Raw genomic sequence first — 261,056 nt, forward strand, 5'->3', positions numbered from 1 at the left:
TTTTTTTTGCCTGAATTGATCAAAATCAAAATGAATAATCATTCTACATTGCGTATCGTTTCAATCAGTAATTTGATTAATCATATAGAACATTATATATTGCTATTTAGAAAGAAATATTTTGACTTAAAAAGCTGCGTTTCTCAACTCATCAATCAATTTTCCGTACAATCGTCAACCAAGCTGCCGTACAATCAACATCCAAGCCCCCGTACACTTGATTTTTAACAACAAGCAAGCCTCCGTACACAACGTGATTTTCACTTTTTTATTTCGTAATCTTCATGACCTCAAATTTGTCATCGGGGCGTGAGATGCTTTCATATGACGTGAATTAGCCATAGAAAATGAATTCCGTTATCAGGAAAGCATTAAATATCTATATCAGTGATTTATTTTAAACCATCTTTTTCACTGCGGTACCCCCTACATGTGACCCTGGATTCCTGTCTATTCCTCAATAAATATATGACGCTGGGGGTTGACAGATCGTATACGGACGCGATACGTAATAAGCTTGAACTGGACAATAGTTACAGATACATTAATTACATTAGAATTGTGCAAATATTGTAAAACTTATCCTTGTTGCGACAGGCCTCGCCTCGTCGGTACCAATATCCGGTGTACGGATACCCACAGTGAACATGTGTATACATACATTACTATGTTATTTTGCACGTGAATCTGTGTCGTTCACGTGCATGCTAAGAAAAATTTACAGGTTGTTTACACTTGTATTGTAACCGAGAGCCGATGGTAAGTACACATTTTACATACTAAATACTAGCTGCAATATTGTAGCTCAAAAAACCTTTAGACAGAAAATGGTGTCTTCTTTCATTGGTGCCTATTACTGCTAATGGAGCAAAGTAATGTTTGTACAAACGACTATAAAACGTTTTTTTGCATTTTATCGTACTTTTTTTATATCGCTTACCTACTAGGGAATAAAACTGAACTATATAAAATATCAATTTCTCATCGATCATTATTTTTTTAAATGCCCACTACCTTTCCGAAACGGCTTTTAATTTTTAAAATAGGAATGTAAAACGAGATCAATAATTTTGTAAAGTTGCAGAGGTTATTAACTATACGTTTACTAGCACACTTATCATCACCTTCAGAACGGTTTCATTAGAATAAATAAAATGTTAATTTTCATAACGCGGGTCGTTTTATGTTTCCCGCCGTCGTCCTAAATGGCGCGCGGTAGTTGACTATCACTGCGCGATACGGCAAAACTAGCGAAATAATCTCCACTGTTATACATTATCTTGAAGGTCTTTTTCTGAAGGGAATTTATACGGCAAGTCCACAAGTTGTGAATTGACGTCTTGTGAGCGGTACGATTATATATTTAGCACAGGGACTTGTAACGTAGGTTGTGAGAAAGTCTGTTGTGTATACATGTGTACTAGGCCTATATACTATATAAAAGGACAAGGGAACCAACGGCTCGCTTGGAAGAGGTACACCTGCCTCTACAAAAGTCGCCGGTATTCTATCAATACTTATATATTCTTAAATAAATTTTCGATACGGAAAACATCAATTTCAGACACGAAATAATATATTAACATACCTTTATTTCATTATGAACGTGGAAAATGCAGTCAGATATCCTCACTGTCGTTATGCCTGTCCAGTGAAATCTAGGTCAAAGGCACTCATATTCCCTTGTAACAAATTTTATATGCATTCATTTCACTTTCTGGTGATATTTTCCCATTGCAAATACAAATAGGCTATCTCCGATAACGCTTTCATTAATCGAATCCAACAACTAAGCGAGGAATCACACTTTTTTATCCAGCACTCGACTCTTGTTCGTATAATCCGCCATATTGTAATTGATGATGGGTACCTTTTTAGTGTACTCGCCCTTACCCGATACTGCACTGAAATTCTGTACCCAGACTCTGTATAAATTAAGTTTCATGGTTAAGGTTCTTAGAAGTACCTTTATTTTAAATACACGTATCATTAATTGAAAAATCTAACTTAAGTCGAGACTCTAATGTTTTACTTTACCGTTACCACCATTAATATTGTAGCTTTTAGTGTATAGGCACTATATAGAGAATACACGGTTAGTATCTTACAATACAAGGTTTATTTTGGTGCGCGACTTAGGAAAGCCCACTACCTTTCCGAGTCACGGCTTTTTTCGAGCACCAAAAAAAGGAATGTAAAACCGAGATGGCATTCAAAACGAAAGTAAATTGCAGAGGTCCTTAACTTACGTTTACTCGAAGCACATTCTTTGATGCGGAGGTAATCATCACCTTCAGAATGGTTTCATTTGAATAAATAAAAATGTTATATTTTCTAACGCGGGTCGTTTTATGTTCCCGCCGTCGTCTAAATGGCGCGCGGGTAGTTGACTATCACTGCGCGTTATACGGCAATACAGCGAAATGATATCTCCACTGTTATCGATACATTAGACAGGAAAATCTTGCATATGTTTGGTGTTGTAACCTCATCTTAAGCCATCGATTATATATTTTCTTTTGTTATTAATGTTTTTAAGAAAACTTTTAAATTTTGCTCCGGAAAGGTAGTGGGCCTTTAATCAAACATATGAAAGGTCTTTCTGATGGGAAAATTATACGGCAAGTCCACAAGTTGTGAAGTTGACGTCTTTGTGAGCGGTTACGAATTATATTTAGCACAGGGACTTGGTAACGTAGGTTGTGAGAAAGTCTGTTGTGTATACATGTGTACTAGGCCTATATACTATATAAAAGGACAAGGGAACCAACGGCTCGCTTGGAAGAGGTACACCTGCCTCTACAAAAGTCGCCGGTATTCCGTCAAACATGGATAGATATGTAACAATGTTATATATTAAATACTTATATATTCTTAAATAAATTTTCGATACGGAAAACACAACTTCAGACACGAAATAATATATTAACATACCTTTATTTCATCATAAGTCCCTGTGATAATTAGAAAGGTAGTTATGTTTGTTTTAGACAAAAATAATATGTATATGCATGTATACGCTTAAAATAATTGGAAACCTACAACAAAGTATAGAAAACTGTGCCCGAGTGATTTTCGGAGGCAGTGCTCCACTACATGTACGACACATAGGGACCAATTCGTACCCGGCCGAAAGGTATAGTTAAAAGGCCGGGTACGTATATTCGTTCTAACTAAATACGTATAGTGCTGGAAGGCCTCAGGAAATAGAAATATGTAAATGCGATATTTTTAAATATATGTGCAATAATTTAAACAGGTTGGGCACAACCCTGCGTATGGGTAATAGTTACCCATTTGAGTAAATATAAGTTACCCAAATGTCGTACAGTAAGGCATTCTAAAAATTATGATGCCCTTTTTTGATGATAATTTTTTAAAACAACATTATGAGGTTTTTTTCACAGAATTCCTCATTTGGGTAAATACTTTTTGATTACTACAAACAGGTAACTGTTACTCAAATGGGTAACTGTTACCAATATGCAGGGTTGTGCCCATCCTGTTAAAAATATAAATATGATAAAATGGATATACATGTTCAATAAATGTGGTTAAAATGTACACATTCGATAATTGCATACTGTATATTAATGTGCTACAAGTATATTAGCTTCCCAAAAAGCTATATAAGGCTATCATGATTACAGTAATATTTATCGGTAAATTTATAGTTCTTCTACGGAAGCCTGTTAGGGTCACATTGAAAAAAATATTATGTCGTTATAACGACTTAGAATCTCGTTAAAACGACTTAGTATCTCGTAATAACGACTTACCTATGTCGTAATAACGATTTACCTATGTCGTTTTATAACGTTGTTTTCTACCCGCCGTGTCATCTCGTAATAACGACTTACCTATACTGTCGTAAAAAACGACTTAGTTATGTCGTAATAACCACATGGTATCTCATAATGACGACTTAGTATCTCGTAATAACGACTTGGTATCTCGTAATAACGACTTTGTTATGTCGTAATAACGACTTTGTTATCTCGTAATAACGACTTACCTACAAATGTATGTCGTAATAACGACTTAGTTATGTCATAATAACGACTTACCTATGTCGTAATAATAATAACGACTTGGTATCTCGTAATAACGACTTAGTATCTCGTAATAACGACTAGGTCTCGTAATAACGACTGTATCTCGTAATAACAATAAGTATCTCGTAATAATGATTTACCTATGTCGTAATAACGACTTAGTTATGTCGTAATAACGACTTAGTTATGTCGTAATAACGACTTAGTATGTCGTACTAACGACTTAGTTATGCCGTTATATTGACTTAGGTAAGTCGTTATTACAAGATACTAAGTCGTTATTACGACATAGGTAAGTCTTTATTATGACATACTAAGTCGCTATTATGACATACTAAGTCGTTTTTACGACATAGCTAAGTCGTTATTTTGTATACAAATTGAGTTGTCACACTAGCATACAGACGCACGTGATGAGGTCATGAGACAGCGATAACGCTTTATCAATAGTAGTATGTCAATATATACCACGAAAGACTTTGTGCATAAACATAGAAGAGCTCAAATACTTTGGTTGAATTTGGATACATCGACCATTCTAATGTTATCTTTCTTGTGTGCATCACTTTACGACACGGAACTAGTATATACTAAGTAAAGAGAGATTGTAAGAGAGAGTTCCGCTGTATATGACAAAATTTAGGAACACCTGAAAGTAACAGATATTTTGTAAGTAAATTTTTTCTTATAATGAAGTAATTTTATTGAAGTACATGAGAGTAAAATGATAGCATTGCAAGTTTGTATAATTCTTTTTCTTCTGTTAAATTTAGAAAAAAAAATACTTTTGGTGGGTTACAGGTTAAAGATGGCATCAAAATCCCTGAGTAAAAGTTACATGCTGGTGGACAAAACGGAGGATTTAGCAGGTGCCCTTTGGGAAGTAGGCAGTGACCCTTTGATTGCAGTGGATTGTAAAGGACTCCGAATGGGGACCGGAAGGTCTGGGGAATTAACGGCAATCAATGTTGCTACAGCAAACAAAGTGTTCATATTTGATGTGCTGGAATTGGGAAAGAGTGTTTTTGACGACGGACTTCGGAAAATCCTTGAGGATAAATCAAAGGAGAAGTTGATGTTTGATTGCCGGCGTAATGCAGATAACCTATTCCATCAGCAAAAAGTCAAGATTGCAGGAATTCTAGATCTTCAACTCCTGGAAGTGATGTATAGGCAATCTGGAAGAGCCTTGAAGACTGAGGCGGCGTCAAGGCGATCTACAAAGACTCAGGAAGTACAACATTTAAAAGGCTTTCTTCGTTGTACACAAGAGTACGTGAAAGACAAAGCTATGATTGAGAGTTTGTTGGGATCAAAGAAGCAAGTGGTGGATGACAATGATTCCTGGAAAAGAAGGCCATTGTCTAAGAATATGAAGAACTGCTGTTATTTAGACACGATGACATTGTTCGCATTGTATACCAAGCTAAATGGAGGTGGGAGAAATCACTCTCGCCTGCTCGTCGCCTCAGAACGCTATGCTAACACCTTCCGCTGTTTGTCTGAAAGAACTTATGGGGACTTTGAGGCTCATTCATTGCTACCCCTGGACATAATACCAGAGCCCGGAGATTCGTTTGAATTTTCGACAGGGTCGACGAAGTGTGCTCGGTGTCGTCGTCGTTTCTCTGATGAAGAGTTCCCAGAGACACAACTTTCTAATGAACAGCAATACTGCAGCGTGTGCACAGTAGCAGATCAAAGTTTCATGTTTGTTAACAACACAACGAAATGCGAACGTGCACTCAGCAAATTAAGACGACATAAGTTATTGGCTGTGGACTGTAAAGGGTTCAAGTTGTGGCATGGAAGATCTGGGGACCTAACTATAATCACTATTGCTACACCTAAAAAAGTGTACATTTTCGACGTTCAACAATTGGGTCAGCGTGTTTTTGACAGCGGTCTTCGGGATATCCTTGAGGACAAAACGAAAGAGAAACTGATGTTTGATTGTCGACGTGACGCAGATAACCTTCTCCATCAGCAAAAAGTCCAACTGGCAGGCATCCTGGATCTTCAACTTCTGGACGTCATGAATAGGAACAGTAGAGCTTCAGAAAGTGATGAAGAAGAAGAGTCGAGACGATCTGCAAGGGTTGATGATGTACAACTGTTGAATGGTATCCTTCGCTGCATTGAAGTGTATGTCAAAGACGAAGCTATGATCGAGAGCAAGAAAAGATGCCAAATCCAAATCATAGGCGATAGTCATGCTTGGAAAACAAGACCACTCTCTGAGAATCTGAAAAAATACTGTTGTGTTGATACGGCTGCTTTGTTTATACTGTATAAGAAGTTGAAAAGCAGCGAGGAGAACCACTCTCGTCTGCTTGTTGCCTCGGAGCGCTACGCAGACACCTTCCGCTGTTGGCCCGAAAAAGCATACGGTGTCTTTCAGGCCCATCCGTATCTACCGCTGGATGTAATACCAGGGACAAGTGATTCGTTTGAATTTCCATTTGCTTCAACAAAGTGTCAAGGCTGCCTTCGTCTTTTTCCAGCTGAAGAGTTCCCCAAGTCACAACTTCGTCATAAACACAGATACTGTAGAGTGTGCACGAAAGCGAAAGACTACCAGTCACCAAAGAAACAGTCCAAGTAAGTAGGAACCATCCTCGATACTCCAGGGGTTACTATATAAGTCACAGGTGGACATCCTCGATACTCCAGGAGTTACTATATAAGTCACAGGTGGACATCCTCGATACTCCAGGGGTTACTACTATATAAGTCACAGGTGGAAGGCGAGAGTCTGTGATCCAGAAATAAAGATTTGAAAGTTCGGCCAATCCAAATCCAGTAAAACATATCCTTATCATTAACGACATGTGTATTGGTCAAACTTTCAAATCTTTATTTCTGAGACACAGGGACTTGCCTACCACCATTCTCGATACTCCAGGGGTTCCGATCACTTACGATCTCTACTCCCCTGGACTATTTCATTAAAATTGGAGGCAACAGAACATGTAATTTAGTCGTTTAATTTACATCAAAAGAGTCGTTTAACAATACAATGTGGTTGGCGGTGAGCTTTGATGTTGGGCGTCGCTCTGTAAGTCTTCAAAGGAAATATATGCAGGCCTGTGATTGGTTCAGATGTTTCCGCTGAGCTGCCTCCAGCTTTACCATGAGATAGTCCAGGGGTGTAAAGACCGTAAGTGATCGGAACCCCTTGAGTATCGAGGATGGCCTACCACCAGTCCTATAAGTGTCGTTATATCAACCTCTGGAATATATCGTAGTAAAACTGAACTTCAGTGAAGGCAGTGCAGGAGAAAATAACAGTACACTGTAGTTGATTGAGTTGCTTTGAAGTTGCACTTTCCCTATAATCTTTAATGTAGTCCGATTATTGGTCAGGGTTTTTTTCTCCTGAACTGCCTGAAGTTTTACTATGACGTCACATATTCCAGAAGTGTATATATAACGAGTAATAGTAACCATGCATAGAAAAACACAATGTGAAAAAGCAATTGGGATGAACTACTATACATCATTGTCAAGATATTCTGACAAGTAATATAATCCTGAGAAACTGTTTCATAGTTTTGAAAGCGAGATAGGTAAATGGTACGAAAAGTGACATTGAAAAGTGACATTGATAAAAACCAAAGTACCTAACCGTATGTCCCAGGACCTTGTGTATTCCATGTACCCGTCTGAACAGCTTACTACAAAGACGAGGTTTTGCTACATACAATTGTATATGTACAGTATTTCTATGTATTATGTAATGTTTATTAATTGGTGGGGTTAATCACAAAGTGGTCTTTCTTACCGATCCATCCAGCAATGAATGTTAAAGTGCATTTCGATACTCCAGGGGTTACTATCACTGATATCATATCCAACCCTGGTCAATATAATAGTAAAACTTGAGGCAGTTCAGTAGAGAAAAAACTGACCTATCAAAGGCTAGCAGAGACGTCCTCTGAAGACTACAGACAGAGTGATGTCCAGCATAAAAGCAACACAGCCAATCATAGTGTACCTAAACAATTCCTTTAATGTACCTAAACAATTCCTTTGATGTACATCAAAGGATCAAATTACCCATGTCTTCTGTTGCCTCCAGTTGACTGAGATAGCTGGAGGATATAATGTCAGTGATAGTAACCCCTGAAATGTTGAGGATGGAATATTCCAAGCTACGTCCATCCATCCATCCATCGCCTCTTTCAGAAAGCATTTAAGCATTGATGTTACTATTTTTAATTGCATCGCAGTATGAAAGAAATTTTCATTTTCATTTTTCAATATTTATGAGAATCCGCTACATGGATTCACGCTGTTTGCAAACAAAATTTATTTCATAACCTGATGACGCTAAAAAATAGTTACATCAATGCTTATATTTAATTTACCAGACTATTTGATAAAATCAAATACATCTACACATACGATTCCATTGATTTTCCAAGGGACGATTTTTCCGAATCAGTACCAAACGTCAATGTTTCTATTGTGACATCGCGATAATGGCAGGTTTTCGCACCATTCTCGGATTATTTTTTTTATAGTGTTATGAAAAAAATAATCAGCCAATCAGAAAGCTAGATTTATTTAGTATGAAAACAAAGAAAAAATATGTATTGGATTGCATATATTACATTTCGTAGTTGTAATGGAATCAGTACTAATTATTACTGCATAGTCGGTTATTTTCGCAGGGATATTTTCGTGATTTTGCGGGCAATTTGCATCTATGTAAGCGGTAAATTATATAATTTATTATACAACTCAAGGCAAATTGCGGGATTATGATTCCCTAAAATTTAGGTTTTAACTTTTAGATCAAAATAACCTGCAAAAATTTTGGCCCACAAAAATAACTAACTATACAGTATTTTATACCGTGTAAATTTACTTAAGATGCTCCACCACTGATAAACGGTATTTTGTCACTATCAAAAACAGTATCAGATGATTGAGTAATTTTCTTCAGTTACAAAAGTTACTTACAATACACCATTATTACCACCATTGAAAATTTTGATCTTCTAATTTTACTTCAAGTTAAAAATATAAAAAAAATAAATAATTGCATTGTGAAAAAATTCTGTGTCACTATATGCTATATATTGAATGAAATACTGATTGTGCAAGCACCAAAGGCAAAATAGATTATTTTTTCATTATTTTTTTGTGTTAAATACACATATATACACGATTTAACACCAATTATTTTTCAATTGATGATTATCATTTATGTTTTGTCTGTGGTTGAGCATCTTTAATCAGAATTTATGCAGCATTATAATGTTATCATTTCAACAATGTCATTGAAAATATTACAATTTTTTTTTGTAACACTATGGTACCAGGTGATTTGTTAACAATCAAAATTAGTTAATTACTTGGTACAAGTTTCACTTGCAGATTACTGTACGTAATCATTTTGACAGTACAAGTTTCACATGCATATTACTATACAAAATAATTTTGAACAGATATAACTATATTTATATTATGTATCCTTTTTATGATGCTGTTAATATCTTTGATAATCATTTCAGATGCTTAAAAATTGGAAAGTTATTTTTTTGCGTGTTAATAAAAATTTCAATGATTTTGTATTAGTTGTCATGATTAAGTAAGTATAACTACCCTTCACCAGAGTCTGTCGTTCCTTCATTGGGCTATTGTTTATTCGTACTAATTGATGATACTTCGTGCAAGACCTCAATAATCCAAATTTTGTTAACCGGAGTACACCAATGAACTTAGTTTTTAGCTCGCCTATTCGAAGAATAGGGGGAGCTAATGTTGTCACCCCGGCGTCGGCGTCGGCGTTGACGTCCCATTTCACGTTAAAGTTTTTGAGCAAGTTTCTATTTTGTCAATTGTTTAAGCATAAGTCATCATAAATGTTTATGATTTTATTTTCCTAATGTGTACGGATGCTGAACGTGATAATACAACCAATTTGGGGCCCTTTAGGGGGTTTTTGAGTCTGTTAATTTGTCATATTTCCATGTTTAAATAGTAAATACTTGAACATCAACTTCTTCTGAATAGGCAAGCTTTGCTGTTCTCCAACAGCTCTTGTTATGTTAAGATAAGATTTTCACTGCTGGAAACACATACATCTTTTCCATTCAGCTTCAGTTTGAAACTTAAATAAAATTGTTTCAAACCAAGGATTACTGACGCGAAACCTCAATTTTAACCAATCCTATGTGAAAAATTACTGGGGGCCGCGGTGGCCGAGTGGTTAAGATGTCCCGACATATTACCACAAGCCCTCCACCTCTGGGAAGCGGGTTCAAATCCCATGTGGGGCAGTTGCTAGGTACTGACCGTTGGCCGGTGGTTTTTCTCCGGGTACTCCGGCTTTCCTCCACCAACAAACCTGGCACGTCCTTACATGACCCTGGCTGTTAATAGGACGTAAAAATAAACAAACCAAACCAAAAGTGAAAAATTACAACAAAAAACAAGAACAAAATTGTTTATATAAAGATTTTATTTACATATATATTCATTCACAATAAAATCTGTGGTATAAACATTCAGATTCCTCTACCTTTCAATAAAAAGCACACACACCTCAAGTAATCTGCATAGATGGAGCTGTTTCCATGGAAACAATATTATGACCAATCAACTTCCATCTCTTCATTTACTCCATGTTAATCAGTATTTCATTTCCATGACAATGCTATCTTTAAAATTTTCAAAAGAAAAAATTATGATATCACAGCATTGTTTATGATTTCAATAGGGAAATAAAAAAAAATCCTTGGTTTGTATTATGTTCTTATCTGCTTGTAACTTATAATCTTCTATATCTCCTGTGATCCGCCTGGCGACCCAGAAGAAAATAAAAAATAAATAAAATGAATTGCATCCTAGGACTGGTAGAAGACAAATTGCTAGTAGTTTTTATTAGATATTTGATCCAATTACACTTTAGATAACTACAATGGTCAATCTCCTGCCTTCTGACAATGCTTCTTCTTGACATAATCTGTCTATGTATGTTACAGAGTAATCTCCCCTTGCGGGGTAGGTATTGATCATGACGTCATGTGCTTGCGCGCATAACGCCTTACTTCTCGGAGAAAATGGTGTGAGCTTCATGTAGTGAATGATAACGTCATAAGGTATACCAACATGTCATACGTTTCAGATAAAATAACGTGAACTTCGTGCCAAAAATAATGATGTAATAATGTATACCTACCCGCAAGAGAGGTATCTTTGTAAAATGAAAATACAAAATGTCTAATCTTATATCAAATTTCTTTATGTATCTGTAAATGTTTTCATATCTTACGGTCTTGTATTAGATCTTTGATTGACATGTAACAAGCACACACACAATTTACTTGGAAATATAAATCACACACATCCAGCTTCAAACATTCATAACTCTTAATATCATTAAACACTTCATTTTTGCCTGATCATGAGTTATCTGCCCTTGTAGATAAACATTAATGGGACTAATTCACCTACCATGTGAAGCCTCATAGCGTTTATGTGGGGCTATTGTTTCTATTGGAAATAGAATTATATCAAAAGAGGATATCCTGCACTAACCTCATTACAGCCAAAATATTACAAAGAGTTACATTTCTTCACAACTGGAGATACTAGTCAAGCACAAACGTAATCTGGTATGTAAATTAGTCCCATTGTCATGTCACTATTTTGTAAGCAAAACTTAAGTTGTTTTCTATGAAAATATATCACCCTTACAAGCACACACATTACAATAAATACCGACATACAAGGGAAGATAACTCTGTATATGCAATCATAGAATAGTTTACAATTTTACAGTCTGTTTTAAGAAATCATACATGACTGAACTATAACCTTCAAAGAAACAGACAGAAGCCCAAATTGTCAGGTGTGTGAAAGTTATGCTCTATGAAACCACAGATTTTTTAACAAATTCTGACTTTCTGCAAAAAAACAGAAATCTTTTGCTTGACTTAAATTTCTTATTTGGGGAACAGGATTTGGCACAAGAGGCTACAGTATATGATGTCATTTAAATTATTAAAATGACAGATGACTAGTTTTTGAAAGTCAAATGTTTGTTCATCGTGGGAGACTCGCGGTTGATTGCAAAACACTTGCTACACTTATGAGTGTAGTGAAGTGTTGCAAATCCAATCAACTGTGGGTCTCCAGGGATAATGTTTGTTTAATAAAATAGAAATTCTAAAATAAAGGATTTTTAAGGAATATCCTGATCACTGATTTTCAAATACTAAGACATAGCAGGTAAAACCGCTAAAAAGCATGAGTCCAGGTTCTGATTTTTTCGAAACAAAAGTGCACACCTAAGTCAAAACTCAAGTTTTTCTCATTCTTTATCTTATATGAAAAATTATGACTTAAATCAGTTTTTGACTTAAGTTTGCTTCGAGAAATCTTAACTACTATCCAAGACCTCCATACAACTGTGATGTGTGAAAGAATCTGCAAAATTTGTTTACACCATTTAAAAACATCATGATTGTTGTTTGAGATCAACATATAGATCATCAATTTTTACATGAGAAATGAAAATAAATTCAGCTTTATAGCTGTGTATTTCATTACACTAATTTCTTAAGAATATGAAATAAATTCTTTTCATCTTATATGCATCTTACAAGTAAATAAGCACAAAATAGCCTAACCTAAAAATTTCCGGGAATGATGATAATTACAATATGAAAAGCCTCAAGATATCTCACAACCCCTTCTTATGAATTGAATATCAAGACTAAAAGTCTGGGTCCTACAGGGCAAACTGGACAGCATGAATACAGATCATAACTCAAAGTTATAAAAATTTGCTGCGTGTATCTACAGCAGAGTACATTTTCAGTTTTTGTGTGACCTTGGTGACCTTGGACAACCAAAAATAACCAGGACACGGATTTCACTTTATTGGACCAACATCCACACACAGACATATCATTCACTCTGGCATCTATACAAGACTACAACTGATGAAAAAAAAAATCACAATTTTCTCTTTTTCTTGGAGATATATTTGAATAGGTATCTAAACCAGTTAGTGTATAGAAGTAAATATTCAGCTGCAGAATATACTGTAAAAGTTCAGTATTTTTGAAGGTCAAAGTTTTTTTTTTTTTTTTTTTTTTTTTTATTTAAAAAAAAAAAAAAAAAAAAGGTCAAAGTTTTTGCTATTTTAATAAATTGATATTAAATTTCAAAAAATATTAATCTGGCCATCTTATTAAAGAATCTTTATGCGCTTTATCTTATGCTAGTTACATTGAGGATAAAATTTTCACGACCATACCATTGTTTAATGATAACATGAAAATTTACCAATTATAAAGTATAAAATACCATTTAGCTTTCATTTACTCTTATACATCTATTGCACACATATATATACATTGACACCTTGAGACATTTAAACAATTCTTCGGTCATCACAAATCACTCGCTTCAAAACAATAATTTAGTACAGACGCACTATTCTCTCTGTAACACAGTCACATGAACGTGGTTTCCAATTCTTTAATCAAAATATCTATTGTCTAATCTGAATCAGGATGAAAAAAAAATCCTGGTTTTTCTTTCCTTTTCTATTCCTGGCTTTGCCATACGTCAGAAATAAAGAGGAAATATTAATTAACAAAAACAAAAATATCTGCGAGACATGCAGCAAGAACTTTGGTACAAAAACAGGTTTTGTCTGGGAAAACACACAAATAAGAAAAGACATGTAGGCAAATGTATGAAATCAAATGAAGAAGGATTTTAAATCCTTTCACCTAAAGAGACCGCGAATCATGTGTACTTTATGAGACCACTGTATATTGCTTTCCATTTTTTTCTGAAATATTTTTTTTCCAAATTCCATGATGGAAATAAGGGAGAGAAATAGCAAAAATGTCATGGTATCACAGTTTGGACAACTTAGCAAGAAGGAACTTCATGAATTCTTGCAGTCTATACTTTGTCATTATTTCTTTGAAACATCCATAAATTAAATAATAATTTTTTTTGCAAAATTTGGTGTAAAAACTATGACACAGTATCCATGATAATGTATGTAAGGCAGCCGTTGAGAAGTGTCAAACAATTTTGTATTGGAATGAAAAAGCGGAATACACAAGATTCCCTCGCAAGCATTCACCCCTGAAATATCCTAATGGACTGGTCTAGTCTTTGATTTAGACCAGCCTAAACATATCTTCAGGGGTGAATGAGTTAATAATAGTATAAAAACCAATTCAAAATGGATTTTAAGAAAATATTTTCTACTAAACAAGTACCAGCGTCAATTGAAGTGAAATTTGAAGTTGAAGCCACCACCACCCCCTGAGCCGAAAGGATTGAAGCCTTGATGCCAATGATGTCCGCCTCCTTGTTGCTGCTGTTCAGGGTCCAGTGGATCTTCACCATTATCAAATTGCTGCCTTTTATCTGAAAAACACATTTAGTATAATGAATTTACACGTCTATGAATTACGTTGCAAAATTGTTAGTTCATGGAATGCAATTTTTGTGAATATGGAAATCATTGAATATCATTGATTAAGAACAATTTATGGAGTTCATATTTGATACTGCCCTTATTAATAATCCTAAAGTGTTGTCTTATAATAGCCCTGATATGTATACAAAAGGCCCAAAGGGGGTAAGAGCTAGGGGACATAAGTTCAATCCCCAGGCCTCATGCGAAAACAGTCATGTATTATATATATGACAAATAAAACTTAAACAAGTAATATCCCCCAACCTGTATCCATTGATAAATTTAAGGGTTATTATGTATATCTTATCTATCTATTTTAGCCCCACCCCTCATGCCTGTCTGGCCCTGTCCCTCAGGCCCCTCTGAGGTCAGACTATCTTTTCACAAATCCCTACCACACTGGTATTACTACCAGTATAGTTAAATTATTAGTAAATTGTAGTTATAATGAAATAGAATTTCTTTGTGAAATGTGATACCAGATGCTACAATACAGAATATACTCACTTGGTCTGTGATGACCTTTGACCTTACTTGATCTGTGATGACCTTTGACCTTATACTTGACCTGCGAGGATCTTTTTCCTAGCTTACTTGGTCCATGAGAACATTTGACCTTACTTAGTTTGTGAAGACCTTTGACCTTTGACCTTACTTGACCCTGTGAAGACCTTTGACCTTAGTGAGAATGTGATTACGTTTGACCTTACTTGACCTGTGAAGTCTTTTGACCCTAGTGAGTCTGCAATGACCTTTGACCTTACCTGGATCTGTTAGGACCTCTTTAGCTGCTGCTATATCAACAAACATTTTCTCGGCCTTGGCTTTGTCGTCTCCTTTGTAACGATCAGGATGCCATTTCTTGGCCAATTTTTTATATGCTTTCATAATTTCCTTTTTTCTGGCAGTTCTGTAATGAAAGAAATTTAATTAATGCTAATAAACAATACATTGTATTTCTTAAAAGGAATTGAAACAAGAGGCCCAGAGGGCCTGTATCGCTCACCTGGTTTGTAATGCCAAGTAATATTCTGGATACAGGTTCATTGTTTATTTTCTGAAGAAATTTGAATATTTACCTCTAATTCCCCTATTGGGCCCACCATTCCTGCCCCCTGGGGGTCAGAGCCAAAATTTATACAAGCTCTGTTCCCCTTCCCCCAAGGATGTTTGTGGCCAAATTTGGTTACAATCCATGCAGAACTCTATGACTAGTAGCGATTTATAGGATTTACTTTTATTTCCCCTATTGGGCCCCGCCCCTCCTGCCCCCGGGGGGTCAGAGCCAAAATTTATACAAGTTCTGTTCCCCTTCCCCAAGGATGCTTGTGGCCAAATTTGGTTACAATCCATGCAGAACTCTATGACTAGTAGCGATTTAAAGGATTTACCTTTATTTCCCCTATTGGGCCCCGCCCCTCCTGCCCCCTGGGGGTCAGAGCCAAATTTTATACAAGTTCTGTTCCCCTTCCCCAAAGGATGTTTGTGGCCAAATTTGGTTACAATCCATGAAGAACTCTATGACTAGTAGCGATTTATAGGATTTACCTCTATTTCCTATATTTGGGCCCCGCCCCTCCTGCCCCCAGGGGGTCAGAGCCAAAATTTATACAAGTTCTGTTCCCCTTCTCCTAAGGATGTTTGTGGCCAAATTTGGTCACAATCCATGCAGAACTCTAGGACAAGTAGCGATTTATAGGATTTACCTTTATTTCCCCTATTGGGCCCCGCCCCTCCTGCCCCCGGGGGCTCAGAGCCAAAATTTATACAAGTTCTGTTCCCCTTCCCCCAAGGATGCTTGTGGCCAAATTTGGTTACAATCCATGCAGAACTCTATGACAAGTAGCGATTTATAGGATTTACCTTTATTTCCCCTATTGGGCCCCGCCCCTCCTGCCCCCAGGGGCTCAGAGCCAAAATTTATACAAGTTCTGTTCCCCTTCCCCCAAGGATCTTTGTGGCCAAATTTGGTCACAATCCATGCAGAACTCTATGACTAGTAGCGATTTAAAGGAAATGTTGACGGACAGACAGACGGACGGACGGACGGACGGACGACGGACGACGGACGCCGCGCCATGGCATAAGCTCACCGGCCCTTCGGGCCAGGTGAGCTAAAAACTATAAAAGGTACTGTCATTTGATAAATTTTCAGTCACTTAATCCTATGTGGTGTAACTATATATAGCTACCTAGACGATGATCATCAACAGTAATGACCTTTAGTCCTCAAATGAGCATATCTGGGCACACTTACTGAAGTATACTTACTTTGCTTCAAATTAATACAATATTTTGGTCAAATCAGAGGAAATTTACCTAATTGCTTTTTTGTATTGTTGTATTTAATTTTAATTATCCTACTTTTTCATACCGAACAATAAATATATTCAGTTTGATTGTCTTTAAATACCATAAAGTTTGTAATGATTGATCAATTTTCTTACCTTTTTATACCTAAAATTTTATAATAATCTCTCTTTTGTGACTGTTTAAGTAGTTTTTGAGCTTTATCTAATCCTTCTTTAGCTTGTCGATTGTCACCATCGATATTCACAGCAAATTGGTAGTCATTGACAGCTGGAAGATAAAAACAACACAATGAAGTATGCTTCACAGGAATCAGCTTTTACCGTCAGTTACAAGATATCATGTGATTATCTCCCCTTTCCCTGTAAGTGCTCCTATCCAAATACCATAACCTACCTTAATTATCTCCCCTTTCTGATTATGTATCCCTTTCTATATTACCAACCATAATTATCTTCCCTTTCTGATTATGTACATCTCTTTAAAACCTACCATAATTTTCTTCCCTTTCCCTTTACGAACCCTCTCTAAGCTTCAGTAATTATCTATCTTTTCCTTATAAGTTCTTTTCTCTTTAACCTACCATAATTATCTCCCCTTTCCTTTAAAGTACCTCTCTCTAACCTACAATAATTATCTCCCCTTTCCCTTTAAGAACCTCTCTCTAAGCTACAATAATTATCTCCCCTTTCCCTCCATGTACCCCTCTCCGTAACCTACTAACCTTCAGTAAAGAAGCAATATAGAAAAACCCTAAATTGTTCTGTTGTTATAACATGAAGAAATTTACAGTTCATAACAAGAATTGTCAGCAGCAAGTTAACTTTGAAGTATAAGTGATGGGTGGACAATATCATCGCCAGATTCATCAATTACTTTTATGTCAGGTAAAAACTTCCCTACCTTTATCAAACTGTTCGTTAACAAGATAAGTCTCTGCACGATCCATAACAGCTTCGATATTTTCTGGTTCCAGGTCGAGAATCTCATTACAGATAGCAAAGGCATCCTTGATGTTTCCTGCCTACAAGTTCAGAATATTACAGATTATAATTTATGTGATTAGCCATCTCAGCAAAAGTAAAACAACTGACCATTAAAAAACAGTAAAACATGCAGTAGGAGCCACCTCTGTATAGGACCACCTGCATAAAGAGACCACTGTCTTGTAAACCCAAATGCCCAACTGAACATAATTTGACCTGTGTATAAAGACCACTTGGATATAAAGACCATTTTTTGTTGTCCATTGGGTGATCCTTATATACAGGTTTGATTGCAATGTATAGCAGGTCCAAATTACTATTAAATAAGATGTCAATGTGTCACAACTGCATTTGCTTTATTGTAGAAATTAGTAAATACATGGAACTTAATGCCTAATTCTTAAGTATGTCACTGAGTTATAAATATTTAAAGATGCTCCACCGCTGACAAATGGTATTTTCACTATCAAAAACAGGAGGAGACGATTTAGTATTTTTCTTCAATTACAAAAGTTACTTACTTTACACCATTACCACCGTTAAAAAGTTTCAGCTTCTAATTTTGATTCAAGTTAAAAATATGAAAAATAATTAATTGCATCCCGAAAAAATTCTGTGGCAATATATGGAATGAAGTACTGATTGCGCATGCACCAAAAGAAATAAATTATTTTGTATTTTTTTGTGTGTTAATTAGGCATATATATACACAATTAAACACTAATTACAGTTCAAATGAAGAATATCATTTATGCTGTGTCGGCGGTGGAGCATCTTTAATAATAAGAATTATTTCAAATATCTTTGGATTTATGATGTCATAGACAAAAAGTGGATCGACTTTTAAGCATCTATGAAGACCGTACTTTCATTTTTTATTGTGGTTGAATACCAGACTAATACTTACCCTGGAATGACAGTGACACAGAAAAGATTTCGCTTTCATTATATACAGCGTAACCGTCGGTTCCGTCGTGAGAATCTGGTGAGCTTTGGCTATACAATCCTCATACTGTTTCTCATTTCTCAGATCTTGGGCCGACTGTAACTGTTTGACTAGCTTCTTCACTTTCTTGTAATGTGGATAGCACTCTTTATGGTCAGGATCTAGTTTTAAACACTCTCGTATATTTCTACAAATAAAACAGATAATGGTTACTGGATACATGTGTCGAAATTTTCATATTCACGAATCAATAAGCGCTGTACATTTGTTATTCACCAACAAGCGTTACCAACATTTTGATAATTACAATACTTACATTGCATACATTTTGTTTTTACACAGACAAATGAAAGTTCAAAATGAATTCTGGCAGAACTGACAAAATCCATGATATTTATTTCAAAATCGCAGTAAAATGAGATCATGCGGTCAAAACATGGAGTCAAGCTGTCGCCTACCATTGTATTTCACATTTTTACAGTGATATTAGTAATTATAAAGTGACTTATTCAGATATGTTTATCTAAACATACATGAACAAGACTTAATACTATGCATAAATTCTGTGTTGTTTCAAATGCTTATAAAAATCAGTATTTTTTGTGTAATACACATTTTTGCTAATTTCGCGAGAGCCCTTGAACGTAAATCTAAATGTTTCTTAATAAATTGAATAAAACATATGTATGAATGTTTGTTTGTCATAAAGAGTTCTTGATTGCAAATTTATGTTTTTGTAAATATTTTGAAAATAATGAAAATGCCAAATATTGTAGATGCTAAAAAACAGTAGTTTGCAGTAACATGTTTATAGCCAATCTCTATTTTTTTTTTAAGTTTTTCGTCACAGGTTGATAAAAACTTACATTAGAGAATTCTCAGCATCTCCCATGTCGTAATAGAGAAGACTGAGCTTTAGAAAGGCAGGTGTGTTGTCGCTGCGAAGCTTGGTGGTGGAGCGGATGTCTCCAACAGCTTTAAAGTAATCACCCTGAGCCATGTAGCACTCGGATCTGATCTCTCGTAGTTCAATGTCCCACGGACACACCTACAAAGTGAACTTACAGATACACACAACATACACACAATCCTCCTTGTTATTTAGAAGGAAATATAACATTTTGAAAGTACAGCAGTGGATATATATTCAAAGGGCCATGCATACTTGGTGAAGTGTACGATTTTATTTTTTAAAGTATAGTGATAAATCTACCTAATAACCCGATCAACCCTGAAATTTCATGATGGCCTGTTCCTACCTCAGAATAAGAAGAGTTCAATTATTAATATAGGGGTGAGTATGGTAACAGCACACTGCTTTCAATAACAAAACATACCAGAAACATAATTATCTAGTCAAATAAAGGATGATGCACTTGCAGTTTTGAATGTATATCAGACCATGATATACTGTCTAAATTTGATATTTATGCAAATGAATATGGTTAACAGAAGATATCCAAGGAAAAATGGCTATAAACCAGAGACCCCTCTGTTGTAAACAAAGGCAATGAATCTGTACACTGCAAATCATATTTCTTTTGCGGTCACTAATTTTCGTGATGTCTGTTTTTAAAACATTTTTGTGATGTCTGTTTTCAAAACATTTTCGTAGAAATTAAGTTACGCGAATTAAAAATTGAATAGCAGTACCTTTGAATTTAATTGTGGAAATAAAGTGGGAGATATTTATTCATGGATGTAAACCTTCACAAATTTTGCATTGATCGTGAATTTCGTGAAAAATCAATCAGAGACAAAAGAAAGTTGATTTACAGTATATGTTTCTGTCCTTATGTGGTGTGTTATTTTGTTTTTTGCATATTTCAGAGTTATCTGCCCTTGTGGGTCGGCATTAATTATAACGTCGTGTGTTTGTTAGTGAAATGTCATACTTTTCGGAGAAAATGACATGAATTTCGCTCACAAAATCATGACGAAACTATGGATACCTACCCGCAAGGCAGGGAACTCTGTAATATGCAATAAGAGGGAATATGTCAAACTAAAAAGCTTACCTCTATAGCTTGAGTGAGTAGATCTATAGCTGCCTGGAACTCCCTCACATGGAAGAAATGATGTGCTTCCTCTATACTTGCTTGTAGTGGATGTATTTTTTGGATGTTCAGATTTGCCTCTTCATTAGTCGGATCTTTGGATAACTGTGACAACAACGAGGACATATTATGAACAATCATGGTAAATTGTAATCTACTCAGATTTGGTATTTGTTTTAATTAAATCAGCAGCTATGGACTTTAAGAACATGTCTGAATCAGTTGGGTAGAATGTCAGACACCTTAACCACTCAGCCACTTTGACCCAAAAGGGCTTGATGCAGAATGTCAAGACACCTTAACCACTCAGTCGCAATATGAAGACCTACTAAACATTTCTTTGATTGACTTATTTTTGGACACATGATTATCACAAAAGATGGAAACTTCCAATAAATGGCCCGTTTCTGTTCATTTTAGTTAAAACAAACAGTAGCTATAGGTTATTAAAATTAGACAGGCTCTGTTTTAGTTTAAAGTAAAATAAGTTGAAGTTGCATAATGTTACTTGTTTTCAACTGAATTTTCTTACTGAGAAAAACAGTAAAGTCTTTACAAAATTTCAACGGAATCGTTATTTAGATGGTTTATTTTTACACTGGTAACCCAAAATGTGTTAATCTTGCCGAAACTTGTTAGAATAAAGAAATAGAGGCGATTCCCAACCTCCGACAATGTAGCAATAAATAGCCGTGCACGTAACGAAGTTGGGTAATTGTGACTGATACCCTCTGTTATTCGGCCATCAGCCGTCACGACCCACGGCGGACAGAAAAATACTTAATTTTACGGCAGAAATACTTAATTTTATTAATCGAATTGGAATTCTGAGGAAAAGTCTTAATATAAAGGGTTAATACTGAATAAAAAAGCACATATGCTAATCCTGCCGAAACTTGTTCAAAATTAAGTATTCTGCCGTTATTCTAACAAGTTTCGGCAAGATTAACACATTTTGGGTTACCAGTGTTATCACATATAGATTAATGACAGACTTACCACCATCGCAAAGTCTTCTTTGGCTTTTACTAGATTTCCCTGCTTTAGTAGTACATTGCCTCGCTGTGATCTGGCCTGTAAATGATCATCAAATGTTGACAATGCTCAGATCATTTGTCTTAAAACTTCTCCAGAGTATTTTTATTTTCTTCCCACTTGGAAAAGATATTTTTTCTTAATCAAATCAATTCAACAAACATTGATTGGTATTTAAACAGACTATGTAGCCAGTAATTTTTGTAGGGATGATAACTTTGTGAAATATTGTAGTGGTCACCAAAATTAAAAATCACAATATATAGCCAGAATGCGAAATTTTCTTTTATGCTAGCTACAAGATTGATCTTTAGGTAACAATTTGAAAGTAAAATATTTTACACATGTATCTTTTGATTGGAAATCTTATCTAAGCTCTTAGTCTTTTTTTGTGTGCTATACACAGGAAGTTAAGATCATAATATTCAGACAATGCTATTTTAAATATTATTTTTTTTCCTCATGCAAATTCATAATTGCTACAATCTAATTGAAATTAGACTTGTAATTCTGCTTCACTACAAGGCTTTATATTCTCCAATACAAGATCTAATAACTTTCTGTTTTGAGTCATCTTAAATGCCTGTTAAAAAACTCAAATATTCAATAGAGCCAAAATAAACATCGCTATTGAATTAATTCCCAGTAAAAAGAATTTTATGTCAAAACCTTCTCAACCGTGAGAATCTGCCCCCAAAAATGTTCTGAAAGTTAACTGTGTTTTTCTGAGAGCAGAGTCAGACTTAGCTTACAGCAGTAAAATCTGGTTTGAGTTGAATGACTTTATCCAGGTCAGGAAGAGCAGACTTGGATTTCCCCAGAGCTAAAAATACTGTTGCCCTACGGAAATAGGACATGTAGTTATTTGGATCTCCGTCTGAAATTGGAAAAAAAATCATTGAAAAGAAAATGTATACCAGGGTAATTTATCGCAAATTTTAAAGTTAATCCAGTAATCCCCTGTGACTGCCAACAATCAGATTAGACTTTTGAGTTTGAAACACGTATGTGTCATATATGTTTCAACTCTTCAGATTTCTGAGAAATGGTAATTAGACTTCTGGAACTGCTAAAAGTCGATCAAGGATCTACTGGATGTTGTAGGAAGACGAAAGGTAAAAGTTGATAAAAGACTCAGTCCTATGATTACCACAATGAATGAATTCTTGTTGATACCTACCCACTGCGGCATGGTAATGTGATAGGGCGTCTGCGAGTTGACCAGCCGCCAGGAGTTTCTTCCCCATCTCCAGATGCTGCTGGACTTCAGCTGGAGATCCATCGACACCTACAAATAAATCAGCATATTTACGTTATTGTAAACCCTACTCACTTAAACTTGATTTATAACTCAAAGAATCTGTAAAATTTCAGTATTCCATTAGGCCCAAACAACTTAAAGATGCTCCACCGCCGACAGAGCATAAATGATATTCATCACTTGAACAATAATGGGTATTTAATAGTGTATATATATTTCTAATTAACAGAAAAAGTAATATAAAATAATGTATTTTGCTTTTGGTGCATGCGCAATCAGTACTTCATTCCATATAGGATATAGTGCCGCGGAATTTTTTCGGGATGCAATTAATTATTTTTTGTAATTTTAACTTGAAGTAAAATTAGAAGCTCAAACTTTTCAAAGGTGGTAATGGTGTAAAGTAAGTAACTTTTGTTACTGAAGAAAAATACTAAATCGCCTGCTCCTGTTTTTGATAGTGAAAATATACCATTTGTCAGCGGTGGAGCATCTTTAATTGACAAATCAGCCCCTGCCTTGTGTGCCGTAAATGTAAGACTGTGTCCTTTACCTAGATGGACTTTATTATATATGTCATATAATAGCTATAGTCGTGGTCTAAAGTATGTACGAGTTACGTCCCTTGTATCGTAGTCTGTGTTGTGTAACATGTATTGCTTACGTCATCAATAAAGGGGTTCTAAGAAATGGCTGCCTCAGTTATCCGTTAATAGCACATGGTGTCAGAAGTAACTACAAAAGATGGACAGGTTAAAGCCGCCCACTGAACTCCAATTTACGGGTAATGTGTCAGAAAACTGGCGAAGGTTCAAACAAGCCTATGATATATACGAGGTAGCCGCTAAAATTGATAAGGAGGATCAAAAGGTACGCGCTTTCAATTTTCTCCACGTGGCTGGCCCAGCAGCGCACGACGTATATAAAACGTTCGTCTTTGAACAAGAAGGAGATGATGCAAAGTTAGACAAAATATGTCAACAATTTGAATCTTATTGTAATCCTAGAAAGAACATTACATATGAAAGGCACGTATTCTTCACTAGAAACATGAGAGAAGGGGAAAAGATCGATGCTTATGTCACAGACCTAAAAACAAAAGCAGCTACTTGTGAATTTTCAACTCTTCAGGATAGCCTGATTAGAGATAGAATTATTTGTGGAATTAGAAACGTCCATTTGCGCGAAAGATTACTTCGAGAAAAGGACTTAACACTTGAGAAATGTGTAGAATTTTGTCGGGCATCAGAGGCAAGCAGTATGCAATTAAAAGAACTGGGAGAAACACAGGGGTCATCTAAAAGTATACATGGCATAAAGAATAAGCAAATATCTACAAAAAAGAGTCAGAAAGAACAGAAACCTCAACATTCTACTCAATCTAGTCAGAAAAGGGAACCAGACAAGCCAAAGAAAAGATTTAAATGTAAAAAAATGTGGTCTTTCACATGCACCCAGAAACTGTCCGGCATATGGGAAATCATGCTTAAACTGTAATGGGATGAACCATTTCGCGAAAATGTGCAAAAAGCAAGTACATGCGCTAGATGAAGAAAGTGATGATGAATACCAAAACACACAGTTTGTAGGTATGGTACACAAAACCTGTAGTGAACCAGATACACAGACCAAAGACACAGAGTGGCATGTCAAAGTATGGATCAATGATCAAAAGGTAACACTTAAGATAGACACAGGAGCAACATGCAACGTCATTCCTGTAAACCTTGCACAACAGCTGAATATAAAGGGCATCAAAACAACAAGGACAAAACTTGTGTCTTATTCTGGGCATAGCATTAAAACCGTAGGAAAGAAGGACATTGCTATGGAGTACAAAGGCAAATTCCATGTGGCAACATTCAACATTGTCAGGTCAAGATTCATGCCAGTCCTAGGTCTAGAAACTTGTGTAGAGATGGGTCTCATACAACGACTAAATGCTATACAAACTGGTAGAGACAACAATGAAGTCACAAACAACAATCAACAAACACCTGTTGAAAAGTACAAACATTTATTCTCAGGACTAGGTTGTCTACCTGGAGAATATAAGATTAAGGTTGATGAGAGCATCCCAGCTGTAGTACATCCTCCAAGGAAGATTCCGCACATGCTTTCACAACAAGTAAAACAAGAGCTTCAACGGATGGAAGAACAAGGTGTAATAACAAAAGTAACAAAACCTACAAAATGGGTGAACTCTATTGTTGTTGTTAGGAAGCCCAACGGCTCTGTAAGATTGTGTTTAGACCCACGAGACTTAAACAAAGCGGTGAAACGCGAGCACTTCCCTATGAAGACTGTTGAGGAGGTGGCCGCTAAGCTAGGAGATGCTAAGTTGTTCACTAAACTTGATGCATCACAAGGATTTTTCCACATAAAGCTGGCAGAAGAAAGCACGTGGTTAACGACGTTTAATACCCCATTTGGGCGTTACAAATTTGAACGTTTACCTTTCGGCATCAACGCAGCCAGTGAGGTATTCCAGAGAGAAACAAGTCAGATTTTTGAAGATATTCCAGGATGTGACGTCATAGTAGATGACATTTTGCTTTGGGGAAAGAACGAAGATGAGTTAAACAAAACACTCGACGTTGTTCTCCAAAGGGCCGATGAGGTAAATCTAAGATTTAATGAAGAGAAGTGCAAGTTCAATCAAACTGAAATAGACTACGTCGGTCATACGTTTGGAGCAGATGGTCTGAAACCAAATAAAGACAGAATTGAGGCAATACTCAACATGCCCGAGCCAACAGATGTGAAGAGTCTACAGAGACTGCTGGGAATGGTGAATTATCTACAAAAGTTTATACCAGATTTGGCAACTGTTAATGCTCCATTCCATGAACTACTCAAGAAAGATGTGTGTTGGCACTGGGATCATAAGCACCAGCAAGCACTTGAACACTTGAAAAGACTCATTTCCCAAGCCCCTGTGCTACAGTACTATAATCAGGATGAGGAAATTACAATATCTGTTGACGCATCTTCCACAGGATTGGGAGGTTGTCTGATGCAGGGAGGCAAACCAATAGCATTCGCATCAAGATCCCTCAGTTCGGCAGAAAGGAATTACGCTCAGATAGAAAAGGAAATGCTTGCCATTGTATTTGGAGCAACCAAGTTCCATCAATACATCTACGGTAAAGAGACTATATATGTACAAACAGACCATAAGCCATTGGAGAGTCTGTTCAAGAAACCTCTTATCCAGGCTCCACAAAGGATACAGAGAATGATGCTCAAGCTCCAAAAATACAACCTAAGTGTGTATTACGTACCAGGGAAAGAGCTACACATAGCTGACGCGTTAAGCCGAGCACCGTTAAGGGATCAGCCAGATACAGAAGAATTCAAAATACATACATTTGTTAGTATCTCAACAGAGAAAACAGATGAATTTGTGGAAGAAGTAGATAAGGATCCAATATTGTCAAGAGTAAAGCACCACGTGACATATGGATGGCCGGAAACCAAGGCAGATGTTTCCAAAGATCTGGATGTGTATTGGAATATTCGTGATGAGCTCAATTTATGTGATGGTCTCCTAATGAAAGGTGATAGGATAGTGACTCCGAAGTCACTAATTAGTGAAATGATGAATAAGGTCCATGCTGGACACATGGGAATCACAAAGTGTCTAGAGTTAGCAAAGTCAAGCCTTTTCTGGGTAGGAATGTCAAAGGACATTCAGAGCAAAGTTGAAAATTGTGAAATATGTCAGAAACACAGGAATTATCAGCAAAAGGAACCAATTGTGCAGGATGAAATTCCTGATAGGCCATGGGAAAAGTTAGCAAGTGATATATTCTATCTTGGCAGTGATAAATACATGATTTTGGCTGATTACTACTCAAAGTATTTTGAGGTGTCCGATATTCCTAATGTTACAAGTTGTACAGTGATACAATACATGAAGTCACACTTTGCGCGCCATGGCATTCCTGAAATTCTGAGGACGGACAATGGTCCAGAATATTCATCAGGTGAATTCCAAGCATTCATGAATGAGTACAACATCAAACATGTTACCTCTTCACCAAGATATCCGCAGAGCAATGGATTTGCGGAGAGAACCGTTCAAACTGCAAAAAGGCTTATAAAAAAGGCAAGGGAGGATAATCGTGATCCTGAAATAGCTTTATTAGAACTGAGAAACACACCGGTCTCTGGTGTAGGACTCTCACCAGTCGAAATACTGATGGGACGGAAAACAAAATCTACTATTCCTATCAAAAGATCTTTGCTGAAGCCTAGAGACAAATCTCACAAGATGATACAAAGAAACCTGGAAGAAAACCAACAAAAACAGAAGAAGAATTACAACATTGGTGTCAAAGAAATGTCTAGAATTCAACCCAACGAGCATGTAAGGATGCATACAGGGAGGACGTGGACACCAGCCAAGTGTATAGGGTATGATAACACACCAAGGTCATACATTCTAAAGAGTGAAGGTCGAACCTATAGGAGGAACAGGAGAGACATTCTGAAAACTCGCGAGAACTTTTGTGATGAACAATTTTACCAACATCCGTACGCGTACACACACATTCCTGAAGCACCAACTCCATCTTCAGTGCTTAACGAGACATTACCAAGAGAACGCGAAACCAATCAACAGGAACCACTTCCAATGAAAACTAAAGTAACAAACAAAGACACTACGCGATCGCTTACTATGGATACATCGATATCCAAGGAACTAACACCAAATGACAAAGGTGAACAAAAAACAAGTCGAGTGAGTGGTAGGGCAATAATCAAACCAAAACGCTATGAGAACTAGATAATGCCCATGACTTGTGCCAAATTTGTGTTCGAACATTTGTTAAAGTGTTTGATATTGTTCGTGAAATATATGTGAGACAATGGTTAATTGGTATTTCAAATTTCAAGTATTTTCTATATTTGACTGTTTAAAGTATTTTAGTAATTATATAATAAGCAAACTACTATATTGATGATCTGCAGAAGTAATACATTCATTTTTCAACATTTGATATATAAGGTAAATTTGGAAGGGAGATGTCATATAATAGCTATAGTCGTGGTCTAAAGTATGTACGAGTTACGTCCCTTGTATCGTAGTCTGTGTTGTGTAACATGTATTGCTTATGTCATCAATAAAGGGGTTCTGAGAAATGGCTGCCTCAGTTATCCTTCAATAGCACAATATACAAACAATAATTGTCTGATCGATCTCCTTCAAGTTTTTTAAAACTGATGTCAGAGGACCAAAATAAACCTGTGTCTTTTGTCGCCTTCTGTTTTGCTATGACATCGTGGCTATCAAATTTCTCGATTTCTCTTTCAAAACCAAGCAGTGAAGATTAAAATTTGCAGATTTAAAAACTTTCCATAAATTCTTATTATAATCAATGATGTAAATGTTCATTTGCGAAGATAAACTTTTGCTAATTTACTTGGGTCATGAAATTCACGAAAGTAAATCAAACGCGAAAGAAAGTTGGTTTACAGTATTCCAGGGGAGGACATAATGTCAGTGATAGTAAACCATGGAGTATTGAGGGTGTCATGTCCAATTTAGACGGAAATAAGTTGGTATACAGTGCAATTCATTTTGTAAGTGCTTTTAAGAAAATGGAATGCCATTTACTTAAATCAGTTAAAAAAAATTTTTTTATGTTTATATCAAAATATTCTAGGTGTGGAATATTACATTTTATAAGTGAATATATCAAACAAACAATACTTAAAATATCTGAAGGTATAACTGGTATCATTAAAATGCATTAAACAATTAAAATATTTCAGGTTCATTCAGATTATCAAATCTTTAAATTTGCTTTTAAGGATCTGCTCTGGTGAAATGTCAAAATTTTCTGACATCTAACTTTTCTTTAATTTTTAGAAATAGGAATTCATATCAAAGTAAAAAAAGTTGTAAAAACAAAATGGTGGTGCACTTTATTTTGAGTTATTATAGAATCAAAGGAATGAAAGATAGCTTTGTAAGGTTAATATTGATTTAACCAGAATTTAACTGTTTTGTGTATACACACAACAAAAATAAAACAATGTTATAAGTTGTCTGATACTTAGGAATATTCATAAAATTATCAAAATCAATGTTTTCTTTAAGAAAATATTAATATCATATAGTTAACCCATTATTTTTTGGATATGTTACCCCTACCCCTATTGCAGATGAAAATACATTGCTTTTTTTTAACAATATTTGTGAGTTCAGACTTCTGCATTTAACAGCATATCTCATCACTAGCTAATATATATTGTGCAAGAAATTCATATAAATTTAAAACTGAAAAAATGCATCAGAAAATACTATGTACAATCGGTTGCCTGAGGTTACACTTAAACTTGTTGTTTTATTTACTGTTAAGTGTTAACATCCAGCCTCAGGGTGATAAAGATGTTAGATAAAAGGGCCAACTTTCAATAAATTTCCATTTATACATGTAGATCAGTTCCTTGTGGTGATATGAATTACTTTGCTTGGATGATGGGATTACATTACTAAATGGAAATGATTATTTTTTTTTAATTTTCATTTACTCATTTAACTGCAACGAATTTACTAAATAGTATAGAGGTACATGTAATATATCATTTGAAACTATGAGTGTTGCATTTTTAGAACAAGTTGATCACGATTAGATACTCAATTATCAATTCAATTTACCAGTACTATTTAAATGAAATTTCTGATACAAATTTGGACAAAATGACAAATAATTATAAATTGAAGTAGATTCTACTACAAATATGATTATAACCACAAGTTGAAAATAAACAAACTCTAAACCCACCACCTGACCTCATGAATAAATGCAGAACAACTTGACTTTGATTATATCATGTGGTCAGAATTCTTAATAACACAAGAACACTCTGACTTTGGAATGTATATATGAGTAGTATCACTAGCCATGCATATTAAATATCTGATGACATTTACCGGTATCTACCTATCAGGAACTACTATCATCATTTACTGTTTATCAACATGTAAAACCGTGATTTGCCTTGCCAACTTACCTTCAAGAAAGACGCCCAAAGACAATATTAATACTACAATGGATTTCGTTAGACATATCAGTCGACGTATTGTTATCACAGACATGTTGGAAACTAGTTTCCAGTTAAGAAACGTGTCCTTCTTCTATGAGCATCAGTTTGCAGTCGATTCTTGTGTGTGTACTCGTGGGTTACCTCGATTGGCCAAACCATCTATTTCCGGGTCAAAGTGAACGATTCTCGCAAGTTGCTAAACTCTCGCGAGATATTCCAATGTAAACCAGCCATTTAACCATTTAGGAAATCATGTCGATTGAACATCATAAACAATAACATGTAGGTTTGATTGATGCAGATTGTTTTGAAATTATATACTTTATGATTCCCTGGAATAATGAACACGGAAAATACATCAGTAACACGTGTCACCAAATTGTATTTATAGTCTACTTTCACTTTCAGTTTGTTCCGTTACGTCAAAAGCACTTTACTGCTAATGGAGAGGAAATCGTATTTCATGAACAATAGCAGGTTCATGCACACCTGTCCTTATTCATTATAATTGAAAAGACATACAACCCATGTACCATATACTGCTCCACTATTATGGAAAAGGCACAGATTACCTGGTATTGCTCACCATGACATATATATGTATCTATACAGTAATATTGGCAAAGTAACAGCACTTCGAAGCAGGGAGTTTGTCCACCATTGATAATATAGTTTTAAATTTCTAGACAATACATGGTGGGAAAGGCCTTGGATTTATGTGTTGGTCTTGAAAGTCCTTTAATAAAGATGTTGGCCTTGGAAAGGCCTTGAATTTATGTGTTGGCCTTGAAAAGGCTTTGAAAAATACATTTGTTCTAAAATGACATTTGATTCATCATTCGAATTCATATTATAGCATAAAATGAACATTAAATTTGATCAAACTTGCCAGGGAAGTGTGTTGGGAATCCATATTTTTAATTGTGAAATTGACTGTGTTCTTGTTCTGATTTAGACACATCCCTAAACTTCATTTAAACTATTTCCTAATACATCAGTAAAGGTAAATGGTCAATTTGTTCCAGAAGTTGTAGTCGACAGAACATTTGATTTTTGTATTGATTGAATCTAAATTTGATTACAATATGGCCTTGAAAATGACCAAAAAAATCCTTGAAATGTCCTTAAAAAATCCTTGAATTTTTTTTTCTGCACGAACCATGCAATATATAAATATACACGCTTTGTGTAAATTAAACTGGTTGTGAATAATTGGTTCTAACATATCAATCAAACCGCCAATTTTATATTCTCGCTTCGAGACTAACCCCATTGATTTACTGGAAACCACTTTATTTATATAATATGTATATACAGATATAAATTTTCGTTAGACAACTCAAAGGAATTCAAATCTTACATGAATAATTATACATAAATGCAATAATGTCAGTAAAAGCCCTCTGTTTTGAATATATATGCAGTCACAATTATTGTCAAAAATAATGGTGATGCGAAACATTGAATACGTGAAAACAAACTGTTTACGATATTCTGTTAGGTGCCGTTGATCTTTATTGAATTGGCAGGAAATAAAAAGATGAGGAAAACATAAATCTGTGGTGACAAGTTTTATTAATAACAAAAAAAGATTTTAACATAAGACAAACAACTCTCATTCTAACTAAGATTTCACAGCAACAATATGCTATCATCACCGATACTTACGAGTTATCATCAATTGTTGTAAACCCAAACTCATCCTCGATACTCAGGGGTTCCGATCACTTACGATCTCTACACCCTGGACTATCTCATAGTGAAATTGAAGGCAGCTCAGTGGAAAACATTTGACCAATCACAGGCTAGCAAAAATTTCCTTTGAAGACAACAGAGAGAGCGACGCCTAACATCAAAGCCCACACAGTCAGCCACAGTGTACCGTTATACGGCTCTTTTGATGTACATCAAATGACTAAATTACCTGTTCTATTCTGTTGCCTCCAGTTTTACTATGAGATAGTCCAGGGGTGTAGAGATCGTAAGTGATCAGAACCCCTGGAATATCGAGGATGACCTAAACTATGAGTATATCCATCCTGAAGTCACAAGGACAGGACACCCTATGTTAATTGCTATCACAGGGACCTGGCACAATTTTTTTAACCAACAGTATTGGAACGGAATTTTTTAACCAACATATATATATTAACGTATCATATGTGTACACTGTTGGTTAAAAACGTTCGCGCCAGGCCCCTGTGATTGCTATATATGTAAAAGAACCCACAGCCACTTGTCTCATCTGCGAAAATAATGCTTTCACCGCATAAGACAAATTATTTCTGGTGAAATAATTTCAAATTATGTATTGACAAGTGCCTGTGATCAATAAATATGTTAATATCTTTTGGTTCCCAAGTCACATCATCTTTCTAAGCTTTAATAATCACTTATCATGATCATAATGAACTTAATTTGTTTTAAAATAAAACCAATTGACATACCTTGATGAACACTCATTGAAAATTAAAATACTGGAAAAGAAAAATATAATATGGCTTACGCTTACTGACAATTAGATTTCTATGCATTTGCCAACAATATACAGTAGGTATGCCATTTTTGAAAACTTGATTTGAAATTGTAGAGATATTCTATACATGTATTGTCGCAGGCATAAAGAAGACATGAATTTTTTCATATCAGAATCAGAAGAAACAACAAACAAAACATAAAAATACATACATGTACTGTGAACGTAGCAACATTTCCTTGTATTGGAACAGCACAAATACAAACATTTAGCAAACATTATAAGTATATGAAAGACACATTTGAAAATTATGAAAGTTTACATTGAATTAAATGAGGTACTGTAAATCAAATTATTTTCGCATGCGATTTAATTTTGTGGGCGATAAAAATTTCGATATTAAATTGCTGCAAAACTTTTTAAATTACAGTTAAAGTAGATCTCAAAAGTTTAGATCATGAAGTTAAATATCCTCGAAAAACATCCTTACATGTAGATATAAAAATGTGAAATTAAATCGCTGCGAAATTAAAATATTTTACATGTTTTCCCCCTTCAAACAACTGTAGTCTCCTAAGGAGTGATAACAATTGCCATGTCAGAAATGACGCACACTTGTACAAATTACTTAGAACCATTATTGTTATTTTTCCTTCCTTAAAGATGCTCCACCGCTGACAAATGGTATTTTTTTACCATCAAAAACAGGAGCAGACGATTTAGTTTTTTTTCTTCAGATACAAAAGTTACTTAATTTACACCATTACCACCATTGAAAAGTTTGAGCTTCTAGTTTTACTTCAAGATAAAAATATGAAAAATAATTAATTGCATCCAGAAAAAATTCTGTGGCACTATATCGCCCACCAAAGATTGATCTATGTCTGACAAATGAAAGAGGGATCTTTTCTCTGCTTTTCAAACTTACACTTCTTTTTTCTGCTTTTCAAACTTTAAACTATCAAAATCCAAGATGGTGGTCACAAAATGCAATAGGCACAACTAGGGTCCTAGGGGAACCTACATATGAAATTTGAGAACAATCCCTTCAATACTTTCTGAGAAATAGCGGTAACAAACTTTAACTATCAAAATCCAAGATGACTGCTGGTCGGCCATCTTGTTGACCGATCAGTCCCAAAATGTAATATGCAGAACTAGGGTCATAAAGGAACCTACATATGAAATTTGAGAACAATCCCTTCAATACTTTCTGAGAAATAGCGGTAACAAACTTTATCTATCAAAATCCAAGATGGCCACTGGTCAACCATCTTGTTGACCGATCAGTACAAAAATGCAATATGCACAACTGGGGTCCTAGGGGAACCTACATATGAAATTTGAGAAAGATCCCTTCAGTGCTTTCTGAGAAAATAGCGGTAACAAACTTTAACTATCAAATTCCAAGATGGCTACCTGGCGGCCATCTTGTTGACCGATCAGTCCCAAAATGCAATATGCACAACTGGGGTCCTAGGGGAACCTACATATATGAAATTTGAGAAAGATCCCTTCAGTGCTTTCTGAGAAATAGCAGTAACAAACTTTAACTATCAAAATCCAAGATGGCTACCTGGCGGCCATCTTGTTGACCGATCAGTCCCAAAATGCAATATGCACTACTAGGGTCCTAGGGGAACCTACATATGAAATTTGAGAACAATCCCTTCAATACTTTCTGAGAAATAGCGGTAACAAACTTTAATCTATCAAAATCCAAGATGGCTGCTGGTCGGCCATCTTGTTGACCGATCAGTCCCAAAATGTAATATGCAGAACTAGGGTCATAAAGGAACCTACATATGAAATTTGAGAAAGATCCCTTCAGTGCTTTCTGAGAAATAGCGGTAACAAACTTTAACTATCAAATTCCAAGATGGCTACCTGGTGGCCATCTTGTTGACCGATCAGTCCCAAAATGCAATATGCACAACTGGGGTCCTAGGGGAACCTACATATGAAATTTGAGAAAGATCCCTTCAGTGCTTTCTGAGAAATAGCAGTAACAAACTTTAACTATCAAAATCCAAGATGGCTACCTGGCGGCCATCTTGTTGACCGATCAGTCCCAAAATGCAATATGCACTACTAGGGTCCTAGGGGAACCTACATATGAAATTTGAGAACAATCCCTTCAGTACTTTCTGAGAAATAGCGGTAACAAACTTTAACTATCAAAATCCAAGATGGCGGCTGGTCGGCCATCTTGTTGACCGATCAGTCCCAAAATGCAATATGCACAACTAGGGTCCTAGGGGAACCTACATATGAAATTTGAGAAAGATCCCTTCAGTACTTTTTGAGAAATAGCGGTAACAAACTTTAACTATCAAAATCCAAGATGGCTACCTGGCGGCCATCTTGTTGACCGATCAGTCCGAAAATGCAATATGCACTACTAGGGTCCTAGGGGAACCTACATATGAAATTTGAGAACATTCCCTTTAGTACTTTTTGAGAATTAGCCGTAACAAACTTTAACTATCAAAATCCAAGATGGCTGCCTGTCGGCCATCTTGTTGACCGATTAGTCCCAAAATGCAATATGCACAACTAGGGTCCTAGGGGAACCTACATATGAAATTTGAGAAAGATCCCTTCAGTACTTTTAGAGAAATAGCGGTAACAAGAATTGTTAACGGACGGACGGACGGACGGACGGAGGACGGACGGACGACGGACCACGGACGAAAGGCGATTTGAATAGCCCACCATCTGATGATGGTGGGCAGAAAAAATTCTGTGGCACTATATCCTATATGGAATAAAGTACTGATTGAGCATGCACCAAGGGCAAAATAAATTATTTTATATTATTTTTGTGTTAATTAGACACATATATACGATTTAACACCAATTAGTGTTCAAATAATGTCTATCATTTATGCTCTGTCGGCGGTGGAGCATCTTTAACATTTTCACAAATGATCATTAAAAAAACAAAAGACTTCAAACTTAAATGGAAGACCTGAATTATCAAAGGTAAAAGCAAAACAAAGGTAATGATATATTCAAACAAAATTATTAAAAGCATCACATTCATGTAACTCAAACTTATTTCTCAACTTTTTGTTATTAAGGATGTTCATCAACTTCACTAGCCAGGAGTATTCAGGAGGTAGAGTACCGTACTGATTACCCTTGGCTAGCAAAGTTGGATGTTCATTAGCCTGTGATAGGAAAATTGGATTTGGTTTGACTAGTATAACGTCCTATTAATTATCAGGTTCATTTAAGCACATGCCAGGTTTAGATCATGGAGGAAAGCCAGAGTACCCGAAGAAAAACCACTGGCAACTATCACACATGGGATTAGAACTTGTGATCCAGAGGTGAATTGGGGCTTATAATGGTAATATGTTGGGACATATAATTATTAATCACTCGGCCACTGCTGATAGAAAATAACTTTATAATACCATATTTTCCGGACAATAAGTCACACCTGTGTATAAGTCGCAAAGACATTTTTTTTTTACAATTTTTTCAGTTTTTGTACACATATAAGTTTCACCTAAAAGTTAGGCCCATGCACCTACGTAACCCTCTGTGTATAGGATTGATCTCTAATGAAGTACGGTAATGCTTATCATTTAGATGTTGTTGTACATCACGAGGCTGATAAAACTTTAGTACCTGTAGGAAAAGTTTTAGGTTCAAGGGACACTAAATGGGGTCATCAATGCTTTGGTTTTATTAGTTTAATGTCCTATTAACAGCCAGGATCATGTAAGGACTTGCCAGATTTGTTGGTGGAGGAAAGCCAGAGTACCTGGATAAAAACCACCGGCCAGCGGTCAGTACCTGGCAATTGCCCCACATGGGATTCGAACCCGTATCCCAGAGGTGAAGGTCTTGTGGTTATGTCGTGACATCTTAACCACTCGGCCACCGCGGCCCTTAAGGACATCAACGCAAAACGAGGGTAGGGGTAGGAGTTGATTATAAATATTTCTTTTTTTTTCCCCTTTCATATATTCTTATGCAAACATCTTTTATTTGTATGAAATTTGCTTGGAGGAACTACAAAAAATGGGACTCCATAAAAATTTTAATTTTTACAGTGATGGCAGTGTAGTGAAATGACATGTGACAAGTAACATATTCTTTCTCACACAAACCACCAAGTCCTCCCTGTGGAAGAAGCTAACCATCATACATACTGGTACATACATGTACATTAGATATACATATGTGGAAATTTACGAAAGGGGGATTTTTTTTCTTATAATGAAAGGTCTACTTTTCATTGCAAAAATTTCCACCACAGCGCCTAAACAATTGTGAGAGTAGACTGTATATAAACTATATATAATCATCAAAAGCCGAAGTTACATGCAAAATGTCTATACTTTGGTATATTGCGAAATTAAGCACTCGGGGAAAATATCCACGTTTATACTCAACCCCTTTAGTTTTATGTCATTATGCATTCATTCGGTTAACATAAACATTAACTCATTCACCCCTGATGACACAATTAGGCTCTTCTAAATCAAAGCCGAGACCAGTCCATTATGAAATTTCAGGGGTAAATGAGTTAATTACCACAAATCCATAATACCTGTTATGGATATCATCGATAGAGTTAAACCCATTCACCCCTGAAATTTCAAAATGAACTGGTCTAGTCTTTGATTTGAAGAGCCTAAATGTGTTATCAGGGGTGAATAGCTGCACAATATCTATAAATCTATCCTTACATAGTAATCATGTTTGCCCATATAAGGCATACAAGTCACAAATAACGTCCAAATATGGTTATACTAATGTCCAATGATAATAAATTAATCCTATTTTTAGATCCTCATTTTTTCGCCAGTGCCACTCCCAATCCTACGAGACTGCCAAGAGCCAGAGCGGCACCTCCTACAATGGCTATACCCATGAGTCCCTCTGAAACAAAAGAAAAATTCAGCCTCAATGAAAACACTTCACTGGTCAATATTTGGAAATTCTATTATGAATTATTACTGAAAAAGATTAATGAAAGATACCAGAAGGATCTTGGCCCCGTCCATAGAATGATTTATGTCAGTTACCAGGTAATAGAAAGAAGGATATTTTCACCGTTTTTCATTCTTTTCCTGTTTCCTTCGATATATACAATGAAACTTGTTGAAACCAAATGTCACTGCAAGGAACTAGCAGCCAGGTTTCAGGAATATACAGGTTTTAATTTCTATAAATCAGGAAGGAAATGCCATACAATTATGCCAGATTAGACAGGTATCCTGAATTGACAATTAAGGGCTGATTTGGACAAGATATATATAAGTGAAATTTAGGCCTGAAAAGAGACGATGGGACACCTAAAAGGATGAAGGTACTTATTGGGTCGATATGGTATTAGAGAAATAAAAGTGCTTACCTTTCTTCATTTTTTTGTTGATGTATTCCTGTAGCTGTAGGGCCTGATGGTTACCAGGTTCTATCCTTAATAAGGCTTTAACATAGGTCAGTGCTTGTGGATACTCCTATACAAAAAATATTAAACATTTTCTACTGAATCACAATACATAATAATAGCAATATTAACATTGCAATCTAGCATATTTTAGCGGTTTAATATCAGATTTAAGCATTTTTCGTTACGAGTGTATATAATGATCTGTATTTTAATCAGATTGGAAATATGACAGCGTTAATTATATTTTCTGTATATCATTTATATAATCATAATGGTGATTGCACAATTTCATTGATGCATTGACCTGTTCAAGATGGCATTTGCGCTTAAATTTGAATTCGGTAAAACAAGTATGATTTCGGTACTGTAGTCAAATAGAAGCATTTTGGGCATTTTGCTAATGGTTGACACTAATTGCTTAAAGATGCTCCACCGCTGACAAATGGTATTTTTTCACTATCAAAAACAGGAGCAGACAATTTAGTATTTTTCTTCAGTTACAAAAGTTAGTTACTTTACAGCGTTACCACCATTGAAAAGTTTGAGCTTCTAATTTTAATACTTCAAGTTGAAAATATGAAAAATAATTAATTGCATCCCGAAAAAATTCCGTGGCACTATATCCTATATGGAATGAAGTACTGATTGCGCATGTACCAAAGGCAAAGTAAATTATTTTGTATTATTTTTGTGCTAATTAGACATATATATACACGATTAAACACCAATTATTGTTCAAATGATGAATATTATTTATGCTCTGTCGGCGGTGGAGCATGTTTAAATATAAAAAGTCATTTTAGCGTTTTTTTGCTATTAAGCCATTTTTTCAATTGAAGAAAGAAATTATATTGTAATTTGAACCAATTTCGTACCTTTAATTCTTTCTAAATACCAGAACTATCAAATCCATATGATTCAAGATGGAATTTAAGTGCCTAAACATTTGTGACATTCCAAGTGATACACTGAAAAAATAATGGCGGAGAATGAAGATATCATGTTCTTTATTATTTTCTTAGTTTACTTTTAGCAATTAAGAGCATTGCAAATTTTGCCTTATGTGCTATTGTATATATTGCTCATATCTTTAGTAGTTTTTAAAGGATAGAAGTTGACTTTGTGGAGCACTTGGTACGTTTGGCTAAACACATCTCTTTTTTTCTGATGAACAAAAAAGGTTTTAGCAACTTTTGCTTAGGTGTTTTCTGATCTAGAGTCACCAGTGAGTACAAAGCTAGTCATCCAAGAACTTTGATTTTCTTTGAGACAAAAGATTACTAAATTTAGTTTGCAGAATAACTTTGAATAACTGCAAAGTAAAAACTGCAAAAATTGAAACATTTTGTATTCACATAAAGTATACCTTCATATTGTATACAAGTGTAATATACTATCGACATGTAGAATAAGTTGTCTCCCCTTAGTGTACATACCTTATATGAGTGTATCGTATCGACATGTAGAATAAGTTGTCTCCCCTTAGTGTACATACCTTATATGAGTGTATCCTATCAACATGTAGAATAAGTTGTCTCCCCTTATATAATTACTGTACCTACCTTATACGAGTGTATCCAATTGACATGTAGAATAAGTTGTCTCCATTTACTATACCTACTTTAATAAGAGTGTATCCTATCGACATGTAGAATAAGTTGTCTCCCCTTAGTGTACATACCTTAATACGAGTGTATCCTATTAACATGAAGAATAAGTTGTCTTCCCTTAGTGTACATACCTTATACCAGTGTATCCTATCGACATGTAGAATAAGTTGTCTCCCCTTAGTGTACATACCTTAATACGAGTGTGTCCTATTAACATGAAGAATAAGTTGTCTTCCCTAAGTGTACATACCTTATATGACTGTATCCTATCGACATGTAGAGTAAGTTGTCTCCCCTTTGTGTACATACCTTATATGACTGTATCCTATCGACATGTAGAATAAGTTGTCTCCCCTTAGTGTACATACCTTAATACAAGTGTATCCTATCGACAAGTTGAATAAGTTGTCTCCCCTTAGTGTATATACCTTATACAAGTGTATCCTATTGACATGTAGAATAAGTTGTCTCCCCTTAGTGTACATACCTTATACGAGTGTATCCTATTGACATGTAGAATAAGTTGTCTCCCTTTACTGTACCTACCTTAATACGAGTGTATCCTATCGACATGTAGAATAAGTAATCCCTTCTTGCTGTATCGTCTGTGGCATTCTTAAACAAATCTAAAACAAAATTAACAATTAGTAAATTTACAAACTAGATTCCAGTTCTTTCTCAGATACTAAAAATTGAGTAACTGAGAAAGGAAACATTTTTGAATCAAGGGATAAAAAGTTGATAACATGTAGCTAAGAATTATTTTAAACTGAATGAAAATGTTTAAAAATTATCTAAATTACTAGTAACTCTGAATCAAATTCCTAGTTCTGTTGTAATTCATTATCAGAAGAAAAAGAATTTAACTGTTTTGGGTTATATACAATGTAAATACTGACCGTCCATAAGTGCAACTCCTTTCTTCATGTCGTCCAAGTATTTACTGCGAACGAGACACCAGGCGTACTCAAACTGGGCTTTCTCACTCACCTGGCCTCGTCTTAACTGGTCATTGTACATTGTCTCAAATTTCTGAAGATATAAGCCATTATATAAATAAAATAAAAGCTTTATTAATTCCTAAAACTTCAGCCAACAATTAAGATTTTATTTTCATTCAATTTCTAAGGAAAAAGATCTTAGCATACAAGTACATAAACTAAAAATAAGGAAAATGGAAAGCAAGTAAACTCAGAACATTAACTATTAAGGACATTTCTATTAGAAAATACAATGTAGTTTAGTATATGTAGATAATGTAAGATTGGTATATATAACAGATCACTGATGATCATGAGTCATGACTGGGGAAAACAGTTCAAATTTAACTTAAAAAATGCATGTGGTTAAACAAGAAAATTCCTATAAAATGTCATCTGGCGTCAGCAAATGCAGTGAAAGAGCTTCCAATCTCTAGTGTATACTAATTATTATGTTTCTGAGTGATATTTTCCTCCTGCTATTCACAGAAAGGTCATTCTTGGATCCGGAACTTTTAGAACACAAGTACACGCATATTTCCAATCAAAGTCTTGGAGTTAAATGTAAACTTAAAATGACAATAACTGTTGGTATCTCTATGTCAGTGTCCCGTAACCATGGTTACCTTTAAATCGTAGGAATCGACAACATCGTTCATCATTTGGTCCATCATCGTGATTGTGAAGAATATTTTGACGGGAACCGGCGTTGACGTCAAGTTGGCGCTTGACTAAATTGGTTGCGCGTGTAAGCGTTTTATTGATCTAGCAGTAGTGATCCTAAAAACGGATCGGAATACGGAAAGGGAACCATCCGGATTTTAAAATGCTAACAGTATCATTTATAATACAATGCCATTCTTTATATTTATTTACGTCTCTGATCTCACTAATTTTTAGAATATATAAATATCATAGTTTTTTTTTCATAATAAATGAAATATAGAGCCATTGTACTTGATCAAATACATCAGAATCCCCAAAAAACAAACAGTAGACATTATATATATATCTATGTAACTTGGTTGAAAGTATTGTATTTTGACGTACGGAAAGCTCAAGATTTTCAAAGTCCACTGGCAAAAGGCAGCAGAACTAAAGGTAGACTTGGATGTTAGTTTGGAAGTTAATGAACCTGGTTGGTGACCCCGTCAATTGGTGCCACCTGTTTCCAGTATATCATCGATATTCTAGGGGTTCCGGTCACTTACGATCTCTACGCCCCTGGACTATCTCATAGTAAAACTGGAGGTAACAGAATAGAACAGGTAATTTAGTCCTTTGATGTACATCAAAAGAACCGTATAATGTGTCATTAGTACTGTGGTTGACTGTGTAGCTTTGAAGTTGGGCGTCGCTCTCTCTGTAGTCTTCAAAGGAATTTTTTGCTGGCCTGTGATTGGTTCAGATTTTTTCCTTTGAGCTGCCTTCAGTTTCTATGAGATAGACCAGGGGTGAAGAGATCGTAAGTGATCGGAGCCCCTGGAATATCGAGGATGTTTCCAGTAGTGAAACACATAATTTGGTTGTCTGATACATTCCGTTATTTAAAACATATGCATTGACAGAAATTATGTCTGGAAGTAAATGAATGAGTAGAATAAACGATAAACTTGGAAGAATAGAAGAAGTAATGGGTAAAGGGTTAGAATTGAAGGGGGAAGGGTGGTAACACAGGTTGGTTGCCAGTATATATTATAATAAAAATTAGTTGCGTAGGTCTTAGAGCAAAGAAGTTTACGCAGCAAATTGAAACTTGAAAAAATGAGCTAATAATGAAATTTTAAACACATGAGAAGATATAAGAGCATTTTCCTCATTCGTCAGCACATCGTTACCGAACAACAGAACTTGAGTTAAACTTGGACAAGTTATCATTACACCGAAAACGGAGAAACGACGTCCGGCGTCGTTACAAGCAATCCATTTTTAATCGTCGTTAGTCAATGTACGTGGATTTCGAGTTCTCAAACCGACGTGGGTAAAGTATAACAAGGAAATTTTCCCTAGAAACAATGATCCGTAATGATTTCTTTTGACGGTCTTTTATTACACTAGCACTTTGGCCGTGAACGGTAGGCATATCCTGGATATTCCAAAATAGTGCCGTGTTGTCCGTTCGGTGGTCGTGGCCTTCACTGATATTACAGAGTATAAACATAAGCTTAAATGAAATACAACAGATAACACCTGACATTTACTGCTCTAAATTTACTGGTCAGGCGGGTAGGCTAGTTATGCTTAATTGGCGTGTCCATTGCCCTGAGGCTAATTGTCATACCACCTGGTTGCCCCGTGTACGTAATATAATTACTTAATTAACTTTATGTGACACTGAAGCAGATATCATTACCGCGGTTAATCCAACAACAATAAAATCAAGGAAATTTGTATAGCAATGTCAAATGTAGTGTCTGAAATAAATATATACATCCATCTGTCCGTTAAAATTATATGTAGGTACGCGTTCACTGTCCTTTGTTTTACAATATTGTATTATTATAGAAAGCACTAAAATCCTTATGATAAAAGTACAATTAAGGATGTACTCCTCTGAGAAGTCAAAATTTTCTTGTATTAAACTTTTTTTCTCATATAGATTTTTGGAAAAAGGAGTTCATACCATAAAAGAAAATTGAAGAAAAAACATATGTCCGTGTGCTCGTTTTTGAGCTATTGTCACTCAAAGATACCTAGTTGACAAAATCTGTGATTTTATGGGAATTTTGCCGTTTTGACCATATACACAAGAGATTAAAGCCATAATTTCCTAATGAGGTGTTTGATATGAATGGATATTTGTAGAAATTATTTCCTAGTTCTCTTCTTTAAAAATATGCCAGTTTTGATTAATAAGACTAATATTTTTTCTCAGAATAACAACATATGCTACCCCTACCCCTTAATTTTGAGCTACAAAATGCACCATTTTCAGCCCATTTTGCCAAATTTAACCCTTTATAGAAAAAGTTCTAGTATTAAACTTTTGTTAATATTTTGCATATCAATAGGGAAAGGGTTGTTCTTTCTAAATCAAGAAGAAAAATGGGGGGTCCGTGTGCTTACTTTTTTTCCCCATTTGAATATTTGTTATTTTTCAGTATTTTAGAGTAAAAAATAAAAGTGCTCAAATTACCATTAAATGTAAAAATAAAGTCACAGAAGTGTATCATTTCACACATTAATGCTCAATATTTTAATTACGACGAAACTAGTAAAGATTTGCAACAAAAATTAGCTCAATTCAGCTAAAAATGCTGGCGCAGTGATGATTTAAGTAAAAACAATTTCAGTAAAAAATGATAAAACTGTGGCTCTACTTCAAGCGAAACAAGACACAATTTCAAAATGGCCGCCAAATGGCCCATATCTTAAAATCCCTGTATAAAAAAATATACTAAAAATAGAAATGCAATTTTTTGACCAAATTTGCAACTGGCAACTTGCTACAGATATAAATAAGTTGTATTTGAAAATCTAAGAATTTCTTTGATCTATGTCGAAACGAGACTTCAACGGGACTGAAACCTCAGAAGAATACATCCTTAACCGTCATATATACGCGAGTTTCGTGACGTCATAATCACCGGAAGGTGGGAATAATCTTTTACAATTTTGTTAAAAATGATAATAATAATTTGAAAAAAAAAGTAAAAAAAAAAAAAAAATCAGGAAGGGACCAAGGATGGAGCCCTTTGAAACACCAGCCGTAATATTAGATAAACTGAAAAATATTCCATTAGTATAAAGATTATTTTTAGTTGAATATGTATCCTTTAAACAATGAAAGTAGAGAATCTCGAATTTCGTAGTTACCGTTTAATTTTTAGTCTAAATGGTCTATGAACACTCTGGTGGGACAATATACATAATACATGTATCAACTGTAACTACATATAATTCTCAGAGTCCTGTGATCGAAATTCTATTATTCGATTTTATGAAGTTGCACAAACAAATGTATAGCCTGGACCCCCCCCCCAAAGGTCCTCATTATTTCTAACCACCCTTCCCCTCCCCCCCACCCTCGGGCGCCCCGCACCCACATGAGGTAATTGTTATACTTTTTCACATACATTATGTATCATTATATATAATCCTTGTACATAATGATAAATAGTGGTGTCACTAACAGGAAATTAATAAATACGCAAATAAAGGGTAACCCCTGGGAAATATTATGATAAAAAACGACTGTGATGAGTTTTATGATGGAATTTGAGGATTTTGCGAGCGCCGAAGGCGCGAGATTTTGGTGTATGGGGGCAATTGCCCCCCCCCCCCCCCCCCGCCCCTGCTTCCTAAGCTCCTGATAGTGCAGTGTAAAAATATTACATAATGAATTTATAATGTGCACATGTACATGTAGGTCTACGTACGTGTATTTATTTATATATATACATGATGCAACGTGTAGACCAGGTTTATTATAGCTACGGATATTCCATGGTTTTTTTAAACACATTTTTCCTTGAACATCAGACTAAGCTGACCCAGCATACTGTAAGACATTTCATTGTAACCAAGGTGCGGACTCACTGATAACATAGAAGATTGTAGGTACGGATATTGCACAACGATGTGAAAAGTTCGTTTTAGAGCGCGCGTAGAAATTCCGGAAATCTATATCCGTCTTCCTTTTCTTTTACCACTGTGTTCCATTTCTGATATTTTAGTTGCTCGGTCAGCGAGCGAGCGGGTGTGCTTGGAGAGGTAATCTGAACCATGTTTATGTGAGGATTTTGAATGTAACATCAGCTATGGATGAAACTATTCGACACCACAATCCCAATCCGTTGCTGACGGCAAACCCGATTTCGAAGCTTTTCTTTTGGTAAGATCATTTTTGTTGTTGTAGTGAGGTTTCCATCTTAACCCGACTCGTTGCAGATTTTAGTTATGAAACGTAATTTACACGTGCAGATTCGACAGAGGGCGATCGCGAATTGTAGCCAAAAGCAAAAACATATCTGTAGGTCTCTACTTATATATTTTCACTATCAAATCTGATCTACTTAAAGGTGCTAACTTGATATTTCTTCTTCTTTGACTGAAACTTTTGCCAGAAATGATCCTGATATATATGGTCATGACAAAGTGTTGTTATTGTTCAAGTTGATCCGAAATTCAAGATGGCCACCAGAGCTGCCATCTTGAAACCACATTTTGAACATCTTCTCAAGTTCAACTGGTGTGTTTAGGCTGAAACTTGCCTAAAATGCTCCAGACATGGTCCCAAAAAAGTGTTATTATTTTTCAGGTTGATCCGAAATCCAAGATGGCAGCTACAGCCACCATCTTGAAAACACTTGTTGAACTTTTTAAGTTTTACATGTGTGATTTAACTGAAACTTCCTGGAAATGATCTCGACATAGTGTTTCCAAAGTGTTGTTACATTTTCCTATACTGGTCCACTGTTGCAAAGATAGTCAGATTACTGTTAAGACCCTTGGGCCTCTTGTTGAGAATTACGGACAGTTATGGTCCAATACGTGGCTTGTTTCATCTGCGACTACTGTATTCCTTCAGGTGTTAGCCCAACTAGTGAATATTACAGAACTAGCATGCACAGAGAATGTTTTTTCTGAAGACAACTGCATTCAAAGACGACACAGTTTCAAATGGACATTGCACACAATAAACGAAAAAAAAGAAGTTAATTTTGTACAAAATTGAAAATGATATTGACAACATTGATATCAATTCTTACAGGTGGCTCAACCCTACTTTCTCAGCTGGATATAAGAGAAGGTTAGAAGTAGAGGATTTATACAATGTGACGAAAGAAGACTCCTCAGAGGAGTTAGGAAACAGATTGGAAAGGTGAGACAATTTTCTAGTTAGGAAACAGATTGGAAAGGTGAGACAATTTTCTAGTTAGGAAACAGATTTGAAAGGTGAGACAATTTTCTAGTTAGGAAACAGATTGGAAAGGTGAGACAATTTTCTAGTTAGGAAACAGATTGGAAAGGTGAGACAATTTTCTAGTTAGGAAACAGATTGGAAAGGTGAGACAATTTTCTAGTAAAAGGAGCCGTTCTTGTGCTTGGTACACCATGTTAAATACAGTCTCTGTCACTCAGCTGACGGAGCATGCTTCCTTTTTTTCACACGGAATTATATTTTTATTTTCACTGTTAGTCTACTGTACATTAGCATCCAACAAAATAACTCATGGAAGGTGGTTACAGAGTCTCAGGTAGAGATTTAGGAAATTTCAAGAAAAGCAGGGGGGGGGGGGGGTTAGGGTTAAAGGCTTGGGTCGGTGTGGTTTGTACATAGTGTTAAATATGTATACAGTCTCTTGTCACCCAGCTGACAGGGCATGCTTCTTTGGCTCAGTCAGTAGAGCCTTAGTTTTCTAAACCAGAGACCCATGTTCGATTCCTGGTAAGGGCAGTTGACAGGAATCATATGTTTCTTTTCCCAGTTCTTCCACAGTATAAGGACAGGTGAGACAATGATCTAAGGACAGGTGAGACAATAATCTAAGGACAGGTGAGACAATGATCTAAGGACAGGTGAGACAATGATCTCAAGACAGGTGAGACAATAATCTAAAGACAGGTGAGACAATGATCTAAAGACAGGTGAGACAATAATCTAAAGACAGGTGAGACAATAATCTAAGGACAGGTGAGACAATAATCTAAGGACAGGTGAGACAATGATCTAAAGACAGGTGAGACAATAATCTAAGGACAGGTGAGACAATAATCTAAGGACAGGTGAGACAATAATCTAAGGACAGGTGAGATAATAATCTAAGGACAGGTGAGACAATGATCTAAAGACAGGTGAGACAATAATCTAAAGACAGGTGAGACAATAATCTAAGGACAGGTGAGACAATGATCTAAAGACAGGTGAGACAATAATCTAAAGACAGGTGAGACAATAATCTAAAGACAGGTGAGACAATGATCTAAAGACAGGTGAGACAATAATCTAAAGACAGGTGAGACAATAATCTAAGGACAGGTGAGACAATAATCTAAGGACAGGTGAGACAATGATCTAAAGACAGGTGAGACAATGATCTAAAGACAGGTGAGACAATAATCTAAAGACAGGTGAGACAATGATCTAAAGACAGGTGAGACAATGATCTAACGACAGGTGAGACAATGATCTAAAGACAGGTGAGACAATAATCTAAAGACAGGTGAGACAATGATCTAAAGACAGGTGAGACAATGATCTAACGACAGGTGAGACAATGATCTAAAGACAGGTGAGACAATAATCTAAGGACAGGTGAGACAATAATCTAAGGACAGCTGAGACAATGATCTAAAGACAGGTGAGATAATAATCTAAGGACAGGTGAGACAATAATCTAAGGACAGGTGAGACAATAATCTAAGGACAGATGAGACAATAAACTAAGGACAGGTGAGACAATGATCTAAGGACAGGTGAGACAATAATCTAAGGACAGGTGAGATAATAATCTAAGGACAGGTGAGATAATAATCTAAGGACAGGTGAGACAATAATCTAAGGACAGGTGAGACAATGATCTAAGGACAGGTGAGACAATGATCTAAGGACAGGTGAGACAGTAATCTAAGGACAGGTGAGACAATAATCTAAGGACAGATGAGACAATAAACTAAGGACAGGTGAGACAATGATCTAAGGACAGGTGAGACAATAATCTAAGGACAGGTGAGACAATAATCTAAGGACAGATGAGACAATAAACTAAGGACAGGTGAGACAATGATCTAAGGACAGGTGAGACAATAATCTAAGGACAGGTGAGACAATAATCTAAGGACAGGTGAGACAATAATCTAAGGACAGGTGAGACAATAATCTAAGGACAGGTGAGACAATAATCTAAGGACAGGTGAGACAATAATCTAAGGATAGGTGAGACAATAAACTAAGGACAGGTGAGACAATAATCTAAGGACAGGTGAGACAATAATCTAAGGACAGGTGAGACAATAATCTAAGGACAGATGAGACAATAAACTAAGGACAGGTGAGACAATGATCTAAGGACAGGTGAGACAATAATCTAAGGACAGGTGAGATAATAATCTAAGGACAGGTGAGACAATAATCTAAGGACAGGTGAGACAATAATCTAAGGACAGGTGAGACAATAATCTAAGGACAGGTGAGACAATAATCTAAGGACAGGTGAGACAATAATCTAAGGACAGGTGAGACAATAATCTAAGGACAGGTGAGACAATGATCTAAGGACAGGTGAGACAATAATCTAAGGACAGGTGAGACAATAATCTAAGGACAGGTGAGACAATAATCTAAGGACAGGTGAGACAATAATCTAAGGACAGGTGAGACAATAATCTAAGGACAGGTGAGACAATGATCTAAGGACAGGTGAGACAATAATCTAAGGACAGGTGAGACAATAATCTAAAGGACAGGTGAGACAATAATCTAAGGACAGGTGAGACAATAATCTAAGGACAGGTGAGACAATAATCTAAGGACAGGTGAGACAATGATCTAAAGACAGGTGAGACAATAATCTAAGGACAGGTGAGACAATAATCTAAGGACAGGTGAGACAATAATCTAAGACAAGGACAGGTGAGACAATAATCTAAGGACAGGTGAGACAATAATCTAAGGACAGGTGAGACAATAATCTAAGGACAGGTGAGACAATATCTAAGGACAGTGAGACAATGATCTAAGGAAGGTGAGACAATAATCTAAGGACAGGTGAGACAATAATCTAAGGACAGGTGAGACAATAATCTAAGGACAGGTGAGACAATAATCTAAGGACAGGTGAGACAATAATCTAAGGACAGGTGAGACAATAATCTAAGGACAGGTGAGACAATAATCTAAGGACAGGTGAGACAATAATCTAAGGACAGGCGAGACAATAATCTAAGGACAGGTGAGACATTGATCTAAAGACAGGTGAGACAATAATCTAAAGACAGGTGAGACAATAATCTAAGGACAGGTGAGACAATAATCTAAGGACAGGTGAGACAATGATCTAAAGACAGGTGAGACAATAATCTAAGGACAGGGTGAGACAATAATCTAAAGACAGGTGAGACAATGATCTAAAGACAGGTGAGACAATGATCTAAGACAGGTGAGACAATATCTAAAGACAGGTGAGACAATGATCTAAAGACAGGTGAGACAATGATCTAAGACAGGTGATTTGAGGTGAGACAATGATCTAAGACAGGTGAGACAATGATCTAAGGACAGGTGAGACAATGATCTAAAGACAGGTGAGAGACAATGATCTAAAGACAGGTGAGACAATGATCTAAAGACAGGTGAGACAATGATCTAAAGACAGGTGAGACAATGATCTAAAGACAGGTGAGACAATGATCTAAAGACAGGTGAGACAATGATCTAAAGACAGAGACAATGATCTAAAGACAGGTGAGACAATAATCTAACATAAAGGACAGGTGAGACAATAATCTAAGGACAGGTGAGACAATAATCTAAGGACAGGTGAGACAATGATCTAAAGACAGGTGAGACAATAATCTAAGGACAGGTGAGACAATAATCTAAGGACAGGTGAGACAATAATCTAAGGACAGGTGAGACAATAAACTAAGGACAGGTGAGACAATGATCTAAGGACAGGTGAGACAATAATCTAAGGACAGGTGAGATAATAATCTAAGGACAGGTGAGACAATAATCTAAGGACAGGTGAGACAATGATCTAAGGACAGGTGAGACAATAATCTAAGGACAGGTGAGACAATAGTCTAAGGACAGGTGAGACAATAATCTAAGGACAGATGAGACAATAAACTAAGGACAGGTGAGACAATGATCTAAGGACAGGTGAGACAATAATCTAAGGACAGGTGAGAGACAGGTGAGACAATAATCTAAGGACAGGTGAGACAATAATCTAAGGACAGGTGAGACAATAATCTAAGGACAGGTGAGACAATAATCTAAGGACAGGTGAGACAATAATCTAAGGACAGGTGAGACAATGATCTAAAGACAGGTGAGACAATAATCTAAGGACAGGTGAGACAATAATCTAAGGACAGGTGAGACAATAATCTAATAATCTAAGGAAAGGTGAGACAATGATCTAAGGACAGGTAAGACAATGATCTAAGTACGGGTGAGACAATAATCTAAGGAAAGGTGAGACAATAATCTAAGGACAGGTGAGACAATAATCTAAGGACAGATGAGACAATAAACTAAGGACAGGTGAGACAATGATCTAAGGACAGGTGAGACAATAATCTAAGGACAGGTGAGACAATGATCTAAGGACAGGTGAGACAATAATCTAAGGACAGGTGAGACAATAATCTAAGGACAGGTGAGACAATAATCTAAGGACAGGTGAGACAATGATCTAAGGACAGGTGGGACAATAATCTAAGGACAGGTGAGACAATGATCTAAAGACAGGTGAGACAATAATCTAAGGACAGGTGAGACAATAATCTAAGGACAGGTGAGACAATAATCTAAGGACAGGTGAGACAATGATCTAAGGACAGGTGAGACAATAATCTTAAGGACAGGTGAGACAATAATCTAAAGGACAGGTGAGACAATAATCTAAGGAAAGGTGAGACAATGATCTAAGGACAGGTGAGACAATGATCTAAGGACAGGTGAGACAATAATCTAAGGAAAGGTGAGACAATAATCTAAGGACAGGTGAGACAATGATCTAAGTACGGGTGAGACAATAATCTAAGGACAGGTGAGACAATAATCTAAGGACAGGTGAGACAATGATCTAAGGACAGGTGAGACAATAATCTACGGAAAGATTTGACAATAATCTGAGGACAGGTGAGACAATGATCTACTTAGGCCAGGTGAGACAATAATCTACGGAAAGATTTGACAATAATCTAAGGACAGGTGAGACAATAATCTACGGAAAGATTTGACAATAATCTAAGGACAGGTGAGACAATAATCTAAGGACAGGTGAGACAATAATCTAAGGACAGGTGAGACAATAATCTAAGGACAGGTGAGACAATGATCTAAGGACAGGTGAGACAATAATCTAAGGACAGGTGAGACAATAATCTAAGGACAGGTGAGATAATAATCTAAGGACAGGTGAGACAATGATCTAAAGACAGGTGAGACAATAATCTAAGGACAGGTGAGACAATAATCTAAGGACAGGTGAGACAATAATCTAAGGACAGGTGAGACAATAATCTAAGGACAGGTGAGACAATGATCTAAGGACAGGTGAGACAATAATCTAAGGACAGGTGAGACAATAATCTAAGGACAGATGAGACAATAAACTAAGGACAGGTGAGACAATGATCTAAGGACAGGTGAGATAATAATCTAAGGACAGGTGAGATAATAATCTAAGGACAGGTGAGACAATGATCTAAAGACAGGTGAGACAATAATCTAAGGACAGGTGAACAAGGTGAGACAATAATCTAAGGACAGGTGAGACGTGAGCAATAATCTAAGGAAAGGTGAGACAATGATCTAAGGACAGGTAAGACAATGATCTAAGTACGGGTGAGACAATAATCTAAGGAAAGGTGAGACAATAATCTAAGGACAGGTGAGACAATAATCTAAGGACAGATGAGACAATAAACTAAGGACAGGTGAGACAATGATCTAAGGACAGGTGAGACAATAATCTAAGGACAGGTGAGACAATGATCTAAGGACAGGTGAGACAATAATCTAAGGACAGGTGAGACAATAATCTAAGGACAGGTGAGACAATAATCTAAGGACAGGTGAGACAATGATCTAAGGACAGGTGGGACAATAATCTAAGGACAGGTGAGACAATGATCTAAAGACAGGTGAGACAATAATCTAAGGACAGGTGAGACAATAATCTTTTAGGACTGGTGAGACAATGAACTAAGGACAGGTGAGACATCAATCTTAGGACAGGTGAGACAATAATCTAAAGACAGGTGAGACAATAATCTAAGGAAAGGTGAGACAATGATCTAAGGACAGGTAAGACAATGATCTAAGTACGGGTGAGACAATAATCTAAGGAAAGGTGAGACAATAGTCTAAGGACAGGTGAGACAATGATCTAAGTACGGGTGAGACAATAATCTAAGGACAGGTGAGACAATAATCTAAGGACAGGTGAGACAATGATCTAAGGACAGGTGAGACAATAATCTACGGAAAGATTTGACAATAATCTGAGGACAGGTGAGACAATGATCTTAGGCCAGGTGAGACAATAATCTACGGAAAGATTTGACAATAATCTAAGGACAGGTGAGACAATAATCTACGGAAAGATTTGACAATAATCTAAGGACAGGTGAGACAATAATCTTAGGCCAGGTGAGACAATAATCTAAGGAAAGATTAGACAATAATCTAAGGACAGGTGAGACAATAATCTAAGGACAGGTGAGACAATAACGGGTTACATTATCTTTCAGCAGAGGCGGTACAATTGCAAGTTCAGGGGTTACTTTTCTATACCATCTGTATGCTATCTAATGTAATTTAGCCCAAATCAGTCAGGCGGTACCACAGCCAGGTTCAACTGGCAAAAAGTACCGGGTACCGCCTGATATTGAAACCCCTGCAATAATCTAAAGACAGCTGAAACAATAAGGAAAGCGGAAGCTTGCAAATTGTTGAGCTAAATTGATGAGTGTGACAACATGGATTTTACAGAAATTATTGATTAAATATTAAATGGAAAGATTTAAATATAGAATTTCTGTGATTATGGTTCCAATTAAATTTTATAAGGGTATGTATGTTTGCTATCATTGAGGAGACATCAACTTAATCTTGCATTCTATAGTTGGATGATATCACCACCAGAACATCCATACATTACTGTAAGACGCCGAAATATGAAAGTTAGGAAGAAAATGTGAGATAATAATATAGAATACAGATATCGTATTTCCTAATAAGGGTGCCGGGCGCAGGTAATTGGCCGAGGGGGGCGCCGTTATTTGAGACCATTCTTAGATGTTTTTTTTCTGAAACGGGCTATAGTCATTTATAGTATCTTGCTTTTAGTTTCATATTTTTCTGAAACTTACTATAACCAACCTAAGTTTTGAAGTCAAGTAAGTATTGTAATTACATAACTATGAAGAAATGTATGCACCAGAAGTATTAAACATTGATTTAATGTGCCCGTTTCACGGAATTTTGGCATTTCATGCTATCCTGTTTGTTTACCATGCGTACACAAAATTGCGGATGGTGTTTTCGATCGCTACTTTCGTTTTGTGACAGATGGGAAATACCGACAAGAGCACACTTTAAAACGTTTAGAAATGATAACATTCATGTTATTTAGGGACCTTTATTATAGATATACAGTAAGTATTCATAAAACCTGTAAAGACGTCGCTAAAATGTTGTTGCCCATTAGTCGTCATCCAGACACGTGTGTTGGACATTCAAATGAAACGTTTTGTTTTGAACATGGCGTTCTCACTGTTTCTATGTGTAAACACTTGGCAAAGATGTCCTAAATTGTCCAATGCAAAAAATTTAGTTCTTATACAGAATGATCAGATATATGTTAAGCATCAAACTGATATGAAACAGTATTTTATTAGCATCTGCAAAGACAAATCGTCACAATCTAGCACAAAAGTTGTATGAAATTAGTAGATTTTTTCAGCAATAAACGTTGGGGCGCCCTTATTAGAGGAGGCGCTCTTAATAGGGAGAATACTGTAACTGGATACTGGGAGCTATAGACTAGTGAAACTAACTATGTCATACATTGTTTAGATAATTAACTTATTAATAATTACTATGGGTGACATTTATTGTTTAAATAATTAACTAATTAATAATTACTATGGGTGACATGTGCGAATGTGTAACAGCTAGCTATATAGACTATGTATGATGGATTGAAATGAATGAAAGCTGTCAGTTTCAAGTGTGTATGGTCTAGGCTAAACCTTTTAATTTATATCAACATTCTATCTACATTGTTGCATGACTGAAAAATAACATACTAGGAGTAATTTAACTACAACAACATTGACTTGCTATCTCAGAACAGTTCCAGCTTAGGTATTCACAATATTTTGAGTGTAAAATGTAATGACAGATATTATTTCCTGAACTGACGTCTTAATTTTCCTAGTAATCTAAGGAAAGGTGAGACACTAACCTTAGGATAGCTAGGTGAGATGAAATATTAAGTAATCTTGGAAAAGGTGAGACAATATCTTGACAATATCTTCAGTTATCGAAAAGTGAGACAATATTTTGCAGTCATGTATTTAAATGTAAGTTTATAAGATATGGACACTTGACTGGGCATTGACAATTGTGTCGCTAAACCTCAAATTTCGATTCACTCAATTGACAATAAAATGACAATTGTATAACTAAATGGTATATGATACATCTATTCAATCAATAGACAATTAAATGACAACTGTATAACTAAATGGTATATAATACATCTATTCAATCAATTGACAATAAAATGACAATTGTATAACTAAATGGTATATAATACATCTATTCAATCAATTGACAATAAAATGACAATTGTATAACTAAATGGTATATAATTCATCTATTCAATCAATTGACAATTAAATGACAATTGTATAACTAAATGGTATATAAAGCATCTATTCAATCAATTAACAATTAAATGACAATTGTATAACTAAATGGTATATAATACATCTATTCACTCAATTGACAATAAAATGACAATTGTATAACTAAATGGTATATGATACATCTATTCAATCAATTGACAATTAAATGACAATTGTATAACTAAATGGTATATAATACATCTATTCAATCAATTGACAATAAAATGACAATTGTATAACTAAATGGTATATAATACATCTATTCAATCAATTGACAATTAAATGACAATTGTATAACTAAATTGTATATAATACATCTATTCATCAATTGACAATTGATTGAATAGATGTATTATATACCATTTAGTTATACAATTGTCATTTAACTGTCAATTGATTGAATAGATGTATTATATATATATACCATTGACAATTAAATAACAGTTGTATAACTAAATGGCCAATTTGTATTCAATCACTTTTGTCTATTAAAAGTAAGTTGTGTAATCATAACTTTGCAATAATTTTCTTGCTAGATGATTTCGGTGTTTATATAGTTGATAAATATAATTATCAGTTTTCATGTTTTGTATCAGTTTAGCTGTCAGACTCGCATTACTGCATTAACTAAATGGCCAATTTCTATTTAATCAAATTTGTCTATCCAAAGTAAGCTGTGTATTTATAACTTTGCAAAGCTGTGTGTTTATAACTTTGCATGAACTTTCTAAGCGTTTCAGATTGACTTCAAAATTTTAAGGACATCTCGGGGTTTTTACAAAATTTTGTTAGGACATTTTCTATTGGAATGAATAAGGATTTCCAAAAACTTTAGAACATTTTGGAAGAGTACTGAAAAAATGGCCAAAATTTAGCCCCAATTTGAATCACTGCTTTCTTGTGAGATGGTAAGGGTCTTTATAAAGGTTTCTTGTTGTGTATCAGTATATATATAGCTGTCAGATACAACATCCGATTTCTTGATACTTTCCTGTCATGAACACTAAAGTCAGGTGTACGTCCATGTGTACACATTCAGATTGTGGTAGTGAAGATTGTTGTATACTTCTTTATGTGTATAATTAACTTATTTCCTAATTATGTTAGTGTTTAGTGTAATGGGTGAATGATTATAGATAATGTGAGAGTCACGGGTGACTGATTATAGATAATATCAGAGTCACGGGTGACTGATTAAAGATAATGTCAGAGTCACGGGTGACTGGTTATAGATAATATCAGAGTCACAGGTGACTGATTATAGATGATAGTGGAGTCACGGGTGACTGATTAAAGATAATAGTGGAGTCACAATTTAACTCACAAGCTTTAAGTTTGGAAGTAGGTTATGGTAATTCATTCACCCTTGAAGACACAGTTGACTCTTCTAAATCAAAGACTAGACCAGTCCATTATGAAATTTCAGGGGTGTATGAGTTAAAGATCGTGTTTTGACTTAGTTGCTTAAATAGTTTTATTTTCTTTTGGTGTTCAAAGACATTAGTGCATACCATATTTGAACCAATAAGTACCCATTTCCCTTTTGGAGAACTCCGTTTCATTTACATATTAGATTTCATTTGTAAAAATTGATAAATCTTATTTTGTGTGATATTTTGTAAATTGTTAGTCCAAATTTGGTGCTAATAAGTGTCACTTTATTTTTCAAACTTTTTACCTACCCTGGGCACTTATTGAGCCGAATACGGTACTTTATTTTTAGCCTGAAAGATATGTTATCTCGATATAATTAATCAATTAAGTAGTCAGAACTTTAGAATACAGGTCATATGTTTACAAGATATTAGTGATATATATATAATTCAATTAGACTATATCTTAACATTTTATAGAGATACAATATTTTAATTAGTTACAAAATTTTTAAATCGACGATTAGAGTGATTAAGGTTTGTCTAGTAGTTAAGTGATTCTTGATGATGATCAGTACACCAGTTAGATCTACAAGTAGTTGAGTTTGAGATGGTAATTAACCCAAGCTGATACACTTGTAAGAAATGGAGATTTTTGTTTTCTTTTCCCCAAAAAAAAAATGTTATGTCTCAGTAAACACAAGTCATGAACACGTTAAGCGTACTTGCAGTTGATTAAAAAGTTCCGAAATTGGAAAGTGTTGTACAATTACCTCATAGGTATTTTGTTAAATCGTAAATCTAACACATGAACATGCACACTAGGCATGCTTGCAGTAGGTTAAAAAGTGAATTTGATTACGAGTGGTGCATATTCTAGACCGCAGTCACTGCACCATTAGTGCATTAAATCCACTGACTACAAGTAAGTTATAATTAAACAAACTGTATGCACGTCAGCGCTGCATGGGTGTGAGCTGTGGGTTTTATCTAATAGGGAAATGTTAATGCAGTGATTTATACACTGAGTAGAATTTAGGAAATACAGATATAGACAAGCTTAGAGTTTTTATATAAATAGCTGTGATAAAATGGATAAAAGTGAGTTATTACGATAACATATTTAAAAAATTTTTTATAAATAAGATGTCTAATAGTAATGCTTGTGCTAGAGGCGAAACTTAAATTGAAGATGAATGGGCGATATGAATGATTATTAGTAGCACAAACTAGGGAGATTGAAATAGGTGGTGAAAGAATGAGATGAATGATGTATAATATGTATTATGATACAATGTCTGGTTTCTAAAAATAAAAAAAAAATAAAAAAAATTATAAATAGGATTATGATACAATGTGTTGTTTCTAAAAATACAAAAATACAAAAATACAAAAAAATATAAATAGTTGTTGAAAAAATGTCAAAATTGTATTATCCACAACAAATAGCAAATATAAATAAATAATATATCTCATCAAAACCCTATTGTAATGTTACATGCAATATATTTATACATTGTACGATTTTGACATGCATGTTATGATTTCATTATTTATGTAATTAATTCTGTTTATAAAATCTCAGTTATTTTTGGAGGAAATAAAGAGAACATTCATAACAATGTAGGGATGTGACAGGAGGTGAACTTTTCACCAGACACGGGGTCACTGTGGTTAAAAAGCTTGGCTGTCAGTTAGCGATAAAAAACATATGATACTCTTGTACATAAAATCTGATCATCTGTGCCAAGGTTTTTATCATATATGGTCGGGCTAATTACTGGAGATCAGCTAAATGTTGTTAAAAACGTTGGCTGTGGGTAACAATTACCGCTTATGGTATCCCGCTGGGAGAACTTGATCCTCGGTGTATGTTAAATGATGTATTGAATGAACTTTCCCTTAAAAATTAGTCATTGTCATGTCTTAAAGCTATCATCGTATACATCATAAAAAAAAATTAGTAAAATTCCATACTGTAAAAGTTTGGAATTACATGTATAAGTTTTGTAGGACTTAAATTATATAAGTAAAATATTTGTAACTTTTGTTTTAAAGGGCCATTATGTTTCCAAAACAAAAACAAAATCAAGATTATCAAATAACAATTTGACAAATGCAAGATTTCCCGCTGCAGAGAAGGATTAATTTGCTGTTTTGCCGTTTGGATAAACCAGGTTATAAATTTTGACATTAAATTCATTACGATTAAATTGTTCTGAAGGTAATGATTAGTGTAGTGTTGACGTAAAACTGAGAACTTTTGCGACCTTACATTCCCCTAATAAAACATTTTGTCAGGTAAAAAAAAAAAAAAAAATCATATAATAGATGTTTGGTTGATTTGGGTAGGACTTTATTTTGAGCAAAATGTTATGGCACTTTGGCCGTCGGTCTGTTGTTTGTCTGTCCATCAACATTTCCTTTAAATTACTACTAGCTAGCTAGTCATATATAGAGTTCTGCATGGAATGTATCCAAATTTGGAAGGGGAACAGTTTGTATAAATTTTTGACCCCCTGGAGCAGAATAAGTGGCCATATATGGAGCCCAATAGGAAAATTAGAGCTAAATATTTAAATTCCTTCAGAAAAGAAATAATGAACATGAATTCAAAACATTACTTGGCATTACAAACCTGGTGAGGGATACAGGACCTCTGGGTCTCTTTTTTAAAAAAATTGGCTTTCTATGGAATAGATGTGACTCCTTTGTCAGAATCGGAGAGAACACAAACTTTGAGTTACCAAAATATTGAGTTTTAAAAGTGTTCTGGAATGAAGTTCTGCATAACTTATATATCATGTTGCACTCTTATATAATTTACAGATTTATTGAAGATATAGATATATAATAGAAATAAGAGAGTTTAAGCCCTAGCGTGTCACATTGATATAGACAACTGTGTTACATTTCACCCCTTTAACAGCTGGCCATCGACACATAGATTTATCTTTCTGTGTTACCGTCAAGTAAAGTACAAGTAAACTTAAGATATCTGATATCAGTTCAGTCAACAGCGTAGATGCTAATTTCACCATTACAAGTTTGGCTCTCTGACACACTAACATTAACACATTAACCCATTTACCCCTGATATTTCACTATGGACTGTTCTAGCCATTGATTTGGAAGAGTCTAAATGTGTCTTCAGGGGTGAATGTGTTCAGACATACATTTCCTTACTACAGCTCGAAATATGAATTTCACCACCATAGGGAATTATATCTACAGATAACAAATGGGCTTATATCATTTAGCTGTCTGGTGACATTTAAAAGTTCATAAATAACAAAAAAATTCAAAGATACAATTTGGTATCGATTTACCTTTGAAGCAGATCTTGCAATTTAGAATTTAAATTTATTAATATCACATGGAAAATAATTTCATAATATCACATGTTGTTAAAATTGGTTTGCTTTATAATCATAATGCATATTTCTTTTTTTCCTGATGTCATCATATAATAGTTTGGTAACATATTTATTTGTTTGGTTTTTAATAACAAAATCATGTTTTTGTATGTTTGTATTTCTAATGACATGATGTTGTTTACATACCATATTCAAACCAATGAGCGTCCCTCCCATTTTTGGAGGACTCGATTTCACTTGGTCTTTATACAGAGGTATATAATATAATATATATCAGTTATTGTACAAATGTGTCAAATAAAATGATTATAATGGAAATTCCATCTTTCTGTATTTTGAACCGGCCAGGTCGAATTTCGTAACGACAGTATAGTACGTAGTGTTGAACTTAAGTGACCTCCCACAATGCACTGTACAAATTAAATGAATGTATATATTGGTTACATATGTATTTGTTGTTTCCTAATGATGTCCTATATTGTTACATATTTATTTGTTGTTTCAGAGAATGGGAAAAAGAAATAAAAAAACAAGAAACTGGAGGGGAGCCGAGTCTCCTAAAGGCTCTGATTCGGATGTTCGGGGTGGAATATATGCTGCTGGGTATTATCGTGTTTATAGAGGTATAGTTCTCATTTCTCTAGTAACATGAATAATATCTAATTTGTGTAACTCCTACAACATAAAATATGGTGTAACCTTTTGAGAGTTGTAATAACTGCATGAGTAATGTATGGTTTTAATATAACATTGTCAAAATTCACCGTTTTTGGCAATTATTTACTGCAGATGAGAGATCATGATAGGTGATGATTTGAAACGTCGCTACCTTAATGCCGAAATTTTGTTTTGTCTTATTTATTATATATAACCCTCCACTGATAAAGAAGTTTTTTTAATTAGTGGGTGAAGGGTTATACTTGCTTCAGGTTGTCTTTTTGTTCATCTATTCGTCTATTCCGAATTTGCATATTACAAAGTTATCTGCACTTGCGGGTAGGTATTGATTGTTACGTCATGTGTTTGCGAGCGTAACGTCATACGTTTCAGAGAAAACGACGTGAATTGCGCTCACAAAATAATGATGATACCTACCCGCAAGGGAGCTAACTTTGTAATATGCAAAGACGGAATAGACAACAATTTACTGACTAATCCTCCTAAACTACTGGAGCGAATCCAACAAAACTTGGTGGCAATAATCCTTATTTATTGAAGATGTGAAATGTGTGTCATTTATAATATTGGATCTGTAGGGTTAGGGAGTTTGGCATCTTGGATCATAGTTCTTTCTAGTTGTATTTGGATAGATTGACCAGACACTTTCTAAACAACAGCCTACTCTGAACATCATAAAATTCTCCCATGAATGAATTACATTTTGAACTCAAAAGGATTATTTCATGAATGAATGATCATAATATCAAGATATCAGGAAATTTTCGAAAAATATCTTTCATTTTTTTTTATCCCCTGTGAAATGTGTGCATGCATGCATCCAAATGTCTGTCTGAGATTCTGTTCATTACTCTTCCTTGAAACTTTCTGTATATATCAGACAAGTGGTTTAGTTGTGCCTTTCGCTATGGCAAAATTCTTTCAATTTTTGATATTTTAATTTTATGCATGTATTTGGGTTTTTCCTACCAAATGCTTGGTGCAGGGGATAATGCCATACCTAGGGCTCTTTGTTTAAAATAAGAAACTAAATTTAATGACACTTATTCTTTGTATCTACTCGACAACAGGAAGGAACAAAGGTGGTTCAGCCGTTACTACTAGGCCAGCTGATTCGCTACTTCACACCAGAGTCTACTGTAAGTGAGCGTGATGCGTACCTATATGCCATGGGCGTGAGTCTGTGTGCCATTGTGTTGGCCGTGTCACATCACCCATATTTCTTCGGCGTACAGCGGATCGGAATGAGGATGCGGGTGGCCTGCTGTTCCTTATTGTATAGAAAGGTGAGAGATCTATTTATATCCCCAGGTGCACTGTGATTTTATTTTGCCATTTTATTTTAAAGTTTGGTTGCCATAGTAACCAGCCACAATTCACAGGCTAAGCTGTAATCAATTATGTCATCTGTTTGGATGTTTCAGTCGCTGCGACTCAGTAACACAGCTCTCGGTCAAACCACCACGGGCCAGATTGTCAATTTGATGTCAAATGACGTCAACAGATTTGATACGGTAGGTATTTAACCTCTGACCTTCAGGTAATTTTCCCTTGAAAGTGTATTTGACCTCTGACCTTGTGGCCTCCAGCCAATTTTATTCATTGAAAGTATTTAACCACTGACCTTTGGATCGTTCAGCAGTTTTATTCATTGAATGTGAATTTGACCTTAAACCTTGTGACCTCCAGGCTGCAGGTTTCTTCCTTGAAAGTGTATTTAACCTCTGACCTTATGACCTTCAGGCAGTTTTGTTCATTGAAAGTGTATTTAACCTCTGATCTTATGACCTTCAGGCTGTTTTGTTCCTCCTATACGTATTGATCGGTCCGTGTCAGGTGGTCGCGGTGATGATAATTTTGTGGCTCCTCATGGGACCGTCCTCACAAGCTGGCATTCTACTACTTATCCTTCTCATTCCTACTCAAAGTTATCTCGGCAAATTGTTTACAAAGTTGAGGTAATCGTTCGTCATGATGCATTTCTTATTTTGTTCTTCAAGAAGAGGTTGGGGACTAACACCTAATATGCCGGTCAATCATGAACTCTTAAGAAAGACTACTTCAAAGCAATGCAGTACATTTCCTATCATCATCAATCTAAATTCAGAGGAATCCATGTGTGATTTGAAGAGATTGGACCGCCATCTGTTACTAGATATTTCATGATTGTTCACCACTAATATCATCACCATCTGTTTTTGTTTGTCACATGTTCATGTTTCTTCATTAACACATTAATAATTTATTTAAAGTTCATGTTCTGTGAAGGTTTATATGTCAATATATTGGGCTAATTAGTGTTTCAACATTTTTTCAGATTATTCATCAAGAATTGTGAACAACAAAATAGCTATATTTAGTACTTCATATCGTACAATGGTCTGATTAACAGTTAAAGATATCTGAATTGATAGAGCTGACTAATATGATAACTGACAATGCAACATTGAACTTTAACAAGCTATAAGTGAACTTTAAAACTTTGCCTAGGCAGGTCTTTTGATATATCCCCAAACTGTTTCTCATGGTTCCTTCATTCACTACAGATATCAATAAGTAATGTTATATTACTTTAAATTGTCATTTGAGAAAGATAAATGGGAGGGTCTTTTTCTGGTGACCTTTTGAACTGGTCAATCAAACTGCAATTGAATATAAGGGGACGAAATACAATAAACCAATTTTCTTTCGCGGCTTTTATTTCGCTAATTTCATTTCAAAACAAGTTCGTGAAAACCATATTTCGCAGATAGCAAAATCAAATGAAAATTACTATTTATAGATATGATGTAGATGGTAATTCGCGGAGATAAACTTTCGAAAATTTTCCTGGGTCGCGAAAATCGCGAAAGTAAATGGTAAAATTGGTTTACAGTAGTTTGTATGACCTTTTGACCTCATTTTCATGACTAATAATATCACAAAAACACAACATAGCTAAATGTATGTGTGAGCTGGGATGAAATGTCATTTGCAGTTGATGGAGAAAATGTATTTGAATTGAAGTACAGGGAGTATAAAGGTCACAAGAATGTGACCTCTAATGGGATGTTGTTAGATCCTCTATAGTATAAAGGTCACCAGAATGTGACCTCTAATGGGATGTTTTTAGATCCTCTATAGTATAAAGGTCATCAGAATGTGACCTCTAATGGGATGTTGTTAGATCCCCTATAGTATAAAGGTTACCAGAATGTGACCTCTAATGGGATGTTGTTAGATCCTCTTTAGTATAAAGGTCATCAGAGTGTGACCTCTAATGGGATGTTGTTAGATCCTCTATAGTATACAGGTCATCAGGGTGTGACCTCTAATGGGATGTTGTGAGATCCTCTATAGTATACAGGTCATCAGGGTGTGACCTCTAATGGGATGTTGTGAGATCCTCTATAGTATAAAGGTCACCAGAATGTGACCTCTAATGGGATGTTGTTAGATCCCCTATAGTATAAAGGTCATCAGGGTGTGACCTCTAATGGGATGTTGTGAGATCCTCTATAGTATAAAGGTCACCAGAATGTGACCTCTAATGGGATGTTGTTAGATCCTGTGTAGTATAAAGGTCATCAGAGTGTGACCTCTAATGGGATGTTGTTAGATCCCCTATAGTATAAAGGTCACAAGAATGTGACCTCTAATGGGATGTTTTTAGATCCCCTATAGTATAAAGGTCATCAGGGTGTGACCTCTAATGGGATGTTGTGAGATCCTCTATAGTATAAAGGTCACCAGAATGTGACCTCTAATGGGATGTTGTTAGATCCTCTATAGTATAAAGGTCACCAGAATGTGACCTCTAATGGGATGTTGTTAGATCCTCTATAGTGTAAAGGTCACCAGAATGTGACCTCTAATGGGATGTTGTTAGATCCCCTATAGTATAAAGGTCATCAGGGTGTGACCTCTAATGGGATGTTGTGAGATCCTCTATAGTATAAAGGTCACCAGAATGTGACCTCTAATGGGATGTTGTTAGATCCTGTGTAGTATAAAGGTCATCAGGGTGTGACCTCTAATGGGATGTTGTTAGCTCCTCTATAGTATAAAGGTCATCAGAATGTGACCTCTAATGGGATGTTGTCAGATCCCCTATAGTATAAAGGTCACCAGGATGTGACCTCTAATGGGATGTTGTCAGGTTCCCTATAGTATAAAGGTCACCAGAATGTGACCTCTAATGGGATGTTGTTAGATCCTCTATAGTATAAAGGTCACCAGAATGTGACCTCTAATGGGATGTTGTCAGATCCCCTATAGTATAAAGGTCACAAGAATGTGACCTCTAATGGGATGTTGTTAGATCCCCTATAGTATACAGGTCACCAGAATGTGACCTCTAATGGGATGTTGTCAGATCCCCTATAGTATACAGGTCATCAGGGTGTGACCTCTAATGGGATGTTGTCAGATCCTCTATAGTATAAAGGTCATCAGGGTGTGACCTCTAATGGGATGTTGTTAGATCCTCTATAGTATAAAGGTCATCAGGGTGTGACCTCTAATGGGATGTTGTTAGATCCTCTATAGTATAAAGGTCACCAGGATGTGACCTCTAATGGGATGTTGTCAGATCCTCTATAGTATAAAGGTCATCAGGGTGTGACCTCTAATGGGATGTTGTTAGATCCTCTATAGTATAAAGGTCATCAGGGTGTGACCTCTAATGGGATGTTGTCAGATCCTCTATAGTATAAAGGTCATCAGGGTGTGACCTCTAATGGGATGTTGTTAGATCCTCTATAGTATAAAGGTCATCAGGGTGTGACCTCTAATGGGATGTTGTCAGATCCCCTATAGTATACAGGTCATCAGGATGTGACCTCTTATGGGATGTTGTTAGATCCTGTGTAGTATAAAGGTCATCAGGGTGTGACCTCTAATGGGATGTTGTAAGATCCTGTGTAGTATAAAGGTCATCAGGGTGTGACCTCTAATGGGATGTTGTAAGATCCTATATACTATATAGTATAAAGGTTACCAGAGTGTGACCTCTAATGGGATGTTGTTAGATCCTATATAGTGTAAAGGTCACCAGAATATGACCTCAAATGGAGGATGTGACCTCTAATGGGATGTTGTTAGATCCTCTATAGTATAAAGGTCACCAGGATGTGACCTCTAATGGGATGTTGTTAGATCCCCTATAGTATAAAGGTCATCAGAGTGTGACCTCTAATGGGATGTTGTTAGATTCTCTATAGTATAAAGGTCACCAGAATGTGACCTCTAATGGGATGTTGTTAGATTCTCTATAGTATAAAGGTCATCAGAGTGTGACCTCTAATGGGATGTTGTTAGATCCTCTATAGTATAAAGGTCACCAGAATGTGACCTCTAATGGGATGTTGTTAGCTCCTCTATAGTATAAAGGTCACCAGAATGTGACCTCTAATGGGATGTTGTTAGATCCTCTATAGTATAAAGGTCACCAGAATGTGACCTCTAATGGGATGTTGTTAGATCCTCTATAGTGTAAAGGTCACCAGAATGTGACCTCTAATGGGATGTTGTTAGATCCTCTATAGTATAAAGGTCACCAGAATGTGACCTCTAATGGGATGTTGTTAGATCCTCTATAGTATGAAGGTCACCAGAATGTGACCTCTAATGGGATGTTGTTAGATCCTCTATAGTATAAAGGTCACCAGAATGTGACCTCTAATGGGATGTTGTTAGATCCTCTATAGTATAAAGGTCACCAGAATGTGACCTCTAATGGGATGTTGTTAGATCCCCTATAGTATAAAGGTAATCAGAATGTGACCTCTAATGGGATGTTGTTAGATCCTCTGTAGTATAAAGGTCACCAGAATGTGACCTCTAATGGGATGTTGTTAGATCCTCTATAGTGTAAAGGTCACTCACCAGAATGTGACCTCTCTTTAGTTTAATGGGATGTGACTTTGGATTTTTAGATCCCCTATAGTATAAAGGTCACCAGAATGTGACCTCTAATGGGATGTTTAGTCTGTGTAGTCAGTGTACCTAAATGTGTTAGATCCTCTGTAGTATAAAGGTCATCAGGGTGTGACCTCTAATGGGATGTTGTTAGATCCTCTGTAGTATAAAGGTCATCAGGGTGGGACCTCTAATGGGATGTTGTCAGATCCTCTATAGTATAAAGGTCACCAGGGTGTGACCTCTAATGGGATGTTGTTAGATCCTCTATAGTATAAAGGTCACCAGGATGTGACCTCTAATGGGATGTTGTTAGATCCTCTATAGTATAAAGGTCACCAGAATGTGACCTCTAATGGGATGTTGTTAGATTCTCTATAGTGTAAAGGTCACCAGAATGTGACCTCTAATGGGATGTTGTTAGATTCTTTATAGTATAAAGGTCACCAGGATGTGACCTCTAATGGGATGACCTGATAGATTTTGATAAAATTTCATACACAGAACCCCGACATAAAGGGGAGTTGAGTAAACTATATAGGATTCTGCAAAGTCCCCTATTAATGGAGTTATTACTGAATATGTACAGCTGCTAATCTGGTGACAGTTCTAATTTTAAGAGTTACAAATTCATCAGATTTTCACAGATTTTGTTGGAATCACTGTGTATATAATCTTGTACTATTTTTTCTTTACGAAAAGGTGGAGAAAAAAAGATTGCTAACTCTTTAGTAAGCGAACCACCATGACCCAATGAAGCCCCTATGTCTATAATGTGTATGTTTAAATTCTGATCCTCGTTTATCATTTCTTTCAGGCTGTTGCACTTAACGTGTCACAAGCATGTTTCTTGCTGTCACTTAAATACACAATCTATTGTTTTGGAAAATCTGTAATTATTTGGTCCAATTACGCAGTCACCTGAGAGCTATTGCATTTTATTATAAGATTTTGAAGAACTACTTTGAATAAGTTTCTATATCATGTTGAATTGTTGCTTTTTTGTCACCTGCAGATAACTCAAATAAGGCTCAAGAAATGATTACTGGTTAATTATGATATACCTGGAAAGAAACACTTTAATTGATCATGTAAACTTGAAAATTTTAATGCACCTATTCCATATATGTATCTTTTGAGTTATCTGCACCTATGGCATTTGTCAAGATGAATTGAGCATATTTGGAAAAGCAAGCATCTATTGTAATTGGTACATTTAAACTTACTCATGCTTAAACTTGCTTTTACCTTCACAACAAGGAAGGCTAAACTTTCAGAATGTTTTATGAAAAAAAACCCATGCCCTGTTAAGATTTGACAAGTAATTACAGATTTATAAACTTGGGTTCACATATTGTTGATACTAACCGTTGTTACAACAGGCGGCCATTTTTCTCCACTACCTCTGGGTTGGGCCTTGTCAGGCTATTCCTGTACTTATAATACTGTGGCAGGAGCTTGGCCCCTCGACGTTGGCCGGGTTTGTGGTTCTGCTCCTTCTAGTTCCAGTTCAAAGCTGGATGGGCAAACTATTTTCAAAACTCAGGTAAGTCCAATTGAGCAAAAACACACCAGTGGTTGGTGTTATTTCTCTGGGTTTTCCAACAAACTTGGCACGTCCTTAAATGACCGTGGATGTCAAAAGAGCATTTAGCTGTTAAGCTTAAATTTAAAAAAAGAAAAAGAAAAATTATGCGAAAATCAGCAAAAGACATCTACAGCTATTTTCAAAACTCAGTTGAGTCCAATGAAGTGGAAACATCTCTAGGAGAAAAGAAAAATGATACCAATGTAAGACAATTGTAATAGGCAAAATAATACTGGAGTGTATGATGGCTTATTGTTTAATGTTGTTTCTTATCGACTGTCTATATATTATGTTAAAGATGCTCCACCGCCGACAGAGCATAAATGATATCCATCATTTGAACAATAATTGGTGTTTAATCGTGTATATATATCTAGTTAACACAAAAAATAATGTAGATTAATTTATTTTGTATTGATGCTTAGGTAATCAGTACTTCATTCCATATAGGATATAGTGCAACGGATTTTTTTCGGAATGCAATTAATTATTTTTCATATTTTTAACTTGAAGTAAAATTAGAAGTTCAAAGTTTTCAACGGTGGTAATGATATAAAATAAGTAACTTTTGTAACTGAAGAAAAATACTAAATCGTCTGCTTCTGTTTTTGATAGTGAAAAAATACCATTTGTCAGCGGTAGAGCATCTTTAAGATAAAATGTTCTGTAGGCTGTTCTATAAGCTGTGTCTTCCAATGAAGAAACATTGTGTGCTATACATAGCACTAGAAATATTAAATAAATATAATTATAAACATTGCAGAGAAATTGCACAGTGCACATTAGGGCATTATGACTATTTGTCTGTAGTCCTGTTCTCTGATGTAAGATAATAACATTAGACCAGGCTCCAATTTCTTGAAACAGAAGTTCAGACATTTAAAAGTCAAAATTTCTTAACTTTTGTGAACATTTTCGACTGGAGTCAGTGTTTACTTAAGTGTCTATATCTTGAATTGTTAGCAAGGATGCTTAAAAATCATTTTACCTCGAATTTAGTTAATCAGCCGACATTATTATAAGAGAATGATATTGATCAAAATACTTAACTATCATTTTTTACTTTTTACTTATTTGATCAACAGACACAAAACAGCCATTCACACAGATGAAAGAGTCAAGGTGATGAATGAAATCATTACTGGTATGCGAGTCATTAAAATGTATTGCTGGGAGAAACCATTCGGGGAGCTAGTCACGAAGTTACGCAAGTAAGTGTCACCTGTATATCATATAATCTCATAGAAAATGGCTTTAGGCCAAAGAAAATTGTGTATTGTCTTGTTATGGATTGTTGAAATAAAAGCAAACAAGAATTAAAGTTTGCTGTGAAAAGCAGTGAATTTTAATGGTGGCTGAAATATGTTTATAAATTTGAAAGAAGATTATTTAAGTCATTCACCCCCGTAAATTATTATGGAACTGTTCCAGTGTTTAAATTGGGAAAGTTCAAATATATCTTCAGGGGTGATTGAGTTAAATGTCCTCTACACACCATTTTTTGTTTGTTTTTGTTTCAATATACAATTTTTTTACAAATATTTATTATAAACGAAAAAAAAAAAATTTATCATTGTTCTACGTATTTTCTTCAGATTGGAAAGAATGTTTATGCTTTCATATTTGTTATACAACAAGTGAATATATCTCGAGTGATGTTTCGATGACAAGTATGATGTGTACGATGATTGGTCGATTTTCATTTCAAATACAACTCATGTACTTTTTCACACATTTGTGAACTTATGCTGCCTGGTCATCTGTCCCATGAAGATAATGTGTGCTCATCACACTTGTCATCAAAACGTTATCTAAGTAATATTGTTGCATAAACCTTTTGTCATATTCAAGATAAAGTTCAACCATTATTTCCACCATAGATTTCTCTTTAATTATCCACTTTGTAATTGACTTTGAAAGAAGAAAAAAAAAGATAATAATGAAAAACAAAGTACATTCACAAAAATAAACTACATTTACTTTAATATAACAAGGTTTTAGTAACAAAAGCATGATGTTGTAGAATGTTTCCTTATGAAAAACACCATAGCATATTGTGAAAATAATTTTGAAAATTTTTTTTTTATTGAAAAATGGTTGAAAATAATTGAATATGGCAGTCTTGAATTTGAGTTATTTCTACACCATATCGAATATTATGTTTATTGACATAAATGATGAAATAGAATTACCACCATATTTTCATTTATAAAAAACACCCCATAAAACATGATAGACTGACCCAGAACAATTATTGGGACAGTTCATAACTTTTTAGGGGGTGTTAATCATTTATTATTGGAGGGAAGTGTAACAGGATCAGAAGCCATTATAATTGATTACAATTAGAGTAATTAAGCCAATTATGAGTAAAATAGATGGTAAGTTAATTATTAGACTAATTCAAGCTAACTATGAAGTAAATTTGATGGCAAATTTATCATTAGGCTAGTTAAAGCCAATTATGGAGCAAAGAAGATGACAAATTTATTATTAGACGAGTACAGGCCAATTATGAATAAAATAGATGGCAAATTTATTACTAGGCTAATTTAAGCTAATTGTGGAATAAAGTAGATGGCAAATTAAGGATGTATGTGGACTTTACTAATATATAGAATTGGGACTAACATAATATTCATGGTGTGTGGTTAGCTGATTTTTTTTCTGGACAAAAATTTGAATATCAGGATTTTGAAATTTTGAAATTTTTTTCTTCGTTTTGGTTATTGTTGCTCATGCCATGATTTAAGATTTTAGTTATATTATATAATAATTATTAAATGATGGTTTTTCATGAAAAAAAAATCATCCTTAAATCATTTCCCCCTGAAGACACATTTAGACTCTTCTAAGTCAAAGACTAGACCAGTCCATTATGGAATTTCAGGGGTGAATGTGTTCATGCTAAAAAAACTCTACACCATGATATCTCCATTTTTACACTTTGTGATAAAGCGATACTAAAAATCTTGCCGCTCAAAGCTAAAAAATGAACAAGCTGAAAATATTTACTTTGATGCTCAAAGACTTGACTTTGAAGAAGGTCTAGAAAAAACATTACAAAATTATGTAGAAAAAAACTTCTGATCTTCAAGCGTTCAGATGCTCATTTACATGATTTTTTTAGCTAAAGTGAAATGGCTACTTAATTTTGGAAAATGCTTACTTAGAAAAAGCAAGGATTATACCCATAATATGCAATATGTGTGTACAAATAGTTCAAAATTAAGTTTGACGATATATAGAGTAATTACTACAGCCTTATTTTAATTAATTTAGAAACCATTTGATTGAAATCTATTTGAATTTTCTGTTTATTTCCATTCACTTTAATACGATAAGATTTTGCACTTTTTTGTGTTTATTAATTGGTATTTATCTTAATATTGCTTAAAATTTAGAATATATGAAGAAAATGATTGTTTTCTTCTCCAAATTACAATGTGCATTAATGACCTCATTGAAAGAATGTCCAACAATAAAAAATTCTTTTAATTTACATATTTTTTTTTTTGGTTCAATTATATGTAGATCCGTATAATTTTGCATGAAGCATGTTATTGCATGTTATTCTTTTAAAATACTTAAAATGTTGCCAAGTATTTGAGCATTTTGATTTCATAATGCATGGGTTTTACTTAATTTAATATCCAAATGTATATTTTCCAAGCATTTGAAGGTGACAAAAGAAAAAGAATAATTATTGATTTTTTTCAAGTTTTCAAACAATGTTTCTCCAGAGGGAGAAAATATACAATTTAAAAAATACAAATTTCTCTTCTTTATTGTTAAGTTTATTTTTAATTCATGTACATAATATACAAAATTGTCTAGATATTTATCAAAGAATGACTCTCCTGAAATTCTTCTGAAAAAAAAAACAACAAAAAATGGAGGCCATTAAGATAACAAATAATTTTTGTATAGGATTGTCACCTTGAATAAGTTTGGTCAATTGCATGCGGAATCGAGATTTGGATGTTTGATTAATTGTTGGCTGATCTAACTCTTTAGCTTGTCACCTCTCTGCTTACTGAATCCAAACGCTTTATTGACCCTGACTTGACTTCATTGTTGATACAACTTTCCATAATATCTGTTATTTTTAATTGATTTTAAAGAAAAAAAAAAGTATAAGTATAAAAGTATATTATAAAAACATAAATTATTTTGGACATGAAAGGAGAAATATTTGAATGATTAAAAAAGAAAAAGAAAATCCAATGGAAAAAAATGGATTTTTTTATTGGATTTGATTAATCTTCAACATGTAAGTCAGTTCTGTTTTTGCTTTGCTTTTTTCAATACCAACTCCCAAATACTAATACAATATTTCATCCATTATCTTAAGATAATAATCAGAAAAAAGCTTTGAATTGAAATAGAAATCGAATCGTAAGCCCATGGTGATATATTTCACCCAAAATCTTAAGAAAATAATCAGAAAAATCACAGAATGTAAATAAAAATTGAATCCAGAGAAACAGAGAAGGAAATGTTTTTGTTATCATATGTGGATAAATAAACATCAAAAATATCACTTTTAGACAGACCTACATATCAAGAAAGCCACTTATAAGCACTGACCTATTTCCAGTTACAACCAAAATTAATATCCATTAAATCAGACTGGCTTTATTAGGACTATGCAATTCCTCGCTCCTTCTTTTTGCAGGGATTTACCTCTTTCAGTCATACTAGACTTCTGTTCACAAAGACTAAACATCTAAATTCTAAGTTTTTAAAGATGAATCCTGGACAATTTATTTCCCTGTTTATAAGGACAACTATTAAATGATTTTAAAAAACAATCTTGATGTTCTTGCATTCTGATTCTGGAAAGTTACAAGATACAAGATGCTTTATTTAGTGTAGTATATTGCAGTTTGCGCTATTTCTGCAACAAACAATTAGAATAGCTATTTTATGTGATAATTTAAAGAATGATATGATTGGACAGCTGATTTTGTCTAGTTTATCTAATTGAAAGCTAGATCTCATAGAAAAGTTTATCTTCCAATCATATGGACTGATTTATCCAATCAAAAGAAAGGTACTGTAAGCCTAGTTTTTCTAATTTAGCCAATCAAAAGATTGGTCTAATTCATTCAATCAAAAGATTTATCAAGTTCATCCAATCAAAAGATTGTTCTAGTTCACCAAATCAAAATATTGGGTCTAGTTCTTCCAATCAAAAGATTGATCAAGTTCAACCAATCAAAAGATTGATCTTGTTCATGCAATTAAAAGAATTGTTCTAGTTCATCCAATCAAAAGACAATTATGGAAATGTTATCTCGTTTATCCAATGAAATGAAAGCTCTTGAGAGAAGCCATATTAGTCTAATTCATCTCACAACAATAATGGTATTATTTATTGCTTGGTTTTCCAAATACAAGAAATTCATCTTGACAATACTGATATGTACAGTGAACCCTTGATAATCCGGACACCCAGCTTAAACTGTTTGGATTAGGAATTTTCTGGATTTCCAAGTTCTGTGTTCTAAGTTAGCTATGTAACATCACAGTTATCCTTTCCCTAATATTTCGTTCCAGATGCTTGAGTTTTTCTGGACTATTAGCATCCGGATTATTGAGGGTTCCACTGTAATGAGGTCAAAGGTCACAATTACTAAAATGGTCACACTCAACAATTCGCAAATGGTCATTGACCAGTGGTCACGCTAGACAGGTGGTCAATTTATACAGGTGATTTACATGTGCTTGTAAGACTTTACACTGATTTATCTACAATTCTATCATTGCATCTAATCTGCGGTATTTCTTTACACCATTCAAATTTTACTGGGGGATATTCAAGTCTCATAAATGCAGCTCAGTCAATCTCTGTGATAGTCTGAAGCTGCGTGGTTATACACAGCTATAGTAAAGGAAAAAATAATTCTTTTTCTTAATGTCATCTTACATTCATCAGATAAATATGTGATATTAAGCAGAATATGACATAAACCAATGTGATATTAAGTAGCCGGTTTTTAGAAATCAATGATACAAAATATGTTGGCGTTCTGTCTCTGGTCTTTGTGTGATTGCTTTATGTATTCGGTATTAGAAATGATGTTTTACAGGTCTTGAGTTGACTGTTCATGTTCTACAATAGCAGAAATGCTGTTAATTATTTTAACTTGTGTTGGACGATATCTTTAGTACACTGCATCGCTAAGCAAGTAGATGCCATCCATTAATACAATATTGACTGCCAGTATTCTTGTGAAGTAGGGATTCAAAATTATAGAATTTTAAAATTGCACTAGGGGTATGAGGAATGGAAACAAATATCATTAGTTTGACTGCATTCATACTTATGTATCTTTCTTTGAAACTGAGCAATGAATATCACTCATATTTGACCTGTTAGTATTCTTATGGGATGGTGATTCCATTTGTAAGTTTTTGGTGATATTTTCCGAATTAGCCACGTGACATACACAAGCCCTTTGGGTCTCTTTTATAGAATATACAGTGTAGCTATATCACTAACTAACAGTGCACTCTTATAGCCTGTATATAGTGGGATATATGCCTTTTGTCAATATAAAATAATTTAAAACTTGCACAAATTGCAGTAAGGCATCTACAACTTGTGGTAATGCACATCTGCGACTAACTGAAAAGAGGCCTATACACTAGCTTTATTGGTTTATATGGTATGTTCAAATATTTATGGTATATCAAAATAAAAATTGCTTAGAAAAAATAAATGCATGCCTTTAGATTTCCTGTAGAATGCAAATAGCAAATTAATAAAATTTGATTTGTATTCAATATTTATGTATATTTTACTAAATGGAACCACCACATTTTAGTTTAAATTCTGACTTTTGATCCTGTTGAATTAGAACTTTCCAGAACTATTGAATTAAATACAAAAAATATGATAGATTATAATGTGTGTGGCCATAGCAAAAAAAAAAAAAAAAAAAAATATATACATATGTATATGTGTATAGAAAATAGGTAGCTGAACATTTCAAATGTTTTGATACAATCATTTACTAGAAAACTTGTGGGAAGTAACTGAAATATGTTTCAATAAGGTTGAAGATTGAGAGAAGAATTTGTTTTCAGTCCTGAAGTTCGGAGGGTGAAAGAAAGCAGCTACACCCGAGGATTAATCGTTGGTCCCTTCTTTGTCTCAGCTAAGTTGATTGTGTTTCTGACCTTCGTGAGTTACACACTCACCGGCGGAATCCTGACTTCGGAAAAAGCGTTCACTACGATGGCGCTGTACCAAGCTATACGTCTATCCACAATTCTCTTCATACCACTAGCTGTACAGTTTTACTCCGAGTCTAAGGTTACCATTCAGCGTTTTAAGGTAAACTCACCTTGAGGGGATGTGGTAATCCACCACTCAAATTAATTCAATATTGGTATAGTACTACCTTACTGTATAGCTGTTAAAATTCCTCTGTGTATTTGGTCGCAAATACTTACAACTCTGCACCAAACTTGGTAAAACCTCGAACTTGTCTGTGAATGTAATTCCCTACATTTACAATACACTTTCCATAATTAGGTTTGGTGGGGTATAAAATCTCAAGTATGTCAGGGGACGTAACTCTCTACATTTGCACTACACTCTCCTTACTGAGGTTTGGTGAGGTATAAAATCTCACGCTTGTCAGGGGACGTAACTCCCTACATTTACACTACACTGTCTTACTGAGGTTTGGTGGGGTATAAAATCTCAAGTTTTTCAGGAGACGTAACTCTCTACATTTACCCTACACTCTCCTTACTGAGGTTTGATGGGGTATAAAATCTCACGCTTGTCAGGGGACGTAACTCTCTACATTTACACTACACTCTCCTTACTGAGGTTTGGTGAGGTATAAAATCTCACGCTTGTCAGGGGACGTAACTCTCTACATTTACCCTACACTCTCCTTACTGAGGTTTGGTGGGGTATAAAATCTCACGCTTGTCAGGGGACGTAACTCTCTACATTTACACTACACTGTCTTACTGAGGTTTGGTGGGGTATAAAATCTCACGCTTGTCAGGGGACGTAACTCTCTACATTTACACTACACTCTCCTTACTGAGGTTTGGTGAGGTATAAAATCTCACGCTTGTCAGGGGACATAACTCTCTACATTTACACTATTTAGGAAAAAGAAAAAAGAATAAAAGAAAGATGGACATTAAGAATCTAAATATAAAGGAATCCTACATGTTTTAATTCTGAATCGGACCTAAGCAGATTGCCAGGATTTAACTATAACGGTCATGCATGAATGACTTTTGACATAGCTGCATTATTAAGTGTTGTTTTGAACTAGAATATAGCCATTTGAAATATTTATTTTGTGTTATTTTTTTTTGCGTTTTACATTAAAGAGTGTAGTTTTATTTTGTTTTGCTAAAAAAAATTCCGAATCTTTGTTTTTGACTTGAAATATTTAGATAGGCTCTAACATTGAATACTGACATACTGTGAAATGTTTTAAGTTTTGTGTTTGTTAACGAGTTGTTTGACGTCGTGATGACGATAATAATGGAGTAATTATTGGTATTGTTGTTTGGTATGATAGTAGAAACTTTTCCTTTATTGCCTGTATACCTTATAAAATTTGAAGATAGTTTCCATTGTAATATCAATGTTACAATGTGAAAAGGCCTCTGATTGAAACAAGTTAATAATCTGAGAAATTTCAGTAACTGATTCTACATGTTTACTACTTTGTTGTAGCTCTGATTAATTCTGTACTTAAAGCTGAATAGCAATATAATAGGTTTATGGTCTGTTGGCTCAATATTACCCAAGTTACATATCTTCAAGGACATTTTCATTTTTACATTTTAATAGTGCTAAAAGTTAGGTAATTGTTCATATGTTAGTAAAGATATTTGCTGTACATTTTTGGGACATGTTTTTTTTCATTAAAAAGACATTGATCAATTATGGACCTGTTGAAGTTCATATATGAATTATCACAAAAGGAATATTGACTCAATGTTTCCAAAAATAGAAACACTTGGTCAATATGCTATATACTGAACCCGACGTGATCGTGTACTAGCTATTGAGAATGGTAGAAAATCAAAGTATATCTAATATTGTTATTGAAGGGTTTAATTAATTTTCTTACATAAGTTAAGAACAACTGTGTTAGATGACCATTTGTCCTAATTGAAGACCTGTGTTCAATGACCACTTGTGTTGATTGAACACCTGTGTTAAATTACCACTTGTGTTGATTGAACACCTGTGTTAAATGACCACTTGTGTTGATTGAACACCTGTGTTAAATTACCTTTTGTGTTGATTGAACACCTGTGTTAAATAACCACTTGTGTTGATAGAACACCTGTGTTAAATGACTATTTGTGTTAACTGAATACCTGTGTTAAATGACCATTTGTGTTAACTGAACACATGTGTAAAATGACCATTGGTGTTAAGTGAACACCTGTATAAAATTACCACCTATGCAAGTTGACCACTTGTGTTGAATGACCATCTCTATGATTTAGTGACCACCTAATATGAATAATGACCACTTGTTTTAATACTGCAGACCACCTAATATGAATAATGACCACTTGTTTTAATACTTGTATTTAGAGACCACATCTGTTAAGAAGTTACTTATAGTGACCATAAGTGTTATAATAAGGTTCTGGACCACCATCATCAGATGGTTACCTCAGTCATCAAATTTGATTTTTTATCCAAGGTAGGGCTTTCTCTATCTCTCCATTTCTCTGTTTCTTGTCTCTCTGTTTCTTCCACCTATATGTCTGTGATGTCTGTGAACAATTCTTGTTATCTGTGTTGCTTAGAAAGTACTGAAGATACTTTCTCCAATTTCATTTCTTGGTCGCCCTTGTTTCCTGGTTATGCATATAGCATTTTGGGATGATCAGAAATTAATACATTTCATATTTATCTGGAGTTATGAACTAATATTTTAGTGATACTAAAATGGAACATCATGCTTCTTATACCCAGAAGCACTTCAAAGAAAAAAAAGACCAACAGCATAGCTTTCCCTATTGCCATATCCTTACACAGGTCCAAAAAAATATACTTTTCAGATGAAAGGAAATATTCAAGACAATATCAATTTTGTTAGCTTTCTGAATCTACTTCTACTGTTCAAGTTCCATTTGGGCATTTGTACGTCACTTTTTAGTGGTTGTGAATTGCTACAAGTGTTGACTTTGTTACTTATGAGAGCATGTTTTATCTTTCAGAGAAAGATGATTGCATAATGAATATCCTGTTACTATTCTTTACTATCTTGCTCCTTAGTCATTTATTAAAAACGAAATGTTACTTTGTAATTTTCTTCATCAGACAGGTGTCAAACAAAACATTCATTTCAGTATACATCTAAAACAATTAAATATTCTAAAGCATCTATAAAACGAACCGCTCGTTTCTATAGCAATTGTATTGACTGTATATAAAATTCATACACCATGACCAATCAATTTTGTCAGGTTGAAACTATAGTTTACACACCAATAAACAATAAAATAGAACATGAACTCATGAAGACCACCTGACCTCTGTATAAAGTTTTGATGAGTGTGTATCATTAGCCTACATTAGCTACAAATGACAAATTTCCACAAGGCGATATCTTTCCAAAAATTTAATCTACTTCTATCATGACATGAACCGATTTTCGTCATTTCTGAAATTGTTCAGTCTCGAATTAAATGTTATGTGTAGTTTGAGATAAATAAGCATGTTTGTTCCTTGCCTTTTTCACCATTTTAGTTTTGGTGTCTTTTAAACTTGAAATCATAATTCATTTTAACCTCTGAACTATCTTATTTAACCTTTAACCTGTTGTTTGACCTATCATATAGACCATAGATCTGTTAACCTGTGAACTTTATTTGATATATTCAAACCTAAATACTATAGTTTTAACCTCTGAACTAGCTAGTTTAATGAACCTTTGACCTTTGAACTATGATTTCCCCTGTTGTGGTATTTTGTAGTTTTGATGTGGTGTTCCTTTATGTAGTTTGTACCTTGTTTTATATTCATTTGCTATGATGTCTTTGTTTATTTTGTCAATTTTATTGTTTCAATAAACACAGCATGCTTGGGAAACTTTTCAATAGATGCTAGTTAAAAAAAAAAAGCTAAAGAGAGTCTTAATTGTGTATGGTATATTGAAAGGATTAAAACTCAAATTACAATATTAAATCGTTAGTCACGGCCTTTGTTATTAGTATCATACAGAGTTATCTTCTCTTGGTAGGAGATATTGACTGCTGTGTCATTTTATGTTGTCAGTGATATCCTTGTTTAGATGGAGTCAGGACTTTATATGGAGAACCATACATGTAGGTGGGGAGTAGGGTTTAGATGGAGTCAGAACTAAATATGGAGAACCATACATGTAGGTGGGGAGTAGGGTTTAGATGGAGTCTGAATTAAATATGGAGAACCATACATGTAGGTGGGGAGTAGGGTTTAGATGGAGTCTGAATTAAATATGGAGAACCATACATGTAGGTGGGGAGTAGGGTTTAGATGGAGTCTGAACTAAATATGGAGAACCATACATGTAGGTAGGGAGTAGGGTTTAGATGGAGTCTGAATTAAATATGGAGAACCATACATGTAGGTGGGGAGTAGGTTTATGAGTGGTCTAATATAGTCAGATGTAATGGAGAACCATACATGTAGGTGGGGAGTAGGGTTTAGATGGAGTCAAAACTTAATATTGAGAACCATACATGTAGATGGGGATGGGGTTTAGATGGAGTCTGAACTAAATATGGAGAACCATACATGTAGGTGAGGAGTAGGGTTTTGATGGAGTCAGAACTTAATATGGAGAACCATACATGTAGGTGGGGATAGGGTTTTGATGGAGTCAGAACTTAATATGGAGAACCATACATGTAGGTGGGGAGTAGGGTTTAGAGTCAGAACTTAATGGAGAACCATACATGTAGGTGGGGAGTAGGGTTTAGATGGAGTCTGAATTAAATATGGAGAACCATACATGTAGGTGGGGAGTAGGGTTTAGATGGAGTCTGAATTAAATATGGAGAACCATACATGTAGGTGGGGAGTAGGGTTTAGATGGAGTCAGGACTTTATATGGAGAACCATACATGTAGGTGGGGAGTAGGGTTTAGATGGAGTCTGAACTAAATATGGAGAACCATACATGTAGGTGGGGAGTAGGGTTTAGATGGAGTCAGAACTTAATATGGAGAACCATACATGTAGGTGGGGAGTAGGGTTTAGATGGAGTCAGAACTTAATATGGAGAACCATACATGTAGGTGGGGAGTAGGGTTGGAGTCTGAATTAAATATGGAGAACCATACATGTAGGTGGGGAGTAGGGTTTAGATGGAGTCTGAATTAAATATGGAGAACCATACATGTAGGTGGGGAGTAGGGTTTAGATGGAGTCTGAATTAAATATGGAGAACCATACATGTAGGGGGGTTAGGTTAGATGGAGGGACTTTTTATGGAGAACCATACATGGTGTTTATAGGGAACATGGGATAGGTTAGATGGTAGGACTATATGGAGAACCATACATGTAGGTGGGGAGAGGGTTTAGATGGAGTCGAACTTAATTGAGAACCATACATGTAGGGGGGAGGTTTAGATGGTATGGAGTCAGAACTTAATATGGAGAACCATACATGTAGATGGGGAGTAGGGTTTAAAAGGAGTCATAACTTAATATGGAGAACCAAACATGTAGATTTGAACTAATATAGAGAACCATACATGTAGAGTTGGGTATAAATGGTGAAGATTAAGGGTTCGAATGAAGTAATGAAGATAACATTTCTGTTTATATATTTTTAGTACACATAGCATACATAGCAATTTAATTCCACTCGTGTAGATGGTAATAACACTTAGAAATTAGTATTCTGGTTTTCTATAGCATGAATTAGTAATGATCTGTAGTTATTTTGATGACTAATTTAAACACCTTTCCCATATCTGATATTTATCTATTAGTGGGAAGTAATTAGTGCACGTAGTTGTTATGTTAGCGAAGTATATAAATCTAAAGTATGGAAAACTTTCGTAAAGATAAGTTTGTATTCAACATTTTGTAAATATAAGTTTATGTGTAAAGATTTCTTCAGGTCATCAACGGAAACTTTGAAAAATGAAAGACAATTTTGTTTTCAGAAAAGAGGTACGGAGAGTGAAAGAGTGCAACTATGCTCGTGGGCTGATTGTTGGTCCGTTCTTTGTCTCGGCAAAGTTGATTGTATATCTGACCTTCCTTAGTTATGTCCTAGAGGGCAGGATGTTGGCTTCGGAGAAAGTATTTGTGACAATTTCACTGTACCAGGCCATCCGATTGTCTACAACGCTCTTCATTCCGTTTGCTGTTCAGTTTTTATCGGAGACCAAAGTCACCTCCAAACGACTAAAGGTTTGTTATCTCCCCTGAGTGAACTCTTCTGATGTCGATGTTTTTAGCATGTGTTAAGATGTTGTAAGGTTACCATAAATGGCTGAAACTTCACATATCTGGGAAATGTGATTCAGTTAATTTGTCTTGTAAAATTTGGTTATATTACTTGAATATATGTGCACTGAATGTTTGCCTTGATAGGAATGTGTAAATTCTGATTTATCTCCCCTTAGTTTCACAGACATTTTGTTTCCAGTTGAATGTCTGTTGAGATTTATCTAATTTCTTAATTGTTTGGCAGAGATCAATCTGGAAAAACATCTCTCAGGAAAACTTATATTTAGTGCCTTAGTTGTTTTTGAGCCTAACTAATTTACAGATTGATTGGTCTTACAGATGTCCCCTTGAAATAATTTTCATCAAGGACATGCTCATTTAACCCTCATTCACCCCTGAATATGATATGAACTCTTCTAAATCAAAGACTGGGCTGGTTCATTACGAAATTTAAGGGGTGAATGAGTTAAAATTCATGGTAAAAGTTTGGTCATTACCGTGGGGCTGTTGGTGACTTTATCAAGGTCAAGGTCAGACATTTCTCTTATATGTCACCAAAGGAGCCCATCCAAAAACCATATCAGTTGTATCCATGATAATGTCAAACTGCCCATCCAAAAACCATATCAGTTGTATCCATGATAATGTCAAACTGCCCATCCAAAAACCATATCAGTTGTATCCATGGTAACGTCAAACTTCTTGAAGGGTGTTTTCATTGCAACCAAGTTCACCAAGGCCTGCATTGTCATTTCAATGCAATTTCTACTGAGGTTTCATGCCGTTCACGTAGCGAAATCTAAACGTCTTCGATGATTTAATGCCGATAGTGTCTTCAAGGGATGACTTTGATTAAGAAACTGCCAGTTTGATGTTCATGTTGGCAAATCTAAACATCTTCAACCATTTTGTGACTGTCCAGTGCCGATATTCGCTTTAAGAAATGCCATGTGATTAAGTAAACATCACAATGTAAAAACAAAATGAATTTTATTTGACATTTTAGGAATATTTGTTTTATTGAGTATAAACAGACTGTGCTTGTTATTTCTGTATATACTCAACAGTTATAATACAAACATCAGCTACCATTAGTAACATCTGTTTTGAACTAACATCACCACATCTCCAACCACTCCGATTAATTGCATGAGGAAGTTTTGTTTGACATATTCACTGTTAAATGGACCGGGAGAGTTTGTTTGATATAGTTTGTTCGATATGTTCACTGTTAAATTGACGGGGAGAGTTTGTTTGATATATTCACTGATAAGTTGATGATACAGCACCTGTTGTTACTGATGAAATTTTTACACTATGCTAATTACCAGGAGATGGAAACATAATATTACCACATTTAATACCAAAAACGCCCATTTCCCTGATTGAGGCCACAGTTTTACTGACCTCAAATGAAATGCAGACTGAAAATGTAAAAACCTTTAGCTTCTGTATTTGATTTCTTTTTGAAAATTGATTTATGGGTTATTTTGTGTAGTAATTTTACAAAGGGCTAGCTATTGTTATAAGTCCCAATTAGGTTCTATTAAGCACCCCTTATTTTTCCATTTTTTAAGTGCCCTGGGCACTTGTTGGGTTGAATACAGTACAAATATAGGATTATATAGGTCTAGCAACATATCGAGATTATCACTAATGAGGAAATATTCCTTTTGTCTAATCTTATAATGCTTCTCTTAGCTTTCTGACTGTATTTCATTTGAAGGAAAAAAAATTAGCCCATATTCTATCCATGTTCTGTCAACGCTCATTTTGTATTTAGAAAAGTCATCCTTGAAATATTTCTTATACTATATATTGAGTAAATTTGGAAGTTTGTCATAGAGATGTACTAAATCACATCATGTCTGAATCCTATGACTGTTCTGTGTTATGAACAAGATAGTTTACGTATGTCCAGGAGTTGATAGAGTCCAGGTAGCTAGTTAAAATGTAGAACGTTTTTGTTGACTTTTTATGATAACGCTGTCTTTATAGATAATACAGCCGATCAGTAGGTCAGACAGTGCTGATGTCCAACATAAAAACACAGGCTGAAAAGCAAAAGAAGACATTCAATTTATTAAAAATATATATGACTCTTTGTGTTAATGTGTATGTCATGTTGTTTTTGTGTAATGTGTATGTCATGTTGTTTTTGTGTTAATGTGTATGTCATGTTGTTTTTGTGTTAATGTGTATGTCATGTTGTTTTTGTGTTAATGTGTATGTCATGTTGTTTTTGTGTAATGTGTATGTCATGTTGTTTTTGTGTTAATGTGTATGTCATGTTGTTTTTGTGTTAATGTGGTATGTCATGTTGTTTTTTGTGTAATGTGTATGTCATGTTGTTTTTGTGTAATGTGTATGTCATGTTGTTTTTGTGTAATGTGTATGTCATGTTGTTTTTGTGTAATGTGTATGTCATGTTGTTTTTGTGTTAATGTGTATGTCATGTTGTTTTTGTGTAATGTGTATGTCATGTTGTTTTTGTGTAATGTGTATGTCATGTTGTTTTTGTGTAATGTGTATGTCATGTTGTTTTTGTGTTAATGTGTATGTCATGTTGTTTTTGTGTAATGTGTATGTCATGTTGTTTTTGTGTTAATGTGTATGTCATGTTGTTTTTGTGTTAATGTGTATGTCATGTTGTTTTTGTGTAATGTGTATGTCATGTTGTTTTTGTGTAATGTGTATGTCATGTTGTTTTTGTGTTAATGTGTATGTCATGTTGTTTTTGTGTTCATGTGTATGTCATGTTGTTTTTGTGTTAATGTGTATGTCATGTTGTTTTTGTGTAATGTGTATGTCATGTTGTTTTTGTGTAATGTGTATGTCATGTTGTTTTTGTGTAATGTGTATGTCATGTTGTTTTTGTGTTAATGTGTATGTCATGTTGTTTTTGTGTTAATGTGTATGTCATGTTGTGTTTTTGTGTTAATGTGTATGTCATGTTGTTTTTGTGTAATGTGTATGTCATGTTGTTTTTGTGTAATGTGTATGTCATGTTGTTTTTGTGTTAATGTGTATGTCATGTTGTTTTTGTGTTCATGTGTATGTCATGTTGTTTTTGTGTTAATGTGTATGTCATGTTGTTTTTGTGTAATGTGTATGTCATGTTGTTTTTGTGTAATGTGTATGTCATGTTGTTTTTGTGTTAATGTGTATGTCATGTTGTTTTTGTGTAATGTGTATGTCATGTTGTTTTTGTGTTAATGTGTATGTCATGTTGTTTTTGTGTTAATGTGTATGTCATGTTGTTTTTGTGTAATGTGTATGTCATGTTGTTTTTGTGTTAATGTGTATGTCATGTTGTTTTTGTGTTAATGTGTATGTCATGTTGTTTTTGTGTAATGTGTATGTCATGTTGTTTTTGTGTAATGTGTATGTCATGTTGTTTTTGTGTTAATGTGTATGTCATGTTGTTTTTGTGTTAATGTGTATGTCATGTTGTTTTTGTGTAATGTGTATGTCATGTTGTTTTTGTGTAATGTGTATGTCATGTTGTTTTTGTGTTAATGTGTATGTCATGTTGTTTTTGTGTAATGTGTATGTCATGTTGTTTTTGTGTAATGTGTATGTCATGTTGTTTTTGTGTTAATGTGTATGTCATGTTGTTTTTGTGTAATGTGTATGTCATGTTGTTTTTGTGTTCATGTGTATGTCATGTTGTTTTTGTGTTAATGTGTATGTCATGTTGTTTTTGTGTAATGTGTATGTCATGTTGTTTTTGTGTAATGTGTATGTCATGTTGTTTTTGTGTTAATGTGTATGTCATGTTGTTTTTGTGTTAATGTGTATGTCATGTTGTTTTTGTGTTAATGTGTATGTCATGTTGTTTTTGTGTAATGTGTATGTCATGTTGTTTTTGTGTTAATGTGTATGTCATGTTGTTTTTGTGTTAATGTGTATGTCATGTTGTTTTTGTGTTAATGTGTATGTCATGTTGTTTTTGTGTTAATGTGTATGTCATGTTGTTTTTGTGTTAATGTGTATGTCATGTTGTTTTTGTGTTAATGTGTATGTCATGTTGTTTTTGTGTTTATGTGTATGTCATCTTGTTTTTGGTTCTTCACCTTCTGCCAAATTAAAATGACGTTTTATGTGTCATTTTAAGAGGATGCATACCATTCAATGTTCACAGAGTTCTGGTTGTTATTTCCTTGATATTTAAAGCTTTAGATAATCTTCGGAGGCCATAATCTAGTTCAAATGGAGACAACTATTAAAAGTGTGTCCCTTCCATTATAGCATGTGTCTGTACTTGGTTTTTAACAGTTTAAAACATTTTAATTAAGATTAAAAAAATATTTAATCTTAGTGAAAGTCATTAGTTCAGATTTTATCAGGTAATAAAAATTTGTATAGGAGTTATTTCCCTTTTTCATCAATATTTAACATTTTCTTGAAATTACACCCAAAACTTCTTAATACTTTTCATTCAGATTGTTCCCCTTTTATTCGTATAACTGTGCTACTTGTGGGATTTCATTGTTTCAGCTTAGAAGTTCACCGTGTACGATCCACCCAGTATACCCGCAGTTTAATTGTGGGGCCATTTTTTACGTCCGCCAAGTTATTAGGGCCGGTGAGCTTATGTCATGGCGCGGCGTCCGTCGTCCGTCGTCCGTCGTCCGTCGTCCGTCCGTCCGTCAACATTTCCTTTAAATCGCTACTAGTCATAGAGTTCTGCATGGATTGTAACCAAATTTGGCCACAAGCATCCTTGGGGGAGGGGGAACAGAACTTGTATAAATTTTGGCTCTAACCCCCTGGGGGCAGGAGGGGCGGGGCCCAATAGGGGAAATAGAGGTAAATCCTTTAAATCGCTACTTGTCCTAGAGTTCTGCATGGATTGTAACCAAATTTAGCCACAAACATTCTTGGGGGAAGGGGAACAGAACTTGTATAAATTTTGGCTCTGACCCCCTGGGGGCAGGAGGGGCGGGGCCCAATAGGGAAAATAGAGGTAAATTCATTAAATCGCTACTTGTCCTAGAGTTCTGCATAGATTGTAACCAAAATTAGCCACAAACATCCTTGGGGGAAGGGGAACAGAACTTGTATAAATTTTGGCTCTGATCCCCCGGGGGCACGAGGGGCGGGGCCCAATAGGGGAAATAGAGGTAAATCCTTTAAATCGCTACTAGTCATAGAGTTCTGAATGGAATGTTACCAAATTTGGCCACAAACATCCTTGGAGGAAGGGGATCAGAACTTGTATAAATTTTGGCTCTGGTCCCCTGGGGGCAGGAGGGGCGGGGCCCAATAGGGGAAATAGAGGTAAATCCTATAAATCGCTACTTGAGGTAAATCCTTTAAATCGCTACTTGTCATAGAGATCTGCACGTATTGTAACTAAATTTGGCCACAAACACCCTGGGTGGAAGGGGAACAGAACTTGTATAAATTTTTGCTCTGACACCCTGGGGGCAGGAGAGGTGGGCCCAATAGAGGAAATAGAGGTAAATCCTTTAAATCGCTACTAGTCATAGATTTCTGCATGGAATGTAACCAAATTTGGCCACAAACATCCTTGGGGGAAGGGGAACAGAACTTGTATAAATTTTGGCTCTGGCCCCCCGGGGGCAGGACGGGTGTGGCCCAATAGGGAAAATAGAGGTAAATTCTATTAATCGCTACTTGTCCTAGAGTTCTGCATGGATTGTAACTAAATTTGGCCACAAACATCCTTTGGGGAAGGGGAACAGAACTTGTATAAATTTTGGCTCTGACCCCCCGGGGGCAGGAGGGGCGGGGCCCAATAGGGGAAATAGAGGTAAATCCTTTAAATCGCTACTTGTCATAGAGTTCTGCACGTATTGTAACTAAATTTGGCCACAAACACCCTGGGTGGAAGGGGAACAGAACTTGTATAAATTTTTGCTCTGACACCCTGGGGGCAGGAGAGGTGGGCCCAATAGAGGAAATAGAGGTAAATCCTTTAAATCGCTACTAGTCATAGATTTCTGCATGGAATGTAACCAAATTTGGCCTCAAACATCCTTGGGGGAAGGGGAACAGAACTTGTATAAATTTTGGCTCTAGCCCCCCGGGGGCAGGACGGGTGTGGCCCAATAGGGGAAATAAAGGTAAATCCTATAAATCGCTACTTGTCCTAAAGTTTTGCTTGGATTGTGACCAAATTTGGCCATAAACATCCTTGGGGGAAGGAGAACAGAACTTTGGCTCTGACCCCCTGGGGGCAGGAGGGGTGGGGCCCAATAGGGGATTTAGAGGTTAATATTAAAATTCCTTCAGAAAAGAAACAATGAACCTGTATACCCGCAGTTTAATTGTGGGGCCATTTTTTACGTCCGCAAAGTTATTAGTATTTCTCACCTTCCTGCCCTTCTCCCTGACCGGAAATCCACTTGTGGCCGAAGTGACCTTTATAGTAATGTCCCTGTACCAAGCCATCCATGTGTCCACAGTCTACTTCATCCCCCAAGGTGTCCAGTTTGGTACGGAATGTCGAGTGACCGTCACAAGGTTACAGGTTGGTTATAGTTAAAGAAAACCTGTCTAATCTGACTAAGAAAGGCAAGGTGACAATAAAGGAACGTATATATGACATAAAGAAAACCTGACTAATCTGACTAAGAAAGGCAAGGTGACAATAAAGGAACGTATATATGACATAAAGAAAACCTGACTAATCTGACTAAGAAAGGCAAGGTGACAATAAAGGAACGTATATATGATGTGAAGAAACCTGTCTAATTGGACAAAAAAAGTAAAATGACCTGTCTAAACTAACCAGTATACAGTGTTTACATTCATGGTTATAGTTAAGTAAAATCTGTCTAATTTGACCAAGAAAGACTAAATGGCTGTCAGCAAAACTTGTCTAATTTGAGCAATAAAGAAAAATGACTGCAAAGAAAACCTATCTAAACCGACAAAGAAAGGCAATTACAGTTTGGTTTATATGTAAGCTTATAGTTCAGGGAAACATGTCTAAACTGACTAAAGAGGGCTTAATGGCCATAATGAAAACCTGCCTACATCAAATAAGAAACTAGACAAAACGCTGGCATAATAACTTGCATAAGAAAACCTGTCTAAACTGACTTAAACAGCTCAAAAATCCAACTGCGGATTCTCACAAAAGCTTGCAAACAATTTTTTTTTCATAACCCGATAAAATTAAAAAATAATGACATCAATACTTATAATTAATTTTATACTCTATTTGATAAAATGAAGTATGTTTAAATGTAACATTATAGTGGTTTTTCAAGGGACTCTTTTTTCCGAATCAATACGCAACGTCAATGTCTCTATTGTGACGTCACGATAACGTCGGGGTTTCGCGCCATTCTCGGATTTTTTTTTCATAGTGGTATGCAAAAAAAAATTGGCCAATCAGAAAGCCAGATTTGGTATGAAAACAAAGAAAAACTAATTATAATAGATTGTATACAATTGTCTCTGAATAATAATAAAAAAATATATATGGGCATCTAATTAAAAGATTGATCAATTATGATCATCCAATGATAATACATACTGTCCAGTTTATATACAATGTTTCATTATGTAAAACCTTTCTGAACTGACCATGTAGCTTAAAAAGTTAAGTATAATGACAGCAAACTTAGTTGCTGGAGCAATATGCCTTGGTAGCCACTTGTAAAAGTGGCCACTGTATTTTTTGTTATATAGGGAAAGGCGAGGCAAATTATTATGTATAATTGTTGTTCAATATTTTCAGGAATTCTTTGCCAGTTTCAAGTGGTTCTTTGTTGTCTTTCATTTACTTCTTCGTTGAAAACACTAATAGATCCAACATATGTTTTTGGTTTACTTAGTATGTTCTTCTGGTCATATGTAGGTTGATGGTTTTTCAACAGATACTCCAGTTTTCCTTCACTTCAGTCATTTCTTAAACCTGGCACATCTTTTGATTATCCTGGCTTTTGATAGGATGTTAAATCTGCTAGTCACATGTTACATAAACAAATGTTCCCTAGACCTCACCCTAGAGTCGCCTCCTACATAGGTGTATCTAAAAGAAATATACATTCAGTAGCTTGTAATCTAGTAGCATTGAGGTGACATGCTGATGTGTTGGATGGGAAACAGATTTGATTGTGACAAAAATATGATCATAATTTATGTGTTGTATTCAATTGTATAGTCAATTACACAGATGCTTTTTGAATGGTCGGCAACTACATGCATTGTCAAAATTGCATATTCACATATTCAATTTTTTTCATGAATTTCATCAAATCTGCATATTCACAAATTTAAGTTTTTCATGAATGTCATCGAAATATCTGCATAATTATTCACAATTCAAGTTTTCATGAATTTCATCAAATTTGCATGTTCACAATTCAATGTTTTTCACGAATTTCTTCCATCAGAGCTGAGGGACATTATATTCGCATTCCTAAAAGTTTGTATGCATTGACAAGTACATTTAGTTATGTGGGGCGAAACCTGTGTCTGCTGCCAATCCTATTGGTGATGGTGTTCAGCAGTCAGCCCTTCAACACTATCACTGTCTATATGGCTATTGGGCTCTTCAACGTGCAGCAGAGGGCACTGTTAACCTTCGTGTTGAGAGCTTTTCAGTTGGCAGGGGAAATCATCACCACTATTGATAGATTACAGGTATTTCTGTATTGATCACGCGATAAGACTACAGGTATTTTTAGCGTACCTGGACTAAGCTGATGGTGCAGCGTCTGTCATCTGTTTGGTCTGGGTGTCCATCCACCGGTCATCATGAACCTGGAGGTACAGGACCCAATAGAGGTTGACGATGATCAATCCTTAAGAGAAAATTAGAAGCAAATCTTTAAAATTCTTTAGGAAATAAAATTCGGTGAGCAATACAGGCCCTCTCAGCCTTTTGTTAAACTATTTAAAAGAGGTTTAGTTATTTTATACAACAAACTAGAAAAAGTATCCAATGGCCGTCCATTTGTGAGACATCTCAAGTAAAAAAACCAATAGAAATCAGTTGAATTGTTTTTCATCAGGAAACCAGAATTCCCTTAGCCATGAGGTGTTGTGGTCACAATGAACTGATCAACATGGTGATTCTATGGGCCACAAAAAGGTGTAGCAGTCACATTGAAGCTATTACACCAATACATCATGGGCTTACATCGTGCGTTCGGCATTTAGTTGAATCTCCTGCATGCGGACTTGCTTAACCTTAGATTCGCTAGGCTGCAAGAAGCTCTAGCTTTTCTTAAAAGAAGACACTTTAGCATAAATGATTTTGTCAATGTAAATTTTCAAGGTGTTGTTAAAGTGAAGCCATTGCTGTCCTGCATTAATTTGTTCATGTTACTACAACATTTATGCAAAATGGCTTTTGATTCTGACCTTTAGCAAACTGTTTCTATCTCACTTTAATTTTTTTTTCCATTAGAAATTTGTGTGCTTTTTGCTTTCAATTCTGACTTTTGATTTTTAACTTAAAGCCAGAATTACTTCCCATAACTTTCAATATTTTCACCTCAGTAATTTAAATGCTGTTGACCTTTGACGTGCTCATTTAAATGCTGTTGACCTCTGACATGCTCATTTAAATGCTGTTGACTTATATTTTCTTTGAGTGTTTTCTTTTTCACCTTCAATTCTTCAGGAGGGAGATGTCTGTATTAAGCAAAGTCATGAATTTGGAAGGGTGTTTTTTAGAGCAGTTGGCAGCAATCAGCGGTAAGCTGTTTTGCGTAGTATATGGTATAGCGTATGTTCTCCTGGAGAAACCTTTACGTGCAGAGTCTGCGTACATCATAATCCTGTGTGTGGCCATATTGAATTACAGTCTGGTTTTCCGCCAGTTTGATATGGCTTTGGAAATGAGTGCAGCTTGGCCATCTATTAGAAGAATACAGGTTAGTTTATTAGAATACATGCTTATTTGCCCCTGAAATTTTATAATAGACTGGTCTAGTCTTTGATTTAGAAGAGTCTAAATGTGTCTGCATTGGTAAATGAGTTTAGGTAAATATTGTATTAAATCCGATGTAGGTACATAATGTAAGGCACAAATTGGAATATGGAGAAATTGACGCGTCTTAGTGATATAAACTTGTTTATGCAGTTTTCACATTTGACATGACAACAATTATTTGAAAGTTAATTTGCATACCATATCACTCATAGTACAACATTTCTTGTGATTTTTGTTTAATAGACAAATACATTTTATAAAACCTGGATTTTATTTAATTACATAAAAATTCATCCTACATTTGACTTAACAGAACAGTAGCACAGACAAATTTGGAAAGAAAGAAGTGATAGAAAAAAAGGAAAAAAGGTTGTGTGGGAATATAGACTATATCTGGTGGTAAATATGATTGTTTTCTGAAGAAGATTCTAGGAAATGTCCTTAGAGTTCTATGATGAATTTGATTTATAATGGTGTTGTGTTAATGAAAACTTAATTTGCTCTTGTCATCTTTGGTATCTCTTGAAGAGCAGTGATAGCAACAAAAGCACTCAGGAAAACAGATTTGTTTCGTTATTTGTTTTTTCATATATATATGTATACATATATTATTCAGCAGGCCATCCTCAACTGTTTTACACAATTTCAAAAAGCCAATTGACTGAGATAAAAAGAATCTTACATGGTTCAACCATGTTCAGACGGAATGTCACAACCAAAGGAAAGCTAAGTATGGTTTAGCTAGTCAGGCTTGCCGGGTATATGTTGATGTGGAAAAAAAGTACAGTCAACCCTGTCTATCTAGAAAGACCAACGATAAGGGATGAAGTCTTAAAACCAAATGGCCTAGGCACTGAAATGTTGATATTAGCCATTTGGGACCCACAGAAAGTTATTTTGTTAAGCAGGTGCTATCTGTTGTTTCTTACTGATGCGAGATAATGTGCGTGCTTTAGGATTTCTAACTGAGTTTCTTGGCGGCTTTCTTACCAGTGAAAGAAGGTCCAAGGTAAGTTAGAGGCAAAGACCAAAGATGAACATAGAAATTTAAATTCATTCACTTAAAGACACTTCTGAACTCTTTTAACTCATTCACCCCTAAATACACATTTGAACTCTTCTACTTCAAAGTTTGGAACAGTTCATTATGAATTTTAAGGGGTGTATGAGTTAAAGGTTGTTTAAACTCCTGTTTTTGTCTCTCCTTCAACAATAGTCGGAGAAGGAGAGATGAAGATGGATGCAAATGGTGGTGCCTTACGGCATCAACATTTGCATCCATCACATCAGATTGAATGCAACTTCATTGATCAAGTTACCCTGGGTACTCTTTCCATCAGTTACAGCACACAGGAAAAGAATGAGAAAAAGATTTAAAATGATTATGGTGTTTTGGGGTTAAAATGGTTGAATTAGGCATTGAATTCTACTATTGACAGAGTTGACTGCATCCAATTGAATTGGAACTTAGTCAAGTGTCTCTTTGTATTGGCAAGAACACATGAACAAAAAATATTTTACCTTGAATTATGGATTTCAAGATTTTGTGTTAGTCAATTCCATGTGTATTTATGTAGTGGAACTTGATTGCATCCATCAGAACATTGTAGACAGAGATTGAAGAAGATATTTACTTGTGGTTGTACTTTTGGGATGAGAAAATAAGAATTTAGGTAGAATTTGAGAATCGGTGTTAGTCTCTACTTTTGACAAAGTTTATGTAAATCTGATCATATGTGTTTTGCATAAGTCAAGTTCTTAATAATGTAATAATTACATGCAAGGGATCATAATGATGTTTAATTTCTTCTTACTAGATGAAGGAATAACTGTGATACTAATATAATATTCTGTTTTGCACATTACAGAGTTACCTCCCTTACGAGTAGGTATCCATTGTGACGTCATTATTTTGTGAGGAAAAATGTGATGCTATGCTTTCAAACATATGACATTACAAGCAATACCTACCCACAAGGGATAACTCTGTAAGTTGGAAATACACAATAATCATTAGTTCCATTGTCTCACAGTGTTGCTAAACTCTGTTGATGCTTAACAAAAAACAGTCCAAAGAGGTAGTAGAGTTTCCAAGGCACCATTCTTATATGAGAAATGTTTGCTATTATAAACTTTTGTCTTTAAATCAAGTGAGGCACAACACCAGGTGAGTGTAGAACAAAAATATCCAGAATTTCCACCAAAAATACAAGCACTAGGTCATTAAGCAATCACAGAAAAAGTCAGTTGATTAAATATGAACCTTAAAAGTGATGAAGTTTATTCTGGGACTTGGTCTGCTGTTGGTAGCCTGCTAGTTCACATTGTATGGGCATATAACTTTTCTGTAGTTATAGCGAGTATATTTAAAGAAGTGTTTCAAGGAAGTTTTGCCATTGCTTTCAAGCTTGTGTGATATGTAGTCAAAATTATATTCTGTCACACGTTTGTTTTAACTACAACATGTTTTGGTAATAAAACAACCAGATGTTTGCATTCTATAGGCAGGAGTTGATACCTCAGAGACATCGCTTCATTCTAGAAATGTTTTTCTGGCTGCTGTTCGTTGCAGGAGATAAACTCATGTTTTTGTCCATGATGGTTGCTGTTACAGCTCAAGGCCTACACCTTCGACCAGAAGCCGTCTATGTCTCGCTTTTTTGTGTCATGCGGTTTCGAGATATCATAGACAAACTAGACATGATTATGGAGAATACTGGGGATTGTTACACCTCAGCAAAGAGGATAAAGGTTGGTTGAAATAATGGAGGGGGGGGGGGGTCTGTCGGGGCTGGGGCAAAAGGGATCGATCTTGGTGGTATTGGAGGGGAATTAATTGTTCAGAGCTTGGGCTATGGAGGGGGAATTTGTTTGTGAGAGCTGTGATGATGGACGGAGAATTTGCTGGTGAGAAACCAGGAATATGTTATTGATAACTTTGCTTGTCTTTGAAAAAGCCTATACTTTTCGAGATGAAATCACTATAGCATATACAGACTCACATACTATTGTTAGTACTTCACTATAGCATATACAGACTCACATACTGTTGTTAGTACTTCACTATAGCATATACAGACTCACATACTGTTGTTAGTACTTCACTATAGCATATACAGATAGCATATACAGACTGACATACTATTGTTAGTACTTCACTATAGCATATACAGACTCACATACTATTGTTAGTACTTCACTATAGCATATACAGACTCACATACTGTTGTTAGTACTTCACTATAGCATATACAGACTCACATACTGTTGTTAGTACTTCACTATAGCATATACAGACTCACATACTATTGTTAGTACTTCACTATAGCATATACAGACTCACATACTATTGTTAGTACTTCACTATAGCATATACAGACTCACATACTATTGTTAGTACTTCACTATAGCATATACAGACTCACATACTATTGTTAGTACTTCACTATAGCATATACAGACTCACATACTGTTGTTAGTACTTCACTATAGCATATACAGACTCACATACTGTTGTTAGTACTTCACTATAGCATATACAGACTCACATACTGTTGTTAGTACTTCACTATAGCATATACAGACTCACATACTATTGTTAGTACTTCACTATAGCATATACAGACTCACATACTATTGTTAGTACTTCACTATAGCATATACAGACTCACATACTATTGTTAGCACATACTACACTTTTAAGGATTACATCAAAGTATAAACCACGGACAAAGTGCAGATAGAGGTTATCTGTATTTTATTTTACAAAACAATTGAAAATGCCTGATTTTTCTTCCCACAGGCTATGCCCTGTTGCGGGTAATACACAGGAAATTACAGTAGACGATAAGGGAGACAAGTAATGCTTGTTGACTTTAAAGTAAAGGAGGGAGGATTTGTTGGTGAGAAATCTGAAATGTCCATCAAAAATATAAGCACTAGACCTTCGAACAACAGAAAAAGTCAGTTAAATTTATTTGAACCTTAAAAGTTAAGACTTTTATTTTGGGACTTGGTTTGCTGTTGGTTGCCTGCTAGTCCGCTAGTCCACATTGTATTCCCATATTAATTTCCTGTTGTAGCTAGTACATTTAAAGAAGTGTTTCAAGGGATTATGTTTTCTGACTTTAAATGTACATGCTGGATGTATTCATTTATCCTTATATTGCCATTGCTTTCAAGCTTGTATAATTTGTAGTCCAAATTATATTCTGTCAAGCATTTACTACAACACGTATTGATAATAAAACAACCAGATGTTTGCATTCTACAGGCAGGAGTTGATACCTCAGAGATATCGCTTCATCCTATACATGGTTTTCTGGCTGTTGTTCATTGCGGGCGACAAACTCATGTTTTTGTCCATAATGATTGCTGTTACCACTCAAGGCCTACACCTTCGACCAGAAGCCATCTATGTTTCACTTATTTGTGTCATGCGGTTTCGAGACATTTTAGACAGAATAGGCATGATTATGGAGGATACTGGAGGTTGTTACACCTCAGCTAAGAGGATAAAGGTTGGTTAAATAAAAAATGAGGGGTATTTGTGGGGGTAGGGGCTAAAAGGACCTTGGTGGGAGCTGGGATAATGTCGGGAGACTTTGTTGATGAGAGCTTGGAGAGGAAGAATTCGTTTGATAATGGAAGGAGGGATCTGTTGTTGGGGCCTACATTGCAATAAAATCTGGTCACTTCTAGTAGTAGTGGTTGTTTGTCAAGATATTTTCAGTCCAATAATGAAAAGTAAAGTCATACATATCTTAATTACCAAAGTAAATGGATATTAATGAATTTAGTTCTATGGTTTTATATATTTAAAAAAAAAAAAAAAAAAAAAAAAAAAAATCAAAATTGATATTTGTTTAACCTTGTTAACACATACGACAGTACTTTCAGTATTTTGATTAAATTTTCTTTCTTTGTTACGCTTAGTATCTCAGTACTTTGATTCAATTCAATTTCACTTGTGCGTTAAACTCATTACTTTCAGTGTTTGATTAAATTTCACTTATGCATTACTCTCAGTACGCAGTACTTTGATTAAATTTTACTTATACATTACACTCAGTACTTTAGTACTTTTATAAACTTTACTTCTGTGTTACACTCCATATTTTAAGTAGTACTTGATTAAATTTACTTCATTCTTACACTCAGTACTTAAATACTTCAATCAAATTTTACTTCTGCATTACTTTCAGTGTTTGATTAAATTTCACTTATGCATTACACTCAGTACTTTTGTACTTTGATAAACTTTACTTCTGTGTTACACTCCGTACTTTGAGTACTTTGATTAAATTTACTTCATCCTTACACTCAGTACTTAAATACTTCGATCAAATTTTACTTCTGCATTACTTTCAGTGTTTGATTAAATTTCACTTATGCATTACTCTCAGTATGTAGTACTTTGATTAAATTTTACTTATGCGCTACACTCAGTACTTTAGTACTTTGATAGAAAAATTTTCTTTGTTACACTCTGTACTTCGAGTACTTTGATTAATTTACTTCATCCTTACACTCAGTACTTAAATACTTCGATCAAATTTTACTTCTGCATTACTTTCAGTGTTTGATTAAATTTCACTTATGCATTACTCTCAGTATGCAGTACTTTGATTAAATTTTACTTATGCGCTACACTCAGTACTTTAGTACTTTGATAAAACTTTATGTCTGTGTTGCATTCAGTACTTTCAGTACTTTGATTAAATTTTACTTTTGTGTTACACTCAGTACTTAAATACTTTGATCAAATTTTACTTCTGCATTACACACAGTACTTTGAGTATTTTGATTAAATTTTACTTCTGCGTTTCACACAGTACTTTCAGTACTTTGATTAGAATTACTTCTGCGTTACAATCAGTACTTTCAATATTTGATTGAATTTTATTTGGTGCTATATCTCAAGCAAGAGGAGGAAACTCACAATGGAAATATCTTTTACTTATAGGTCAAATATTTTCAAGGTCACTTATTTGATTTAGGAAAACATTTTAATGATCATAAGACTGACTTAAATATTAGATGGATAAGCTACACAATGTAGGAGGTTTGTGATTTAAGTGCCATTCCATCCTAGCTGTCATGAGGGGCTTAAATTATGGTATCACCCGGGATTGGTTTGTACATCATTATTAGATAATAATGTAATGTAATTGTTTAGATGGGTATGGGGCAATCATTTTGATTTCTTTTTCAACAGACATTTATTTTGATATTGTGTATAGAAACTTGCCTTTCTTCAATATCCATATGCGAATAATACCTCCTCAGTACTTTCAGTACTTTGATTTTGATATTGTGCTTCCTTAGATATCAAAGCTGATATTGGATAAGAATGCTAGGCATTTTCGAGCATTATAGCTTGCCATATATAATCTTCTGCTTGTATGGATGCTGTTAAGCAAAGCTGGGATTAGCTAGTAACAAATCAGCCTTCACTTTTAAAGAAAGAAAACAAAATATAAGAGAGGAATTGGATTAAAAAGAAAACTTAAAATTAAATAAATTAAACAAAAAAGAAAAAAAATTAAGAAAAAAATGGCATTACCTGTTGGGTAAAATTCATGAAAAAATATGAAGGCATTTCTCTGTTGCCTGGGACTTTTTCAATCTAGTTGAAGATGCCCTTGATAAATACGGAGGAATTTTTAGAAGATGTTATCTGAAAGGATTGTCTGCTTATAGGATGTGTCTGCTTCAAGTTGAGGATCTGTACTTAATGAGGATGATGTTGTGTGTATCTATTGGAGGAATTGCAATTTCTATATCATATCGGAGAGTGTGCTCAGTTGTTTTATAAACTGAAGACTTCTTGAATTTACAGGCACGAGTTGATTGTACAGTATTATAGATTCTGTCTTTTTGTGGTACTGGCCATCATATGGATCGGCAGTGATAAGTTTATATTCCTGGCAATGATCGCCGTGGCGACTGCACAAGGCCTTCACCTTCAGCCAGAACATATTTCTGTAGCACTTTTGTGCACTGCAAACTTTCGGGAGAACCTGGATAAGTTTTGGATCATGCACAGCATACTGTGGCTCGGCCTTTACCAGTCTAAAACTTATTAAGGTCAGTAGTAGGCCTGATATAGAAGTGACTTAAGTGGCTATGTAATATGAAACAATTTCAATAATTTGATAGTTCACAAGCCTTTAGGCGAGTTTGATAAATTTGAAATAACATAGCCACGAGTGTAAGATACTATTTATAACATACAGTCTGTACTAGTATTTATAGAAATTTAGACAAAACATTCAATTTCGCTTCTATTTATGAGTGGCGAAATCAAACATGGATTTGAGGTTTCCGTTTACATGCATGTAAAATCTTATTTTTATCATGACATCATTATTACCTGTATTGCTACGGCCCGGATGACCCACTAATTTAAATGCGATTGACCTCTCATTTGCATGCGATTTTTTCTCTTTTCCTCTTTCTAGAACAAATATGCTGCCATAGTGCAGTTTAATTATAATAAACAACTTCTGTGGTATTTCATTAAATAGAATAGTTTCAAACATGTCTACAAAAACTATAGCATGAACGTCTATTATTGAAAAATAATGAGGAGAATTTGCATCAGTGGTAGCGATCGGTGGCCTAATTCTCGCCAGTCATTTGCATATATTTATGTAAACATCCGGTTTGGTTAACACTAAATAAAAGAATTGTCAGGATTTTGGTATGTAAGTATCTAATTGTACTTTGATGTATACATTCATAATCTATTACTTTCAGTACTTTTTTTTAATTCATCGTGACGTAAGAAAGTTACAAAAGTTGTTTGTTTTACATGTATTATATTGATAGTCATTTTGGAGAACAGGTACGTTCGTATTGTGATCATGTCATTACGATGGCCCACTGAATTTAACCAAGTTTCACTCAAACAGACGCTTGTTAACTACGTTCGCATCAAGCGTTTGGGTGATCTATGCAGAAGCTAACAAACACGATAAATTATGAGTTTCGCTGGCTCCTTATCATTTCGCACGGATTGTCAACTAACGCATCCTTTCATTAACGAGGGAATATTTAATACATGGGTACAGATACAATGAAATATCGTGACACTCAGCAATAGTGTAAACGGCCGAATGTAAACAAAGACGTCATCACACACGGACCTGTGATGTAAACTTGCAAGTAAAGAGATATTTTCCATTTAATTATCAAGCGTAATAAATGCATTCTCATATCTGAAAAACACCGAAGAATATTTGAACACTGCATGTTGCAAGCCACCTTGCTAATAAACTACGGAATTCTTTTCGTATTTGGAGACAGAAGCAGTGAAAATCGTAAGTTTCATTTCGTTTTGCTTCTTTGCCTATCATGCCTATGGGTCGGTATATTATTATATGAACTTTTTGACAGACATCGGCACATGAAGTGAACTTACAACATCATGAGTATGTGTGAATTCCTGCTAACATCCATATAATCGACGTTTTATTTTATTACAACGAACAAAATTGAATATCACTTTAAATTTGAAGTAGTTTGTTGTTATATTAGCAGTTGACAAGATTCATTTTTGGTATTATTTTCTAATGCGATGACATCAAATTTAATATTAATGCATAGAGTCAATTTACCAGATTGTCAATATGTCTATAAACATCACAAAGCATGTGTTTATTTGTAGGCAAAACAATGCATGATATAGATCCATACACAATACGTACATATGTGTGTAATACACATGTGAATACAGAATTTCTTTAGATAAATAGAAGAATTGTAATGCTAGATTTATTTAAGACAATTATTATCTGGGATTTCGAAATTGGCTGTATGAACTTAAAGCATCGATTAAACATACATATATAACTTCATGGATTTAGAGAATTTATAATAACACTTACCAAAATAAACAATAACCTGTGCACTGTAATATATCATACATGGTAAATTTACACTTGCTCAATATTACAGTATTTGGTTTAAAGTAAGTTTTGCTAACAGTAAAAAACATTGTATTTTATCAATGTGTATCAGGTATAGGAGACAAATTAATAATGATGCTAATATATTTAAAGATGCTCCACCGCTGACAAATGGTATTTTTTCACTATCAAAAACGGCAGCAGACAATGTAGTATTTTTCTTCAGTTACAAAAGTTACTTACTTTACACCATTGCCGCCGTTGAAAAGTTTGAGCTTCTAATTTCACTTCAAGTTAAAAATATAGAAAAATAATTAATTGCATCCCGAAAAAATTCCGTAGCACTATATCCTATAATATATGGAATGAAGTACTGATTGCGCTTGACCCAAAGGCAAAATAAATTATTTTATATTATTTTTTGTGTTAATTAGATAGACTTATGCATACACGATTAAACACTAATTATTGTGAAAATGATGGATATCATTTATACTCTGTCGGCTGTGGAGCATCTTTAACTCAAAGTACTTGTATACATGAGTCCAATTTCTTCCTTTTGTCATTGTTAGATGATTTCTGTAACTTTTTTTATAACAAATTAAGAATATTGATATATATGTTAAATTTTATAATTACAGGACTCATTGGCTAGTCATCTGAAGCAGATTCATAATTGTTGAAGACTGGAGATTATCAGGATTACTTTGGAAGCAGTGAAATGATTCTAAGGATGACTACCAGGCATATATTAAACTAGCTGCGACAACATACATGTAGCTCTGGACAACGGGCATGTTTCATAATGCTAATTAAAACACCAAAATACAAAAAAGTAAATCCAGTATATTTGCAACTTTTGCAAAGAGTTGTCACCATTTGACATACTGCCAATTGTTATCAATCTGTTGAGAGATAGAAGGTGTTTAAACTTTTAACTTCACAGACTGACTCACGTGTTAGTCTTTCTGTTTTGTTGTAAAATTCAAACAAACAAAAACGAGTTTTTTTGGCTTGAATGAAACACACTATATATATTCTGACCGACGGTCATTATCTGAACTACAATTCTGTCCCATTGACTGTAATGTTGCAAAACATCAAGTGATGACAATTAGCGAGTGTCGAGTAACTTTGCATTTAGATATATATATAGAAATATCCTACATTTATAATATAAACTGATAATTTATTTACCCATCATCACGCCTGAATTATCATTACTACAATGTATATTTCAATGATTCACATCTGTGACACGGCCATATAAGTACATTGTATATGGAATGACATTCATTTATTTGCTACAACAGAAACATATTAAACAGTTTTACTTGTTGACTTTGTGCAGTGTGTTCACCAAAATGACACAAATTTTAACACTTCTGGTGACATAGCCCATTGGTTGTTCCCATTAGTTGATGCCTCTATCAAATGTTTTTACAACTGTTTCTGATCTTGTTACCAATACATGTATAAACAGTTGTAAGTAATGTGACATTAACAACAAGTTGCCAATAATGTGTGATTACATGTACGTTAATTTCATATTCTTAACATAATTAAATGGGAAAAAAACCTTTAAAACATAACAAACAAAGTATTTATTTTAGTACATAAACATAAAAACCCATCATTGATTTACAAGGTCAAGGGGAGTAACTTGTACATGACAATTTCAAAATTGACTAGGGTACACGAAATTCGGCAGTCCGGAAAATTTGTAATCTGGACGGTTTAGGCTGGGAACGAAGGTGTCCAGATTATCGAGGGTCCACTGTACATGTCAATGTATACAAATAACACACTGATTTTGAGAATGGTTGTTTTAATATGCTGTTAAGAATTCTCAGTGTCCATTTTATGCATTATATAGAGACAGTATCATACTGAATCTGACTTTGATATGACTTTTCTTCAATATTGCAGCAAAGTATCAAGAACTGCTCATTACTTACTAATATGCCTGAATACATTGTGTGTATCACAGAAGAGAACTAGAAAAAATAATGTATTGTGATGTTATTTCATGTTTGTATTAAAGTATTTTTGAATAAACAATAATTCAAAACAATTCAGTTTTGATTTTGATGCAGTAACCAATTCTTTAAATGAACATTTGACCCTTAGTTTTTAGGTCATCTGACCGAAGGTCAGGATGACCTATTGTCATCGCGTTTCGTCCGTCGTCGTGCGCCGTGCGCCGTCCGCCGTGCGTCGTGCGTAAGACTATTTATACAAAAGCCTACTCCTCCTTCATTCTTTGATGGATTTCATCCATATTTGGTTTGAAACATCATTGGGGAAGGACAATCATATTTTATATAAATGAGCCTGGTCCGACCCCTAGGGGCTGAGAGGTGGGGCACCAAAAGGGCAAATTTTCTTATTTTAAGCTTTAAAATCCTACTCCTCCTTCATCCTTTGATGGATTTCATCCATATTTGGTGTGAAACTTTATTAGGGAAGGACAATCATATTTTATATAAATGAGCCTGGTCCGACCCCTAGGGTCAGAGGGGCAGGGCCTCAAAAGGGCAAATTTTCTTAATTTTAGCTTTAAAATCCTACTCCTCCTTCATCCTTGGATGGATTTCATCCATATTTGGTGTGAAACTTCATTAGGGAAGGACAATCATATTTTATATAAATGAGCCTGGTCCGACCCCTAGGGGCTGAGAGGTGGGGCACCAAAAGGGCAAATTTTCTTATTTTAAGCTTTAAAATCCTACTCCTCCTTCATCCTTGGATGGATTTCATCCATATTTGGTGTGAAACTTCATTAGGGAAGGACAATCATATTTTATATAAATGAGCCTGGTCCGACCCCTAGGGGCTGAGGGGTGGGGCTCCAAAAGGGCAAATTTTCTTATTTTAGCTTTAAATTCCTACTCCTCCTTCCTCCTTGGATGGATTTCATCCATATTTGGTGTGAAACTTCATTAGGGAAGGACAATCATATTTTATATAAATGAGCCTGGTCCGACCCCTAGGGGCTGAGAGGTGGGGCACCAAAAGGGCAAATTTTCTTATTTTAAGCTTTAAAATCCTACTCCTCCTTCATCCTTTGATGGATTTCATCCATATTTGGTGTGAAACTTCATTAGGGAAGGACAATCATATTTTATATAAATGAGCCTGGTCCGACCCCTAGGGTCAGAGAGGCAGGGCCTCAAAAGGGCAAATTTTCTTAATTTTAGCTTTAAAATCCTACTCCTCCTTCATCCTTGGATGGATTTCATCCATATTTGGTGTGAAACTTCATTAGGGAAGGACAATCATATTTTGTATATTTGAGATAGGTCTGACCCCTAGGGGCTGAGGGGTGGGGCCCCAAAAGGGCAAATTATCTTATTTTAAGCTTTAAAATTCTACTCCTCCTTCATCCTTGGATGGATTTCATTTATATTTAGTGTGAAACATCATTGGGCAAGGACAATCATATTTTATATAAATGAGCCTGGTCCGACCCCTAGGGGCTGAGGGATGGGGCCCCAAAAGGGCAAACTTTCTTATTTTAAGCTTTAAAATCCTACTCCTCCTTCATCCTTGGATGGATTTCATTTATATTTGGTGTTAAACATCATTGGGGAAGGACAATCATATTTTATATAAATGAGCCTGGTCCGACCTCTAGGGGCTGAGGGGTGGGGCCCCAAAAGGGCAAATTTTCTTACTTTTAGCTGGCCCACTTCCTGTTTTCAGGTTTCACTCTCTGATCTCAATGAAAATTGGTCTATAGGGGTTTTAATTGATGCCGAACAACGTGCAAACATTTTCGTAAAGATTATTGTATTCCAAGATGGCCGCTGGCCCACTTCCTGTTTTAAGGTTTCAGTCTCTGATCTTAATGAAAATTGGTCTATAGGGGTTTTAATTGATGCCGAACAACATGCAAACATTTTCGTAAAAAATTTTGGTATTTCAAGATGGCTGCTGGCCCACTTCCTGTGTTGGGGTTCATTTCAGATCTCAATGAAAAATTGGTCTAAAGGGGTTTTAATTGATTCAGAAGGGGGAACTTTAGGTGAGGACAATCATATTTTATAAAGGACCAGGCTAAGACCCATGGGGATAGTACGGCGGAGGTCCAAACTGGGAGCTTAGCTGAAATTTGGCTTTATAATCTGACTCCTTATATTAATCCTTGAATGGGTTACAACCATATATGGATGAAGGGCAACCGAGTTTGTTCAACAAATGACATTTACCTATTTCAGAAACTTACATATTCAACTAAGGAGTTCCTTGTACTATTTATATTAATTGTTAACCACTACTTTATACTGTGACTTTGTTGTTTTGTGCCATGAGTCAGATGACCGTAAAGGCCCATGGGCCTCTTGTTGTCATTTCATTTCTTCTCTTGATAATTATCTAATTAATTGCCTTTTGCCCTTTCCTCCTGTAATAGATCTGTACCACATAGTTCATCGGGAAAAAAATACTTGTATAGTATATGCATTGCACATAGTTCCTTATAAATGAGGTCTATAAACAACATTTGCAGCATAAGCCATGGACTTTGTAAAAATGCCATCAAGGGATATCCATGTGTCAGATTATACTTTCTTCTTAATGGAGTCTTAATGTTCCCTTGTTTTCATTATACTGCAGATTGTTATTAGCTGTAGGTCTCCATGGCCTTGTCCTCAAGATCAATTATCAAATAATCATAACTACAATTTTTTTTCTTCTTTATTTTGTTATTCAGACAATTATATTCAAACATTAGAGAAAAGGTCACATGACACTGACTGTAAATATTTGTTGAAGCTGTTGAATTCAAGATAGGTTCAAAGTTCAAATCTGAAATAAATTTTCTAGCATTTTCTTAAATCTTCTCATAATTTTTAGATTCATCTTTTGATATGAGAAGGAATGGTTGTCTGCAATCTTAACAATTTATCCACAATTAATTAAATGAATACTTGGAAGATAAATAACCCAACTAGATAATGACATGAGACTTACAAGAAAATACACACCCTAAAATGTTACTAATGACATATTTGCCTTCTTTGAACTAAATTTGTCTTACATCAATGCTTTTTCGGTTCAGTACTTACAGTACTTTGATTATCATGACATCATTATTACCTGTGACGCCACAATAGTGTTATTACACAGCGAAATGAATTATTTTTTGTGTCAATAAGACATACATAAACACGATTAAACACCAATTATTGTTCAAATGATGAGTATCGTTTATGCTCTGTCAGTGGTGGAGCATCTTTAATTTTCTTAAAAACAACAATAACATCAGAAAATGTGTATTGATGGCCTAAGGTGAGGTTACAAAATCAAATAATTGCAAGATTCCCTCCGTAATTTATGTTAACAGTGAAGATTCATTTTGCTGTTTTGCCGTCTGGCGCAGTGATAGTCAACAAACACACGGTAATTAGAACGGCGGCTGGAAACATGAGATGACCCGCGTTATAAATATAAACATTTAATCTATTTCAATTTCATTGTTCAGAAGGCCATTTTGAGTGTAGTATTAACGGTAAGCTAATAACTTTTGCAACTTTAGGAACGTTTTTGAAAGATAGACGGCCTTTAACTACAGTACCTGAACCGTTTAACGTTCCCAGCCTAACGCAAACGCAACGCAAAAAAATCGTCCGTTAGCTTACGCTAACGATTGCTAACGCTAACGATTAACGATAAACGATTAACGCAATACCGGCTAATGATTAACGATTAACGCAAAACGACCGGCTATGATAAACCGGAAATACCATTGTTATAATCATGGACACGGCTTGACGGTAAATGAATTACGGATCTTGATGTTTTGAAATACAAACGAAAGTACAAGAAAAACTGGAGTATGTTCGGGATTAGAGTTTCTGTATATCATATAAACATTTGACTATGAAAACTAAGTCAAAGACGACAGTACTCGATGCAGAGTTTCCATGTACAAAATGTACGTTTACAAAATGAATTACATGTGCAACTGTATGTATGGAGAAAGAATGGTATTATTCTAAAGTGTCATATTTACCCGATATTTTAAGAAATAATAAATTGTTACAACATCTCTTTACTGATAATCACACAATGAAGTCAAACATGACTGTACTCGATACAAAGTTTCCACTTCACACGTACGTTTACAAATTACTTGACATGTACAACCGTATGTATTAAGAGAGAATTGTATTATTCTAAGTGTCATATTTGTCCGACATTTTAAGAAATAACAAACAAATTGTTACAACAACATTTTTAAATCTCACCTATTCCCCGTGTTCAAACTCGTCATGTTAATGATTTTTAAATTTTACGAATTTATTTACAAATCTCCCGAGTCTTTTATTGCGTTCTTCGTACATTGATAATATTTAACTTAACAAGAAGAATATTATGCAGCGTGTCTGTAATAACATTTTTATATTTTAATTATCTGTTTTAGCTATTTTCTTGTGTAATCTTTCAGTTGACATTAATATTCTGTAAGACAGTTTCGTTAATATTTGAATTGCTTTCGCAGAAATCATAGTAACTACAAACATATATATGATATATGTTTCTGATAATAATAATAAAAAAGTGATAATCACATTAAGTTTTGAAATGTCATTTAAATACGAGTATTTCAGAACGTTTTCACGGATATGAGCGTACGTCATGTATGCGATCTTGTTACTGTACATATTTTTATTTCAACCACATCTAACAAACATATATACATCCAAAAGAGATATAAAATGCAATACAATACACTTTATTCATATTTTTTTTATTTCATAGATGTTATGATAATCGCTTCTACACGAAGCGGTAAACGTAATATCATATCCGGATCGTCAAAGCATCTCACCGGCATTTGGTTCTATTTTTAGTGGCTAACGATTTCTAACGCAAACGATTTCTAACGCAAACGATTGTAAACGCAATTTCATAGATGTTATGATAACGCAAACGATAACGATTAACGATAAACGATTGCTAACGCTAACGATTGCTAACGGAAATAACGCAAACGCAAACGAAACGCAAATTTGGGAACGTTAAACGGTTCAGGTACTGTAATAAATATCTCTTAAGATTTTAATTAATGCTTAATTAAATCGTGTGTGTATAACCTTGATAGTGATGGTGTGTCTAATTATCTTTGTGACTGATTTATGTTGAAACCAATGTAAAAGACATTTAGAATTACAGTGCCATAGTTTATTCTCATAAAGGACTTTTTCAGTCTCCCGAAAACACCATTAATGACAAGAACGCATTGTATTAATTACTTCTTATAAAATTTGATTTCCTATTTTCATCTGTTTTGCAGATGTGCGTTTTGTTGGAACTACGTTTATCCATTTGATTTTACTTGTGGTTTCTTAGCATCTATTGAAGTATTTAATTTGTAGATGCTAGCATCTAATTTTAAGTTGTAGAATAAAATGTAAAAAAAGAATTAGAAAGTTCATTTTCATTACATATGTATTTAAATTTTTCATTTATTGATTTCTGATGCTCTTTATCATAATTGATGGTCACATTGTAATTTACAACAAAGGGTCCTAGTTTCATATAAATGTCATTTAGGAATTGATGATTACTATTTTGGTAAGTAAACTGAAATAAATCTTATGTTGATAATGTAAATTTTTGACATTTAAGGAAATATGTACTGACCAATCAATTTGTTTGTCCAAAGAAATTATATATTAACTCAGACACCCCTGAAGATGCACTTAAACTCTTCTGTATTGAAGACTAGACCAGTCTATTATGGCATTTCAGGGGTGAGTTAAGGTTTTAGTTGACTACACTTTGATTTATTCTTTTAATTTCTATTCTCGCAGCACAATTATGCCTATCAGTTTCTTTTATTTGATATTCCAAAGTTAAGTTAATGTTTTGAATTTGCTTTAAATCTGTTCTGAATACGTATTACTCTTATGCTACTAAATAGGCTTATTCGATGTTCCTAAGCTTGTTTAAAATTTTAGAATTTTCTTTAAATCTCAGGATCACAAAATATTGTAAAACCCTCGGCAAGCCTGGGGTTTTACAATATTTTGTGACCATCAGGTAGAATATCGGATTATCCCTATCCTTCATATCCATGTATGAAAGAGTCTTATATTATAAACTTTCAGAATTTTCTTTAAAATCTTTTCTGAATTCATCTGATTCCTAGCCTTGAAAGCAAACTGCATTTTTTACAGTCACTACACTGCCTGCAGAAGCTTAAATCATTTACCCCTGGAGGCGTATTTGAACTCTTCTAATTCAAAGACTGGAATAGTTCATTATGAACTTTCAGGGATGAATGGGTTTATCCACCAAATATATAAATTTTTAGATAAAAAATCGATTGCCAACTGCACTTGATGGATCACCAACTGTCAATCGAACCGCTCGGGTACATTCCGATTCGGGGAATCATGAGGTGTTGTTTCATACTGTCTTGTGATTGGTCAATAAGGGATGTACTTTTGTAGATCAAATTTTATTTTCTATTGTCTATTTTAACGTCTTATTTTTCTCAAAAACTGAAGAATTAAAGTGAGATGGGTCTATCACCTGTATTGCCTTCAAACATTTATTTAACTCGTTTTATAACATAATTTCATCCATATTTTCATTCATTTTACTTGAAAAAAAATTTGGGTTGTGCAAAATTTCAATCTGATTAAAATACAGATCCTTATTATCACTACGTTAGATAAGAGGATCTGAGAAAATCCCGTTAGATAAGAGGAAAATTCCATTAGGGGTCATGTCCAGGTGACCTTTGGAAATGGCCAATCAAACTGCTACTTGCAAAATTGACAGTGAATTTCAGGGACGAAATAGTTTTGAAAAAAGGTGACCTTTGGAAATGGCCAATCAAACTGCTACTTGCAAAATTGACAGTGAATTTCAGGGAGGAAATAGTTTTGAAAAAACTGTTAAAATTATTTTGGTTTATGTAGTCATCTCGCCCAAAGAGTACAATAAAGCTAATTGTATATGTATCCTGGGACGAAATATCGTTTTCAATGGATGTGACAAGGTGTAGAAAATGTATCTGATATGAAGACTACATGGTATAAAGGTCATCTGGACGTGACCCCCTATGGGATATAGTCAGATCCTTTATATAACGGAGTGGTTATAAGGATCTGTATTTTAATCAGATTGGCAAAATTTGATATGTGTATCTCAATTTGAAGACGTTCTTTATATTTTTGATATTGTGTTTATCAGTGTTTTCACACTTTTTGGGATCCAAACATGCAGGTTAGAATGTATGAACATGTCTCCGTATCAAAATAAAAGTTCAATGTAAATAATATTAAATTTCAGAATGCTTGTTTATTTGCAGACGAGAGTTGATTGTACTGTTTTACGGATTGTGTATGTTCATGATGCACTGTATAATATGGATCTGCAGTGATAAGTTTATATTCCTTGCAATGATCGCTGTGGCAACTGCACAAGGCCTTCACCTTCAGCCAGAACAAGTTTTTGTATCACTTTTGTGTGCTGCAAACTTTCGTGAGAATCTGGATAAGTTGGGAATGTGTTTTGCGCATGGTGGCGGTGCTTACTCATGCCAAAAGCGTATAAAGGTTAGTGAATGGCTTTTTGGCTTGATTCTTGGTTTGATTCTGATATTCCAGAAAAACAAGATCATATTGATGTGTGAACCTCTACTAGTATGCCTGTAGATCTCTGATGTTTAAGCTTATAGCTGTATACCTATAGTGCTGGGAGGGAGGTAAGATGTATATGCCTTTAGCAGTGTGTCTATAGATCTCAGATGCTTTAGCCTTTAGCAGTGTGTCTATAAATCTCAGATGTTTAAGCCTTTAGCTGTGTGTCTATAGATCTCAGATGTTTATGCCTTTAGCTGTGTGTCTATAGATCTCAGATGTTTTAGCCTTTAGCAGTGTGTCTATAAATCTCAGATGTTTAAGCCTTTAGCTGTGTGTCTATAGATCTCAGATGTTTATGCCTTTAGCTGTGTGTCTATAGATCTCAGATGTTTAAGCCTGTAGATGTGTGTCTATAGATCTCAGATGTTTAAGTCTGTAGCTGTGTGTCTATAGATCTCAGATGTTTATGCCTTTAGCTGTGTGTCTATAGATCTCAGATGTTTATGCCTTTAGCTGTGTGTCTATAGATCTCAGATGTTTAAGCCTTTAGCTGTGTGTCTATAGATCTCAGATGTTTAAGCCTTTATCTGTGTGTCTATAGATATCAGATGTTTAAGTCTTTATCTGTGTGTCTACAGATCTCAGATGTTTAAGTCATTATCTGTGTGTCTATATAATAGAAAATGGGCTGAGATGTTTAATTTAAATCTATATGTCTATAGAACTGATTCGGAACTTGTAAAAGATGATACATTGGCGACGAAATAATTCTAAAAGTATGGACAAAAAAACAAAAAAAAAATTGAACGACAATCCACCTCTTTAAGCCCCACAAAATACAGATTCGTTTACGTGATACAGATAAGACAAACAATGGTTACAATTTGAATTCCTTCCACGAGCAGAGACCAAAGGAAGGTTTTACAGATAACGTTTCATTATCAGTGAACGAACGCTGTGAAACAAACCATGAAAATTGGTAAATATGTTTGAAAAATTTCATGGTTGAAATAATAAAAAAGTCAAAATACTGCGAAACTTCCTTCTCTGTTTGTCGAGCTGTTTTGTCTGAAATCTGACCATGGCTGCCATGCCACCATGAATTTCCATGCCACAGAAGATTACTGTATCACTATAACTCTCTATACTGCTAATTTCCATGCCGGCCCATGCAACTAGATTTTTATGCTACTGTAAATTTCCATGCAACCATAAATTTCTGTGCTACTGGGAATTTTCATGCAGCTATGATTCCATGTTAATATATGTTTCCATGCCATTTCCATGCTACCAAAGTCTCCATGCTAGTGAAAATTTCCATGCAGCCATACATTTTGTCCATAAGTTTCCATGCCACAGTAGGTATCAATTCCATCTTATTACTTGTGGTGGCCATTTAGTTGTGTTGCAGCAGTGAAAGTTTGTGTTATTTTTTCTGCATGCAGGTCTGAGTTGGTTGTGAAGCTTCGTTACTTTCTTGTATTCACCGTCATCGTGATTCTCTGCATGTGTGAAAAGTTTGTGCTCTTTTGTCTGATGTTGGCGGCAAGCATTCAGGGCTTACGCCTTCGAGCAGACGCCATTTTCATAGTGCTCCTTTGTACTAAGAGATTCCGAGAAATCGTAGACCGTTTTGGACTAAATATGGATTACAGTGGAGCTTGTCTGATCAGTGTGAGAAGGTTCCAGGTTAGTATAAGTTCAAAGAGGTGAAAGGTCATATCAAGGTTATAACATAGCATTTTAGATTCATTACAGAGGTCAGAGGTCATATAAAGAGGGGTTAGATGTGATGTTTGTAGGTGAGAGGTGAAAGGCTTTACAAGAATATTTCAAATTCAAATTTATACAAGTCGAGAGATTAAAATCTTTAGAAATGAAACAGGGTAGTGTGTCAGCAGCATGGGTCCAACCCACAACCCTGGACTTACGGGTCCGCCTCTCTACTGACTGAGCTAAAGGAGATTCCCCCTAAGCATGAAGCTAGATCGATGGCGACCATATCACTTAATGTATAATAAGATACTAATTTACTAAACTTGCTACAATTATGTGATTTGCTAATGCTGTTTCACCATATATGTACATTTCTTGTCCCATTGGTTACATCTCAAGATGTTCATCCACGTGCCCAATCTGCAGTTATCATGTTCGGCCTTTAGTAGACATATGAATCATGAATTTGCGAACGATTTGGGTTTGGTAATAGTAGCTGTTGTATTAGGGTTCATTCAGAGTGAAGTTTTAAGTGCAGTAGGGTGACGATTGTTTCACTTTTAAAACATTTCATATTGTACATGTAATTTTATTTCTTAGATGTATCATATTTATGTTTCACCAGCACATTTGAAAGCTTTTTTGCTAGTCCTGTGCAATGGTGTTGTTTGTGAGGATAAATCACATGCTGTAGTAAAGGTATAACCTGGATACAAACCCACTGTTATCTGCACATCAATTTTCAGATATAGGATTTGAAAATGGATGAAATAAAGATACCTCTGTCAATGAAATAAATTCAGTTTATGTGAACCTGGTGTGAATACTCATGATTTTCCTGTAAGATAATTTGTTATTTCTCTAACAATCACAGGCTCTTGTCTAACATCTACAAACAATCACAGGCTCTTGTCTAACATCTACAAACAACCACAGGCTCTTGTTTTGTTTATGAACAATAAACAACCACAGGCCCTTGTCTACCATCTACAAACAATCACAGGCCCTTGTCTTACATCTACAAACAACCACAGGCCCTTGCTTCGTTTATGAACAATAAACAACCACAGGCCCTTGTTTCGTTTATGAACAATAAACAACCACAGGCCTTTGTTTCGTTTATGTATAATAAACAACCAAAGGCCCTTGGTTCGTCTATGAACAATAAACAACCACATGCCCTTGCCTTGTCAATAAACAGTCACAGGCTCTTGTCTCGTCTTTTATTATAGTAGACTGTATAATAGTTGATTGGTTTGGTTTTAGTTATTAGCTAGGTTTAACATCCTAGTAACAGCCTGGGTCATGTTTTGGGAGGCTGAAGTATATTGGTGTTGTTTCTCTTTGTAGTAGTTTGTTCAAAGATTTTGAAAATTTTCTTTTGACATTTTCTTTTCTCTCCTTTTTACTTTTGAAACATTTAGAACATGGACAGTTAATGAGGCAATAATGCATGATAACAGAAAAGGATACCTTTGTATAAGGCTCAATTGAAATTAATTAATTTTATCTGGTAGAAGCCTAGATATTATGACAATTGCTATAGTTTAAGGATACATCCATCTGAGTAACTGAACAGTATCATAACATGGTATGCACAGAGGAATAAATTGAAAACCTGCATCCATATAAAATATATATGATATTGGGGCATCGGGAAAAATAATATAGAGTTCTTTAACCTTGGTGAATACTGAGAAATATACTACATTGGTCACCTGTGTGTGTTACTAATTAAACATTAATGATGGATTGGTGTGGTTTGATGTCCTAACAGGTGTAGGTTAAAGGAACATTATACAAGTGAATTCCTTTTAAAGTCGAGTTCCATTTGTCAGGCCAAATGAGCTTATGTCATGGCGCGGCGTCCGTTGTCCGTCCGTCAACATTTCCTTTAAAACGCTACTAGTCATAGAGTTCTGCATGGATTCTACCTAAATTTGGCCAGAAACATCCTTGGGGGTAGGGGAACAGATTTTGTATAAATTTTGGCTCTGACCCATAGGGGGCAGGAGGGGCGGGGCCCAATAGGTGAAATAGAGGTAAATCCTTTACATCGCTACTAGTCATAGAGTTCTGCATGGATTCTAACCAAATTTGACCAGATACATCATTGGGGGAAGGGGAACAGAGTTAGTATAAATTTTGGCTCTGACCCCCTGGAGCAGAAAGAGTAGGACCCAACAGTGAACTTACAGGTAAATCTTTAAATTCCTTCAGAAATGAAACAATGACCCTGTATTCTGAACATTTCTTGGTATTACAAACCAGGTGAGAGATACAGCTCTGGGCCTCTTGTTCAAAGTTTGGTTTTCGAAAGAGAGATTTATGATATGGATAAAGAAAATTTCAGTTATCTGTAATATTTCAAAGGATCAGGTAAAATTGCAGGGTTAGGAGAGAGTTTTGATAGGTTGTTTGGTGTAAATTTGAACCAATGAAAAAATTGTAAATTGGTGTAAATTTGAACCAATGAAAAAATTGTAAATTGGTGTAAATTTGGACCAACGAAAAAATTGTAAATTGGTGTAAATTTGGACCAACGAAAAAATTGTAAATTGGTGTAAATTTGGACCAACGAAAAAATTGTAAATTGGTGTAATTTGAACCAACGAAAAAATTGTAAATTGGTGTAAATTTGGACCAACGAAAAAATTGTAAATTGGTGTAAATTTGGACCAACGAAAAAATTGTAAATTGGTGTAAATTTGAACCAATGAAAAAATTGTAAATTGGTGTAAATATTTGGACCAATGAAAAAATTGCAGATTGGTATAAATTTGGACCAACAAAAAAAACCTGTAAAATACTCATTCAATATCTTAAGAGCTCTTATTAGGTTCCACTGATTATTTGTGAAGGAAACCCACCAACAATTCTAAAAGAGATTTCCGTTTTATCCTACAGGAATGAGTTGAAGGTACAATTTTATCGTCTGTGTGCATTTGTAATGGTTTACATAGTGTGGATAGGAAGCGACAAACTCATTTTCTTTACAATTTTGGCCATACTTTCGGCGCAAAATGTACATCTTACATCCAAAGGCATTTACGTGTCTGTGGCATGTGTACAATTTTGGCCATTCTTTCGGCGCAAAATGTACATCTTACATCCAAAGGCATTTACGTGTCTGTGGCCTGTGTACTGATTTACCGTGATTTCCTGGACAAGTTAGGATTTTGTGGAGAGCACGCTGGGGCAGCCTATTCCAGTCAAAGAAGAGTCAAGGTCAGTACCAAGGGTCAAGGTCATTCTACCATGGTCAAGGTCAGGCAAATCAAAGGTCGAGTTTAAATTGATCGGAAGGTCCATGCCATTCTGATTAAGGGACTTATCTGAGTTCTAATTGAATTAAAAGCCCTGTAATTTTACTAAATCCTAATAAACAGATCAGATCAGCATCTGTGAACAGTTCCATAGCTTTTACACATATTTGTGATTTGTAACGGAATCTTTATTCAAATTAGTTTGCTAGGCATTTCTATATTTGGAGAAAAATATAAAAGGAACAATGAAGAACTTTGATAATGTTGTCCATATTACGGTATTATTACCAAACTCTGTGTGCCTTAGGTAGCTTTCATGGTCATAATGTCTTTAGTGGCGAATTCATTACTTCATCTTAGTTTAAAAGAGAACATTCATATTTCAATCCACTTATTCTTTGTTTGTCTAAGGTAGCTTTCATTGTTCCATAATGCCTCCACTGCAAACAAATTCATCATTTCGTATAAGTTTGAAAGTAAACATTAACATTTCAATCCACTAAGTAATGACAAGAACTTGAGTTGTGTGTAGGTTGTTGACCTTCTATCAGTGTCAGGCGATACATGTATCTTTCTTCTATGTCGTCGTCAACACATAATTGTTTAAACGACTGTCTGTCAGTAATGTGGTATGATAGACATTGAATACATTTTCCTTATGCTTGGTATGAAGGATGGGGATGTATAACACACTTTGAGTCACTAGATATAGATTTTTGACATTCCTACATATCTCTGTCTTTCATATATTCCTAAGATTATGTAATCTATTGTACATACTATATTTTACCAGTAATCTTGATAATATTTTTGGCAGTAATCATGTTTATATTTACCAGTAATCATGATTAAATTTTACCAGCAATAAGTTATTAATACTCTTTGACTCATTAAATACCCCTAAAACGCATTTGTCCTTATAAGGCTGGTAGAGTTTATTATTAATTTTCTGTGGTGCTTGAGTTTAAATAATGATGTTTCAATAAAAAACTATTATAAAGAAATATTGGTCCTATGGCTTGCTCATTGTAATTCTTTTGTGTTGCTTGCATGTTAACCATACATCAGCTAGTCTTTTTCTGTAGTTTTAATTCCTGGTCAAATGGAATCGCCCATAAATGCAATCAGCTCGGTGACAAGAAATTGAGTTGTATAGCTATTTATTATTATCACATGTTTTGAACATTATTGAAGATCTATTGAAATATCTTCAATCTGCAATATTGTTTCATTGATTCACTACAGTACATAAAAACTTCACCATTGTATTTTGGAAATGTTTTCTCCAATGGTACATGAAAAGCAATATGAAATGCAAATTCATGTAATCTAAAATTAACAAAAAAGCTTTTGGACACAATTGTTTTTTTTGTTTTTTTTTTACATGATTGATGAAATGACATGATTTGAAGCAAAAGATTATTGAATTTCATGCTCTTTGATTGCAACTTATGAAATAAGACTTCTCAGATTGCGACTTTTGATATTTACAATTCCAAACAGAGCTGAACTTCGACCTATTCATCAGAAACAACGTTTGTCGTCGTTGGTGATCGATATGATTTGGTTGGGAAGTGCCAAAGTTTTGATCCTGACTATTCTTATCGCAGCGACCATACAGGGATATCATATACGTCCTCGGCCCCTGTACATGGCAATGCTATGTGCGATGATCATACGGAGAATCCTAGATAGGGTGGCATTCCTCACCGAGAATCTGGGAGCAGGTTACATTAGTTCAATGAGACTAAAGGTCAGTCAGATTTAGTTATATATGCCATGAATCCACTAAAAGGGACATTTCAGTGAAGCTGATTTTTTCACACAGCAACTGAGGAAAATTATCGTATCTAAATGGCAGCTCCGACTGTATGTATCTACATGACAGCTCTGACTGTCTGTGTCTAAATGGCAGCTCTGACTGTCTGTGTCTAAATCACAGCTCTGACTGTCTGTGTCTAAATTGCAGCTCTGACTGTCTGTGTCTAAGTTGCAGCTCTGACTGTCTGTGTCTAAATGCAGCTCTCTGACTGTCTGTTGTGTCTGTGTCTAAATTGCAGCTCTGACTGTCTGTGTCTAAATCACAGCTCTGACTGTCTGTGTCTAAATGGCAGCTCTGACTGTCTGTGTCTAAATGGCAGCTCTGACTGTCTGTGTCTAAATGGCAGCTCTGACTGTCTGTGTCTAAATCACAGCTCTGACTGTCTGTGTCTAAATCACAGCTCTGACTGTCTGTGTCTAAATCACAGCTCTGACTGTCTGTGTCTAAGTTGCAGCTCTGACTGCTTGTGTCTAAATCACAGCTCTGACTGTCTGTGTCTAAATGGCAGCTCTGACTGTCTGTGTCTAAATCACAGCTCTGACTGTCTGTGTCTAAATCACAGCTCTGACTGTCTGTGTCTAAATGGCAGCTCTGACTGTCTGTGTCTAAATCACAGCTCTGACTGTCTGTGTCTAAATCACAGCTCTGACTGTCTGTGTCTAAATGGCAGCTTTGACTGTCTGTGTCCAAATCACAGATCTGACTGTCTGTGTCTAAATGGCAGCTCTGACTGTCTGTGTCTAAATCACAGCTCTGACTGTCTGTGTCTAAATCACAGCTCTGACTGTCTGTGTCTAAATCACAGCTCTGACTGTCTGTGTCTAAATCACAGCTCTGACTGTTTGTGCCTAAATCACAGCTCTGACTGTTTGTGCCTAAATGGCAGCTCTGACTGTTTGTGTCTAAATGGCAGCTCTGACTGTCTGTGTCTAAATGACAGCTCTGACTGTCTGTGTCTAAATCACAGCTCTGACTGTCTGTGTCTAAATCACAGCTCTGACTGTCTGTGTCTAAATCACAGCTCTGACTGTCTGTGTCTAAATCACAGATCTGACTGTCTGTGGCTAAATCACAGCTCCAGTTGCATGCTTTCCATAGAGTTAAAATATAAATGAAAGTGTAAATGGAAGACCGATAGAGGGGTTGTCTATAGTTGTGAAAAAATCAACAGGGTGCAAAATTTTGACTGAATTGAAATGATTATAAAAGGTCATAACTTGAATGTATAGGTTATAGTATAAAAGATCATCTTTATAATCATCTTTATAATAATATACAATCAGAAACAATATTTAGCTGTTGGATTCTGGGTGTTTGTATAGAGAGGTTGTAGCTAACATGGTCAAAGGTTAATATAGTATAACTAGTAATCTTCTGGCTACATAGTTTATATTTTTGTTTTATCACCTAATCTCATAACAACTTGATGATTTTTTCTCACCCTAACTACTGTAGTACTATTTTAGTATCCACTGTTACATGTAGTGACACTGTAGTTGGTTATTATAGCATGCTAATATTACTGTATTTGGATTTTGTTTGTTTCTGAATTATATAGTGTAACTGGATGTGTGTGTGTTGTGCCTTTAATTTGAATTATATTTTGCGAAGTATTTAACAAAGGAATTGATTAAGTTTAATTTCAATAAAATTTTATTACAATAAGTTGAAAAAGGATTGAACAACAGACGATGCCTATAGATGTTCTCTCCCAAAGGAACTGATTAATAACCTAAGAGTCTCTTTGTTGTTTGTTAATATCTTTTCTAATGACAGAATTCTAAAAATTGATATCAATTAATTTTCAAACTGAACAGCATGGAATGTCACTGGATTCGGACAACAATGTACTGGTCAGGAATACGAGACTTTGTGTGGTATTTCGGTGATAAGATTTTATATCTTATGATGTTGGTGCCGTATGCATTGACGGAGAAATCTATCCGAGTGGAATCACTCTTCATTTTGGTAAACTATATTGTCCTCATCAGACAAATGTGGCTGGGATGGCAGCTGGAGAGTGCAGAATACTTGTCATACGCTTACGTCAGCTATAAAAGGGTCAAGGTCAGTGTTTGGAAAAAACATAGAGGGTCAAGGTCAGGGTGTGTAAAGAAACATAGATGGTCAAGGTCAAGGTGTTTAATGAAACATATAGGGTCAAGGTCAGGGTGTGTAAAGAAACAGAGTCAAGGCAGGATTTTTTAAGAAACATACTCGAGGGTGGAACTCAGGTTGTGTTTAAAAAGCGATATGGTCAAGGTCAAAAAGGACTGGAAGTGTATGCTTTTGTAAAATCTAATCTGATGAAACAAGCACTCGATCCTTGTTCATGCTATAGACACTAGTGAACTTGATGGCATGGATTCGGTCAAGAAATATATACCGAATCTTGTGGATTTGTTCTATGAAATGTTGCCAAAATTTACAAACAGCACAACAATCTATGTGTAAATGGTACATAAATAAGGTTAAGCCTGATACATACACACTTTTTATTAATTTTGGTAAGTACACTTAAGAAGTGATATATATAGGCATAGGAAATATCACAAGTTTAAACTTGGGCTAATGCCTTATTATCAAATACTGATTTGAGTCAGAAGAAAACTCGAACACAATAAACATGAATATAGATTAACAGAGTGTTCTTAGTTTAGTGATTTGCTTGTTTTTTGAGGGGTCATTTTTAGCTCACCTGGCTTGAAGGGCCGGTGAGCTTATGTCATGGCGCGGCGTCCGTCGTCCGTCCGTCATCATTTTCTTTAAATCGCTACTAGTCATAGATTCTGCATGGATTGTAACCAAATTTGGCCACAAACATCCTTGGGGGAATGGGAACAGAATTTGTATAAATTTTGGCTCTGAGCCCCCGGGGGCAGGAGGGGCGGGGCCCAATAGGGAAATAGAGGTAAATCCTATAAATCGCTACTTGTCCTAGAGTTCTGCATGGATTGTAATCAAATTTGGCCACAAACATCCTTGGGGGAATGGGAACAGAACTTGTATAAATTTTTGCTCTGACCCCCCGAGGGGCAGGAGGGGCGGGGCCCTATAGGGAAATAGAGGTAAATCCTATAAATCGCTACTTGTCCTAGGGTTCTGCATGGATTGTAACCAAATTTGCCCACAAACATCCTTGGGGGAAGGGGAACAGAACTTGTATAAATTTTGGCTCTGACCCCCTGGGGGCAGGAGGGGCGGGGCCCAATAGGGGAAATAGAGGTAAATCCTTTAAATCGCTAATAGTCATATAGTTCTGCTTGGATTTTAACCAAATTTGGCCCAGAAACATCCTTGGGGTTAACAGAACTTGTATAAATTTTGGCTTTGACCCCCTGGAGCAGAAAGAGTGGGGCCCAATAGGGGAATTCAGAAAAGAAACAATGAACTTGTATTCAGAACATTCCTAGGCATTACAAACCAGGTGAGCGATACAGGCCCTCTGGGCCTCTTGTTTCCGTTTCAAGTTGTTAACTTATTTTTTTATTTACATGGTTTTGCCAAAGTTAACAGAAATATCTGTACATCAAGATTTCCACATACAACATGATTCCATTTGTTTTCCTGATTATAAACATAGTTGATTGACTTAAAGTTACTATGTGGCATAAACTGACATTAAAATTTTGGTGCAAAATGTTAAGCTTTAAACATTGAGTATGAAGCTTGCACAAGGTTTTTCCCCAATCTTGCATCAGCTTGATCCTAAAGCCTGCAGGAGCTTAATCCAAAAGCTTGCAGGAGCTTGTTTTTTCAGTGACTATTGTTGCATGTTAGAAATACTCCATTTGGATTTTGTGTGTTCCTAAATTATAAAGCATAGCATATGTATGAGTCAAATGATTTTCTCTTATCCAAACTTGTTGAAATAGACATAAGAGATAAAATAAAAAATTGCCCTCGGGGTGGGATTTTTCTGTTTAGGTCACAGACACTGATAACTGCAACCCTCAGTTCTGCTTTAACTAAATTCAACCATTTTCAGACAAAATTTATTGAATATGAACATTTTAAATAGGGGGGTACTTTTTATGCAGGAATAAAAAGTACCCAGATACCTTTTGGTAGGGGGGTACTTTTTATGCATGACACCGGACTTATTTATTGTGTCATTAATTTGAATATCACTTTGTAAAGTACTTGACAAAGAAATTGACAAATTTCAATATCAAGAAAATGTTTATCAATAAGCAAAGAGGATCAATGTTAGTTGTGACAGAATTTTAAAAAATTGATATCAATTTTCAAACTGAACAGCATGGAATGTTGCTGGATTCGGACAACTAGGTACCGGTAGGGAATACTTGACTGTGTGGTATTTCGGTGATAAGCTACTATATCTTACGATGTTGATGCCATATTCATTGACAGAGAAATCTATCAGAGCTGAATCTGTTTTCATTATGATCAATTATATTGGCCTCATCAAGCAAATGTGGCTTGGATTGCAGCTTAAGAGTGCAGAATACTTGTCATACGCTTACGTCAGCTATAAAAGGGTCAAGGTCAGTGTTTGTAAAGGATCATAAAGGGTCAATTTCAGGGTATGTAAAGGAACAGAAGGTCAAGGTTAGGGTGTGTAAAGAAACACAAGAGTGTCAAGGTCAGGGTATGTGAAGGAACAGAAGGTCAAGGTCAGGGTGTGTAAAGGAACAGAGGGCCAAGGTCAGGGTGTGTAAAGAAACATAACAGGGTCAAGGTCAGGAAGTGAAAAGAAACAAGGGGTCAAGGTCAGGAAGTGAAAAGAAATATAGAGGGTAAAGGTCAGGATGTGTAAAGAAACAGAGGGTCAAGGTCAGGGTGTGTAAAGAGACATAAAGGATCAAGGTAAGATGTGTAGAGAAACATAAGAGTGTCAAGGTCAGGGTATGAGAAACATAAGAGTGTCAAGGTCAGGGTATGTAAAGGAACCGAGGGTCAAGGTCAGGGTGTGTAAAGGAATATAGAGGTCAAGGTTAGTGTGTGTAAAGAAGAGTGTGCCAAGTTTGGTATTTGTATATTATGACATTAACAAAGGTCAAGGGTGGTGATTTAAGCATTGGTTGTCATATTTTTGACATGCGTTGATGTATTCTGGCATATCCATTAGTGCACATTAGCATACCATGATAGATATGCTAGAAAACTTGCTTAACTGCCAATATTAATACTTACCTGTAAATAATCCTACATTGGGTTTAGTAACAACATTTAGGTATTGTGCACAGTGGCAATTAACAAAGGTCAAGGTTGCTGTAGTATTGTAACCTAATTAAGGGTCAAGGTTTGTGTTTAAGGTTGCTTTACATGTATTGTAAATAAATAAGGTTCAAGGTTGGTGTTTATTCATTGTGACATTAATAAAGGTCAAGGTTGATTTTTGAAATAAAATCTGCAAGTTATTTAATGGTAATGTACAGAACCTTTCAGTGCTGATGTACTTTTAAATATAAAAAAAATGGAGATTCATCTTTTATATCATGTGCATGCAGCTTTTGTCTTTTAAGTGGTTAGAGAACTCAATACATTGCAAACACCAATGGTTTACATAGCTCAGATAAAAAAATCAAAATTAAAAAGGAAAAAAAACCATGCCAGAACACCCACACACAAATAAAAAATATTAATGAATGAAGAATAAGCTTATTAAATACAATTATAAACTTTCCTATCACAAATTGTATATACAAACCATATGGATTTTTAATGACATAGTCCTCATATGTTAATATGACATAGTCCTCATTTTAATGACATAGTCCTCATATTTTAATGACTTAGTACTCAAATTTTAATGACATAGTCCTCATATTTTAATGACATAGTCCTCATATTTTAATGACATAGTCCTCAAATTTTAATGACATTGTCCTCATATTTTAGTGACATAGTCCTCAAATTTTAATGACATAGTCCTCATATTTTAATGACATAGTCCTCATATTTTAATGACATAGTCCTCAAATTTTAATGACATTGTCCTCATATTTTAGTGACATAGTCCTCATTTTAATGACATTCTTCTAGCATTTTGTCTAATTCATTTGCTCACTTCTGTGCTACTGTTAATGTGTGCATTTGTTCAGTCTTTCTAGTTTTGCGATTGCTTGTAGTGTATCTAATTTCCTAGTATATATACTTATATTACGCAGTATAACTGCTTTGGCATTAGACTTCTCCTGATATTAATATTTGTTTTAAAAGTAATTTGACCCCAAAATTACACATTTAATATCAAATAAGGATTTTAATCTGAATAAAAAACATACACACACAAAAAGACATCAATATAGTTTAATGTAAAGTACTCTATTTTTTGTTTTTTTGTGTATTTTTTGCTCTTTGTTTTTTGTTTTTTGTTTCGTTTTTTTGTTTGGAGTGTTATTTATTTTTATTTATTGTTAATTTTTCCTGATTAAAATCAATCATAGATGGTTGACTCAACATTTCAGCAACCAATAAGGAATATCACAGGTATTTTAATGCCGTATCCATCATTCCTTATTTAACTGAACAGTTATCATTATCATAAATGTTATAATTATGTGGAATTTACTGTTTAATAATTTGTAGGATTGAGATACGGTATATTTGGCGATCTGCTCTGATATCAGGAGAAATGACAACATTTTGGATGCTCGGACCGCGGATTATGTATATCTGCGTGATAGTGCCAGCGACCTTGTCCGGCCAACCTTTGACCCCTAGTGCACTTTACACCTGCTTACCTCTACTGTATCTGCTGGCCCATAGTGTCTTTGGTGGTCTGTTCCTGGCCATACAAAACATATCTCAATTCTTGGTCTCGCAGAAAAGGGCAAAGGTAACAGTGATTGAATATTGAGATTTTCTTCCAAGCAATTGTGATTATAAATATGGATAGGCTGAGTGAATTAATTTTGTGCAGACAAAATAAAACTGGAATTAATTTTGTTTAATTGTTATCAATTTTACAACATCACAGAGTATTATGTGTGTCAAAGTCCATTCATTGATTTGGATGGGAGGAAAGTTGTATTACATAATAAAGTAAAGTTTCATTCATTGATTTGGATGGGGAGGAAAATTGTATTACATAATAAAGTAAAGGTTCATTCATTGATTTGGATGGGGAGGAAAATTGTGTTACATAATAAAGTATATGTTCATTCATGGATTTGAATGGGGAGGAAAGTTGTATTACATAATAAAGTAAAGGTTCATTCATGGATTTGGATGGGGAGGAAAATTGTGTTACATAATAAAGTAAAGGTTCATTCATGGATTTGGATTGGGAGGAAAGTTTTATTACATAATAAAGTAAAATTCATTCATGGATTTGGATGGGGAAATTGTGTTACATAATAAAGTAAAGGTTCATTCATGGATTTGGATGGGGAGGAAAGTTGTATTACATAATAAAGTAAAGGTTCATTCATGAACTATACACATATTTTCCTCTGCTGACTCTTAACGTCTTTGGAGGTCTGTTTCTGGCGTTATAAAACACAATCTCATAATTTGTCTCACAGAAAAGGGCGAAGGTAGCAATTCATGAAAAAAGGACAGCTCAAGTTTATAGGTTACCTGAGTCAAAGTATCATGATTACCTATTGTCTATCATTGTCAATCGTCCATAACAGTTCAAGACTTGAATGGGAGAGAAAAGATATATTACATATATGGTTGTAAAGCAAAGATTCATTCATGGATTTGGATGGGAGAGAGGATATTGATTTAAGTGAGTTAAGATGGATTTGGATGGGAGAGGAGAGTTATATTATGAATGTGAAGTTAAGATTCATTCATGGATTTGGATGGGAGAGGAAATTTGTATTTCATAATTAATGAATGTTAAGTAAATTTATGGTTCAATCATGAATGCCGTTCTATGGTGGATTTGGATAATCTAATTGTTGTGGTATTTAAATATTCTAATATTAATCTCATGGTTGTTCGACCTTGTGTTCTTGTCTTTGAGTGAGTTAAACTGTATAACTCCAGAATTCTGTTTTACTAGCTAATCCATGCAAGCTTTAACAGTGTTATTTTCTTTCTCATTTTCTTCTGAATTAATCTTGAGGTTTTGAAAATGCCTCATGCTTTGACTTTCTAATTGTCATTTTTACTCATTTTCTTCTAAAATAATTGTGAGGTTTTAAAAATGCCTCGTTCTTAGACTTTCTAAATGTTGTCATAAAGCTCTTCTTCATGTAGTTATGCAAATGCTCAAACATTTGTCAACATTTAGGGTCTCTGTTTGAAAGTTGAACATACCACATACCAAAATTAGGTATAAAAAGCAATTCATTTTTTATACCTGTTTATAACCTTTTCAGAAAGGCACAAAAAGTTTAACAAAACTCTTCACATCACTCTTGTGAAGCCAATATTAAATGTAAAAAGAGAACCAATTTATATGGAAATCGTACAAATGTCATACAAATGTATGATAACACAGTATTTTGTATTGATAATGGCTCTATGCTATAGGATTATATGAGGGTGTAAGGTTTTTTTGATGATACTCAATTCAATAACATTAATGTCAAATGAAAGCAATGTTAGGCAATTATCATTTAAAGATGCTCCACCGCCGACAGAGCATAAATGATATTCATCATTTGAACAACAATTGGTGTTTAATTGTGCATATATATGTCTAATTAGCACAAAAAAAAAATAATATAAAATGATTGGTTTCGCCTTTGGTGCAAATTAACTTTTTGTAACTTAAGAAAAATACTTAATACTTAATCGTCTGCTCCTGTTTTTGATAGTGAAAAAATACCATTTGTCAACGGTGGAGCATCTTTAAACAAAAAAACAAAAAAAGACAATAAATGTTAGAATTTTTAGATATGCAAAGACAGATAGCAGTCTATTAAAGAACTTAACGGTAGAAGAAATTTTCTACCACAATAGGTGGTGTTATTCAACTCTCACGGTATCAAATAAACATTGCAGCTGTTGATTAACAATTTGTTTCACCACGTGTACGCATTCTGATTGGCTGACACGGTGAACTTTGACCGAACTACTTATTTCTCAGTGTCATGTCAGCATTATCAACATCATCAATAATCAAATGACGTCATTCTATGCTGTGATCGCCACTTGACGTCCAACACCGCTGTTTGAAGCGTATGCGGCATGGTCGTTGTGTCAAAATACGTGACATTTTCATACATGTTAAATTGACCATAAGTACTAATAATACATATTGATGGATAAGAATTTCACTGATGAGTTTCGTAGATTTAACGTTTATGAAACGAATTTGGTGATCTTTATGACAATGACTTGATGATTATCTGGCGGGAAATAGACGATACCATGTCGTGCTAATGCTTGTACATGTATACATGTAGTTCGGCATTGAGTTTTATTTTCTGGAAGCAACTATGAAGATTTTAACTCAATAAGACGTTAAATGAGTATTATTTAACCCTAAAGATGTTCCCAATAAGAAGAATTTGATATCGATGGATTCTTTATCAAACGAGGACTTTTGAATACTAATTAGTGTCTTTTTGCTGATGATAATATTACTATACCTTATTTGCATATTTTAGTTAGTACACGTTACCTTATCCTACCGTATTTCTATCGGCTAAAATTGAATATGATTGTGGTAGAAACAGGTCACACGTACTACTCGTGGTTGTTGAATATTGAATTTATTCCCAACTCGTAAGTGGAAGTTACAAAAGACACTCGCTCAAGCTTGTGTCTTTTGTAACTTTTAAAAAATAACTCACTCGTCTGGAATAAATTCAATATTCAACAACTACGAGTAGTGTGACCTGTATGTAATACATGTAGTATTTTAAAGATGTGTGACATATTCAGAAAGAACTCCCTCTACACCCCTAAATCTTGAACATATGCAAAATATTACAGATACCCTATCATAATGGCCTCCAATACAATTCCCATCCCCTTTCTATTACACACTCACCTTTCAGCCTTACCCTTTGACCTTTAGAGTACAATCTTTTAGATGTATGATATAAACCCATCAGACAATATCCTATATATTTTTTACCAATATAAATTGCTAGATTGCATGGGCTCTTTTGTATGAAAAAAGGCAATTAAGGATTTATTTGAAAGGATTTTTCAGATTTCTCTAACATATTAATTTATTCATCCCTGAATTTTTATAATAAACTCTTCCAGCTTTAGTTTTGGAAGATTTCAAATGAATCTTCTGGGGCGAATAGGCCTTAATAAAATTCAAGATTTAAACTTCAGCAATAAATTAATTATTAATTTTAGCAATTAAATAACTGAATGTGAATTTTTATTCCAGATATAAATTTTAGCAATTGAATATCCGAATATGAATTTTACCTCCTTCCAGGGCTGAACAGCGTTACATCCTACGACACAAGATCCTGTACCTGTTCAGTTGTCAGAATGAGTACTTAGTGAACAAGCCTCTCTTTCTGTTGGTTCTCCTTTCATCTGTCATGCTCTTCAACTACAATGTTATCGCTTCGTCTGTGTTCATGGGCCTATACATGGCCAACATGCTTGGCTCCATCAGCGGCTTTAAGTTACAGCGTGCTATAACATTACTCAGCGAAGCTTTTGCTGTTGCCCCTCGCATTACGGTAAGGATAAATCCCTAAGTAGTTCAGAGCGCTAGATTCCTGCAACACGATTTGTCTCGTCTTTTTGCATCCTACAGAATGATCTTCTCCATGGAGCAGGTATTCATTATTCCGTTAAGGCCTATGGGCCTCTTGTTTTGTACAATTATACTTCCTCCCTGTTAAGACTCCGCTTGGCTTAAATACTTTTCAGGTGCTTTTCCCATCAACAAGATAAATTTGATCCACTACCAAGGCAATACTTCTGCAGCTGATTATTTTACGGTGAAGAAGTATTGCCTGTGTTACCCCAAACCCTGCATTGAGCTTTTACTGACAAAATTTCTGCTTAATCTTGTTGACCCTTTGATTTAATAAAATCTTAAAATAACATGAAAAAGAAAGCATTGAAATAAAAAGGTGACATTGCATTGATCAACAGACCGGAGCTGACCTGTATATGGAAGTATTCGTCGATAGCGGGGCTCATAAGCACTTTTTGGCTGTTGGGAGGCCGGGTCCCTATTTTCACAATAGTGTTTACAGTGACCTTGATGGGGCAGACATTGACCCCTGAGGTGCTGTTCACAACCTTTGGGCTCATCAACTTCCTGAGCATCACATTCTCAACATATTGGTTTTGTGCGATCCGTGACAGCAGTCAGACCTTGGTCACTATTAATCGTATCAAGGTAATTATTCCTGATGGTGACTTAACGCGTAGCGACTTAAGTCCTGACACTTTGTTTCCATTGGTGACATATCACGGTAATTAAAGTCCTGACATTTTGTTTCCATTATTGACCTATCATGACATTTAAAGTCCTGACATTTTGTTTCTATTGGTGACGTATTTCAGTAATTTAAGTCCTGGCACATTGTTTCCATTGGTGACACATATCAGTAATTCAACACCTGGCATTTTGTTTCCATTGTTTACGTATCATGGTAATTAAGTCCTAACACTTTTATGTCTATTGGTGACGTATCTCGGTAATGAAAGTCCGCACACTTTGTTTCCATTGGTGACGTTGTTTCCATTGGTGACATATCATGGTAATTAAAGTCCTGATACTTTGTTTCTATTGGTGACGTATCTCGGTAATGAAAGTCCTCACACTTTGTTTCCATTGGTGACGTTGTTTCCATTGGTGACATATCATGGTAATTAAAGTCCTGATACTTTGTTTCTATTGGTGACGTATCTCGGTAATGAAAGTCCTCACACTTTGTTTCCATTGGTGACGTTGTTTCCATTTGTGACATATCATGGTAATTAAAGTCCTGACACTTTGTTTCCATTGGTGACGTATCATGGTAATTAAAGTCCTGACACCTAGTTTCCATTTGTGACGTATCATGGTAATTAAAGTCCTGACACTTTGTTTCCATTGGTGACGTATCATGGTAATTAAAGTCCTGACACCTAGTTTCCATTTGTGAAGTATCATGGTAATTAAAGTCCTGACACTTTGTTTCTATTAATGACATATCTCGGTAATGAAAGTCCTGACACTTTGTTTCCATATTTGACTTGGGATTGCTATTTCTCAGGAAGTATTCGGATCTTTTTCAAACTTCATAATTATGCATATTTCCTTTGTACTCTAGTTGTGCATGTTGGGACCGATCTGTTGACAAGATGGCCGCCAGGCATCTTTCTTAGATATTGTTAGTTGATGTTTGTTACCACTATTTCTCACAAAGTACTGAGGGGATCTGTCTCTTTGATGCTCCTATTGATATTTATTAATCTGCCAATTACATTTTGTGAATGATCAGAAAATCATAAAAAGCCATATATTTTGACTTGTTCTATATATAGCACTCAAGGTCGTCCTCATGGTCTGCTTGATCCAAATCGGACAGCAAATCCTAACAATTCGGTGGATAGTGGTCATATTGAATTCGACATTCGAAGCTGGTTGCTACTTTTCAGACGTTTTGCAAAATTTCCTTCTATATTTAAAAGGAAGAGGGAAGAAAGGTAGAAACACCAGAAAGGTCCTTCTTTCCATCGAATGACTTTGATAACACTTTAGTGGGCGCAAAGATCCCAGTACGTGTTGGTTGAATATACAGTATGTATCATGTCAATAATCCTGGGATAGCATTAACTGATTTGGTTTCTTATCATTGAATATTAATATGTATATAGCAATGTTTAGTTGAGCATGAGAATTCACTCTTTAATGTAACTCTCATATCTTTGAAGATACATGCACATCCATTTCAATTGGTGTTTCAAAATTTACTCCCTTACTGTCATATTTCTCTTCGTATTTCTGATGATTTTTTAATGATATCATTTTGGTTTCCAGAATTCACATCATTACTTTCATATCTTTGAAGATGGTTGATACTGGCTAATTAGGTTGATGGTTTTCTGTCGGGTACTCCAGATTCCCTGAACCACCAAGCAAAACTGGCATGCATCACATCACATTCCAACTATGGATGGAAAGCAGTATCTCAATCAAAAAAAGACTTAATGTCTTATTCTTTATAAGTGACCACTTCTGGATAAAGGCCACCTGTTTATTAAGACAGCTTTCTCATGATCTTAAATGGTCAATTTCAACACTATTTGCCCTTTGTATTAAATTCATTTGGTTAAATGACTTCATCCCTTTCGATGGTCTTTATAGAAAGCTTTGATTGCATAAAAGGATCATTGGGGAAGGATCGCAGCAAGAAACTGACAAGGTTTTCATCCTAGAAATAAACGTAATTCTTGTATGTGGATGTAAAAAGAGGAGAAAATATACATGAAATAGTCTATATGAAGGATTTTAAATAAGTGTTCATTTCATTTGAGATTTTATATAATTAAAGGATTTGTGCAGCCAAAATTTTTTTTTGATAATACGTAAGGATATTGCTTTGGATGAATGAAAAATTAAGTCCCACCCAACGAATCGCCTAGCTTTTAGTGCTATCGGTTGGTTTTGGTCGTGATTTACGGGTAGTGTCGACTACGGTTCAGAGATAATGAGCTAGGTGGTCACGTGGTCTTGTGATGTCAGAGTAGTCCGCGGCTACACAAGGTAAGCCTAGTACTATACATGTATACAGCATATATACGTATACGTTAGATCTACAATTTGAGTTTTTCGAGTAAATGGTTATTCTACCTTTATGATGTAGATATTTTCAGTTTCAAAACATTCCATTTACACCACTTAAAAAATTCAAACAAGCATATATCTAACTTTAGATTAGATAATCAATCCAATTTGATAGCGATATCAAAATGATGTTCGGATCAGTCTGGACTGAGATTTAGATAGCATATGATGTAAATTTCAGTGTAATAAAAAAACCAGTATAATGTAACACTATCTTTTTACGAGTAAAATCCCAAAATTTAGCATGAATATATCTAGAATCCGTGTTTTTATTTCATTCAAACTTCTGCTATAACGATGCAAACACGGCACAGTTTTTGAGTAAAAATAAAATGTGGACGGTTATCAGTTATGTGATATTGGAGTAAAAGTACCGAACTTATACCGAAAATAATATGTATATCTATATTGTTGCCTTTGAAACTTTATCCATAACGTTTACTAAAAAGCAGAAATACATCAATGGTATTTCTGACATATGTTCCTATATTACAGTTTAAGTGTAGATTTAAATTCATTATTTCAAAATTATACTAAATCCTTGAAATAGTATATTCATTGTCGACCGTTTTGTATATCATACCGAGATTTAATAGTATGATATATGAACATTTATCGTATAATCCAAAGAGTAACCACATAAAGTGTTTAAATGAAAATCGAAATTACTTGTATACAGGCATTAAAAATAGATATAATATCTTGTACCTTTTTAAAAATATACTAAGTGATATTTAAATAAGTATATTTAGTGTGATAATGTTGTAACCCTTCTTGTATGACTATACATGTACATTTAGATTCGAAACGGTGAAAATACATGCTTAGAATTTTTACTAATACCTTAGAAATTACGGAAGATTGCTATATGCCACGATTCCGTAATTACAGTACTAGACTGGAATAATTTTTAAGGTTAAACCTTTAGTTGAAATAGTTCTTAGAACCATTTTTGTTTCTGAATAAGTCACCTTCCATTTTTTGTTTTACCTGTGTACGACATATATATATATATATGTGTGTATGTAATATATATTCCTAGGTATGATCAGGTATATTTTATTTCCATTTGCTTTTACATCTTCATTTTAAAAATGGAGGTGACAATAAAAAACCTAGAGCATAGATGTACGGGGGTTCCATAATTCAAATCACAATCCAATTAACGGATGTCCTAACCTGATTGACAGTAAGACAATAGCAAATACCCGATATAGTCCACCGAAAAGCAAATTGCCCACGACCAGGTAATTACAGGTGAGTTCGATGAATGGCGTTGTGTACAGGTAAACAACATCCTGGTCAAGGTATTACATAACCATCAAACCAAAGGCATGGCTAATTATATATCTATAATGTCGGTGTATCTACTAGTATATCGATTAAAAATTGAAAGCGACCGCACGGTCTGAAAAAATAGTTTGTTTTGCTTAATATCTCAATATTAAGATCTTTTATAATATCAAAAGTAAATTCTTTCTACCACATGTTGAAACGTTTTGCGGTATTGTAATAAATGTATCTCGATTTATTCGGTTAGCAACACACAACACAATGTTTGTAATGATCAATCATCGGTGTGTACGTATGTCAAGCATCATATCCTTGATGCTTTAATCAAGGATTTCTTAAATTGTTACGTAAAATTTCATTTTACAGTCACAAACTTTGCAATTCACAATGTATCAAAGATACAGACTACAGGAAAATATTATCTAATTAAAGCGTATTCGTTGCTGAACTCCTCGACAAAAAATCTGAAACTTTTATTTCTGTGTGGATTTTCTTTCATAATTACACGAAGATACCTGATATTAGAGCATAAATTAGAGTTTTTGAAACATCGAATTTCACTCTTTTAGTTATTTATATTCGAGACAAAGTTATTGTACGATTAACTTCACTCAAAAGTAATCATAAAAAAAATCTTTGATCGGCTTTTCCTGTGACCGTCGATGTAAGTGTTAGCACATCAGTTATAGTACAGCTATAAGCCACGGACTATTATGACGTCACACGGTTTAGGGCTAGAAAATATGCATAATCGGGTGGTCAGAAAATTTGACCTCGATATCGGTGGTTTACAGGTCGCCTGCGGCACGGAGATGTTTCTACATGGTCTAATAAAGCCATTTCCAGCATAAACTGAAATTATCATTTTTGACTGCACAAATCCTTTAAGAAGTTTTTGTTTTTGCAAGCCTTGGTGAGTATAAAGTTAAAACTTCAAGATGAGTTTCATAAGATCTTTTATTAAATAACACAAATTTCAGATTTCAAAGAATCTCAGTGCCAGATGTGTTGCAAAAATCAAGAAAATGTCAGAAATATGTGTGATTGTGGTGAAACTGTTTTGATTTTGTGACAATAGAAAATTCATGCTTAAATTACTAATCACTTTAGAAAAAGAAGGAAAATTTAGAGGAACATTGTCTTCATTAGTTATCTCCACAGAACATTTAGTTCTGTATTTGTACTAAAATGCTTTAAACATCATACAGGTCTTGTGGGCCTTGTGAGGTTTTAGTTCTGTATTAATTTTGCACTAACATGCTATATACATCATACAGGTCTTGTGGGCCTTTTGAGGCTTTAGTTCTGTATTTGTACTAACATGCTATAACATCATACAGGTCTTGTGGGCCTTTTGAGGCTTTAGTTCTGTATTTGTACTAACATGCTATATACATCATACAGGTCTTGTGGGCCTTTTGAGGCTTTAGTTCTGTATTTGTACTAACATGCTATATACATCATACAGGTCTTGTGGGCCTTTTGAGGCTTTAGTTCTGTATTTGTACTAACATGCTATATACATCGTACAGGTCTTGTGGGCCTCTTGAGGCTTTAGTTCTGTATTGATTTTGTACTAACATGCTATAAACATCGTACAGGTCTTGTGAGCCTCTTGAGGCATGTATTCTGTAATTGTACATATGGGCCTTAAGCTTTAGTTTTGTATTTGTACATGTGGGCCTAAGCATTACCTCTGTATTTGTACATATGGGCCTTAAGCATTAGTTTTGTATTTGTACATGTGGGCCTAAGCATTACCTCTGTATTTGTACATATGGGCCTTAAGCATTAGTTTTGTATTTGTACATGTGGGCCTAAGCATTACCTCTGTATTTGTACATGTGGGCCTTAAGCATTAGTTTTGTATTTGTACATGTGGGCCTAAGCATTAGATCTGTATTTGTACATGTGGGTCTAAGCATTAGATCTGTATTTGTACATGTGGGCCTAAGCATTAGATCTGTATTTGTAAATGTGGGTCTAAGCATTAGATCTGTATTTGTACATGTGGGTCTAAGCATTAGTTCTGTATTTGTACATGTGGGCCTAAGCATTAGATCTGTATTTGTAAATGTGGGTCTAAGCATTAGTTCTGTATTTGTACATGTGGGCCTAAGCGTTGTTTCTGTATTTGTACACATGATGTAAAAGTCATACAGGTTTTGTGGGCCTCTTGAGGCTTTAGTTCTGTATTGTACACATGATATAAAAGTCATACAGGTCTTGTGGGCCTCTTGAGGCTTTAGTTCTGTATTTGTACACATGATATAAAAGTCATACAGGTCTTGTGGGCCTCTTGAGGCTTTAGTTCTTTATTTGTACATATCATATAAAAGTCATACAGGTCTTGTGGGCCTCTTGAGGCTTTAATTCTGTATTTTGTACACATGATCATAAACTCATACAGGTCTTGTGGGCCTCTTGAGGCTTTAGTTCTGTATTTGTACACATAATATAAAAGTCATACAGGTCTTGTGGGCCTCTTGAGGCTTTAATTCTGTATTTTGTACACATGATCATAAAAGTCATACAGGTCTTGTGGGCCTCTTGAGGCTTTAATTCTGTATTTGTACATATCATATAAAAGTCATACAGGTCTTGTGGGCCTCTTGAGGCTTTAGTTCTGTATTTGTACACATGATATAAAAGTCATACAGGTCTTGTGGGCCTCTTGAGGCTTTAGTTCTGTATTTGTACAGATGATCATAAACTCATACAGGTCTTGTGGGCCTCTTGAGGCTTTAGTTCTGTATTTGTACACATAATATAAAAGTCATACAGGTCTTGTGGGCCTCTTGAGGCTTTAGTTCTTTATTTGTACATATGTTCAAAAAGTCATACAGATCTTGTGGGCCTCTTGAGGCTTTAGTTCTGTATTTGTACACATGATATAAAAGTCATACAGGTCTTGTAGGCCTCTTGAGGCTTTAGTTCTGTATTTTTTCACATGATCAAAAAGTCATACAGGTCTTGTGGGCCTCTTGTCTCTTGAAGCTTTAGTTCTTTATTTCTCCTCATGATATAAAAGTCATACAGGTCTTATGGGCCTCTTTAGGCTTTAGTTCTTTATTTGTAGATATGTTCAAAAAGTTATAGAGCTATAACGGCAAAGTTTTTCCTGTTGCCTTTCTTATTACAGAAAAGATTAATTTTAAAGTAGTTCTAAGCCCTACATCCCTTCACCACGAGTTGTCTCGTCTTTTTGCATCCTGCAGAATGATCTTCTCCATCTAACAGGTATTCATTGTTACAAAATCTTTCATAAATCGATGACATCCTTCAGGTAGAAATATTTTTAGCAATAAATACCTGCTGACAATGGAAGATGATTCATCAAAAAGAAAAAAAGAAAAAACACTGCTCAAAGGTACTGTTTCATTCGTTAAGTCAAAACTTTGTTATACGGTACCTAGGCAAGCTTGACTACAACTTCATAACAGGTTTTCCTGTCAGCCAGGTAAACAGACACAGGTAAACAGGATCACATCCTGAACTTCATTACCATTCAATGCAATTTTTGTTTCATAAACATGCAATTTTTTTTTCCACAATTTTACTTCATCACAGTTAAGACTCTGCTTGGTTAAATCCTCGTGTGATTTTTCAATCTACAAGACAAAACTTATCCATTGCAATGTTTTTGTGCATGATTTTTTATCTGGGAGGAAGTATTGCCTGTGTTACGCCAGACCATGCATTAAATTTTTACTTCCAAAACTATATACACACTTGCACAGTATTTGGCATGCATATTGTTTCTTACTGGTAAACTTTGTTGACCCTTTGATTTAATACAATCTTATAATAACACAAACAAAAACCCATTGAAATAAAGAGGTGACATTGAATTGATCAACAGACCGGAGATGACCTGTATCTGGAAGTTTTCGTCGATAGCGGGGCTCATATGCGCATTTTGGCTGATCGGTTCCCGTGTCCCTTTTTTCACAATAGTGTTTACAGCGACCTTGATGGGGCAGACATTGACCCCTAAGGTGCTGTTCACTAGTTTTGGGCTCCTCAACTTCCTGTGTGCCACATTCTCGACCTATTGGTATTGTGCGATCCGTGACAGCAGTCAGACATTTGTGACTGTTAATCGTGTCAGGGTAAGTCCTGGTGGTGAATTAACACGTAGAGGGGTAAGTCCTGGTGGTGATTTAACACGTAGAGGGGTAAGTCTTGGTGGTGAATTAACACGTAGAGGGGTAAGTCCTGGTGGTGATTTAACACGTAGAGGGGTAAGTCCTGGTGGTGAATTAACACGTAGAGGGGTAAGTCTTGGTGGTGAATTAACACGTAGAGGGGTAAGTCCTGGTGGTGAATTAACACGTAGAGGGGTAAGTCCTGGTGGTGAATTAACACGTAGAGGGGTAAGTCTTGGTGGTGAATTAACACGTAGAGGGGTAAGTCCTGGTGGTGATTTAACATGTAGAGGAGTAAGTCCTGGTGGTGAATTAACACGTAGAGGGGTAAGTCCTGGTGGTGAATTAACATGTGGAGGGGTAAGTCCTGGTGGTGAATTAACACGTAGAAGGGTAAGTACTGGTGGTGAATAAACACGTAGAGGGGTAAGTCCTGGTGGTGAATTTTTCTTATCAAGTAGCGATTTATAGGATTTACCTCTAATTTACCTTTTGGGCCCCGCCCCTCCTGCCTCGTGGGGTCAGATCCAAAATTTATACAAGTTCTGTTCTCCTTCTCCCAAGGATGTTTATGGCCAAATTTGGTCACCATCCATGCGGAACTCTATGACTAGTAGGGATTTAAATTAAATGTTGACGGACGGACGGACGAAAGACGCCGCGCCATAACATAAGCTCACCGGCCCTTTGGGCCAGGTGAGCTAAAAAAATTCATGCTTAAATTACTAATCGCTTTATGAAATTTTAGCTTATAAATTTTTTAAAGAAAGAGAAAAAGAAGGAAAATTTAGAGGAACATTGTCTTCATTAGTTATCTATTTAGTTCTGTATTTTTACTAACATGCTATAAACATCAAACAGGTCTTGTGGGCCTTTTGAGGCATGTGTTCTGTATTTGTACATGTGTGCCTAAGCGCTAGTCCTATATTTGTTTATGTGTGCCTAAGCGTTAGTTCTGTATTTGTATACTTGATATGAAAGTCATACAGGTCATGACTGGGCCTCTTGAGGATTTAGTTCTGTATTTGTACATGTGGGCCTAAGCATTAACTCTGTACATTAAAACCTTTTTATATCGCCACCTTCTGTTTTCCTAGATTTTGGAGATATATCGAGTTTGGCGGTATATCAGATTTGTAGTTGAAATCTTAATTAGGCCTAAATATAGTTAGCCCCTAAGTGCCGTACTGAAACAGACTTTCTAGTCAGTCTATGTACTGTGCGGCCACTTCGTATTTTGTAATATGAATAGTTCTAAAATCAAAGTAAATTCTGATAGTAGTCAATAAATATGTCAGCTTTATGTTTGTCAAATACAAAAACGAACTCGTTTGTGTTACCAAGTATCGTGCCGTAATTGCCTGCTAGCTGGGATTTTCTCTGTTACATGATATTTTTATCCCCGGAAATCCCGCCCGGAAACAAAGAATAGAAGTTCTGAATAAGCGCAGTGCGGTCGTGACCTCACTTCCGCGCAAATGTCTGCAAATATCAAAACAAGTACTCCGGTAATAAATGGCACTCATACGACGATTTGATCTGTAACTATTAAACGGCGGATTCTGTTGCACATACGTAATATTTATATTGCACTTGAAATTGCTAGTTGCATTTTATGGTCCAATATACGGCGATATCGAGAAACAGACTTGTGGGTTCCTTTTTGTCAATAAACAACTAACGTTAATAGTATGTAAAACACATGTACATAAGTGAGTTTTATTCACCACAACTTGCGACACCTACCTGTAAAACAATAACAAAGGTCTACCCATATGGTTAATTGATTTCACTGTATACACACGGTGGTAAAAGCGGACATAGTGTGTATAGCTGATTACCTGTATGTCGGCAGTCGAGCACATGTGTCCCTATTAACAGAATTTGACGATATTAACGAGGTCTTTACAGTGTTATTTTAATAATTTGTTTGTGAATGTGATTGCGGATGGCGGTACGCGGGTTTTTCGGTATAACAGGTGTATTTGTAAGGAGGGAAATCCGTTCTGAATAAATTCATGGCGATAAGCGGGTTGGGCTGTAAAACGGGTGGCGATACAACGGGGATTTACTGTATTTGTACATGTGGGCCTACGTATTGATTCTGTATTTGTATACAATGTACTTGATATAAAAGTCATACTAGTCTTGTAGAACTCTTGAGGCTTTAGTTCTGTATTTGTACGCATGATATAAAAGTCATACAAGTCTTGTAGAACTCTTGAGGCTTTAGATCTGTATTTGTATACTAGATATAAAAGTCATACATGTCTTTTGGGCCTCTTGAGGCTTTAATTCTGTATTTGTACACATGATATAAAAGTCGTACAGGTCATGTTGGCCTCTTGATGCTTTAGTTCTGTATTTGAACGCATGAAATAAAAGTCATTCAGGTCTTTTGGGCCTCTTGAGGCTTTAATTCTGTATTTGTACATATCATATAAAAGTCATACAGGTCTTGTGGGCCTCTTGATGCTTTAGTTCTGTATTTGTACACATGAAATAAAAGTCATTCAGGTCTTTTGGGCCTCTTGAGGCTTTAATTCTGTATTTGTACATATCATATAAAAGTCATACAGGTCTTGTGGGCCTCTTGATGCTTTAGTTCTGTATTTGTACACATGAAATAAAAGTCATGCAGGTCTTGTTGGGCCTCTTGAGGCTTTAATTAGAGGCTGTATTTGTTAATTTGTACACATGATATAAAAGTTGTACAGGTCATGTTGGCCTCTTGATGCTTTAGTTCTGTATTTGAACGCATGAAATAAAAGTCATGCAGGTCTTGTAGACTAAAACATTTCCGTCAACTTTTCGTCAATTAAACTTAAGGCATCGAAACCTGACATGGAATCTCTAACATGCGTTGATGAAGAGCTATTTACATTGTTAAAATGATTGACATTAACCTTCATTTCAAGTCAAAGCAGTCGAAAGTCATTAAAACAATTTCTTCTCAATAACTAAGGGGCTTAGGGACTTGACATCTGTTCTATAGGTTTCTGTGACAAAGGGCTAGCATTTACCTCTAAAGTCGCATGTTCAAATACATATGTGTATGTGAAAGTCTTCAAACACTTTATCCATAAGTGGAAGATTTGATGTTCTGAGATATTGGGCTCGCAGCATGTTTGCTGAAACACTTCCAACTTTGTTTTCTGGAATGACCTTGACCTATTTTCAAGGTCACAGTGGTCAGATGTAACAGATCTTTCTACTATAGCGTTCTTAGTATACAAGATCTTAATTGTTAGTCGAGGAAAAGGTGAACATTTTCAGTGTAATTTAATCTTTTGTTATCTATTAAAAGATTCCCCCCCCATTGTATACTTTGGTCATGTTGTGTTGTTCCAATAGTCAAATAGTCAATAAGGCCCATGGACCTGTTGTATTATGTATAAGTGATTGAATTTAATACATTTAAAAATTATTTATTTTGAAATCTATGATTGATTTCATTTACATTAAAATCAAATTATGGAACAATCCTAATTTTGAAATAATTTAAAGATGCTCCACCGCTGACAAATGGTATTTTTTCACTACAAAAAACAGGAGCAGACGATTTAGTATTTTTCTTCAGTAACAAAAGTTACTTACTTTACACCATTACCACTATTGAAAAATTTGAGCTTCTAATTTTACTTCATGTTAAAAATATGAAAAATAATTAATTGCATCCCGAAAAAATTCCGTGACACTATATCGTATCTGGAATGAAGTAATGATTGCGCATGCACCAAAGGCAAAATAAATGATTTTATATTTTTTTTAAATTTTAATTAGACACATATACACGATTAAACACCAACTATTGTTCAAATGATGAATATCATTTATGCTCTGTCGGCGGTGGAGCATCTTTAATGAAATTTTATCATTATGAAAATAAAATTTTCTGAAAGAAAACTATTACAATTATAAAAAAATGATAAGATAAAATTCTTTGATTAAATAATAATAATGAATATAACAAAATGCATGATTGGCAATGCAACTTATGTGATTACTTTTATTATATATTTTGTCTTTATTCACCTCTAGAAATTCCTGCTACTCGATGAACTGAAAGCAGAGAAACCTGTTATGGGTATCAGGCCACAGATTCGGGATTGCTCCGTGAAAATTGACAACCTAACAGCCAAATGGGATGAGGTAAAGCCCAATACTATATGTTCTCAAAAACGCTCAACTCATCGTCAGAAACCCATGAGTTGCGGCTCTATATTTGTGTCACAAACGACAGAGCGTGACTCGTAGGTTTCTGATGATTTTTTGGAAAATTGACTGGTCTTATAATTTGTATTACATCTTTGTTTTAGAAAATTTACACATAATCTTATGAAATATATGTAATATTAATGATCTTAAATAATTTGTGTTATTTCTTTGTTGTAGAAAATTGATCAGCCGACCTTGAAGAATATCTCTGTAGATGTGGGACATGGCAAACTCTTGGCTGTTATAGGTCCCGTGGGGGCTGGCAAGGTAACGAGAAAATCTTGACTGCAATAGGTCCCGAAGGGGCTGGCTAGGCTAAGGGAAACTCTTGGTTGTAAAAGGTCTCATAAGGGCCGTCAAGATTACGATGGGAGGGATTCTTGGTTGTGATGAGTTCCATGGGAGTCAGCAAAGGAAGGGGAAACTCTGGGCTGTAACAGGATCGGCTAGCTAGGTTATAGTATGGATTGATAGGGACACTTCTTACAAAGGACTTTGGTTTTGACCCTTTTTGGCTTCCATATCTGAAAAAATTCCAAATTTCCACACCTGATTAATTTTTGTATATTTTGAATGGTTACCATGGCAGCTAGAGTTGTAATAAAAGAAAATAGGTGATGTAGGGATGTAGTATGTATTTCAAGTAAAATAGCTTAATTTTGTAATACATTGTTGAAAATTTGATGAATTTGCCGGCCAAAAAAGGCATAGTCATTCGGAATGGGAAAAGTGAGAAAAAGTTAACTGGGATTTTGATTGAAATTGTTGAAAAACAATAATAAATAATACATGTTTTTTGTTAAATATACCAATAAGTTAAAAATCTGTTGTATTTTAAGTCCTCGCTGCTGATGAGTGTTCTTAAGGAAATTCCAGTGTCTGAGGGCAACGTCACGGTCAAAGGTCGAATTGCCTACATATCTCAACAAGCATGGGTATTTTCTGCGAGTCTACGTCAGAACATTGTGTTTGGGAACGCATTTGATAACAAGAAGTACAACAGAGTTCTAAAGGCATGCGCCCTACACAAGGTAACTATGGAATACCAATGTTGTGAGACATAAATTGTTTTACAAAAAAAGAAGTTAATACCCCAAAAAGAAGTTAATACCCCAGACATGTTATGCATCTGAAGGCTGTCAAGGTTGGAGCCTAGGGGTCAGTCTTCAAAACTATAAACAAATGTCCCCACACAGGAGGGCTCTCATTCACCACACCACATATGTAATATTATATGATTGAAACATATTTACTGTGGGAGGCCAAATTCAGAAAAATTAAAGTATGAAGAAGGATGGAGCATCAAAATTAAAAAAGGACTAGATATGGTAATGGCTCTTTTTAGCCCCTAAATCTACCAAATTTTAAATTAAGTATTTAGAAATTAAGTGCTGCGTTTAAAATATTGAATACGCCCCTGATAAAAACTTAATGATATTTGTTAACAGAAAGTATGGTTTTGCTAAATAACCATGGTAACTTTGAATAAATTATGCAAATTTGAATATTTTGTCAATTTTGGCATATATTTTTTTTAATAGTTTTTCCTTTAAAAGCAATAGAGCATCACCTAGAACAAACTTTATATTTTAAGGGAATTAGCAGACACAAAGAATACATCATTTTGAGAAATATAAAGTTTGTTCTAGAATGCGCTCTATGGTAACTTGATGAAAAACTGCATAAAAAAGGCAACTTTTGATGAAATTTTCACATTCTGCAAAATTTTTGTATAATAAAAATGGTTTCCATGGCAACTAGAACTGCTATATTACCTAATAGTACGATCAAATATGTCAGGTATGTAGTTAATATTTGAAATGCAAGATTAATATCTTAAAATAATAGACTTTGAAAAATAGCGGATTTAGGGGCCACAAAAGACCCTTACCATACCTAGTCCTGTAAGAAAAAATAATATTTTATCATATTCGTCAGAATCACGAAAAGCATTGACCTGTGTAAATAAACAGTTTACAGTATTTACATTGAGTACCTTATTTGAACTAATAACCGTCCAGGGCGCTTAAAAATTGAAACAACTCAGGGGGCACTTAATAGAAACAAAGTTTGACTTTCCTTTCATAAAAGTATCCTACAAAGGAAGCCATAAATCCATTTGACTTCTTTTAATTCCCTAGGACATGGATATGATGCCTCAGGGAGATAGTACCCTGATTGGTGACCGTGGGGTCAGCTTGAGTGGAGGTCAAAGGGCAAGGGTCAGTCTGGCACGTGCCTTGTACATGGACGCTGATATCTACTTATTGGATGATCCTCTTAGTGCAGTCGATGCTGCAGTTGGTCGACATCTGTTTGAAAAGTAAGAAACCAATTCTTTCTGCTTCAGTTGTAAAAATACAAGGAAGAGAAACTAATGATCAGGTGCTAATTCAACAAGCTGTTTATGATTGACTTCTATAAGGTGCTAATTCATCAAGCTGTTTATTATTGACTTCTATAAGGTGCTAATTCATCAAGCTGTTTATTATTGACTTCTATAAGGTGCTAATTCATCAAGCTGTTTATTATTGACTTCTATAAGGTGCTAATTCAACAAGCTGTTTATTATTTGACTTCTATAAGGTGCTAATTCAACAAGCTGTTTATTATTGACTTCTATAAGGTGCTAATTCAACAAGCTGTTTATTATTTATTGACTTCTATAAGGTGCTAATTCAACAAGCTGTTTATTATTGACTTCTATAAGGTGCTAATTCATCAAGCTGTTTTATTATTGACTTCTATAAGGTGTTTAATTCATCAAGCTGTTTATCATTGACTTCTTTAAGGTGCTAATTCAACAAGCTGTTTATTATTGACTTCTATAAGGTGCTAATTCAACAAGCTGTTTATTATTGACTGACTTCTATAAGGTGCTAATTCAACAAGCTGTTTGTTATTGACTTTATAAGGTGCTAATTCATCAAGCTGTTTATTATTGACTTCTATAAGGTGCTAATTCATCAGGCTGTTTATTATTGACTTCTATAAGGTGCTAATTCAACAAGCTGTTTATTATTGACTTCTATAAGGTGCTAATTCATCAAGCTGTTTATTATTGACTTCTATAAGGTGCTAATTCAACAAGCTGTTTATGATTGACTTCTATAAGGTGCTAATTCAACAAGCTGTTTATGATTGACTTCTATAAGGTGCTAATTCAACAAGCTGTTTATTATTGACTTCTATAAGGTGCTAATTCAACAAGCTGTTTATTATTGACTTCTATAAGGTGCTAATTCAACAAGCTGTTTATTATTGACTTCTATAAGGTGCTAATTCAACAAGCTGTTTATTATTGACTTCTATAAGGTTCTAATTCAACAAGCTGTTTATGATTGACTTCTATAAGGTTCTAATTTCATCAAGCTGTTTATTTTTGACTTCTATAAGGTGCTAATTCAACAAGCTGTTTATGATTGACTTCTATAAGGTGCTAATTCATCAAGCTGTTTATGATTGACTTCTATAAGGTGCTAATTCAACAAGCTGTTTATGATTGACTTCTATAAGGTGCTAATTCATCAAGCTGTTTATGATTGACTTCTATAAGGTGCTAATTCAACAAGCTGTTTATTATTGACTTCTATAAGGTGCTAATTCATCAAGCTGTTTATGATTGACTTCTATAAGGTGCTAATTCAACAAGCTGTTTATTATTGACTTCTATAAGGTGCTAATTCAACAAGCTGTTTATTATTGACTTCTATAAGGTGCTAATTCAACAAGCTTGATATGATTGACTTCTATAAGGTGCTAATTCAACAATGGATTGCATTGCATGGACTTTAATTGACCAGACCAATCTGTGGAGAAGGAAAACAGAATTCCTCCAATTGTGTCCTTAAAAGAAAAGAAGTACCATTTAGCCAAATAAGCGCTCTGAGCACATTAAAAATTGGAAAAGGATAAAGGGGCACCTAATAAAACCGGACTAGCCCGACATAAAATTGTTTTAGAAAGTAAAGAAAATCAAATAAAGATATGTAAAAAGTTGTGAATACGTATTATTACTAACCATTGTTCGTCTCAAAACCATGTAGGAGAACAGAATATGTATCGTGGATGGCCCGTTCACTACCCTGAAGTAAGAGAGGCGGAGCTACACATACGGATAGTAACTAATTTTGCCAGAGTAACTAAGATCTACGTTTTACTTTAAGTGTTATACAGGGTGTTCTGAAGTCCAAACCGGTCATCCTAGTCACACATCAACTCCAGTTTCTGGCCGAGGCTGACGAGGTTCTCATTCTGAAGGATGTGAGTACAGACCTATAAACTGTCATATCATACCTATCCGTGTGTTCCATTTGTGGATTCCTGGCAGTTGGACTGTATAGATAAGGCACCACCTTATGGAATGCGTTTTGAATTTTCCAATATGGCGGTCCCCATATGAACACTTGGGACTGGTGACAAAACAATGAATGTAGCAGGAGAAACATCTATCGATAGAAGAGTTTTGTTTCAGTATTTTCCCCAGTTGATCATTTCAAGAAATTTAAAAGTGACCTTTACTCATTCTTGATGCATATTTAAGCATTGAAGGTCTTTCAGTTGGCATTCATAGCCAATATGAATGCCAACTGGACAGAGGCAAATTTCATAAAGCGTGCCTAGTTGAAATTGCCTCTGTTCAGTTGGCATTCATTTTGGCTATGAATGCCAACTGAAAGACCTTCAATGCTTATATTCACATTTGGTTACAATTTCATGAATTTTGCTGCGTTTGGTAAGGTTACATAGTGGGACTGCAGTGAAAATGTAAATATATACTCATGATCATGTATGTCTGTCCCCAGGGGGAGTGTCTAGGTAAAGGAACATTTGAGGAGATGGCGTCATCAGGCGTGGATTTCTCCTCACTTCTTAAAACAGATAAAGAAGAGGAGGAAGACCATGATGAGGAAGAGAGAATACTTCGACAGCGTCTTGACTCACATATGTCTCGTTCCCCCGGGCCAAGTGATGTCGGCTCAACTTTCTCTCTAGCCTCTATTGGTACTGAATTTCAGGTACGTCATGATGTGTTTATATCACATATTACCGGTACCCCTGATAGCCAGTGATATTTTTGCGTTTTCCCCGTTAAATATTTTTGCATATGTCACTAGAGTAATATAACCATGGGCACTTTTCATTGACTGGACATTTATTACTTTTAGCCTGAGCCAGTACAGCTACCTGAAGAAGAAGACAGAAGAGAAGGGACTATCGGTTGGAAGGTCTACTTTAACTACTTCAAAGCTGGCTCGGGTATATTCTCCTTCACCATCCTGGTCCTGCTGAACCTGCTGGCTCAGACCGCCTACGTCATGAGCGACTGGTGGCTCTCTATATGGTCAATATTTTTACTTGTTTACTGTCACCTTGTGGTTAACACTATATAATAATTTGAAAACCAACCATTAAAAATTGGTTAGTTCTGCGTTTAAAGTTTGGAAAACTAAATACTGAATGGATGATAAATATCTTGATTTGAGTTTCAAAACAACGAGAATTAAGTGGTCCATGTATTATTTGTTACTATTCACGTGTCTATGAGTATTAGTAGCCTATTATTTCCTGTAAAAAGCTCCGCCCAAAGAATCCGAGAAATGAGAAACCCATGAATTTAAACTGCTGTACAGTATAATGATTAAGAATACCAAACAATTTTATTTCACTTCTGAAGGTCCAACCAGGAAGAGAATCGCCATTATATGATACAACAGGACTTGGCCCTGAGAGACCTTGGACATAACATCACCAACATCACCATTCCCTACGTGGACACGCACCAGAACATCTACATCTTCTCAGGCATCATCGGGGCTGTCTTTCTGTTTGGTATCTTAAGAGCCCTCATGTTCTTCAAAGTGGCCGTGGATGCTTCCATGAATCTCCATAACAGCATGTTCAACCGACTACTGAGAGTACCAATCATGTTCTTTGATACAAATCCTGTCGGTAAGTACAACCGACTACTGAGAGAACCAATCATGTTCTTTGATACAAATCCTGTCGGTAAGTACAACAGACTACTGAGAGAACCAATCATGTTCTTTGATACAAATCCTGTCGGTAAGTACAACAATTACTGAGAGTACCAATCATGTTCTTTGATACAAATCCTGTCGGTAAGTACAACAGATTACTGTGAGAACCAATCATGTTCTTTGATACAAATCCTGTCGGTAAGTACAACCGACACTGAGAGTACCAATCATGTTCTTTGATACAAATCCTGTGGTAAGTACAACAGACTACTGAGAGAACCAATCATGTTCTTTGATACAAATCCTGTCGGTAAGTACAACCGACTACTGAGAGAACCAATCATGTTCTTTGATACAAATCCTGTCGGTAAGTACAACCGACTACTGAGAGAACCAATCATGTTCTTTGATACAAATCCTGTCGGTAAGTACAACAGACTACTGAGAGAACCAATCATGTTCTTTGATACAAATCCTGTCGGTAAGTACAACAGACTACTGAGAGAACCAATCATGTTCTTTGATACAAATCCTGTCGGTAAGTACAACAGACTACTGAGAGAACCAATCATGTTCTTTGATACAAATCCTGTCGGTAAGTACAACAGATTACTGAGAGTGCCAATCATGTTCTTTGATACAAATCCTGTCGGTAAGTACAACAGACTACTGAGAGAACCAATCATGTTCTTTGATACAAATCCTGTCGGTAAGTACAACAGACTACTGAGAGAACCAATCATGTTCTTTGATACAAATCCTGTCGGTAAGTACAACCGACTACTGAGAGAACCAATCATGTTCTTTGATACAAATCCTGTCGGTAAGTACAACCGACTACTGAGAGAACCAATCATGTTCTTTGATACAAATCCTGTCGGTAAGTACAACAGACTACTGAGAGAACCAATCATGTTCTTTGATACAAATCCTGTCGGTAAGTACAACAGACTACTGAGAGAACCAATCATGTTCTTTGATACAAATCCTGTCGGTAAGTACAACAGACTACTGAGAGAACCAATCATGTTCTTTGATACAAATCCTGTCGGTAAGTACAACAGACTACTGAGAGAACCAATCATGTTCTTTGATACAAATCCTGTCGGTAAGTACAACAGATTACTGAGAGAGAACCAATCATGTTCTTTGATACAAATCCTGTCGGTAAGTACAACAGACAACTGAGAGAACCAATCATGTTCTTTGATACAAATCCTGTCGGTAAGTACAACAGACTACTGAGAGAACCAATCATGTTCTTTGATACAAATCCTGTCGGTAAGTACAACAACAGACTACTGAGAGAACCAATCATGTTCTTTGATACAAATCCTGTCGGTAAGTACAACAGATTACTGAGAGAACCAATCATGTTCTTTGATACAAATCCTGTCGGTAAGTACAACAGACTACTGAGAGTGCCAATCATGTTCTTTGATACAAATCCTGTCGGTAAGTACAACAGACTACTGAGAGAACCAATCATGTTCTTTGATACAAATCCTGTCGGTAAGTACAACAGACTACTGAGAGAACCAATCATGTTCTTTGATACAAATCCTGTCGGTAAGTACAACAGATTACTGAGAGAACCAATCATGTTCTTTGATACAAATCCTGTCGGTAAGTACAACAGACTACTGAGAGTGCCAATCATGTTCTTTGATACAAATCCTGTCGGTAAGTACAACAGACTACTGAGAGTGCCAATCATGTTCTTTGATACAAATCCTGTCGGTAAGTACAACAGACTACTGAGAGAACCAATCATGTTCTTTGATACAAATCCTGTCGGTAAGTACAACAGACTACTGAGAGAACCAATCATGTTCTTTGATACAAATCCTGTCGGTAAGTACACAGACACTGAGAGTGACAATCATGTTCTTTGATACAAATCCTGTCGGTAAGTACAACAGACTACTGAGAGTGCCAATCATGTTCTTTGATACAAATCCTGTCGGTAAGTACAACAGACTACTGAGAGAACCAATCATGTTCTTTGATACAAATCCTGTCGGTAAGTACAACAGATTACTGAGAGAACCAATCATGTTCTTTGATACAAATCCTGTCGGTAAGTACAACAGACTACTGAGAGAACCAATCATGTTCTTTGATACAAATCCTGTCGGTAAGTACAACAGACTACTGAGAGAACCAATCATGTTCTTTGATACAAATCCTGTCGGTAAGTACAACAGACTACTGAGAGTGTCAATCATGTTCTTTGATACAAATCCTGTCGGTAAGTACAACAGACTACTGAGAGTACCAATCATGTTCTTTGATACAAATCCTGTCGGTAAGTACAACAGACTACTGAGAGTGCCAATCATGTTCTTTGATACAAATCCTGTCGGTAAGTACAACAGACTACTGAGAGAACCAATCATGTTCTTTGATACAAATCCTGTCGGTAAGTACAACAGACTACTGAGAGTGCCAATCATGTTCTTTGATACAAATCCTGTCGGTAAGTACAACAGACTACTGAGAGAACCAATCATGTTCTTTGATACAAATCCTGTCGGTAAGTACAACACACTACTGAGAGTGCCAATCATGTTCTTTGATACAAATCCTGTCGGTACGTTTAACAAACTTCAATTGTGGTTAATCTCAAACAATTTCAAGAAATTCAAATCTTTGTTTAAATACAAATATACTTCAAGCTTTCAAAACAAATTGCGCACTTGAGAAAAATAAGCAGTAATTGATTTCTGTTGGTAATTTTAGGAGAATGAATGCCAGATTGGCAAATTAAACGCAATGGGCTAAATTTGTGTTGTTATTGCATTCATAGTTGCAGACTGAAAGTTAGTTGGCTAACTCATTCACCCCTGAAAACACATTTAGACTCTTCTAAATCAAAGATCTGACCAGTCTATTATGAAAGTCCAGGGATGATTGAGTTTAACCTTTTTTATACATGTTTTATTTACAGGTCGCGTCCTCAACAGATTTTCCAAAGATACAGGTCACATGGATGACATTCTGCCTATAACATTCTTTGATTTTATTCAGGTAAGAATTGTAATTTGATATGAAAAAGTGTTTGTTTATACCGTAAATGAAAGGTCCATAAAAAATGTTATTTACTTTCAAAGGTGTTGCACACAGACACAAAATGCCATCTGAATATTGCATGGATATGATCAATATATTGCAAAAAGAAAGAAAATTCGTTGCAAATAATTTGATTAAAATTTTGTCAGTTACTGTATTGGACCCAGTAAGAGCCCAGGTTGCCAAAAAATTGAAGAAAAAAATTGATATTATTAACTTCCGCCTGAATCAGTAGGGTTAACATGTCTGTAATAGGACCATATTTGGACAAAACTTTCACAAAATTATTGCAAAAAATAAGTCATTTATCAATTTGCAAAATCAAACATAGAGAAACATATAGTTTTAGTCTGTATTCAATCTGGGTAAAGAAAATTTAGGCCTCAAAAAAGAGGAGGGACTTATCGGACGAATATGTCATGCTTATGTACTGTACACCAATCAGTTTAGTTTTTGTGTTGCCTGCAACGCAAGGGCGACACTTAGGTATCACTATGCCGGCGTCGGCGTCGTTGGCATCCGGGAAATGGTTTCCGTGCGATAACTTAAATATTTATTGTCCAATTTCAACCAAATTTGGTATATTGCTTTATATAAATGAGATCTCGGATGAGTTCGATAATGGACAAAATCCGTCAATATTTGCGAGAGTTATTAGACTTTCAAATCGTCAAAACAGATAAATCCATGGTTTCCGCTCAATAACTTTACTATTTATGATCCGATTTCAACCAAATTTGGTATATTACTTTATATCAATGAGATCGTAGATGGGTTGAGTTCTGGTCAAAATTTGTCTATATTTGCAAGAGTTACAGGACTTTAAAACCGTCAAAACATGGTTCCCGTTCGATAACTTAAGTATTATTGTCCGATTTCAACCAAATTTGGTGTATTGCTTTATATTATTGAAATCTTAGATGGGTTTGATACTGGTCAAAATCCATCGATATTTGCAAGAGTTACTGGACTTGATAAATTCACCTAATTATTAACAATATTTTCAACTGTAAATAACTATTTTTTATGATGCTGTGCAGGCGACACATCCACTTCCGTGAAATTCTTGTCTCAAGTTTTAATTTCTCAACTAAATGAGATACATATAAACATCTAATTCTGACCTCCGTTGTAGTGCTTCCTGCTGATTCTTGGGATTGTATTGGTGGTCTGTATAGTTAACCCATGGGTGTTTATACCACTGTTTCCACTGTGTATCGTATTCTACATCACAAGAACGTACCACATCAGGACGTCCCGACATATCAAAAGACTTGAGGGAACAAGTAAGTTATCTCAACATTGATTATAATCCCATGGATTTATTCTTTACTACAAAATCTAAACCAAAAATAGTAAGGCCATGTTACATTCATAGAACAAAGGCATAATCCACAAATGAAGATTGAGAATGCTGAACTTTGACATCAATTGTCATATTTTGGCAGCACCAAGTCCAGTTGCTTCATTTTGGCATTCATCGTCTCATGATGCTTATTTTGGCAGCAACGAAGCCCGGATACTGTACCCTGACGTTCATTGTCTTATGATGTTTATTTCTGCAGCACGAAGTCCCGTATTCTCCCATCTCAGTGCCTCTTTACAAGGGCTACACTCAATTCGTGCATTTGCCGTCCAGGAAAAGTTCACCGAGGAGTTTGACAACCATCAGGACCTTCACTCTGAAGCCTGGTTCATGTTTTTATCCACCAGTAGATGGCTAGCGGTCAGACTCGACTGGATTTGTGGTATTTTTGTCACCGTGGTGGCGCTACTGTCTGTCCTGATGGCAAAAGGTACGATTGTTTTACTCATTCTTCATTTCCCAAATTTAATGAAATGATTAAAAAAACTGAGGTAACCTTTGATGTTGATTGGATATAAATTTTATTTTTAAGAACATTGCATAAATAAGGAATCTTTGTTACTGTATTTCATACGTTATTAGTGAATAGTCGGGCAATGAAACCAATCCAAATGCATTTGTTGACATTCCAAAAGTCCTTACATATCAAAACGATAGTCAAGTTCTGCTTATGTGGTCCAGTTTGGCCATTGAAATTATGGAAAAGCCCTGTGAACGTTTAGCACATGTAGAGCGATTTTGATGGAAAGGTTTATTTTCCTATTTTATCCGAAATCATACTGGATATATCAACACCATTTTTACCAATGTTAGCCTTTCTTTGCCCGACTATTCACTTTAATAAGCTAGATGATAAATGAAATTTGATATTCTTAGATTCTGTATAATACTTACTCAGCTCTAAATTTATTGAAATAGTTAAACGATTTTAGGTAACCTTTGCTATTTTTACTGGATACAGATTTTAATGTACAATCAACATTACACAAAGACTTAATTTTTACAACCATCATCAATTTTTACAACCATCATCCATAGATAATTTACAACCATCATCCATAGATAATTTACAAAATAATGAATTAAATTTGACATTGTTGGATTTTGTATACTAAATCGATCCGGAACTCATGTTAGGCTAAGTTGTCGCGATAGCTGACTGAGTGGTTTGCTTTATAGAAATTAGATAATTCCTAATAAGACTAAGATAACTGCCTGTCCAATTCATATATCACAAGACTGAACCTTTGACATGGTAATTGTATACATTATCATTTGTCTAACAGACATGGATGCTGGCAAAGTTGGTTTGTCCTTGACCTATGCTATGACCTTGATGGGAATGTTCCAGTGGGCCGTCCGACAGAGTGCCGAGGTGGAAAACCAGGTAAAATTTTGTTATTCATTAGTTATTAGTTATTCAGAGTGTTGATGATCGCATTCTGCTATTTCAAGGGGAAGGTCTGTATCCTGAAGGTTGATATTAATTGCAGATTTGTTTAGTGGTTGTTAATTATAGCTTGACGTCATTCTCAGTTCCCATGGGTTTACCGTAACTTAACTATCTCCATATAGCCATGAAACATGTCATTCTCTATTCCCATGGGTTACCGTAACTTAACTATCTCCATATAGCCATGAAACATTTCATTCTCTATTCCCATGGGTTACCGTAACTTAACTATCTCCATATACCCATGAAACATGTCATTCTCTATTCCCATGGGTTACCGTAACTTAACTATCTCCATATACCCATGAAACATGTCATTCTCTATTCCCATGGGTTACCGTAACTTAACTAACTCCATATACCATGAAACATGTCATTCTCTATTCCCATGGGTTACCGTAACTTAACTATCTCCATATACCCATGAAACATGTCATTCTCAGTTCCCATGGGTTACCGTAACTTAACTATCTCCATATACCCATGAAACATGTCATTCTCTATTCCCATGGGTTACCGTAACTTAACTATCTCCATATACCCATGAAACATGTCATTCTCTATTCCCATGGGTTACCGTAACTTAACTATCTCCATATAGCCATGAAACATGTCATTCTCTATTCCCATGGGTTACCGTAACTTAACTATCTCCATATAGCCATGAAACATGTCATTCTCTATTCCCATGGGTTACCGTAACTTAACTATCTCCATATACCATGAAACAACATCATTCTCTATTCCCATGGGTTACCGTAACTTAACTATCTCCATATACCATGAAACATGTCATTCTCTATTCCCATGGGTTACCGTAACTTAACTATCTCCATATACCCATGAAACATGTCATTCTCTATTCCCATGGGTTACCGTAACTTAACTATCTCCATATACCCATGAAACATGTCATTCTCTTCCCATGGGTTACCGTAACTTAACTATCTCCATATAGCCATGAAAAAATTCATTCTCTATTCCCATGGGTTACCGTAACTTAACTATCTCCATATACCCATGAAACATGTCATTCTCTATTCCCATGGGTTACCGTAACTTAACTATCTCCATATACCCATGAAACATGTCATTCTCTATTCCCATGGGTTACCGTAACTTAACTATCTCCATATACCCATGAAACATGTCATTCTCTATTCCCATGGGTTACCGTAACTTAACTATCTCCATATCCCATGAAACATGTCATTCTCTATTCCCATGGGTTACCGTAACTTAACTATCTCCATATACCCATGAAACATGTCATTCTCTATTCCCATGGGTTACCGTAACTTAACTATCTCCATATACCATGAAACATGTCATTCTCTATTCCCATGGGTTACCGTAACTTAACTATCTCCATATACCATGAAACATGTCATTCTCTATTCCCATGGGTTACCGTAACTTAACTATCTCCATATAGCCATGAAACATGTCATTCTCTATTCCCATGGGTTACCGTAACTTAACTATCTCCATACGCCCATGAAACATGTCATTCTCTATTCCCATGGGTTACCGTAACTTAACTATCTCCATATACCCATGAAACATGTCATTCTCTATTCCCATGGGTTACCGTAACTTAACTATCTCCATATACCCATGAAACATGTCATTCTCTATTCCCATGGGTTACCGTAACTTAACTATCTCCATATACCCATGAAACATGTCATTCTCTATTCCCATGGGTTACCGTAACTTAACTATCTCCATATACCCATGAAACATGTCATTCTCTATTCCCATGGGTTACCGTAACTTAACTATCTCCATATACCCATGAAACATGTCATTCTCTATTCCCATGGGTTACCGTAACTTAACTATCTCCATATACCCATGAAACATGTCATTCTCTATTCCCATGGGTTACCGTAACTTAACTATCTCCATATAGCCATGATAAACATGTCATTCTCTATTCCCATGGGTTACCGTAACTTAACTATCTCCATATACCCATGAAACATGTCATTCTCTATTCCCATGGGTTACCGTAACTTAACTATCTCCATATACCCATGAAACATGTCATTCTCTATTCCCATGGGTTACCGTAACTTAACTATCTCCATACGCCCATGAAACATGTCATTCTCTATTCCCATGGGTTACCGTAACTTAACTATCTCCATATACCCATGAAACATGTCATTCTCTATTCCCATGGGTTACCGTAACTTAACTATCTCCATATAGCCATGAAACATGTCATTCTCTATTCCCATGGGTTACCGTAACTTAACTATCTCCATATACCCATGAAACATGTCATTCTCTATTCCCATGGGTTACCGTAACTTAACTATCTCCATATAGCCATGAAACATGTCATTCTCTATTCCCATGGGTTACCGTAACTTAACTATCTCCATATAGCCATGAAACATGTCATTCTCTATTCCCATGGGTTACCGTAACTTAACTATCTCCATATACCCATGAAACATGTCATTCTCTATTCCCATGGGTTACCGTAACTTAACTATCTCCATATACCCATGAAACATGTCATTCTCTATTCCCATGGGTTACCGTAACTTAACTATCTCCATATAGCCATGAAACATGTCATTCTCTATTCCCATGGGTTCCGTAACTTAACTATCTCCATATACCCATGAAACATGTCATTCTCTATTCCCATGGGTTACCGTAACTTAACTATCTCCATATACCCATGAAACATGTCATTCTCAGTTCCCATGGGTTACCGTAACTTAACTATCTCCATATACCATGAAACATGTCATTCTCTATTCCCATGGTTACCGTAACTTAACTATCTCCATATAGCCATGAAACATGTCATTCTCTATTCCCATGGGTTACCGTAACTTAACTATCTCCATATAGCCATGAAACATGTCATTCTCTATTCCCATGGGTTACCGTAACTTAACTATCTCCATATACCCATGAAACATGTCATTCTCTATTCCCATGGGTTACCGTAACTTAACTATCTCCATATACCCATGAAACATGTCATTCTCTATTCCCATGGGTTTACGGTAACTTAACTATCTCCATATAGCCATGAAACATGTCATTCTCTATTCCCATGGGTTACCGTAACTTAACTATCTCCATATACCCATGAAACATGTCATTCTCTATTCCCATGGGTTACCGTAACTTAACTATCTCCATATACCATGAAACATGTCATTCTCTATTCCCATGGGTTACCGTAACTTAACTATCTCCATATACCCATGAAACATGTCATTCTCTATTCCCATGGGTTACCGTAACTTAACTATCTCCATATACCCATGAAACATGTCATTCTCTATTCCCATGGGTTACCGTAACTTAACTATCTCCATATACCCATGAAACATGTCATTCTCTATTCCCATGGGTTACCGTAACTTAACTATCTCCATATACCCATGAAACATGTCATTCTCTATTCCCATGGGTTACCGTAACTTAACTATCTCCATATACCCATGAAACATGTCATTCTCTATTCCCATGGGTTACCGTAACTTAACTATCTCCATATAGCCATGAAACATGTCATTCTCTATTCCCATGGGTTACCGTAACTTAACTATCTCCATATAGCCATGAAACATGTCATTCTCTATTCCCATGGGTTACCGTAACTTAACTATCTCCATATAGCCATGAAACATGTCATTCTCTATTCCCATGGGTTACCGTAACTTAACTATCTCCATATACCCATGAAACATGTCATTCTCTATTCCCATGGGTTACCGTAACTTAACTATCTCCATATAGCCATGAAACATGTCATTCTCTATTCCCATGGGTTACCGTAACTTAACTATCTCCATATACCCATGAAACATGTCATTCTCTATTCCCATGGGTTACCGTAACTTAACTATCTCCATATAGCCATGAAACATGTCATTCTCTATTCCCATGGGTTACCGTAACTTAACTATCTCCATATACCCATGAAACATGTCATTCTCTATTCCCATGGGTTACCGTAACTTAACTATCTCCATATAGCCATGAAACATGTCATTCTCTATTCCCATGGGTTACCGTAACTTAACTATCTCCATATACCATGAAACATGTCATTCTCTATTCCATGGCCAAACATGTCATTCTCTATTCCCATGGGTTACCGTAACTTAACTATCTCCATATAGCCATGAAACATGTCATTCTCTATTCCCATGGGTTACCGTAACTTAACTATCTCCATATAGCCATGAAACATGTCATTCTCTATTCCCATGGGTTACCGTAACTTAACTATCTCCATATACCCATGAAACATGTCATTCTCTATTCCCATGGGTTACCGTAACTTAACTATCTCCATATACCCATGAAACATATTATAATACAACTGAAGGCTGTTCTGCAGAAAAAAGACCTTTACAATGACAGGCTGCATAAACTTCCTTTGAAAATTGATATAAAGCAATGCTCAACTTCTAAGTTATACAATGTATTAGATTCTTTTGATGTGTATAAAAGACCAAACTACCTGCTTATCTGATGTCGCACACATTGTCTTCAGATTTGCTATCAGATATTCCAGTGGTGTATAGATCGTATACTAGTATGTAATCATTGTTTTAGACATATTTATGTTCAGATCTAATAAACTTCCCCTGTTATAGATGATCTCGGTGGAGCGTGTCCTTGACTATTCTCGTCTGGACACTGAGGCCGAGCTGGAGTCAACAAAGGACCGAAAGCCACCTTCTGATTGGCCACAAGAAGGGGAAATCAAGGGAGAAAATATGTGTTTACAGTATAACAAAGCTGGACCGCTGGTCCTTAAACACCTATCATTCTGTATTAAAGGCCGTGAAAAGGTAATACTAAGATCAGCTGCTGTATACTGTGTAGTTGCTAATAATCACACGGAAGTTATTTCGCTAAATTCAAGGATTCAGCCAAATTTGCGAAAATTTATCAAAAGCATATCACAGTCTTTCGTGTGAATGATGTTTTAAAAGGCAATAGATATGATTAGCGAGAATTAAATCCTGCAAAAACGTTCCATAGAGGAAATTGTGAAATTTTACAGCAGTGACAATAACAGAACTCTTCTGAAGTAAAGTGTCAATTGTCATACAGAAGATTGATATCGCTGTAGTAAAATCCCGTAGTATTGAAATGAATAAGTGGATTCTACTGTATATATAGACAAGCTCCCAATCATATATGTTCCTGAGATTAAGTACATGTCCAGTGTTTTCAAGGGATGTTGTTGAAATGTGTATTTTGCAGATTGGTATTGTGGGCCGAACCGGAGCAGGAAAGAGCTCCTTAATTGCTATGCTGTTCCGTCTCACGGAGCCAACCGGGAAGGTCTTTCTGGATGATGTGAATATCCAGGAGATTGGACTACATGACCTCCGCAAACAAATCTCAATTATACCGCAGGTAAGGGCAATAGAACTTCACAATTAAATCTTGATTATACCACAGCAACAAACAGATACACAAAATCAATCCAAATTAAGATGTTGCAATTATGCTGTCCCTGTATTTTTTTGAAGTAAAGAAAATTAAAAGAGCCAAACTTTCTTTTTGAAAATTCATTCAAATTATACAGAGACTACATAGAATATCTTAAAATTGTCTTTAAATCTTTAAATTTTGTGCCTACAGGACCCTGTATTATTCACTGGTGCCCTCCGAAAAAACCTTGACCCCTTTGGTAACCATGACGACCCACATCTGTGGAATGCTCTGGAGGAGGTTCAAATGAAGTCTGCTATAGAAGAACTTCCAGGAGGTCTGGAGGCTGAAGTGTCTGAGGGAGGAATCAACTTCAGTGTAGGACAGCGCCAGCTCATTTGTCTAGCTCGTGCCATCCTTAGGAAGAACCGTGTCCTCATGATTGACGAGGCGACAGCTAACGTAGACCCAAGGTATCTATAGCTATCTGTTAGAATATCATATGAATGGGGCATGAGTCATATAGTGCCACTTAGAATATCATATGAATGGGGCATGAGTCATATAGTGCCACTTAGAATATCATATGAATGGGGCATGAGTCATATAGTGCCACTTAGAATATCATATGAATGGGGCATGAGTCATATAGTGCCACTTAGAATATCATATGAATGGGGCATGAGTCATATAGTGCCACTTCAATATTTCAAACCTGCTTTGTCTCATCCCATCCCACTTAAATATACAATAGGCATCTGTACGTCTTACACACAAATCCAGTAGGTAATATTGGTCTCCAAAAAGAATAAAGTGATAATGTACAGATAATTCAATTAAAATGAATGAATTTAAGAAGATTGATGCTTAGAATAATTCACAAGGAACTTTTACATATGGATTTGAATTTCATTTGGTTGTCATGAATGCAATCGTTTTTGAGAGCACTTGATTAATTCACAGTGATAAAAAGTTGGTAAACTAGTGCTGTGCATTTGGTGATAGGACTGATCATGAAACTGTTACCTATTTGTTTCAGAATGTTAACCATCCTATTAAACATCTTTTTATAAATCTTTTGTACAGGACCGATGAGCTTATCCAGAAGACAATAAGAGAGAAGTTCCGTCAGTGTACCGTCCTAACCATTGCTCATCGTCTCAACACAATCATGGACTCCGACAGAGTTCTGGTAAGATAAAACAAGCTCAATTTTTAAACCACTAAATGCATTCAATGGCAAAAGTCCTAATTTATCAAAACGGCGGCCAGGTTCTGCTTACCATGCCCAGTTGGGGACATTGAAATTATGGAATAGCCCCATGTAAATTTAGCACAGTTCTGAAAATAAATTCATCTCACTTTATGAAGCAACGCTGCGTGGAAATGCCATTTTTACTTTTTTACTGACTTTTACGTTCCTTTGTCCGACTATTCACTTTAATGCCTTTATTTATTGGAAGAAATAGTTAAATTCAGATTAAAAGATATTGGTTAAGATTCCGAAGGCCACTGACACTGACAAACTTATTAACCTTTCATTTTTTTCTAGGTACTTGATGAAGGCAATATCGTAGAGTTCAACCAACCTTATTTGCTTCTACAAAACGAAGACGGATATTTTTACCGGATGGTGCAACAGACCGGAAACACAGAGGCAGATCACCTCCTAGAAGTGGCCAGGGACTGTTATCAGGCTGACATTACCGGTATCATTCCTCGTCTATCATCTGTCCACGACGACGAACGAAAGTCCAATAAACTAGGTAGCAACGTAAAACTGAACGATAGTGTGTTTGATGCAGATACTAGTAATATAAGTTATGCAGACGAACCAAATGATGAGGAAAAGAAGAAAGTAGAGGTGAACGGTGAAGAGGAACCAATAGTAGGAAATGGTGATGTAGCAGTCGACGAGGAAAGCGGCATTAGTAGCCCAAGTGCTCTGGAGTCAGATGTGGCCTTCGAGGCTCAGCCTCTCTTAGCTGTTTCAGACAGAGAGAAGCCTATAAGAACTGTTGATCCAGTAGAAGGAGATCTCACGGAGGGAGACAGTAAAGTTGAAGACGACGAGGAGGAAGAATTGAGTCGTTTACTACCAAACGGGGCTGTTAGGGACAACAGCCCCAAGAAAACACATCTTTAATGCTAGTAGTTCATTAGTTACTTTTTATAATCAGTGTGGTTTCAGTGAAGTAAAATGAGCTTCGTCGATTTGTGTGGAAAATAGCCTTGAGCTATTTGGTCATTTTTGTTGGCAGCATATTGTTATTAAATTTTTATCTAAGAAAGTCACAATTGGTGAGGTCAAAATGGAATTTTGAAAATTCCATAAGTTTGTGAGGTGGAGGTAGTTAGAATGCCTGGCATTACATTAATGCTGAGTTATCATTTGCCATATTTTTGTTGAAATTGAACTGACTTTTTGGACATAAGAGAGAGAAAAGCTTACAGATGGATAACAGTATAAGAAGACATAATTATGAAACATTTTGTTTATCAAAATCATCAATATAGTTTGTCTGGGACATGTTCTTTAATGGCAAAAGTTACATAATCATTTGAATTGATGAACATTTTTGACAATAGTTTGTTACTTATATTTATTGTAGCATTGGTCAATCGGTGATAACAATATTTCATATTCTTTATGGTGCTTTATTGTATATTTGTACATTATATGTTCATTTTCGTACAGTTTGTTAACTTGTAAGAAACCAAAGCATGGAAATTAGTCGTTTTAGTAGTCGTAATTGAATCAATTTCCATGCCTTATGTGAGGATTTTGTTAATATGTTTAACCAAAGCAAATCATGTCACAAAAAATCAGCTTTATTTTTTTTTTGGGGATGTTGCTGAATGTATTAGTAATTCTTTACAACAACACTGTTCTCATGTTAAAATGTTTGTTATTTTAGTTAGATTCAGTACATGTGAAGCGTTGACTATGACAAAATTGAACCTCAATGATGGAAATATTTTGATTTTTTTTGTTTGTAAGTTTAAACTAACATTGCTTCATGACAAATGAGTTTTTTAGACAAAAACTTTTGATACCAATGTCCCTTTCTGTAAACTAGAAATCATCTATTCACACAGTTAAAGTTTTCTTCATTATGATTTCTTGAAATGACACAAATAGTCAAAGAATGCCTTTTAGCATAGTGTTTTGTTGTTAAGTTTTAAGTTTGAAATGGAGTTATCCGCTCTTGACACGGTAATGATAAAATTAATAAGATTATGTCAGTGTGAGATAGTAACTAAAACTACAGTTGTTCAAGTGCAGATAACTCTGATAAACACGTGATGAGATGATTGTAATCTTCATGGAGTTAAACTGTAATCATTCAGTTGTTATTTCTTTATACATTTGTTGATTTGGTTGTGTTTTTATATAACAATTCTATCAATTGCACACTGTGAAGTATAGTCACTGGACCATACGGGTGAAAGAATCCAAAATGTTTATTTTGCTGTCGTTGGTAAATGTAGGTATCAAATTTAAAAAACCCTTTGTCATAAGGGTAACGGAGTAGCTTATTATTCACCGAGAGTGTTGGCATATCCCTGAGCTGGTTCAGGTTCCAAGGCACATCCCTAAGCTAGTTCAGGTTCCAAGGCATATCCCTTAGCTGGTTCAGGTTCCATGGCACATCGCTGAGCTGGTTCAGGTTCCAAGGCACATCCCTGAGCTGGTTCAGGTTCCAAGGCACATCCCTGAGCTGGTTCAGGTTCCAAGGCACATCCCTGAGCTGGTTCAGGTTCCAAGGCACATCCCTGAGCTGGTTCAGGTTCCAAGGCATATCCCTTAGCTGGTTCAGGTTCCAAGGCACATCCCTGAGCTGGTTCAGGTTCCAAGGCATATCCCTGAGCTGGTTCAGGTTCCAAGGCACATCCCTGAGCTGGTTCAGGTTCCAAGGCATATCCCTGAGCTGGTTCAGGTTCCAAGGCACATTCCTGAGCTGGTTCAGCTTCCAAGGCATATCCCTGAGCTTGCTCAGGTTCCAAGGCATATCCCTGAGCTGGTTCAGGTTCCAAGGCATATCCCTGAGCTGGTTCAGGTTCCAAGGCATATCCCTGAGCTGGTTCAGGTTCCAAGGCACATCCCTGAGCTGGTTCAGGTTCCAAGGCATATCCCTGAGCTGGTTCAGGTTCCATGGCACATCCCTGAGCTGGTTCAGGTTCCAAGGCATATCCCTGAGCTGGTTCAGGTTCCAAGGCATATCCCTGAGCTGGTTCAGGTTCCAAGGCATATCCCTGAGCTGGTTCAGGTTCCAAGACACATTCCTGAGCTGGTTCAGGTTCGAAGGCACATTCCTGAGCTGGTTCAGGTTCCAAGGCATATCCTTGAGCTGGTTCAGGTTCCAAGGCATATCCCTGAGCTGGTTCAGGTTCCAAGGCATATCCCTGAGCAGGTTCAGGTTCCAAGGCATATCCCTGAGCTGGTTCAGGTTCCAAAACATAGATATGAAAATGTACTGTATATTCCGGTGTATAGGTCGCGACTTCTTTAACACTAGTGCGACTATACGTGGACGAAAATCATAAAAATGGCCTCCGGATTTCTCTCACAAGATTGTTTAATTCAAATTAAAGAAATAGAAATAAATATACATTGTGGATATTTAGTGATGGATAATAGAATTATTGTGTGTCGGAGAAAATAAATCAAAATATCATAGTCAAGTACATTATTTTACTTGCCTGCCATATGTTGAAATTTTCTTGTCCATTCCGGTGTTTCTAAGGAAACTATTCTAATACATCTACAGTTTCAGGACATAATTGAGTTCGCAAGTTAATTTCTCTATAAAACGTAATCTTAAAATTTAAACTTCTTTTCAATAGCCCTTAACTCATAGCTCAGACTTTGTAAACCATGCTGGTTAAAGAAAATAACATACATTCACCATTCAGGTTATTTCATATCTACATGTATCCATATGCCTGTAATAAGAAAACCAGAAACTGGACGTAGCATATTTTTTCGACGCCAGTTTGGTAAGTTATTTAGGAATGAAGCACCACGGACATTTTGGTGCGGTTTATCGCTTTATTCATAGATGGAAGATGTAAAATTGTGTGACAATATTGCTCGAAAAACACTTTGAATATTACATTTCCATAAAAGTAGGTTACTTTGAATATTACATTTCCATGATGCAGATTACTTTGAATATTACATTTCCATGAAATTAGGTTACTTTGAATATTACATTTCCATGAAAGTAGGTTACTTTGAATATTACATTTCCATGAAAGTAGGTTGAAATCTATCCGTGAGTGAAGGAAAGATATTTCATAGAAAAAAAAGGAAAATACAAAGACTACATAGTAAAATTTATTAATTGCGAACTCGACTATACCTCCAGTAACTGTACACTGTAGATATATCTTTGCGAATGTCGACTATACCTCCAGTAACTGTACACTGTAGATATATCTTTACATGTATCGATGGGGCGATAATTATTGTACCAAAGTTATGATATTAGTAGGTTTTGTTCGAGAAAAAATTGAGAATGGATGAGGTTTTGGTGATTATTGATTGGAATTTGATGATTATTGTGTGATTTTTACTATGGTTAATATATACAAATGGTAAAATGTATGTATGTATGTAGTCGATATTAAAATCTTTGGAAAAGGACGGTATACTTGATATGGTTATAGGAATGCTTGTTGTTTGTGATTCCGATTGTGATTATAATCATGGGGGATGATTGGATGATAATTAACTAATAAGTATTGATTACTGGGGTCTTTCATTATGAATAAACAAATCTGTTTCAGTTGAGATCTGCTTGTTATTTTGTATTATATTTACTATACTATACAGATATGTTCTCTGTAATAGCCCATGGGTATAGAAAAAGCCGGTTAATTCACTTGGCTCAAAAAAGTTGGATTGACCTTTGTCTAAGGAAAGTTTCTGAAGCTTTATCAAAAATAAAATCAAATGTTTCTTTAAGAATAATTCGTTTTGAAGAGGAAAAGCACATAATTTGAGAAGAAGACTTTACTTAGAACACTAGATTTGACTCGAATGCAACTGGATTTGCGAATTCCCCTATAACTACCAAGCGGAATGAGCTCAAGCATTCGCTCCCCGGCAAAAGGAATGTCCTCCAAAATTGGACGGGTCAAGACCAGTGTCTCTAAAAACAACTTAACATGCAAAGACTCGTAAAAATACAATTTAGGTAAAACAAGATTAGTGACGAGCATATGCTATACAGAATTCTAGACAAACCGATACATTAGTTGTGTTGCATCGCTCTGTACTTTTCTGTGACATTCGGACCAAAATTTTGAATCGGAGCGATTTTGCTCGTAGTAGAATTGGTAGTATACATGAACATACACTTTTCGTACGTTTTCTGGGTTTTGACGGGGCCATTCGCTCTAAATGTGATATTGTGTTAATATTATAGTCTACATTCAATTGCACATCTAACCTTTCTGGCAGAAAACATCATGTTCATTGTTAATTCTTTGGTTTTGTAAAAGGATGAGTAAACACGTACCGTTTTGGTTGACGAGTTGACAAGAACTGCTACATATTTCCGTCAATTTGACTAATCTGGCCAACATTGATATTATAATAATTATGTTCAAGTATGTTTCCAAGATTAACTGAAAACAGTTAGAATCAACCGCATTACGTAGTATGTGGGCGGTTAAAATTTAACGGAATATGTTAACAAGCCATCGTTCAATGGAATATCGTTCAATATATATGACAAGAGTTATAATATCCAGGACATTCACAACCTACTGCACTAAAGCAATGACTGCATAGCATCTGGTTGAGGGAACAAACGGGAATGGCATAACACTTACAAAGTTTGTCTGTGTCCGTCCATTTCTAGACCGATCAATATAGATATATATGGTATCAAACACACACTTCAATGTTTATAAGTGTTCGTAATGTTGAGATCTGTTTGTTGATGAATATGTTATATAATGAACCTAAACTTAGTCACAGAAAGAATGTTTCTCGTAACCAATTTAGGCTGATATAATACTTATATAACTTGATTCATCCAAAGGGAAAATCACAAACAAGTTTATAAACAACAAACAAGTAATTTGTACAACATCAGTAATACACATTTGGTATTTTCCAGGGATCACTTAACAAAACCGGAAGAAAACGCCTGTCAGAACGACGGAAGGAGGGAATGTTTAACAGAGTCTACAAGCAGAATGCCATACAAAAACATTCCTGTGTGTCAGATGGGTCAAGTCTCCTTGCACTGAATCAAGAATGCTACCTGATTAAAATGGGAATGTATAGAAGAGTATAAATAAAACTAATGAACAAAACCCATGCTTCAATATGTATTTATTGAGTATTTTTAAAACTGTAGTCTTAAAGATGGTCCGCCGCCGACAGAGCGTAAACGATACTCATTATTTGAATAATAATTGGTGTTTAATCGTGTATAAATATGTCTAATTAACACGAAAAATAATATGGAATATTTTACATGTATTTTGCTTTTGATGCATGCCAAATCAATAATTCATTCCACATAGGACATAGTGATACAGAATTTTTTCGGGATGCAATTAATAACTTTTAATATTTTTTGTTTTGGAGTAAAATAAGAAGCTCAAACTTTTCAATAGTGGTAATGGTAAAGTGAGAAAACTGAAGAAAAAAAATAATTCGTCTGTCCTTGTTTTTGATAGCGAGCGAAAAAATGTCATTTGTCAGCAGTGGAGCATCGTTAACATTAAAACTATAAACAAACAAGTACAATATACGTAAAGTATACTAGTTATCTATCATATAAGAGCTTACCAAGCATTAAGTAGCTAGTCGGTTCCCTAATGATTTGTATCATATCGTTATGTGTTGATTTGCTGTATTAAAAGGCCAGATACTATACAAAATTTGTAAAATGCTTTTTAAAAGGGAATATGGGCTATACCTGTGTATTTCAAATTCGCGACTTGAAGGGAACGTCTTTATTTGGCACAAAAAAGCAACGTACATATTTGCCATTTTGACTGAAGTTGCAAACGACGTCCACTTTCGGTAACGTGCGGAACTTCAAATGGGTTATATCCTCTCACCTTCCAATGTTATGTGTTAAAGTTTAATCAATTACATAAGTATACTAATCTTACTTCTAACTGATTTAAATTAATCTTACATACTTGAACACACACTATCAATGTTGGCCAGATTAGTCAAATTGACGGAAATATGTAGCAGTTCTTGTCAACTCGTCGACCAAAACGGTACGTGTTTACTCATCCTTTTACAAAACCAAAGAATTAACAATGAACATGATGTTTTCTGCCAGAAAGGTTAGATGTGCAATTGAATGTAGACTATAATATTTACACAATATCACATTTAGAGCGAATGGCCCCGTCTAAACACAGAAAACGTACGAATATTGTATGTTCGTGTATACTACCAATTCTACTACGAGCAAAATTGCTCCGATTCAAAATTTTTGTCCGAATGTTACAGAAAAGTACAGAGCGTTGCAACACAACTATGACATCGGTTTGTTTAGAATTCTGTATAGCATATGCTCGTCACTATAAAATGTCGATACAAAGCGTATTTTCAGTGACTTACCTCATTTTCTGGCAAAACTGCTGGCGGTCGCCATTTTGATTCGTGTAACACACCAACTACAGACCACGTGATTCCCCCACCGTGTTTTAAATATAAAGAGAAGTCTTAGTCAAGTCCAAAGTTTATTGCTGTCGTCGAAAGAATGAATGACAACAACTTGGACCAGACTATATCAAGATTCTCAGAACTTTCCTTGACCAATCAAAACTGGGTTTACATTTTATTATTTGGATTTTGAAAGAGAATTATAATAATTAGCCAATGATGACGAGCTGACCAATACGAAACGTGGTAAGGGGTCAGGTGACCAATACAGAACCTTAGGATAAGATTAAACTAACCAGAACCGAAGGCAACTTTCCGTAAATAAAGTTTAGCGCTGCTTTGATGACGGCTAATGATATCCATACGCATTTGTATTTCATTAATGTTAATACGCATTTGTATTTCATTAATGTTAATATTCATTTTGTATATTTACGCATAATAAAACAACAGTGATTTTTACACTGTGACAGTACCATTGACCAGAGATTTGGTCGCTTTCCGCCTGCCACGACTACGACTGCGTGCAGCTGTTATGTAAAATGTCACGTGACTTATTATAGTTATCACAGGTACAAAATAGAATGTTAAGATCTTTTTTTCATTTGCCGTTTACGTTATATAATTTTAATATTGACCAATTATATACCTATTTCTGTAAGATAATTGAAGTTTGTTTAGAATACTAAATACATTTTTGACTCTTTTCCAACCATTGTTGACGTAGCACAAAGTTTAAAATTGATAATGGATAATTGCGAAACTCTTTTTTCCTCCATGCATGTGTCTTTGTTCCCGACATTGATTTCTTTCCATCGAAGGCGGTACTATTCGTTATTCCTTCCCCGATCGAGATTTTGGTTAAGAACATCCTTATAATTTTACGGTTGATTGCTGATTTGTCATGTAAGTGATAAAAGTTATGAGTAAACGGAAGCAAAAATGAGTTCAGTAATGATAAATAATTGTTCGTTATGTAGTCCTACAAATGGTAATGCTTCTAAAACTGTGAATTTCTGAAGACAGGGATTAATTTTGGATCGTCCTAATGGAGTATGTGTTTGCTTATCGAGTTTTACTGACGTGAGATAGTCACAAATCATGTGGCGATAAATATCACTTCTAATGAGAGTTCATATCGTTTTTTATTTCACACTCTTTGAAATCGGAAACCACATAAGTAAACACATATAGCTTTGTAGCTGTCATTAAGTGTTAAATGCTTGATCTCGCACTGTTTTTGAAATTGGAAACATTTGAAAACATTTAAATCACAGTTAAGGAATCATCAAATAGATTTATTTTCAGATAGGTAAATTTCAATAAAAATACTCAGTCAATGTTCTTTCTTTCGCAACATGCAGATGTGTGACCAGAATTTAAGTAAGAGTAGTTCTGAGAAGCTCGCCATTTCTGCTATTGGTAGTCTCCTGTACGGCTGTCCGGGAATTAAGCGGGTAAGTAATAAAGCTGTAGTAACAGATTTTGTATTAATTATGTGTAATAATTACTTTATTTCAATAAAAGAAGGAAATGTCAATAAATTAGATACCGTATAGCTTCGTGGGTCAAAATTTTCTAAATTTGATTTAAAAACGAGAAAATCAAATTTTAGCAGCTTTAAATCTTCGAGATATGGATTAAATGGTTTTAATTATTAAACCATTTTTCTAATATTTCGCAGATCAAATTTTCGCGATCATAGCAATGTTCTCAATGTTCTGCGAAATCGCAAAAATTGCAAAGATATCCCCGCGGAAATAACCGAATATTCTTTAGGTGTAACATTTTCCCCTATATCACGTTTTGTGAGACGTCGATGGATCATTTTCAAGCTCTGACAGTAGCTGTCGTGTGGATGAATCCTCATTAACATACCCCTTTTATATCAAACCAGGAAATTGGTTATATGAGTATCCGTGTGATTGTAGTTAATACATATATATACGCCACTTTAGACATACATATACTAAGATATGAAACCATGACCATACTATGCCTTTTTACTGAAACAAATGTACACCAATTTCATTTTTATTTGCAAATATGATGAAATGTAATTGACAAATAAAGTCAACAATTTCCTCTCGTGTTTTGGCATACTGTAAACATTGGTATATTCGCGAACGTTTCATTTCGCATTTTATTGCATTTCGCGATTTGCATGTGTATACATTTCGCATTTTATTGTATTTCGCAATTTGCATGTGTACACATTTCGCATTTTATTGCATTTCGCGATTTGCGTGTGTATACATTTCGCATTTGATTGCATTTCGCGATTTGCATGTGTATACATTTAGCATTTTATTGTATTTCGCAATTTGCATGTGTACACATTTCGCATTTTATTGCATTTCGCGATTTGCGTATGTATACGTTTCGCATTTTATTGTATTTCGCGATTTGCATGTGAATACATATCACATTTTATTGCATTTCGCGATTATATCATTTTCGGGATGGATACACCTTTTTGCAATAAAAGTGTCATATGAACATCAACTATTACGCCCTGGAAAATTTACGCACTAAAAGTTCTTTATGTAATAAGTATGAATTCCCTACTCGTATAAATGTTCACGATGACAGCACTCAAATCTTGTGACAGAGTAAAGTGATTTGATATCTCAACGAAGTAAAGACTATATTTTATTTTTATTTAATTGTTTATTGTCTGAGTAATTTTACCTGACTATCTGATTTCTCATATTTATTTTTAATCAATTATGTGTAATATTACAACATGTGAAATATTGATACATGTCCAGATCCAAAACAATAGGTATACATATAAAATGTACAGCCATTTGCATATATGATTATTGCAGTACTGTACTTATAGATGCATACAAGCATGTGGAAGTTTACCTACATATATAAATAATAAATAATTATTCACATTGTGTACCGGGTATACACATTTTTTCCGAAAATTATACATGGCTTATTTTTTTTCAGGAAAAATGACAACGGGTGCTGTAGTCCTGGTGATTTTCTTTTCTGTGGCGATATTGTCAGAAGGATCTGTGACGGAACATCGTGAATCGCTGACTACCAAGTCACCCAAAAGGCAAGATGGATATGCACATGTTAAGTTATGGCCCGTAAAGTTATTCATGAGCTCTTCGGTGCCAAAGCCCAAGAAACCTTGAATTGCATCACCACCTGTAGAATGCGCTCCACTTACAAGAAGGGACCATATTTGTGCTTTCTATTTCTCATATAAAAAAATATTTGCACACTTGAAACAAAAACAAATAAAATGTTTCTATACTTTACGGAGTAGGGAGCCAAAAGGCTCAAATCATTTATACTAGTAGCTTAATCGAGGATTGTGCTTAAATTACTATTACACTGTCGACATTTATAATTCTATTTCAGCTTAAATATAATAAAAAATTTCAGTTGTTTAGTGACAGAATTTTGTTTTAAATAATATAAATTTATTTGAATTAATTCTTGAAAAAGCATATTATTAAATGGGTTTCAACCACAAAATTGTATGATTTTTTTTTAACATAATAGTTAAAATATAATATAAACTTTATTTATTTTACACCGATTACGAAACAAGTTATACAACTCATGATCACTCTCGATGTCCCGAGTGTAAGTGCGTAAGTGTGTGAGGAAGCCGGAGTGGCCGAAGAAAACCACGTGATCGGGCAGGTGACCCCTAACTTTTTCACGTCCGTGCTGGGGATCGAACCCTGGCCGGATAGGTGAAAGGCGAGTGGCTTAACCACTACACCACCTGATCACCCATAATAGTTGAGTATGACTCCAGTATTTCGCCAAGATGTCATAACATTATTTAATTATCTGGTAATTATATTTTCTAAGTGTGTGATCTAATGTAATTATATAAAATATAATCATGATGTACAAAATTAATTCCAACAAAATTATATTGGACCTGATCATTGTTATAGCAAACAGAGTTATACAGTAATGGCTGAAAAGGTTACATTGATGTCATATACAATGTCAATGAAATTGTACATTATCTTTTATTCTTTAAACCTCCCTGAAGCTTCGTTAGGGGATTCAGAGCCATAACAGCATCAACATACTATTGATATAGTGGTAAATGTCGCATGAAATATCACACGTTTTGAAAGAACCGCCACAGCCAACGCCATCTTTCAAACTTTCAGATAATATTGCAAAACGGAGTAGCATCACGTGACCAGCATCGGCAATACCCGTACAGATCGGAATAGATCGTAAGAGTTCGGGGATTTCCGAGCTATTTTAAATGTATACACGTGGAAAATCAATATTAAAAAATGTTGATACTTTTGCGAATACGAACTTTACAAAACTCGTTAAATATGGGAAGTTCAAAAATTTTAAGAGAGTCGAAGAAAAAAAATGTAGAACACTTTAAATGCTTTTTCTATGACAAAATGAGAAAATGTTATAGACTATACAACTTCAAAGATAAGGAGAAGACTTTCATCGTTGTGTGTAATGGAAGCACTTTAAAGATTGACGAAAATAGTGACATGAGAGACAGAATGAATATTGATATAAAATGTCCTGTTCGAAGCCTTCGTGATGAAGTTCACATTAGATAAGTGTTAGAGTGTTTAGCTAAAATCAAAACACCATTGATTTGATAAAAGTTGCTTTATCTGTGCCGGTGACAGGATTTTACAAGCTTTTTCTGAAGTCAAACGCACTGCTCCACCGCTGACAAATGGTATCTTTTCACTATCAAAAACAGAAGACGATGATTTAGTATTTTTTTCAGTTGCAAAAGTTACCTACTTTACACCATTATCACCATTGAAAAGTTTGAACTTCTAATTGTTGCTGTAAAACAGCATTCTTAGGTACGCTCGGCGAGCCTGTGCACATCTAAACAATGAATCCACTCAGCGATGAAAATTAAAGGTTGTTCTGTTCATTTCACATAATACTTGATGGTATGAAAAATAAAACCCCAATATTCAAAACCACAGACATTGAATTTGTACATACATATACACCATGGATGGAGTCTTTTAAGTGTTCAGTTGGGAATCTATGATATTGGTATTACTCCGAGGTAGTAGTCTCCCGAAAATCACGAACAACGCCTTCTTCGCTGTCTTCCTCCGCGGCAGACTTTCGGTGGATTTTGGATTGTGTATGTTTATTTAAATTTTACGTAATTCATGCTACTGATCGATTATTGTAATCAAATGTTAGGAAGGTTACTAAAAAAGAAAGTCCTTATAACGCTTATAAATATAAATATCATGTATGCTCTGTCGGCGGTGGAGCATCTTTAACTCCGAAGATTTTTGTGGAACTCACGAAATTCCATCATTTTGTTTCAAAGTGATTTTTCACCTTTTTGCATCAACAATTTATTCAAATTCAAATAACCCATATATATATCTAGAAACTTCAGATCACACCCTTTTCAGATTTTGTATGAAAAAATATGCTTTTGCGTTAATGACGTCACCATAGTGACCGGAAATTAAGACTTTCACAATTATGTTAAAGTTTCTTATATTTACAGCCGATGAAAGCGATTTAAATGTTCATTTAACAACTTGATAATAAAGTGTATCATTGAATAAGAGATAAAAATCCTATTGAATGTCACAGTTGGAATTCAGTCCGCAACTGCGTCTACCTCCGCAATCGGAGCATTAGCACCTAACAGAGCGACCTAATGCGGAATTGAGCAGTACAACCCACAGGCGCTTGCATATTACAGAGTTAGTTCCCTTGCGGGTAGGTATCGATTGTTACGTCATTAATTTGTGAGCGCAATTCACGTCATTTTCTCTGAAAAGCATAACGTTACGCTCGAAAAAACATGACGTCATAATTAATACCTACCCGCAAGTGCAGATAACTCTCTAATATGCAAAGACGGAAATGTAAAGTTGCTGTAAAAAGTATAACGATATAGGACTACTGTTTAAATCTATAAGTAATGTTTAAAAGTCTCAACAGTCCACGACGCGCTTCAATCAGTCCAATATTTCACATAATTAAAGTTTAAGGCTTATGTCATTATATCCAACTTAAAACACAGTCCCCTTTGGTGTTAATATTGAACAGTAATATTGTCCATTCGGTATGTACAATCGATTATGAAGTCTATTTATAAGACAGAGGAAGGTTTTGAATGTAGCTCACCTTGCATGCTTATTTCATGTTTGCATCTGCTAGAGGTGAGTGAAATCAATGGCGAGGTCATTTTAGTTTCATTTACCAACAAGTCATCAGAGTGCTAGGATGGCTTCCACAGAGTACAGCAGTAATGTAAAATTTTCCACGTCAAAATGGAGTAAATTATTCGTATATTGGAAATACGGAGTTCTGCTTATATAAGTAAATCATTCAATCAAATCAGTACTGTGTAGAAAGGATAATTATTATCAATATTTCTCGGATAACACACAAGCTGCTAAGTTATCACAAAGATCTTCAAGCGCATAAATAATTTCTTTCAATAAGAATTATTGTCATAACTATATACCGCGATAGAACCAGTGGATATTTCGTGCAGGGTATGTTTTGAATCTGTCATCATTTTGGATTTTTACCTGTATGCGGAGAATACGATCATTGGAATTTACATGTTCATATCTATTTATAGCAACATATTTGAGAAAAACCTGGATTTTGAATTTCTGTATTCATTATTCATTGTTTATTTACATCGCTTATCCACTAAAACCTTCTCCTGGTGCTGTTTATATGTTACTTCTGACAGTCCATTATTAACCTGTAACTGTCCAATAAGCTACTGGTAAATAATGGACTGCTGAAGGTAACATATTGAATAGTGACAGATGAGGTATGTGGTTTATGTTAGATATTTTACTACAAAGACAATGGATGATATTAAAACTGTGTTTTAACACAAGCCTAGCAATTCCACCTCGTGGAAATACACATATGCCCTATTACACGTCTACATAATTAGTTATACTTGCTGTATTCTTTTTCAAAATATTTACCTTTACTTGTCACTTCTACTATATAATTCAATTTTGCTTGTTACGAGCATTTTCATTGTCTTATAAATTTACGCGATCAGCCCATAAAGGAAAAAATGGCGTCGCCTTTTATAACGTTGCTTCTGATTGGCTGAGATGACGGCGTAATGATTTCATAGACAAAAGAGTCCCAAAATGAATTTTGAATATTGAAGAGATTATCTTTATAAAATGAATTATAAGGATTAATTTGAATATATTTTTATGTTATGGAGATATAACACAAAAATCTGAGTGTACTCTCATCATAAACCGCTTTGCGGATTATTTAGAGTACACTCAGATTTTTGTGTTATATCTTAATCCTTAAATAAACTAACCAAGACAAAGTGAAGTATATGACGATATAACTGACACCCAAAACGTGACCTTTATGACGTCACTAATGTTGACGTGGTGACGTCAACTGATCAATGTCAAAATGGCTGTTCCATCATCGATTAAATCGTCATTGATAAACGGTTTTCCTGGTCTAGCTTAAACAATGTTAATGTAGAAACCCTAAAACAAGTTGATAATGTATATATAAGCATTAAACCCTTAAAATCTTCCTATGGCATCTATAGTCTATATAGATGACAGAGATTTCCAGACAATCATCCCATAATGCGCTAGCTCGCATTATGAAGATTGTCTGCAAATTGTTAATGAATATAAGGGGCAAAACTGTATCTCATGCCGTGCATAAAAAACTACAAAATTTGAATGAAAACCAGCTTATAAGGGCACAGCCCTAGGTAACGGATACACGAAAATATATGAAAAAACACGATCTTCAAAATTCAATCCTACACACTGACAGCTTCAGTTTGCGGCCGCCATTTTGGGAGGTTGTGCGTTGCTCCGGTAGGCCTACTGCTCTCTCCAGTAAATATATATTTAACTAATGCAAATGCATAACAGGGGTTATTAAACATGTTTTTTTATTATTTTTTAAATGATAATAATAACACTTTGAAAATTAAAAGCTATAGAATGCAGTCAAAATATCCACCAAGGCGAATATGAGCACAAGGAATCATGACGTCACATAACGTCAACAAATGGCGCAAAAATCAGGATTCGCATACGCGGCACTCCAGGTCTTGAATGGACACAGAAAAATCCTAATCTTTGAGTTTATTTCTTTAAGTTTATGCTAGACAATCCTTTTATTTCTAAATTATGTCTTCTACACGAAATAGAAAATAAAATAAACAAGTAGAGCTTCGCTCTTCCTATGCCGTGCATGACCCATATTAAAACATCTGGCTGCGCCATTTAAGGGCTTGCCTTCAGTCATATTAGATTCGATTAAAGTCAGAAGAACAGGATATACAGTACTAAATTTGGTAGAAATTAATAATAAGAAGAAAAAACTAGAAGAAATCAGAATAAAAAGATTAAGGGCAGTATTGTAAGATCCTGGGCTAAATAGGAAGAAGAAGGGGAGAAATCAACCAGTTATTTCTTCAGTTTGGAAAAGAGTAACTTCACATCAAAAATTATTCCTCAAATTCAGCTTGACGATGGTAGAATTATAACAAATCAAGAAGAAATTAAAAAAAAATAAGAGATTTTTATGAAAAGCTGTATAGTGCAGATGGTTCTTTAGAAGATATAAATCTTGATTCTATACTGGATTTTTTTAGAATATCCCAAGGCTTACTGTGGTTGTTGAGTCTATATATTTAGAAGGATTAATAAGGGCGCAGCCCTTCGCGCCCGAAGGGCATGAAGTGCGAAACACTTTTAAGGTAACGGATACACGAAAATATATGACAAAACACAATCTTCAACATTCAATCCTACACACCGACAGCTTCAGTTTGCGGCCGCCATTTTTTCATACATATGGGGAGGTTGTGCGTTGCTCCGGTACTGCTCTCCCAAGTAAATATATATTTAACTAATGCAAATGCATAAGAGGAGTATCAAACATTTTTTTATTGTTTTTTAAATAAGAATAATAACACTTTGAAAAATAAAAGCTATAGAATGCAGTCAAAATATCCACCAAGGCGAATATGAGCACAAGGAATCATGACGTCACATAACGTCAACAAATGGAGCGAAATCATAGGATTCGCATACGCGGCACTCCAGGCCTTGAATGGACACAGAGAAATCAGAATCTTTGAGTTCATTTCTTTGAATTTATGCTATACAATTATTACATCATATACTTCTATAGTTCAAAGTGCGTCCTTTTATTTCTAAATTATGTCTTCTACTTGAAATAGAAAATAAAATAAACAAATAGAGCTTCGCTCTTCCGTGCATGATTCATATTTAAACATCTGGCTGCGCCTTTTAAGGACTTGCCTTCAGTCATCATTGAAAAAAATGAAAAATAAAAAAAAAGCCCTGGATCTGTTTTAAATACTTCTGGGAGCAGTTAAGCAACTGTATTGTACGATACCTGAACTATGGCTACATTAAGTGAAAATGATCTATTATACAGCGCCATGGGATCATAACTTGCATTCCAAAGAAAGACAAACCACGACAATACATCAAAAATTGAAGGCCTATAACATTATTGAACATTGTATCTATAATAGCATTAGGGTTTATAAGGGCGCAGCCCTTCGTGTCCGAAGACATACAGTGCGAAGCACTTCTAAGGTAACAGATACACGAAAATATAAGAAAAAACACAATCTTCAAAATTCAATCCAACACACTGACAGCTTCAGTTTGCGGCCGCCATTTTTTCATACATATGGGGAGGTTGTGCGTTGCTCTGGTATTGCTCTCCCCAGTAAATATATATTTAACTAATGCAAATGCATAACAGTGGTAACTAAACATTTTTATTATTTCTTAAATAATGATAATAACGCTTTGAAAGTTAAAAGCTATAGAATGCAGTCAAAATATCCTTCAAGGCGGATATGAGCACAAGGAATCAGGACGCGAAATCATGGGATTCCCATTCGCGGTACTCCAAGCCTTGAATGGACACAGGCCTAGGGAAATCCGAATCTTTGAGTTCATTTCTTTAAGTTTATGCTAGACAATTATTACATCATATACTTCTACAGTTTAAAGTGTGACCTTTTATTTCTAAATTATGTCTTCTACATGAAATAGAAAATAAAATAAACAAGTAGAGCTTCGCTCATCCTATGAGGCCGTGCATGATTCATATTAAAACATCTGGCTGCGCCCTTAAGGCATTGCCTTAAGTCATATTCGTCAATAGAATGAAGTCAGTTTTAGGAAAAATTATTAGCAAGGATCAAAGAGGATTTCTAGCTGTGGGGTACATTGGGGAAAATACTATATTATTATTTGATGTAATGCAATACACAGAAGAAAAAGAAATTCCGGCAGGTATGATTTTAATGGTTGATTTTGAAAAAGCATTTGACTCGGTCTCTTAGAATTTTATAGATAAAGTTTTAAGATTCTTTGGTTTTGGAAATGATATATTAAATTGAATGAAAGTTTTTTAATTTTAATGTTGGGGCTTCTGTAAATCAATAGGGGAATCTTTCATTTTTTTTAATTAACAGAGGGTGCAGACAGGGCGACCCAATTGCACCGTATATTTTTATTTTATGTGCAGAAATACTCGCAATTCGATTTAGGAATAATATAAGTATACATGGTGTTAATATTGAAAATACAGATATTCTACTCTCAAAATATGCAGACGATACTTATTTGACTCTAGATGGAACGGAACAATCTCTGATAAAATCATGAATCGAAAGTTTTTCCATCTATTTCAGGTATAACAATTAATACTGACAAAACAGAGGTCATGTGGATTGGTAGTGAAAAGTATTGTCAAGAAATTTACAATGGGGAAAAGAGAGGTTTACTTTATTAGGAATTGATTTCCGTATGGATCTCCATAAAATGAACTTTGACCAAAAAAAATAGTTAACTAAAATACATAATCAATGCCTGGAAAAGACGAAAGCTAACACCAAAAGGGAAAACCCACTTAATAAAATCGCTTATGATATCACAATTTAATCATTTATTCATAACATTACCAAACCCAGATGAAAAAAAAATATTCAAAAATATCAATTATTTACTTTTTGAATTTTTATGGAACAGCAGAATAGATCAAGTGAAAAGATCAGTGGTGGTCAAGGAATATAATAAGGTTGGCTTAAAATGATAAATATTCACAACTTTGTTGATTCTTTAAAACTCATCTGGATTAAAAGATAATATTCATCTGCAGGAAAATGGAAATCGCTGTTGTCAAAAACTGCAAATTTGAATAAACTGTTAAGTTTTGGAGGAAATTTTGGAAAGATGTCCAAGGGTATGGTCAAGACTGAAGAACTGTGATAATTATAGACAAATAGTCAAGGGTAGACACCAATACAAACTTCAGTCTGGTATAATAATATAAAAATTTGGGGTAGGACTGTTTGTTATTCAAACTGACATGAAAAAGGTGTGTATCTCATTAGTGATTTTTTAAAAGACATTACCTCCAAAACTTTCTTCCCGTATGAAGATTTTACAGTTAGATATCAAATAGATACAAATATATTGCAATATAATGGAATATTGTCTGCCATTAGAAAATATTTACAAACTTTTGACACAAGTGGTATTGAATTGCTTTACCCTGTTTTACCAACACATATCTCATTATTCATTGGAAACACATAGGGAGTAGAAATATTGTATGAATTATTTCTTTCATACCTACGAGTGTAATACTGGCTGGTCTAGGGCAATACACCCATGTCGCCTGAGGCTATATTGCATGGCTATAGCTACCCATGCAATAAAGCCTCGTGACGTCATGACGTCAACAAAATTTCTATTTCCTCGGTAAAATTTTAACATTTTTTCTCCCAAACTTGACTAGTTTTACTATAAAAGATGCAAACAATGGAATTTTTGTTGAAAATATCAAGTAATTTGACTTTCAGTCGTGGATTTCTTCGAATTTATTGAAAAATGGCGGGATATTATCGTTGTAAAATTGCAATAAAACGTCGAGGTATGAAAGAAAAATACTCTTTCATACGTTGCAAGCCTCGGGTTTTACTACATTTTGTGACCCTCGGGTAGAATATCCCTATCCTTCATATCCACATATGAAAGAGTCTTATAGTACATACCAGAGAAACACTAGAAGCCAAGGGCAAGGACAATGCGAAGAACACTTTGAATATTATGATGAAGATTGGATTTCTATTTATACTATTCCTTATGGAGTGACAAAAAATCTAAACTTCAGTGGCTACAATTCAGAATCTTTCACATCCTCGGTAACCCAGGCGATATATACAAGTAGTGCGATCACCCTTGGGTCTCCGACGATGAATCTCTCATCACATTTTAACAACCAACTTCTTGCTTTTTAAATCAAAAATAGTTAATCGTTCTTTTTGTAATTTTTGCAATTCTGATAGAAAAAACAATTGTGTATTTACTTTGGGAGTCCTCTAGATGAGCTGTTGGTTACACTTTATATTCCTTTTACAATAAATAAACATACTCTGTTATTTGGTAAGCTAAATAATAACAACAGTCCCGCCTTTAAAGTTGTTTATTTATTGTATTCATTTGTTGCAATTTTTCCTCTGTCATATGTATATTCATACAGTCCTTTTAACCTTCACAGCTTTACATTTACATTTTCACACACCCCCCTTGCCAACGTGTCAGCATAGAAAATATTTATGGGTTTGCCATCTTCCTTCCTTCCTTCCTTCCTTTCTTTCTTTCTTTCTTTCTTTCTTTCTCTATCTTGTATATAAAACTGTTTTAACATGACTTTCATTGCTCTTAAATTCACCCTTTTTCTCAATCTTCTCTCTTTTAATGTCCTTGTGTGTGTGTGTAAGTGAGTGCATGCGTATTGTAAGATTGACTGTATATATTTGGTGTAGATTATGAAATTTAAACTTTATGAATAGGAGTGTATGCAAACTGTCTTGTTCGTCCGTTCTTTGTACATGTAACTGTGTTATAATAGGGTTTGTTAAGGGTTATGTGTGTGATACAATATATATATATAAAAAATTGTATGATGTTTGTGTCAGTGAATGTAAGAGCCTGTATGATTTGCTTGTGTTTATTATTGAATGATCTGCTTCAAAAATAAAACAATTACAAAAAAAAAATAAATAAATAAAAAAAAAACACACACAAAAAAACCAACAACATTAATTCATTCACAGGTTTACGACGCGCAAACCCCCCCCCCCCCCCCCCCCCCCCCACCCCAAAAAAAAAGGAACACGATTTTTTGCACGTCGTAAACCTGTGACCCATTTAAAGTGAATAGTCGGGCAAAGAAAACCAGTCTAAATGCTTTCATTGGCCTTCCAAAAGTTCTCACATATTAATACGACGGTCAAGTTCTGCTTAGTTTCCCAGTTCTGACCATTAAAGTAAAGTTGAAAGCATTGAAAGCGAGGCTGCGTGGAAATTAGTCCGCTAAACCTGCCTATATTATTATTCTTTTTTTTTTTTTTATTTTTTTCCCTAATATATATAAGCAAAAAAAAAAAAAAAATAAAAAACCTAATAATATAGGCAGGTTTAGCGGACTACGTGGAAATGTAACCACGGATATAGTGAGCCGGGAGGACGTTTTAGAATTCCCATACTTTAAATTAATTTCTTCGTACGCAGACAGATTTTGACGAGAGATTTTATTTTTCCATTTCATAAGAAATTATACTGGATACATTCACACCATTTTTACCGACTTTAGCCATCCTTGTCCGACTGTTCACTTTAATAAATTTATTATAAGTAATATTAATCAGCCTCTCATAAAATTGCACTTACATTTTTTCTTAATTCAAAGTCATCTCGGTTGTATGTAATTGTCAGACGCATATACATCTGTAACTTAACTTAAGAAGTTTTTTTATTCAGTTTCATTAAAGATGCTCCACCGCTGACTAATGGTATATTTCTCTATCAAAAACAGGAGCACACGATGCAGTACTTTTTTTCGGTTACAAAAGTATGAGCTTACGATGCAGTACTTTTTTTCGGTTACAAAAGTATGAGCTTCTAATTTTAGTTAAAGATAAAAATATCAAAATAATTAATTGCATCCCGAAAAAATTCCGTGGCACTATGTCCTATATGGAATGAGCAAAATAAATTATTTTAAATTAATTTTTGTGTTAATTAGACATATGTATACACGATTAAACACCAATTATTGTTCAAATGATGGACATCATTTATGCTCTGTCGGCAGAGGAGCATCTTTAATATATTATTATACGATATTGCAACGAAGGAGTTATTCCTATCTAAATTCGTCTGCTAATTCGACCGTAGTTATGTCCCTTTGCATGGGAGAAATGACAACATTGATTGACCAATCAAATTCCATCTAGGTATTCGCACCGAAGTTTCGCGGGTTTTTTCTTGTAGAAATATCATAGGAAAGTTTTTGTTTGTGAGGCAACAAAAACAAGAAAAAATGTAAACAGGGCGCTTTTGTTGTGAGCGGAGCACTACATTGGAGTAAGAACTACAAACACTACATTTGAAGGGCAACGACATGGCTTCAGAACCGAACGGACACTGTGATGAGACAAAGCAAAGCATGTGAGTGCAACCTCCCCCTCCGCGATTAGACCCACAACGGGACGTAAGGATTAAATTGCTGATTTCTTTCGTATGTATTGTTGTCAAAAAAGGTTTGGCTATCGGTTGTGTTTACAGTTAATGACAAACTTTAATTTGCAGTGTGAAATTTGTTAAATCCTCAATTAGTTTTCACTTGCTGCAAATCAATTTTTCTTAACGCAAAAAGTTATGACGTAATGTTTTGGTAAACATCATTGAACCCGATGACCCCTATTTATGGTTCTAAGACAGTGATCGGACAAATTTACTGCTGAGCATAAAATCGTTAAACCGCCAACGTCAACTAATCTGTAATCGATAAAATCTTTTCACATGAGCTTGACAAAATACATTCTTTATATTAAAAACACATATAATCTAGCAGGGTAGCCCGAGATACTCTGGCCCTGTCTGGTTTAGGGCCAGAGCGCAGTAGTACTCGAAAACCTGGAATAAGCCGACACCGTTTGGTATCGGTCTTAACCTCTAACTTGTCAACTGTATGTACTTTGGATTCATTGTGGATTAATAAAGTTTGGAACTGTATCCATGTTTTCAAGTCGTTTATCACACCACATTTCATCCCAGAAAAAACTCGTAAACGTTACAGATATATAGCATGGTTGGTCTAGATCTCAAATCCCCCAGAAGTAATTTTGAGTGGCCGTAATAGGTGAATTGTTCTGAATCCATGCATCGCTCATTTTTGTGATTCAGCACTGTATATCAGCATTGTTGTAAATTAGTGCTGGAACAGTTAGTAAAAATGCCAACCAGGTTAATCGGATCGGATTAACCGAACCATAAGCGGATAACCATACAATTTTGTAGATGTTTTAAAGTAACGGTTCAGTCGCACATCAATGCCATGAATTAAAAATTAGTCATACTTTGTCTGGATTCCATAACAATTGATCATATCTTTAAGGAAACACTTATTTAACACAAAGAATCATTACTTTGAATTAGATTTATTTTGTTCGTTTTTAATAAAACCATGACGGTGAATTGAAATCGGTGTAAACACTTTAAATATCAAAGAAGGCCTACTTCCTGCACATGGTTTCTTTTGCACACGGCAAAGCTTGTGCACAACACGCTCACTGGAACGTTTGCATAGAAGCCAAGTGACACCTATAAGCATTTTAGTGACTACCCAGTTTCCGATAACAACACTGTTGTCGTAACACTTTTAATTTCATTACAAAATTGTGCTTCTGAAAGCATGTATACTTTATACTATAGGTGGAGATGATCGTTGGTACAGGAAATTCATTACTTTGAGGAGTATTTTTGCCATACGAAATGTATATGGCGGTTATCAGATAGCTAAAATGCTAACCAGATACAAGCTGAAACCGATTGGTTGAACTGGTTATCCGGTTACCCGTTCTAGCACTATTGTAAATGTATTCATATATACATGTATCACAGTACATTACATAGATATTCCATCTTTAATACTTTAAATCTGTTGCAGTCTCCAAACTGGGTAGATTTATTGTTCCTAGGGCTGAAACGATATGTCGAATAATCGGAGGCAATTAGATTAATGAAACTAATTGTTAATAATCGAGTGAGACAATATAGTTGCCTTCAATTCAAGTGATTAATCGATTAGTAATCGATTACATGTGACCAAATAATCGAATACAAAAATTACTAATCGTCTCAGCCCTAATTGTTTCCCCAAAAGTCATCAAACTTTTCCCCATATTAATGAAGAATGTAGTATAATTCCCCCAAAAACCTAGAGTGATTCATGTATAGCTATGATTTTATTTTTTCAGCGTATCCAACGGTGTATCTGCAGTAGATACAATGGAGATTGATAAGTCTGACCCAGACCTAGAGAAGCTGTGCAGTGACCTTGATATGACTGACGATGTACAACAGCGGGCCTACAACATGCTGCATCTTCTCAAGAATCAGGGAGATACTTTACAGGTTAACAACGGCATTTCATATAATAGGGAACACTATGTATACACTTATCACATAACTAATTAGCCCTTCCAACCATGTCATACGGCCATGTCATAAATAATGTAAGACACATGTACTTGTGTAATAACACTATTATGACGTCACATGCAGTTTTGACGTCATAATCTTTATATGACGTTGCATGATTGTCACAGTACATATATGCACTAGCAGAAACATCAGATCCAAGCCGGATTTCTACTGCTTTATATAAGGGTCAAAGAAGTAATATCAACAGGATTTTCTATGTATATGTATTATTGTATATATAGGAATAAATTGGGAATTACTTCTTTGTCCCATACTGTTTTATATAGAGACTTTACTTACATTTCTATTAATAAAAGTTATGTGATAAATAGAATCTTTGTGACTATGTGATATAAAATTTATCAAACTTGTTATAATTTGATATGCAACTTGCCTAAAGGCTCGTGGAATTCCAAATTTTTGAACTTGTTTGATAAATTTCATATCTGATACATAGCCACTCATTTAAGATCTTCTATTACCTGGGCTACATTCTGCTTAAGCCAGCTCTATATTTAACTTGTAGATTAAAACTGTATACCACTTTATTTTTTGCGAGTTTTTTTTTGTGTAATTACACAAAAACAGGTGTTTATGACGTTAGCGATTCTGAGGACCACAAAAATCAGAAAAACAAAGTTATGTTTGGAGTCAAACCTGTTTATAAAAGTTATTGCCAAGTGGTCTAACACAGCTGGTCAAATTGTGTTATAAATGACCATTTGAGACCCATAGTAAGTGGTCTTAATACACAGGTGGTCGCTATGACAGGTTTCACTGTATTTTGTGATGTAATTAACAATAATATATATATATATATCTACTTATTGCAGATCCCCAAAATGGAGATGTTGGCCTGTGCAGTTTACATAGCTGTGGTTGACGCCAGGTAAAAATGATTCAGACTGTATCTTCCTGATTTTGTTTTCCCTGTTGCATTCTACACTCCCAGGAATTGCATTTAGAGTAGTCTTCATCTTTGTTTGATTCCAAAATTATATATGATTTGTACCCTATTTGTCAACTTTTGAAGTATGCGACTTAGTGTTAAAATAATTGGATTTTGAATATTTAGTACAGCTGAGTTTTGATTCATGGGTGTTTGTGTTACTATTTGGATGCAAATCTTTAAGCATGCATTTCATACATTTTGTAAATGCAAAAAGTGTGTCAATATTAACCATTTTTTTTGAGGTTTTTCATCTAGAAATCATAGTGCATCGCCTTGAACAAACTTTGTATTTCTCTTAAAGATGTATCTTGTGTACCTACATGTTGTTTTTTTATATTTCTTATAAAATGTTTGGTTTACTTTTCAGAATGCCCTATGGGCCTTTTGATCCACAGCTGCAGTGTGGATCTTTAGAACAGCCTGCTGTAACAGTCACCGACATCCTGGTTAGGACACAAGTCAGGTGAGCAATACAGGCCCTCGGGGCCTCTTGTTTCTATTTACAGCACTTCGATTTGTGTGCAGCAAAATGTGAATTTTTAAGTCCTACAAAGTTTGACTCGTTTCCAATGAAAATTGAGCAAAAAATGCTCATAAATGTGTTTTCCCTATATGAACTATAGTAAATTTGACACCCTCCCCAGGGGGAAACGTGAGACCCCAGCGTCATGTAATCTGTGGTCTTCTTCACAGTTGATGTATTTTATACACAACTCGGGTTTGGGAATATAATACACAGTTGATGTATTGTATACTGTATTCCTAAACCTGAGTGTACAGTCAGTAAACAAACTTTATTTTGCTTGCGATTTATTTTCGCAAATTTCGCGATCCACTTATTTTTGCAAAGGTTTGTCTCCACGAATAAATATCTACAGCATTTCTATTGACAGGTATTTTCATTCACTTAAAATTTGCGAATGTTAATCTTCACAAATTTGATTTGAATTGGAAAATTGTGAAAATTAATAGCTGCGAAAAAAAGTTAGTTAACAACATTTGCCACTTTGTTTAGGAAACATTTATGGGATTGGATTATCAAAATATTACAGAATTTAATGATGCTTATCTTTACCGCAGAGTGCAGACTCTCTTCAGAAAGATGCATCAGATAAGAGATGTGATCAGTCTAAGTGAAGCAGTCAAGTATCATCTGAAATTTCTGGAGAAAAAATACTGCATTGTCTCGGCGCTTGCTCATCGGTTTAACAAGTAAGATAAGAAATATTGCATCCTCTTGGCACTGGCTCATTAGTTTGTCGAGTATTAAAGATAAAAAATACTGTATTGTCTCCGCAATGGTTCATCAATAATTCTGTGCAAAGTCATATTTGTAATGTTGATAATGCTGGAAAAATTCTCTTTAAACTAACATATATCTGGTTGTTAATGCAGGTAAAATATTATACTATTTTAGCTATTAGATTATAAAAAGGAATAATTAAATTATCATGGTTTTAATTTTTTGCGACCTGGCTATCGTGGCCTATGTAACCCAATCATTTGTTATTATATTGAGATACCATTTATGGGTACTTTTCCCTCAAGGAATGACTTTCCCACTAGAATGAAAAAAATTCTCTTATGAAGCTAAAAAACTAGTTTTGGTTGACAAATTTTCGCCTTTGACATGATTTTCATCATTTTGGTTGTAGATTTCTTCATATTCATCCTTAAACTACTTGATATTCTATGATTGACTGAAACTTAATTTCTGAGCTTCTAGGTAGTTTTAGGACACTATATATTGTTGGACCAAAATGTCACCAACTTTTACTGCTTGTTAAAAAAGCAGTATACACAAAAAAAAAAAAAAAAAAATGATTTCCGCAAAAATGACCAGGTGTATGGTCCTTGTTGAATTGATTGTATCAGTGACAGAAAACTTATTTTGATTTTCAGACTTTGTGAAAATGTCTTTAATGAAGACCAGAAAGAGTAAGTATAGGAGAAAAGACACACCGATTCTTTTGATCAGGTTTAGTTGAAATTGAAAGTAAAATTTTGAATTTTTCTTATTTCATTTTCAGAAAACCCAAAAGAAATTAATACATTGTAATAATTTGTATCCTGGTTGAATATTGTAAATAGAATGAAATTTGTATCGTGGTTGGATACAAAAACGTGATGGTCATTGAATATGGTAAATTTGATACAATTTGTATCGTGGTTGAATAAGGTAAATGTAATACAATTTGTATCGTGGTTGAATAAGGTAAATGTAATACAATTTGTATCGTGATTGAATACGGTAAATGTGATACAATCTGTATCCTGGTTGAATAAGGTAAATGTAATACAATTTGTATCGTGGTTGAATAAGGTAAATGTGATACAATTTGTATCGTGGTTGAATACAGTAAATGTGATACAATCTGTATTCTGGTTGAATATGGTAAATGTGATACAATTTGTATTGTGGTTGAATAAGTAAATGTGATACAATCTGTATCCTGGTTGAATACGGTAAATGTGATACAATTTGTATCGTGGTTGAATAAGGTAAATGTAATACAATTTGTATCGTGATTGAATACGGTAAATGTGATACAATCTGTATCCTGGTTGAATACGGTAAATGTGATACAATTTGTATCGTGGTTGAATAATATGATAAATGTGTTTGATTGTGGTTGAATAAAGTAACTGGGATACAATTGGTATCACCATCCACATGTAGGTGATTGGGCCACCATGATGTGAAACCCAAGTATAGTAAAACATCTGTGTTGTAGGGAGACAGCATCTATACCTATTCCCCTGAGAGAAGGCGTGGAAGTCAGAAAACGACTGTGTTGGACGCTCTTCATTCATGCTAAAAGTAAGTCAATATAAACGTAGGTAAAAACATGATTTATTTCAATGTATTCCTGACCCCAGGATGCCAAAAAATCCTCATTTTGTTTACACTGAAAAATTAGAAAATAATTTAACCAATAGTATATTTGTCAAAAAAAAAATATACTTCTAAATGTTTTTTCCATTTTGCTGCAGCAAGAAATATTCATAATGTAAGCCGTGCTTTTTCCAATTTGATTAAAATACAGATCCTTATTATCACTACGTTTGATATGAGGATCTGAAAATATCCCATTAGGGGTCATGTCAGGATGACCTTTGGAAATGGCCAATCAAATTGTTTTTGTTTTCATTTTGTAACAGGCAATAGAATATCCTGAAATCTTTTGGAATTTATCATGCTAATGCTTATTGTGTAGATTTTTTGTGTGTAAATTCTGCATTTTAACAACTGTGACATTTACAGATGCAGTTGTGATGAACTACTTTGGAAATGGCCAATCAAATTGGCACTGCCAGAATCTTGGCTGGGGACAAACTAGTTTGAAACAGCTGTCCGAATTATTTTTGTGTACTTAGTCATCTCACCCAAAGTGCAAAACAAAGCTAAATGTATATGCTTACTGGGACGGCATGGTGTTAACAATTTATGTAGAAATGTGTAGAACATGTATTTGATCTGGAGTACACGTGGTAAAAGGTCATCCGAATGTGACCCCATATGGGATATTGTCAGATCCTATATTGAACGAAGTGGTTATAAGGATTCTGTGTATTTCAATCAGATAGTGCTTTTTCAAAAAATCATAAGTATCATAAATTATGTTTTTAACAAAATTATTGAAGTTTGATCTGCATAATTGGTGTGACATTCTAATGACATCATTGAAGTTTTGTATGTGTAACTGACGTGACATTCTAACGAACAGGTGTTTTACTGACTGAGGAACAGATAGTCGATGCGTTCTACATACTGGTCTGTTGCCTTGAGGTACAGTAAAACATGTTTATATCAATACAAACATGCTACAAAACTAATTCCTCTTTGAAGTTCCTATTAAATGTTATTTAACAAACTATACTTATAACAAAGTAATTCTGTTGCTCCTCAGATGTTCGTTACAGTAAAACATGTTTATATCAATACAAACATGCTACAAAACTAATTCCTCCGGTAAAACATGTTTATATAAAAGCAAACATGCTACAAAACTAATTCCTCTTCGAAGTTCCTATTAAATTCACATTTAACAAACTATACTTATTACAAAGTAACTCTGTTGCTCCAAGATGTTCGTTACAGTAAAACATGTTTATATCAATACAAACATGCTACAAAACTAATTCCTCTTTGAAGTTCCTATTAAATTTTATTTAACAAACTATACTTATTACAAAGTAATTCTGTTGCTCCTCAGATGTTCGTTATAGCCGTGTTTTACTGTATAAATTATGAAGTTTACTTTATTGATCTAGAAAAAACTAACTTTTAAGATACTTAATGCATATTTCTCACATTTGTTACAGGGCTGCTTTAAACACAGTCCAACAGCTGAAGAACATTCTAAGTTCTGCTCAGGACGAACCAAGTGTCAAATTAAAAGAATTTTACGAGGTAAATACTGAACAGATTATGATGATCATTTCTGTCTTAACATACAGGAAAGCATTGATTAATGTGAATCAACTTTCTTTCGTAGCTACTAAATTTCACGATTTCCATTTCAAAACATTCAGCGTTTTCTCCTGAGTATTTTGGGTAATTTGCCACCTGGTGAAAATTGGGAATTTTTGAGCGATTAAGTAGGAAATTGGGAAACATTTTAACTGTTGATGGAAATTTTGGCAAAGGAATTATTTAAAGTTTGAATAAACAATTTATGTTTCCTTAAGAACCAGTCTAAGAAAGAACATACTAATTATAAATTGGAATTTCCAGATTTTTTTGTTTCGTAACACAAAATATGTGTCAGAATCACTGATTTGGGAAATTTAGACAAGACATACAATTGAGAATCTGGCAGAAATTCGGCCCCAAATAAATATGCAGTAAAAACACTGACATTATCTGGAAATTCCTATCAGAATCATTTATATAAATGTTAATTCACGGAGATAAACTTTCACGAATTAACTTGGATTGCAAAATTCTTAAAAAGTAAATCACATGCTAAAGAAAGTTGGTTTACAGAATTACCAGGGTTTACGCTCGATGTTGCATAAATGGGTTCCTCGTCATATAAAATGGGGTCCCCTAATGGATTACCAGGGGGTGCGCGGTATTATCGGTATACCGATATATCCAGGTTCATTTTGAAAACGATACGTATCGCGGTACGATTTAGTCGTATCGGTTCACTCGGAATCATTCGGGGATTTTCCGTATATTTCCGTGAAAATTTCATTTTTGACGGGAAATATTTTTAAAATGAGAATTTGAATAAAAATTAAAACTAAAATATATATTTTAACAACATTTCAGACAAATGTATAGGTTAAGATGGATTTTTGGGATGTTATTATATGTAGATTATGATTGATCTTGTGCTTAGTAACGTTTCAAAATGGCGGCCTTCATAGGCTCGAATGATAACCTCATAAAAAATCCCAAGCAAAAGCGGTTGTATGGCAGCTTTTTGGCCTTATAGTACGTAAAGGGGAAAGAAATAGCGAGGAAAACATTGCTTGATGTCGATTGTATACGGCAATCGTTAAATGTAGTGGCGGAACAACGACCCTGACGACTCACTTGCGTCGCCATCAGCCAGCTACTGAGTCCCGTCCAGTAGTAAGTGTTTGCAAAACATCGAGCGGAAATAACACAGACATTATCTCGCATAGATAAAAACAAGAATAAAAGTGATATATTGACAAAACATTTATTTCATACTATTTTTAGGTGATTGACAGAAAAAAACATGCAATTCTTATTGTACAAAAATAATACCAAAATATCATGATACGTATCATAATACACTTATGATGTATCGTGATATATCGCGATACAAAATTTTTCGCGATACCCATCCCTAATTACCAGGGGGTCCTTTTGATTTTCTAGGTTTTTAAAAGTATATGGGAAGGGCGTAAACGCAAACCCTGATTAGATCATGTCTGTGTGAGTAAAATGTAATATTCTTCAAGGAAAACAACCAAATCAGTATCTTTCCGCCAGAACAGATCATTTGTATTATATGCAAAAATAAAATTTATTTCTTCTGATTTCTTAAGATAGAGTGTTTCAGGTTTAACTTGTTCTCCCCTGTAGACATATTTAGACACTTCTTAATCAACAACTAGACCAGTGCATTATGAAATTTCAGGGGTGAATGTTTTAATAATGATTGAGAGGATAATAATTAAAACAAGAAATTCTTGACGAAGATCAGGTGTCCTTTTTAGTTATTAAGTTTAAGTGGTGATTTGTTGAAAATGTTCAAAGGAGTTAATGAATTTTTGTAGGAAAGAATGAATTCATAAAAATAAATCATTCACTTTGAAATGTTTTGCAAAACATGTATTTTCCACAAAGATGTATTTTCAGTTCACAGAATGTTTTGATTTACAGAAATGCTCAGGACCAAATCCAGGCAAAGACATATCAGAACGGGTTGTGTGTATGGAGGAAGTATTTATAAAACAATTCGTAAATCTGACGAGCTCAAATCAGCGAACCGTGGCTGAGCAGAGATTCACCCTGGCCAAGAGTCTTTATTACAGAGTACTGGAGGCCATGCTGCAGACGGTATTTATATAATAAAAATGAAAGACTAACAGGATCTTGAGGGTCGGACAGAGAAATCTCTATCTAAGGAGGAGATTGATGACTGTCTAACCCGAGGCTTGCTGAGGGTTAGACTAGTGAATCTCCAAGATTTTTCTGTAAGGGCAGATAACTCTGTAATTTGCAATTATACTGTAGTCTTGTAGCAGGATTGGACAGGTTCGATCATCAGTAACCATGTCGCTCATTCGGTAGAGCACTCGGCTAGTGTTCGAATGGTCTCGGGTTCGAATCCCGGTCTGACCGCTATATTTTCTCCTTCGACTTCGAGAAAGGAGGGAAGAGTGTAGCGGTATTAGACAGGGTCGATCAATGGTAACCATGTAACTCAGTTGAGTAGCACTCGGCTAGTATTTGGAAGGTCCCGGGTTTGAATCTCGGTCTGACTGCTACATTTTCTCCTTCCCTGTTTAAGTCTATAAAAGTCTACTGCTTAGCGCTCAGCCTTAAAGAAGTGGGACGACTGGTTTGCCTAATGTCGGTATAATGTGACTGGTTGTGGTTTGTTACTTGTTGTCTTCGTGGCATGCTTCTGTGATATTCCCTCTTTGCATATTACAGAGTAAGCTCCCTTTCGGGTAGGTATCGATTGTTACGTCATTATTTTGTGAGCACAATTCACATATTTTACTCCAAAAAGTATGGTGTACCGTTCATAAACACATGACATCGCAATCAATACCTATCCGCAAAGGCAGATAACTCTGCAATATGCAAATATAGAATAGGACTATCAAAAGGGCAAATTCTTTGTGAAAGAGGACATATTTACAGTCAAATATGTCCATAAAAACCACCCACCCAAGAGACCCAAGATTTTGATTTTCATAAACAGGGTTAATTGTGTTCAAATTAACCATTTTGAATCCTGAGAACATTGTTTCCTCCCTGTCGTTTAGAGAAAAAGAATGCTCGTCAGAATATACCACAGCCCCGATTAGCATGGCGCCGCGCCGTGCCCTTTTTACCTGACGCCATGCCCCTATGACATAACGCCGTGCCCTGTTTGTCCCCAGTACACTTCTACTAAACTACCAAAATACCAGGTAGTGGCTTGATAATTAAGTAAACAAAAGAAGTGTGACCACTCCCTGACCCCCTGACCAACACCCCAGTGACCCTAATTAGCAGCCTTGGGCTATTTCCACCTTGGCTTGTGGTGTCACTTTCAGGTCTGTGTATTACGTAAGCTGAAGTCAAGCAGCCGACCGGCAGCCTAGAAAACAATCAGCTGGCCTTTCAATAAGTTTTATGACTACAGCTAGTGAGCATTACTTCAAAAACAAATACTGCTTACAACTGTAAATGATTTACTCACGTTTTTAATGTTAAATAGGCCTATCTATATCGGATGGATGTCACAAGATTTGCAATCGTAATGGCCGCCATTTTGGGTGTATTGTAATAGTAGATCCGGAGGTATTGAATTTCAGGATTTTACTAATATTCACGTTTTTAAAAATGAAAACGGTATTATTTTTTTAGAATTTCGGTGTGAATTTATTTTTAGAAAAGATATCTTAATAATAATAAAATTATTAATAGCAAAGTAATTAAAATAAATCAAATTAAAAAGAAATCAACTTTTTTCTCTATCAGATTAATTTGAAATATTTTGCATACTACTCTAACACTTATCTGTATTTTCTTAATTTAGTGCTTGTAAATTTAGAACATTGTTTTAATTAATTGTCCATTATTATGAAACATGTTATCTTATTCAAATCAATACAGTATTTTTAATATTCAAATAAAGATATATATTAAAATAAAGGTGACTGGATTGAAATAAAGGAATACATTTTGAATTTCCCCATTCTTTTAATTAATATAAATGAAATTTAGATCTTTATTGTGAATCAATTATAGTCATGATCATATGATCTGCAGATTACAATTTTCAAAATCATTTTTTTCACTCAGAATAATTTAATAGATGTCCTGATATTACTTAGCAATACAGAGAGTTTAAAGCATTTAAATGATATTAAGTTGAACCAGAATTAAATAAACAACAAGACAGTTTTAAAGATTTCCCCTTGTATTGGAAGTTGTCGATATAACCTTTGTGCCCCTCTGATCGTTATTATTGCGGTCAAGGTGCCCTTTTCAAAACCCAGCACCATGCCCTTTTTTTTCCTGTGGGAAACACTAAATGCTCGTCAGAATATACCAAAAGTTTTAAGACAATTCTGATAGCAAAATGACAATAAATATTTCCATCATTTACTGCTTCAGGAGAAAGAAAGACTGTCAAAAACTGACTTCAGTACGCTGCTGAACATTGAGACTCTCCATAAATCACTGATTGCCTGTTCTGTGGAAATTGTCCTCATGACATATGGTGTGTCTTGTAAGTAATTGGGTTAACCTATGACTATCAAGCTTTGTCTGTTGTTGTGTGCCATGCATAATAAACTTTTCACATTTTAAACTTTAAAGTTCTACCAGACAAGTGATCCAGACATGGTCCAATCTTGAAAAAACACATTTTAAGATTTCTCTACTGCTTTGGTACTGATAATAGGTATGCGTGTAAAGGAAGGGTAGCCCATAAGGTGATGTCATATTAAGCCACAAAAAAAGAAGATGTTTTTGTCTACCAAAGTCACCATCTTTAGAAGCATTTGTTTATGTCTTTCGGTCTCAACTGGGGACGGAATTGTCGGGTATGACATGACTAATTGTTTTCTTGTTATCAGGGAACACTGTGACCAAAGCTATCGGTGCTGGAGATTCCAAGTTTGCCTTTCCCTGGATCCTGGAGGTCTTTGAAATCCATTCTTATGATTTCTACAAAGTTTTGGATAGTTTCATCAAAGCAGAACCCATATTAACAAAGGAGATAGTGAAGGTGAATTATGATAATAATAATATCAACTTAATTTAACTCGTTGACCATTAAAGACACATTTAGGTTCTTCTTAATTATGTAACTGCTTTTGCAATCAATGGCAAAATAAAAATGATAATGAATTTATTGTTACTATTTCAGCACCTGCAGTGCATTGAGGTTCAGATACTGGAGAGCTTGGCATGGGAAGAGGTAAATGAAAGTATTACTTCATATGATTATGAATGCTTAAGATGAAACAGAATAGGGAAATGACACATGGAACAGTAATAAAATCTTTTTGTAAACAATCTGATTACCATAGAGACTGGATAAAGGATAGAAAAAACATTATCTATACAGGTTGGCTCGGTCAGCGATGTCGCTGAAATTTTCATTTAGAAATCAAGACATATTGAACTAATTGAATAAAATAATAACATAAAATGTATAGATTAAGGAAGGAATTTGTGTCTCAGTACCTTCAGAAATTTGATGTCATGTATAGAGTAGACAATGTGTGTCTCAGTACCTTCAGTAATTTGATGTCATGTTGTATAGAGTAGACAATGTGTGTCTCAGTACCTTCAGTAATTTGATGTCATGTTGTATACAGTAGACAATGTGTGCCTCAGTACCTTCAGATGACATGTAGTATACAGTAGACAATGTGTACCTCATTACCTTCAGTAATTTGATGTCATGTTGTATACAGTAGACAATGTGTGCCTCAGTACCTTCAAAATTTGATGTCATGTTATATACAATAGACAATGTGTGCATCAGTAACATCAGTACTTTGATGTCATGTTGTACACAGTAGACACTTTGTGTCTCATTACCTTCAGTAATTTGATGTCATGTTGTATACAGTAGACAGTGTGTGCCTCAGTACCTTCAGTACTTCGATGTCATGTTGAATACAATAGACATTGTGTGCCTGAGTACCATCAGTAATTTGATGACATGTAATATACATTAGACAATGTGTGCCTCAGTACCATCAGTACTTTGATGTCATGTTGTATACAGTAGACAATGTGTGTCTCTGTACCTTCAGTAATTTGATTACATGTAGTATACAGTAGACAATGTGTGCCTCAGTACCTTCAGATGTCATGTTGTATACAGTAGACAATGTGTGCCTCAGTACCTTCAGTAATTTGATGTCATGTTGTATACAGTAGACAATGTGTGCCTCAGTACCATCAGTACTTTGATATCATGTTGTATGCAATAGACAATGTGTGCATCAGTACCTTCAGTAATTTGATGTCATGTTGTATACAGTAGACAGTGTGTGCCTCAGTACCTTCAGATGTCATGTTGTATACGGTAGACAGTGTGTGCCTCAGTACCTTCAGATGTCATGTTGTATACAGTAGACAATGTGTGCCTCAGTACCTTCAGATGTCATGTTGTATACAGTAGACAATGTGTGCCTCAGTACCTTCAGTAATTTGATGTCATGTTGTATACAGTAGACAATGTGTGCCTCAGTACCTTCAGATGTCATGTTGTATACAGTAGACAATGTGTGCCTCAGTACCTTCAGATGTCATGTTGTATACAGTAGACAATGTGTGCCTCAGTACCTTCAGTAATTTGATGTCATGTTGTATACAGTAGACAATGTGTGCCTCAGTACCTTCAGATGTCATGTTGTATACAGTAGACAATGTGTGCCTCAGTACCTTCAGATGTCATGTTGTATACAGTAGACAATGTGTGCCTCAGTACCTTCAGTAATTTGATGTCATCAGTACTTTCAGTAATTGTATGTCATGTAGTATACAGTACACAATCTTTGCATCAGTACCATCAGTACTTTGATGTCACATTGTCTATAGATAGCGTTATTTTGTTCAGTACAATCAGTATTTTCATATGTTGTTTCCAGGGATCACCACTGTTTGATCTGCTGTATGACAGTATTCCAGCCTCGCCTCCAGAAAATGCTTGCCACGAGATAACACCATCTAGTGCTGACCTGTAAGGCTGCTATTATGATGATTCATACATTTCTCAAAATTTCCACAAACATTGCAATTATTAAAATAATTATCTTATAATAATACTTTGCTATGAGTTGTATTTAATGATTGCTTCCTTTAAAAGAAATTTTCAATTTATTGTATAAAGGAAAGATGCAAAAAAATTTCAAAATTGCAGGTGTGCATGATCTTAACTGAAGTTAATTTTCTGTGATGATCTTAACTTATTTCTGATGATCGTTACTTATCTCTGATGATCATTACTTATCTCTGATGATCGTTACTTATCTCTGATGATCGTTACTTATCTCTGATGATCGTTACTTATCTCTGATGATCGTTACTTATCTCTGATGATCATTACTTATCTCTGATGATCGTTACTTATCTCTGATGATCGTTACTTATCTCTGATGATCGTTACTTATCTCTGATGATCGTTACTTATCTCTGATGATCGTTACTTATCTCTGATGATCATTACTTATCTCTGATGATCGTTACTTATCTCTGATGATCGTTACTTATCTCTGATGATCGTTACTTATCTCTGATGATCGTTACTTATCTCTGATGATCGTTACTTATCTCTGATGATCGTTACTTATCTCTGATGATCATTATTTAGTTACCTGTCGCCGATGCGTCCACCGCTGAGGAGCCGAGGAGTAAGTCCAGCTGGATCCGTCTTAAGGACCGCTCCTGTTACACAAGGCAGCCCTGACAAACCGAGACGCTCACAGTCTTTACAAATCTTCCTCAACAAAGGTAACAAGTGCTGTACTTCAGTTTTGTGTTGTTCATTCTGGCATTATCTCTCTGTCTTAAACAATTAGGTCATTAGAACTTCATGTTAGGGTCATAGATGTTATATGCGAGGCAATAACGGGTATCTGACATAAAGTTTGTATGTACAGTAAAGTACAGTTATAACGAATCTCTGGGGACCAACAAAATCACTTCATTATAAGCATAGTTCTTTAAATATAATTAGATATCTTATAGAAACGTTAACTACATTATAACCATGTATTCCCTGTAAGTGTGTGTTCTGGCTCCTGAAATTTCTGCTTGTTAAACTGTGGTATTAACTTGTGTATTATAATTTTCAGTTTCTCGCCTTGGCTTCCACAGACTCCAACAGATCTGTAATTTATTGAATGTGCCCAGAGACCTGGTAAGTAGTTATGAAATCACTCTATCAGGTTCTGTTTCTAACTTGTGAACAGTTTGTCATGTCAGCGTTCCTCATGTTCAAATGTTCTTCTAAATCATTATGATTATTTCTTACAGCAACATAAGATTTGGACATGCTTTGAATACTGCATCACCAGGAAGCCAGACCTTCTAAAGAACAGACATCTTGATCAGGTCAGTTCTACTGTATAATTGCTGATATTCACATGGGTTCGTGTGGCCATCCGAATTCATGAAAATACCTAATCCAATAATATTAAATCTCCATATTGAGAAACTTCTGATGTGCAATATCGAGATCTAATGCCCGACCCCTATATGAGTCTTTGCAAGTTAAGCCCTCGAATTAGGGCATAAGTTTAACGCTTAATTACGAGTGAAAACTTACCAGAATGTCAAAAAACATGTATAGCGTGAATCAGTAGTTATCCATGAACTCTGTTAACTGGAATGACAAAATATAAATCCATGGAATGATCACATATTTTATAGGTCACCCATAGCCATTATGTGCATCGCTGTATAATCTAGGTTAAACCCTATTCAAATTTTCGTCACTTCCGATTTATCAAGTTATAGTACGGTGTATCCAGTGGAAAGATAATATTAACAGTGGTAACCAAGGTTAATTGTTTATATGCATGGAAACAAGTATTTTTTATCAGTTCTGATTGATTCTTGAAATATTTGAATAAATTAATGCATCGTAGTAGAAATACTGCAAGATATTTTGTAGATAATGATATTTTCATTTTCCCTCACCATTCCGTAATTTGTAACAATTGAGTAAAAATGGCGACCGGGTAGACTTACAAAAAGTGGTGGGGGTAAAGAAATGTCTAAGTTCGGTATAACAGTGCAATAGTGACGTTTTGAATTTTGGATTTAACACAATTTGGGATAATTCATTCAGGATATGAAAGGTTAGTGTAAACACAACTTGAAATTTTGAATTTATATCGAGCCCATTTTTGAGCCGTGTGAATCATGCCTCGATTGTTATAGGGTTGGGATTCCAAATTTTGCAAATGATAGGGCTGACCCCCCCCCCAGGGGCCTGAGGGGCGGGGTCAAAAGTGGTCAATATGACTATTTCCGTATAAACGACTTCTGCTCTGCAACTAAACATGGGATTACTCTCATAATGCAATGGTAGCATCCTTTTAAGGTGGGGATTCAAAATTGTGCAAATGATGGGGCTGACCCCCCCCAGGGGCCTAAGGGGCGGGGTCAAAAGTGATCAGTTTTGCTATTTCCATATAAACGACTTCTTCTCTGAAACTAAGCATGGGATAGCACCCATAATGCAATGGTAGCATCCTTATAGGGTGAGGATTCAAAATTGTACAAATGATGGGACTGATCCTCTCAGGGGCTGGGTCAAAAGGGAGCAATTTGGCTGTTATCAATTACATGACTTCTTCTCTGTAACCAAACATGGAAGAGCATTCATAATGCAATGGTAGCATCCTTATAGGATGGGGATTTGAAATTGTACACAGTATAGGGCTGACTCCCTGGGGCCTTAGACGCGGGGCCAAAAAGGTCAATTAGGCTACTATTTTCATACAAATTACTTCCTCTCTGAACCTTTGTATTGGATAGCATATTTGTATGGTATCTATAGCATCATTATATAGTTAAATAATTAAACAAATTTTGGAGTCAATTTTGCTATTTTTAGCCCACCATCATCAGATGGTGGGCTATTCAAATCGCCCTGCGTCCGTGGTCCGCCGTCCGTCGTCCGTCCGTAAACAATGCTTGTTATCACTATTTCTTAAAAACTGCTGCAGGGATTTTGTTCAAACTTCACATGGAGGGTCCCCTTGGTCCATGTTTGTGCCATACAGATTTTGAGGCTGATCGGAAAAACAAGATGGCCGCCAGGCAGCCATCTTTGATTTTGGCAGTTGAAGTTTGTTATCGATATTTCTTGAGAACTACTCAAGGAATTTTGTTCAAACTTCAAATGGGAGTTACCCTTGGTCCCTAGTTGTGCCATACAGATTTTGAGGCTGATCGGAAAAACAAGATGGCCAACAGGCAGCCATCTTTGATTTTGGCAGTTGAAGTTTATAATCGATATTTCTTGAGAATTACAGTAGGGATTTTGTTCAAACTTCACATGGAGGTTACCCTTGGTCCCTAGTTGTGCCATACAGATTTTGAGGCTGATCGGAAAAACAAGATGGCCGCCAGGCAGCCATCTTTGATTTTGGCAGTTGAAGTTTGTTATCGATATTTCTTGAGAACTACAGTAGGGATTTTGTTCAAACTTCACATGGAGGTTACCCTTGGTCCCTAGTTGTGCCATACAGATTTTGAGGCCGATCGGAAAAACAAGATGGCCGCCAGGCAGCCATCTTTGATTTTGGCAGTTGAAGTTTGTTATCGATATTTCTTGAGAACTACTCAAGGAATTTTGTTTTCAAACTTCATTTGGAGGTTACCCTTGGTCCCTATTTGTGCCATACAGATTTTGAGGCTGATCGGAAAAACAAGATGGCCGCCAGGCAGCCATCTTTGATTTTGGCAGTTGAAGTTTGTTATCGATATTTCTTGAGAACTACAGTTGGGATTTTGTTCAAACTTCACATGGAGGTTACCCTTGGTCCCTATTTGTGCCATACAGATTTTGAGGCTGATCGGAAAAACAAGATTGCCGCCAGGCAGCCATCTTTGATTTCGACAGTTGAAGTTTGTTATCGATATTTCTTGAGAACTACTCAAGGAATTTTGTTCAAACTTCAAATGGAGGTTACCCTTGGTCCCTATTTGTGCCATACAGATTTTGAGGCTGATCGGAAAAACAAGATGGCCGCCAGGCAGCCATCTTTGATTTCGACAGTTGAAGTTTGTTATCGATATTTCTTGAGAACTACTCAAGGAATTTTGTTCAAACTTCAAATGGAGGTTACCCTTGGTCCCTATTTGTGCCATACAGATTTTGAGGCTGATCGGAAAAACAAGATGGCCGCCAGGCAGCCATCTTTGATTTTGGCAGTTGAAGTTTGTTATCGATATTTCTTGAGAACTACAGTAGGGATTTTGTTCAAACTTCACATGGAGGTTACCCTTGGTCCCTATTTGTGCCATACAGATTTTGAGGCTGATCGGAAAAACAAGATGGCCGCCAGGCAGCCATCTTTGATTTTGGCAGTTGAAGTTTGTTATCGATATTTCTTGAGAACTACAGTAGGGATTTTGTTCAAACTTCACATGGAGGTTACCCTTGGTCCCTATTTGTGCCATACAGATTTTGAGGCTTAAAGGAAAAACAAGATGGCTGCCAGACGGCCATCTTGGATTTTGATAGTTAAGGTTTGATATCCGCATTTCTCATAAAGTGCTGAAGGGATCTTTCTCAAATTTAATATGTAGGTTCCCCTAGGGCCCTTGTTGTGCATATTGCATTTTTGGACCAAACGGTGAACAAGATGGCCGCCAGGCCGCCATCTTGGATTTTGATAGTTAAAGTTTGTTATGGCTATTTCTCAGATTGTACTGAAGGGATCTGTCTCAAATTTCATATGTAGGTTCCCCTAGGGCTCTGGTTGTGTATATTGCATTTTGGGACCGATTGGTAAACAAGATGGCCGCCAGGCAGCCATCTTGGATTTTGTTATTCAAAGTTTGTTATCGCTATTTCTCAGAAAGTACTGAAGGGATCTGTCTCAAAATTCATATGTAGGTTCCCCTAGGGCCCTAGTTGTGCATATTGTGATTTGGGACCGATTGGTCAACAAAATTGCTGCCAGGCAGCCATCTTGGATTTCTATATTCAAAGATTGTTATCGCTATTTCTCAGAAAGTATTGAATGAATCTTTCCCAAATTTCACATGTAGGTTCCCCTAGGGCCCTAGTTGTGCATATTGTGATTTGGGATCGATTGATCAACAAGATGGCTGCCAAGGAGTCATCTTGGATTTTGAAAGTTTAAGTTTGTTACCGCTATTTCTCAAAAGGTACTGAAGCGATCTGTCTCAAATTTTATATGTAGTATGTTTGAAAAGTTTAAAAGTAGAGAAAAGATCCATCTTTCCTTTGTCAGATATAGATCATTCTTTGGTGGGCGCCAAGATCCCTCTGGGATCTCTTGTTTCTAATTGTAAGAGTCTTTGTGATAATTACAAAAAAAAAAACCAGGTGAGCGATACAGGCCCTCTGGGCCTTTTGTTGGAGTAGAATTGATCAAAATCATGGATTAAGATACAAGGCTGTCATATAAATGATGCTTTCAAAGGTTACAAAGGTAATTACGACAAAGAATCCCTGTAAATAAATTCCTAAATTTTTGCGTGCTCAGTTTTGCACATTGCATGGTAATGAGCATAGTTATTCTCCTTAGCAGATATCCACAGTGATGCCATATTTTTGGTGCGAGCTTACTCTCGTACTATTATATTCCCTGCCGTGTATGGAGTCTGGGTAAAAATAACATCACAATCGATATTGTCTCACAAGAGAGATAATTCTGCATATGTAAAAAGACTGAATTATTTTAATATGTTTTAAAAGTGTGTCAGTAATACTACACACTGGTATGTCCAAGGCTTACCTCTCATTTTGTTTCAGATCATGTTGTGCTCCCTCTATGGCATCTGTAAAGTTATGGAACAGGAAATCAAGTTCAAGACCATCGTCCAGACCTACAAAGACCTACCTCATTCACAACAACACGTATGTACCTCTTGGTTACCTGCCTCATTCACAACAACATGTATGTACCTCTTGGTTACCTACCTCATTCACAACAACATGTACATACCTCTTGGTTACCAACCTCATTCACAACAACACTATGTACCTCTTGGTTACCTACCACGTTCACAACAACATGTAATACCTCTTGGTTACCTACCACGTTCACAACAATTATGTACCTCTTGGTTACCTACCTCATTCACAACAACATTTACATACCTCTTGGTTACCTACCTCATTCAAAACAACATGTACAGACCTCTTGGTTACCTACCTCATTCACAACAACACGTACATACCTCTTGGTTACCTACCTCATTCACAACAACACACACATACCTCTTGGTTATCTACCTCATTCACAACAACACGTACATACCTCTTGGTTACCTACCTCATTCACAACAACAATTATGTACCTCTTGGTTACCTGCCTCATTCACAACAACATTTACATACCTCTTGGTTACCTACCTCATTCAAAACAACATGTACAGACCTCTTGGTTACCAACCTCATTCACAACAACACTATGTACCTCTTGGTTACCTACCACGTTCACAACAACATGTACATACCTCTTGGTTACCTACCTCATTCACAACAACAATTATGTACCTCTTGATTACCTGCCTCATTCACAACAACATTTACATACCTCTTGGTTACCTACCTCATTCAAAACAACATCTACAGACCTCTTGGTTACCTACCTCATTCACAACAACACGTACATACCTCTTGGTTACCTACCTCATTCACAACAACAATTATGTACCTCTTGGTTACTTGCCTCATTCACAACAACATTTACATACCTCTTTGTTACCTACCTCATTCAAAACAACATGTACAGACCTCTTGGTTACCTACCTCATTCACAACAACACTTACGTACCTCTTGGTTACCTACCACGTTCACAACAACATTTACATACCTCTTGGTTACCTGCCTCATTCACAACATTTACATACCTCTTGGTTACCTACCTCATTCACAACAACATTTACATACCTCTTGGTTACCTACCTCATTCACAACAACACGTACATACCTCTTGGTTACCTACCTCATTCACAACAACACGTACATACCTCTTGGTTACCTACCTCATTCACAACAACACGTATGTACCTCTTGGTTACCTACCTCATTCACAACAACATGTTCGTACATCTTGGTTAACTACCTCATTCACAACAACACGTTCGTACATCTTGGTTAACTACCTCATTCACAACAACACGTACGTACCTCTTGGTTACCTACCTCATTCACAACAAACACACACATACCTCTTGGTTACCTACCTCATTCACAACAACACATACATACCTCTTGGTTACCTACCTCATTCACAACAACACGTACATACCTCTTGGTTACCTACCTCATTCACAACAACACTTACATACCTCTTGGTTACCTACCTCATTCACAACAACACGTACATACCTCTTGGTTACCTACCTCATTCACAACAACACGTACATACCTCTTGGTTACCTACCTCATTCACAACAACATGTACATACCTCTTGGTTACCTACCTCATTCACAACAACATTTACATACCTCTTGGTTACCTACCTCATTCACAACAACATTTACATACCTCTTGGTTACCTATCACATTCACAACAACACTTACATACCTCTTGGTTACCTACCTCATTCACAACAACACATACATACCTCTTGGTTACCTACCACATTCACAACAACACTATGTACCTCTTGGTTACCTGCCTCATTCACAACAACATGTACATACCTCTTGGTTACATACCTCATTCACAACAACACTTACATACCTCTTGGTTACCTACCTCATTCACAACAACACATACATACCTCTTGGTTACCTACCTCATTCACAACAACATGTACATACCTCTTGGTTACCTACCTCATTCACAACAACACGTACATACCTCTTGGTTACCTACCTCATTCACAACAACACATACATACCTCTTGGTTACCTACCTCATTCACAACAACACAACACGTATGTACCTCTTGGTTACCTATTACATTCACAACAACATGTACATACCTCTTGGTTACCTACCTCATTCACAACAACACTTACATACCTCTTAGTTACCTACCTCATTCACAACAACATGTACATACCTCTTGGTTACCTACCTCATTCACAACAACACATACATACCTCTTGGTTACCTACCTCATTCACAACAACACGTACATACCTCTTGGTTACCTACCTCATTCACAACAACACGTATGTACCTCTTGGTTACCTATTACATTCACAACAACATGTACATACCTCTTGGTTACCTACCTCATTCACAACAACACTTACATACCTCTTGGTTACCTACCTCATTCACAACAACACTTACATACCTCTTGGTTACCTACCTCATTCACAACAACACGTATGTACCTCTTGGTTACCTATCACATTCACAACAACATGTACATACCTCTTGGTTACCTACCTCATTCACAACAACATGTACATACCTCTTGGTTACCTACCTCATTCACAACAACACGTACATACCTCTTGGTTACCTACCTCATTCACAACAACATGTACATACCTCTTGGTTACCTACCTCATTCACAACAACATGTACATACCTCTTGGTTACCTACCTCATTCACAACAACACGTATGTACCTCTCGTTTACCTACCAAGTTCACAACAACAGGTTAACTGTCATTGTAAATTGTAATAGCTTTTTCGATTAAAAACAACACGAATGATTTACTCTGCTGTTTGGTGATTTCGATTATTAGTATGTTTGAATTACTACTGATGATAGAAGGTAAGCGAAGTAACTCTTCATCAAAACTGCACAATGGCAACCAGTTTTATCGACTGAAATTTAGTAGTATTCAGAATACAATACTATTATAACTAGTCTGCCATAGTGAAGCTATTGCAGTGCTGTTTTCCATATAGTAATTGCAAAATCACTCCTATATATGGAAAAAAATGGACCTAGAAAAGTCCCTGTTCACTTCATATACAGGAATTATAACCCAATTAACATTTCGTTTGATAATTGGCCGTTTTTCACCCCTTATCCAGGGCTGGTCATTAACCATTGCCTGAATAATCTATACATGATACTAGAAAGTTTATTTTAGGTTGAATACTTGTAACAAAGTAACAAAAACTTTGATGAGCTAGTATTTCGAATAGGATTCATATTGCAAAAAGACGTTTATATACATCCCGTACTGATATTTCCAATTGGTGTTCTACAGGTCTACAAAAGTGCTCTGATAGAAGGCGACAGATCCGACTCGATCATCGGCTTCTACAATAAAGTATTTATGCACAACATGAAGTCTTTCATCCTCCAGTTTGTTTCAAGGCAAACAGTAAGTAAAAATTCCTTAATTATTTACAGTTGACCTGCGATAATTTGATGGATCGAAAAACTCACAATCTGGATGGAAATATCAAGGAACGAATTTGATGATTGACAAAATAAACAGAATCCGACAGTTTTGAAAATTCACAAGAGGGACAGTTTAGGCTGGATACGAAAGTGTGGGAATTATCAAGTGTCAATTGTATTTAGCTGTTCATTCTCAATTATCTGAATGCTATTGTAATTAATGTTGCCAGAACAATTAATAAGAGTAGGTTATGAAAGGTAATAATTGTAGGGCTGCAACGATACACCAGTACTCCGATACAATACGTATCACGATACATGCTTCGATTATTTTCGATACAATACTTATGTTTTGTGCCATCTTGCGTTTTCAACAATTTTTTTTTACATCTGGATTTTACAATGTACAACTAATGCATTAATAAATCATACCTAAAGACATTTTTTATGTTTGATGTAAACAAACATCAATATCTCAAATTACAAACAAGGTAAGACAGATATAAAATAAACAATAAATAAATTAAAGAGATAAATAACAATTTATGACTTGAGTATAAGTCTCTGTAGGCAATGTTACTGCAACAAAAAATAATAAAACTAAGTTCACATACTTGCCAACTTTTCAAAATTCTCATGGGGGAGAAACTGCGTGAACGACATTTTCCAACCAAAACATGCGCTGCGCACGCTAAAAATTTAGCGTAAATCAAGGGGAGATAATATTAATTATTATAAAGAAAAAGTTTTTGTTTCTTTTTTTCTATCTAATGCAGTGTATATGCAAATATATATAAGTTGTTTTGTACTCTCTTTTTATCTAAAAATAGTAGTCTGCCAAATATATAATTTAGAAATTAAGCAGGCGAAAACTTAAAGGGACAATTCAGGCTAAAAGAACATTAAAATTTGTACATATATCGGGAAAAACCCAGTTCTTATGGAAATTAGATCAGTTGGTTTTACTGTAATATGACAGAAAAGCCCATGGTGGTGAAATGCGTGTGGAGTGTTCAAACTCGCTCGCTGTCCACCATTACACATTGTGGTCGAACTTCTTGTATGCCGAACCCTGTCCCTTGCTCGTAGAGTAATGCTACTTTTGTCTAGAACTGCTCAAATCGCTCTGACAATAGTGTGTTTACCTTATTAGGTGAATTGGTTCGTCTAAAAAAATCATTTTATCACCTCCTCAGTGGTTATGCAGTTCATTTGTTAAACGTGCGTGACGTTGGCTCGGGTATAGATACAGCGAACATATTTTACCTGCTGAATCGTATTGATCAACGATTTATAATTACAACGGTATAGATTAAAAATACTAAACAATGACGTGGAATTTGTCAATATTTTATGTTATATGTTTCATAAGAAATGTAGAACAATACATTTATGCCATATTTCGCTTGTTGGTTATGTAAAAGAATTAGCCTGAGTGAATTGTCCCTTTAAGACAGAATAAAAAATATCATAACTTAATAAAAATTGTATCAATTTATTAAAGAATCAGAATTTATTTTCAAATATTATTTTCTTCATTAAATGTAAAATGCATATACATGTGAAGAGTTAATATGGCTGATAGTATAATATTAATGGTACAAATATTTCATTTCTTTTTTGAAAATTGTATTTAATTAAATACTGCATAAATTTTAGATCAAATTCCAGAGTAAGCTTATACAATGTATCTATTATCATATACCAATTAATGAATGTTTAGTCCTGACTTTGTGAACCGATTCACATCACAGAAAATGATGGAACAACTCCGAGTAAAAACAAGAAAACATCCGTAATTTCTTTGATCAATTTAGAATTGAATGTGTTTCTTTTAAATCATGCATTTAAAATGCTTAAAACAGCCCCAGCAACACGATTGTATGACGATTGACACCTTAACTGCTTGTCTTGATTACTTAGGGACTGCTATCGTTAGTCTTTAAATGTTACACAGGTCATACATAATTTTCATAAATTAAACAGATACTGTTCTTTTATCTCAATTACAAACAATCCACTGTCCCCATTAGATGATCAACAAGTCTGTATCAGATCAGTCCGTTCTAATCGGCATTGTTTATGTTTTCTCTGTCCAAAATTCCCCCGTCTAAATCACTGTCGTTTGTGTGGTTAACTTCAAAGAACTTGAATGGGAAGCCATAAAACGTTTACGTAACCATGACTGACCTTCCCCTCAACAGCTGACTGCTTTGCCTACCGATAACAGAGCCTAATTGGATTAAAATTAATGTGTTTATTAGCCGGGGTAGTGTCATACCTACAGTCAATGAAGTGTCAGGTATCGTTAGGGTCCAGTGAACAGGTCATTAGCGGACACCTAACTGTACATGTGCATACCGGACAAGTGTTATCTCTGGCTCTGCCAGGGTGAAAGGGGCTCCATACAGGGTTTTGATAGATGGGCTTTCAAAATCGGGAGATTACTGTCTTTTTGAACAATACGATCGGGAAACGGGATAGGGAGTCTGAAATCGGGAATTTCCCGACATAATCGGGAAAAATAATAAAACTAGGTTCATATATTTGTACAGTTTGAAATATTTTTTAAGTAATAATGTACTTCTTTAGATTGATTGAACATGGTTCAAAATTATAAATAATTATCATTCTATTATAGACTTGTTTTCATGGCAACTAACTATAGGCCTAAAGTACTAATAAAATATTTTTGACCTACTTATTAAATTATTACATATTTTAAGAGAAAACAAAATTATCTATGCCCATAAAATTTCTGGACATTTTTTATAATTGTACAATTTATTGACATTTAATTTAAATCCGGATTAGTATATATGATTGATAAGATTTAATTTAAATCCAGATTTGTTATACCTATCTGACTCCTTTTATTACGATTACAAAAGAGAGTGCAGGCATATTTAACACTGAAAATGTGAGTAAATCATTAACAGTTGTGAAAAGTGGTTGCTATTGACGTGATTCTTACTAGATTGTTATAATATTTAATAATTAATTTTTCTTTGTTTTCATACCAATTCTGGCTTTCTGATTGGCCAATATTGTTTTTGCATACCGCTATGAAAAAAAATCCGAGAATGGTGCGAAACCCCGACGTTACCGTGACGTCACCATAGAGACATTGACGTTGCGTAATGATTCGGAAAAAAGAATCCCTTGAAAAACCACTATAATGTTACATTTAAACATACTTCATTTTATCAAATAGAGTACAAAATTAATTATAAGTATTGATGTCACTATTTTTTAATTTTATCGGGTTATGAAAAAAACAAAATGTTTGCAAACTTTTGTGAGAATCCGCTACGCGGATTCACACAGTTTGCAAACAATTTTTTTTTTCATACCCCGATAAAATTGAAAAATAGTGACATCAATGCTTAATTGTAAAGGCTTTAAATGTTGGTAGCTTGTTTTCCAAATCGGCCTCGGCCGGCTGGTTGACTTCTGCAACAGACACACATTATAGTGACACTAATATTTATAATTAGCTCACTACCAGACTTAAAAGGCTCAGACTGTTAATCAAAACAAGTGTGGAAATGGTCAGGGAGTGTTTACACCTCTTTTGGGTCTGATCTCAGTGTCTGATAATCTTGATATGGCTAAGATTTATTGCTTCAAATGTGAGTCTAAAGACTGCATCGTATCGAACCGAAACGGCAAGGCTGTATCGTAAAATTGTATCGACATAAAAATATCGCGATTCAATGTGTATCGCGATGAATCGTTTCGGCCAAAAATAATTTATTTTTGAAATGGGAGATAACTCATATTTATTTTATAATGTTATTAACCCATATTATGTTATTCTGTATTTGCATATTACAGAGTAATCTGCCCTTGCGGGTAAGTATTGATTGTGACCTCATGTGTTTGCGAGCGTAACGTCATACTTTTCAGAGAAAACGACATAAATTGCGCTCACAAAATAATGACGTTAGAATCAATACCTACCCGCAAGGGAGCTAACTCTGTAATATGCAAAGACGGAATATACTGGTGCATAACACTTAAAACATCTAAGATATACAATAATTTGAATTAAAGAAAATTACTCCTTTATACTGTTGGTTCACTGGATATCTTTCTAAAAAAAAAGTTAAATATATGAGAGCTTTCTGTAAATGGAATCCGATCATAAAATCATTAATTAATAGATTGTCACAAAATGATCATCAATATTGTGTTTTACAACCGATTCCCAACACTGCTGATCGATAATAAAAAAAATAAGGGTCTGTATTTAATTCCGATGACTGAAGGATCATAACGTACACAGACCAGAAAGATCGACGTTAATTTAATAATTCTGGCGCAAATTAAAGAAGCTGACTCTTATTAATGATACTTAAACATTTTAGGATAGCAATATATTAGCGGTATGTTGGTCTTTACCTTATAAGCTTATTCAGCCCGGTATGTTGGTCTTTGCCTTATAAGCTTATTCACCCTGGTATGTTGGTCTTTACCTTATAAGCTTATTCACCCCGGTATGTTGGTCTTTACCTTATAAGCTTATTCACCCCATCACCCCGGTATGTTGGTCTTTGCCTTATAAGCTTATTCACCCCGGTATGTTGATCTTTACCTTATAAGCTTATTCACCCCGGTATGTTGGTCTTTACCTTATAAGCTTATTCACCCCGGTATGTTGGTCTTTACCTTATAAGCTTATTCACCCCGGTATGTTGGTCTTTACCTTATAAGCTTATTCACCCCGGTATGTTGGTCTTTACCTTATAAGTTTATTCACCCCAGTATGTTGGTCTTTACCTTATAAGCTTATTCACCCCGGTATGTTGGTCTTTACCTTATAAGCTTATTCACCCCGGTATGTTGGTCTTTACCTTATAAGCTTATTCACCCCGGTATGTTGGTCTTTACCTTATAAGCTTATTCACCCCGGTATGTTGGTCTTTACCTTATAAGCTTATCCACCCCTGAAGAGACTTTTGAACTCTTCTGATTCAAAGACTGAAATAGTTCATTATTGATTTTCAGGGGTGAACAAGTCAAAAGCAGTTCTTTTATAAGTAATAATGTATATTTTCCAGGTTTCTCAACTATCACCAGCAGTAGGCACTTCCCCATTGAGCTCACCCGTATATGCGTAAGTACAGGAGATATTCCCTATCAAGTACACATTGTAGGTGCAGTGGTGAAACCTTATCAATAGCCTGTGTTTTTAATGCTGTGAAGCAGCAATCATAGGTACGCTAAGCAAGCCTGAAATAATAAAAAACACATGTATAATTATTGTCACAACGACAATCGATGTGTACAATTACGCAATCAGTGATATTTTCCGATGTTTACTTCGTTGGTTCAGAATTGATACGTAAGTATTTGCAGACACAAATTCAATCATGTTTGGTTATTGCATTTGATATCGATTGTTTAGCTTTTTCTCAAATCTAATGTAAACAAGAATCTAAAATTTGAATATTTTTTGTTATTAAACAGTTAAAATCGATTTACAACTTTGAAAATAATTACTTTTTGTTCGTTTTAAGTATAATAAGTTAGGTATTTATCAAGTAAACAAAACAATATCTATTTTGCCTGTTCACTTGTATGTGGGGGGTCAAACAGAGGTACAAAATGCCATCTCCACCTATTCCAATACTATTCCAATACTCTTTCTTCTGGAAAACGACATTCAAATAAGCGGAATCCTCTGTATTGTAGCGTGCCTAGCAGACGAGGTTTCTATGTCTCTCCACTCCGAGACTCGCCATTTAAACCGCCTCCATCCCCAAGCCATCTTACGCCTAGGAGCAGACAACTCTACAGCTTTGGTGAACGAATTGGGGTAAGAACAGGGATGGATCAGGGGTGTGGGATTGTTAAAATCCCTCAAAATTCCAGCAAAGTCACCCAACATATATGACGGCTAAGAGCCTCTATCATTTCTATTTAATGCATCAATTTTTAGCTCGCCTATTCGAAGAATAGGGGGAGCTAATATTGTCACCCGGCGTCGGCGTCGGCGTCAGCGTTGGCGTCCCATTTCACGTTAAAGTTTTTGAGCAAGTTTCTGTTTCGTCAATTGTTTAAGCTTAAGTCATCATAAATGTTTATGATTTTATTTTCCTAATGTGTATGGATGCTGAACGTGATAATACAACAAATTTGGGGCCCTTTAGGGGGTTTTTGAGTCTGTTAATTTGTCATATTTCCATGTTTAAATAGTAAATACTTGAACATCAACTTCTTCTGAATAGGCGAGCTTTGCTGTTCTCCAACAGCTCTTGTAAAATGTCCTGCATTCTTTGATCGTCCTTTGTGCCTACAAGGGTGAATAACTTGAATGTGTTTTAATTACAGTCGTCGGAGAAACTACAGAGGATCAATGAGACCATGGTGAAAGCTCGAAACGGAAGCGTAACTCCTCGTAGCCAGAAAAGACTCATGTTTGACCAGATGGACGAGCCTGATGGACAAAGGTCAGTGTGTGTCAGGTTAAACACCAACTTACCATTACAACAGGGATGGGTATGTTTAAGAAAAATTACTTCATACAGTGGCCTAATGGTTAAGATGTCCCGATATATTACCACAAGCCCTCCACCTGCGGGTTATGAGTTCATATCCAATGTCGGGCAGTTGCAAGGTGCTGACCACTGGTGGATGTAATTTCTCTGGGTACTCTGATTTCATCCATGGTCCTTGCATGACCTTGACTGTTAATAAGACGTAAACTAAACCAATAATCTGAAGTGAAATTGAAGCAAGATAAGTAATGATTTTGCAGCTGCCTAAAAGTAGCAATAAAATGATGAACTTATAAATGTGTTATCTTTTTCAGCATGGCTTTACCAGATGATTGCGCGGTGATAAAGAAAAAGAAAGTGTCTGTTAAAGGATCAGAAATAGCCACTGTGACACACGAACCCAAGTTTATAAGGTGAGTGAATGTTGTGTCGATATAAGGATCAGAAATAGCCACTGTGACACACGAACCAAAGTTTATAAGGTGAGTGAATGTTGTGTCGATATAAAGATCAGAAATAGCCACTGTGAAACTTTTTATTCAAATTATTGCATATTGTTTGTAAGGCATGTAGTGTAAGGCATGTAGATCATGCAACGTTCGTCATTGTGCATGGCAGGTGTGCGTGAACTTTTAATTCACACGACTTCTTCTCAATATCGGAAAGTCCCAGGATACTGATATTTGGCCTGCGGCATGCTGGAATAAAGGACTACCAAGTTTTTTCAAATAAATACATTTATCTACATTTAAGGTCACAGGGGTGAAAAAAGGCTAAAATCATTAAAGACATGCTGACATAAAGGGCTTCATAGTTTTTCAAATTAATGAACTTGACCGCCATTCAAGGTCACAGGGGGTCAAAAATGTTAAAACTAAACAAGATCTTCACGTTGTGAATAACTTAAAGAGACAATTGAGTCTAAGTGTACACTTATATTTTCACATATTTTGGAAACAAACCAGTTCTAATAGAAATTAAGGTCTTTGGATTTACTGTGATATGCCAGAAAAGCCCACTATAGTCAATGTAGTGACATGTATGAGAAATGTTCAAACTCGCTTACTGTCGGCCATTACACATTAGTGTTCGGATGTCTTGTATGCCAAACATTGGCCATTGCCAGTGTAGTAAAGATTTTTTTTGTCAAGAACTACTCATATCGCTCTTACAGTAGCGCGTTTACCTTGTAAGATGCATAACATTGTTTAAAATAATTTCATATTGCATTTGTTTATCCTGCGTGACTTTGGCTCAGGACATATTTGGACATATTTTGCTTAGTTGTTATGTAAGAGAATTAGCTTTCCTGAATTGTCCCTAGTTTAAGAGGTCGAGATAACAAACATTGGGCCTGTGACATGCTGGGATGAAGGGCAACCAAGTGTGTTGAAATGAATGACCTTGACCTCCTTTCAAGGTCACAGGGGTAATATAGTCTAGTATCTTTAAACAACTTCTTGTGAATAACTAAGAGGTCTAGAGACCTGAGATATGGCCTGTGACATGCTGGGACGAAGAGCTACCAAGTTTGTTCAAATGAAGGACCTCAACTGCCATTCTAGGTCACAGGGGTCAAATAGGCAAGGGGTCAAGATATTTTAAGATCGGATGACTCTAAACTCCTGTTGAGTCAAAGTCAATTCCTGGTCCCTAGAACGGATATTCAGCCGAAAAAATAGTCGCTATCTCGAATTTAACTTAATTCAGTCAAAATTTTAAATTAAAAAAAATCAATTACGTAAATATAACATGGATACAAACAGTAGAAATTCACCTGTGGTTTGTCATAACATGTGAATGGTTTACCTGCACATATCGCGATCGGTAAATGCAGGCCTGGGAACATACAACAACAATGACTGCTAATTATTAACTGTTTAATAACTGGCTTTCTGATTAGTGTTACTCTACAATTTTGACTTACCTGTACATAGACACGACGTACATAGACACGACACCTGTTTACACAATCACACAGTATTTTGGACCAGTCTGGTCTAAATAACATGATGTGTGAGATTAAAATAGTAGCGTCGAATATCTCCTACAATGCACTTCGGGCATTAGAAAATTTAAACAAAAATGGTGAGTGAAAAATTGTGCAAAAAAACACAAACTTTTTCCGCTAGGAAACGTCTGAAAAATGAATATGACAAAGTTCAGTTTTGCATAGATTGGGAAAATATGACTAATAATCATATGTTAACGACCATCAACTTGAAAATCTGCCTTGTCACTGGCATCCGAAATATGTGCTGTTGTCTCTCTCCTACACAAGCCTCGTTTTCGATCCGACTCATTTATGTTCCACAAATAAATAATCACGTCTTTTCTTAAATAGTTTTCCGATTGGTTTACATAAGCGATTTTTGTATTGAAAACACTAAAAAAAACCATCTGAAAATCATATTTAACATACAAAACAACTTATTTTGGGTTCATGTCCCTTTAAGGAAAAGTTAGCTTGTTTCCTTTGCTGCAACATCAATTATCAAATAATGATAACTACATTTTTTGTTGTTGTTTTTATTATGGCTTATTGTCTGAAGACTTACAAATTTACTTTCATCACACGCCTTAAACTCTCAGTACTTTCAGTACTTTGATTCTCCGGTACTCCTGCTTTCGTCATCCTAGCACATACTTAAATGACCCTGGCTGCTAATAGCACATTCAGCCAAACATTAAAGCAAACTCTAAAATACTGAACAAAACTTTGTTGATTCTTATTTAAATCAAGAAACTTTTTCCAAATCCAGAAGTGTATACAATGAACGCATGATAATCTGGACGACCAATGTATGGAAAACTCATGGTCCGGATGGAATTATCAGGGACCGGATTGATTATTAGCTAAGCAAATGGAATTCAGTAATACTGAAAATTAGCAATCTGGATGGTTTGGGATTGTTTTTAGCTCACCTGGCCCGAAGGGCCAGTGAGCTTATGTCATGGCGCGGCGTCCGTCGTCGTCCGTCCGTCCGTCCGTCCGTCCGTCCGTCCGTCGTCCGTCTGTCCGTCAACATTTCCTTTAAATCGCTACTAGTCATAGAGTTCTGCATGGATTGTAACCAAATTTGGCCACAAACATCCTTGGGGGAGGGGGAACAGAACTTGTATAAATTTTGGCTCTGACACCCCGGGGGCAGGAGGGGCGGGGCCCAATAGGGGAAATATAGGTAAATCCTTTAAATCGCTACTTGTCATAGAGTTCTGAATGGAATGTAACAAAATTTGGCCACAAACATCCTTGGGGGAAGGGGAACAGAACTTGTATAAATTTTGGCTCTGACCCCCGGGGGAAGGAGGGGCGGAGCCCAATAGGGGAAATAGAGGTAAATCCTTTTAAATCGCTACTAGTCATAGAGTTCTACATGGATTGTAACTAAATTTTGCCACAAACATCCTTGGGGGAAGGGGAACAGAACTTGTATAAATTTTGGCTCTGACCCCCCGGGGGCAGGAGGGGCGGGGCCCAATAGGGGAAATAGAGGTAAATCCTTTAAATCGCTACTTGTCATAGAGTTCTACATGGATTGTAACCAAATTTGGCCACAAACATCCGTTGGGGAAGGGGAATAGAACTTGTATAAATTTTGGCTCTGACCCCCGGGGGCTGGAGGGGCGGGGCCCAATAGGGGAAATATAGGTAAATCCTTTAAATCGCTACTTGTCATAGAGTTCTGAATGGAATGTAACAAAATTTGGCCACAAACATCCTTGGGGGAAGGGGAACAGAACTTGTATAAATTTTGGCTCTTGCCCCCCGGGGGCTGGAGGGATGGGGCCCAATAGGGGAAATAGAGGTAAATCCTTTAATTCGCTATTAGTCATAGAGTTCTACATCGATTGTAACTAAATTTTGCCACAAACATCCTTGGGGGAAGGGGAACAGAACTTGTATACATTTTGGCTCTGGCCCCCCGGGGGCTGGAGGGGTGGGGCCCATTAGGGGAAATAGAGGTAAATCCTTTAATTCGCTACTAGTCATAGAGTTCTGCATGGATTGTAACCAAATTTGGCCAGAAATATCCTTGGGAGAATAAGAACTGAGTTTGTAAAAAATTTGGCTCTGGTCCCGGGGGCAGGAGGGGCGGGGCCCAATAGGGGAATTATAGGTAAATTCTATTAATTGCTACTTAATTGTCCAAGAGTTTTGTTTGGATTGTAACTAAATTTGGCCACAAACATCCTTGGGGGGTAGGAGAACAGAAATTGTATAAATTTTGGCTCTGACCCCCAGGGGGCAGGGGGGCAGGGCCCAATAGGGGAAATAGAGGTAAATTCTATCAATCGCTACTTGTCCTAGAGTTCTACATGGATTGTAACCAAATTTGGCCACAAACATCCGTGGGGGTAGGGGAACAGAACTTGTATAAATTTTGGCTCTGACCCCCCGGGGGCAGGAGGGGCGGGGCCCAATAGGGGAAATAGAGGTAAATCCTTTAAATCACTTCTTCTCATAGAGTTCTGCATGGATTGTAACCAAATTTGGCCAGAAACATCCTTGGGGGAAGGGGAACAGAACTTGTATAAATTTTGGCTCTGGTCCCCTGGGGGCAGGAGGGGTGGGGCCCAATAGGGGAAATAGAGGTAAATCCTATAATTCGCTACTAGTCATAGAGTTCTGCATGGAATGTAACCAAATTTGGCCAGAAATATCCTTGGGAGAATAAGAACTGAGTTTGTAAAAATTTTGGCTCTGGTCCCCGGGGCAGGAGGGGCAGGGCCCAATAGGGGAATTATAGGTAAATTCTTTAAATTGCTACTTAATTGTCCAAGAGTTTTGTATGGATTGTAACTAAATTTGGCCACAAACATCCTTGGGGGTAGGAGAACAGAACTTGTATAAATTTTGGCTCTGATCCCCCGGGGGCTGGAGGGGTGGGGCCCAATAGGGGATATAGAGGTAAATCCTTTAAATCACTTCTTCTCATAAAGTTCTGCATGGATTGTAACCAAATTTGGCCAGAAATATCCTTGGGGGAAGGGGAACAGAACTTGTATAAATTTTGGCTCTGATCCCCCGGGGGTAGGAGAGGTGGGGCCCAATAGGGGAAATAGAGGTAAATATTAAAATTCCTTCAGAAAAGAAACAACAGGCCTCAAAGTTGAGAGAAATTTACTCGCATATGCGAGTAAATATTCCTAAAGGCGAGTTAAAATTAACAATGTATCGCCAAACGGCGAGTAAAAAATTCCTTAATATTTCCGGATTTATTTTATGTGTTCGGTTCTTTTAATAGTTACACATATCTAATCTGTGTAAGAAAAGCGCTTAAGAGCATAATCACTGCCTGCTGTAAAGCGTCTTGATGACCCTACCTCATGTATCAGTAGCAATATGGCGGCAAAAAGGCCGGGGCAAATCCCCCTGACTTGTTTTGGCTTTAAAAAGTCAAAACAAACAGAGAACAATGGCAGTTTTGACTCTGGATTCATGTGAAAAAAGGGACTGAAGCCAATACATCAACAGGAAGCAAACGCTTCGACATGGCTGAACGAATGTTGTGGCCAAGACATGACGAAGGTACGATGTTCTGAAAGATGTGTAAACAGGTTATTAATTGATCAATGGCCGGCAAAAACAGACTTTGTGTCCAACTACTGATTGTTACGAAAGAGACAGACGCTTGTGTGACACAGAAAGACAGTAAGACATTCATGATATTGTTATCGCTGCAAGTTCAAACGAAAGTACAGTCGGACACAACTTTCAAACAAAGCAAACAATGTGTTGCAAAAACATTGCAAGATATGCACATAAAGTTCGTCAATGCATACATGTATAGAATCGCCAAGCCACAACTAAATTCCAAGCCGCTGGTAGACATATGCAACGAAAAACGGACTCTTGGAAGCTTGTACATTACTGCCTGAGATATTAGGCCCAATTTATTCAATTTTAAATAAAATATAATAACCCTAATCGGCGCGATATGAATTAGTAACTGAATAAATTTGAGATATATTGATAATTACTATACATTTATATATAAATTACTTATATTACCGTATATAAAGTTTAAACAGATTGAAAAAATGGTTTTAAAACAAAAAGGAAGCTGAAGTACAGAGGCTGTTTAGTGGGACATTGCAGTTGTTGAATAAAAAGAGTTTTGACCAACACAAAATTATGTTTTTCATGTTTTTAATACTTGTACATGTGTATCTGCTTGCTCAATAGTGTAAGGTGTCTCAATAAAGCTCTTAACACATCAAATCAATATATGAATCTTATAAATTTCTCTTGACAACATTTGGCGAGTAAAATTTAGAGGTCACTCGCCAATTGGCTAGTCATTCCCAAGTGCTACTTTGAGGCCTGAACAATGAACCTGTATTCAGAAAATTATTTGGCATTACAAACCAGGTGAGCGATACAGGCCCTCTGGGCCTCTTGTTGTTTTTGTTTGAATTATCGAGGGGCTACGATGAATTCTTCGACTTTGCTTATATGCTAACTCTATTTTCATGCCATGAGACTGTTATTGTAATATACCTAAAGGAATTAAGTTTATACCATAATTATCATTTAGTGTCGCTTTTCAATATTTTTTTTCTTTTAACAAGTTTATTCACTTTTCCATATGATCATTACCGAGTATGTTTCAATTAGAAAAAAACAACTTATCATTCAAAACCTTCAAAACCCCATCAAAACATAGAAAAAATTTTGGACTGTACTTGCTTATTTTACCTTAACCTATGTTTAAACAGCTGTACCATTGCTGGTGTTAATTAGGCCCTAAATGACCCTGGCTGTCGATGGGCTGTATCCTGTCAAGTCTAGTAAAGATTTCTTGTGAAGGCATTGTTCATCTTATAAAAATTTACAATTTATGACCGTCCTAATGTGAACCTAGTTGTTAATAGGACGTTGACTAATCAAACAAATAAATAAATCCAATTTATGTGTTAATGCTCTTGTATGGGTGTTCCAAATTTCGAATAAGATAAGTTTTGTAACATGATTTATTAAGAAAAATTACAGAGGAATATTTCCACTGTTTCAGGGACCATAAAAAAGCACAGAACAAAGAAGATGGAGCCACAAGATAACCTTTCCTGCTTTAGAGAAACTATAATCTCTGATAAAGTGTAGCTGGTTGATTTCGAGGGGATGATATTTTCACGATTTCCCAGGACATTGATATTGACGTGAAAACTTGATCTGTGAAATATTGAGAAATGGTTGATTCATATATATATACCCATAAAGCCAGATTCAGAAAAAAATGTTTAAACTGCTAAAATTTCATTTTCTCATTTTTTATTCAAATCGTGAAAATTTTAACTCACAAAAATAACCTGCTATACGACATTACTCACCAGCTCATTACAAACTACTACAATATATATATAAAGACACGGATATGGACTCCAGTATTTTACCTTATTTTTTCTCTTGGTGGGTGGGGGTGTCTTATTTGAGGACAAATACGCTACAGGTTGAAATATATTAATCTAGACTTGGATTCTGCGAATATCAGGGCTTGGAATAGGAAGAGTTAAAACAATGAAATACATATTGGTAATACACAATATACGATATTTATTGACAATACATTGGAGCTTGAAAAAAGTTTTATATTTTGAAGTTTCAATATGGTTTTTTCTGTTGACATGATTTTTGATAGGATAGCTACAAATATCATGCCTGCATGGTAAGGTCTGTTGTATTCATGGTAACAAAATTCCAGTCCAATGTGTCTCAGTGACACATGCTTGATACTTCCTTTTGTTTGATTATAAGATAAAATTCGTGTACTTGAACGATGTTTAATAATGAGTTTGGACAGGAATATTCTATTTTGATAATGAAAACATTGGGTTAAGTTGTTAAAACGATACAGAGTGAAAATTGGAAGCTGCTAAAAACCAGTTTGTACCAGTATATCAGTGTGACGAGCCCTTGAAAATATAGTGTGGGCTATCTATGGTTGAATCTTGTTGTCGGTTGTAACTGTAACACGTTATTCCAGTGAGATGTGTACTGTATCATTAAAAGTAGCCATGTCATATTTATCAACGGTAATACATCCATAGAGTGTTAGAGAAAATCATTTAAATCTTCATTTTCAAATCCAAATCATCATTAACAGGCATATTAATCCTAAACAATCTCATTTGAAAGTTTTGAGCAATTAAATTCTAACAAATTATTTGTTAATGTCCGCTTGGTGTTTCTGTCGATATTTATTTGATTATGACAGCCATGGACCTAAATCACTGTTAACTCACCATTGTTAACATCATACCATTAGTCTGGATGTGTCAAGCTTATTTTCATTATCATTTTCATCAGCATATATTTAAGGCTCACTACCTTTACGACAAACATTTCTTAAAAACAATTATAAAGTATGAGCGTTTATGATTATAGAACACCAAACAAATACAAGATTTCCTGTGTAATCTATGTTACCAGAGAAGATCCATTTTGCTGTTTGTTGTCTGGCGCAGTGATAGTCAACTTACATGGTAGCAGGAAAAATACATGTTATGAAAAAAGACATTTTATTTATTTTAACTGAGTTATTCAGAAGGTGACGATATGGGTATAATTAATTGGAAGCTAATAAATTTTGCAACAAAATTATCAATCTCGTTTTATATTCCGATTTTAGAAATCAACAGCCATTTCGGAAAGGTAGTTGGCCTTTAAAGTGAATATTCGGGCAAAGAAAACCAGTCTAAATGTGTTCATTGGCCTTCCAAAAGTTCTCACATATTAATACGACGGTCAAGTTCTGCTTAGTTTCCCAGTTCTGACCATTAAAGTAAAGAAAAGTTGAAAGCATTGAAAGCGAGGCTGCGTGGAAATGTAACCACGGACATAGTGAGCCGGGAGGACGTTTTAGAATTCCCAAACTTTAAATCAATTTCTTTGTACCCAGACAGATTTTGACGAGAGATTTTATTTTTCCATTTCATAAGAAATTATACTGGATACATTCACACCATTTTTACCGACTTTAGCCATCCTTGTCCGACTGTTCACTTTAAGTTTATGTATTTCTGTTTTAGTGACTAATTTCTTTATTAGGTATCATGTGACATTAAGAAGTTCATTGTCATGTCTGTCTTCCATATTCTTGTCAAAATTCTTGCTACAGATCTTTTCCTATATGTAATACTGAAAATTAGTGAAATTAACGTATTCGACCCAATAAGCGCCCAGGGCGCTTAAAAAAATTAATAAAAATGAAAAGATGGTAATAAGTCGAAATTATTGCAAATTTATACCGTTTTATGTAATTTTGGTCCTTACTTATATGCATGGGCGATTGAAATCGAGGCCTCAAAAAGGGGGAGGGGTGCTTATAGGGACATGGGCGCTTATTGGGTCGAATACGGTATTATTTTTTGTGCGTCTCCTTTAGCTTATAATTGTCCCTTATACAGGATTATAAACTAATCCTATTACCAAAGACACCATTAATCATTCACCCCCTGGAAACATATTTGGACTCTTCTAATTCAAAGACAGGAACAGTTCATTATGAAATTTCAGGGCTGAGTGGGTTAAGAGATTTAAGTTGTTCCTTATCATGTAAATGTTATATCTACAGCTGTCAGTATTTGATTTTATATTGATTGAAATCCTAAGCTGCTACGAATGTTTCTTCCTATGTGAAATGAATCCGAGTGAGAGATGTGAACGACTTCTAGTGAATTTTTTCGAAATTTGATCACTTTTAGAAATCATTTTTATTTTATGGTTTATGTTAAGGGCAGCTTTGTTTTCTGATGTTAGTCAATCATGTATGAAGAAATCTATCCATTTGTTAAATAGATTTTCTGATGTAAGTTTGTACTCTGATTCTGAATCATTCTCCATACTCAAGGGATTACTATCACTGTTGTAATTTGAAATATTCCAGGGGTGGATATAACGATAATGATAGTAACCCCTGGAGTGACGAGGATGTGAATCTCGTACAGTATTTCATACTAAAGATATCTCTCCACTCTAGATTCCAAATATTATGACCAGTACATCCATATTTTGTTATGGCCAAAAAATTTTGAGCATTTACACTGCAAAAACTCACAATGATTTCACTGTGAATTTGTTTTAATGATCTATCGGATTCTCGCTATCATTTTATTATCTGAAATTTTTGGAAAAAGAGTTCTTCAAAATGTTGCAGCCGTACAGTCAGTATATTGCAAATAGAATTTAGTGATTTTTAAACACCAAGAATTCATTTAACCAATGAATGCGTGTAAACTCTGTCTTTTGGCGAGGATTCAGTTACATTAACATTGATAATGTATTTATTATAAATTGGACGTGTGACTACAGTTAGTCGATATTATCAATTACTTTGTTATTTAGTGGATAGGAATAATCATTTCGGTGGAAAAAATGTTCCAATGTGTTCTAATTTTTATTTTGTTACTGAATTTTATCTTACTTTGACGGCGACTGGTTTTATTTTAGTTGTTTATGTGATCTCAGTTATTTAATACACATAGACTTTATAACGTCATACAACGTTATCTTGATTTAGCGATGTTAACTTGAATTAGCAATATTGTCTTGATTTAGCAATGTTATCTTGATGTAGCAATGCTATCTTGATTTAGCAATGCTATCTTGATTTAGCAATTGTAACAATGTTATTTTGATAGAGCAATGCTATCTTGATTTAGCATTTAGCAATGCTATCTTGATTTAGCAATGTTATCTTGATTTAGCAATGCTATCTTGATTTAGCAATGCTATCTTGATTTAGCAATGCTATCTTGATTTAGCAATGCTATCTTGATTTAGCAATGCTATCTTGATTTAGCAATGCTATCTTGATTTAGCAATGCTATCTTGATTTAGCAATGCTATCTTGATTTAGCAATATTATCTTGATTTAGCAATGCTATCTTGATTAAGCAATGCTATCTTGATTCATTTAGCACTATTGTCTTGATTTAGCAATGTTAACTTGAATTAGCAATGCTATCAAATGCTATCTTGATGTAGCAATGCTATCTTGATTCAGCAATGTTATCCTGATTTAATCAAACATGTTTCAGGGTAAAAAATCCCTTTTTTTGCGAAGTTGTTTTCATTTATTCTCTTGTTTGAAAACTATTCCAAATAAAAAACAAATTCTTTGGTTCATACCAATGAAATGAAAGACACATATTAAAAGTGCCAGACTAAAACATAGCAAAACTTGGAATTAAATCTTTGATAACACTTTTATGAAAATAATGGAAGTTTGATAATTCTGTAATTCAGCTTGTAAGTGAAAAAACTATTTACTGACGAAAATATTTTTATGGAATTTCCTCTGTATCAATTGCTCTTCCAACACTTCCTTTTTGTTGATTTTGCAAGAAAATTATCATTTAATTTGGCGACAATATACTTGATCATCAATGGGAGGAATGTCCATAGTCTTACGTTTGTAGAAAGTAATATTTTGTTATTTTTTCTTGTTTTGAGTTATTTTATGCTATTTTACTTATAATGTATTTCAGTTTTGAAGATGATAATAAATTATTGGATGTTGATGTTCTTTTGTTCTCTGTAATGATGAGAGATCAATCTCGACATGTCAGGCGTTAGGTTGTTCTCTGTAATGATGAGAGATCAATCTCGACATGTCAGGCGTTAGGTTGTTCTCTGTAATGATGAGAGATCAATCTCGACATGTCAGGCGTTAGGTTGTTCTCTGTAATGATGAGAGATCAATCTCGACATGTCAGGCGTTAGGTTGTTCTCTGTAATGATGAGAGATCAATCTCGACATGTCGGGCGTTTTGTTCTCTGTAATGATGAGAGATCAATCTCGACATGTCAGGCGTTAGGTTGTTCTCTGTAATGATGAGAGATCAATCTCGACATGTCAGGCGTTAGGTTGTTCTCTGTAATGATGAGAGATCAATCTCGACATGTCAGGCGTTAGGTTGTTCTCTGTAATGATGAGAGATCAATCTCGACATGTCAGGCGTTAGGTTGTTCTCTGTAATGATGAGAGATCAATCTCGACATGTCAGGCGTTAGGTTGTTCTCTGTAATGATGAGAGATCAATCTCGACATGTCAGGCGTTAGATTGTTCTCTGTAATGATGAGAGATCAATCTCGACATGTCAGGCGTTAGGTTGTTCTCTGTAATGATGAGAGATCAATCTCGACATGTCAGGCGTTAGGTTGTTCTCTGTAATGATGAGAGATCAATCTCGACATGTCAGGCGTTTAGGTCAACTGAGTCTCAAGTGATTAAAAGGCAAAATTGATAAATCACTTTCTTTATATGATAGTTTTAAGAGTTTTTTCGTATTTCACCAAAGATATTTTGTTAATTTGAGTAATTTGGTACTATACAATATTACCTATACACTGTCATTAGTCCCAACCGACTTCAGATCCAGATGAGTGTAAGAAGCCAATATAACATCTACATGTCTTTGTTATATGCTGCTTCAGGTCTCAGGTGACCGTTAAAGTGAATAGTCGTGCAAAGAAAACCAGTTTAAATGCGGTCATTGGCCTTCCAAAAGTTCTCACATAGTAATACGACGGTCAAGTTCTACTTAGTTTCCCAGTTCTGGCCATTAAAGTAAAGAAAAGTTGAAAGCATTGAAAACGAGGCTGCGTGGAAATGTAACCACGGACATAGTGAGCCGGGAGGACGTTTTAGAATTTCCATACTTTAAATTAATTTCTTCGTACGCAGACAGATTTTGACGAGAGATTTTATTTTTCCATTTTATAAGAAATTATACTGGATACATTCACACCATTTTACCGACTTAAGCCATCCTTGCCCGACTGTTCACTTTAAGGCCCCATAGGCCTCTTGTTTTTTTTTTCTTTACAATAGGTTTATAAATATCAGGGCCCAGTTTTACGAACACTGTTTAACTTTACGGATTTCCCTAAAGATGCTCGACGGTAGACGAATGGAATTTTTTCTCTATCAAAAACAGGATCAGACGAATTATGATTTTTCTTCAGTTACAAAAGTTACTGAATTTGCACTTTTACTACCATTGAAAGGTTAGAGCTTCTCGTTTCAATTAATGATTAAAATAATTTAAAATAATTAATTGCATTCCGAAAAAAATCCACGGCACAATGCCCTCTATGGAATAAAGTACTGATTGTGCATGCACCAAAAACAAAACAATTTATTTTATATGCAATTTTGTCTTTATAAGACACATATAAACACGATTATACACCAATCATTGTTCAAATGATGAGTATCGTTTATGCTCTGTGAGCGGTGGATCATCTTTAACTTTAACATTTTAATAGATCAGCATTATAAAAGTTAAGGAAAAAATCTTAAGGAGTCTTTTTAAGGAAAAAAATATTTCAATGTCAGACTTCACTTGGCCGTTTGCTTTTTGCACAAGTAGTTCAATACATATTATAGAGATGTGTTACATATTTATTAAATACAGAAGGGGTTTTTGAATTTTATCAGGAAAATAGCAAAAACAACGAAGAATCACAAGGATAGCACAAAACACATTAGGGACCGCAGAATGAAATCAAAAATAGATTCCTGAAAATCCCCTTGTGGGCACAAGATTTCATAGAGAGGTGAATGTTTCGAAGCCTGATGATTGGGTATTACAGAATGCATCTGTTTTAAATGTTTAATGTGTGTGTTGGGCAATACATGTAGATGTAAAATAAGCAAAGAAATTTAAAATTATGATAAGTGTGTTTCTAACGGGGATATATATAACCTATTGGAATTTCATGAAAATTTAGGTCAATTTTTGGTGCGGAATTCAACATAAGATGGCACCCCCGCATTCAAGTTTAGCAAGATGGTAGATCTTAATTTCTTTTTATTCACAGGTATGCGAGATCCATTCTTCAAAATTAATGACAAGTGACCAGACTTGAGAACCCCATTTGACCTGGACAGTGGTAAACGTGAACATATCGTACTCATAAGGGTCATAAATGTCGTTAAAACACACGCAATTACACTAAAGTCACTTCACAAATAAATAATGATACCGATCTGAGTAACACCTTACTGATATGTATCACATAATCCATCCGATATCCAGTGATTTCGTGTACTATTTTTACATATGTCACTATTGCAATATAACCCGAATCGACTTTCATTGTCTGTGCCAAGGAGAAAGTACACTGATGCTATGACAGGAACGTTAAAGTCATGTCTGGAAAAATGAAGTGTTGTCGAGATTCCGAGGACGGCAGGACAAAATGCTTTGTTTCCGATGGATTTTTGCAGCACATTTTAGCGTTTGAAAGTTGATTGTCTTTGAAATGTAGGTTTGTATCTTAAATTTGTGTTCATTTCAAATAAATTATTAAACTCTTCTTGCAAAAATAAAAACCTCTAAGACTCATCTCATAAAATTTCATATCAAAAACAGAGATGAAAATCCTCAGTCGATTGGCTGGTTACAACTTTTTTGACTTTCGCAAAATAGGTATCTGGTAACGTTACATGCATTTCCTCTAAGTCAGCCTTTGCTAAGATTTCTCATTTTCATCTCTGATGAGATGAACACTCATTTAAGATTCAATATTTACAGTAGACCAAATAACCTTCAAATCAAAATGACGTATTTTCTTAAGGTGCGGTTTGTTGGATGCACGAAATTTCACGTCAAATTTTCATGTTTCAATATTTTAATATGTTACGTATCATCTTCTATCTCCCCTCAGGTAGAGAAATGAAGTTGATTTCTATAAAAAAAAAAAAAAAAAAAAATCCATCTTGCATCCACATTGGAATCTTTAAAATTTCAATTTCCTTGTATTTCTATGGATAAAACAAACAACTTACATCTGCATTTGAAACTTAATATTTTATTTTCACTTTTTACTCGGGATTGTTAAGTTCACCATTGCAAATATGGTGGTAGTGTAGAATGATTGATTATAAACACCTCTAATGAATCGCTTAACCAACACGTGTTGACCCAAAGTACCAATTACACTGTCTTCCAAATTAATTACAGTTGATAGGGCACTCTTGGCGGTGTTATTTTCCGAATACCCCAATCCTTTCGCTAACAGCTGTATTAAAAACATTAGGACTGTTCGCACATTAGATCGAAAGGGATCCAAATTCCGTTGACTGCAAAACCCTTCCCACTGTTTGAGATTACACTGGTACTGCTTTGATGTCTTTGGCCGCCGGGAGGACACAATGATATCAGTAGTTTGTTGTGAAAGGTTTTGACCCTCGATGGATTTCCGGATAAATGACAAACCAGAAGGTCGAGTTTCTCCCAGATTTGGAATCATTGGATGAAGTGGCAACTGGAGTAACTGTTTGTTCCGTTTTAGCAACAGTGGTTTTGAAATGATATAAGTATGCTCATTGCTGTTGCATAATATGGTTGTGTTGGCCACTTTGGAAGCACCACAATTCCCGTCGTTTGTTCTATCGAAATCTTTTGAAGAACTGTTGGTAGCAGGCTGAAAGTAGGAAAACAATAACAAGAGGCCCATGGGCCTTTACGGTCACCTGAGTTAGAATATATAATGAAACAAATAATGAAACAAATTAATGACATATAAACACCATATGCTGGGCCTTGAAGTTGGTTAGTGATTTATAAATTTGACTTTTTAGACTATGAAGAGTATTTGCTTCCATCAAACCTGTGAACTTAGAGGTATTTTTTGAAATTTTAATCATTTTTACCATTTTTAGCCCCGCCCCTCTGCCCCCAGGGGGTCGGCCAGGACCAATGTGGATATGATATTAAAATGCTATCTCAGGCTAATAATTCTAACCAAGTTTGACTCATTTCCTATGAAAATTGAGCAAAAAATGTTCATTAATGTGTTTTTCCTATATAAACTATAGTAAACTTGACCCCCTCCCCAAGGGGAAACAGGAGACCCCAGGGTCATATAATTTACAATTTTTATAAACAAACTTTAAGACCTTTTCATCTATAAAGTGTATTTGATTATACCATTTCCAGAATTTTAAAAGAATATTTTTGAAGTTTTAGCCTATTTGACCTTTTTTGGCCCCGCCTCTCTGCCCCCAGGGGGTCGGCCTGGACCAATATGGATATGATATTAAAATGCTATCTCAGGCTAATAATTCTGACCAAGTTTGATCGTTTCCAATGAAAATTGAGCAAAAAATGCTCATGTGTTTTCCCTATATAAAATAGTAAACTTGACCCAAGGGGTTTGACAATTCGAACTTAAGACCTTTCCTATTTATGAAAAAACCATTGAGAAGCAAAACATTTGACCCTTTTTTTAGCCCGCCCCTCTGCCCCTCATAAATGTGTGTTTTGCTATCTCAGCTAATATTCTGAAAGTTTGACTCGTTTCCAATGAAAATTGAGCAAAACATGCTCATAAATGTGTTTTCCCTATATAAACTATATTAAACTTGACCCCCTCCCCAGGGGAAAACGTGAGACCCCAGGGTCATATAATTCACAATTTTTGTAAAGGACCTTAAGACCTTTCTATTTATGAAAAGTATTTGATTCTACCATTTCCAGAATTTCAGAAGAAGATTTTTGAAGTTTTAGCCCATTTGACCCATTTTGACCCCGCCCCTAAGGCCCCTGGGGGTCAGTCATTGAAAATTTGTTAATAGGATGAAATGGCCTTCTCATACTGATAATTCTGACAACATTTGACTCGTTTCCTATTACAAATGACCAAATAATGCGCAAAAATGTGTTTTCCCAATATAAACTATAGTAAACTTAACCCCCTCCCCAGGGGGAAACTAGAAACCCCAGGGTCATATAATTCACAATTTTTGTAAAGGACCTTAAGACCTTTCTATCTATGAAGAGTATTTGATTCTACCACATCTGTGAGTAGAGAAGAAGATTTTTGAAATTTTACTCAATTTTACCCCTTTTGGCCCCTCCCACCACAGCCCCCTGGGGGGTGGGGACCATATAATTCACAATTTTGATTGGCCTTATACCTTAGAAGGTTTGTGCAAAATGTCAAAATTGCTTCAGCAGTTTTGGAGAAGAAGTCGAAAATGTAAATTGTTTACGGACATACGACTTACGGACATACGACGACAAAAGGCGATTAGAATAGGTCTTGAGAATTCGTCTCAGGTGACCTAAAAATTATATTTAGACCATGACATAGTAAATACATCTACCGCAAATGCTTCAGATTCAGGCCTCCATGACACAATTTTTGAATGCGTCGGTTTAACCTTGATGTAAAAAGATCAATATCAGGAATGAAATTAATAATAATGAAAGTTTTTCATTGATCTCTCGAAAACTCTTTTGGAGCACCCTCTCAGTTTCTGTATTGAAATTTCTACTTTCGTAATCAGCTGGTCTATTTCCCAATAATGTGAGTAGAACTTAACCAGATGTGCCAGGCATAAGCCCATGACCATATTTTTCTAGCCAAAGCATTACATTCAAGGGACCTACTACCCCCTTGTTTCCGGATATATGATACTGTACAGCAGTCATAGAGTCCATTAATAACTGAATGAATTAATTAGATTAAGTCTTAAGTGAATGCATCAGTTTCTTCCAATGACTGAGATATAAAGTATACGATCTGCTCAAATAATTTATGAACACAAAATGTTGACATACTTTGACTTTGTGAAGATAGTTTTATTGAAAATGAAAACAAAGAAAGGGCCTGTTTGAAATCACAAAAGGAAAAAGTAGCCTTATTTTAGAGGGGCAACTAGAAGTACTTTCGATATGCAAATTGTAAAGAGAATTGGGCTGTGGGCAGTTTCTATGAGATTTTTACCATTAGTTTGAACATCAGCTTTTCTTTGAAGACTACAGAGAGAACGACGCTCAACTTCAAAGCCATACAGTCAACCACAGTGTACCGTTATACGGCTCTTTTGATTTATATCAAAGGACTAAATTACCTGTTCTGTTATGTAGCCTCCAGTTTTTACTATGGGGTATAGGGATTGTAAGTGATCGGAACCCCTGGAGTATCGAGGATGCGTTGTACCATAACAAATGACCAAGTTGGACACTGCGAATAACACATACCACATGTCTTTAACGTTTTATCCACCTCTGGACTGACGAATCTGTGATAACAGTTGCACATGTAGTTTGACCCTTTGATGTAAATAAAAAAAGGAACATCGTTCACTGAGATTGATGGTGAAGTTGGGCATCACTATCTCTGCAATTTACAAAGGAAACCTCATGCCTCTGATTGGTCAGTTTTTACCTGTGAACTGTCTAAGGTATTACTAACAGCTGGTCCAGAGGTGGATTTAACGACTCCCAGGAGTATCGATGATGGCCCATGCGTTGATCTAATGACAGTGATAGTAACCCATGGAGTATCGAGGATGACAAAGCCTACAAACAATGATTAATCCAAAATATTACCACTGCTATAGAGTTAACGCTAATCGAATTAACCAGATGGTTCGAGGTGAGTCTCCTAGGCATGACAAACATTAATGTATAGTGTCACAGATCTTTCGAATTTCTTAGTAAATAAAGATAATGACGTCACATCCGCCATCATGTAAAGTCCCGGACGTATCATCATACGGGTCGTTTTCAGCGGTATTCTTATCATGGGGCCTTGAGAATAAAACCACGTGATTGGAAATATAGTGTTAGTTTGCTGTGAATCCGTCGCGTAGACACAATTCAAATTAGCTTCGTGACAGGCGCCTAACCAAAATCCTGCTCGGGAAAATTCCGTACAGCTTGACGGGAATTTGTCAGGAGTCATGAAAGGCTGTCTATTATGATACGCCATGGCATCGTCTGTAAAATAGAATTTGAAATATTTTGCACAAACCCTTAGATTATTGAAACCTTTGTGAACGTTTTGTATTTAAACTCTACTATATCACATCGATTGCAAAACAAACATCAAACAAAACCTATAGTTGCAATATAAGTTTTACAAGAGCAGAAAAATGAAACCACTCGATTGATTATTGGTAAGATGAATAAGATTATTATCAATTGTAAATATTAAATACCCGGAGTATTCACTGATACCTTTAAGGATATTTTCTTGTTTTCAGATGACTTTTAAGAGACGATTCAGTCTAAAAATGCATTCAAATTGCCCATTTATTAGTAGAGGACCAAATCTAAAATCATTTCTAAATGTTTACCAATGTATGACAATAAATGAATGTATCAAAAGACATTTCTATTTGCAGACGTGTCATAAATTCAATGCATTTTCATGTTTAAAATACCATGGCGGTATGTAGCTTCCTTCTCCAAAGACATTTATATCAGCAGATATTTCATAATTCCAGTGCCTCAGAAGCATTTCTCTTATCACTCTTATTATTTTCAATTGATTCACACGATAACCTTGGATTTCTTCTTCGTGGTTGATGCATCTCACAAGAAGTAAGGCATCTAATTAAACATTAATTACCTCATCAGTTTGTATAGTAACAAAACATATCAAGGAAATTTGAAGCATGGTTTTATTTGGAGGATTTGGGATTTTATGTCAGCAGAAGTAAGGCATTCGATTATTATGGAGTATTTTGACATCTATAACCTTAAGGATTCTTAAGTGATAGTCAGATGATTTTCTAGATTATCACACTATGTTTTGATTTTAAATGATTGTCTAGATTATCACACTATGTTTTGATTTTTTTTTTAAATTTCTTTTAAGCTAGTCACATTAATGTTTATTGGGGGAGGGGATGCTGAAACGTGAGGTTGTTAGATTGGTCTAGAATGCTCCAAGATACTAACTATTAGCATTGTCCATACTTTGTAGAGGGTATAATACATTCCTTAGAATGTATGACCTTTACCTTTATTCAAGGTCATCGGAGTGAATAGGTCTCATCTAGCTTATATTGACATCCAAAAAATCCAGAAACAATTATAGACCTGGAGTCTATATTCCGGAGTTGATTTTGGGTCTATGGGTCTATAACAAAATGGGCTACCGAGTGTGTTCAAATAATTTACATTGACATGATAATTATGACCTGCCAATATTGAAGTGAAACACAAGGATCTCAAACCACATGTTCATCGGAAAACATCAAGGCTAGTAAAGAGTATAATTTAATGCCAGAATTTTGTAAATTAATTGTCTCAAAATAGATACAGATTAAACCTAACGTTTAAGGTAAATGCTTTTTTAATATTGCAATAACTGCTCCAGACGAATTGCAGGAATTGAATTGCACAACCAGACTGATCTCTGACGACAAATTTCTTTAATTATCAAAAGTTAGACCAGTGCCTGACATTCCAACTCCCCATGCGAACATTGAACCGTAAATGTGTTTCCCTTGTTTCTGGTCGTCCTGACCTGAAACATTTACGAAAGCCTCCTTTCCTAATTTCTTTTTAGAAGAGCAGCCTTCAAGGCATCATAGTCAAGTGACTATTCAACGGAGAGACGCGAGAACACGCCAAGTGCACGCTTCTGCAAAAGTCCACCCAGGTTAGTTGCACATTATCCCATAAATGCGGTGAAGCATATCTCTAAAAATATATGTAAGTCAGATTTATTTCATAATACCACTTATCTACTACATGTATTAGTATTTACATTAAATTTTCTATATTAGATAATAAAAGCACCATTAGCAATGCAATATGAAATTATCAATCATAAAATACATAATTAAGGTGTATTCCGCCTTAATCAATTGTTGGCGTACTCTAACAGATTCCCTCAACAGAGGTGTCTCTATGGTGATGTTCCTTGACACATGTCATAAAATTATTCGATGTTTATATTTTCACATTCCGATTGTTTTCTTTACGAATATTTATGTTTTCACACCAGTCCCACTATGTAACCCTACCAAGCGCAGTTTGCATTCATAAAGTCTATTAACTTCAAGCGCTTATTATGACGTTATTATCATTGTGACGTCACAATTGTCGTGACAGCGATCACGGAAAATGGCTCAAAATGGCTGTTCCATCCGTGACGATAACGAACAATTGATTCATTATAAATGCACAATCCATTGGGAATCCATTAAAAAATTGTAACAAAAAGTAAATATAAGCATAGTTAGCGCGCTCCATGGAATTTGCCTCTGTCCAGTTTGCATTCATATTGACTATGAATGCAAACTGAAAGACGTTCACTGCTTAAATGAAGATGGCATTTTCTAGCCCTTTTTAACGAAGACTTTTTCGACAGAAACCTAGAGCGGTATAAATGCGGTACAAATGTGCCGATGAGAACGGGAATATGTCACTGTATAGTCATGTAATTACATTTTGATTACAAATAAATTACTTCAGATATTCAATACAGATAAGTAGTCAGAATTTTACAAATAAATCTTCATATTGACTATGAATGCAAACTGAGAGACGTTTACTGCTTAAATGAAGATGGCATTTTCTAGCCCTTTTTAACGAAGACTTTTTCGACAGAAACCTAGAGCGGTATAAATGCGGTACAAATGTACCGATGAGAACGGGAATATGTCACTGTATAGTCATGTAATTACATTTTGATTACAAATAAATTACTTCAGATATTCAATACAGATAAGTAGACAGAATTTTACATATAAATCTTATTAGGTGAATTATTTATTTAATTCAAATCAAGGTGAAAAAAACGTCGGTTGGGAGTCTGGCAGCCTAGGAGACAAAATGCGTCATTTTGTTATCGCTTTAATATGTTGGTTCTCTGTCGTAAGCAGCTGCCTAAGTGTGAGTACATTTTAACCAAAAATAGTAACTACAATATTTAAACTAGAGTAGATCGAGACATGTTATGTACATGAATGCAGTGCCCTTCGTTTAATTATCAGAACTTTTACTGATAATGTAGCGGCTTCCTCGATACTCCATGAGTTACTTTCACTGTCGTTATATCCACCCCTAGACTATCATATAGTAAACTGAAGGTAGTTCAGGAGAAAAAAAGCTGACCAATCACAGGCCTGCAGAGATTGCCTTTGAAGAGTGCAAGGAGCGTAACGCCCAACTTCAATGCAAGACAGTCTACCAGAATGGACAGTTATTTATTCTCCTGATGAACATCAAATGGCAAACCAAACTGCTCATTTGTTGTCAAAACACAAAGTTTTCCGTTTGTCTATATCCAGGGATGGATATGACGATTAGTATAGTAACACTTGGAATATCGAGAATGGTGCACAGCATCACTTTTTCCACAGCCGCCATTTTAACATTTTTTTAGTCGGCTATACAGTCATACCATCACGCATGCACAAAATTCAACAAAATTTTAGTTCAATGCAATGACGCAGTACTGCAAAAATCATTTTCAGATGTAAAAATGCAATAATGCAGTACTGCAAAAATCATTTTCAGTCCTTGTACTTAAAGTTCTTCTGATTTGTGAGTGTGGAAAATACGGCACATGTAATTAATAAATCGTTTCAAATAAGAAATCAAGATACAGAAGAATCATTTTCGCGTTGTTACCATTTTGCATTGTCAAAACATTCACCTCTTTGTCGCCGTAGATGCCTGAAAAGACATAACGGTCACAGAGATTAGACACAAGGCTCAATACAAACTCAGGTTTTAGGAATCATATTATACATATCACATATCCATCCTTCTTTACGTTCTCACAAACCTACCTTATATTAATTTTCATCTAATCCTCTCAACAACCATCCCCTCATATTATTTCCAGTTAAAACATTAAAAGGTCCGCATTGCCTTGTCAATTTGATTTCCCCTTAAATATGCTCCACCGCCGCCGACAGAGCATAAGCAATATTTACAATTTGAACAATATTTGATGTTTAATCGTGTGTGTTTGTATATATGTCTAATTAACTTAAAATACATACAACATAATTGGTTTTCTGCGCATTCAGTACCTCATTCCATATAGGGTTTAGAGCCATGAATTGTTGACGCAATTAATAATTTAAAATATATAATTATTCTGAACTGTTTTGGAATAAAATAAACTTTGTTACTGAAGAAAAATCCGAATTCGTCTGGTCCTATTTTTGATAGATGAGAACTTCCTTTTAATCACCTTTAATAATTCCGATCTTATTGCTGTCTATAATGTAGATTGACGATGTAGACCAGGAACGACCTCGAAGACAAACGACTTTGGGGTTGGTAAATGGAAACATGACACCGACTGAAGATAATGTAATCCTCGATGCTCCTCATGTGACTGTTGGTCCTGAAGTCCTTGATCACCTTGAGGCTCGTGAAGCTCAAGAAGTCCCTACTGGTCCTGAAGGCCCCGATGCTCCTGATGGTCCTGGATATCCTGATTGCCCGTATGGTACTGATCATGATGTTCCTGAAGCTCCCGAAAGTCCTGGGTTTCCTGATGGTCCTGAATCAAGGCCCCGATGCTCCTTACTGGTCCTGAAGGCCCCGATGCTCCTGATGGTCATGGACCTCCTGAAGGTCCTGATGTTCCCGAAGGTACTGATGTTCCCGAAGGTCCTGGAGTTCCTCATGTTCCTAATAGTCCTGAATCAACTGAAGCTCAAGAAGTCACTGAAGCCCCGGATAGCCCTGAAGCTCCTGTTGGCCCTGAATAAACTGAAACTCCTTATGGTCTTGAAACCCCGGATGGTTCTTAAGCTCCAGGACAGCCTGAAGGAACAATATTGTCAAAAAATGCAATTTAGATAAAGAGTAAGAAAAGGGACGTAAGTCGTTAATGTTCATTTGGAATATAAATATTTACGGCGTCACTAAATTCGCTATTTTAAACGGTGTAATTTAACTCGAAAAGCGGATATAGAGGTGGTGAAAATACAAGTGCTGCTTTTATTATAACTGGCTTTGGGTGGTCATAAAAATCGGTAATATTGTGAAGGTTGCCTTCACGATCACCGCTGTATAAAGACTTTTGGTTTTTTTGTTGTTTGAGTTTTACGACCCATTGACAACTAAGGTCATTTAGGGCCAAAAGACCACCTGTATATTAACATTAATCTCTAAGGGAGCTCGAAAAGTCATTCGTAACACAAGCTAGTTTAAACAGTATTTATCGATGTGTGTACATACAAAATAGAGAAAAAAATGGGATTTGGAAAACGAACTTAAAGCTTAATTATTATATTTGTCGCAGTGTATGCAGCATTGACAGTGAAAATAATATTTTTATTGTTAGCTCATTAGTTTGTCCGTGAAAATAACGTCATGTTTTTGTGTAGACATATGACGTTAATCTCACAAAAATACGACGTGATAATCTCAAATAACTCTGTAAAATACAATGGCGGAATAATCTTTGGCAGAGCTAGTAGGGATTTTTGTCTGTAAATGGAAGCGAGAAAAATGTAATAAATATAATATTCCTTGTTTCTTGATGAATACTAGTAATAATCTCGCGAGGTGGAAACTTTGATGTTTTTTACTTGAGCAATAGATTTTTATTTGGTTATGAGGGTATAATGATAATGGAGCACGTGTGAAATATGTATTCCCGGTGAAGTTTTTATTTTGTTGAGGTTATGAGGGTATGATGATAATGGAACACGTGTGAATTATGTACTGTTGAGCTTATGAGGATATAATGATAATGGAGCACGTATAAATTATGTAACCCCTGCTTCGCCGGGGTTACATAAAATTTACACGTGCTCCATTATCATTATACCCTCATATCCTCAACAAAATAAAAATATGTTCCTTATATTTTGAGTTTTTCACGTAAATGAATATTATTTATTCTCGGGACAGTTGTATATTTTTATTAAAATACCCATATTTTTTCTCTCCCGTCATCGTCAACGAATTCGACTGAACAGCTGATTGCAATCGAGTCATTAACATGTTCCCATCAATATTGGGGTTACGAGTATTTATGTAACAATAGAATCGCCACACGTGTTGTACTATCATTAAACAATGATAATGATAATATTAGAAATAATGGTTATTGAGTCCATGTGAGTGCAAACTGTAAATATTTATATTTCACACTCGTGAAAAATATCAATATTACCACCTAACTCGATAAAATATAACAGGTTTCATTCGAGAAATAAGGAATATCCTTTACATAACTAGTGTATAACGGCTACTTAATTATATAGACCATGTTATTTTGGTGATTGTGGTATCCTCCATATACACTGTATACATTATAGGTAAATTGGCTGGCTCCATATAAAACATATAATTATTAATCATATATTTTTACATTTTATATAATTTCATATTTATACATTTACCAATTTCCTTCCCTTGTCCATTGGGTGGTCGTTATAGTAATAGACAGATTTGTCTTGTGTTTGTGTTTTTCCGGTTAATCTCATCCGTTAATTCCTTCTGGGATATAAACAAATTATTATATATATCTTTATATATAAAATATAAGTAAATGCACTGGTTTGCTCGTAAAGATAAATCTAACACTCTTCAGTCACATAGTCAATCGAATTGTTCATCGTTCTTCCTCGTTCATACAAATGAGATATTTTTTTCAATACGGGGGCTGCGAAATCCAAAAATGACGTGGGTAAAGTACGATTTACCATCGATTAGTCCCTCCTTCATGTGATTATGACGTCATCAAAATCACGTCAAATGATGATGTCATAATCAGTGGAAGGTGAGACTAATCGACGGTAAATACAATGCAGTACTTTACCCACGTCGTTTTGGGATCTCGAAACTCCCGTATTGCATTTGAGTATTATATTCATTCTCCGTAAAACAATAAGCCTCGGAGACGAACAAGTATTTGTTACGTTTTTCTGACAACTATAAAATTCTATCTATGCTGATCGCAAATTTTGTTTGCATAATAATTTTTACCTTTGGTAATGTGTGTTTCTTGGTCAGCAATTTTATATAATTTAAATAGCTCTTGGCTCACCTTCATCAAAAATCCTTAACTTTAACCGAGCGGTATATTGCGGCTAGTATTGACCAGGGTTACCAATGCGTCTTACACCAATACACCTCAAACCAGTACGTTTCAATGGCGAAGTGATGGCCTACCTGATAAGCTGACATGATCATAGTGGAAATTGTCAATTAATGATTTAAGTACCCGAGCAGAAATGTATATATAAACATGGATATAATGATATTAATATACCATTTTTAAACTTACATCAACCGTCACACCGACATTTTATCATATAAACAACACTAGACACCGCCATAGATTCAAGTCTGTTGAAAATTATCATTACTGTCTAAAGTTTGTTTGATTGATTAACGTCCTATTAACAGCTATGGTCATGTAAGGACGGCCTCCCATGTATGCGGTGTGTTGCGTGTATGTTGTGCGAGGTGCGTGTTTTGGGAGACTGCAGTATGTTCTTGTTGTGTCTTCTTGTATAGTGGAACTGTTGCCCTTTTAATAGTGCTATATCATTGAAGCATGTCTTAAGTAAAATGACATCAAAACTCAAACATCTAATGCACTGGAACGATATGTGGCAACAGGTATTACCAAATTTGATGTTACATGTTTTAATTGCAACTTTATTTTTATTTTCTTAAGTTACATTACTAATAATGTTTCAATGTAATGGTTGATGGTTTTCAAACAGATTTTGTAAATCGGGATGTCCGTTTATATTCAGCACCGACTTGAAGACCCTATACCTCTGTATTGCCAGTGCTTTGTGGTGAATTTATAGATCCCATCTCTATGTGTATTTGTCACGTATGTATTGTTCTTGCCGGTTATTGTCGGTAATCAGTACAACGAAGTTATTAAGGTCATGTCAATGTTTCAATGTTTAGCTAGTCATAAGCGTCTGTGTGACCATGCTTGCATGTGAAATGACGTGTAATAAGCATGCGTTTTGTGTTGTATCAGAACATGGTGTCTTTGAATTCTGACAGCTACGCTCTTCCTTGATGGGTATAGCCATTGATCATAGGTAACCCATTCGTCATGTATTTAGATAAGACAGAAACACATCCAAACAAAAAAAACACTGAAATATACATCAACATTCAGATGCTTTAATGAATGCTACATGTGGTCGTATCAATTCATTTTTTGGAAGGGCATACGTAATAATAGATAAGATAACATTGATTTCCACTGTCAGCCCTAGTCAATCTTCTGCCATTTTCTTGGAGAACCAATCTTTTGGCGTTGATCACATTCCTTCTTTTAACAGCGAAGCCTGACTTCTCCGCCATATTATCTCCTTGTGTTATTGTTACACAGAGGAGGACAGCGAGAACAACGATAACCAACGTCATCCTCCTGTAAGAATATAAACAGGAGCATTTACATATTTTTATAACATTTTCAAACACACAAAAAATGTAAACAGTAAAGATGTCTATCACCAAACATTGAAACTAACATGGTGAGGAAGGAAGTGGGGGAAGGGTAAAATTGAAAGCGACTCCTATGTTATATTGAAAAGAGAGCACTACAGCAGCCAATCGCATTTTCCTGGATAATAAAAGCAGGAACATTGATAAATAGTTTACAAAATTGACACATTTACATGGTTCAGTAATAGATAGCAGCAGAACTCGAATAGGAATCTTTCATGATCTTCACATTAAAATGATAAGATGCTGTGAGATTTATTATTGGAGATGGACCGATTTGATATAAAAAAAAAACCATGGTTGACATTAAGGTACTGGTTCATATAAATTACTTTTAAACGCTCATCAATAAATAAATAAATAAATAAATAAATAAATAAATAGCAATCACAACAACATGTAATTCTTCGGCGCTGTTTCGTCAAATATTTTCATACAAGATTTTTACAAAATAGAAACCCTGTCATAAAGTCTGTTTCTTAGAAAGTAGTTTTACACAAAATTCATTTTTTCTTGACTTCTGGCTAGTCTATTTCTGGGGATTATTCAGAATAAACAAGAACTTTTCCTTTTATATCTCTATAAAATGAATTAATGATTTGTGGTAGATACATTTAGCTTAGACATATATTGCATGGCCATTATAGCATTATGTATAAAATTGAGATATCCTACTGGTTTCTATCAACCATTGAAGGCTTGTTAAAAACCATGAAATCAGATGGGTTTTTTTTTCTGAATACATAATTTCTTTTACGATTACTTGCTGGAACTATATTTTTTCTGCAGTAAATTCTAAATTTCGGAATGTTATAATTACAAAAAATAGTTTATAATGTTTAAAGCTAAGAGAATTATCCCAACTTATAACCTATTTTATTGATTTTAATACATACTCACAATTTGTTGTCCAATAATACGGACCGTTATATTCATTTATAACTCTACGGATTCTCCCATTCTCAAATTTACGTAGAAAAACAACAAACAAATTACGTCGGTGGAACTTGGTGAGAAGTTGAACATCATTTGACCAGAAATGAACGAAAACATACGTAGAAGTTAATATGTGATATCTAAAAGTGCTACCGCTCATAAATGATTCTCTATCAAAAACAGGAGAAGACAAATAAGTATTTTTCTTCAGTTCAGTTACAAAAGTGACTTAATTTACACTATTGCCACCATTGAAAATATTGAGTTTATAATTCTATTTCACGATGAAAATATTAAAATTAATTAATTGCGTCACGAAAAAAAAATCATGAGACTATGTCCCATATGGAATGAAGTACTGATTGTGCATACATTAAAAGCAAAAATAATTATTTTGTATTATTTCTATTGTTAATTAGACATATAGGTTACACAAAATAATCACCAACTATTGCTCAAATGATGAGTATTTTTATGCTTTGTCGGCGGTGAAGCATCTTCAAGCGATCCGAATAAAAGACAAGAGTTTATGCGTGAACAAAACAAAACTTTGTAAATGTAACATTTAAAGTAATTATTTATGTACTTACTCAAATCTTCCGGAAATTGACCTTAAAGGAAAGAGAGTTTCTCGTCCAGTCGATAAGAAGGGCGTGTAAGACTAGTCACTCCTGTAAGCAATGAAGGACTGTGGTATCGGTTTAATTTATAACCTCTGATGGTTCACATCTGTTATGACAGTAAACATATCAACCACAGCTGATAGTGTTCTGATCAAAGAAATAAATCATTAACTTCTCTTTCAATCCTACAAATATAGCAATTACTGATAAAAGAGGACTGAGAATTACATTTTTCAAAGGACTGAAAACATTAATTTTGCATTTTGTTATCTATAATAAATGTGTTATGTTTTATGATTTAAACACAGCTGCTGAAATTATTTTAGCTAAACAAATATAGCATTTGCTTCCAAATATATTTTTTCCAAGCGATTATTGTATTCACGATTCACAATTTTGAAAATCAAATAAGGAAAACATACAGAGCAATTTCATCTGAATAAACGAAATACATTGTTGTGATGACTACAATAGCTTTATCATATGTAATTAACCAGTTCGGCCTTGTCATACGGCCAACAATATCACACACGTGTAATAGCACTGTTGTGACGTTACATGTTGTTATGATGTCATAACCAATAGATGACGTTTTCTGATTATCCCGGTAGACGTTAACGTTACATTCGAGCCGAGTTATTACTGTTTTATATATAGAGTAAATAAAAGGTTTTGCTTATCTTATCATTAATGAAAGCTATGTGATAAATAGTATCTTACACTCGTGCATATATAATCTCTTTAAAATGATGCGATGTGCCACGAATTTTTAGGCACGTTGCATATCAAGTTATTGAATTCGTTTTATATAACACAGCGACTCCTGTAAGATCCTCTTTTCAAAGTCCACATTGGGGTTATCTTTTAAATATTTCTGTAGAATTTTAATATATAAATGCCCACCTTTTATTTGAGTGGAAGCTTCAAGGTATCATATGAATATCAATCATAAGTACCCATAGGATGTCGTCATATAATAAGATAAGATAAAGACACATCGTGACAAAAACAACTCCAAGATATACCTCTCCATTCAAATGATGCTTTAATAAACGCTGCACGTGACAGTATATGATATTTATTAAAAAAAAGAAATAAAATATAAGAAATTGTGATTAATTAATCGGAATAATACCAAATTCCACCTAGGTAATGATAAGAGTAATGTTATCGAACAGACGATCACTTAAATAGATTATCAATTTTCTTCCACTTACCAAGATAACGAACAAACGGATGAACTACTATCAGCATCTAAAAAAGAATTGACGAGCGAACGAAAGAGTCAACGAACGAAAATAGAAAGAACCAATGTAAAATTATTATTTTATATATCTACCAGTGTCATGTCCTTCCTTTCGTCTGTTTATCTGTCTGTGCATACACTCTTACAGACGGACAGGACAGACACTGCATATGATACGAACATTTTTCCAGATATTATTTCATAGGAGGTAGGGTCACTTTTCATCTGCCACGACTAAGGCTATGTTCTATGTACATAAAAAAAAGAATGTTACATCGTACTTCTTTGATCACGGTCATGTAAATGCAAAAGCAAGAACATTATATATATTTTGTATATATTTACTAACTAGACACGTAATTGAGTGTGAAAATTAAAGGTTATTTAACGCTAATTATACATACTGACTAGCACATTGTTTATAATTGATATTTAATAACTACAAAAATATACTTATCTTCAGTGCACGTGTCTTTGTTTTCTTTTTACCGTAGGTGGCGTTAATCGTACTTTATTCTGAATAAGTCTGCCCTGGTTTTTGTTACAAACGTCCGTATAAGCTTATGGTTGATTAATGATTCGCGATGTAAGTGTTAAAGTTTATGCGATAAAGGGAAGCAGGAATGACTTCAGATCGTTGTAAGCCAATGAATTAAACTTAGCTTTTGTTTTGTTTGTTTGATTAATTAACGTCCTATTAACAGCCATGGTCATGTAAGGACGGCCTCCCATGTATGCGGTGTGTTGCGTGTACGTTGTGCGAGGTGCGTGTTTTGGGAGACTGCGGTAAATCCATGTTATGTCTTCTTGTATAGTGGAACTATTGCCCTTTTTATAGTGCTATATCACTGAAGCATGCCGCCGAAGACACCAAGCAACACACCCCACCCGGTCACTTATACTGACAACACACCCCACCCGGTCACTTCCCGTTTGCTGAGCGCTAAGCAGGAGCAGAAACTACCACTTTTATAGACTTTGGTGTGTCTCGGCCAGGAGACAGAACCCAGAGCCTTCCTCACAGGGGCAAACGCTCATCGCAAGGCCAAAAGTGAGGCGGTGCCAAGGAAGGCATTAGGAAAGATAAAGTCAGTTAGGAAGAAAAGAAAAGATAAGATCCTAAATTTAGTCGCCTTTTACGATCATGCAATAGGGGCAGCAGGTACAATTCTAACGCCCTACCTGCAGGGCTCAGCAGTTCAAATGTTAATGTTATTAAAATTCTTTAGTTATTAAGACAAAGATTAATTGTTATTTCGCCCTAACGGAGTGTATGTAAACTTTTCGAGTTTTACTGATAAGAGGCATGTGGCGAAAAACTGATGAGAGTTCTTGACATCATTAAGTAATGATGACTAAATTAAGAATAGTGAGCGCTCGCCCCTATGAGGCAGGTTCTGAGTTCTGTCCCCTGACCGAGACGCACCAAAGTCCTAAAAGTAGTAGTTTCTGCTCCTGCTAAGCGCTCAGCGCACCGTGATTTTGACGATTGGTTCGCCCGTTGACAAGTATAATGTGGCCGGGTTGGGTTTTTTTTTTAATCCATCCTAGACCCTGCAGGTAGGGCGTTAGAATTGTACCTGCTGCCCCTTTTGGATGATCGTAAAAGGCGACTAAATTTAGGATCTTATCTTTTCATAACAAACTTTATCTTTCCTAATGCCTGCTTTGGCACCGCCTCAATTTTGGCCTTGAGTTGAGCATTCACCCCTGTGAGGAAGGCTCTGGTTTCTATCCCCTGGCCGAGACACCCCAAAGTCTACAATAGTGCTAAGTGGTAGTTTCTGCTCCTGCTTAGCACTCAGCAAACCGGGATTGGGACGACTGGTTCGCCCGTTGTCAGTATAATGTGACCGGTGGGGTGTGTTGCTTGGTGTCTTCGGCTGTATGCTTCAGTGATATAGCACTATAAGAAGTACAATAGTTCCACTATACAAGAAGACACAACACGAATATATCGCAGTCTCCCAAAATACGCACCTCGCACTACCTACACAGCATCCAAGGAAGGCCGTCCTTACATGACCCTAGCTATTAATAGGACACTAATTGAATCAAACAAACAAGACAATAATTCATCTTTACTGAACCATAACTAAACCAGACGCATTCCCCAACACATCATTCACTTCTTACAGTAACACCGAATACATTGGAGGGCGTCCTTACATGGCACTAACTGTTAATCTAATCAAAGGAACAAAATGAAGAAGAGAAAAGGCAATTTCGTAAATTTAGTCGCCTTTTACGATCATGCAACAGGGGCAGTAAGTACAACCGGCCAGAAGATTAGTCTTCACAACATTCATTGCGGTAAATCCACGCTTACAAGCAGCAGTGCATGGGGAAAATGGTAATATGACCGAGTGGGGTGTGTTGTTTGTTGTTTTCAGCGGCATGCTTCAGTGATATAACACTATAAAAAGGGCAACAGTTTCACTATACAAGAACACATAACATGAATATACTGCAGTCTCTAAAACACGCACCTCGCACAACATACACGCAACACAACACGGGAGGCCGTCCTTACATGAACATGGTTGTTAATAGGACGTGAATTAATCAAACAAACAAATAAACTTACAGGAAAATAGTGCCCTGCAGGTTCATTCATTCCATTATAGATATTATGATACAATCCAGTGTTTATTTTTGTGGATCATTTGACCAATTTAAAATTAATATATATTGTAACCCATCATTTGCAGTTTTTTTCATTCCCCAATTTTGAGCATAACTTTATATTCAATTATTTTGTAACCATTTACTTGTAAAGTTTTGTTATTACGCTCAAACAGAAATCTTGAAACATTAAAAATAGGTAAATATAAAATATTCTATATGAACATATTAAAAAATTGTATGTGTTGATATTATCTTGTTCTGTGTGAGTTCTTTTTCTAGGTGTTGATCAGCCTCACATGATCTATCAGTCTCCTTTCTCATGTCTGTATAGTGTTTTTTTTGCTCATTGTAGGTATGTTACATTCTGCCAATAAGTTTGAACCTGGGCGTAGCAAAGCATTGCATGTATCATTCCTACAAAAAACAACAACAAAAAACGATTACTACCACTCTAACCCCACACTGCCCTGCCGTAACATTTAGTAAATTAAAGAGGTAGTGTAATGTGGAAGCAAACCTTAAATAAAATCATTGATTAACCATAAAAAATACTGTAACACGAAGCAAAAAATTTTCCGGTGCGTCATTTCACATATAAAAGGCGTAAAAGTAATCTCCGTTCAAAAACATACCTTTAGAATTTTCAACTTTAAGGAATTCCCCTTTTTACCGGAAGTGACGTACTGTGAGCAACAGATTACGTCTGTGTTGTGACAACACGATGGCTTCGTGCTCGATGCGTATCAATTTGAAAACATTGCATTATAACTCATCGCCTCTTTATATTTGAATTTATCTTTTTACGTACGTATACAGTTTTTTGTATTCCTAAGCTTAAGTTTTTTTCCTGTAAATGTGATAAGTTTCGGCACAAAGGATGACGGTGCATTGTTGCAGCAGGCTGCAGCGGTATCAGGACATCTCGCACTTGGAGACCTCGGCACTTGGGTTTTTTCACCTCGACATTTTCCCGATATCTCGGCACTTGTCGGTATCTTGATATAAAGATACATCATTGGCCTAATCTTTAATGCCTCAATTATAAATCCTTGTTATATGAAAATACTGCAGTAGATTCTACCCCTTTTATAATTTACAGAATTATACATGTACAAGAATATTTCTCTTTTCTTTTAAAACTCTACCAACGACGAAGATCTAAATCTTATGTCATAAACACACGTGTTCCGTGGTACAATAATAATGTACATTGTAGTTCAGACTTCCGAATGTGTCAATTTACGATATATTTATACATATAAATATTCATTAACAACCTTAATGCATGTTAACATTTTTCTTTCAAGTCGGTTAATTATAAGCTCTGCAGTTATCTTTCATATCATATAATAATTAGTTTACGGCAAATTAAATCCTTAAAAGTATATGTCAGTGATTAATGGTAAAAGATACATGGAATGTAAATTATGCTGTCGACAGACTTTTGAAGCGTGTAGTAGAACTTACAAAATATCGACTTAATCCCGATCTTAAGTACTAGTTAATCGGTAAGAGAATAAAATATGCTTCAATTTCTTGATTTCAGCATTTTTGAAGATGACCTCTGACAAGTGGTATTTTTTTCTCTATCAAAAACAAGAGCAGACGACTTTACACTTGGTATTACAAAAGTTACTTGCTTTACATCATTACCACCATTGAAAAGTTTGAGCTTCTAATTTTACTTCAAGATAAAGATATAAAAAAAATAATTGCATCCCGAAAAAATCTGTGGCACTATGTCCTATATGCAATGAAGTACTGATTACGTATGCACCAAATCAAATTAATTTATCATTTGTGTTAATTAGATACCTGTATATACATACGCGATTAAACACCAATTATAGTTCAAAATGGTGAGTATCGTTTATACTCTGTCGGCGGTGGAGCATCTTGAATAAATTGGCTGTAATTTATTTTTCTGATATTCACAACTGGAATATTTGCAACATATTGATCATCGTATCGCTATAAGTCTATAACAACCTGTCATTTGACACGAACACATGCATTTTATGTAATAAATCTTGTACCGAAGTACATGTATATGTTTTTTTTGCGGGAGGTCGCCTTAGATCTAGAGGCTAGGCCCCGCCCCCGCCATAGCATTGGCTACAAGCCTCGATGTTCACGTGTCAGTCAATTATAATTACCAACTGATTGACGAGGCGTGTTCCATTGGTTACTGAATCATTTGTTTCTGCAACCAAACCGAAGCATATGATATGAAATGTGTCGCTATAAAGAAATCTTCAAGTATATGTTGCAAAAAAAAACGTTAATTTACGTTCCGGGACTTGTATTTTGCATAACCAGAACAAAATACAATGTACCTATTACTGTAAAATCTACTAAATTTTGATGTATACGCCGTAAACTCCCTATGAACGGAGTAAATAATGAACAGCGAACTTTAAGTTGATTGCTGTAAAATCTTGCGATATTGGAAATTAAAGCTCAGATATGTCAATGTCTGAGGCACGTTCATGTTTTCTCAGTAACAACTCACAAAAATACCTAGCTTCAGTTAACATTTTATGCAGAGAGAACGTGGTAAATTTTCTTGTACACATATGTTTGTGGTTAAAAAAAAACAACTGAAAAGTTACGTGTATTGGGTCTTTGACATTGTCGAAATCAATTCTTTACGTTTGCAAATTGCAATTAATTGTAAAATCAGATTTCCTGGTATTGTATAATTTTTTTAAATATATTTCATGCCTTTTGACATATTTTTAGTTTGATTGTCACAGTTTCGTTATTCAACCAAATTTAATTAAATTCCGTATGATCGTAGATAAAAATTTGCAGATTCCATAATAATGGTATAATTTTCCGTGGTCTATTTAATTTATATTTTAATGTTACATGCATTTTTATCGCCAGCGGAACGTGATATTGACGTCAATTTTTTGTTAAGCACTAACAACAGAATTTATGGAAGATTCGTTGAAAAACGAACGTGAAATTCGACTGAAAATTAGTCAAAATGCATTAAGTATCATATATAAGAAAAGTATCAATAATATACTAAAACGAACATTCTTAAAAGTGTGCAATATGGCGATTCCCCCTCATAAAAAGCTATTTCTTCGTTCGCGGTGCCGCCAGGTGGTCGCTCTCACTAAATATCTCGAAGATTTCTGGATCGATTTTCATAATAATTTTTTTGTTTTTGTTGGATTAAAATTTTCTTTCTGAATAAAGGAAGGAACATTTCCATTACACTACCTCTTTAAAGCAATGAAAAAGTAGTACTGGAAGCCCTTAACTCCACTCTCTAAAAACTCTATAACATATCTTATCTCATAACTATAAACTAAGGTATCTAAGAAGCAGAGGGTAGTGTTTCTATATAGATAACTTTTGGGCAGCAAAACAAAGAGCAACGAGCTCATATGATGCACCTTTGATCCTCAAACCTCTTTGCGATAAAAAAGACTTGGAGTACATCAAGTTTCCACATAGATACATCATTTAAAGAAAGACACTGATCACCAGGGTCCATTGTAAGATTATGTAAACTACATGATGTGTAAAATAAATAACAATTCGTAAAAAAAAATGCGTATATAACCTTTAGATAAGCGCTCAAAGCAATCAAAATACTGTGGTCTCGCATTGTCAAAAAAATTCCCAACTTCCAATTTTCAGTTTTAAACAGTTAATTAATTTAGTGTTGTCGTGCACATTCTGTCCAAATTTAAAAGAAATTGAAACGCGCATTTTTAATTCAATTTTGAATATATTTTTTTTATCAAATACATACATAAAATTAACCAGTGTTATTATCAAAACATCATATTATTATCTCAAAATAAGCACTAATGTAACTAATTTTTTTACACTTCATACGGTGGCAGGAAAAAAGGAGCACTTGATTTTCAATCGCTAGCTTTATCAAATGACAAATGGCTTCCATGGTTGGAACGTGCACATTCTGTCCAAATTTTAAAAAAATTGAAACGCGCATTTTTGAGTCAATTTGGAATATATTTTTTGATCAAATACATACATAAAATTAACCAGTGTTATTATCAAAACACCATGTTCATATATCAAAATAAGCACTGTTGTAACTATTTTTTAACTTCATGCGGTGGCAGGAAAAGATCTACTGAAACCATTTCTGGAACAGTTCCGAATCCATGTAACCATTTGTTGATATTCCGAACAGCCAATCCTGAGGTATGCCCACCCTTAGAAATAATCACAAGTTACTAAATGAGTATTTGCATATATTTCAGTGTTATTGGAATTCTTACTATTGTTTCCCTTTAACTCCATAATAAAATATTCTTATACTCACAGAACATAATGGAATAAAGTCCCTAATATGAAATCCTTTCGCCCCAATAAAATAGTTCCATAAATAAACTCAAACAAACATAATAAAATACTAGTAAAAAAATCCATCCTAACTCACTTTGTCTTGGCACCGCTTCACATTAGTCGCCTTTTACGATCATGCAATAGGCGCAGCATATTATCATTTGCTAGGAATCTTTATCAGCCTTTCTATCATGTCACCTCTGTACGAATGAAACAACAATCTATAATAATTTATGGCACCTTTCTCAATTTTTCATACATCAAGTTTAGAGGAAAATTTGTATCTTGTTTGACGACTGGTTCGCCCGTTGTCTTATAAGTAGTAATAGTGTGTGTGGAATTTGCTTGGTGTCTTCGGCACTATGCTTAAGTGATATAGCACTATAAAAAGGGCAACAATTCATGTACAAGAAGACACAACACGTACATACCGATGGCTCCCAAAACACGCACCTGATTGCACATTCACACACGCTTATCACTTTTCCTAACATGAACCCGTCTGTTAATAGGACGTTAAACTATCAATCAAACAAACCATTTTCTAGCGTTTCTTGATTAAACGTCTCCGTAAAATCGCTTTTGACCTGTTGAGCGCTCGCTCAGTATGTAGGCTCTGGGTTCTGCTCCCTGGTGGATGTAGACACACAAAGTCTTAAAAAAGTTGGTTAAATTTCTGCTCTTGCTTAGACGCTCCCAACATACCGGGATTGGGACGATGGTTCAAATGTTGTCAGTATAATGTGCCCGGATTTAGGGTTTGTATCTTTGACAGCATGCTTTCAGTGAATAGCACAATAAAAAGAGCAGCAAGTTCCACTATACAAGAAGACAACACGCATTTCGCACTACACACTGCTAACTTGGGAGGTTGCCGCCCTTGCAAGTTTCAGTATCAAAACATTACATAGAAAAAGTGAGAAAATAAAGATTGTACCCTGTAGGTAGGGCGTAAGTAATTGTATCTGCTGTCCCTATTGCATGATCGTAAAAGGCGACTAAATTTAGGATCTTATTGTTTCTCTTCTTCCTAACTTTTTTTATCTTACTGGCCTCCCTTGCACATGTACAAAAGAGTTGAGCGACGTACCCTGTGAGGAACAGGGTTTGTCATGGAAATTACACACCAAAGCTGTAAAAATGAAAGTTTCTTAAGCGCTCAGCGATAAGATGAGACAGATTCGGGGTGTCAGTAAAGATTGACTTGGTGTCTTCGGCGGCATGCATTGCTTCAGTGATATAGCACTATAAAAAGGGCAAATAGTTCCACTATAACAAGAAGACACAACATGAATATATCGCAGCAGTCTTCTGAAACACAACGCACTTCACTTCACACACGCTAAACCGCTGCATACATGGAGGCCGTTCCTTACAGTTAATAGGACGTAAAATAATCAAACAACAATTGGAACTCATTAGAAACATATAATGTATGATTTACATGTTGCCTGTGTGTCAGTTACTATAATCAAGCTGTCCGACTCTAATATGTAGTATCTACTTACTAACCAAGGATACCGGAAGTTCTGTAATATGATGCCATCCGAAACATAACATGATAGATCTAGACTATCAGAGGCAACGACATAAACATTAAATTAAAGGATGCAAATCAATTATGCATAAAACTTAACTGTTGGCCAGATGATGAAGTCGTTTCCATCCGTCTTCAATTCATTTATAACCCGGTTTTGAAAATGTAAACACACACTAGATTTTTGTAACATTAAACCTGTCTGCTACGGACTGCCTTGATTGGCTAAACCATACAGTAACAAGAATGACATGGACATTTCATGAGAGGCCGTCCTTACATGACCCTGGCTGTTAATAGGACGTTGGTTAAAATATGATGCTCCACCGCTGGACAAATAGTATTTTTTTCACTATCAAAAACTGTTATTGAGCAAGCAGACGAATTTGGTATTATTTTTACTAGGTTTACATTTTAAAAAAAAGTTTGAGCTCTTAATTTTACATTAAAAATAAAAAAAATAATTAATTGCATATCGAAAAAAATCACGCTGTATCACCTTTCAAATATGATTGCGCAGCACCAAAGACAAAAATGAATTATTTTATTAATGTATTTTTTTGTGTTAATTAGACATATATAAAGTACACGATGCATTTCAAACACCAATTATTATTTAATGAAGATGAATGTCAGACGTTGTTGCATTTTTAATGTCGGTGGTGGTGCATGTCAGCATGTTTAATAAATCAATATGAAAAATCTTCATAAATGTTTTCAATCAAATCATGGAAACTTGTTCTACAATTTGATTCTTCCAGTTCACTTTGACATGTATTTCTGTAAAACACTCACTGCATAATGTTAATGCTGCCTTGTCATGGTAGAGTGATACATGACTTGTCCGTTTGCATGAGAACCAAATTCATCATATAGATGTACATCTTTTAAGACATAGTTTAGCTATTTCATGGCAGCAATATTTGATATTTCCACCAAAGTGTATAATGGTCAAAGGATATTCAAGGCTCTTTTATCACCTTCAGTTTTGAAACATCGGATTCAGTTTCTGAACATAATCTCATACATGTCCTTTCACTGTAAATGTTTTGATTATTTCATGGACGTTTACATTGATAAGTAATATGGAGAGAATTGCACAATAAAATGTTTAGTTTGTAAAGTTTTTTATACAGTAATAGCTTTGCCACGTCCTGTTGAGCTTTCGTTAATAATGTAGCACTCCGTGCAAAAACACATGCAGAAGTGGGAATTGTCAAAGGACCTTAATACAAGTGTCTCATCTTCAATTATGTTTAAAAAAAACAAGTGAAAACAAAAAAATCGTGTCCCCCCGGTCAAGGTTGCAGTGAACTTAGTCTAACAACAATTGAACTTTCCTTTTGTTGTTTTTTCCTCTCAATAATTTATTGTAAGTATTCCAATGTTCATGATGTTTTCTTATGTTCAAAAGGATGAGAAAATATTAGCACATATTATAAGTGATAACTTCAAACAGTATTCGAAAGAATTCAACAAAGTCTTTATCATAACAGTAGCACATTATAAGGCTTTGGTGAGGCCTTATGGCTGATGTTCCAAGTTTAGTTATTTTTTATTCAAATCCATTACTACTAAATTTTAAAAGAACAAATACAATTACTAAGGTGTTGATATCGTGTTTAAGCTTTCATAATAAAGGCAGTATTTCATATGAGAGATTTTCCATAACCGGTCGGTAATGTCGTAATTTGTCATTTACATCTCTTGATCTAATTATAAGATATTTTTCCTGTTGAAAATAAACGATTTTCAACATTTCGAAAAATATGTCAGTGTTGAAAATATGCAGTTATATACAGACTTCAATTCTTCAAGCTGCAAAAAGCATCTAAAGTATTTATAGCTTTGAAGATCTCAAGAATAAATGTTTTCCATTGTACTGTCCCATGGTAATAATCCGACGTTGACCTCTTGGGTATAACCTTGTACTGCGTTTTAGTTCAGCACTTCTGTAGTAACATAAATATACAAGATGTTGATTATAATGCATTCTCCCAGCACGTACACAACATACAGTAGTAAAAAAATTAGCGTAATTTTTGATCAGTAGTTTGTCTATAGGACAAAAATCAAAAGAATAAGAAAATTTAAATGGTTACCAACAGTATGGCATATTATAGATCTGAACTACATAATGGAAAATTTTTTAATACATAAAAATGCATACTGGTAACTGTCAAAAGGTGGTTGAAACAAAACACATGAAGTGAAATGTATATATTGAGCCACATGTATATTCTACATGACATGCTATTAAGGACTGCACTAAAGGTGAATAGGTGAAGAAATTTATTTGTCCACCCAGTTTCACTATGTCGTTAGCTTAAGTGAACTTACCAAACATATCAAGGTTTGTCTACTTGTTAACATGCCATTGGGCCTAATGTTATTCTGTCGCATGTTCCAAAAATGATGGAGAAAACATGTGTACGCAAGTTTTCCTATTTCACCATTAAAAAACACATGGAAAACACGTTTCTTTATCGTTTGCAGGTTAGGCGTTAGAATTGTACCTGCTGCCCCTATGCATGATCGTAAAAGGCGACTAAATTTAGGATTTTGTCTTTTCTCTTCTTCCTAACTTTGTTCTTCCTAACGTCTCCCTTGACACCGCCTCATCTTTTGGCCTTGAGTTGAGCGTTCGCCCCTGTGAGGAAGACTCTGGTTCTTTCCCGTGGCCGAGACACACCAAAGTCTATAAAAGTGGTAGTTTCTGCTCCTGCTTAGTGCTTCAGCATACAGGGAGTAGGACGACTGGTTAGCTCGTTGTCAGTATAATGTGACGGGTGGGGTGTGTTGCTTGGTGTATTCGGCGGCATACTTCAGTGTTATAGTACTATAAAAAGTGCAACAGTTCCTCTATACAAGAATACACAACAAGAACATACCGCAGTCTCCAAAAAACACACGCTACACACTTCATGCATTGGAGGCCGCACTTACATGATCCTGGCTGTTAATAGGACGTTAAAATAATCAAACAAACAAACTTACATGAGTGTTCATTTCGGGGTTTTATGAAACACCTGCCCTGCAGGTAGGGCGTTAGAATTGTACCTTCTGCCCCTATTGCATGATCGTAAAAGTCGACTAAATTTAGGATCTTATGTTTTCTCTTCTTCCTAAACTCACTTCATCCTTCCTAATGCCTGCCTTGGCACCGCCTCACTTTTGGCCTTGAGTTGAGCGTTCGCCCCTGTGAGAAAGGCCGAGGCACACCAAAGTCTATAAAAGTGGTAGTTTCTGCTCCTGCTTGGCGCTCAGCACACAGGGAGTGGGACGACTGGTTCGCCCGTTGTCAGTATAATGTGACCTGATGGGATGAGAGACTAAAGTAAATATGTTTTCTGAAGCTATTCAGACAAAACATGACAGTCTCCCCTTCATGGGCGCCAATGTAACAGAGTCGGGATTCCGGAGGAGCCTTGGCCGAGGGGAGCAAGTAACGGCAGTGACTTTGTTTCATGACATGTTTATTATTCACTTTGACGGAGACAGGAATAAAGACAAGCCCTTGGCATGTGGTACCCAGGACGTATATAATAGAAAAGAATAGATCTGCTAAATGATAAATGGCGTCTTCCCTGACCATAGCGTGGCGGATTCTCACAAAAGTTTGCAAACAAAATTTATTTTCATAACCCTATGAAGTTTATAAATAGGTACATCAATGCTTATAATTATTTTTTCAGACTACTTGATAACATAATGTACGTTTAAACGTACGATTCTTTTGATTTTCCTAGGGATTATTTTTTTTTCTAAATCAATACTCAACGCCGACGTCTCTATTGTGACGTCATGATTACGTCGGATTTTCGCGTCATTCTCGGAATTTTTTCTTCGTAGTATATGAAGAAAAAGAATCTGCAAATCGGAAAGTTGGATTAACTATGAAAACAAATAAAAATTAATTATAACTTATGTATTTTTATTTCTTGTACATGTAGATTTTGTGTACATCTTGTCAATTATATTTTTATTTAGATGTCTATGTACATTATTATGTCCTCGTGTAACACATTTTCATGTGTTTGAGAGTAAGAAATAAAATCTTGAAATCCTGAATCGCATAACTACAAAAAACTACATAACAAAGAATTTCACGTCAAAATGTATTCCGAAAATCCAGCAGAGGCTGCCATTTTGTTCGCCGTCATCGTAATCCTGACGTCACGTTATTTTTCTGTTTCTTTCTGACGTCACAATGAATTTTTAGCCAATCAAAATCGCTTCAGGTCATATTACACTAATGACATACGCAAAAATATTACACGGGCGAAATCACTGGATATCAGGCGGATTATGTGATACATATAAATATATACAGTATAATGAAATCCCGCAGCACTTACATACCACTCTTTTACTTGGCAGCTAATTCCCAGCATTCTAACCTAATAGCTATAAAATATTTTCTAAAGTTCCAGATTTGGAACCATTCTGTGCTCCGAATCTGAGACTTTAGAAAAAGATTTATTTGAATTTAGCATTAAGATTTTGTATACATTTTTCCAATATCTGGATAAATATCCATTGCAAAGTATTGACCAAAACTCGCCAATTTTTCCAAATCAGCCATAATGATAATAGATCTAAACGGTGCTATAGTTATCTGATTCTGCTAATCGCTTCGTCTTATGCTAGAGAAATGGTGACGATGCTGAGAATTCTGCCTTTTATACCTCTATCGAACGCAAACTCGCGCACAAAGTATCTTTAAAATTTCCGCAACTTTATACGTCACTTCCGGTTTGTGAACTATAGAAAAATGATGGCGGCCGCTGTACAAGGCGTGGCTACCGGAGGAATAAAGCATTTCAACGTGTCTAAAAAGGACTTTGTAATTATTAAAAGGTATGATTATATGGTAAAATAAGATAATTTAACAATCAAATATTGTAAACTTGCACGTTCATACTCACTTATAACGATAAATATAGCTATTTCATTCTAATACTCAATTCATATGAATCGTCATATTTTTCCCGCCAATTGTTTTCAAACTTCATAGGTTTATCGAGACCAGATATGAGGTACTTTACACACACAAAAATGGAGCCAGAATTTATCCACGAAAGCTGAGAGCATGTTTTCAATGTTTCTATTTGCACGTTCTTTAATACTATTAGATTGGGTTTATATATCATATGATGTTCGTAAGCCCTGCAGATGGAGCCTTATAATTGCATCTGCTGCCCCTAATGATCGTAAAAGGCGACTTAATTTAGGATCTCATCTTTTTTTTTTTCCCTTTTTCCTAAGGTCTCCCTTGACACCGCCTCTTTTTTGGCCATCTGCTGATCATGAGCGCTTGCCCCTGTGAAATTTGCTTTGGGTTCTGTCCTCTGTTTTGTTTTTTGTTTTTTATTTATTTCATTTTTTTTTTGGGGGGGGGGGAGGGAGACTGGTATATTCGTGTTGTGTCTTCTTATATTATATAGTGGACATCTTGCCCTTTTTAATAGTGCTACAATGTATATCACTGAAGCATTCTGCCAAAGACACTAAGCAACACATCCCACCTGGTCATATTCTGTCAACGAGATATACATTACACACATTAGGCGAACTCCACTGTGTTAATGCCGGATGTTGCGACCACCGAAGCGAGAGTTGGATTTGTTTGGAAAACACAGTATGCATGTAATCAAGGTCAGTTTTCGATACTATAATTGTAACAAACAAACAAACTTATATTGACTTATTCTAATGCAAATTGTTTGAATAATTAACTCCGTTGTAGATCATCTTTCACTTACCAGAGCTCCAGATAAAATTTCAGGTCAAAGGGTTTTACCCCCTATTTTTAAAACTCAATGTTGATTTTACTCCTTAATTTTTTCCCAATGCTGATTTGAAAATCCCTTGACACCACCTCACTTTTGGCCTTTGGTTGAGCGCTCGCCCATGTGAGGAAGGCTCTGGGTTCTGTCCCCTGGCCGAGACACACCTAAGTCTCTAAAAGTGGTAGTTTCTGCTCCTGCTTAGCGCTCAGCGCAACGGGAGTGGGACGACTGGTTTGCCCGTTGTCAGTATAATGTGACCGGGTGGATTGTGTTGCTTGGTGTCTTCGGCAACATGCTTCAGTGATATAGCACTATAAAAAGGGCAACAGTTCCACTATACAAGAAGACACAACATGAATATACTGCAGTCTCCCAAAACATGCACCTCGCACAACATACACGCAACACACAGCATACATGGGAGGCCGTCCTTACATGACCATAGCTGTTAATAGGACGTTAATTAATCAAACAAACAAACAAACAAACCAAAGGGTAATTTCCTTGTGAATACTTTAAATGCTGATTTTGACCTATTTTTGTAAAGGTTTTCAAACTTTTTTTATAGACAAAATATAAGATATAAATACCAACTGCTTCTGAAGAGTTGAAGACTATTTCAATTGGGTCACAGCTGACCAAAATCAAAGACCACTTGTCTATAAATTGTTTTCTTTTTTGTCCCTTGTGTGTTCATTATGTAGGTTTGACTGTACATGTTATATAGATATATTTGGTTTCTAAATCGATCACTTTTCTTCTAAAAAAATGTCAGGAAATAATAAAAATATGTACAAAACTAAAATCATTTTACAAAATATGCAATAATAAATGATAAACTGAAATATGTTGTCAAGAGTTCTTCCTAAAAACCTTGCTTGGTTATGTTCAGCCCGTTTGTGCTCAATACTGCAACAACGACGTTCTATGCTATTTTTTGTCGATGCACAATCTACATTTCAATCACCAGCACCAGCTACAACTAACCACGGATAATTCTTTTTCCACGACTCTATCGTTTTTTTTCTGAAACGGACTCAATTCCATGGACCTGTTTTGATGGTTGAGCACTGACATCATCGATGATTTTCAATAAAATTGAATTGACAAAAGAGTTTATATCTTCATTTTCTTTCCTTGTGAAGAATTTTAGAATAGATGGGACGTTCTCGCTCTTTTTAGTCGATTTTGATGCCTCCATTTTGAAGCGGCTACTTGTCAAACATTGAGTCTGTCACTTGTTTAAATTCATACTGAAACAATCTAAAACACCGAGATTAATCGAACGATTATAGATCAGCGTCAGTCGAACGTATAAAGGGCATGCGTCATTGATAAAGCCCGAGAATTCCGGATGATAGATATATATTTCAACTTTCGGTTTCAGTTCCAGCTGTTCTCGGAAATATTTACGCGTCGTTTCAGATATCAATGTGTATTTACTTTTTCTCATGCGTTTTCTGTACGCATCTAATTTATTTTCAATGCGTTTTTATGTATTTTTATTGCGTAATTACGCACTTTGGCATCTTATCTGGAGCTCTGAACTGTCTTACAGTTTACGAATTTTTCCTACATTTGATTATGCTATAATTCAAAGTACTTCTCATAGAGAGCATTCGAATTTTAGAAAACAAGTTAAACACCGATTATAAACAGCACCCTTGGACACGATACTGCATGGCTTTTTTATCCCCCGCTTTCTCCGAACCGGGGGATATTAATTTGGGTTTGTCCGTCTGTCTGTCTGTCCGTCTGTCTATAACACTTCGTTTCCGTGCAATAACTGTAACAAATGCAAACCGATTTTCTTCAAACTCGGTGACATGGTTGAATGCCTTAAGGACTCTGCCAAGTTCGATCTCGACTGTCGATTGACCTTATTTAACGGAGTTATGGCCCTTTGAATTACTTAAAAAGTCATTTTCTGCAATTTCCGTGCAATAACTAACAAATGTAAATGATTTTCTTCAAACTTGGTAACAAGGTTAAATGCCATAAGGGCTCGGCCATTGTCGATCGCAACTGTCGATGGACCTTATTTAGCGGAGTATTGGCCCTTTGAATTACTAAAAGCGTCATTTTTTGCATTTCCATGCAATAAGTGTAACAAATGTAAAGCGATTTTCGTCAAGCTTAGCAACAAAGTTTAATGCCTTAAGGGCTTAGCCAACTTCGATCGCCACTTTTGGTAGATCTTAATTAGCAGAGTTGTGGCCCTTTGGTATAATAAAAAAGGTCTTTCTGCCACGTCCGTACAATAACTGTAATATATATTAACCAATTTTCTTCAAACTTGGTAACAAAGTTAAATGTCTTACTTCCGAATAAGACTTAAGTTTATTTTTTCATGTTTCAGCCAAGGTTAACCTCAATAATGTTTTCCTACAATATGTCCTGAAAGCAGGGGATGGGAATTCCACGAATTTGATTGAAGTGAGAAGATTGTATGTTGATAGCAATTTTGGTTTTATCTGACTGTATGCATTGTTGGATTAATCATTTTGACTTCGTGAATCAAGACCATTTTTCATACAGATGGATAACTTGGATAATGGAGTTATTGCCCAGAGAGTTGCGAATTACTGCATACAAGGGCACTGTTCTTAAGATTACATTTGTAAAAAAAATCAAATAATTCTGGAAATAAGCCTTTAGGGAAAGCATAAAGTTTCGTTAGATGAAAAATGTAGTGTTCATGTATACATACTTGTTCCCTCAAAACTCCAATGTACCAATGCAATTTTCACTGAAAACAGACAATATCTGAATGTTGACCAATCTAGGCCCGTAACCATAGAAGTTTCTCAGACAAATTTTTTACTCAAGCCTATAAAAAATCATATACTTGAGTGAAAAATATGTCTGAGAATAGTTTTATGGTGCCGGCCCCAGAAGTCAAATAACTTGAAAAAGGAATTCCAAACTATTTGATATCATTAGAAGTATTGTAGTGGATAAAGATCCTGTGATCCTTTGTTCGATAATTTAGATGTACCTTCTATATTAATACGGTACAAAATAGTTTCATTTTTTTTAAAATGCTCCACCGCCGACAGAGCATACAAAATATTCATATTTGAACAATAATTGGTGTTTAATCGTGTATATATATGTCTAATTTAACACACAAAAAATAATATAAAATAATATAATTCGCCTTTGGTGCATGACATATGGTATTCCCTTATCCAGTGCTCCGAGAGTCCACACACATCAATGTCGTAGGTACTGAGACAATCGAGAAGGTAAGGTGTACTAGCCATGATGCCCTCAAAGTTCCAGCACATAACATTACATGTAACTTGATCATTTTTATCATTGTTCTCATTCCAGAAAACCTGTCGTGGTAGCCATGGTCTTGCATGTATTCCGGATGGCCAGAAATCTGGATCGTCGATGACGTCGGTACCATCATCTAAGACATTCAGCTGCGCTGAAGCAGTGCTTATAAAGCGTTTTTCGAAGAAGCGGAGAAATGTAACTTTGACTCCATTATCTTCTTAGAAGTCTCTCATTGCACTTTCAGAGCCAATGTACTTATTTATTCCGTGAATATAATACCTCTTAACAAGTTAATGTTTGGCTGGAAGAAATCCTATGAATCTGTGACTCAGTTTCTTTGAAGACTGTGGAACTGGATGAAACACAGACGAAGGGCAATGAACTTTTATTTGGGCGAAGTCAGCACACATTGTTTCGTCTTTGTGTTTGCCAGACGGTTGATTGATCTCAACTCTCATTGGTAGATCAACTTGTTTCGTGACCGATGTTGCTGTCCCGTTTCGTCGATTCAGTGTACATGTAGTATCATTGGCTGCTGTGCTGGATGAAATGTCTTTTCTTGTCACGTGAGCATATGTTTGTGACTGATTAGGTGGTTCCATGGTTACGGATTCATCATCACTTAGTAGATGAAAGCGGTTGGGTGTTCCTAGAGAAACTAATTGCTGATCTTCAAGTTCTCTTGGTGTAGTTTTATTTGTTGTCGCTCTGACAGAGTTATTTATAGGCTTACTTTTCTGTCTATTGTCTTGTGTTTTTGCATGTTTTACTTGCTGCTGTAGGTTGTTCATACATTTTTGTGTCTCTTCAAGAACGTCATTCATTCTTTGCACTTCTTCTACTGATCTCGTTTTTTCTGTTTATAGTTTAACAGCAGTTTTACAACTTGCAACGCCATTTAATTGGTTATTGTCAACTCTGCTGGATATCATTAGAAAATCCTGTATGTTGTCTGAAATCGTTTTCATTTCTTTGTTGAGGTTACCGATTTTCTTCACTGTATTAGTCTTGAATGTTTTATAGTTTTTGGTCTCGTCATTTATTGTGTTTACACGTGTATCTACATTGTTCTCATCTTTTGTCAACATGTCGTTCTATATTTTTTGACTTCATCACGTGAATCGTTCAGTTCTTTTTCAAGTTTTGTCAGGCGGGATTTACAGGCGTCGAGTTAGTACCCGCTGATCTGTTTTTAAATCTCTCGCTTCGGCGATCGCAACATCCGGTATTTATACAGTGGGGTTCGCCTACTGTAAACATGTGTGACAAGGTCTACGTTGACCGACTGACCTGTGGACATTATTTTTTTTTATATAAAACTTTCTACCAAGGATGAAGTACCTAGTACATGTATCTACATGGGCAGTGGGTAACACCCGCAATCGGTTTTTATCAAAAGTATATGAAAATGCAAATTCACGTGCTTAAAGGTAGGTTTCGCCCAATGAAATATAAAGACTACGAAATTAAAATTTATCCTATACATAGATATAATCTTCAGATCATTTTCAATGCATACAGCGAACAATATGGGTGGTCAGTTGCCTAGCTTGACCAGGAAAATACTCCTCTAAAAATAGAGCGAAGTCAAGCTTTACATAGAACATGACGTATTTTTTCCAAAACGAGGCCGCAGCAACAAACGGAAGCGTGCAACAAAATGTTAGATAGAAGTGACAGTCTTGACACGGCATGTTTAGTTAAAAAACAACAACAACAAATCGAAGTGCGAGGGACTGTTTATACATATCATATAATCTAAAACACTTCATGTTATTTACACATACGCTCGCTAACTTTGTACACCAAATATACATGTAAAAAACTTAGTTATAGTCTGCGGCTGTTTGTGCGCTGGCATATGTGCTGAAATTTAACTCACCACGTGCAATGTCGTTACACGAGTCCCAACAGATCCCGGCAAGTTCCGCTTGAGATGTGGCTTCTGTTTCTTCTATTGCTACATGCCATCTCTGAATTTAATTCCCTATAGATATCCTAGGGTGCTACCGAATCCATTATAATTTCCTCCACTTTGTTGCCGATTCAGATATATTTTTTTCATCGCACACACTTTCGTTCAGCCATTTTGTTTACTTTTAGTGCGTGACAATGCGCATGCGCCAAACTTCGACAACACAATCCATCGCAGCTTCATTTGCATATTATTTTGTCTGACGGACACCGTAATAAATCAAGGATTTCCTTCAATTTTGTATTCAAGACACATTTGTTCAATCTCAAACACATAAAGAAATTAAATTGAGATAATTTAATATGTTTTTTTTATCTTTTCTTCCGCTTATCGCATTTCACAAAAAAATATTTATTTGGTTGGGCGAAACCTACCTTTAAAAGTACTTCAACAATTTGTTTTATCGTTATTATTATTCTCATACAGACACCTCCATTTGTGTAATAGTGGGGAAAGGTCTATAACTCTGTCGGCCTTGTGACACGAAAGGTACACGTATAGTAAATAAGTTATAATTATGAGGATGAGACATAACTCGGGTAAATACTCTTAACCGACTCACAGATAT

The 261,056-nt window shown here is 35.4% G+C and overlaps 6 protein-coding genes and 1 long non-coding RNA gene across 18 annotated transcripts; 4 read left to right on the forward strand and 3 right to left on the reverse strand.

The window, feature by feature from the left end:
- The first annotated feature begins 626 nt into the window (after positions 1-626).
- LOC138308165 (uncharacterized) lies at positions 627-10,901 on the forward strand. Its single transcript, XM_069249109.1, has 3 exons — positions 627-759; positions 4,857-6,706; positions 6,796-10,901. Exon 2 carries the CDS (start codon positions 4,864-4,866, stop codon positions 6,658-6,660), a length of 1,797 nt encoding a protein of 598 aa, XP_069105210.1. The 5' UTR covers positions 627-759; positions 4,857-4,863; the 3' UTR covers positions 6,661-6,706; positions 6,796-10,901.
- Positions 10,902-13,203: 2,302 nt separating this feature from the next.
- Positions 13,204-30,328, reverse strand: LOC138308166 (dnaJ homolog subfamily C member 3-like). Its single transcript, XM_069249110.1, has 11 exons — positions 30,142-30,328; positions 23,035-23,142; positions 22,607-22,731; positions 21,819-21,893; positions 20,781-20,924; positions 19,629-19,810; positions 18,724-18,949; positions 17,734-17,854; positions 16,968-17,100; positions 15,285-15,430; positions 13,204-14,468 (listed from the first exon to the last, which is right to left on the reverse strand). The coding sequence occupies exons 1-11, from the start codon at positions 30,224-30,226 to the stop codon at positions 14,323-14,325; spliced, it is 1,491 nt and encodes a 496-aa protein (XP_069105211.1). The 5' UTR covers positions 30,227-30,328; the 3' UTR covers positions 13,204-14,322.
- Positions 30,329-35,364: 5,036 nt separating this feature from the next.
- On the reverse strand, positions 35,365-41,416 carry LOC138307453 (mitochondrial fission 1 protein-like). Its single transcript, XM_069248213.1, has 5 exons — positions 41,280-41,416; positions 40,573-40,705; positions 40,220-40,299; positions 38,025-38,130; positions 35,365-37,549 (listed from the first exon to the last, which is right to left on the reverse strand). The coding sequence occupies exons 1-5, from the start codon at positions 41,325-41,327 to the stop codon at positions 37,461-37,463; spliced, it is 456 nt and encodes a 151-aa protein (XP_069104314.1). The 5' UTR covers positions 41,328-41,416; the 3' UTR covers positions 35,365-37,460.
- Positions 41,417-45,146: 3,730 nt separating this feature from the next.
- On the forward strand, positions 45,147-163,305 carry LOC138307340 (ATP-binding cassette sub-family C member 4-like). Of its 12 annotated transcripts, none has more exons than XM_069248032.1 (26): positions 45,147-45,213; positions 45,330-45,487; positions 46,367-46,477; positions 60,501-60,618; positions 61,744-61,959; positions 62,098-62,187; positions 67,954-68,117; positions 69,245-69,370; positions 81,332-81,581; positions 140,030-140,140; positions 140,384-140,473; positions 141,046-141,237; positions 142,348-142,529; positions 144,373-144,469; positions 145,012-145,224; positions 145,375-145,550; positions 145,884-146,158; positions 149,138-149,217; positions 150,395-150,545; positions 150,825-151,055; positions 151,912-152,012; positions 156,719-156,916; positions 157,335-157,490; positions 157,719-157,981; positions 158,595-158,700; positions 159,061-163,305. In XM_069248032.1, the coding sequence occupies exons 2-26, from the start codon at positions 45,414-45,416 to the stop codon at positions 159,652-159,654; spliced, it is 4,365 nt and encodes a 1,454-aa protein (XP_069104133.1). In that variant the 5' UTR covers positions 45,147-45,213; positions 45,330-45,413; the 3' UTR covers positions 159,655-163,305. The 12 variants fall into 12 exon arrangements, 8 of the variants coding, with proteins under 8 accessions (XP_069104133.1, XP_069104135.1, XP_069104131.1 ...); XR_011205969.1 differs by lacking the exon at positions 45,147-45,213 and having other exon boundaries at positions 45,239-45,487; positions 159,061-162,642; positions 162,708-163,305; XR_011205972.1 differs by lacking the exon at positions 45,147-45,213 and having other exon boundaries at positions 45,239-45,487; positions 159,061-162,642; positions 162,741-163,305.
- On the forward strand, positions 160,702-163,305 carry LOC138307187 (uncharacterized). The gene is made up of 3 exons (XM_069247820.1): positions 160,702-160,725; positions 161,115-161,779; positions 161,870-163,305. Exons 1-3 carry the CDS (start codon positions 160,702-160,704, stop codon positions 162,054-162,056), a joined length of 876 nt encoding a protein of 291 aa, XP_069103921.1. The 3' UTR covers positions 162,057-163,305.
- A 17,211-nt stretch (positions 163,306-180,516) lies between these two features.
- On the forward strand, positions 180,517-221,530 carry LOC138307188 (retinoblastoma-associated protein-like). Its single transcript, XM_069247821.1, has 24 exons — positions 180,517-180,716; positions 182,528-182,684; positions 183,587-183,642; positions 184,073-184,168; positions 184,786-184,917; positions 185,608-185,643; positions 186,441-186,526; positions 187,434-187,500; positions 188,032-188,119; positions 190,073-190,249; positions 192,527-192,641; positions 192,991-193,142; positions 193,284-193,334; positions 195,022-195,113; positions 195,744-195,883; positions 196,228-196,292; positions 196,409-196,486; positions 200,892-200,996; positions 204,275-204,391; positions 209,475-209,530; positions 210,109-210,232; positions 210,748-210,866; positions 211,229-211,327; positions 217,934-221,530. Exons 1-24 carry the CDS (start codon positions 180,670-180,672, stop codon positions 217,977-217,979), a joined length of 2,301 nt encoding a protein of 766 aa, XP_069103922.1. The 5' UTR covers positions 180,517-180,669; the 3' UTR covers positions 217,980-221,530.
- A 16,260-nt stretch (positions 221,531-237,790) lies between these two features.
- Positions 237,791-240,993, reverse strand: LOC138307871 (uncharacterized). The gene is made up of 2 exons (XR_011206052.1): positions 239,658-240,993; positions 237,791-238,054 (listed from the first exon to the last, which is right to left on the reverse strand). It is a non-coding gene; the product is annotated as an uncharacterized lncRNA (long non-coding RNA).
- Between the last annotated feature and the right edge of the window lie 20,063 nt (positions 240,994-261,056).

Source organism: Argopecten irradians, chromosome 14 (genome assembly GCF_041381155.1).
Source record: "Argopecten irradians isolate NY chromosome 14, Ai_NY, whole genome shotgun sequence".
NCBI classification, from domain to species: Eukaryota; Metazoa; Mollusca; class Bivalvia; order Pectinida; family Pectinidae; genus Argopecten; species Argopecten irradians.

What these genes read in the sequence shown, in the direction of transcription:
- LOC138308165 (XM_069249109.1), top strand. Translation starts at nt 4,864, where the DNA reads ATGGCATCAAAATCCCTGAGTAAAAGTTACATGCTGGTGGACAAAACG.
- LOC138308166 (XM_069249110.1), bottom strand. Translation starts at nt 30,226, where the DNA reads ATGTCTGTGATAACAATACGTCGACTGATATGTCTAACGAAATCCATT. An exon ending in TACTCACTCAAGCTATAGAG is followed by an intron (nt 19,811 to 20,780) that starts GTAAGCTTTTTA and finishes TTCACTTTGTAG; the next exon opens with GTGTGTCCGTGGGACATTGA. An exon ending in TAACGAACAGTTTGATAAAG is followed by an intron (nt 17,101 to 17,733) that starts GTAGGGAAGTTT and finishes TTTATCTTCCAG; the next exon opens with CTGTCAATGACTACCAATTT.
- LOC138307453 (XM_069248213.1), bottom strand. Translation starts at nt 41,327, where the DNA reads ATGATGGACCAAATGATGAACGATGTTGTCGATTCCTACGATTTAAAG. An exon ending in TCGATTCCTACGATTTAAAG is followed by an intron (nt 40,706 to 41,279) that starts GTAACCATGGTT and finishes TTATATCTTCAG; the next exon opens with AAATTTGAGACAATGTACAA. An exon ending in CAACAAAAAAATGAAGAAAG is followed by an intron (nt 37,550 to 38,024) that starts GTAAGCACTTTT and finishes CTTTTGTTTCAG; the next exon opens with AGGGACTCATGGGTATAGCC.
- LOC138307340 (XM_069248032.1), top strand. Translation starts at nt 45,414, where the DNA reads ATGGATGAAACTATTCGACACCACAATCCCAATCCGTTGCTGACGGCA. An exon ending in GTGCCGAGGTGGAAAACCAG is followed by an intron (nt 152,013 to 156,718) that starts GTAAAATTTTGT and finishes CCCCTGTTATAG; the next exon opens with ATGATCTCGGTGGAGCGTGT. An exon ending in ACAGCTAACGTAGACCCAAG is followed by an intron (nt 157,982 to 158,594) that starts GTATCTATAGCT and finishes TCTTTTGTACAG; the next exon opens with GACCGATGAGCTTATCCAGA.
- LOC138307187 (XM_069247820.1), top strand. Translation starts at nt 160,702, where the DNA reads ATGGAGTTATCCGCTCTTGACACG. An exon ending in AGTTATCCGCTCTTGACACG is followed by an intron (nt 160,726 to 161,114) that starts GTAATGATAAAA and finishes TCCCTAAGCTAG; the next exon opens with TTCAGGTTCCAAGGCATATC. An exon ending in ATATCCCTGAGCTGGTTCAG is followed by an intron (nt 161,780 to 161,869) that starts GTTCCAAGACAC and finishes GAGCTGGTTCAG; the next exon opens with GTTCCAAGGCATATCCCTGA.
- LOC138307188 (XM_069247821.1), top strand. Translation starts at nt 180,670, where the DNA reads ATGGCTTCAGAACCGAACGGACACTGTGATGAGACAAAGCAAAGCAT. An exon ending in ACACCATCTAGTGCTGACCT is followed by an intron (nt 195,114 to 195,743) that starts GTAAGGCTGCTA and finishes ATCATTATTTAG; the next exon opens with TTACCTGTCGCCGATGCGTC. An exon ending in TTGAGCTCACCCGTATATGC is followed by an intron (nt 209,531 to 210,108) that starts GTAAGTACAGGA and finishes TCTGTATTGTAG; the next exon opens with CGTGCCTAGCAGACGAGGTT.